This window comes from Notamacropus eugenii, chromosome X, assembly GCF_028372415.1.
Source record: "Notamacropus eugenii isolate mMacEug1 chromosome X, mMacEug1.pri_v2, whole genome shotgun sequence".
Taxonomy (NCBI): Eukaryota; Metazoa; Chordata; class Mammalia; order Diprotodontia; family Macropodidae; genus Notamacropus; species Notamacropus eugenii.
In genome coordinates, this window is record NC_092879.1 from 58355289 (window position 1) to 58643646 (window position 288358).

The following is a 288358-nucleotide window of genomic DNA, read 5'->3' on the forward strand; positions in this document are numbered from 1 at the left end:
CTTCCTTGTGTTACTTCCAGTAAAAGGTGCTTTGTGAAAGCTCATCAGAGAGGGCTAGCCAGAGCTGGGAGAAGGGCATGTCCTCTTGACCTTCACATTAAACCCAAGAGCCCAGTGAACCAGTCCAAGGTTGACCCAGGCTCACTGGGTACAGAAGTTGGACTCCACAGGCCAAAGAGGCTCCTCTTGGCACCTTGAGGTAAAGATCATTTTGGAGATCTGTAATTTTCTGAATAGGGTTTTACCTTTTCTGTCCCATGCTCCTTTGCTGTGGAGGCAAGGAGCTGCCTGTTTCTGTCCAAGATGCAGTCTTGTTTGAATGCAACAAAGCAAGTGGTAAACCTTTCCAGGGAGTTTGTTCCTGATTTATAACAGATTCATAGGATCAGAAACTTAGAGCTGGGGGGAGCACACCTTAGATTTAAGTGAGCAAAACATTCTTATTTTATAAATGAGGAACCTGAAACCTAAGGAAGAGAAATGATTTAGTATTATAAACCTAGAGCCAGAAAGGACCTTCAAGGTCAGATGGTCCAGTCTCTTCTGTTTCACAGAAAAAGAAAAATCTTAAGTGACTTAGGATGCTAGGCACAGGACTGGGAGGGACCTCTATTGTAAAACAGATGGAAGTGATGTTCAATCAAAGGATCTTGAATCTCAAATTGGAATGCACCTTAGTGGCCATCTAGTTCTACTCCCTCATCTTACAGAGGAGGAAACTGAGGTACAAGGAAGTGACTTAAGATCTTAAGAGCTTAGACCTAGAACTGGAGTAAACCTTTGAAGTCATTAAGTCCAACCCCGTCATTTCACTGAGACTTCACTACTCTAAGGATGGGGGATTTTCTTGTTGTGGGTGCCTTTCAGATCAAAGATGAGCTGCTTTGGCTAAAACAATAACTTTGTCACCTGGAGGCCAACCTTTGGGTGGCAAGCTGCTGCATACTTACCCAGACTGTTCCTAGGAAGACAGGTACACTCATCTATGGCCCACCCTGTACTCCAAGGCTTTCTGGTTTCATAGGACCTGCCAGACTTTTTGTTCTGCTGGCAGAGCCAGTGAATTGGGAGTAATATGTGGTGTAATGGACACTCAGAGTGCCGGACTTGGAATCCAGAGGACTTGTTTTCAAATCTGATCAAACCTCTGATATTTATCATCTGTATGACCTTGGGCAAGTCACTTCACTTCCCTGAGCCTCAGTTTCCCATCTGTGAAATGAGGATAGTAAGAGTGTCTACTTTGCAAGGCTGTCTGTTAAGATGGTCAAATTTGAAAAATGTATATAAAGTGTTTTGTAGACTTAAAAGTATATTTTTTATTCAGACATTTTCATTTTATATATGGCCACTAGGTGGCACAGTGGATAACATTGGACTCGAGTCAGAAGACCTGAGGTCCAATATTATCTCAGACATTTCCTTAGTTGTGTGACCCTGGACAAATCATTTAACTTCTCTCAGACTGAGTTTCTTCATCTTTAAAATGGGGATAATATTAGTACCTGCCTCACTGGGTTGTTGTTAGGATCCAATGAGATATCTCATGCAATAACATATTAAAGTGCTTTGTGAACCTTAAAGTGCTATTGTAAACACTACTTATCATTATTACTATGAACTCAAACAGCAATAAAGAGACCAATCCATCTATATACATAGAAGAGCACAAAAGAGGACTCCAAATGAAACTATGAATCAACATCCTACTCCCTTGTCTTTCTTTCAAAAGTATACAATACATTCCATATGTCACTTTCAAAACTGTCCTGCTAGTCAGAACTTCCTTTTATTCTCTTTGATCTTTGCAGACTTTAAAGTGCTAAAGAAATGTGAACTATTATTAGTATTTATTCCTAATATGCATATTTTGAACACTTGGGATTTCCTCACTAGGGCATTCCTATGGCTGATACAAATTAAGACTTCTTTATGCTGAAGCAGGCTATTTTCAGGTGTTGCTATGGCCAAAGCAGGGAAACACACATCCCACAGGGCCTCTTTGTTTTTAGCTAGGCTGGGCTGTATTATAACACTCTGCAGTGTGGTGTGGCACTCCTGATTCCACTGGCAGAGGCTTTGAGAATCCAGGGTTGGTCAAACTCACCCCATGATTGTGTTAGGGGTGTGGGGTGGGCGGGCAACAACTGGGTTTTTGAAAAACTCTACTCTTCCAAACAAGCAGCTGCTATGTGACCTTGGGCAAGTCGCCTCACTCCTCTGAGGTTCTATTTTCCCATCTGTGATATGAGAATAATAAAACCCCACAAGGCTGTCTGTTGTAGGGATCAGATGAGATAATGTATATAAAGTGCCTCCTTTCCATGACGAGGAATGATTAGGAACTAAGCTATAGAGTCTGGGGAGCAGAGTTCCAATTTGATTTTGACCACTTAGCACTTATGTGACCTTGGGAAAGTAACTTCAGCTCTCTGGGGCTTATCTTTAAACAAAGGGATTAGATTATGTCACTTTTGGGATCCTTTCCATGTGATCGAAAATGTTTACATTTATATAATGCATAAAATCTCTTTAGAGGCGTCTGTGTAGCCTTACCAACTGACGGTTGAACCGGGTTTTCTGGCAGGTATGCTGGGATCAGGTGGAAAGGAAACCTCTACCTGACTCAGGCCAATGAATACAGCATTTGCTGTGTCTCTGAAAAGCCCTTGGAATGAACAGGATCTGCTCTGAATTCCTGTTTGTTACCTGGTTCCTAATCTCTCAGCTCATATCAAAGTTTGTCATTTGACATCCTTCCCTGCCCTCCAATATCTCTATGCACTACACCCCCATGTAAATGGCCTGGCTTGCATGGTGACTTCTGCTCACTGGCAGCTCTTTGGTGTGATGAACCCCTCCACTGGACTTCCTGACTTGAACTCATGGCTTCCACAGGGCCATGGACATTCAGAACCCACTGTTAACCCTTGTAACTCCCTTCCCTCACCTCCAAACCTGGACTTAACAATTATAACTGAAGTGAAAGTCAAATTGTCCCCATTTTATAGAGGAAACTGAAGCTTGACTAGGTTGGGACTTGTTTTTTATTTTTATTTTGAACTTAACAAACACGAATAAAATGGTTATTTCCATATACGTAGTAGAACAGAAAAAGAGGATTACGTATGAAACTTCAGGTTTCTAATACGTACAGTTTACTTTTCTTTTAAAGTATCTAAGTTCAACCTGTAGTTTTCAAACCTGTCCTGTTTGTGTTTCCCCTCATGGCTTCCCTTCTGTTCTCTTCTTTTTGGTAAAAAAAGATGCCTCAATGACATGGAGGACCGTTCTTTTACCCTTGATCTCCTTTGGGCACATGTCTAGCAGTGAGATTTGAGTTATTCCTGGCTAGGTGGCTCTGGATGTGTCGCTTAAGCACTCTTACCCTCAGTTTCCTTGTCTGTAAAATGAGGATGATGTGAGGATCAAATCAGGTAACATAAATAAAGCATTTTGCAAACTTTGAAAGTGCCATGTAAATACAAGTTGTTGCTGTACTTAGTTTTGCATCAAAAGTTATGACCATTTTAAAGATTTTTGAAAAGAAATTCTAAACTGCTTTGCACAATGGTTGGACCCATTCACACCTCCATCAACAATGCATTGGTGTGCCCATATTTTTACAACCCTTCCAAAATAGATTATTCTTACCCAGTTTGCTGAGTGAAACCTCTGAGTTGTTTTGATTTGCATATCTCTTATGATCAGTGATTTGGAGCAATTTTTCATCTGGTTGTTGACAGCTTGCAATTCTTTTGAGAACTGTTTTTCATATCTTTATCACATAAGTCATCATTATTTGTTGGGGAAAGGCTCTTGGTCTTCTGTGTTAGTTGCCTGCGCATATTAGAACAGATCCTTATCAGAGATGTTCGACTGGAAGTTTTTTTTCTCTAACTGACCATTTCCCTTGTCTTCCTAATTGTGTTAATTTTGTGGGTGCAAAAGCTTTTCAGTTTTATCTTCTGTGCTCACCTCTATCCCGTATTTAGTTACGTGTTCTTTTCGCTTACCTGTGAAAGGCTCTTAATCTGGTTCTTTTCTCTTTTAGATCATTTTTATTTTGTTAGGAAAACTCCCACTTAGCTGTAAATTCAAATTCAGTTAGTTAATAAATATTCGTTAAGTGCCAAACATTTATTAAGCACCTCTTATGTGCAATTCAGGCAGCTAGGTGGATAGAGTACCAGGTCTAGAGTCAGGAAATCTCATCTTCCTGAGTTCAAATCCAGCCTCAGGTACTGTATATTATTATTTATTATATAATATTATATAATAATATAATATTGTCATATTATATTATTATTATCTGTGTGATCCCGTGCAAGTTACTTAACCCCAATTTGCCTCAGGTTCCTCATTTATGACATGAGCTGGAGAAAGAAATGGCAAACCACTCCAGTATCTTTGCCAAGAAAACCCCACATGGTCCCCAAGAGTAGGACATGACTAATAAATGACTGAATGACAACAATGGGCAATGCCCTGTCTTTAGTGATACAAAGTCTTTGTGATACAAAGACAAAAATGAGATTCTTCCTAACCTTAAGATGCTTGTATTCTGTTGGGGTTGGAGAATGTAGCATGCAAGTGTGATAAGTAAATACAAGGTGTTGGGAGTATTCTCTGAGAGTATACTCTCCGAGTAGGTTGGTTATATCTTCCCCTAAGGGTTCTAGGGGCACCCTGGAGTGGTTGGGGTACCTTTCTAATGCTAGTGGTTCAATCCGTCATTCTGCTACCTACCAGTGAATAGCACTCTTTAACCACTTGACATAATTAGCTTCAAGAAAGAAATATTTACTTCATATATATACATGTATATATAACACAAAAGTAGAAGTACAAAGATTCTTCCCTACTCTACACACGTTTGTGGGCACACTCTTTCCTCTACTACCTTCGTCTCTATGAGGAGTGGGCTCTTGTAGTTTCTACATAGCATTGGTTCCACCCATTTCAAATTCAAGCATGACACTGCTACACTGGATGAGTCCTTGTTTCAGTCACTCTCTGTTTCTGCTGAACTGGGTCCTGAAGGGTCAGGACATCAATGCTGGGCTGACTAAAAACCAGGATGTAGTCAGCTCCAAGATTCTTGGACCTCAGGTGGTCTTCTCTCCTGACTTTATGAGACTTACAAGGTCATAGGCTCCAGTTTCCTTCATCTAAAACAAAAAAACAAACATTAAGGCAAAGGGCCAAAGCCATATTTTCATGCCACATGTCAACCTCAGAGGGAGAGAAACCAGGCTTTTTCCAGTATAGAATTATCTCTCATTGGATGCTGTCAGTCAGGAAGAAGTCACATGATGAGAAGGGATAAACCAAGAGATGGGACTAGTTTGAATAGTGCCTTTTGAATGCACCCTCAGTTCCAGAGATTTAGCTGCAGCCAATCAGAGTCTACTATTTACCTCGTGGTTAAGTTTGGAGGAGAAACTAGGGGGAACGTGATAGAGAATCAATCAAGGAGGAATAAAATGATTGCTGTGTAGCAGTGAGGACCCAGTTGAGATTAGATAACATGAATTAATAGCAGACCTAGTTAGTGTGATTGTATGACTTTTTCTAGTGCCACTCAGTAGCATGGGAGTAGGAGTGGAAAAGATGGAAGTTGTGGATGACTCTGGAATGACTGTCAGGGTACAAAGGACAAGGGATCCAGAGATATAAAGGCGGAGGACAGTATACAGTTTAACTGTTCAACTACAGGGTTGAGATTGTAAGTGAGGTCAGACCAAGGGTAGACTGGAGTGGTAGAGAGTGTTGGAATAAGTAGAGGTCACAGTGAGGATTATGAATATAGGTTTAGGATGACTGAGGCAGAGGGAGAGATGGAAGAACAGGAGGTTGTGATCAGAGAGGGGAATTTCAGAGTTTGAGATTATGAAAATGGTATAGTTATGGTGATGATGAGACCTCAGGACTGCCCACCTCTCTGGATGGCTGTGGTAAAATGTAGGTCCTTAGGCTAGGGAGGGAGGGAGCTAGGAGGCCAGGGGGGCTTAAGGGAATATGTTTCCTGAAGTCCTTAAGCATGAGGGCAGTGGTAGGGATGGAGGGAAGTCCTAGGAGCCAGGTCCAAACTCCTTGAGAAATGAGTTAGGGTGACCAAGAAGCTGGTGAATTATACTAATGGGGATTTGAACTGGGCTAATCTCATAGGAAGAGAGCTTGAAAAGACTTGTTGCCTGAAGGCAGAGGAAGGAATGATATGGGGAGCAAGTAGCCTGGCATTCCCTCCCTTGGTCCATCCCTTGACCAAGCATCCTGCAGAGCCCATAAGAAAGAGGATCCAGTGCTGTTGCAGAAGGTGGGCATGGGTGAGGGGGCTTCTGGAGAGTGTGAGAAGATGGAAAGAGAAGAAGAAGTCTATAATGGAAGGGAATTTGTCATCAGAAAACAAGGACAAAGGGTAGGGATGGGACCTTTGATTCCAATGATAAGGAACTCCCAGATGAGGAAACTCCCTCCATCATTGGCCCCCCACTCAGCACCTTCTAGTCTGAAGGGAGGTGACTAGAGCTAATCACAGTGCTTCAAACATAACAGGTGCCTAATAAGTGTTAGTTGACCAGACTGACTAACTAGAGCAGGATTTCTTAAATGATTTCCTCTAGTAATTTCTTCATCACTTCTCAAACTGTGGGTCACAACCCATAGTTTAATAAGCACTGAACTAGAGCACAGAGAGATTAAGTGATTTACCCAGGTGACATAACCAGTATGGCTCCAAGGAGGACCTTAAACTCAGGCCTTCTGATAAGCTGGAGAGTGAATGGAGAAGTGGGTGGGATAATGAAAGGGCCTAAGTCTATGCCATGTGAGGATCAAGTGAAGGAACTGGGAAGTTTAGCTTGGAGAAGACTCAAGTGAGAGGAAGGTAGGAGAGGCATGATCAGCTTCATCAGGGATTATTTGGAGGACAGTGCCAGGAGACATGGCAAGATGCTTAAGTCATGAGTTTCTGAGCAATTTGAGCCATCTTTGAGTAGAATGGGTGGGTTATCCCAGGAGGCAGGGCCTTCGTCCTACTGGGGGTGTTTAAGTCGAGGCTAGGGGAACACTTGTCAGGGCTTTTGCATAGATTTCCTTCAGGTATGGGTTGGGGTAGAGGTCCCTTCCTTCTGACTTGGAAATTCTGGGATTCCTGGTCCAGGTAGCATGTGGCTAGGGTAGTTACTCTACTCTTTTGGCCTTGTCTTTGAGAGGGACTGGTGCACCTGGGAGGGCTCATGGTGATTTGGGTTGGGACAGTTGTGTGGTGGAGACCTCTAGTCCTGGGCAGTACCGAATCACTTTATTCTGGTATCTCTCTCTGCCTGTGTCCCAGTGAGGGGTTCCAAGCATCAGAGTTGGCAGGAGTCATGTGGGGCTTCCTCTCTACCCAGCTGTTGTTGCAGAAAAGGGGAGGAAATAAACATTTACATGGTGCCTACTATGTGCCAGTCACTGTGCCAAGGGCTTTCAAAATATTACCACATCTGACTCTCACAACAACCCAGCAAGGTCAGGGCTGCTATTCTCCTTATTTTACAGTCAAAGAAACTAAGGTGAAGTGACTTGACCAGGGATCACACAGCTTGTAAATGTCTCAGGTAGGATTTAAACTCAGGCTTTCCTGTCTCCAGTTCCAGTACTTTACCCACTGCACCACATACCACCTACTTGGTCCTCAGGTCCCACCCTGGATGCATACTGGCTGTTTGACCTTCATCTCTCAATGTCTCAGGCAATTCTGATGTTTTGCATTGCAGAGGAGTTCCAAAATCAAAATTAGAGAGGAGTTTTAAGACAATAAATGACAGGAGTATTCACCCATCTGCATTTGTAGAGAGGTTTTTCATGGTGGGAGCTGTCCATGCTGATGACATCATAGGTCTAGACCTACACACACCCACCCACAGGTCCAAACACATTTTATACACACACACACACACACACACACACATATAATACACACATACATGCAAACATACACATCCAGACCAATATGTATATATAGAGACCTGTTTATATATAATACATATAATATTGTTATATATAAAATGATATCATATTATATACAATATACAGAATGATATAATAATATATTTGTGTATATCTATTGGTCTGGACTTGCTTATACAACACAAACATGTGCACTATATGTGTATATATGTACATATGTATGTAGATGTATGTGTATGTGTTGTGTACACACACACACACACACACACACATACACACACATTAGATACCATGCTGGGGTGAGTGCTGCTTCCCTACAGGCAACCATGACAGCTGGGCAGGTGCTCCTTGCATCAGGAAGCTTCCAATCCTTCTTCCTGAGAGGGGTCCAGAGCATTGTGTGAGCACAGAGCAAGGAGCAGGTGCTAGAGCAGCTGTGGACCAAACACCTTGGGAGGCAGGGAGAAAAGGGATTAATTCCTTAGACCAATAAGTCTTCAAATTATTTATTTGGCCCTGTTGTTTAAAAATTTAGAATGACCTCAATTAAAACTAGGGAAAACTGCTTGACTAATTCCACCAGATTGGCTTAAACCAATTAGGATTAGGGTTTCCTTTAAGTCTCTTTGGAGCCCCTGGTATTAACACATATGTTCTACCTCAAATGGCCTCCCTCCAATGCTGTATTCTTTGAGTATTCCTGCTGAACATTAGCGTTACTGGGTGGGCCAGCAGACAAATCTCTAGGTCTGTAATTCTTGCCCTGCCTTTTCTTTGTCTTAGAGTAGCCCAGAGAGTGTCAGGTTAACTGTTCCCGATTTTAGGATGTATGGGGAGACCAGCTCCCAATGGCCCCATCCCATTTGACCCAGATACATTGGGTCAGAACACTGCTGAATTCAATCAATCCAAGAATTCAGTCAATTAAATCAGAGGCTTCAACTGATCAATCAAGTACTTTCGATTATGTGAGAGAAATTCTTGGGTGACCTGGGTTTACCAGAAAGGATTCAGATTATCTAAGGAAATTTACTCACATCCTGTGGATTCTCTTAAAAATAGAGATTTTAGCAAACAGAGAGGAGAAAGCTAGCCCCTGAGAAGGAATTATTAGGGGAGAGTTAGGGGGCAAGGAGCAGAGCCCCTTGGTCCAATGTTCTCTCTTCTCCTCACTTCTTACCAGAGGAGGACCTCACGGACTGGACTTTGGAAGCATTTTCCGTCATCCTATTGTCATCCTAACAGCATCCCCATATCAGCTGACAGCAGGAGTCAGGGTGGCCTTACAAAAAGTCCAGCAGACAAATGTCCCCTGAAGGTCAGCATCCAGCCAAAGGACTCCCAGGAGTTGTGAGTTATCCCTCTGCCACATGGGTTCTCTAAGCTCAAGTCCATATTTCTCCTGGACTTATTTGTGGGACAATGTGCCACAGACTTTTTTGGGAGAGGGGAGAGTAGTGAGGGGATGTTTCATTCCAACTGTTCTTACTATATTGGTTCAGTAAATAACCCTGTCTAGAAGCTACTTAAGGGTATCTAACTAATTGATATCATGGTAGGAAGCATACACACCAGCAAGGCTCTGTGAACTTGAGAGCAATATCCCCCAATCCCTCAGGGTGACTTCAGTAGCCCTGAGGGTACATTGTAGCCTTCAAGCTGACTAGTTGGTGCATGTGGGAAAGTTAGGATACTGACTTTAGATGATATGCTATGTTGCTGTTCAGTCATTTTTCAGTTATGTCTGACTCTTAGTGACCCCATTTGGGGCTTTCTTAGCAAAGATACTGGAATGGTTGACCATTTCTTTCTCCAACTCATTTTACAGATGAGGAAACTGAGGCAAACAGGGTGAAATGACTTGCCCAGGGTCACTCAGCTAGTAAGTGCCTGAGGCTGGATTTGAACTCAGGAACATGAGCCTTCCTGATTCTAAGTCCAGTGTTCTATTTGCTGAAATCTGTCAAATCAAAATTCCTGGACTTGCTTTTCAAAGTCCCCTTTTTAACTTTTCTAAACTTTCATTATTCCTCAACAACGCATTTCTGTTCTTGGTTAGAGTATTGTGTTCAGTTGTGGGTGCCGCCATTTTGGAAGGATGTTGACAACCCAGAGAGCATTGAGGGGAATGGTGGAGGGCCTTGAGTTCATTCTCTATGAGGATGAGTTGAAGGCTCTTTACATGTTGAAGCCCAGAGAAGAGGAGACCAAGGGTTGGGAGGAGGCAGGCTTACAATGAGAGCTGTGTGTCTGAAGGTCTGCCAAGTGGACAAAGAGTTCATTAGGCTTACTCTGTCTGGTTCCAAAGAACAAAATGAGGAGCACCTGGTGAAAGTTGCGAAGGAGGGAGAGGGGAGCTGACCTATGCATCGAGAACAGATGTTGTAGTCCAACTCCAAAGCCAAAACCCAAGGAAGTTAATTAAGTACTTTGCCCAGTATCACTCAGGAAATAATCTAAGTAGAAAAGGTGGAATTTGAACTCAAATCCTCAGACTCAATTCTATTTTATGGGGCTGCTGTTGATTGTCCCTTCCCTTGAACTTGCTAGTTTCCCATCTCTGGGCCTTTGCACATCTCATTTTCCACTCTCTAAAACAGAACATCTGTCACTTCCTGTGGCAGGACAAATCGCTTCCTCTGGGGCTCACTTTCATTATGTCTAAAATGAGGGGGCTGGAGTAGGTGGCCTTTGCTGCTGTAAAGTTGGAGGCTTGGACCCTTTCACTTCTCCCCCAATTCTCTTCCTCCCGGAAGCCTTCCCTCCTGACTCTAGGCATTCTTCTCTCTACTTGCCCATGTGGCTCTTTCACCCTCTTTCTGCCCCCTTTAAGAACCTGAGAGCTTCCAGCCCTCTAATGTCTGTATTAGCACATTCTTTTTCCCAGTCCTTTATAGGGCACACACAGGAGTCATGTGGTTCTTTTGGCTCAGGGTGATTGCAAAGCAGCTCCACAATCACACAACCATGAGCTCCCCTAGTCTAGGAGACTGGTAATCACTAAACAATGGCAAAGAAAGAAGTAGGTGTAAAGAAATCCCCCCCTCCCTATTTCCATTGTGGATTGGATTGTAACCCTTGTTTCCCCTATAGTTGAAAAGTTATGCGATGTAAATGTGGGCTTTGGAAATGCTAATGTAACTATTGACTGACAGGCCGCTACAAGACATCTGTGCGGGCTGGTGCCAGAGGGTGGGGGCTGGGACAAAGGTGGGGGCAGGGACGGTGAGAAAAGGGAAGCTGTTTAGAGATACTCGATTCAGAAAGAGGATTTGAAAGCGTTCAAGGGACTGCAGGGGGCGGCCAGAAAAGAGTTTATTATCTGACTAGAGGCGGTTCTGTTCAAATAAACTAGAGAAAGAAGAGAGCGGCCAGTAAAGGAAGGGGGGAGGGGGAGGGATTTACTAAAGAGGTGTACGGACCGCCAGCCGGACAGGCGGGCAGGCAGGCCCCATAAATCCGCACTTGGAGGGCTCTGGAAAGATTTGACCTGAACCTGAAGAATCCTTCCTAGAGCCAAGAAAGAAAGGAGTCATGTGCCCCTAGGCCTAGGATGCCTGATCATTGGGTTAAGCCCAACAGAGTTTAATTCAGTGTATACCATAATCTATATGCTTCTAATTTACCCATCTGTGTGTAGTGGAGTTTGTAATCTCATACCTAGAAAGCTGAAGGAATAAGAGGTCTGGGCATGGGTGTGCCCTCATTTTGTGAGATTGTAGTCCATTCATCCATTCATTCATTCATTCATTCATTCATTCATTCAGGAGGCTGTTGGAGAGTTCCACTGAGATAGTCATAGTAACTGACATCTTTAACATTTGTCAAGCACTTTTTAGTATTTATCGAATTTGATTCTCATGAAAGTGCCGAATTTGGAGTCCAGGGACCTGGATTCTGCCACTTAACCTTATGTGAGACTAGGCAAGGCAGGTGACCTCTCTGGGCTTGTTTTCTCTTTTGTAAAATGAGGGGGTTGCACTATCTCACGGCTCTCCAAAGTGGGATGTGCAGTGTGATTTATGGGGGTATAGGAAGAAATGATTAGAATTTGTTTATCCTTTTTTAAATTAAAAATTTGCAAAAGTTAGCAGGCCCCACTGGGATTCGAACCCAGGATCTCCTGCTTACTAGGCAGGCGCTTTATACCACTAAGCTATGGGGCCCCTTCATGAGCTACAGTACCATAGGAAATTCCAGACCCTTCTGAACCTCCCCCTTTGCCTACCTCAGAGTGGGGAGGATGCTTTCAAGTGCCTCCTCTGATCCCTATTAATTATATCACTCTGACTGAGTCACTTAACTTCTCATTGCCCCAGGAAACTCTTAAAAGCTGAAAAATAAATGCTCTTTGTGACCCTATTTGGGGGTTTTCTGGCAAAGATATTGGAGTAGTTTGCCATTTCCTTCTCCAGTTCATTTTACCGATGAGGGAACCAAGGCAAACAGGGTGAAGTGACTTGCCCAGGGTCACCCAGCTAGTACATGCCTGAGGCCAGATCTAAACTCAGGAAGACGAATCCTTCTGACTCCAGGGCCAGTGCTCTATCCACTGGGTCACCCAGCTGCTCTGTAAATGCTATAGGTATGTAGTATAGGGAGTTTTCTCACTCAGCAGTCTCCTAATCAGTGAAACCACAGGCTCCAGTCCTGTCCCTCTCCTGATATTTAATATCCAGATTGATTTGAAGGAAGACTGGGAGGTCCACAGCACTAAGGAGTTGAAAATGACACCTTCCCTTGTCAGTTTGTTTCCAGTGTGCTGTGACACAGCAGGAAATGATACTTTATTCTCAACAGGTAAATGGATTTATGGATTATAGTATCTAGTACAGGGATGTTCTTAGCCTTTTGGTGTCATGGACCCCTTTGGCAGTCTCAGGAAGCCCATGGATGAACCTCTTCTTTTTTGTATTAAAAAAATGTTTAACAGGCAAAGTACAGTGCGTGCACATAGTAGGCACTTCAATTATTATATCTACCTTACACTGTCTCCCTCCATTGAAAATTAAAAAACAAAACAACCTCATAAGAAATTTATGAAGTTGGTCAAACCGAATTCCCCCATTGTCCATGTCCAAAAGTTGTTCTTCTTTCTGCATTTTAACTCCATCACCTCTCTGGAAGGAGTTGAGCGTTGGTATTTACCTTTAATCTTCTGGATTCATAGCTTATCATTAAATGAATCAGAGGTGTTTAAAATGCTGTCTGTAGAAATTGTTCCCCTAATTCTGCTCACTTCACTCCGCACTGCACCCCCTTTTCAGAATGCTTGTAAATACATCCAATAAAATGCAGAGGATTACAAAGGAACCAATTATATTGAAATTCAGTTATCAAAATATTATTTTAAAAGGAATTCATGTACCACTGATACAGTTTGAATTAAACTAACCTTCACAAGATGGTCCAAGAGCTTGGAGTCTTGCAAAGAAATCCGGGACCGAAGAAAACGTCAGAAACAACAAGAAAATGTTTAAGCCGGTGCTTCTCCTCCTTGAGCTCGTTGTCAGCCATGTTACTGGGTTAAAAACAACGATACTTTAATCAGATCTGATCAGAAATTGGTCAAAATATCTGAACTTAGCAAGATCTTTTGAAATAGGGATTTATGTCCCATACATCACTGCTAAGCCTCATCCTAAGTGTATATTGTGCTTTGAGATAATAATGAGATATCAATGACATCAAGAATCCATCACAAGGAGCAAGACATTTAAAAACTAAGGATCTGGTGTCTGAAGTAATGGAAATGTATCACCTATGAAAATTCTCCCATTCATACAATTAAAAATTTTGTGAACAGAATTTTCTTACCTTCTTTAAAAACCTTTCCAAGGAAAGGGTTTTGAACTCATTAAAAAATATGTATAGATATGTAACACCTTCTGATTGTAAGAACAAGTGACATGATGGAGGATGGAAATTTACTAGCCAAATTTCAGCAAAAAACTTTTTTAAAAATGACTTTTTATTCTGAACTTAAATACCAACAAAGGAGCATTTCCATATACACTGCAGAATGCAAAAAGAAAATCCTATACGAAACCATGAATCTTGATTTCATACCAGTTGATTTCTTGAGGATTAAAGATGATTTTATATACACATATCTATGAATACATATGCACATTAAATTCTGTGAATTAGTTTAAAGACTTTTCTGCTTGTCTATGTTTCTTTCTGACTGTCCTCCTCTCTTCTGTATACTTTTAAAAGTGTTTTCAAATGGCCCACTATTGCTAATCCCCTCTTTCCTCATGGCCCTCCCTTCCCGCCCCCCCCCCCCCCCAATTAACTGAGAGAAAGAAAGGGGGAAAACCTCTTGTAATAAATAAGCATTGTCAAGGAAAACAATCCACACAGTGGTCATGTCCAAAAATGTCTGGCTCTGCACCTCAGTCAGGAGCTGAGAGTAACGCACCCCATAATGGGTCCTCCGGATCCAGGATCTGCTCAGTAGCTGAGCAGAGTTCTTGGTGGCATTCAAAGTTCTTTTTCTAACATTTTGTTACTCTCCTGGTTTGCTTACTTTGGATTTCACTTGGCTTCAGTTCATATTACCCAGGATTCTCTGAAAGCTTCTCTTTGGTCATTTCTTATGGCACAATAATGTTCCCTTATTCCTTATGCCACATTTTGTCCAGCTAGTCTCCAATTAGCAAAAACCTTTGCATAATTAGTGGAGGAGAGGTACTAAAGTAGCCAAGGGCGATGTTGTTTCCATTTTGATCTAGGCAGTTTAGTGGGGTATCTTTTCAATTAAGACTGCCCTTAAAACTAAGAATTGGAAAAAAAAACACACTCAGCTTAGAACCAGACCTTCCTGCTGCATCACAAAGTATTAAAACATTACTTTTTAACAACAATGAAACCTGTTTAGTGACTTTGTTCTTATTTAGTGCAAAAAGTACAACTGACTTCACTTCATTACTTCTTTAATTTTCTTAGTGAGAGCAGAATTTTTGTACTGCTAATAAATATGAGAAATTATCTTAAGGTATTGTTTATTCCATCTATCTCAAACTTTTACATTTTTGTATTTCATAATGTATCCAATATATTAGTATATATTATATTACAAATATACTATATGAGTACATACATGCAATTTAGAAATATATCTATATTTGGGATATATGCTCAAAATTTTTTTCCTGGTAGTATATGATCAAAAAAGTTTGGAGGACATTGGATTAGATGAATTACAATGTCACTTCCAGCTCTACACATGGTTCTCTGAGCCTTGTGAAAGAGATGCAAAAGATATTGTCACCCCCATTTTGCAGATGAGAAAGTTGAGCTCAGAGAGATTAAGCGGGTTGCTCATGCTCACATAGCTGGCAAAAGTATTCATAGATTTAGAAGTGGTAGGGACCTTAGAGCCCATTTTTTTCCAACACCCTTATTTTACAAAGGAGGAATTTGAGGCCCAGAGAGGGGAAGGGATTTACGAACACAAGATTAAGATCCTAGACCTAGAGGTGCAGGAGACCATAAAGGCCATCTAGACCTATGGCCTCATTTTACAGATAAGGAAACTGAGGACCAAGGAAGGGAAGTGACTTAGGAAGCTAGGTTTAGCATCCTAGATCTCAAGTTCGAAGAGAGAGATCTTGGAAGCCATCAAGTCCAACTCCAATATTTTGCAGAGGAACAAAATGAGTCCCAGACAGGGGAAGGGACTTGGCAAAGGTCAGACAGCACCTAAGGGACAGAGCCTCAAAAAATGGGTCCCGAGGCGAGAACCCAGGTCCTCTGACTCCTTTTCTTGGGCTCTTGCCACTGCACGGCAGTCCCTTGTCACTCAGCTTTGGAACCACCAGCAGTAAGTCTCTTTGATTGCTACTATATGCTGGCATCCTGGGGGTAGAGGTAGGGGGGGGGAGGAGGGGAGGAGACCCATACAAAGTGCACCTGTTTAATTTCCAAACTCTAAAGTGAGCCCCTGGCATGGTTTCCGCAGCTTAATATGTGTCAAATCCCTGTAATAATAGTATGGGGCATCCCCATCTAATCATTAGAGAAAATTCCATTTTCTGTCAGCAAACACAATTTAAGCACTTAGCAGCTAAGCTTCTTAAGATTCATAGCTGACGAGGGAGTAATTAGGGTTAGATCTTAATGAATACACATGAACTCGGGGGCTCCTGCCAGGAAGAAAGGCTAAGTTAGTAAGTGGGAAGTGCTTTTTGTTTTCATTCCAAATATTGTTCCCACATCTACTTGGAGGGAGTAGTGAGAACACTATTAAACAAATCCTTAACTTAGGTACTAATTACCACCAGGGCCATATTAATCACTTCCTTGTTTTCGACTTCCTCTGTCATTTCTAGAAAGCTTGAGCATTTCTTGCCAACTCGGGAGGAAACACGTGGGGCTGTGGGTCCAGCCAGAAGTGTTAGCCAGCCAGCCAGATGGGTTCATTAGCTCTGGCATCCCGATGGCCCTTGGTATAATCCTGGGTGGCAAGTTGGAAGGCGGCAACTTCAGACTTTGCAGCTGTTTCCCCAGTAGGTTTGGGCTGGAAGGTGGAGCCACAGGCAGCAAATACCTGTTGGCCAGACGCCAAGATTATTAAGCAGTCCCCACTAATTGCCTGCAATGTTCCAAATGTGGTACTTGGCACCCTGGGGAGATGGGGGGTTGGAGGAGGAGGACTAGGCAGAAGGATAAAGGAAGGCAGTGTGGTACAATGGAAGGAGCCCTGGGTTTGGACTTGGAAGACTTGGGTTTGAGTCCTGGCTGGGAGACTTCCTACCTCTGTGAACCTGGACAACTCCCATGACCTCTTTGGAATTCAGTTTCTTCACCTTTATAGTGAGAGGTTTGAACCTGATAGCTGTTAATGTTTCTTCCAGCTTGAGCTTAGTTTCATTATGAAGCTTTTTGTGGGATAGCCTGAGAACCAAGCATTGTTTCTAGGGTACAATGCTTTCAGAATTCCAATCAATTAATTTACAGATATGTTTTAGGAGAACACAACTGTTTGTAAATTGGCAGCTGCCTGACTTAAACCACAAACAAGTGTTACTTCTCTTGTTTTTTCCCCTGTCGTCCTTTCATTTTATGTAACTTCTTACTTCTTGAGCAATTTCTTTTTTAAGTTTTATTTACTCAGTTTGCTTCGACACCTCAGTCACTTGTGGATACTCTGATTCTCTGGAATTTGATGCTTCTTTGTAACACAAAGAACCAATAAATTCACTGGCAGCTTTGTAGAGAATAAGACTTGGTTTTCATTATGTGGTTTCCTGGACCAAGATCTTTCACTATAGTTAATGTGTTATTGAGTAGTTTCAGTCGTGTCCAACTCTTTGGGACCCCATTTGGCAAAGAACCTGGAATGGTGTGCCATTTCCTTCTCCAGCTCATTTTTTACAGATAAGGAAACTGAGGCAAGCAAGGTTAAGTGACTTGTCCAGGGTCGCACAGCTGATGCGTGTCTAAGATCAGACTCGTCTTCACTAACTCATCGTCTTCCTGATTCCAAGCCCAGTTCCCTCTACTGCAGAGCCACCTAGCTGCCCTTAATGTGAGTTTAGCGACTCTTTAGCATTCTTTCAATCTATATTATTGTGAGTACGTGTATGTGTGTGTGTTTATTGTTTTCCTGGCCCTGCTTACTTCTCTCTGTATTGGTTCATGCAAATCTTGTGTTTCCCTGAATTCTTCAAAGTTGTCTTTTCTTACAGCTCAACAATATTTCATTACAATCTTATTTGTTCAACTATTCCCCCAACTGATGGAAACACTTTGTTTCCAGTTTATGAATATGATAGAAATGTTGTTCCAAACATCTGGGTATTTATGGGAATGTCAGTTCATTTAAGTGCCACATTGGAGATAAACCCACAAGAAATGACTTCCCCACCCCTTAAGCCCAAAACAGACTTTCCCCTCACCTTCCTAGTCTCTACAGATGTCCACACTTGCTACAGGGGGAGACAACTGGGAAGGGGGTTGGAGATCCAAACCAGAGAGAAATCTGATGCACAGTTTTTCATTCACATTCAATAGGAGGTGGGGAGGACAGAAGGTTCCTATGTAACTGAACATTGCTAGCCTCTCCTTTTGGCAGGTGAAGCACAGGTGAGCACAGATCACCTGTGGGAGTCACATAGAAACAAGGTGTCCTGATTTGTAATCTTGCCCTGGTCTGGTCTACAGCAGGGATTGGCCTTTAGGGTCATTGTTTCTATCCGATTTGGGAATTTGGGGACCTGTCTTAGGTACAGTGTGTAGATAGGTGATCAGCATTTATTACACCGGAATGAAATATCACTGTGTCCGTTAGCCAACTGTCTGGGGTGGGAGAAGGTGAACTAGTCTGTGCCTTTTGAAAGAAAGCTTTTGAGAAAGTATTATCAGGGAAGGAGGCTGCCTAGTAAATAGGCCAACTGTAGATGGGCAGAAATAATATGTCTTGGAAGGGCACTTGTAGGCTCTCAGTCTGTGTATCCCAAGGAAACCATACCTCATCAGAGTTGATTTGTTGTACATATTCAGGGAAATCTTGAATCTTTGTTAAGTGAAAACATTAGGGGAAAAGGAGAGCGGTTACATGTAAGTAGGATGAGTGCAAGATTTGGAATTGGAGGACTTGGACTCTGCCATTTGTACCTTTGTACTCTTTGAGATCAGGGACTGTCTTTTGCCGTTCCTGAGATTCCAATGCTTAGCACTCTGTCTGGAACATGGGAGATGTTTAATAAATGTTGACTGACTGAGACCTTGGACAAGTCATTCAATCTCTTTGGGGCTCAGGATCCTTATCTGTAAAATGAAGGAATTGGACTAGATAACCTTTGAAGTCTGCCTCTCTGATCCCATGATTGTCAACTTTGTTTTTCCTCTTCATCTGAGAAGCATCCTGGTGTGGTAGACTACCTTCTGGCCTTAGAGTCAGAGGAAATCTGGGTTCAAATCTTGCCTCTGACACTCACTAGCCACGTGACCCTGGGCAAGTCACTCCACCTCTCCGAGACTCAACTTTGTCTTCTCTAACATCATGAGGTTGACAACTAGTCTCGAGTTCGTGTATGACTCAAATGAGAAAGAAAAGCTCATTCTCAATCTTAAATCTATCACATTAAAAAAGACCCCGAAAGCTGAAGGGGAACAGATGGATCCCCACCCTACCAAGAACAATCAGGAAATACTTTTCCAGTAGTCTATGGGGAATAGCAATGATTCCCCTCCCTGGGAATCTCTGATACCCTGTAATTCCAAGATGTTTATAGTGAAAATCTTGGAAAGAAAAGAAATTAGAGCAGCCTTTTGTTTTCAGTTGGCTATGATCCTTCATTTTTTAATTAGTTAATTAGTCTTTGGTTGTTTAAAACATTTTTTTTATTCATGTCTTTTGCTTTTATAATAGCCATGTATGGATGCACTCCTCTTCCCCAAATGAAGCCTCCCTCAAAACAAAGAAAAACTGTTAATCAAAAGCAACTACCTTTCATCAGTGTATACAGTAGTCTGTACCCACCTTCCCTCACCTCTTTACTGAAAAGGAAGATGCTTCTTGGTCTCTTCTCTCTGGCCAAGATTGGTCACCTTCGTGTTCTTTACGTTGTTGTGGATGTCGTATATTTTATCCTGGTTCTGTTTTCTCCTCTTCAGCAGGTCATGTAAGTCTTCCTGTGTTTCTCTGAATTCATAAGATCATAGGCCCTCAGAGGCCACCTGGTCCAACTGGTCCAACCCCTTCATTTTGCAGAAGAGGGAACTGAGGCTTAGGGAAGGCAAGGGACTTGCCCAAGTTCATACAGCTAGGGTCAGAGATGGGATGTAAAACTAGCTCCTCTGACTTCTGAACCAGTACATGTTACATCATACCACACTGCCTCTTTCCTCACGTTCAGCACTTCTTACTGCACACCGATATCCCATTACATTTATCTAACACAACTTGTTCAGCCATTCCCCAATCAATGGGCAGCCACTTTGTTTATACTTTCTTGTTTTGTCTTGTCTTTACTACAAAAAGCAGGACTGGGCATATTTTAGTGGATAATGGTTTCCTTCCTTTTTAAATAATATTTCAGAAAACCCCTTGTCCTCTCATGGCACAGACATCTGCTTCTTACTAAAGCACTTCTATGAGAGTTTTTAGAATCAATCTGCCCACTTTAAGCACATAAAGAGACAATGTGTTAATTATTCAGCCAAGGGAAGTTTCACTAAAAGCAATATCCGAATTAGTCACCAGGTGGAGCTCTGCTTGAGCTAAAGTCTTGGCCTTTTCAGTTACTTTAGGAAGCATATATTCTGGCAAGTATCATGCTAGGTGCTGGAGATATAAAAGATAAACATTGAAAGACCATACCTTCAGGGAGCTTATATTCTAGTTGTGTTTAGTTCTTTTTTCTTTTCTTTTAAAAAATTGATGGGTTTTTTTAAACATCTCAGTATAACATCTTGATATGCGTCCACCCATTGAACACTCTCTCATATGCAAGAAATACAATTAAGCAGACCCCATAGGCTAGGTGGCCATGGGAAAGGTTCAGAGAAGCCCAGCTATCCCACTTAGACTCCAGTCAGTATCTAAAAAGAGCACCAGGTTGACAATGGCCTCCAAATCCAAAAAGAACCTTGAGTAAATTCTTTTATCCAGTCCAGGTCAGGAGGACCCTGGAAGAGAGGGAGTCTTGCTTAAGAAGCCAGCAGGAACCCTGGTGGATATACTGGAAGCCCCCAGGGTAGGTGGCAGAACCTTGACGACGGTGCGCTATAGCAAGATACCACTCTGAGCTCAAATTCCCAAGGAACTTTGTGCGTTTAAAGGGTATGTTTTATGCTACCTGTTCTGACTGTAACACCTTTCTTTTTCTAAAATCTAATGAAGTTTATCTGTTTGATAATGAGGAGTTAAGGGGAAGGGAATCAGGAGTTATAGTTTTAGACGTTACAACCCTCTCAGGTTGTAACTCCCAGAACCTCAACTTCTCTCAGGGAGTGAGGGTTTTTGAGTGGGGGTTGGGGAAGGAGACCCAGAAGGGGTCCTATGTCCTTCTCATGTGCTAATGTGTATTATTGTTTTCTGAGTTTATGTCTTTTCCCTCTAATAGAGGGAAAGTAGGGGCTGGACTGTGTGTGTCATATCAGTTTTCCTCTTAACTACTATCTGTGTGGTCTTGGGCAAGTCATTCAACCACCATGGGCCTCAGTTTACTCATCCTTAAAATGAGGGACTTAGACTAGATGACCTCTGCAGTGTCTTCAAATTCTAAATCCATGACCTTAGTTCTAAATTTTTGTCTCCCCCAGTATATAGTGTAATGCTTTGTAAACAGTAGGTAAAAATTTGTTGGATGAATGAATGACTTAGTTATTGGCAAGGACGGAATAAGTTGCTTCTGTGGCCTAGACTACTAACTCAGAGGCACCATGATTACTAGTTATTACACAACTATAGAGTTGTGGCTGTTTGGGGCAACTACCCTAGCTCCTTGGTGTTGTTGGTCAAATTTCTTTTGTTCTTTGGGCCTGGGGTTCCTCCTTGATAGAATGAGGTGGTTGGACTAAATATCTTGTCTTCAAAGTATTCTTCCAGTTCTAATTCCTATGATTGTTTTCAAGTGGGCCCATGCAACAATTATGATTTCTCTAGGAGTGTGCCCAAAGCTCTGTTTTTTCTTCCAGTGGATCTGTGATGGAAATAAGTGTGGATATTCTCTTCAGTGATGCAAATTGCAATCCTTCTGCACCCTCTGTGCCCTCCCATTCTGTGTGGCTCTTGTCTCTGTCCTTGCAGAGAGGTCCACCCACTGTTAGTTTTTTTTAGCACTATGAGGATGCTAAAGGAGCAGGGACTGTCTTTTTGTTATCCCTCTCTCAGCCCATAACTTGTCCTTAGTCCATTAAAAACATCCTTTGATTTAGACCTGTCTACTGTTTAGTTTCCAGAGATAGTGGTAGTGGAGGGGTGGAAGAGAGGCAGTTATTTTGACCAACATTGGATTTTCATTCAACACCTAGATTTCTTGACTAGTAGTTATGAGGCAAAGGGCAGGGTTTGGTGGAAGATGGTTTTGTTCTCCACAGCTAGAGTCTCAATACAGAAATCTTAGAGGACAGACACCGGGAAATACAGTTTTAAGGGTCTGATGAGCCATACATGTTCCTCTAATCAGCAATTGCCATATTTAGATAAGCCTGAAATTTGATAACCAGTTTCCTGGCTCTAGGAATCCAGATTTTGAGCTAAATATACATTGCTAAATGGAATTAGTTTTTAAATATTTTAATTTTAGTTTTCACTTCCAAATATTCTCCCTCTCTCCCCCTTGCCCCACCCATTAAGAAGGCAAAAAAAAAATACAATGCACATTATACATATGAAGTCATAATGCAATTAATCATGTTAGAGCTATTTATCACTGGTTTACAGTAACTAGGACAATTCTAGGAGATCTTTCCATCCAGTATATCTGACAAAAGCCTATTATCCAAGACAGGGAATTGACAAATATGTAAGACCATGAACCAGTAGATAAGAGATCAAAGGCTATGAACAGTCTTGAAAAGAGCAAATGCAAATAATCAACATCTATGTGACTATCCTCAATTTATCCTATATATATGTCTTGTTTGCACATAATTGCTTGTGTGCTTTCTTCATTAGATTGTGAGTTCTTTGGGAGCAAGAAGTAGTTATTGCCCTTTTTAGACCCCCAGCACATAGCATTTGGCATAAAGTAGGCATTTAAAAAATGCTAGATGGCTGCCTTACTGAAAAGAAAGATGTTCTAAATCACTATTGATAAAACAAATGTAAATGGAAACAACCCTCAGGTTTCACCGCATCCCAGCAAATTGGAGAAGGCATTGATTTTTTTAAAAGAGAAAAGAAAAAAAGACAAAATATAATTGAATGTAGAATGTGAGCTCTCTGGGAGGAAGGACTGTTATTTTTGTCCTTATATCTCCAGCTTGGTACCTAACATAGGGCAGGACTAGAATCTCGGGTGTGAGGGCTACTCAGTCCTTTTCAGGGCAGGGTACCTTTGGTGTCCACTTACACGCAATTTTCACCTATGGTTCCAAGAAATTGTAGTGTTCACAGCAGCCGTACCATGGTAAAACTGTCTCTGCAAATGAGCTAAACCAGAGTGAGAGCAACTGACAGGCCTCAAACCCATCAGTGAGTTGTCTACCCCAAATATGTGAAGACTTCACCCAATTTGTTCCAATGGCCATGAAGGTGGTTGATGCAAGCCCTGTGGAGCACTTAGAGCTTATGCATCCCAGTTCATTGCCAGTCATCCTAACTTTTGTCTTACCGCTAGACTTTAATGACTCTGCCTCTCTTAAATCCAATTCACATACGAGTGAAGACATTGCCCCATGATGTCATCGCTCTTCTTCATAATGAAGGTTAAACAGCAACAAATTGGAAAAAAAAAGTCACAGAGTAACCCAAGACCTTCCTAATTTATAGGAGATGTGATGGGAGTCTGTTTGGGAGGAGAAAAATACTCACATCTAGGACTGGCATCTTCAGGGGCAATTCTCAGGGACCCTCTTGGTCAATCTAGAAGAGCTGGTAAGTTAACTTTGGTCCAAATTTCTACTCAACACATGATATGTAATGCGTCCTCCTACCTCTTTATCTGTATTGATACTGGTCTAATATTTTTAATATTGGTTCTAGAGTCAAGATAGCCTGACCATAACAGCTGGAAATTTCCATCATTGTTGAGATATCCATGAAGGTCCTTTACTTAATGAACAAGAGCCATGGATCAGAATCATTAGAGGTGAGTACAGTAGCAGGATCATGGAAATCTGAATCCAAAATACAGAATGGTGTCATCAGAGACCTTCACTAAGGGCCTCCTCTGGCACCTCATTGTGGTGTGGAGGTGACACTGCCCTCTTATGAGCTGCTCCAGTAGAACAACAGCTCTGGCAGGTCCTACCAAGTTCAAAGGGCTTTGGGTATGTGCCTAGTAGTGAGCCCTACAATCCTAACTCTTAGAAAGAAAGGGGAGAGGCCCTAGAGCATCCCAAAGTGTGAGAGAAAACACAAAGAATCATGGAAAAAAAACCCTGAAGCAGGTAGCTGAGGATTCTATCAGATAGGTACTTCTAAGCATCTTTATCCCCATTTCTCAGGTGAAAAAACAAAGGTTCAGAGATGAAGTGACCTGTCCATAGTCACACAGCCAGGAAGCACTGATCATTGACCACACATCTTTTCTGGATCAGTCCACTGCTCTTCTACTGTACTCCCCTGAAAGAGTCTCCTGGAGAAATCTCCCCTGGAGTACTATTCTTCTCTCCAGTTTGATATCCAGGGTGAGGGACTGTCTCCAAGATTGTTCTTTTAGAATGTAAGTTCCTTGAAGGCAGGGCCTGTTTCAATTTGGATTTATAGCTCCCAGCATCTAGCTCAGTACCTGGTATATTTGTTGTTATTCAGTCATTTCAGACTCCTCGTGACCCCATTTGGGATTTTTCTTGGCAAAGATATTGGAGTAGTTTGCCAATTCCTTTTCCAGCCCATTTTACAGATGAAGAGCAGCGTTAAGTGACTTACTCAGGGTTTCACAGGTCTCTTTCCTGAGAAGGGATTTGAACTCATGAAAATGAGTCTTCTTGACCCCAGGCCTGGAGCTATATTCACTGCAGTGCCATCTAGCTGCCCTGGCACATAGGAGGTACCTAACAAATGCTTGCTGGTTGATTATTGATTGAAGATAAATAGTATTCTTGGAAGTGCTCAGGGGAAAAAATATGAGCCACAGTGATGGTCATTTTTATACTATTTATGTATAGAAGACTGACTTTGGAAGTCAGAAAGACCTGGGTTCAAGTTCCACCCCTGACACAAACTGGCTACATGACAGTGGGCAAGTCACTCTCAGTGGTCTAGCCAACCTTATAAAGCTATACATCATAGAAAAGGTGCCAACCTGCATTGGTAGAGGGAGTCTCCTCACATGGGAGTTCCCTATACCAATGAAATCCCAGGTCCAATCTATGTCATCCTCCCTCCCAATGAGAAAGCCTTTAATATATCATGTACTGTCAGTTCCAAAGGTCTGTTTTTCAGTACTGATAGCCAGCATTAGAAAGGCCTGTATGGTTTGCAATGTACTTCACATACTTTACTTGATCATTACTTAATCCTGTGAAGTAAATGCTACAGATATTACCATCATCCCCATTTTACGGGAGAGGAAGGTAAGGCTTAGATGTCTTAGCCAGGGTTACATGGCTAGTAAGTATCTGAGGTAGGTTACAGCCTCAAGGTTTTCTGACTCTAAGGCCAGTAATCAATCCACTTTGCCAGAGATTCACAAGCTTTTTGGTCTTAAGACTCTTTTACACTATTAAAAATTATTGAGGAGCCCCCTGAAGAGCTTTTGTTGATGTAGATTATATCTGATGATATTTGCCATATTAGAAATTAACATCTTAGTATTATGATGAAAATCATTTCAACCTCTTGGACCCCTAAAAGGCTCTCAGGGATTCCCCGAAAGGGTCTTGGGGACCCCAGAGGTCCTCAGACCACACTTTCAGAACCACTACACTAATGTCTTGCTACCTCAAATAATTGAAGGCAATTCTCACATCTCACCCACCCACATGCAGACATATCTCCTCTAAGCGAAACACCCCTAGTTTCTTCACCTGATCTTAATAACAGCCCTGTGTGTAAGGTGTTCAAGTATTGTTATCCCAATTTTACACATGAGGAAATTGAGGCCCAGAGAGTTCAAGTGACTTACCTATAGTCACATAGTCAGCAAGTAGCAGATTTAGAACCTAGGCCTTTCAGATCTCACTTCAAGATGTCACTCAGTGACTGCAGATAATAAAGTATATAGCTGTTAGTTTCATGTTTTAGATGCACTTATTGACATCAATCTAGCTAGGCAAAATGGTGAATTTTCTCATTTTTCTACCAGCCTTGTAATGCTGCTAAACTGATATAGAATTAGAATACGGCTAGAGAGGACCAGGGAGAAGGTAATGGTCATTCCTTGGAGCCTCGGGACTCCATCGCTGTCCAGTGCTGATCACTTGGCTTGCTTAGTAAATCCTGGACAGTGGCTTCTCTTCCAGCACCTTGGGTTAGGTGGGAGGCATTTCCCCAAGTTCAGTGATGGAAGATCTTTTGAAAGTGCTTTTCAAGCCCATTGTAAATTAAAATTGCAGATGCACACACATCATTATCGTAATTTGTTTTTCCATTACCAAGGAACGGCTGCGTGTGGGAGTCGGCATGTTAAATGCACGGCTGGGTTCAGGAGTAACATCTGCGATGATAAAATAAATTAAAAAACAAAACCAACAGCTACCAGAAACCCTCCTGGTTTCTTTGGATCTGTGATGAGCACGCCTCTGTTGCCCTGTGTTTCCCCTCTTTTTCCTGGCAAGATCTCTCTGTGGAGGGGAGGCCCAGGTTGTTCTATTGGATCCCCTGGAGGGCATTTCCCTGCATGTTTAATGGTTGGTAAACTGACAGTTTTTGCACAGTGGGGAGTCCTGATGTGATTTGGCATTCACAGAACTGTTGATTACAACTCAGGGACAAGGAAAGGTCAACCTGGAGCCCCAGATGGTTCCAAATTGTTCGAGGGTCTTCCCCTCTGCCTTGGCTCCTTGGGACAGGTGTGAAGTGAAAGGTGATTGTCCAGCTTAATCAGATCCCAGCTGAATAGAAGCCCCACCATTTTAACTCCTGCAAAATAGCTTCCAAGAAGAAATGGTCCCAGTCTGGACATGGCACTCTGACCTGCAGTTAGTAATTCCAAAACCAGAAGATCTCCCCTGAGGGGGATGGGCTTGTCTGGGGACCCCTGATAGAAGATCTTTGTAGTTGGAAGGCTGGAATGTATTCATTCCTATTCTGTGTACCATATTGCAAGCATGCTGGGAAGGAAAATGGCAGCATCTAAATCATGTGATTTGGGGAAAGTACCAAACCTTTCTTTCCTTATCTGGAAATGTGGTCATAGCATCAGTGATTTATAGCTGCCAGGGACCTCCGAGGTCATCGAGTCTGTAACATTTGTAGAGATAATGAGATGACATTTGTGAAGTGTATCTGGCATGTAGTAGGTGGTCAATAAATGCTTATTTCCTTTTTTCCTTATAGGGGAGGGAACTGAGGCCCAGAGAAATAACATGACTTTCTTATGTAGTTGGGAAGTGGCAGAACCAGGATTTGACTTCAAATCCATCGCTCTTGACTTGATCTTGAAAGTTCCTACCTAAGCTTCAATGATGAGGAGTGGTGCTTGGAGGTGAAAGAGAAAAGCATTACTAAATGGGCATTTTATAGCATCTACATATAGAGAGCTGACTTTGAAATCAAGAAGACCTGGGTTCAAGTCCCACCTCTGGCATGTATTTAGGCTATGAGACCCTGGGCAAGTCACTCTTATTGCTCTAGGCAACTTTGCATCTTAGGGAAGGTGCTGACCTGCAGTAGTAAATAGAGTTTCCTTACCTGGGAGTTCCCTGTGCCAGTGGAATCTCTATCCCAGTGCAGTCCCTAAGCTTTGGTGATCTTGGGAGCATCCTTTCCTGAGATTCCTCAGAATGCAATAATGATAATAAAAGCGGACATGGCAATAACCCTTAAAGAATAATAAAATACTTGACATACATTGGTCCCATCGAATAATGTAATAATCATGGCTGAATTTCAGCTTGTGCTTTTAATGTCTACAATAGGGAAGCTAGGTGACTCAGTGGAGAGAGTGTAGAGCCTGGAATCAGGAAGACCTCGGACACTTCCTAGCTTTGTGACCTGGGCAAGTCATTTTACTCTGTTTACCTCCGTTTTCTCATCTGTAAAATGAGCTGGAGAAGGAAATGGCAAATCACTCTAGGATCTTTGCCAAGAATGCCCCAAAATGGGTCACAAAGAATTGGACATGGTTATCTCCTTGACAAGCCTGTGGGGGTGGGTGCTTTTATTAGCCCCATTTTACAAATGAGAAAACTGAAGTTCAGAAGAGATTAAGTGACTTGACCAGAGTCACCTAAGTATTAGATACCTGAGGAAGGATTCATACCCAGATCTTTCCTGACTCCAGGCCTCAGCGCTCTATGTGCTATATACCACAGCAGGGGCTAAGGGAATGCTTTTGAGATGTAGCAGGCTTCCAGAGATGGCTCCATCTATAAAAAGAGAAATCTGGCTAAGTCATCATCTTCAGAAATAGCTGAGGACTTGGGGTCTTGGTGATTTATTACGTCGCAAAGTCAGAGTTTGTTATGACTTGTGAGCTGCATCTTAGGGTGGACCAGAAGAGGTGGGCAGATTAGGGGGTGGGGGTGAAGATCACTGAAACAGGAGGAAATCCCCAAAGAGGGATCAGGTGACTGAATGGGGGGGGTCATTTAGACGAGGATATGGTTATTTCATCTTCAATAGAGTCCTTCTTTGAGGCAACAGGTTGGATCATAGGGGGAAAGACCTAGCAAAATGTCAAGAGATCCTTTACTAGGTGCTGGGGTAGCTTTGGATTTGAAGTCAGAGAGATCTGAGCTTGAATCTTCATTCTGCCACTGATTTGACCTGTGACAAATTACTTCACCACTTTGGGCCTGTTTTCCCATCTATAAAATGAGAGAGTCAGAGTCAGCAGCTGGAAGGGAGAACTTTGATGTCATATAGTCTAACCTAGTCATTTTGTGGAGGAGTGAGCTGAGACCCAGAGAAATATTGACTTGCCTAAAGTCACACAGATGGCAGAGCCAGCATTCAAACCCAGGTCCTCTGACTCCAAATTCAGGGTTCTTTCCACTATACCTTCCTGGGTTGGAAGATAGCCCTTTCCAGCTCTATGATCCTAAGGCTGCTAGGGTTATCTTCATATACTTTCCTGGACGATAAGAGGTAGGGGTGAGTGGAACAGGTAAGCCTGTTACATAGAAACTTAAGCCATTTAAAAAAAATTCACTTAGTAAGTACTTACAGAGTTTTTCTTCTATGTTGGTAACGGAGTAGTGGGTCATGTGCAAAAGGTGAAGTCATTGCCTTAGAGTGATTTCTAGGCTACCCAGGGGAGACAAGGCCTCACATGGTTAGATCCGCTAAATGCCAAGGTCAGTGAGCCTATGGTTAAACACCAAAATGAACGGTATAGCTGATAAGTGCTATTATAAGGAGATCAGTAAGTGCATGGAAAGATCAGTGTGGGCTGTGGGTGGGAAGACTGCTCATAACTACCAATAATTAAACTTCTTCTATGTTCCAGGCACCGTGCTAGGTGCTGGAAGAGGTGTTAGAGTGAAGCTGGGCCTCTCTGAGGATCGTAAAATTAATAAGGATAAAGATACCTGTGATTTCATTGATATGGAAAATTCCCAGTTGAGAAAATTCCCTCTATCAATGCAGGTTGGCACCTTCTCTGCAGCTTCTAAAAAGGCTGACCAGAGCACCTGCCTAGGGTCCCACAGTCACTCTGAGGCAGGACTCAAACCCAGGTCTTTGGTACACCAAGACTAGGTGGCTGAGGTGTCCAAGGCAGGCTTTGAAATCCCTCATTCCTGACCCAAATTCAGCACTATCCTCTCTACCAGGGCAGCTTTATGGTACAATAGAGTCTCATTTGTATGTAGAATATAAACTCCCTGAGGGCAGGCACTACTTCTTTAGCTCTATATCTCCAGCTCATAGGAGATAGTAAATACTCAACATAGACTTGGTGAATTGAATTTGAATTTTACCATCATCCTGAGAGAGTAGGTGGTAAAAGGGATTGTTAGGCTTATGAGGCAGCTGGTGGTACAGTGGACACAGTGGTAGACCTGGAGTTAGGAAGACCTGAGTTCAAATATGACCCCAGACACTAGCTATGGTGACCCTGGGCAAGTCTCCTAACCACTGTTTACCTCAGTTTCTTCACCTGTAAAATAGAGATACTAACAACATCTACCACCCAGGGTTGTTATGGGGATCAAATGAGAAAATATTTGTAAAAAGCATTTATCACAGTGCCTGACACATAGTAGGCACCATATAAATGCTTATTCCCTCTCCCTCTCCCAAAGCTCTGAATGATTACATGATTAACACATGATTGTACAGTTAGCACTGGATTTGAACCCAGGTGTCTGACTTAGAGCCCAGAGTTTTTTCCAGTATGCCACACTATACTTTGAATGGCTTAGGGGAATTAGGAAGAGATGAATGACCTTGGCAGGGGCCCAATCAATCAATAAACATTTATTAGGTACTTACTGTCTGTTAGGCACTGTGTTAAGCTGGAGGGATACAAAAAGAGGCAAAAGAGAATCCCTGCCCTCAAGGAGCTCACAATCTAATGAGAGAGACAACATACAAACAGATATATACAAAGCAAACACTATACAGGATACATAGGAAATAATGAGCAGAGTGCAGGCACTGGAATGAAGAGGGATTGTAGAAGGCTTCCTGTAGAAAGTAGGATTTTACTTGGGAAGAGACCTGGGAAGCCAGGAGGTGGGGATGAAGAGGGAGAGCATTCCAGACATGGGGGACAACCAGAGAATATGCCTGGAGCCAAGAGATGGAGCATCTGGTTCACTGGACAGCTGGGAGTCCAGTACCACTGGATCACAGAATACACAGTGGGGAGAAAGGCTAAGAAGAATGAGAGGTGGGAAGGGCTGGGTTAGGAGGGACTTTGAGTGCCAAGGAGATGATTTTGTATATGATCCTTGAGGTGTTAGGGAGCCAGGGGAATTTTTAGAGTGCGTATGTGGGGATAATGAACAAGGCACTAAGATGCAGTCCAGGGGAGTCTTGAATGGGGCTCTGGTTTCCATGTTCCAAGAGTGGGGTCAAAGCTCTTTAGAGCACACATTGCCTAGGAGGAAGAGAGTGCCCTGCTTAAGTACTCTTGGCTTGGTCTACTTGGCAGAATTGAAAGTAGATCCACTCTCTTGAGCTCTCAGTCTTGGCAACCTGGTAGCCTTCTCAGAGGGAGGAAGAGGAGGAGGAGGAGGAAGGCTGAGGAGTAGAGAGGTGAGGAGGAAGGGGAATGATCTTGATATTTTTGAATTGATTCAGGAGACGGCTGGATTTGACCTGAGAGATCACTAGCTTAAACTCGTCAATTTACAGGTGAGGAAACGAAGGCTTAGAGAGGTTAAGTGACTTGCCCAGAGTCACACAGGTAAACGATGGAGGCAGAATTTGAACCCAGATTCTCTAAACTTAGCGTTTTTTCCATTGCCCTACACGAATGATTTTCAGTTAAGTTGGATGGGCACTTGGATGACAGGTTCAATTTGTATTGGTTTCAGTGGAAGGAGCTTGATGTGTTGCCCCGTGGAAAGTTCTTATTTTCCAAGAGAGTGAGGACTCACAGCCTTGGAAAACCCTGATGACTATCTTGCCAGTGTTGGAGGAGAGGGAGGGACCTTGCACGGAAGCACTGCAAAACCACCTCGACAGATTCTTGTAGCCAAGGCTGTAAGTGCAGGCATGGCATAGTGGATGGAGTGCTGAATTTAGAGTCAACAAGACTTAGGTTTGAATCTTGCCTCAGACTCTTGGTAGCTAGATGACACTGGGTAAGTCACTAAATCTCCTTGAACCTCAGTTTCTTCATTTGTAAAATAAGGATAATAATGGTGGTTGTTGTTCAGTTGTGTCAGACTCTTCGGGATCCCATGGACCACAGTACTCCAATGCCATCCTTGGCAAGGATACAGGAGTGGCTTGCCATTTCCTTCTCTATTAGATTAAAGCAAACAGGTTAAATGCCTTGCTCAAGGTCACCCAGCTAGTGACTGTCCGAGGTCACATTTGAACTCAGTTCTTCCTGACTCCAGGCCCAGTGTTCCATCCATTGAGCCACCTAGCTGCCTCCTAATAAGGGTTGTTTTGCATTCAATGGGAATGACCCTTTGCAGCCTTTTCTGGAATACAAAAGTATCTGCCATCAACAGCTGCTTAGCTGCTGTGGCTGTTATTTGTTGTTTGTTTTTGCCTTAGATGCTGTTGCCTTCTGCAACCCCAGATGAGCCTAATACTGAAGGTACAGATTAGGTGCTGCCTGGGAGAACCCCCCTTTGGTTCTAGAGAGCTTGTGTGGAAATGTCATTACTGATTTTCATGGCAAAGAGCCCAGCTCGCCTCCTATTCCCCCATCTTGAGTTGAATCGCAAATGCAGAAACAGGTCCAAGATTGCTAATGAGCTGCCTCAGTATTGTGCCAAGCCGCTCACTCGCTATCAGGGGAAAAACAATCCTATTGCCTGGCATCTGTCTGTAACGGTAGCCAAGGAGCGTTACAGCATGCGGGCACGATTGAAAATGACCTTAATTATGCTGAATGCATTTTGGGTAATGTGTCCATTTTTCCTCATCTTGCATGCTGATGTTAATAATAGCTGGGAAAATAAATCCAAATTGGGATTGAAATTTCAGCTAGTAGGAGGCATACATGAGAGCCTTTAGGGGGCTGAGGATGTGTACACAGGGGCTGGTGAGTCAGGAAGCTGGGAGGATCTAGGAAAGGCTACGCCTGGCGTTTTGGAAATCAAACCTGGACAAGGCATGGGGAAGACTGGCCTTTACACCTACAAGGATCCGTGGCCAGTGTCCTGAGAATTTAAATCAGCCTCCTCCAGTGAAGGAGGGAAAAAGGAGGGAAAGGTTAGCTTTCCTGATGGACTTGAAAATATGTTGGTGTGTGATAAAAAAATAATGGTCACTGGCATTTCCAGATCATATTACAGTTTGCTAATACTTTCTATGGGTTAGCTCATTTGAGCTTCGTAACTCAGTGAGGTAGGGACCTTTGGTATTATCATTCATGGTCATAAAGCTGATAGGTGGCAAAGGTGAGATTTGAACCCAGATCTTTCTGACTTCAAGTATAGCACCCTAAAAGCTACGCCATGTTGCCCAGCCTAGTGGCCTAGCTCACGCCTTTCCCATAGACCATGTAAACAAGTCAGTCAGGGTTTGTATAAGCTGGTATCCCAAGTATTCCTCTTCCCTGTTCCAGTGCTACATGCAATGGATGCCCACTTTGATGAAGATGCTCAGTTGCCCATGGACTCTGATCTTGAAGGACACAGGTCCAGGGACAGCAGAACATTATCCTCTCTTGGTTCCATCCAATGAAAAGAGCACTCCATATGGAAGCAGAGCACCTGGTTTAGAGCCTTAGCTCTACTGCCTACTGCCTGTGTGACTTTGGATAAGTCTCTTCTCCCTGGGCCTCAGTTTCCTCCTTTGTAAAATGAGAGTTGAACTAGATGGTCTCGGAGACTGCTTTGAGGTCTAGATTTTGGATCCAATGATTCTAAGTGCTAAGGGCCAGAACAAATCACACATGGTACAAGATCAGAAAATGTCACCCTGGTGACATCCTGGAGTCCCTTAGCACTTAGAATAACAGGGCTGAAAGAGCCTTTAGAGGCCATACATGGAAAAGAATCTCCTTTAAGAAATCCATGACAAGTGGGCATCCAGCCTCTTCTAGAAGCCCCCCTGAGGGGGAACCAATTCTCTCCCCAGGCAGCTCTTTCCATTTTGAGATCGTTCAAATGGTCATGAAGTTTTTCCTCATGTTGAGCTGAAATTCACCTCAGTTCCCCATGCTGGGCCTGCTTCTGTCCTCGGGGACCATTCAGGACGTGTCTAATCCCTCGCCCACATGGCAGTTCTTCAACCCTTGAAGACAGCTCTCATAGCCCCAGATAAGTCTTCTTTTGTCCTGCTTAAACATTTCAAGTTCTCTCAACCTAGCTGCACCTCCCAGCCCAACCCTCACCCCTGGCTGTAGCTCTGGATGCTGTCCAGCTCATCAGTATCTGTTGGAGGGCCTGTTCTAGGCCTTTGTAATCACCTGCTGCCCCTTATCATGGATGCCAGGCATCCTATTATCTGAAGTACTTACCAAAGGCCTTGAGTAAATGTTAGCCTGTTTACTGCACGTATAGCATGTGTTAGAGTCTGGAGACTTGCTCAGAGGAGTTCAGAGTTACGGAAGAAATATAGGCCTTGAACAAACTTAATTGTGTCTTTGTTCTGGTTTTATCATGAAACCCCTTGTGAGCTAATGGCCACCTGCACAGAAAAGTCAGCCACTGGGCTCTGGGAAAATGGCCCCAAGTCCAACCGAGGTCATGAGAGCCCTGAGAACAGGCCCAATAAATTTACAGAGCTACCATGGGCTGAGTGTCTGTCTGTCTTCCCCTCATTTCTCTCTCTGCCCCTCACTCCCTCCTTCCCTCCCTCTCTCCTTCCCTCCTTCTCTCTCTCTCCCTCTCTCTCCCTCTCTTTCTCTACCCTCTTTCCTTTCTCTGTTTCTCCCTTTCTTCTCTCTCTCTTCCTCCTCCTCCTCCTTTTCTGCCCCCCTTCCTCTCTCTCCTTTTCCCACTCTTTACCGGTTACATCCAATTCCAATTGTCAAAAATCCTGAAGCTTAGATCTGGGAGAAGAGGTAACCAATAACATCTTGCTTCTTTATTTTTTACTAGAAACTAGTAAAGCCCTAGAACGCTTGTAAAGTGATGAAAATTTGTAAAACATCCCTGCCACAACAGAGATGTGGCCTTTGCTTTATGCAAAGGGGAGCCATCTTTGCTGCTGCCTGCCCCCAATCCCTAAGGAACTCATCGAGTGTCTCAGGCAGTCACCTCAACATGAGGGCATCATCTCCAGCCCTCAATCAATTGCATTTGGATACAGAAATGTTATGTGTGGACTCGCTCTTGCCTTTCTTAGCCTGGATGCTGGTTTACCACAAAAGCACTCAGAGATGTAATTGCTGCTAGATGCACAAAGTCAAATTGGTCAGAAAATGTGTTCATTTTTCCATTTTGTTTTAAGAAATATTTTTATTGTTATTTTTTTTAAAAAAATTATTTATTTATTTTTAGTTTTCAACATTTACTTCCACAAAATTTTGAGTTCCAAATTTTCTCCCCATCTCTCCCCTCTGCTCATCCCAAGACAGTGTGCATTCTGATTACCCCTTCCCTAATCTGCCCTACCCCTCCCTTCTCTTATCTTCATCCCCTCTATTTTCTTCTAGAGCAAGAGAGATTTCCGTACCCCATTGCCTGTATATCTTATTTCCCAGGTACATGTAAAAACAATTTTTAACATTTGTTTTTAAAACTTTGAGTTCCAACTATTCTCCCTCCCTCCCTCCCCACCCATTCCCACTGAGAAGGCAAGCAATTTAATATAGGTTTTACATGTGTAATTATGCAAAAGACTTCCATAAAACTCATGTTGGGAAAGACTAACTATATTTCCCTCCATCCTATTCCTGACCCCATTTATTCTATTCTCTCTTTTGACCCTATCCCTCCTCAAAAGTGTTTACTTCTAATTACCCCCTCCTCCCATTTGTCTTCCCTTCTATCATCCCCCACACCCTACTTATCCCCTTCTCCCCTACTTTCCTGTAGTACAAAATAGATTTTCATAGCAAATTGAGTGTACATGTTACTCCCTTCTTAAGCGAAATGTTATGAGAGTAAAGTTCACTCTTTTCCTCTCACCTCCCCCCTCTTCCCCTCCATTGAAAAAGCTTTTTCTTGCCTCTTTTATTTTTAAAAAATTAATTAATTTATTTTTAGTTTTCAACATTCATTTCCACAAGATTTTGAGTTCCAAATTTTCTCCCCATCTCTCCCTTCCCCCACCCCAAGACATCATGCATTCTGATTACCCCTTCTCCCAATCTGCCCTCCCTCCTTTCATACCCCTCCCTTCTCTTATCCTCAATTTCTGTCTTTTCTTGTAGGGCAAGATAGAGTTCTATACTCTATTACCTGTATTTCTTATTTCCCAGTTGTATGCAAAAACAGTTCTCAACATTCTTTCCTAAAACTTTCAATTCCAACTTCTCTCCCTTTCTTCCTCCCTACCTATCCCCACTGAGAAGGCAAACAATTCAATATAGGCTATACATGTGTAGTTATGCAAAAGACTTCCATGATATTCATGTTGTATAAGACTAACTATATTTCCCTCTATCCTATCTTGCCCCCCATTTATGCTATTCTCTCTTTTGATCTTGTCCCTCCCCAAAAGTCTTTACTTCTAATTACTTCCTCTTCCCATTTGCCCTCCCTTCTGTCATCCTCCCACACCCCACTTCTCCCCTTCTCCCCTACTTTCCTGTAGTGTAAGATAGATTTTCATACCAGATTGAGTGTGCATGTTATTTCCTCCTTAAGCCAAATGTGATGAGAGTAAGCTTCACTTTTTCCCTCTCATCTTCCCACTTTTCCCCTCAATTGAAAAAGCTTTTTCTTGCCCCTTATGATAGATAATTTGCCCCATTCCATTTCTCCCTTTCTCCTCCCAATATATTCCTCTCTCACCACTTAATTTTATTTTTTTAGATATCATCCTTTCCTATTGAACTCACCTTGTGCTCTCTGTCTATATATATGTGTGTGTGTGTGTGTGTGTGTGTGTGTGTGTGTATGTGTGTATATATGTATATATATACATATATACATATATACTACCCAAATACTGAGAAAAGTTTCAAGAGTTACAAATATTATCTTTCCATGTAGGAATGTAAACAGTTCTACTTAGTAAGTCCCTTATGATTTCTCTTTCCTGGTTACCTTTTCATGCTTCTCTTGATTCTTGTGTTTGAAAGTCAGATTTTCTACTCAGTTCTGGTCTTTTCATTAAGAATGCTTGAAAGTCCTCTGTTTCATTGAATGACCATTTTTCCCCTGGAGTATTATACTCAATTTTGCTGCATAATTGATTCTTGGTTTTAATCCTAGTTCCTTTGAATTTTGGAATATCCTATTCTAAGCCCTTTGATCCCTTAATGTAGAAGCTGCTAGATCTTGTGTTATCCTGATTGTATTTCCACAATACTTGAATTGTTTCTTTCTGGCTGCTTTCAATATTTTCTCCTTGACCTCGGAACTCTGGAATTTGGCTGCAATATTCCTAGGAGTTTTTCTTTCTGAATCTCTTTCAGGAGGTAATTGGTGGATTCTTTCAGTATTTATTTTACCCTCTGGTTCTAGAATATCAGGGCAGTTTTCCTTGATAATTTCATGAAAGATGATATCCCGGCTCTTTTTTTGATCATGGCTTTTGGGAAGTCCCATAATTTTTAAACTCTCTCTCCTGAATCTATTTTCCAGGTCAGTTGTTTTTCCAGTGAGATATTTCACATTGTCTTCTATTCTTTCATTCTTTTTGTTTTGTAATTTCTTGGTTTCTCATAAAGTCATTAGCTTTCAACTGCCCCATTCTAATTTTTAAAGAAGTATTTTCTTCAGTGAGCTTTGGAACCTCCTTTTCCATTTGGGTAATTCTGTTTTTTTAAATCATTCTTCTCATTGGCTTTTTGGACCTCTTTTGCTATTTGCGTTAGTCTCTTTTTAAAGGTGCTATTTTCTTCAGCATTTTTTTGGGTCTCCTTTAACAAGTTGTTGACTCACTTTTGATGATTTTCTTGCATTGTTCTCATTTCTTTTCCCAGTTTTTTCTCCACCTCTCTTATTTGATTTTCAAAATCCTTTTTTGAGCTCTTCCATGGCCTGAGACCATTGTGTATTTATTTTGGAGGTTTTGAAGGCTGAAGCCTTGGCTTTTATGTCTTCCTCTGATGATATGCTTTGTTCTTCCTCATCTGAAAGGATGGAAGAAAATACCTGTTCACCAAGAAAGCAACCTTCTATATTCTTATTCCCCCCCCCCCCTTTTGGGAGCATTTCCCCAGCCAGTTACTTGACTTTTGAGTCCTTTGTCAAGTGGAGGGTATACTCTGGGGACCTGTAAGTTCTCAGTTCTTCCAAGGTCATGCAATCAAGGGAGAGAAGTTTACTCCTCTCCTGGCCTGTGCTCTGGTCTGAAGGCAACTGAAAGCTTTTCTGCCCAAGATCTGTGAGTAGGGTTCCCTCTCCAGAGCTCCACCAGCTCCATCACACTGGCACTATTCCTCACGCCAGGATCACCACTCAGTTCTGAGATTCAGATCAGCTGCTAGATTCCTCCAGGGTCTTGAGGGCTCCAAAAATGGCCATTGCCACTGCCTGGGGCCAGGGCTAGGGCAGGATCCTGCTCCCTTCTCACTCAGGTGAAAGAGATTTTTCACTGACCTTTGAAACTGTCTTTGGCATTTGTGGGTTTAGAAATCTGGGAACCTTAGCTGCTACCTGTGAATCTGTGCCCTGAAGCTACTCTGGTCTGGTCCCTACTTTGCCACATGGCCAAGGCTGGGCTGCACTCTGCTTTGAGCCTGATGTGAAAGACCTTTCCTGTTGGATTTCTAGGCTGCCTTGAGCTGGAAATCTCTTTCTCTCTGTCATTTTGTAGCTTCTGCTGCTCTAGAATTTGTTTAGGTTCATTTTTTTAGGTATTTTATAGGCTATGGGAGGAGTGCTACAACAGGTCCATCCTTCTACTCTTCCATTTTGGCTCTTCCCTCCTTCTTGCCTCTATCTTGTGAGATAATTTGCCCCATTCTATTTTTCCCTTTCTTCTCCTAATATATTCCTCTCTTCCCCTTTAATTTTATTTTTTTTAGATATCATCCCTACCTACTCAACATGCCTTGTGCTCTCTGTCTATATATGTATATAATCCCTACAACTACCCTAATAATGAGAAAAGTCTCAAGAGTTACAAATATGATCCTTCCATGTAGAAATGTAAACAGGTCAACTTTAATAAGTCCCTTATGATTTTTCTTTCCTGCTTACCTTTTCATGCTTTTCTTGATTCTTGTGTTTGAAAGTCAAATTTTTATTCAGCTCTGGTCTTTTCCTCAAGAATGCTTGAAAGTCCTCTGTTTCATTGAATGACCATTTACTCCCCTGAAGTATTATACTCAACTTTGCTGAGTAGGTGAGGCTTGGTTTTAATTCTAGTTTCTTTGACTTCTGGAATATCATATTCCAATCCCTATGATCCCTTAATGTAGAAGCTGCGAGATCTTGTGTTATCCTGATTGTATTTCCACAATACTTGAACTGTTTCTTTCCGACTGCTCGCAATACTTTCTCCTTGACCTGGGAACTCTGGAATTTGGCTGCATTCTTTCTGGGAATTTTCCTTTTGAGATCTCTTTCAGGAGGTGATCCATGGATTCTTTTAATTTCTATTTTACCCTGTGGTTCTGAAGTATCAGGGCAGTTTTCCTTGATAATTTCTTGAAAGATGATGTCTAGGCTTTTTTTTTTTATCATGGCTTTCAGATAGTCCAATAATTTTTAAATTATCTCTCTTCAATCTATTTTCCAGGTCAGTTGTTTTTCCAAGGAGATATTTCACATGGTCTGCTATTTTTTTTCAATTCCTTTGGCTTTGTTTTATTATTTCTTGGTTTTTCACAGTCATTAGCTTCCATCTGCTCCATTCTGATCTTAAAGGAATTATTTTCTTCAGTGAGCTTTTTTCCTTCCTTTTCCATTTGGCCAATTCTGCTTTTTAGGGCATTCTTCTCCTCATTGGGTTTTTGGACCTCTTTTGCCATTTGGGTTAGTATATTTTTTGAAGTGTCATTTTCTTCCTCATTTTTGTGGGTTTCCTTAACAAGAAGTTCACTTCTTTTTCATGATTTTCTTGCATCACTCTCATTTCTCTTCCCAATTTTTGCTCTACTTGTCTTACTTGATTTCAAAATCCTTTTGAGCTCTTTCATAACCTAAGACCAATTAATATTTTTCTTAGAGGCTTTGAGTGAAGGAACTTTGACTTTGTTGTCTTCTGTTTGTATACTTTGGTCTTCCTTGTCACTAAAGTAAGGTTCTATAGTGTGATTCTTTTTCTGGTTTTTGCTTATTTCACCAGTCGTTTACTTGACTTTTGAGCTCTTTGTCAAGGTAGTTCTCTGTGTCCAGTGGGGGTGAAGGGTATACTGTTAACCACTTGATTCCCCCACAGTCTGTGGGCCTAGAACTCCAGAAGCAGTCGCTGCTCCTGTCGCTGCTGCTATGGCTGCTGCAGGCTCCTCCATCCACTCCATCACCCTGGGGCTGGGGCCAGACCGTTCTACTGTCTCACACAGGTCCCACAGGTTTTTTCCACTGACTTTTCCATTTATCCTCAGCATTTTGGGATCATGAAGTCTGGAAACTTCCACAGATGCCCAAGATTCAGTTCTCCCCCCAAGGCCTGCTCAGGTTCCATCTGTGCCCACGCAGCCCATGCTGAATTGTGCTCTGCTCCCAGTGTGGAGTGATAGACACTTCCTGGTGACCTTCTAGGTTATGTTGGGCTGGAGATTTGCTTCATTCCATCATTCGGTGGGTTCTCCAGATCCAGAATTTGTTTAGAGTCACTTTTTACAGGTATTTGGCTGGGTTTATGGGGAGAGCTGTAGCAAGTCCATGCTATTATTCTGCCATCTTGGCTTCCCCTTAAGAAATATTTTGTGTCCCTAGAAAGTAGTGCTAATTCAGTGTCTTCCCTAAAATGTAGTGCTCAGAATTGAACATAATGGTCTGATCGGATGCAGCCAGGGCAAAGGAGAGCAGAACTGTTATCTCCCTATTATTCTGAATGTAGCCCTAGCCTTCTGAATGTAGCCCTAGCATGGTGCTGACTTATACTGAGCTTGTGGTCCACTAAGACTCGAAGACTGTTGCCACAGAAACTATTATCACTTCTGTATCTGGTGCTGATGTAAGTTGATTTTTTTCAAGTGTAAGCTGGTTTTAAAAATGGAAATATTAGATTTTATATTTATCTCTATTTGAATCTCATCCTATCACATTCATTATAAAATGGGTATGACTTGCCATCTGTGGAATTCTTTCCAGAAAATAACTTACCCTGGGAGATCATTTCTAAATTTGACTGATGGTGTCTGTCTCCTAAAATGTAACAATTAATACTAATAGCTCACATTTCTTTAGCAGTTCACAGCTTGTAAAGCATTATTTTTCACAGTGACCTTCTAATGTAGATATTGTTATCCCCATTTTCAAGATAAGGAAACTGAGGTTGTCTTCTTATCTCCCTTTCTCACTTTCTGTTCTGACTTTTTTGGGGGTCAGATTGTTTAATCTGCATTAAACCCATTCTGTATCTGATGTCTTGTTAGCTTGAGTGCTTGCTGGAAGAGTTGAGGACCTTTGGAGAGAACCAAGCCAAATCTCCCGAGTAGGGACAAAATAAACTATAAAGACTGTTCTTGAGGAAGACTGTCCAGCTGAACCCGGTATGGTATATTGGGGCAGGGCCCAAATGACAGATGAGTTCCATAGGAACTATTGAAATAGGAGACATGGAAAATTGACTGGATCGGTGTGTCTTCTTCATCCACTAGGGAGAAAGCTGATGGGTTGCTTGGCATCTCTGCCCCCAGAGTGGGGTAGCATGTTTGGGTGGAACTATCCAGTGAAGCAGCCAGTTCTTTTTATTCTGATTCTAGACTTTACCATGCTGCTTTTCCTTGGGGAGAAGGGTTGTATTAACTGACACCAGAGCAGTCTGGGTAAATAATTAAATTAGCGTTCTGGTTTAATCATGGAATATCATAACTGGGAGGGATCATAATCTAATTTCTTTAATTCAACAAATATTTGTTAAGTACCTGTTATATTTAAGGTACATGAAGGAAGAAAGGGGAACAAGAAAGAAATAGCCTTAGACTTCAATTCATGTTCTTCAGTGGTTGGGGGTGGGTTGGAGGAGAAAGAAATCTTAATCCAGCCTCTTCACCTTACTGCTGAGAAAACTAAGACCCAGGAAGGGGAAGTGACAGACCCAAGGTCACAGAGCATCTCTTCTCTCCCAGGCCAGTGTTGTCAGTGCCTGACTGAGCTGGGCTACCTCAGGGTTTTGGTCAATGAGAAGCTGGCCCCCAAAGCCCAATCACTCTCAAACTAATGAAATGCAATTTCTGAACCTGCAAAGCTAAGGACCAGAACATGGTTCCAGATACCCTTACCCCTTAGACCCAGCACCAGTCTAAATGGCTAGCTAGTCTGTCTTTCTTTCCCTTTCTCTTCTTTTTTTCCTCTCCCTTTCTCTCTCCTTCTATCTCTCCTCCTCTCCCCCTCCCCTCTTTTTTCCCTCTCCCCTTCCTTTTCCCCTTCCCTTCTCTCCCTCCCTTCTCCTTCTCCTTCTCCCTCTCTCCCTTCTTCTTCCATCTCCCCCTCCCCTCCTCTCTCCCTCTCCTCTTCTCCTTCTCCCCTTCCCCTTCTCTCTCTTCCCTTCCACTTCTCCATTTACCCTTCTCCCTCTTCCCCTTCTTCTTCCCCTTCCTTCTCCCTCTTCCTTCTCCCCTTCTTTTCTCTTCTCCTGCTCCCTCTCCCTCACCATCTTAATAAGCAACACTCATCCAAATGAGGATAAATCTGGTGGAAAAACTCCAGTCAAGCAGTCTGCTTCTTTGGTATTGTATGGGCACAGTTGCAGCAGCTCCTAGCTATGCAGATCATCCAAAGCAGACTTCTGGAAAGCTGACAGCCCTTGGGGGTCACTGAACACTTTCCAGCACAGTGATTCTGAAACTTTGCAAGTAGCACAATGCCTTTTGAATATTGAAAATGTTGTGTGGACCTCCACATGAGAGTAGTTGTATTGTTAGGAGGTGGTGATTGAGAAAATAAATGAGGGAAAAATCCAGGCACAGCTTTAAGTCAGGCCTTTAAATTCATTTATTTCTATTTTATTTTATTTTTTTAAATTTTTTGGTCTTGTGATTTCATTAGTTTCAGGAACTCCTGGTGAGAAAACTCCTTCTAGCAATGGAGATTGGCAGCTGCTCCCAATCCGTACACTTGGCTGGTTCCTGGGGGCACTCAGAGCTTGGCATGCCTTGCCCAGTGACATACAATTGCCCAGTGACATACAACTAGTCTGTCTTCAAAGCCGGACCTGAATCCTTTCTTTCTGATTCTGTGGCCCATTCTCTAGTCATGCTGACAGGCTGCCCCTCCACTTGGATTTTATTAATCACACTAGTATGTATTTCCATTGGAAAAATGTTCAGTCTCACTTGAGCCCACTTCTCCAAGGAGAAGTTTCTGCAGCTATTCTAGTTCCCATTTTGCCAAATGAGGAAATTGGGGGTCAGAGAGAAGTAATTTTCTCTGGGTCACACAGATAGTAAGTGCTAGAGGTTGGATTTGAACCTAGGACTTTGTGACTGCAAATCTAATATTCTTGTCACTATCTCATGTTGCTTCCACTAATATATATAATAATGTAAAAGACATTATTAATTCAGTCTAGAGAAAGCACATTTACTTTTCTTTTTAGATTTGCATCTAGATTTATAGATTTTTGGTCCCTTTGCAAAAACTACATGCTGCTCCCCACTAGGACATCTCTCGCTTTCTCCCTCTCCTTCTCTCTCTTCTTCTCCTCCTCCTTTTTTTCCCTCCCTCTCTCCTCTCCCCCTCCCCTCCTTTTCTCCTCCTCCCCTTCCTTTTCCCCTTCCCTTCTCCACCGGATGTCCTTGGTCCATAGGTTAGGAAACAATGCTCTATTGTCTTTTACTTCTCTGGGTATCATGGAGGCAAGAAGATTCAGAATTGACTTTGGAGGGTACCCACATTGTAAAGCAATGTGTCAATGCTTTACAAAACACTAATTTTATTTTTAATGGTACCCCTTGTGCAGATCACAAGCTCTCTGCATGTTAGTAGGCAGCCTTTGTGAATAGCTGGGTTCACCGCTCCCCCCCCCCCTTCAAAAAACCAGACAAACTTTCCTTAGTGTGGTGATAACACTTCTGAACCTAGCTATCCTGCTCTTCAGATAAAAGATAAACAGTCTGGTTCTAGGCCTATAGTTGAAGCCTTTTATGTTTTGTAGGTCCTACCAGAGGTTGCCCTCTGCTGGCCTAGTCTTTGAGAAACCAGGATCATCTACAAAACAGGATTAGGTATCAGAGAACTCTAGGAAAGACACTTCTTAGTAAGATTCACCAAGAATAGACAAACAGCCAGTGTGCTTATTATTGCAGTGGACAAAAAAACCAAACCCCCCCCCCCCAGCCTACCCTGAAGCAGGGACTGCATCTCTTGTACTCATTGATTTTTGTAGCAGGAGGAGTTTGGGGCAACTATGTAGGCAAGACTGTGTAGCAGAAACCCAACGACTCAATTCTGTGCTATACTCTAGGGTTTCTCAGTATGAAAGCCTTGAGCACAAGACTACATAAAATGTTGCTGTCTAACTGCTTCCCCAGGAAGTGCTAAGAGGGGTGAGGTTAGGCCTTACACTTCTATAAGTATAAAATAAAGGTCAGCAGCTTCAGAGGCAGAGAGCAACAGGAAAGGGAGAAACTTGAGGCAGATGAGTCCAGGGAGGTGGAAGAGAGTGGCAGCAGCCACTGAATGACAGTGAGGCACAGGAGACAGTTGGGAAAGACAGAGAGACAACCATCTTGCAGCCTCAGTTATTCAAGAAGTGTTTCCTTCCCCTCACCTGCAAGGGAGTCTGGGGGAAATCTCACCCCTTCGTGGCCTAAGGGGACTGAGAATGAGGAAAGTAATTGATATTCTGTCACTTAGTTATTCTACCACAGTTAAATGCTTTGCTATTTGATTTATGGCTGACATCCTGGTCTGTTGGTAGAAAAGTTTAAGCTATATTTGTATCACTTTTATTACCCCCAAACACCCCATATTGAGCCTGGGGTGCTGAGACATTCCAGAGGCACATGAGACCAATGTTACATTTAAGGAAAAACTTCCCAATAGTTAGAGCTGTTCCAAAGCTCAGTGGTCTGCCTCAGGAAGTAATGAGTTCTTCACTGGAGGTACTCAAGAGAAAAGGCTGCATAATCATTCATAAGAGTTATTGCAAGGATACTTGTTCCAGTATGAGATGGGTTAGGTGGCTCCTAAGGTCCCTTCCAACTCTGAGATGTCATGTTCCTGTGATAATCATGATATATCATAATTCTTAATGTCCAGGGCTAGGCACATAGAGGGCACTAAACAGAAATTTGAGAAAGTATGGTATAGTGGATGGAGCTTTGGATATCCATTCAGAAAACCTGGGTTCAAGCCCTAACCCTGTCACTAGTTGATTACCCACATGACTTCTGGGCAGGAGACTTTCCCTTTCTAGGTCTGTTTTCTCCTTGCTTAAATGAGAGATGCAATCTTTCCTTTAACTATCCTGTAGGGTGTAGGTGGCTGGGAGAGCAGAGGCTTCACTAAGACTATGTGTGGGAGGACTTGGAAAATTCCAAAACACTATCAGAATGTAAGGGCTGATTACCAAATGCCACCAAAAGACTTGGGAATTCTCAGTGCCTACTCCGGCTTTCCATTCTGGGATTAGACTAACATTTGTAAATCTCCTTTGTTGATTTCTTTCGTGAAAATAACAACATCCTGACTAGGTTGTGAATAGCAAAAAGGCTGCTTGGAAAATTCTCTCGACTTGAGAGTTTCATGACATTTTCACATGTGAACTTGGGGTGTGTGTATGTGTATGTGTGTCTATGTGTCTGTGTAGCACATTTGCTACAAATGGCAGATAAATACGTGAACCTGTTGGAAGGAGATGAAAATCCAGGATCCTTCTTATGAATTTTAGAAAGGCAGTTAAAATTACAGGAATATTTCCCCATGGTTTTCTTCTATTAATTGGAGGTAGTAAGGGCACAGTTCTTAGAAATTTCCCCAGGTGCCAAAAGTCTTGAAGGAAACAACCAGAAAAAAATGGCTGGGTGCCATGGAACATATGTTCAGGACAGCAGAGGAGAGGACTGTAGTTATATCAACTGTGTCTTCATTGTTAGGACAACACTTGAGGTGAGGAAGGGACAAGTGAAGGCAAGAAGAACTCTTAGTCTGTTCTGAAACCCAAATTCCCTTCTGTTCCATCCCCGATTTGGGGACCTTGTTGAACACCTTTCAATTTCCCTCTTGGCTTCCCTGTCTCCCCTTCACCTCTCTGCTCCCAAAGCCTGATGAAATAGAAAGATTTTCCAACTCTCCTTGCTTTTTCAGGAATCTTCTCTGATGTTGGACAGGTTCTTGGCTCCCAATCTGAGTTCTTTCTTTCCCTGGGATACCCTAAGTGGCTGATTGCTCTCACTGGGCACTGCTTTGGGTGCCCAGGAATCATGTCTTCTCCTTCATCCTAATGTCCTTTCTTTCTAATGTAGAAATTGTGTCTGCAGTACTAAGAGTTGGAGGCCAAGGGATTGAATCTTGGCTCTGCTGCTTACTATCTGTGTGACTTTGGGCAAGTCCCTTTCTGTCCTAGAGCCTCAGTTTCCTTATCTGTAAAATGGATGGGTTGGACTTGCTGACCTCTAAGGACCTTGCTGACCTCTTCTAGCTCTAGGAACCTAGGACTAGATGACTTCTGGAGTGCCTTGAAGTTCAAAATCTGTCTCTCATTGCTTCCCCTAAAGCCCTCCCCTACCCCCTCCTTCACAGTCTCTTGAAGGTAGAGCCCACTTACTCTAAAACTCTCATTTCCTGGAGATTAAAACACTAGCTGATACATAGTATGGGAATGAGAGTCAGAATTGCAGTTCTGTGATTTTGTTAATACAGAAAATGCCCAGGTGGGAAAAGTGTCTGCCTATCCAGATCCAGGTGAGCACTTTCTCTATAACTCATAGTTTCAGAGAATTATTGAGAGGTTAAATGACTTGCCCAGGGTCACATAGCCAGTATCTATCCTAGACAGAACTTGTACTCAGGTCTTTCTGGAATGCTTGGTGATCGATTTTCCAGAAATTAAGACCCAGAAAGGGGAAGAGGCTTGTCCAAATTCACAGGGAAACAATGCTATAACTTGTACCTCTGGCAATCTGGGCTGCTGAGGTTGGGTCGTAATGTAACAATTCCTGTTACTTCACAGAACCTTAACAGGGTTCCTTCACAATAGCCAGGGTCCATTTCATTCACTTGGAAAAAACCCTCTCTCCAGAGGAGTGGATAAAAGTTCCTGAAGCAGCATCTAGTTTTGAAAAAGTTATTGTCCATAGGAGACTTCAGCGGGTAGGAATCATTAAGTGCTTTTCTTTATCAAAAGGCAAAAGGGGAAGTTGAAATGGAAAGAACAGCCAACGTGTTTGAGAAGGCAGAGAGGAAAGGAGGGGAGACGAGGGAGGAGTCGGATGGCCTCGCTGCATCTTATTCTGGGCTCTGGACCAAAGTCGAGTGTGAGGGCCAGCTCTTTAGCCAGAAAGAAAGCCTGACCCATGATTACTGAGGCCCATTCCTTCCTCACTGACAGCACCATCTGGAATAAATCTGATGAATTAGAGTGGCAGGCACAGCCGCTACGACCCCCGCCTCTGAGAGGAAAGTTAATGGCAGAGGGAAAGAAAAAAGCAGGTAGGACTAGGCTTGGTCACCCTCTCCTGCCTTGGCTTAATAAATGCCAGTTTCAAAGGCTCTCTCTTCCCTGGGGCTGAGGATGCTGTACTCGGCAACCAAGTCTAACTAAATGTATATCTTTTCAGCTATTTCCCTGATCGCTTGCTTATCGGGAGAGAGTGTTACTGGCACAGAATTGACAGCTCTAGGGGCCAAACTTGACCCATTAAGAACTGATTAGAGTAGACAGACCCAGGTTTAGAGTTTTTTAATGTAATTGAGAGAGATGGAGTTCACAAACCAGGTCAGGATAATAGTTCTTGTTGACTTGATATTTGCAACAAACTTGTACCAACTTATTCTTCTGCAAATAGGAGTGCAAAGAAAATAGACAGGGTTACTTCCTCCTGGCTACAGGAGCCAGACAAGCTGACATACCAGTCAGCTAAGCAGAATGTAGAGAGGCTGTGAAATACAGTGGATCAGACCCTGTGCTAGGAGTCAGGAGGATCTCAATTTGAATCCCACCCCACACTAACTGTATGAGCTTGGGTAAGTCACTTAATCTCTCGGCATCAGTTTCCTCATCTGTAAAACGAGGGAGTTGGATTCGAGGACCTCTAAGGTCCCTTCCAGCTTTAAATCTATGATCCTAGAAAATAGGATATTTGATCAAGTTTTTTTAAAAAAGCAGAAATGTTTTTTGGTTTTTTTTTTAACATTAATCTCTTCAGTCTTTCTTATATGTGACATGGTTCTCCAAGGTTCTCCCAATGGAGCATGAGTTCTGGCAAGTTCTCCTAAGCTAGAAAAGCTTTGAGTCCATACTCATGGACTCCACACTCCACACCCATGCCTGGGACGGACAATGTACCCTGTTCTGAGGATCAGCCCAGCTGAGTGCAGAGGAACTCATCAGCAGGCCACAGAAGGATGTATTTTTTAGCCACTAATTCATAAAATCCACAGATTTTTTTTGTGTTCTCAATCCCTCTGGTAGTTCAATGAGGCCTATGGACACCCTCCTTAGAATAAGATTTTTTAAATGCACAAAATAAAATACCTAGGATGACAAGAGATACCAAGGGTTAGTGAAAACAAAGATGGAATTGAGCTTGGATGTTCTCATTTCCCCTCCTCCAAATCTATCCTGGATCCCAAGTTAAGAATGTTAAGAACTCCTGGCATGGATTTAGGTGTAGTGGGGCTACAGTTTGCATTGGTGAAGAAAGGGCCTCTGCCAATGAAAACCCAGATTCTTGAGCTACTGAAGCAAATATTGGCTGTTTTTGTTACAAATGACCTGAAATTTCTGAGGCGGCAAAGTTGCTTAGGTAGAAACTGCATTTCTGATCATTTCAGAGCTGAGGAACCCAAATGAATCCAAACTGCTATGAGAATAAATGAGAATAAAGCAGCAGGGAGTATGTTTTGGGGGAACATTTGTTGGTACTCTTGATTCCATAGAGGAACCAGATCTACAACTAGGGCAGGGTAACTGGGGCTTTTCTGAGGGTGCTACAATTTAGAGGTGGCACTAACAGTATTGTACTCTCAGTCCTTTAGCAGCACAGCACCTACTTTACATAGACTGGTTAAAATGGGAAGCTTCCAGTCCCCTTCTTCTGTCTATTCCCTAGCTGCCCCACCTTGGGCAAACTCCTCCTTGGCTGGTCCCCCTTTCATGCACTCCCCCACCAACTAAATTGAGAGCACACTTTATGCTGTTTGTGCTGGGTACAAAAATAGCTAGAAATGGTGTTCAATGAAATGACTCTGTGTGTGTATGTGTGTGTGTGTGCGCGCGCGTGTGTATTTATATCAGCTAGATGGCACAGTGGATAGAATGCCAGGATTGATGTCAAGAATACTCATCTTCAAGAGTTCAAATCCAGCCTCAGATACTTACTAGCTAGGTGACCCTGGACAAGTCACTTCACCCTATTTGCCTCAGTTTCCTCATCTGTAAAATGAACTGGAGGAGGAAATGGAAAACTATTCCAGGATCTCTGCCAAGAAAACCCGAAATGGGGTCACAAAGAATTGGACACAACTGAAATGACTCAACAACAACAACAAATACACACGCACATATCATCTCTCTATGAGAAGGTGGGTAATGTTTCGTCATTAGTCCTCTAGAATTGGGGCTGGTCATCGCACTGGTCAGAGCTCCTAATTCTTTCAAAGTTCTTTGTCTTTCATTGTAATTGTTCTCTTGGCTCTGCTTACTCTTCTCTGTATTAGTTCGTATAAGTCTTTCCAGGTTTCTCTGAAACCCTTTCCTCCACAATTTCTTACAGCGTAATAGTATTCCATCACATTCTTGCACTATAACTTATTCAGCTCTACCCTAATTGATGGGCACCCTCTCAGATTGCTCTTTTTCTGCAAATATTTCTTGAATGCCTAGCATTATGCCAGTATAGAAGCAGTAAATGACACGGTCCCTCTCTTAGGAAGTTTACAATCTAGCTGCAGGAGACCAAATCCACAAACACCAATGGGAGAACAATTAAGTGCCAAACTGTACGTCAGCAGCCTTAGGCAAAGCCCTGGGCACCCTGCCCTTGTTGTAATGGAGGGGAGGTGATGCTAGATTGGCTAGCCAGAAAGAAACATGAATGAAAAATCAATGTATTGTGTGCAAAGAGATTCCAATTCAAGTGATTCTAGCAGTAGGTCCAGTTTTGTGGAAAAAGAAGAGTTTAGAAAAATCAACTGGATGATTTAGGATTTGTTAATATTGTTTTTACAAGAAGTCCAGCAAAATGGCAAGGAGGGAAAGACTGAGTCTGAAGGCCTGGGTTTGAGGCTTAGTTTTTACTGCTTGTAAGTGGTGTGACTTTGGGTATGTCATGGGCACAGGGGCCCCAGGGGTGTCAGTATTCCCAGGTTGCCAGTCTTTGTTTCAGCTCAGTACTCAAAGCTATCATCTTAGGAAGTAGCTCTTGTGGAGAAGGGTCTAGCTAGCTTTACTAGCTGCCAGCAGACTGCTACACACAGGGCAGGGAAGCCAGCCTAGCTAAGGCAGTCAGGCACCCTGAGGGAGAGACAGGAGGCAGCATGTGCCAGGCTAGTTAAACCCACTACCACCAGCACCACTACTATTTCCTCTCAGATCCTTATGGGGACATCCCAGGGCCCTGAACCCAAGAGTCTTGGAAATAGTGATGCTTCCAGCCCAGTGCCCTCAGCCACCCTCCTGGGAAGGAGATGCAGCCTGCCTACTGCCCCTGCAGGTGCCACAGACAGCCACAGCTACTGAAGCCCCAGAAAAGAAAGCTTTTGGCACCAAGGTCCTTGGCCCCATCAAATGGTTCAATATCAGAAACTGATGGGATTTTATCAGTGGAAATGACATTAAAGAAACTGCACCCTAAGGACCATGGGACTTTTCCATCTGACTTGTAGCAGACACCTTCCCTAGGTGTTGTCTCCATATCATACACACGTTACCGTGTGAGATCTGTGAGGGCAAGTGCTGTCTGACCCTTCTGTTTGTATCGCCAACACTTAGCACAGTGCTTTGTGTGAAGTAAGTACTTAATACATGCTTCATTCATTCATTTAACCTCTCTGATCCTCATCTATGAAATGGGAATGATAATGACTCCCTCATTCACTTTATGAATGGTAAAGTGCTCTGGAAATGTGAGTGCTAATTATTTCTTGAATTGTCATGTCTAAGGTTGCTTGATCCCATCCCAGTGCTGGGCTGCAGGAGCAGCAGCCCCTTTGGGTGGGTGACTTTACCAGCCCAGGCCCAATCTGGCACAGGTGGGAGAGCCTGCTGCCCTCTCTGTGCATCCTTCAGTCATTGTGGGGGCCCATTCCTATTAACACCGAAATTCTGGTTCCATCTGTCACAGGATCATCTGGTCATAGGACACTAGCCTTTCATAGGACCTTAGAGAGACCAAAGGAAAGTCAAGGAAGGCAGTGTGGAGTGCAGAAGGCAGGATACCCAGGTCCAAGTTTCAGTGTTGACACCAACCCCTCTCATTTTACAGATGAGAAAACTGAGGCCTACAAAAGTAAAATGACTTGCTCAGTGTCACACAGCTAGGAGGAAGTGACCAAGTTGGGACCCAAGTTCCAATCTTCTGGACTCCAAATGCTGGGTTCTTTTTACTATGCCACGTAATTTAAAAACAACAACAAAACCCCCTTACAACTCAAGCTTCTCTTTAAAAACAAATAATAAGCCAGAAATAATATGGTAACATTGTTTTTTTCCCTGCCAAGTGGAAAATAAGAAAATCTGGGCATCTTAAATGATCATTGATTTTTACCGCCTTGTAATAGCTCTGAGCTCGGGCTCAGTGGGAGGCCCTCCTTGGAGCCTGTTAGTTTTTCCTCCTCCCCCCTCTCTTTCTCTCTCTCTCCTATCTCCCTAGTTACTATTAAATAGTATGGATGCTGTGACTAGCTCCCAACCTTAAAAATATCCTCTTGGTCTCAGAATGATCTGTTTGTTTTTGCTGTCTATACTTCAGAACATAAATATCTCCCGAGATATGAGCAAGCAGCCTTCGAAATAAAAAACCCAAATAATCAGAAACTATAAAAACATGCTCCGAATCACTAATGCAGAATGCAAATGAAAACAACTCGGAGGATGGTTTCATGTCATACCCATCAGATTCACAAAGATGATAAAGGACAGGAATAGTCAAGTTCTTGGGGGTTGGGGGATGACAAACACATCACTACACTGCTGGTAGAAACACATCGCTATGTTGCTGGTGAATGGACCCAGCTGTGCTAGAAAGCAATTTGGAGCTAATCAAAAGAGCAGTGGATAGAGGTGGATGGACCTGGAGTTGAGAAGACTCAAGTGCAAATCTAGCCTCAGGTACTTATTGAATGGGCAGGTCACCTAACCTTTGTCTGTCTTAATTTCCTTGTCTATAAAATGGGGATAATATTAACACCTATCTCTCAGGGTTATTGTGAGTATCAAATGACATATTTCAAGTCTTAAAAGTAGTACATAAGTGATATTTATTATTAGGGTAATGATTATTAGTCATATGTCCCAATCAGGTCAAAGAGTAAAAGGGCCCATATACACCTATATATTTGTAGCCACACTTTTTGTGGTAACAAAAAACTGGAAATCAAATGTTGTCACTTGTATTTCGTTTCTGAAGACCAATGATTTCATGTTGGGTGATGTCTTGACTCTGGCATAGGGTAAAGTTAGAACCAAGAGGTTAATAGACACGATTATTACTATAATGTAAACAAACAAACCCCACCCCAAAAGGCTGCAGAACAAGAAAATTTGCAATGACCACTAGGACCTAGAGAAATAAGACAATGAAATGCACACTCCACTCCTTCTGCAGACACTGGGGGCCCAGGTGCACAATCTGGCCTTTCCTGGTCTGAGTCCCTGCCTTGGTTTATGTTCAATAGGTTTTCTTTGCTGCTAGGGAGTGAGATGGGGGAGTGGTACTGGGAAGTGATTATGGGGCAAAATTCATTAATAAATTGTTATAGGAACCTCGCAAAACCAACCTTCGAATAGCCCCATATCCCCTCCCTACTCCTTCCCCTAGAATCTCACAAGGCTCCCATTCTTATGACAATTACATTCTAACATGTTGTAGATTCAAGAAGCCTCTAGAACATACTCAAGTCTCTTGTCTTAAAGTCTCTTCATCAGTAAATAGATTTTCCTTTCCTGAGAAGGTGATACAGAAACACCCATGTTTCACATACAAACATGTGGATATCATTAAAGGAAGGCTGTGTGGTATTGCAGTCTATTCACTGCCACTGGACTGCGAGTCAGGAAGACCTGAGTTCAGATCTAGATACTTAGTAGCTGTGTGGCCCTGGGCAAGTCACCCTCTCTCAGCCTTCCTTTTCTTCTTCTGTAAAATGGGAATCATAATTGCACCTGCCATGCTGGGTTGTTGTGAAGATCAAATGAGCTAATAAATAGAGTGCTTTGTAATACCTTAAGTAGTATTCCAAAAAGCTTAGTATAGTTTTTTTAGGCAATCAGGGTTAAGTGACTTTCACAGGATTGCACAGCTCATGTCTAAGGCCAGATTTGAACTCGGATCCTCCTAGACTCCAGGGCCAGTGTTCTATACCCTCTGCCACCTAGCAAAAGAAAAATAACTAAATCAAGTTGAAAGGGAAGGGAAACAGTTACAATTGATAATCACTCTTTATCCAGGAGGGGTCCAGGAAACAGTCTTTAAGTGGAGTTTGGGCAGGGACCCAGTCTGTGGGTTTCAGAGTACAGTAGGTTTGAGGTTTAAGGTTTAAGATCAGGAGGGGAAAGGGTAGGAGAGGGCAGGACAGGAGAGCAAAGCAAAGCTGGCCAGTAAGCCGCAAGTTTACTAGGAATGTCTGGCAATCCAAATTTACCTTCCTTTGGAGAGGAGAAGGAAAGTGAGAGGGAGACAGATGGGAGATGATAAGCTGAGTTCCCCAGCTAGCTGGGTCCCCATTCAGGCAGCTCAGTCTACTCACAGGTTGTATTTGTCCTTCATTTTCGAAGAGGACCATGACATCAGAGAAATGTCTCCCATTGCATCCTGGGTCATCTCTAGTCATCTTGATGAATGAATATCTGGTCACTGAATCCAGATGGCTCAGGAGGAGAAAGTGAGGCTGGTGACCTTGCACAGCCCTTCCTCACTCAAAACAGTCACATGCAACTCATGTCATCATTTCTCTGATGTCATGGTCCTCTTTGAAAATGAAGGACAAACACAACTATATACAAGGCACTGAGGATACAAAGACAAAAGTAAAACTTATGATCTTAGCACAGGATCAGGCATGCAACAAGGGCTTAATAAAGCTTAAAACTGCAGACTTTGGGGATACCTTGTATAGGTAGTAGGTTTCACATTGTAGTATAGGTACAATAGGAGGTGGTACAATATGGATCAGTCTGCCAGTATAGGTTCCTGTTGTCTCAGGTGTAGTGAGTGGCAAGGACGCTACATTTGGAAATTGGGAACCTGGGTTTGAGTCCCCACTACCACTTATTAGCTATGTGACCTTGGTTGAGTCCCTTCCTCTCTCTAGGTCTTGGTTTTCTCATGAATCAAATGAGGGGATTGGATTAGATGACCCCTTTGGTCTCTTTCAGCTTGAAATCTGTCATCCTGTGATTCTGCATGACTGATGACTCATTAATAAATAAATGAAAAACAAACAAATAAATAAATAAACCAATAAATTGATGAAGAAAGAAACAAAGGAAGGAAGGAAAGAGGGAAGGAAGGAAGGGAAAGAATAGAAGAAAGAAGGAAGGGGAAAAGGAAGGAAGAAAAAAGGGAAGGAGAGAGGGAGGGAAGGAAGGAAAGAAGGAAGGGGGAAGGAAGGGAAAACAAAGAAAGGAAAGAGGAAAGGAAGGAAGGAAAGAGAGAAGGAAGACAAAGCAGAGCAATCAGCCAAAAAGCATTTACTAAGCACTTGCTATGTGCCTGGTCCTAGCTAAAAACCATTGACCATTTCACTTTTGTCTTTGTAACCTCAGGGCTTTAGCAAGGTGCCTTGCACACAGTAGGTGCTAGATAAATGTTCATTGACTGATTGATTTGTCGATTGATTGGCCATCCAGTTGGTAGGTGACATGTGAGACAATCCATAAAGAGGCAAGCAGGTGATTGAAGTCAGTGCATTTTAAGAAAAAAACAACTGTGCACTTCTTTCTAGAAATCCAAGAGCCCCCCCATAGCAGAGAGAGAGAGAGAGAGAGAGAGAGAGAGAGAGAGAGACAGAGAGAGAGAGAGAGAGACAGACAGAGAGAGAGAGAGAGAGAGAGAGAGAGAGAGAGAGAGAGAGAGAGAGAGAGAGAGAGCTCTAAATCCCTCTGAGTCTTGAAAGTGGAGCAGCAATCTGCCTGGAGGCAGCGCTCATTACAGTGGTCTGTCTGCTGTTCTTGGGTTTCCCCCTAGTGTGACTGTTCTTTATGGTGTTCCTGAGACCCATGGCCTGATCAGAATCTGTCTAGCCCAAGAGGGCCACTTTATATACCGGGTAAGGGTAGGAAAAGACAATAGCCACACATCCATGCCTGTGGATTCTTCTGGCTCACAGAGCTCACCATCCAAGAGGCTCTTTCTCTTTTGAGGTTCTTTGGAAGTCAAAAGGTGAGAAAATAGTAAACAACTGCTACTTCTGATGAATTTCTTTAGTATTTCAAGGCTTGTCATGTGGCTGTGGCTGCTTTCTCCACAGTGACCCTGTGAGGTCATAGTGACAGTTCAAGTTTCTATTGACACTTTTGGAGATGTGGAGCACTTTACAGACATTATCTCATTTGATCCCTATGACAACCCTGGGAGGGAGGTGCTGCTATCATCATCCCCACTTTATAGATGAGGCAACTGAGGCAAACAGAGGTAAAGTGACTTGGTCAGGGTCACATAGCTAGTAAGTGTGAGAAGGAGAATTTCAGCCTAAGCCTTCCTGACTCTGCAGACAGTGTTTTATCTACTACACTCTTCTGCCTTCCTAGTAGGTAGGTAGGGCAAGCATTATTCCCATTTTCTAAATGTGGACATCGAGGTTTAAGCAAGGTGAAAGTGACTTGGTCCTGGTCACAAAACCAGTTAGCATCAGAGACAGGATTAGAACTCAGGTCCTCTGACGATAAGGACAGTAAGTCCAGTACACCATCCCAAGCTGCCTTGTCCTGTGTACACTCCTAAGAAGTCTTATAAAGGGGAAATAGAGATCCTATTCTGTATGGTGTTAAAATAAGGCTGCTTTTAAGTGCTAGCTGTGCACACTGGGGGAAAAAGTCCCATAGTTCACTAACCTAAATATGCAGTTAACAATTTGAGATTTTCAGGGTCACTCCATGTGTAACTTTTACGCACTGATTTTTTTTGGTGCATATTTGTGCTGGCATTTACATACAAGTACATGTTTCTTTTTTGTCTCCTGAACATGAGATTTAATTTTGATTCTTGTACCATAGTGTGCTGGTGAATGTTTGACAACTGTTCTGGGGGGAATAAAACGTACTCTTGATATACTTTTCAGTTTAATCTGCATTAGTAACATTTCCACTCTCACTTTCTTAAGTCAGTATCACCCAAACAATAAATCAAGCCCTACTCTATAGCACTGGCAATTTCCTAGGGTGGAGGTGCTCACACTGAAAATTTCGCAATCAGGTCTCATGGGTTTGAGCTAGCTCCAGCAAAGCCCCATCTGTACCAAAGATATCTTAGTATATCTCCTTTAGGATGCCATGACGAATAAGGAGGTGGCTGCAGTTTACAATTCAGAGGACACAGTCACCAAACAGGCTTAGGAAGCAATCCCCTGTTTTCCTTATGAGAATAAAAGCGCGATACTCTGAGAATCAATCCCTAACCTTATTCTCTGGACTGAGGGTTCTGAGAGCTCTAAATTAATAGGAAGGGATCAGGGACTATAAATGGATCTCATCATCCCTTCTAAATCATTAATATAGGTTGATCACTAAGTGGGAGAAGGGAATGAGGAGATTTTAATCACCCAAACAAGTAATTTTGGTGGATGTGAGAGCAACAGAATTCTCACCTCCTATGGAAAAAAACCCAAGAAGCATGAGTTCCAGTCCAAAGGCTAATATAGTAGTATGCTTTCTCAAATTCATAAACTGTGCTAATAAGTGAAAAATCCAGCAGCTCTTATGGCTCCTGATTACTAATGCTTTTTTTTAAAGAGTTGGGTTGAGTTGTATCTGACTCTTTCTGACCCCATTTGGGGTTTTCTTGGCAAAGATCCTAGAATGGTTTGCCATTTCCTTCTCCAACTCATTTTATAAATGAGGACACTGAGGCAAACAGGGTGAAGTGACTTGCCCAGGGTCACATAGCTAGTAAGTGTCTGAGGCCAGATTGAACTCATGCAGATGAGCCTTTCTGATTTCTAGCCCAGTGCTGTATCTACTGCACCACCTAGCCGACACTCCGAAAAAGTTAGATTGGTCCTTTTTGCTTCTTTTCAGCAGTTCTTTTCCAAAAGTCACCACATCAAACCCTTCCTTTAACAAAGAAAAAAATTAAGCAAAAGTTAATTAATGTTATCAGATGGTCTATACCAGGGGTGGGGAGCCTGCAGCCTTGAGGCCACATGTGGCCTTCTAGGTACTTGGGTGAGGCCTTTTGACTATCCCCACCCCGCAGTCAGGTAAGTTTCATCATCTATTCTCTGGGGCCAAGACTGGTTACTGCAATCAATGAGAGTCTGGCTGTTTCTTGGTGCTGCTTTTGTTTACATTGTCATAGTTACTGTGTGTGTTGCTCTGGTTCTGCTTATTAGATTCTGCATTAGTTCATGCAAGTCTTCCTGTCTTTCTCTGATTTCCTTGTACTCATTGTTTCTTATTGAGCTACAATATTTCATTCCATTCATATACCACAATTTGCTCAGATGTTCCCCATTTAAAGGACAGCTATTTTGTTTCCAATTTTTCACAACCACAAACGTGCTCCTATGAATATTTTGGTATATGTGGGACCTCACATCTATTTTTAACCTTGAGGTTAGATGCCCTATCATGGGATCTCTGGGCCTAAGGGAATGAACAACTTAATGCTTGTCTTTGCGTAATTCCAAACAATTTTTGAAGATGGTTGAATCTATTCATAACCCCACCAACAGTAACTTAATGTTCCTGTCTTCTCACAGTCCTTTGAATACTACTTCCTTTTTGATGGATGAGATGAAAACTTCAAAGTTGTCTTAATTTGCATTTCTGTTATTATTAATGAATATGAGCAACCTTTCATATGATTGCTAATAGTTTGTACTTCTTTGGAAAAACTATTCATATTTCTTGACCCCTTATCTATTTGGGAATTGAGATAGCTGTATATCATTTCCTAATATATCTTCAGTATGAGACTTCGGAGATATTTAAAATAAGGATGTATGAGCATAAAAGGTCATTTCAGTTACATAAAAGACTTTTACATGGACAAAAATCAATGTAGTCAAAATAGAAGCTGTCAAGGAGGAAAAAATTCCCTCTCCCACTCCCAGAACTGGGTGTGACAAATGTCTCCTTCCATATTCTAATTTTTAAATGACTTTTTACATGTCAGTCACCTATCCAGTTGACACTTATTGTGGCATACGGTGCTGGTCTCAATCTAATTTCTGCCAATTTTTTCTCATTTTCCCAGAATTTCTTACTTAATGGGAACCCCTTCCCCAAATAATTTGAATTTAGATACAAGTTTTGTATTTGTATAAGTTGACCAACTTTGTAACTTGACTCTAATATATTTTTCTTTATTTTGTCACTATTTTGAATTGCTATTTCTCTTTTACTTCATCCTGAGTTTTGTGTCCTATTTGGAATTGCTTATTTTTGTGCATTTATTTTGTATCCTATTTGCTAGAGCTATTAAAAATCTGTTCATTCATATGATGTTGGCTATAAATACACATGACTTTGATGAATCTCTGACACTATTTCAGTCTATATATTTTTCTTTTTTTCATTACTATAGCTAGCATTTTCTTATTACTATAGATAGAATTATGTCAAATAGTAGTGGGGAGAGGGAATGTACTATTTTTAACCTTGTGTTTATTGGGAAAACTCAGGTGAACCTTTCTGAAAGGAGTCTTGATTTATGGAAACCCAAACATACAAAAATGGAAGAATTTGCATGTGTTATTCACATAACACATAAGACTTCATCCTAGTTCTCCTTTAAATAGCAAGCTCTTCTAGAGTACTACTAAAATTCTTCTAAGTTTGATGTTAAGCATTTTGAATTGCACATAGCAATGTGGTAGAGTGTTATGGATGCTAGATGCGGGAATCAGAAAACTAGCTTTCCGTCTTAGTTCTGCTACAATATCAACACTAAATCTTTCATGAGACAGCTGTGGAGCAGTGGAATGAATACTGAGTTTGGAGTGGGAAAACAGGTTTAAATCCAGGCTCTTTCACTTACTATCTATGAGTAAGACCTGGGGCAAGTCAGTGTTAGGCAAGAGAACCTGATGGGACAAATGCAAGATGGTTCCTCAAGTCTAGCTGCAGGAAGAAGAGAAAAGAAGCAAGTAATTAAGAAAAGTCTTATTGCTAATTAGATTCCTACATGAGACCCCTGTAGGAAAGCAACTTCAATTTAAATCAGGGCTTCACAGGAATCTATGAACTGTCATTCAAAGGCACCTGAATGAACTGTCTTCTCATCCTAATAAATTAAGGTAACAGAATTCGTTTCCATACAGCACATTTGTACAAGGCACTGTGATGGGCTCTGGTGACATAAAGACAATAAGAAAGCTCTTGCCACCTTCTAGTAGCTTATATTCTACTAGGGATGCAATGTGCATGTGGATAAGTATGTACTGAAGTAACTTCACAGAGTTTAGCATTGGAAGGGACTCCAGCAGTCATCTAATCCAATCCATAAACAAAAAGGAATTCCCACTTTATAACACGTATCACAAGTGGTCATCCAACTTTTGCAGGACAACTAAGTAGTGCAGTAGATAGAGCACTGGGCTTGGAATCAGGAAGACTTGTCTTCCTGAGTTCGAATCTGACCTCAGATACTTACTAGCTGTGTGATCCTCGGCAAGTCACTGCACCCTGTTTGCCTCAGTGTCCTCATCTGGAAAATGAGCTGGAAAAGGAAATGGTAAACCCTTCCAGTATCTTTACCAAGAAAATCCCCAAGTGGAGTCATGGACATGACTGAACAACAGCATCCAGCTTTTGGTCAAAGACCTTCAATGAGGGGGAACATACTGTCTTGCTAGGCATCCCATTCTACGTTTGGATAGCTCTAATTGTGAGGAAGTTGTTCCTGACCTCAGACCTAAATCTGCCTCATTGCAGCTTCTATCCATGGCTCCTCTGGGACCAAGCAGAACAAATCAATCTCTCTTCCCCTTGTCAAACTTTCAGAAACTTGAACACAGCTCTTATGTCCCCCATGAGTTTTTTCTTTTTTTGGTAGAATAAGCATTCCTTGTTCTTTCACTGATCATCATATGGCATGGACTCAGCCTCCACCCAGCTGGTGCTAGATGCCATCTCCTTTTTCCCTGGACGTTGTGATGATGCTAGAGGAGTCCAAGTCAGAGGAGTCTGTCTCTCAAGTATCCCTTGCTCTTGCTATATGACTAGCCCATTTTCTGTTTAGATCATATATTTTCAGTTACTTTGTTTCATTCATTCTTCTTTGTAGTATCTTATTTCTTAAGTGTTACTGATGAAATTTTAATAAGGGCAAGTATAAAGATTGATATGGAGGCTCAAAAACTTGTACTTTACAAGTATGGGGTAGAGATAGCCTTGCTAGATAATAGTTTCTATTGAACAAAATGGAGGGTTGTTCTTTTCATCCTCAACATTCTTCAGAATGGTCTTTATTGCTTCTACTTCCTTACTGCTAACTCGTTCCCTCATTCATTCTTTGCTATCTGGCTCTGCCCTTACCTCTCTATTGAAATCACTGTCTCAAAGGTTGCTAGTGATTTCCAAAGTACCAAATCCATGACCTTTCCTTCTTCCTCCACAACTTCTCTGCAACATTTGCTGGTGTTGACCAACCTCTGATGCCCTCCCTTGAGATTCCTATGATGTTCTCCTGTCTCTCTATCTGCACCTGTTTCGTTCATGGGCTACACTCCTACCTCCTAAATATAGTCATTCTCATAAGCTCTTCCCTTCTCTTAGCATATCCTCCCCTTCCGATGCATTCCCATGCCTGGCTTAAATCCTAACCTCTATGTAGCAGTTTTGAAAACTGGCCTCTGTCTTGTGATATAGACCTGAATTTTCAACTGTCTTTTAGATATATGCACCCAGATATCCTGTGGATACCTCAGATGCAATATAGATTCAAGGATTTAGAGCTAAAAAGGTCTTTGAAGGCCATCCAACTCAGTGCCCTCATTTTGCAGATGAGGAACAGGCAAGTAATGGAAGTGACTTTGAATTCACTTGGAGTTTATCTTGTACGTAGCATGAAATGTTGGTCTAAACCACGGGTGTATCAGAGCCAGCTCAAAGGGGCTCAATAGAGCTGATTGTTAAATTTTCAGTGTGAGCGTTTATACCTGGGAAATCAGCAGTGCTTCAAATCAGGGTTTGGTTTGTTGTCTTGTTGATTGCCTAGACTTAAGAAGGTGATGGAGAAAATATTACTAATACAGATTAGATTTAGAAGTGTGTCACGCATTTTCAGAGAGCTGGTTGTTAAACATTTACCAGCACCCTGCAGGTCTAAACCTAATTTCTGCTAGACTTCTGTATAATTTTCTCAGCAGATTTTGTTGACTAGTAAGTCCTTACCCCAGTAACTGAAGTCATTTAGTTTATGGAACATTTAGGCTCCTAGGTTTGGCTGCTTCTATATATTCTGCACATAATATTTTCACTGATCAAACTCTTAATTTTTTAGGCAGTATCAACTGATTTTAATAATTAATGGTTTGTAGTATAGTTTGAGATCTGCTGCTGCTAGACTTCTTTCCTTCTCCAACAAAAAGTGCAGAGGACTTGTATCTGAACCCCTAGTCCATACAACTCCACTGCCTTCTCTGGCTATCCCCTACCTTCCCCAAGGAAAGACACAGTCTTCCAGGTTTGTAGTGCTATTTTGGGTAAACCCTTCTCTTTGTTAGGAGAAAATACTTAGGGTCAACAGTGAGACAATTCTCTGTCTCCTGGACTTGAACAATCTGCATAACTGGTAATATGAGTGAAGGGCAAAGTCTAGAGTTGATTCTTCACATTTCTGCCTCGTCCTAGTCCCCTTGGTCCAGGAACTCCTCCTCTAGCCTCCTCAAATGCAGCTAATTCCTTGAGGTACATGGTTGCCTAGACAGGACCAAGCAGTTCTCCCTCTCTTGGAGGGCAGGATGATATCTCACTTGGCAATCTTAGCAGGTCCCATGAGTTTCTTGATTCTCTCTCTGCAGATGATTACCAGATCTCAAGTCCCAACCCTAGTTTCTCTCTTATCCTACAGTCACACAGCGTCATTTGCCTTTAGGACATCTCAAAGTGGCTGCCCTATATGCATATCAACTATTCTGGTCCTTTTAGAGAAGATGGTCACTATATGAGGTCCAAGCCTGCCCCATTTTACCAGAAAACATGGGCTGGTAGTTGTTTGGACAATTTTGAGTGAAGGTGAAATGTAAAACAGCCAGCTAGTAGTTCTACCCATTGCTTTATATTCTAATGACGTTTAAATACAGCCTTCTGAGAGAATTTAACTTAATTATAAATTAAGTTGCTGAATCCCATTGTATTACATCAATGTGTGCTAGGAATCTTTTGTGTCCTTTAACATTTCTTTTGAGTGTAAGAAATAAATATCTTCCCCATACCCAATTTACATTGTTCTTTGAGTATCTTTCTACTGTCCCCCCTGGGCAGACCTAAGTTAGCCTGGTTGTTGGCTCAGAGGTGATGAGGGTCTGAACCAAGGTGGTGGATGCATGCATGAGTAGAGAGAAGGGAACAGATACAAAAGATATTGTGGTAATAGAAATGACATTTGGCAACTGAATGGATGTGTGGGGTGAGTGAGAGTGAGGATTCAAGGATGAGTCAGAGGTTATGAAATTGACTGTCTAGAAAGATGACAATGCCCTCAACAAAAACAGGGAAGCTTAGAAGGAGGGAGAATTGAGGGGGGGAAAGATAATGAATTATATTTTGGACATGTCAAATTTGAGATGTCTATGGGACTTCCAGTTCAAAATCTCTAACAGGCGGTCAGTGATTTGGAATTATAGATTAGAGAAAGTAAGGCTGGATTTGTAAATCTGGAAGTAATATGCATAGAGATGATAATTTAGCCCATAGGAGCTGACGGAGTTACCAAAAGCAAGAAGGAAGATGTAATATTATGAGTAATATTGCTTCACAAAATGCAGCTGAGAAGAAAAGAGACCCACAGAGTGCTTGATGTAAGACCCAGCTAATCCAGATCATCTTGAAAGTCTCTATAAGTGAAAGTGGAAGGTCAAAAAGCTGACACTAAATAGATTTGTCAGCATTTCTGTAGCTATCTATTCTCATAAATAGTTGATAGTGGACTCTGGTGCTTAACACAGTGCCTGATACACAGTAGGAGATTAATAGATGTTTATTGATGTACCTGAGGCTGGATTTGAATTTACATGCCCAGTGCTCTATTCCCTATACCACACAGCTGCCTCTATTTATAACATGTTATCAACTATTGTTAACTCTACCATCTCAGTTCTTAACCTATTGTAAAAAAAAAAAGAAGTGGTAGCGGCACTTAAGAAGGTAAATTTGTGAATGAGCAGCTAGAGGCTGACCAAACCGGAGAAATCAGTGCTGGAGATGAAATGATTTTGAAGGGAACTTTGTCTTTTTCTCAAGATATCACAAAAAGGGGAAGATTTCAAAATAATAGGATAGATCTTGGAACAAAATGATCAATAATATTAGCAAAAACATTTATTAAGAAGGCATCAGCAACAGCTGATCTCTATACTGTCTCATGTCCATGAAATCTTTATGGGAACGGTCTATGCACACATCGAAAGTATCCTTGATGAAAACATGAGGAGGTTACTGGCAGGCTTTGTCAGATGATTTTCTAAAGCAGACCACATCTTTATAGTAACACAATTGACTAAGAGGCATAGAAGTTGTAAGATCCAGCTGTGTTTATTATTTGATGTTTCCAAAAAGAAAATTTGATTTAATAGAACAAAATTCAGCCTTCAAAGCACTCCTCAAGCATGGTGTCTCCTATGCATATTTTAAAGCCATCTAAGGTTGCATGAGAGGTGTCACCATGGAGACAATTTTGTTCAGTGATCCACTGAATATAAATAACAAATGAGGCATAAACCAGGAAGAAATATGTTTACCAAAGGTGTTTGTCACTGTCACAGAGAAAGTCTTGCACCAAATCCACATAGAAGCCATACTCAGTATTGATAGCTTCTCTAGGTGCCTCTTTTCATGGATGACATTATTTTGATTACACTGAGCTCTGGAACTGCTGGGCCTTCTCAGTGAGATCCATGGTCCCACAAAAGGGATTGGCCTAGTACATATTGTCTAGATTACAACATGCAGCTGGACAGGCAACCCACTGAGTTACCTCATCAGTAAATATATGTTGGACAGGCACGGCTGAGCCAGGCCCATAATTGAGTAGAAAGATAAGAGAGGTCAAGGTTGTGATTTCAATGATTCCACAAAAGCCTATCTTTTAATTACCAGCATCAGTTCTCCTGGTAATGCCCTCTGCCTCTTTTTGGTACAGGCTCTCTGAAGAACATACGGAAAGATAGCGACATGAGTTGAAAGGGATGAGAAAGCCATGCATATATATCCTACATACATGATTGAGTCTCTACTTACTTATGTGCATACTTGTTTCTCCTGTTCATTGGGAGCAGGGATTGCTTCATTCTGAACTTGGATAGATAAATTCATCTCCAGATAACAGACAGGAGGGCTGCTACCAGACTCCCTTCTGAAAGCCTGTCCAGAAGACAGATAAACTTTCAGAGTCCAGGCTGTGTGCCACTGTGATGCATCAGAAGACAATGGAAATATAGGAAAGATGCACTTTAAAAAACTGTAGAAATCTTAGGTTACATGGACTTGTTCTGTAACATGATTTTTTTGGGGTGATTGGGTTTCTCTACTGCTCCCAGACTGGAAGTGCAGTGGTCACTCATGGGTCTAATCCTAATACTGTTCATCATGGAAGATTTGATGTGCTACAGTTTTCTGACCTGGGCTGTTCTGTCCAATCTTAGGCAACCTGATGGTTTAGTGCTCGACTTAGTTCTTGCTGAGTCATATCCAACTCTTGGTCACTCCATTTGGGGTTTTCTTGGCAAACGTACTGCAGCAGTTTGCCATTTCCTTCTCTAACTCATTTTACAGATGAGGAAACTGAGGCAAACAGGGTCTTACCCAGAGTCATATAGCTAGGAAGTGTCTGAGGCTGGATTTGAACTCAGGAAGGTGAGTCTTCCTGATATCAGGCTGCACCATCTAGCTGTGCCTACCTGACTTAGTGCAGACATCCAATCTTCTTAGCCCACTGTGGCTCAGAACTACTCTGGAGCACCAGCAATCTGTCTGCCTTAGCCTCCAAGAAGCGGGAACTACAGGTGTGTACTCCCATGCCCTACTGACAGTGATACTCAAGGAAGGCATTTCCTTTCACTTAGGTCTCCTCTGGTTTCTGTTCTCTTCCAGTATACCACTGGGAGAGTACTATAGCCAAGGACCCTGGAATAGAAACTATTTATACATTGACTTTATTGTGGTTCAGATTCTAGTATCTGTACTTTAGAGACTTGGCTTAGCAATTCATTTTCTTTTTAAAATAAAAATGGAACAGGCTAATCATGATAGAATAAGAACCTAATTGTTCTCTAATCTTAGATGAAAAATTGTGAAAATGGCACCCTATTTATTCCCTCTGGTGGTGTATGAAGAAAGTCAGCCAGAGAGTGCTTGGACTAGGCAGAAGGCTGAATATTACTGCATGGAAGGACTTTTTGAAAAACCTGAATCAAAGTTTGCAGTTTTCTGAGCATGGAATTCCCCCCTCCAACGTTCCACCAATACTTCTCTGGTGGCATTGACCTTGGGGCCATTCTTTCTTAAACACTTATGTTTAATTTGTGAAGGGCGCTTTCCAAATGCAAAAGCTTCATTGCCCTCCCATGATTCCTCTCTGCCAAAGAATTTGTGAACTCACATGAGCACACGCATCCTGCTCTAACCATGCTGGGGGAAAACTCGGAGCCCGAGACCTTGTCCCATACCCTAGATAACTAAGAGAATAATGAATTGCTAACATCAAAGTACATTATGTCATGTCAGGGCTTTTCTGAGTCTTGGAATTCCTGAAGTGTGGTAGGCTGGATTCCATGTTACTTTACTTCTGGCTTCTGTTTCTCTGGCCACACTGAGCTGGGAGTAAAAGGGAATGTGAAAGTTGGCCTCACTCCCGTTGATTCAGCTCTCTTCATCCTCTTCCTCCTCCTTCCTCTCTCTCCCTTTTCTCCCTCTTTCTCCCTGCCTCCCCCTCCTCAAAGCAGAGCTCTTTTCTCTCTTTGCCTCAATAGGAAGAAAAAAAGTTTTGTCAGTACCCCTGTTTCTTTTGTCGTTTTCTTCTTCTCAGAAGTCTTTTTTTGCTTTTATCCTAATCCCAGTCATGCATGAGAGAACAGTTGTGCCCTGTTGTTTGCCTGTTCTGCTAGTTTTGAATCAGTGGGACTTCATCTTTGTTCTCTTTATTTTCTGAACACAGAAAGGTAAAAGAGTAGGAATAAGGATTGAAACTCTGAAGAAGAGAAACCTATATTTATTTAGATTGAATTCATTTTGGGGGCCATGTTTGAAATAATTAAGGCATGAAGGCAAATGGACTCTAGATTAGTTCCTGAACCTAGAACTTGCTACTTCATTTTAAAAGTGTGGACCTCAAGAGACTGTCTGAACTACAGCCTTCTCATTTCAGGAGTTCTTGGCATTTTTTAATGATTTAAAACACACATGCACACACACACACACGATCATGCACACGCACATACGTACAAGCCCATCTCTCCTCTTTGAATCTGATACTTTAGAGATCTTTGTATGACTCAGAAACCCTGTTTGAAGAACAACATTCGTGGCTTACCTGAAATGATGTCAGCATGTGATTCTAAGCCAGCCCGATGGCAAGAAATTTTAAAAATCATTTAGATGAGGGAGGACTTGTCCGTATCTATCTGTTAATGTAGGAAAGGAACTGGTGGTTCTTTCTATCTTGCCCTTTTCTTCCTTTCCCTCCCCTTGAATTGTGTCAAGTTTGTAATAAAGGCAACCCCAACATCAACGAGGACCCGACCTATCGGTTTGGGGGTCTGTCCATCCTCACCCAGCAACCCTTTTCTGAGTTGATGAGCCAACATGGGCTGGCTCTCGGTCACCATGGTGATGGCGTTAGGCCTGAACCAGGCTCCAACTATGAAGTTTCTGAAAACTGTTTTGATGAATTTTTCCCCGGCTTCAACTTCGCGCTCACTTAAACCGTCCCCCCTCCCCCTTTGTCTCCTCCTTGATTTATGGCAGGTTGCTGTCACTGAAATAGACGTGCATTTGGAAATGCCTCCTTTCTGTTCGCATGCAAAGGCACAAATAAGCGATGCAAGTCATGCTCCAAGAGTTGGTTATTGTTGCTTTCTGGATTTCTGCTCTCTGTGGTTGTCGGGCCTAATTCAAAGTAATTCAGGCTGCTCAGTGGGGGCAGTGCATAGCTCCACAGGAAATTATGATAGCAAAAGTCTTCCTGTAGAGTGCTGTACTTGGCACTACAAAGTATCTCAGGCTGCGCTTACCTGAATAGGGTGGAATTAGACTAGACAACCGCATCATCCCACTTCTTAATCTATTAGAGCCATATACAAGTGGCAATTGTTGATTGCAAAAATGGGATTAAGAGGCTCTTCAAGTGAATTGATTTTTGTGTGAGAACAAAAAGAGGGGAAAGAGAAGCCCTCTGCCTGAATCACACAGCCAGAAAGTTTCATGAATGGGTTCTACTCCAAATGTTAGAATTGAAGCAATCAGTGTTTCCCCATGGGGTATGCAGGTGAGCAAATGGAATGGCTGGAAAATAGGCAATTAGGTAGAAAATGACCAAGTTGACTGGGCTCCCTAGTCCAGGGCTTCCCACATTTCACTTCGTATCTGGAAGGAAGATGCCTGACAGAGAAGAACTTACAGAAATGGGGCTTGCAAAAGGGTTCTGTCCTCACCACAGAACTTGAATTTCCTAGCTCGGTTGTGTTTGTGTTGGCCACAGGCGAGTTACCAAAAGCTTTCTGGGCTGGTTTACCTACACTGGCATCTCCATCTTCTGGGTGGTGGGCTGAGCTGCAACAATATCTAGAAGTTGCTGAGATGGCTTAATTTTGCGCTAAACTTTTCCTTATGTGTCTCTTCACTCCTATTTGTCCCTTTTTGGAAGGCTCTTTTTTGGGGGAAAGATGGAGATCTGCTACCTATGTCTTCAACCCGCCAAACAGAGGAAGTAAAATTGTGCTCATTAATTTCACATACAGACCTAGAAGACAAAAATTCCAATGATTTAAATTCAGATGATACCCAATGCTATTGCCAGTCACCTCAGGTTGATTGCTAAGCCATTTGGATCTTGAAAAGACATTGTACTGAGGATACATTAGCTCATATTATTATTTCTAAAATGATACCAAGATTTTCTCTAATCTCAGCTGCTTTCTATAGCATAGCATGCGTCACAAATGTATCTAGAATGATCATTTATCTGGCAGCTTTAGCTGTCAGAAACTCCAAGAGTGTGGAGAATAGAAATGACATACTGAGGCCTGCTGGGGAAAAGAAACTGACCAGAGCAGATGGGGGAGGAGCCCAGTTTTACCTCTGGCTTTAGGAGCATGTCACAGCACCAAGCAGCAACAAATAATTTGGAAAGCCCCACTCCTTTGACAGCGCAATTGGCGACAAGCAGTTGAAATGTGTTAGAAGAGGCTCCTGTTTGGGAAGATAAACACAGTTCCAAGTGACAATGAACTCGTCAGAGATCTGAGACTTCTCCGAGGAAAATCCTTGTAGATGAATGTAGGAAATGAAAGTGTCTGACATTCTCTCACCTATCAGGCTTCAGGGGTTAGGGGAGGCTATGATGATGGGTGATGCCACCTTTGTTTATAAGCACAAAGGGGATTGTCTCTGCCATCTTCAAAGGCTGCTTCAAAGATCCTTTGGAGAAAAATGGTACAATTTAGACATTTGACATTCCCTATGCATACTGATGCCTTGGCTTCAAAAGCCCCACCAAGCCAGCTGGTTAGTGGCATTTTATTTATTTATTTGTACAATGAGATCGTCCTTCTCCTCCCGACACCCTCCCTCCTTCCTTCCCCCCTTAATTTGCTCAGTTCCTTTAACCTGGAATCTCTGTAGCCCACAGGTGCCAGAGAAGATATGCCTGATGGAGTTGTTATTAGAAATGCTTGTTCAGATGAAGGCATTGGATAGAGCTTCGATGACAGGAACAAGATTTGGCATACATTTTGGAGGATGAATTAGGGGGAAAGGGCAAACGAACGTCACCAGATCAGACAAACAAGTAAAATGCATTCAGAGAAGCGGGGGTGGGATGGGGAAGGAACTTTAAAGACCAGCGTGGTCGATTCAGTCTTCTCATTGTATAGAAGGAATCGAGGTTCAGGGAATCCCCACAGGGGAATATAAACTCCTTGAAGGCAGGGAGCTTTCCTCCTTTCATCTCTGTAGTGTGCCTAGCATGGCACATTATACCCAGGAAATGCTTAAGAAAGGCTTGTTGGACAGGACTGGAAAGAACTGAAGTGACCTCCCCAAGGTCACCCAGGTAGTGGGTAACAAATCTGGTATCTTAAGCCCAGCTTCCTCTAGTTTCCAATCTCATGTTATTTCCACTACAAGCCCTGGTGTCTGGCTGGCAGTCCCTTTAACTGATGGCTTAGGTTTTCAACCATTCGATATATTGTCTCCAGGGTTGTGAGGTGGCATGATGGTTCAAATGACAGGCCTGGAGTCAGGAGGACCTGAGTTCAAATCCAGCCTCAGACACTTACTAGCTATGTGACCTTGGACAAGTCACTTAACCCTATTTGTCCCAGTTTTCTCATCTGTAAAATGAACTGGATAAAGAAATGGCAAAACCGCTACAGTGTCTTTGCTAAAAAAAAAAAAAAACAACCAAACCCAAATGGGATCATAAAGAGTGGGACATAACTGAACAACAATATTATCTTCATCTTGGGAGGAAGGCCTTGCTTGGGAGGCAGTTGGTGCAGTGGAGAGAATGTGGTTGCAGAGTGAGAGGGATGGGAGCACTCATAAGTAAGTGGACTCTACCACTTACTACCTGGGAAACTGACCACAGACAAGTGACAGCCTCTGGGCCTCTGATTCCTCATTTGTAAAATGAGGGGGGTTGAACCCAATGACCTCCAAGGCTCTTTCCAGCTCTAAATTTCACATCCTGCATGGAGGTTTTACCAGGAAAGAATTCTTCTGTTTGAGTCAGAGAGTATCAAACTCCATATTTATCCAAAGGTAAAAGATCTGAGATGACTTGGATTTACTTGAAAAGATAATTTCCAGAGGCTTTTGTGGTTTTCTTTCCCTGCATATCTAACGCAATGCATTGATTAAGTAACTGTTACACACACGGCAACATGCCTGTTAACTCTTCAAGGAATTTTCCTTCTCTGGTTTTTTCTAATAGCACCAGTTTGTGTTTTGCTTTTTAATTGAAGTAAGCTTAATTTAGGAAGATCTCATTTTATCAGGACTACCCCTACCCCCACCTCCGCCTGGGTGTTGTATACCCAGAAACAGATGTCTTGGCCTGCATATTACATAGCAAACATGGGCTACACTACGTAATAATTGGATATTTATCATAATGTTGCTTTTCCCTGAATGCTGTTCATTAGCTGGTCCCATATTTAATTATGCAAAAATTAGTGTGGGGAAGCCTTTGAATGGTGTATTTGCACATGCTATCAATTATGTCATAATAAATTAATTTGCTTTTCAGGATTCACCATAGGCAATGGTTGGGGCCTCCATTCCTGCTTGACTGTTCGCCTTTGAACAGGTTGATTCAGCTGTCGTCTGCTAAGCCCTACAGAGCCGAACAATGGCTGCTGATCTGCCTTTTGTGGCTTATTGGAAACTGGTGGTCCGCACTGCAGCCCTGGCCACTGATTAACCCCAGTGAAAACAAACTACACAAGCCCAAGTTGATGTTGGAGGAGGAATGAGCTTACTTCATTAAGGCTTTAAGAGGAAACCTTTTCTTCTCCCATGCTTGTTCAAAACTTTTCAGGTCTCTATTTAATCACATAATTCTCTCTAAGTAGCCAAAGAAGCCTGTTGCCCAGCGAGAGGTCTTTGGCCGCATGACAATGTCACCAGAAAAATGATATATACATATCTTCATACTTTTTTGAGGGGGAGGGAGTAGAAACCAATTTTCATATTACTCCGTGAAACTCATTTTCTTATTAAGAACAATAGCGGCGTATGTGTGCAAAGGGCAGCTGTAATTTTCCCACTGAGATGTTCCTCCTGAGCCAGGCTGATTGAAAATTCAGGTGGAAAGTGCCCCCTCTCTCCATGGTTCTAAACAGGGATTTGAAAGGGGCCAGGAACGGGTCGGGGAAGAGAGAGAGAGTGAGGGCAAGAGCCCCAAATAATACAGATTATGGTGAAATTAGAAGAAAATGAATCAATACCCTGTCCAGCTCGAGGGGAAGGGAATGCAGGATCTGTGTGGCCCGATTCTGTTTTCAGGAAGTATTAAATGTTCTGCCAGGAGCTAAGCCTTCGTTTTTGTTGTTGTTGTCTCTGCGACTAAAAAGAGCACCCAGTAACCAATCCTGAGCCTTGCAAATCATGAATCAAAAAATTAAAGCAGATTAGAAACGGCAGGATTTGTCAAGAATTCGTTTTTGTAGCCCATCTTAATTCAGCAAGTGTTTCTTAGACATCTGCTGCATGCCAGGTATCCTCATGGTGCTGGAGATACAAAGACAAAACACAGTGGTCCCCGTCCACAAATATATGTGTATGTATATATATATATATCTTTGTAGGAGAAATAACATGAACAGAGGCAGCAGAATGCTGAGGAAGAAAGGCTAAATCTGGAGCTGGAGATGCCAGTTCGAATACCAGTTCTGCTGCTTACCACCTATGTGATCTTTGGAAAGTCATTTAGTTTCTCGGAGCCTCAGTTTCCTCATCTATAAAATGAGGGTGGTGACCTAGATGACCTTTAAGGTGTCTTTCAGCGCATCTCAATCCTATAACCAGCCTTGTGCTGGTAAATATTTAAAAACTAGCTTTCTGGAAACAGTGTGCCCATGATATTTGTAGCATTTGTCAATTTCTGGGTATGAATGCTCCTGTTGTAAATTTAATAATCAGTGCTCATGAGCACACCCCTGCCTATGACTCACAAAGAGATCTTGAAGGTCCCTTCAAATGTGGATTATGGGTTAGGAGTTTAGAAGCACAAATATTTTTTTTCAACTTCTAGAAACTTTGCTGGGCACATGATTGCAGCAATGAGAGCTCCTGGGCCCTGCTGGGGCAGGTTGATTTCAAAGATCGCCATTCTGAGCTCCTAAAATCCTCCCGCAAAGTAGCTGGGTTTGGGCACATTGGCCTTTTTATTCTAAAAGCAATCCGTATCAAGGTAGAACCAGGAAAAAGTGATGGACTCATGGAATATACAGCAGGGGCCTGAACACACAATCACATTGGTCCACATGGAATTCATTCTCTTTTCTCCTAAACCCACCCACATATTGGTTTTCCTATTTTTGTCAAGGGCACTGCCATTCTAGCCACCCAGGTTGGTGACACCAGTATCCTTAACTCCTCTCTCTCTCTCTCTCTCTCTCTCTCTCTCTCTCTCTCTCTCTCTCTCTCTCTCTCTCTCTCTCTCTCTCTCTCTCTCTCTCTCCCTCCGTATTCAGTGGATTGCCAAGTCCCACTGAATCTTCTTCATGGAATCTTTTGCTTTTGTCCTCTTTTCTCCATATCACTACCACCCCAGTTCAGGCCCTCATTATCTCTCATTATCTTTACCCTCCAGACCTTACTCCTCTTCTGAATGTCCTTATTTCTGTCAAGGGCACCACTGTTCTCCCAGTCACTTAGGTCTGCAACCTCAAAGTCACCCTCAGCTCCTCCTTCTACCTCATAGCACATATAAAATCAATTGCCAAGTCTTGTCAATGCTTACCTTCACAACAGCTTTCACATTTACTCATAGGGTCACCACCCTAGCTCTTGCTTGTTATCTCTTGCCTAGACTACTGCAAAATGGCCTCCTAATTGGGCTCCCTGCCTCAGGTCTGACTCTACTCCAATCCATCCTACACCCAGTTGCCATACTAATTTTCCTAAAGTACAGGTCTTTGTGACTTTCTTATGTGATATGTTCCAGCATATCACATTTTTATTTTGTTTTATTTTATACACACATACACACACATATGTGTGCACACATATTTATACCTAAGATCGAATGTAAATTTCTCTGTTTACTATTTAAAGTCCCAGACAACCTAGTCCCCATCTACCTTTCCGGCTTTATTATACATTACTCCCTTTCACGTATTCTTTGGGGCCTTCTTGCTGTCCTTGACACACACAGCATCCCCTTTTCTTTCTCCATACCTTCTCTGGGCTTGGGATGTCCTCCTTGCCTGCCTCCGGGTCTTACAATTCCTAGATTCCTTCTAAGCTCAGGTTGACCAGCACTTCCTGCTTGATGCCTTTCCTGATCTTTTCAGTTTCTAGTTCTCTTTCAACCAATGACTCAAATCACTCCAACGAGTTAAAAAATGAGTCACCCAAAGTGTAAAAGAGTGATATGTGGTAGCCATGAACAGGCTTTGGGGATGTTCTCAACAAAGCACTGCACACCAGAAAAGGGTATAAAAGATATAATCAAGGAGATATATGAACAGAAAAGGAGGACCTCAGGTCAAATCCCACCTACAACCTTGGGCAAATCATTTCATCGATCTGGCCTCACTTTTCTTCTCTATAAAATGAGGGAGTTGGGTTAGTAGGCTGTTGTGGCCCATTCCAGATCTAGATCTGGTATCATCATCATCATCATCATCATCATCATCATCATCATCATCATCATCATCATCATCATGATAACAACAATAACTGGCATTTCGATGACTCTTTAAGGTTTACAGAGCATTTGACTTATAGCATCATATTTGATCCTCACAGTATCCCTGAGAGGTATCATTATTATCTTTACTTTACAGGTGAGGAAACTGAGGTTCACAGATTTTAACAAATTTGTCCAAGGCCACACAGCTACTAAATGATTGAGGCAGGATCTGAACTCGACCTTCCTAACTCTAGCCTTTATTGAAGCCACTGTATTAAAACCCACATAATCAAAATTGCAAACTAGATTCCAACCAGTTCCTTCCTTCAAGGCAGTTATGATTTAATGGAACATGCTTAATGTGAGACTCACACCATGATCCTGAAGCTAAAAGTCTACAATCAGCATACAGGATGCTGAAGAACCCAAGTCATCCTTTGAAATTGAAGCTAATAAGCCTCAATAGGGATAATATTAGCTCTGGCATTTATATATCACTGTCAGGTTTACAAAGTGCTTTCCACATGTTATCTCACTAATGCTCACAGCAACCCTGGGAAATAGGTAGTGTTATTATCTGCATTTTACAGATGAGGAAACTGAGGCAGACAGGTGAAATGACTTGCTTAGATCACACAACTAGCAAGTATCACAGGCTTGATTTGAACTCAGGCCTTCCTGACTCCAAGTCCAACACTCTCCACACATCTACCATAGAGAATGAAATTAGCCGCCTGCAGGAATTACTCCCATTATTATGTGAAAGGATGTTTTGGGAAATGACTTCAGATGAAAGCAGAGTGTCTCTAAAATCTAATTAAGGAAAGAAAATTATAATGATCACAGGGACGGTGGCATAGTGGATAGAGTGCTTGGCCTGGAGTCGGGAAAATTCATCTTTCTGAGTTCAAATCTGGCCTCAGACACTTACTAGCTGTGTGACCCTGAGCAAGTCACTTCACCCTGTTTGCCTCAGTTTCTTCCTCTGTAAAATGAACTGGAGAAGGAAATGGCAAACCATTTCAGTATCTCTGCCAAGTAAACCTCAAATGGGGTCACAGAGAGTCAGACATGACTGAAAACAACTGCACAACACAAAAGGATGGCTTAGAATTTCAGCTGGGAGCACACGGGGACTGGACTCGATCTCAGGAGCTTCTGTCTCTGGCTTATCGTTATGGGTCAGTCCCCATCAAGAGTAAGTAGAGCACTAACCACCTCTCAATTTGGCTTGTCTCTCTAGGGACCCTGCTCCCTTGGAGGTATTCAGATTAAAAAATAGTCATACCAAGGGCAGGTTTATTAGGAAAAGTAAGACTAGAATAGGATAGAACCTGCGATTTCATTGGTGTAAGGAAATTCCTTCCCCAAGCACCACACTATCTCTGTGGCCAATGGTATTTTAAAAGGTTGCCTGGGGGCTTTGAGGCATTAGTGACTTGCCCAGAGGCAGACTTGAACCCAATTCTTGACTCCAAGGTTGACTCTATCCATTCCACCACACTGCATCTTCTGGGAGCACAGAATAGGCAATAGAAACAGCCCCATTTTGATACCACCAACCCCCATGCCAGGATCAGTACCATCTGTTCCTGCAGGCCAACAATCCAACATTTAGAAATGGCTTCACCTAGGAAATGGACCTAGGCAAGGGGATGGGGTCTTATTGGCCCTTGTCTGCTCCCAGCCTTCTTGCTTCTGTAGTCCTGGTGCAGAAAGCCCCACCCCCTGGCTCTCCTCTGTGGTCCCCACAGCTGCTGACCCAGTTCTCTATCAGTCCTCTGTCTCTTGGCAGTGTGGTAACTTTGGGCAGGCTAGCTCCTGTGTACCAGGGGCCACTGAGCCCTGTAGAAGCCGCCCACCCTCCTAGGAGCCAGGCACTTCACCCCTTCCCTTGTTCCTGCACATGTGTCTCAGGACTATTTCCATCCCATGAATGGGGAAGGAAACTGCTTGAGTTCACTGAGAGGCAACCCCTGCCCTTTCTTCCCCAACACAAGAGCACTGGCTCTGGAGTGAGAGGACCTGGGTTCAAATCCCACTTTTGACTATTGCTGTTTGTGTGACCTTCAACAAGTCCCTCTCTGGGCTTCAGTTTTCTGTTCTGTAAAATAAGAGCGTTGGGCTAGTTGGCTTCTGAGATCCCTTCTAGATCTAGGATCCAGGATGTGGTCTTGGTAAAGTCCCTTTCCCTCTGGGTCTCTGTTTCCTTTTTCCCTCATTCACTCTGTAAAAGGAGGGAGTTGGGCTAGCTGGTCTCGGAGATCTCTCCCAGGTTCACATCTTGGATTCTAAGATATGCTTAGTATGTCTAAGGTGACATCCTAAAGAAAGTGTTGTTGGTCTGTGTGTGTCAAGAAAAAGGAGAACTGGAGCATGAGAATTCAGTATTTATTCCATAACATTTCAGTGAGAATGATTGTAAATGTACTAGAGTAATTGTCAGTTTCCTCTCCATCCCAACTTCTGCCCTTGGACCAAAGGAGTTCCACATGCATGTTGACATCCTTTTTAACCTCCCAGTTCCTCAAACTCCTCTCAACTCCCCTGACCTCTGCCTCCGCTCCATCTCAGCTACACATAGAGATGAGCACTTTCTTGATCTTGCCTTCATCCCAAGTATTCCACTTCTGCAACAAAAATCCTGAAAACCCTTTTTTTTCACACCATAACCTTCTACCATCCTCTGAAGCAGCAGAGGGAGAGACAGGAGATAGCACTTGGCAGACTGGTCAAACTGCCACTACCACCACTCTGACCACCATCTCCCTACCTATCCTCAATGGAGATATCCCAGGACCTGTAAACCAAGAGCTCAGTGCCCTCAGCCACCCTCCTGGGAAGGAGATACAGTCTGCCCACTGTCCCTGCAGGTGCTACAGACAACCACAGCTCCTAAAGACCCAGAAGACAAAGCTCTTGGCACCAAGGTCCTTGGCCCCATCAAATGGTTCAACATCAGAAACAGATGGAATTTTATCAGTGGAAATGACATTAAGAAAGAGGCCTTACATTTGCGCCCTAAGGACTCTGGGACCTTTCCATCCGATGTGCAGCTGAAACCTTCCCTAGGTGTTGTCTCCCCCATTCCAGTGTGAGCTCTGTGAGGAGAGGGGCTGTGACCCTTCTGTTTATATCGCCATTACTTAGCACCGTGCTTTGTACTTAGTAATTACTTAGGAAATGCTTCATTCATTCACTCATTCTCTCATCCTATCTCTCCCTAAACTTCATTCCTTCTAAACCTAGTCTTCATCCTTACCAGAACCTCCAATCTCTCTACTCTCGAGTTCTCTAACCAACCATCATCGCATCTCTAACTTCACTTTTTGCTCTGCTCAGTGTCTACTCCACAGTCTTACCACTTCAATTCCCCACTGCCCTCCACTCTTGAATCCCTTGCCCCTTTATCCTATAACTTTAATCCCTTCTCAAACATTGGTCCTGAATTATACCCATCATCCATTTCCTTCACTCCTATTGACATGTTACCAATCAAAATTGGAGGAAACCCTAAAACTGAGTCTACTGCAGATTTGTTTCTGACCTCACCTGAACACTTATTGCAGCAAGGAATTTCTTTTACTCCTCCCTACTTTATTCTCTATCCTACTTCCCACCAGGAATATTTTAAACCTTCTCTTCTCTTTGCAAATCTCCCATACCATTCCTTCCCTCCCAATCTTGCCCCCCATCTGATGATTTCACCTCAACTTGGCTGAAAAAAAGGAAAGGCCATTTGCTGAGAGTTACCTCTTACCCTTCCTCCTCATCCCCAAATCTGTGACATTGTTGCCTGTCTGATGAAGAGGTAGTCTCTCTCCTGGCCAAAGCCAATGCCTCTGGATATACCCGTGATCTTTCTTTTCCAACAGATGGTCCTCATGATCACCCCCAACTCATTTTCTTAATATTACATTTCCCCCTGTTGGTTTCTTCACTGCTGCCTACAAACATGCCCGAGTCTCTTCTATCCTAAAAAAAGCCTCCCCTCCTTTTCTCTACCACATTCCCAGGAGCTGTGTACTCCCACTGCCAACATTTCCTCTCCTCTCACTCATTCTTCAACTCTTTGCAATCTGGTTTCTGTATTCATCACTCCACAAAAACTCCTCTCTCCAACACCATTGGTGGACTCTGAGTTGCCAGCTCTGATGGCCTTTTTCAGTCTTTATTCTTCTTGACCTGTCTACAGGATTTGACACTGTTGGCTCTCCTGGATACTCTCTCCTCTTTGGATTTTCATTTTTGCTGCTTTGCCTTGGTTCTTCTCCTACCTTTTTGACTGCTCCTTCTCAGGCTCCTTCGCTGGTGCATCATCAAACCACCTAATTGCAGGTGTTTGCTATGGCTTTGTCCTGGACCCTCTTCCCTCTCTATACTTTCTCCATGACATTGTCTGCTTCCCAGGGTTTCATTGTCATCTCTATGCAAATGACTCTCGGATCAATGGTGTATACTTGGCCCAAGGGTCTCTCTTAGGTTCTAGTCAAGCATCTCCACCTGTCAACTGAGCATTTCAAACTCAGTGTATCCAAAACATAACTCAGCTTTCCCTCCTAAACTCACCCCTCTTCCCAATTTCTCTATTACAGTCCAGGGCACTAGCATCCTTTTAATGAGCTAGATTCAATAGCTTGGCATTATTCTTTGCACCCCACTCGTCCTCCTCCACAGCCAATCAGTTGCCAAATCTCATTTCTACCTCTGCAGCCTCCCTCCCATCTGACTGCCTCTGTCCACTCCCACAGCTGCCACCCAAGGTGAGGCCCCCCTGAGCTCCTGCTTTGACTATTGCAATGGCCTGAGAATTGGTCTCCCTTCTCCTAGTCTCTCCCTGCTCCAGCCCATCTTCCACATAGCAGCCCAATTGATTTTTGGAAAGTGTCAATCCCATCATGCTGCTCCTTTCCCCCACATACTCCAGTGGTTCCACGTTGCCTCTAGTATCCTACTCTTCCTTGTCTTTCCCAATCTTTTACTCTTTTCCCCTTACTCTACATTCCAGCCATCTCCCATCTCCATGTCTTTGCACTGACTGCTCCCTATGCCTGGAACTCATCCCTCCTCTCCTCTACCTCTTAGAAGACCTCCTTTCCATCAGATCTTGGCTCAAGGCCCTTGCTACAAGTGCCCCCCATAAGTTAGCTTGTATCATTTGCTATATAATAGCTCTCATTTCTATAGTGCTTTAGGATTTGCAATTACTTCATAAATGTATCTCTTTTGATCCTCAAAATAACCCTGGAAGGTAGGTACTGTCATTACCCCCTTTTTACAGATGACCAAAAAACTGAGGCAGACAAAATTTAAGTGACTTGCCCAGTCACACAGCCAGTAAGCATTTGAGACTGTACTCGAACCCAGGCTTTCCTGACCCCACGTCCAGTGCTCTATGCACTGAGCCAACTAGCTGCCTCTACGTGTTAATATATGTCTATGTTATCTCTAGCTCCCCTAGAATGTAAACTCCTTGGGCGAAAGAACTCTTTTGCTTTTGTTCTCATATCTTCAGTACTTGGCACAATGCTTGGCACATAGTAGGTGCTTAATAAATGCTTGTTGATTGATTTATTAGAACAGGGATAATTCTTCAGGCCTCCACAAAGGGCAATCCATTTCTTTCTGTCCTGAATCTAGACTCCTCAAGAAAGCTTTCTAGAATTAGTTTATATTCTTAGAGACTTGATACCCAGAAGAAAATGTCCTATACAGTGGACATGACTATTTTGGTCACTATAAAGGCATATGTTCCATATGAAATAATACTTTGTTTTTCTGGTTTATCAGTACTATGAATCTGCTTAGTGTGAATCAGTCTTCTAGAGGCCAGTCTTTCCAGGGTTAACTAATAATTCAAGTTTCTTAACCTGTGAAGCCGATGATGTCCCCTTCAATGTAAGGTGACCTTTAATTACTTGAAGACAATTTTCATGTCCCCCTTGAATCCTCCATTTCCTTCCCCTCTGCTCCCTCTCTTCTTTTATTCTCTTCTCACCTCTTCTCAAGGCTAAACACTCCAAGATTCTTAAGACATTTCCCAGATGGCATGGACTCAAAGCCCTTCACCATTTATAACTCAGAATATTTGAGCCTTTGGGACAGAGAAATTCAGTGACACCCCTAATAAGTGTCAGAGGGACTCAAACTCAGGCCTTCCTGACCCATGTCCAACACTCCATCCATTACATGATGCTGCCCCTCTAAACACAATCATATTGGTGCTAGATAGATATTTTGTGGCAGGATGCAGTAGCTTGGGATCATTGAAAGCATCATCCAAGTTCCAGATGTAATCTAGCTAGCTCTCTTCATTTTTACCCTGTTGCATACCTTTCTAATCACTGTGTCTCTGGTTCATACCACCAGTCACTTGAAGGACCACACCAACTTTATACACTCCCGGCATGCCACTGTCTAGAGACTTCTTCCTCTATACTGTGATGGCTGATTTTGCTAGCCACATCTGTTCCACCTCTGGCATGAAAGGGGCTCCTACAGAATGGCAGAACCAACCCAGGTCTGCAGAGAAATCCTCAGTGTGACACACATGACCAGTAGGCATCCAGCCTCTGCCCGAAAACCTCTTCTGCTAATACAATCATGGCAGATAATGGGGAGATAGGATAATACTGGATGTTCAGCAATCCCCTTTCCATCCTTTTCTTTTCTTATATGACTTTTATGGCTAGCTTTTACTGATATGTCATCCTCATTTCCAAATATGTCTCTCCCCTTCCCCACCCAGGGAGCCATCATTGTAACAAAGCAGTTCAGCAAAACCAACTGGTATCTTAACTGTATCTCCCGCTCTATGCAATATTCCTCACCCGTAGCTCCCTAACTCCGCAAAGGGGAGAAGAGAAATAGATGTGTTTTTTCTAGCTCTACTCCAGGGCTCTGTCACCACATTCAGTTTGGGTTTTATTTCTCTTCTCATTTATATTGGCATAGGTGCAGTCTTTATGAGCTTTACCCCAATGCATATGATATACAAATTGATATATAGCCTATATCATGATTCAGAGAAGATCTTTAGAGAAAGTATTGTGATAAACTGAGAGCTAATCACACAGTCCTCACTCTGTAGGACAATCCTTTGATAAAGCACTTTGCAGCCAGTTTTACTTTCCTTGGCCCTTGTTTTCCCCCTAAAACAAAGGTTAAAAACAGGGCCACCAGCTTTTTGGAGGGTATCTAGACTCTCTAGAAAAATCACCATTCCCTCAGGGTCACCATGTGACTTTAGGGCCAAGCACAATATTTCAGTTCTCCCTTAGTTGACTCCTTGGACATTAGCGAAATTATCAGGGCCAGATATAGCTCTCATTGTAAACTTTTTATTGGGTTGGATGAATTATTCCAACTGAATTGATTTCCCCCCCTGAAACAGATAAAGGCCAAGCCATTGATTGTGTATTCCTTTGTTTTATATGGCTGTAGACTTGCCTTCCTTGGGAGTTGGTTTTTTTCCTCTTTCTCTCCCATATTTTATGGGAGCCAGCATGTTGGCTAACTTGTCCTGAATATCTCAGGCTGCCATGAAAAAACTCAGTCCCTTTCTGATGCGGGGCAGGATAGGTTTGTGAGTTGAGAAGTATTTACTGAAAACCTATTATGTTCCAAACACTGTGCTAGGCACTAGGGATCCCAATAGAAAGAATGAAGAAATATATATGCTTAGGGAGCTTCCATCCCAAGACCAAGCATTTCTATTTCTCCCCAGTCATGTTTGACTTTGGGTTTTCTTTCAATCAGTATAATAACAAGTCAAGAACAGGCTGCCTATGGCATAGATGTTCTCAGTGTTTACTTAGTTGGGCGCCATCCATTTTTCCTCACTTAATCTTCTTGAGGAGCATGGTGTAGTGGATAGTTAGTTTCAAGTGAGGAAGATTCCAGTTCAAGTCTTTCTTCACACTGACACATAGTAGCTGTGTGATCCTGGGAAAGTCATTGAAACTCTGTATCTCAGACAACTTTCTGAGATGTAGAGAAGTTGCCAACCTGCATTGATGGGAGGAGTTTCCTCACTTAGAAGTTTGCCACCCCAGTGAAATCCCAGGTCCAATCCCTATCCTTTAAGTAGCTTAATTGAATGGGCGATGAGGAAAGGGAAGAGAGAGTCTGCATATAAAAAATGAACTCAATAATTTAGATAATTATCTGGATCATTTCATTAAGAAGTATTTTACCTGAAACAGACAGATTATTGAGGGAATTGTGAAGTTGTGCTTAAATTCTCTCACTTTCTGCTTTAGTTCATCACTTTGCTCTAGATACAGGTGGTAGACAGACTCTTTAGTCTGTCATTTGAGGCACTCCACCCTCTAGCCTTATTTCAGTCACAGTACTCTCCTTTTAAGTTCTCATTCTATTATGTAAACTAGAAAATACCTAGTTTCAAATTTCCTTCTGCCTTTGCGCACTGTTCGGCTCCATACTGGGAGTTATGTCTTCTCTTGGATTCTCTGTCCATGTCTGACTATCTGCACCATTCCCTTCCTGGGAGGTCCAGCTCGGTGCTACCTCTGTGATGTTGTAAGGCTGAACCTCATCCTTCTCTGCTTGTGTCTCTTGGCCATGTTGATTGTCTCCTTGTCTGTGCTTAATCAGCTTTCAAATTGTGTGATTGTTTGTGGCCTATCTCCCTATCAGATTCCATGGTCTGTGAGGACCAAGATTGGTTCTCATTTGTCTTTGCATCCTTGCTGCTGAAATAAATGTTGATTGATTTGAATCAAATTACAGGAGCAGAGACTGAGATCTGGAAGGGTGCTTAGAGATCATCTAGTCCAGGGGTGGGAAACCTGCAGCCTCAAGGCCACCTGTGGCCCTCTAGTTTCTCAATTGCAGCCCTTTATCTGAATCCAAACTTCATAGAACAAATGCCCCTAATAAAGGATTTGTTCAGTAAAACTTGGACTCAGTCAAAAGGCCATACCTGAAGACCTAGAAGGACTCGAGGCCACAGGTTCCCCACCTCTGATCTAGTCTAACCCTAAGATCCAATGGCTTTTCTACTGCCCAGGTCTCCAGTTGCACATTCTCCAGAGCCAGCCGTACATTATCTAGATTTGGACATGGGAAAAACTGACCAAAGACCATGCATGTCCAGAGCCATGGAAAAAACTCTAGCAAACCTTTGTTGAGCAAGTTACCAGAAGAAGGGAGTGGACACCATATTCTCCCCATGAAAGCAGGACTGTGCTGGAGCTACCTTGAACCCTGGCCAGCCCAATGGAACCAACTGCTAAATTTTCAGTATGAGCATTTCTACCTCAGAAATCTTCAAACCCTGCAAATCAGGGCCTGATCTATCGTTCTGTGGTCTAGACTTAAGGAAGTGATGGAGAAAATAGTAATAATGAAGATTAAACTTAAAATATGTCTTGCATACACCCTCAAGCCAGTTGTTGTATACACTTACCAGCTCAGTCACCAGTTGTATGGAAAGGTGCTCTTTGTGGTTTTCCATGCCTCCCATCTGCCAATCTCTTTGACTGAGAAACAGGATGTCTGACTCTAGGAAAGTAGGGACTGTCTTTGCTAAAATATATTAATGAACACTAGATTTGGATTCAAGAGGTCAAGGGTTAAATCCTGGCTCTGTCTTTAGTTTTTTTTGTTGTTTTTTTTTAGAGGCCTAGACCTGGAAGAAACTTTAGAAGCCTCCATGCCCCTGTTTTTTTAAAATTTATTTAACTTTTAACATTCATTTTCACAACATTTTGGGTTCCAAATTTTCTCCCCATTTGTCCCCTCCGCCACCCCAAAACACCAAGCATTCTAATTGCCCCTATCACCAATCTGCCCTCTCTTCTATCATCCCTCCCTTCCCTTGTCCCCATCTTCTCTTTTGTCCTGTAGGGCCAGATAACTTTCTATACCCCTTTACCTGTATTTCTTATTTCCTAGTAGCAAGAACAGTACTCGACAGTTGTTCCTAAAACTTTGAGTTCCAACTTCTCTTCATCCCTCCCTCCCCACCCCTTCCCTTTGGGAAGGCAAGCAATTCAATGTAGGCCATATCTGTGCAGTTTTGCAAATGCTGGCTCTGTCTTTAACTAGCTTTGGGTAATTCACTTTATGTCTCTGGGATGCTATTTTCTCATCTGTAAGATGGAGACGATAATACCTGTAATGCCTTCCTCACAGGAGTGTCATGAGGAAAGGACTTTGTTAACAAAAAAGTGTTTGGGAAATGGAATGGTATTTGATGAGAATTCACAGTCACCTTTTGCCTGGAATTGTTGGGGCAGGCTGGGTTGGAAATAAATATTTGAACTATTTCCAATGAAGCACCTCTGAATGGTGTATATCTGTATTCTGGTGTATCTGAATGGGATGCTAAAGACAGTTACTTTGGGGAAAAGAAGGAAATCTATAGATTGATCTCTTAATGACGACTCAAGGCTTTGAAATAGGAATAACAAATTAAAATGTAACAGACACATAAAGATGACTTGAAATTTGTAAGGATGTCTTCAGCAAGCATGTCTCTGAGTCATCCCCTCATTGTTGATTGGAAGCAGGGATGGTTGCAATCTGTGTTGGTAGAGGGAGTTTCCATGCCAAGGAAATCACAGATCCTTGAGATATTGATTTATTGGTGCTTGCTATTGATTTATTGGTGCAGCTCCTTTTCTACTTCATACTTGCAGTTCAGTCTTACTTGCATCATTGTAAAAAATAAATTCTTAATCTGCTCGTAATTTTTCTGTAGCTCATTGCGAAACATAATGTAATAATAATGGCTAACATTTATATAGCACTCACTACGTCGGGCACTGTGTTCAGTGCTTTACAAATATTGTCTTACTTGATCCTCACAACAACCCTGTGAGGGAAGAGCTGTTATTATCCCCATTTTACAGATGAGGAAACTAAGGCAAACAGAGGCTAAGTGACTTGCTCAGGGTCACCGCAGCTAGTAAGTATTAGAGGCTGAATTTGAACTCAGGTCTTCCTGACTCCAGGCCTATCCATTGTACCACCTAGCTACCTAACATGTTCTTACAAGATTCCTTAACAAATGCAGCCACAGAGATAATTCTGGTCAATGACCTTCTGATTTTCAGTGTCAAGTGAGGCAAGAAACAAGGAGGTATTTGCCTCCCAGAGGTGTTCACCACTGGCATGCAGGATGTCTTAAGCAAGGTCTTTATGGGGTGCCTCTCCATAAATGCGGTTTGTGTATGTGCTGGTTACATTGAGCCCTAGAACACATGGGATCCATGATTGTTTAAATGAGATAAAAATCCATACAAGAAAACACAAATGTTTTGACCCAAATGTATAAGAAAATGCCTCTTGTTTATAATACAATGGAAGACCAGCCTATTGAGTTACTGTATCAATAAGTGTATCTAGTACAGATACTGCAAAAGGGCAATGAGTTGAGCCTAGAATGGAATGGGAGAAAAAGCATGAGGCCAATGGCATTTAAGAAATTACTTTCCACTATAAGTGAAATCTCAAGAATATTCTGTGTTTGCAAATTTTGGAATATCCAAATCTCAGAAGAATTCAAGTTTCAGGACTCAGAGGACTAGAGAGAAATACATGATGGGTATAGGTTGCCTACAGAACATTTACCATGATGACTCCATGCTCACAAAGCAGTATAAGGTATGTGAGTCCGTGCATGCATGCGTGTGTGTGTGTGTGTGTGTATGTATGTGTAACAGGGTGCTGGTGAGCAGGATTAGTTGAATGAATCAGGCTGATTCATTCCTCCATGTGGAAGAGGCTAGGGAACCTGTTTCCAGAAAGACATATTGGCATGTAGTGGAAGTGCTTTGGAGACATTTTGAGCAAGCAAAAACATTCTGTAACTAGTTCTGGTCTGCCAGACCAGGGCCTGGCGAAGTATGGCCCATGGGCTAAATGCAGCCTGCCACCTGTTTTTGTAAAGCCCCACAGGATCCCTGTGCTAGACACATTAAGAACAGCAATCTTTTTGAATGCCTACAATGTAGGTTATACATAGTTGGAACTGGAATGCATTCAAAAGGTACTACTCAGAGTCATTCTCTTTGGTCTAATCTCTTGCTGTTGGCTGCATTCTGGTGAGAAAAGAGAGACAGTGTTCTATTGGGAAAGGCCTTGGGTCCTCCCCATCTGAGGCCTTCGTCTTAATGTTTATTCATTGATGCTTTAGATGATGGAAATTGACCATCACCAATTGGCCATGACCTTATGAACTTTGAAAAGTCAGAAGAGTGAGCCACCAGAAAGTCTGGAAGTAGTCCCTGAGGATCAAGCTGTGACCTTTGGGACCCAGCTCAACAGTAACTGAAATGAGGACTCAACCAGTGACTGTCACTTTTGCATGTGAACTTGTTGGGACCAGTGTTCTGTAGAAACTACCTTAAGTCTGAGCTCACTCTCCTCAGGCACCGAAGTGATATAGGGGACATTGTGGTTCCCAGGTATTAGGGGGAAATGCTTATACTTCTATTTTTGCTATATCTTTGAGGTAAAGACCCATTTGAAAAAGCTGAATCAATGTTAATTGGCTAAATGGAACTAGGGAGTTATTTACACACAAGAATGGGGGCCTAAGCCAATGGAATTAGAGAAGAGACAGCCTCTTACTCCTCAGGGGTACCCCTAGAGAGGAAACATGTAGCTGGCCTGGCTCTAGGAGAATAAGGCCTAATTGGTTGCTACACATACATTTATGGGATTGAAAAATGAAGTGATATGATCCTATAGAACAAGTGAGGTTAGATAAACAACCTCAGCTGTCAAAGCCATCAAAATACCGAGCCAAAACCTTCCAGTATATTTGTAGGATTTAGAGCTGAAAGGGACCTTAGAGGTCATTAACTCTAACACCCTCATTTTACAGAGGAGGAAATTAAGGTAGGTCACATAGGCATCAGAGGGAGGTTTTAAAGCTAGATACTCTGCCTCCAAAGTCAGTGATCCCTCCCCTGTAGCAGACTGTCCCCATCTTGAAAAGAAGGAAGGTAGGATCACTTACAGCCAAGTCAATCAGAAACCAGCCTAGCTGTATTTCAACTCTTCAAGGATTGGGATTTTTTTTTCTATGCTCCTACTCCCCTGAGCCCCACAGTTCATAACCCTTCTCAAGTCTAGTCAATATTCTTCATGACTTCCTGAGGGTCCCCACACCCCAATTTGTAAAGCCATGGCCAACCCTCTGGTGGTAGACTGCTCTCAAGTTGGCCTGGCTGGTCTGAGAACATCTGACAAACATTCCATGTGCTGGCTCATTCTCAAAGCCCCTCTAGCTTGGTAACACCTGCCAGAGCCTTAGCTTTACTGGCAGAGTCTTAGAGACCCCAGGGTCGCTTCCATGTCAAAAGGAGGCCCCAAAGGGGGACTTTGCAGAATCACAGAACTGGGGAAATGAATCCATGCCCTGCCAACCTCATGGGGCCATTTGTGAGGCTCAAATGAGAGAATGCATGGAAAACAGCTTGGTAACCATGAAGCACTGTATGAATGTAAGGGATTCTTAGTGGAGTAAACCTGGCACAAGTTTGATGGGAAGAACAAGTAAAGTCTGCTATATGACTGGGGTCCATCTCTCTCTCTCTCTCTCTCTCTCTCTCTCTCTCTCTCTCTCTCTCTCTCTCTCTCTCTCTCTCTCTCTTCAGGTGCTTAGCTATAAGCTTCTTACTTTAAATAATACACTTCACTTATTCAGGGAAGGGTATGGACCTGGGAATGCCTCAGGTCTGGCAACCCTCATGCCAGATTGAGAGGCAAGGCTAACATTAGGGAGTCTTTGGGGGGGAGACAAGCATTTATTACGTACCTACTGTGTGCCAGGCATTGTGGTAAGTGCTATACAGATATCTCATTTGAGCCTTACAACAATCCTGGAAGGTAGGTGTGATTATGATCCCCATTTTACAGATAAGGTAACTGAGGCACATGGAAGTAAAGGATCACATAGCTAGGATTTGAAGTTAGTTCTTCCTGATTCTAGCCCTTGTACTTTATCCACTGGGCCACCTGACTGCCCGAAGAGAGGCTGGCATGAGAACCCAACTGGACTCTGTCTTGGTCTCCTTTGCCTCCCCACATATGTCATGGAGCAGGTAACATTTGGATGTTGGACAGACAGTCCAAGCCCTAGTAGGAGATACTGCGTGACTCCAGCCTATGTCTGGGCTGTACTTTTGGACATTTGCAGTTATACCATCCCTGTATCCTCTCCAGTTCCATGTTGCGGGACTCCTAAGGGTTCTAAGAAGCTTCTAATGCACCAGACGGTAACCTTCAATTTCTTTCTACTTCCTGACACATATTCTATGCTTCAGACAAAGCTGGACAACTCTCTATCCTGCAGATGTGGCCTGCATTTTCCTGTCTTTGCTCACCTTTCCTAGCCTTTGCTCCCCCTATTAACTCTGCCAGGAATACTCTACTTCTCTTCAACCATTAAATTTTTATCTGTCCTTTACAGGGCAACTCAAATGGTAGCCACTCATTGAAGGGTCTGTCCCACTCCCAATTCTCCATGACCTCCCCCTTCCCCACTCAGACAGAACTTGATTTTAGATTTCTCTACAGGTATCATGAGACAGTAGAAAGAGTGCTGGTTCTGTAGCCAGAGAACTTGAATTCAGATCCTGCCACTGACACCTTCTTGCCTGTGTGATATTAGGCAAGCAACAGTCCCCCATCTGTACAATGAGGCCCTCCATGGGCCCTTGCAACTTTAGATACAGGATCCTATGTGTGACTTTGGACAAATCACTTCCGCTTTCTGGGTCACAGTTTCCTCCTCTGTAAAATGAGGGAATTGGACTAGATCTAGGCCTCTGAGTTCCCTCCTAGTTCTAGAGCTCTAGGATTCTATGACCAGTTCCAATTGTCAGGCAATTTTGCATCTATTCCTTCTTGGGGTTTGTCTGAGGATCAGAGATTTAGAGCTGGGAGGAACTTGGGGAGTCCAGCACCCTCATTTTACTGATGATAAAGGAATCTGTCTGAGATCACATGGGATGTGAGCCAGGATTTGAACCTAGGTTCTCTGTGGCTCCACTTAAAGCTTTTGAGTTCTGTGAGGATAGCTACTGTATATTGTCCAAACGTTGTATCTTCCCCAGCGCCTAGCACATAGTAGGTATTCACTGAAGTGAATGAGTGAAGTAAACCATAAGAAGCAAGGTAAGGAGAAGACAATTACTGAATCACAAGGGGCCTTGGAGAAATGATCCAGTCTGGGGGTGGGGAACCTGCAGCCTCGAGGCCACAGGTTGCCTTCTAGGTCCTCAAGTGTGGTCTTTGGACTGAGTTCAAGTTTTACAGAACAAATCCTTTTATGAAGGGGATTTTCTCTGTGAAGTTGGGATTCAGTCAAAGGGCCACACTCAAGCACCTAGCAGGTCACATGTGGCCTCGAGGCTGTAGGTTCCCCAGCCCTGAGTCTAACTGTCATTTTCCCAATGAGAGGACTGAGGCCTAGAGAAGGTGCCAGAGCTAGACCTGCCCCCAGGTCTTCTGCCTTACCAGTTACTGCTCTTTCCCCTGCAGTGCATGCCAAATAGCATCTGAGAGGCAGACAGAGAGCTGTAAACTCCCTGGCAGCACCCAGGGCAGCTGGAGCATGCCAGTGGGTCCCGGGGAACCCAGGATGCAGTTCCCAGGTACAGGCAGGAGTCTTCAGGGGAAGCCTGCAAACAGGTCGGGCTGGCTCCTGGGGCTGAGGACTTGAATGCAGGGAGCCGAAGCTGGGAATTGCTTTCTTGCTGACCTGGGGAGAGAGGGGAATCTGGTAATCCCCTTTTTGTTTGTTAAACTTCAAAACTGAATGAAGCTTGGGCAGCAGAGACTGAATGCTGCAGAGAGGGGCCGAAGGGCCTGGTTTCCAGCGTCTTTGCAGCATCCTAGGGACAAGGAAATGGGACACTGGGTTCAAGATGTTGGCAGATATAGATGTGCAGAGATAAATGCTAGAAATGGCCTGTGGGAGAGTGCCTCCAAGTTGAGATTCCAGCCCCCACGAATTTGTTCTTCCATGCAGGGGCTCCAGAAATGCCTGGAGCAGGCACAGTGGGGAAGCTTATCCTTTTGTGGAACTCTAAGCTCTACAGGGACTGCTTGGGATAATTTGGGGACTGAGAGTGATTGAAATGACCAGATGTTCTAGCATCTGGAGGGAGGGGGCCAGGGAGCACAAATACTACTTTCTCCTCCCCAGGGGAGGAGTCAGAAGGAATAGTGCCCCCCCGTTTTGCTCTCCCCTCCTTCACCGGCTTCCTGTTTGGAACCTGGGGCCTGGGGTGTCCATGTTCAATCTGAGGCAGTCAAGGGAAGGGGGGCAGCTTCCACAGCAGCAGCAGGGAGGGTGTGGCTTCATTTTAAGGGAAGAAAAAAATTAACTAGTTCCATCCCTCCAGCCCCCACCTTCTCTGAATTCCTAGAGCAGTGGTACTTAACTATTCCCTGTGTGAAACTTGCTATCTTGAGGGAGAATTCTAAACTGAAGGGCCGGCAGACTATGTCTTAAGTTTCTGTTATATCTTCCCTCATAGAGAGCTCAGGCCTAGGCCCATGGGAGGGAGGCATAGAGTGACTCAGCTGAGTGGAGAAGTAGAGAAAGTACTGGGCTTGGTTGGAAAGACCCACATGCATAATCATGCCTCAGGCATATCCTAGTGGTGTGACCCTGGACAAGTGACTCCATCCCAGCCTCAGTTTCCTCATCTGTAAAGTCAATAATAATAATCGCACCTCCCTCCCAAGGTTGTTGTGAGGATCAAATGAGAAAATATATTTTGAGTGCTTTGCAAACCTTAAAGGGCCAAGTACAGGGTGTCCCAGAAGTATTAGTAATAGCTTAAAACTCAACCAAGACTTTTGCAATACCCTGTACAGAAATGTGTGTTATTAGAATTATTTATCGAATGAAGTCAACAAAAGTTGCTTTAAGTATACTCACTCTCCCCTCTTTCAATAAGGACACAATACTGTACAGGGGCTAAGTGACTAAGTAAAAACAAAGTAAAACAGCCTCAGTTGTTGGAACGAGCACAGCAGCTGTAGTCAAAAGTCCTTGGACGGACACTTTTTCCACTGTGTGATTTTTTGAGTGAGTTGCCTAATGTCTTTGGGTCTCAGTTTGTTAAATGGAATCGAACCTTGATTTCCTTATCTAGAAAATCAAGAACAAAATACTTGTATTCTAAGATTGTGATGAGCAAAGCAAAGTGTAAGCTGCAGACAACCAGAGAAATGGGAGCTAGTATCATGCCATCTGCACAAGTATTTATCTAATTACCAAAATGATCATGGGATCATAGATTTACAGTTGAAAGGGACCTCAGAGGACAGCTAGTCCAAACCCCTCTGACAAATGGGTAAATTGAGGCCCAGAAAAGACTCACCCAAGGTCACACACAGGACCCTAGATTTAGGAAGGGACCTCAGAGGCCAGGTAGGCCAGCCCCTTCATTCAATTGAGGGAGAAACTGAGATAGGTCACATAGGTAATAAATAAACATGAAAGGTGGGCTTTCAATTTTAGGTAGTCCTTCTTTGGAGTCAGCACTGTTTTCTCCTGTATGGGTGGTATTCAGTGGTTTCAGTTATGTCTGGCTCTTCATGATCCCATTTGGGGTTTTCTTGGCAAAGATACTGGATTGCTTTGTTCATTTTCCAGATGAGGAAACTGAGACAAACAGAGTGAAGTGACTTGCCCAGGGTCATATGGCTAGTAGATGTCTGAGGTCAGGTTTGACCTCAGGCATTCTATCCACTGCGCCACCTAGTGCCCCTGTACAGTATTGTATCCTTATTGAAAGGTGAGGGGAGAGTGGGTATGTTTAAAACAATCACTTAAGCAAAGTCATCCAGCAACCAGCCCTGGAAATGAGACTGTTGTTCAATGAAATATTAAAATTGTAACTATAAACAATATAATCAAATTTTGGCCATGAGTCACCCTAGGAACTGAACTATTGTGGACAGTGGAATGTTGTAGACTGCAGAGTGTTTGTGCAGTAGCCTTTTAAAATATAACTTAAAAAATGGAAATATTCCGGGTACTTCCAAGAAGAAGGAATCCCTGCATCTGGGCCAGTTCAGCTGGGCAGGGGGATAGGTCTACAAACCAAATATCAGCTGGCCCCACTTTCTGGCAAAGGGGTTACAATATGAATCCAAAATAAAATGCTATATAATTCTCCAAACAAACATTGGCAAAAAGGCTAATTGATGGATCACGTAAAATACCTCCACCTAATAGAAAGTCTATGTACCATCCTCTCAAACCCTTGTCTTCCTAGGGCATGCTGTCCTCTGGATCTTTCCCCCAACTGAATTTACTTTAGGATGAAGAATGGGCTTGATGTGGCCTAGGACCCTGGAGGGAGGCAGTCATGTGCCAGTGAGGCTGGTTTTTCTTTTTTGGAAGATAAATTGAATTTATTAATTGTATCAAAAAATGTAAATATTTGAATTGAACAGGAATAGAAAACATTACCTACATGTTTAATGTATACAGACAGCTAAACTACATTAGAGGTAGTTAGTTTTTCTTAGGAGGAGGAAGAGGAGGAGAGGGGGGAGAGAATTTAGACATATATCATAATTTCATGTTTGTATGTAGTACAGATGCTCCAACTCATATTCCCTGTACTGGCAAGCAGGTCCAAATCCCATCTAGAAGTGCCTGGAGAGTCTGGTAAGAATTGGTGTCCATCAGGACCTAATTTTCCTTCTAAAATATCTTCCTCCAACCTTTCAGGCACCGTCCTATCCTCTTTCCCCTCCAGACTCTGGAGCACCATACCCTCCCAGAGAGAAGGCAGGATGACCTTTGCACTCTGACCCTCCAGAACCACTTTCCCCTTCCTAATGGTGATAATAGGCAGACTCTTTGAAGTGAACAACCAGAAAAGGACTGAGGACCAATAGTAAGGCCTATTTGTCCTCAGTTAGATGGCAGGTGGACACAAAAGGTAGCCCAGAGAGCTGCTGTGAGGAAGCATTCCTCACTTCTCCTAGATTTTACAGCCCTAAGCCAAAACTCCAATCACTTTACCCTGGTTATGGCTCTGTTCAGGGGCTGCTTCCTTACTTTTGGGGAATACCTTCAGGTGATTCTGGAAGTTTGTAGATTCCAAAAGATTAAATGTCAGATAGCCAAGGTCTTATTGGAAAAGGATCATAATACGGTTGTTTTCATCCTTTGCTGATGTCATTTGAATGTGAAATCTTAGACCAGAGATTCCCAACCCTGGGATCTATCAGTAGATCTTGAAGCCCTCCTGGATAGATCTCCAAGCCACTACTATTACCTCCTCATCACCATCCACCCTCTCGGTGGTTTTTAGACACCTCAAATTTGCCCATGAGGTAGCATTAATAGTTAGTATCCTGATCCTATTCAGTAGGTTGGATCAGAAGCTGGAAGGTGCCATGCTCAGTCTGGAGGTCTGTATATGCCCTACGGGGCATACGGGGGTGAAATAACTCAGTAAATGTTGAGCTTTCTTGTTGTTCTCAGGAATCAGTTGTTCTATGCCTCAGTTCTGTCTCTCCATTAAGTAGCATCAATTTCTTGTCAACGTCTTGTCAATTTCTTGTCAATGTCTTGTCAATTTCTTGTATGGGTCTGTGGTTTTCCCCATTCAAAATTTTGCGGTCAAACTACACCCACTGGTGAATCTCTCCTCCTTTTGTTAAAGGAGATATTGTGTTATTACATCACTTACCTTTCCCAGTGTATCTACCCACTTTCCCCCTACTAGAGAGCTATCTCTTAAATAAAAAAAGAGGGCAACAATCATTTCCGTCAAACTCTCCGAGATATCAAAAAAGTCTGATATTACATGTAGGGTTCCACACCTATAGCCTCTCCTCCCCCCTGCAAAGAAGTGAAATTGAGGTGACTTCTCATATCTTTATTTTTTTATTAATTTATTTAACTTTTAACATTCATTTTCACAAAATTTTGGGTTCCACATTTTCTCCCCTTTTGTCCCCTCCCCCCACCCCAAAACACCGAGCGTTCTAATTGCCCCTGTCTGCCAATCTGCCCTCCCTCCCTCCCCACCCCTTCCCTTTGGAAGGCAAGCAATTCAGTATAGGCCAGATCTGTGTAGTTTTGCAAATGACTTCCATAATAGTAGTGTTGTGTAAGAACTAATTACATTTCCCTCCATCCTATCCTGTCCCCCATTACTTCTGTTCTCTCTTTTGATCCTGACCCTCCCCATGAGTGTTGACCTCAAATTGCTCCCTCCTCCCCGTGCCCTCCCTTCCATCATCCCCCCCACCCTGCTTATTCCCTTTTCCCCCACTTTCCTGTATTGTAAGATAGGTTTTCATACCAAAATGACTGTGCACTTTATTCCTTCCTTTAGTGGAATGTGATGGGAGTAAACTTCATATTTTTCTCTCATCTCCCCTCTTTTTCCCTTCACTAAAAAGTCTTTTGCTTGCCTCTTTTATGAGAGATAATTTGCCCCATTCAATTTCTCCCTTTCTCCTCCCAATATATTTCTCTCTCACTGCTTGATTTCATTTTTTTTTAAGATATGATCCCCTCCTCTTCAGTTCACTCTGTGCACTCTGTCTCTATGTGTGTGTGTGTGTGCATGTGCATGTGTGTGTGTGTTATCCCACCCTGTACCCAGATGCTGAAGAGTTTCAAGAATTACAAATATTGTCTTTCCATGTAGGAATGTAAACAGTTCAACTTTTGTAAAGTCCCTTATCACTTCTCTTTGCTGTTTACTTTTTCATGCTTCTCTTCATTGTTGTGTTTGAAAGTCAAATTTTCTTTTTAGCTCTGGTCTTTTCATCAAGAATGATTGAAAGTCCTCTATTTCATTGAAAGACCAATTTTTCCCCTGAAGTATTATATTCAGTTTTGCTGGGTAGGTGATTCTTGGTTTTAGTCCTAGTTCCTTTAACTTCTGGAATATCCTATTCCATGCCCTTCGATCCCTTAATGTGGAAGCTGCTAGATCTTGTGTTATCCTGATTGTATTTCCACAATACTTGAATTGTTTCTTTCTAGCTGCTTGCAATATTTTCTCCTTGATCTGGGATCTCTGGAATTTGGCCACAATGTTCCTAGGAGTTTCTTTTTGGATCTCTTTCAGGCGGTGATCTGTGGATTCCTTGAATACTTATTTTGCTCTCTGGTTCTAGAATCTCAGGGCAGTTTTCCTTGATAATTTCATGAAAGATGATGTCTAGGCTCTTTTTTTGATCCTGGCTTTCAGGTAAGCCCATAATTTTTAAATTGTCTCTCCTGGATCTATTCTCCAGGTCAGTTGTTTTTCCAATGAGATATTTCACATTATCTTCCATTTTTTCATTCTTTTGGTTTTGTTTTGTGATTTCTTGGTTTCTCATAAAGTCATTAGCCTCCATCTGTTCCATTCTAATTTTGAAAGAATTATTTTCTTCAGTGAGCTTTTGAATCTCCTTTTCCATCTGGCTAATTCTGCTTTTGAAAGCATTCTTCTCCTCATTGGCTTCTTGAACCTCTTTTGCTAATTGAGTTAGCCTATTTTTCAAGGTGTTATTTTCTTCAGCATTTTTTTGGGTCTCCTTTAGCAGGGAGCTGATCTGCTGTTCATGCTTTGACTGCATGTCTCTCATTTCTCTTCCCAGCTTTTCCTCCACCTCTGTAACTTGATTTTCTATGAGCCCTTCTATGGCCTGAGCCCATTGAGTGGGCTGGGATATAGAGGTCTTGACTTCTGTGTCTTTGCCTGATGGTAAGCATTGTTCTTCCTCATCAGAAAGGAAGGGAGGAAATGTCTGTTCCCCAAGAAAGTAACCTTCTATAGTCTTATTTCTTTTCCCTTTTCTGGGCATTTTCCCAGCCAGTGATTTGACTTCTGAATATTCTCTTCACACCCACTTTGCCTCCGGATCCTCCCAGCCAGCGCTTGGGGTCTGAGATTCAAATGCTACTTGCCAGCCTCAGGGCTTTTGGCGGGGGCAGGGCTGCTATTCAGTGTGTGATTAAGTTCAGGTGCTCAGGTGGGGGCAGGGCCGCCTCACGGGCTCCGTTCCCTCAGGGGGTTTATGCACAGACCTTCCACAATGGATCCCAGCTCCTGCCTGCTTGGGGAGCCCTGGTCTGCTCCAGTCTCCGCTGTTGCCTCCCGAGGGGGCCTGAGTTATGGGGGCACCCCACTCCCCTCTCGACCCGCCAAAGAGACCCTCTCACCGACCCCTGTCACCTGTGGGTGGAGGGACCCACGTGGCCACTGGAGATCCCATCCCTGAAGCCCGCTCGGATCTTTTCCTCTTGGTGCCGCGGCCGCGGCAGGGCTGTACTCAGCTCCTAGTCCTGGCGCCCAGTCCGCGGTGCGAGGGACCTTTTGCGAGAGGTTTGCAGGTCTCTCTGGAACAGAAATCTCCCTTGCTCCAATGTTCTGTGGCCTCTGGGTGCAGAATTCGCCGTGAGTTACTTCTTTGTGGATGTTCTACGGGTTGTGGGTTCGGAGCTATGTGTATGTGCGTCTTTCTACTCCTCCATCTTGGCTCTGCCCCCCTCATATCTTTATTGATTATAATTTTGTAACATTCAGTTTCAATCACTTTGTTGTTCTGTTCCTTTACATCATTGTAGTAGTATGTATTGTTTTCCTAGTTCTGCTTACTTCACTTTGAATCAATTGATATAAATCTTCCCATGCTTTTCTGTATTAGTCATAGTTATCATTTCTGCAACTTGTTTAGCTGTTCCTTTTATCAATGTGCATTTACTTTTTCCCAGCTCTTTTATATTAAAAATGTTTTGTTATAAATATCTTGGTATATATGTAAACTTTGGTTTTGTTATTGATCACCTTGGGTTATATGCCTAGTAGTGGGATTCTGTGGGTAATAAGGTATGGATATTTTAGTCATTTCTTTGCATAATTCCAAATTGCCTTCCAGGCTGGGGGAGCTGAGTCATATCTCCACTAACACATATGCATTTCTGTGTCTTTTTCCCATAATCCCTCCAACATTGACTATTTCCATTGCTGTTCATCTTTGGAAATTTTCTGGGTATGACATGCCTGTCTCTTTTTTGAGTTTCCTGTATTTTAATGAGTTCTAGTGATCTTGGCAGAATGGAGTTAACTCTCCACAGAAGCAGGTAAGTGTACTTTGGGAGAAATGGACCAATGGTGTTATGGTCATGTTTACTCTTGTAATAAAATTTTTAGGCAAATAGCACATAGAACAAGAAACCTTTGGGTAACAAAACAGTATAACATCTGAATGACTGTGATGCGAACCTACTGCTCTTCTAAATCCCAGAAGTCTCCCAGATGGTAACATAAGATACTCTGACTCATATGTTCTGTGGCATGAACAGTTTTAGTTTGCTTAGTTTCTCACTGTCACTCCCCTTCGAGCAGGCACAAGAATGTCCTCTTGATTTTTGTTTCATGCTTTCTGTGTTGTTCACTCATTTCAGTTGTGTCTGACTCTCTGTGATCCCATTTGGAATTTTTTTGGGCAAAGATACTGCAGTGGCTTGTCATTTCCTTCTCCAACTCATTTTACAGATGAGGAAACTGAGGCAAACAGGATGAAGTGACTTACCCAGGGACACGCAGCTAGTAAATGTATGAGGTCAGATTTGAACTCAGGAAGCAGTCTTTCTGACTCCAGGACAGGTGCTCCATGCACTATGACGCCACCTAGCGGCCTTTCATGCTTCCTGTAGGGCTGCTCTTTAGATGGAGAGCCATAAAACTCTGGACCTGAGACTCATAGCACAAAATGGGCTTGGGATCCAGGTAGACTTAGGAGAAAACAGAAACTTTTCTCAATCTGGTCTGTTGACTATCCTTGGTAGGAAGCACCAGCTTCCTCTGGCTTCTGCTCACTTATCATTTAATGGCACAGGTTGGGTAGACCCAAAAGACAGTCCTGTCAAGGAGAAGCTGACTACCTTTTACCCTGGCATCCTGCCCTTATTCTTCAACACTAAGCACCATAGCAATTAATGCTCCCCCTATAGCGTTATTTCCTTTATTGATCTCCCAACCCAAAGCCTCAGCTATTCCATGCAACAGAGGAAGGAGCAAATGTAAGTGAAGGGCATTATATCACCCCACCAATAAAACATTTGCAGTCCCTTGTATGTATATATATGTATATCTGTGAATATATATCACAAGCATCATAACATAGTTATAGGTCATCATCCCACTTATAAAATCAAATACACATGTAGAGATCCTAATGCATGGCATTCACACTAAGAGTACATGCAGCTAACAGCACATGCAGTCAGCATAATATAGAGCTTCAGGCATATTGTATAGCAATAAATTACATGGATCACATGTAGAACAAGTTACATGCACATATAGCAATACAGCATGTATGCCATGGTATGCTGCTATAAGAAAACATAGAAGCAGTAAAAGCACATTGGATAGGAAACACATAGGTCATATACAACACACAATAATATACAAAGGACATATGATATGCACTCCTACAATGAGTGTCAATTAAACAAATATTTATTAAATACCTACTGAAACAATGAATGAAACAATCCTTACCTCCAAAGAGTTTCACTCTGATTGCAAGGCAAAAAGTACATATATGTATAAGGGGAGTCTGGTGCATGACCATACCACCTGAAATAGTGTCTCTACATGGAGGATGCTAGGGAGATGGCTTCCAAGAGAACTGTGATGACATGTAAGGGAAGTGCATTGGATAAAGTAGACTGTATTATGGATAGAAATTTGATAATTGGTTCTGGTAGGCCAACCCACCTTGGGAAAGCGAAGCTATCTGATTGACTTTGGAGGAATTCAAAAAGGCTTTTCAGCAAAGTGGTGGTTGCTTCTTTGCTGCTCTTTACCGGATTGTCTTCAGCTGTGTGGTATGATGGCATCTGGTGAAAGTCTATTCTGTAATGATGGTGAAGCTTCCTCCCATTTCTGAGGCCATATGGTCCACGAGAAACAGGATCTCCTTTGCCTTTTTAGTCTTTTCTATTCCAGTACAGGGAATGGAGTCTTCAATCTTGGAACTGAGTTCAATTTTGAGCCTACTTCTTTAGAGATGAAGGTGCCCATGAGATATTGGGGAAAATGTTTGTAACGTTTGGAAACTGTTCTTGCTACGTCTTTGAAGTAAATAGACTTTTGTAAAAGTGAATAGATGTTAATGGTTAAATAGAACTGAGGGTGCTAGTTACTACCCTCTAAAATGGAGAGCACAGCTTATGGGACCTCAAACTGATGGGAGTAGAGAAAATGCATCCCCAACCCCATAGGATAGTTTCCCCTAGTGGGGAGATTTGGCCTGTCTGTCCTTGAGAGGTAGGGCTAGAAGCTACTCCATATAAATGTCATCTGGGTACATGGACAACCACTGCTTCCATTTCTCCCAGAGCATCATATATAAGCTTGATCATTGGTCTAAAAGGTTGGTATTTCTATGGGAATTGCTGGGGCCAGTGATCCCAATTCTGAGCTTGTGGCTGGCCCCAAATGATTATTTGCAGCCACAGAACTACTGGATTACAGTTCCCTCCTTTTGGCTGTGGATGGCCCTGGGCTAATTGTTGACATCAGTAGACCTATTGATCTATAGTCCCAATGTGGGCAGCTCAGTGTGGCTGTCTCTAGGCTCAATAGTTTCCTTCTATCCCCCAAGTGTCTCCACAGCTGAAATTAGGCCTTTTTTTCATGACATTCTTCTACCTTCTCATTCTGAACATCGGTCCCCTTAGGACTGGGAAAAATTTGGTCGAGGGTCTAAAAACTCGTGAGTTTTATGTGAGTCATATGAGTTTTGTGAATCAGTCATGTGAGCTATTATCAAGCTCCAACAGTCTTTCAGCAAACTCACTGAAGTTATATTGTCTTCTCCATTAGAATGGAGGCTCCAGTTTTTGCATGCAACTGAGAAATAAGATGTATAGGCAGTGTGGTATAGAAATCTATTTTGCCCTATAGGAAAATAGAAGGGAGGAGGATAGAAGTGGGAGGGTAATAGAAGGGAGGAGAGACTGGAGGAGGTGGTAGATGGGGTACATGCTGTCCTGGGGTGGGGGTGGGGAGAGATTGGGAGAAAATTTGGAATTCAAATTCTTGTGGAAGTGAAAGTTGAAAGCTGAAAAATAAATAAATATTAATATACACATATATATTATCACAGCTAATAAAATATTAGAATGGAAGTTCCTTCAGAGCAGAGATTCAGAGTTTTTGCTTTTGTCTCCTCTGCCCTTAGCTCAATACCTGGAACATACCAAGTGCTTAATAAATGTTGATTGTCCTTTGAGTTTCTCCTCCTGCTCACCAGGATGTTCAACTAACTTTCCAATAGATAATAAGTGATAGTGATATATTATCTTTGTGGGGTCTGGGCCATTCTCTGGGGCTATTTGGTAAACAAGAGTGTTGCCCCTGCTTGCTATAGAATGATCATTGGTCTTCTGGCTGAGGTGTCCCATGTGCTTTAACACCTTGCTGAAGGTCTTGATGATGGACTCAGGCCTCCTGTTGCTATCTGATGCTCTTAGAGCTTTTCTGAGCTCTGCTGGCATTGGCTGATTGGCCCCCTTCAGCTGATGTCTCAGTGGACAGGTAGCCTGGTTGTGTCTCCATGTCCTCTCCATCTTGTAGGACTCCAAAGCACAAATCTGTCAGATGGGCTCTCACTCAAACATCAGCAGGTATGATGAGGCCTGTGGCCTCATTCTTGTAACTTTACATGTATACACTAGAAGTACCACAGATTCAACCCACAGAACTTTCTGCTCAAGTCTCAAACTTCCCAGCAAGCTTACCCAACTGAATCACTGGCTGTGGGTGTCCCTTTCTGGGGTAAGTATTTCTAGACTTCTTGATTCCTACAAAAGCCACTCCTTCTTCTTGCCCTCCCTGCCTCCCCCCAGCCCAAAATTTCTCTCTTCTTTCCCTTTCAGCAGTTGGGCCAGGGGATGGTAATTGTAGAGTGAGGGATGTGTTATGCCAGCAAGGAGGGGGACATAGGCAGCAGTAACTACTCCCTCACTTCTCTGGGGGGCTTCACAGGCAGCACCTCCTGCCTCTCTCTCCCCATAGTGATCTCAAGGCTTAAGGGAAGTAAAAAGCAGCTAAACTGCATCTCACCAAAGGTTGGAGACCTCTGCTTTACATAGACAAACAGCCTGTATCCTTCCCCTGCAGTCTTCTGGATGTTAAGCTGTAGTTCTAGTTAGACAGAGAAGAAAAGGAGAAAAGCAATGCTTTAAACTATTCCATCCACATCTTTGGTGAGTGGGAAGACAGAGGAATTGCAGGATTAGAATTTCCCCAAGCTCTTGGTGCCATTTGACCAGTTTGGTCTGAAAAATATTAACTAAGCCTCACTAGCTCATAGCCACTGTCTGTCCCTCTGTTGGTGGCTGAGCTTCTCTGCTGCCAGTCTGCTGAGAGAGAATTTTAGAGAGAGAAAGTGACATGGTGGCAAAAGTCTTCAGGCTTGGGTATTTAGGGGGAAATCCCCAAAGCCTGAAATGCTTGAAGGAGAGAAAGGCAGGGCCCTGTGGGATAGCCTTGTATAGGCTAAATCTGCGGCTGGCCCATTGTGCTGAGGGTGAGAGAAAAAGCAGTCCAAGTAATGGCAGACACAAGGGAAGAAGTCTGGTGGCTTGTTTGGGGTTTATTTTGTTGTTTTTGGTGGTCGTGGTGGATTTCACAATTTTCATTTTTGATTCCACCTGCATCATGCACTGTTCACCACACATCTGGTTTTGCTGTGTTTCATGGACATGGCCGCCAAGGGAGACCAAGTAGGCTTTGCCTGTTCTAGTTTATAGCCCCCACCCCCGCCCTACCCTCCCCCCAAACAAGAAAGGACGGAAGGAATAAAAAGAAAGAAAGAAAGGAAGAAGGAAAAAGAAAATTTGATAAGAGCTGAAGTCTATTTGTAAATAGGCACCTCTGAAGGCAGATACAGCACCTAAACCCAAGGATCTTCATTTGGCCTCAAATTTTGGCTATACTGTTTCTATAGAGACCAAAGGGAAGCTTTGGCTCCCCCACTCAGCTATTAAAGTTTAGTGCATTGAAAACTGTCTTCATGCTGTGATATCCTTTCAGGGAGGAGAATAGGGTCTGAACTAATCCATGAAAGTTGTCATGGTATGAACTAGTAGTCAAGCTTTTTCCTTTCAATTGAGTCTAAAACTATACTGTACTTCACCCTTGATTGGTCCTTCAGATGGAAAGATTCAATATCCCTGTTGGAAATCAGCTGTCTTCTTCACACAGTGCTGTTGAACGGGGAAAGAACTTGTTTCTGTGGCATAATTACCAGCTCGAAGATATGAAAAGTTGTAAGGATATTTAATTTGGCAGGGGGAGGGTGGAACTTTTAAAAATGCAAACTTTCTTCTCTCCTCCTACTCACCCCCTTGGACAAGCTTGCCTAGGGGGCCATGCCTCAATGGGTCGGCTTGCTGTATGCCTAAATATGTTGGGCTCCAGACAGTGTTTCTAGCCTTTCTTTCTTCAGGGTGATAGACAGACATACAGCATAAATGTAGCAAGGACAAAAAAAATATCGTCTGAATGCAGCCATCAGCTAGCCATTGAGTGCACTGTGGCAAAGGTAATGGGTCACTTATTTACCATGAAGACTAGGAAGAAAACTGTCGGAATTTGGACAGTGCTATGCCAATTTCAGGAGGGAAAGTGACTCCCTTCTTTTCACTGGCAAAGAATTAGCTTTGTTTTCGCATGTTTTAGATCAATAACTGTTAACAGTAAAGGGGTGACAATGGCTGTAATAACCATGAACAGTCTGCTGGGTAGATTGACAGTTTCCAAGTTAAACACGGCAGTCTTCTGAATTAATACATACAGTATATATGTTTGGGTTTGTTTTAACTGAAAAAAAAAATGCCTTGATCTATAGACACCAAAAGGGGGCACCAGGGTATTAAAAAAGTTAAGATATTTTAAGGGCTGAAGACAATGAAATTAAATGAAGTTTGGGGAGTTGGGTTTTTATTTTAATGCTTACTTGCTATAACCATGCTTTTGAAAAGTTGTTTTTGGGAAAAGTCACAGAGTAATCAATTGATCCTTTGTACTTTGGGGAAAGTTTATTTTGATGTTCTGAAAGAGTATTTCTGTGAAGGGGGTTGGGTGCTTTAAGTTTGTGAATGCAAATACAGAAAATGAAAAGTTTTTTTTAATGACATGAAAAAGATTATTACCCTCTTAATTTCAGAAAATTCAAAATATTGCACATATTTAACATCTCCTTCCCTCAACCTTCCCCTTTTCCCCACCCCATCCCCAGATTTGCCTTATGATCCCCTTTAATTTCATTTGTTTCTGATTTGTTCAATTAAAGAAGATTTGTCTTTTTCTGTCTTTCTCTATAATGATAAAAATCAGAATCTTGTGTTTGCCGTTGGGGAGGGGGGTGACAGGGAGAGGAAAGAAAGAAGATGAAGAAAGTAGAAGAGATTTCCATGAAAAGCTTTCAAAATAGAATATTATTTGGTAAACCATTATGCCCCTAGCTTTTTTTGTTGATCCCAAGAACAGAAAAATTTGTTGGGGCATCGGTGGAGGAAGTAACCTGCGGTGACAGGACATTTACAGAGTTGTTTGAATACTTTAAAAAAAATGAGTTTGCTATTGTCCCCAACTAAATTAGCTTCCCTTTCGGCATTCATGTGTTGTGAGGAATACAGTGTTAGAGTTTGAATTTCCACATTTCTTGACTCTGTGAAATTGACATTGTCTGCCCCTCTCAGCCCTCACATGTGGCCGAAAATGGTGAGCTTGTATCCAGAATCAGATCGGCCCTGTTTTGGTCACTGGTGAATTCTTCTTTAAGTCGAAATCCGTTCACTGGAGCTGGTGCCTGAACTGCCTGTGTTTTTTCCCGGGGATAACTCGGCAACTCCTGTTTCCAGTGATGACAGGAAGCTTTTCAGACAACTGTCATGTACTCAGCTCGTTCTCTTCGTTAACATCACAATCGAAAACAAAATTGCTACCCCTGTCCTTGAAGCTGTTTTGTCATTTTTATTTTTAGATGCCCAAGGCGAGTCTCTTAAAAAGCAAAGAACTGATAGGCTTTCGTGGAGAAAGTGTTTTATAGTTTAATTTTGAGCCGGCTCTCGGTCTGGCTGTTCTGAATTCTATATGAGTCAACGCAAGGCAATTTACAAGCTGCTCTTACAGTCTCATATAACTTTTATGATATATGTAACTAATTAGTATATTGTTTAATACAGAAACTTTGATGGGCAAAAATGCCCAAACCTTTTCCAGATTTTGAGGAAACATAGGTACTTTACTCAAGTCATGGCAGATGTACAATAAATTGTCACTGAAAATTTCTACTTATACATTTAAATATGGGACACGTGGAAAGATTTTTAAAATGACTTTTCCTATTTGAAATGAGAAAGACCAGGGTTATCAAATTTCTAACTATCATCAGCACTCAGAAGAGACCTGGCAGTCACTTTTGGTTCCTTGTATTGTTTCCCCCCCCCCCACATGTGTTGTTATAGTTTAAATGCTGCCTACAAACATTAAATATTGTCATCTAAGAAAATATTTCCCCATGCTGGGAGAATTTTTTTTTACCAAAAATATTTTCTTTGGAACTGTATTGTGTTACTTATACGTTGCAGTTCATCCTTGCAACAGCACTGAGGCTGGTTGTGATAAATTAACTTAATTTAAATGGATGCTTGAAAAAGAAATGCTGTTTCCAGAAGAATCAACTGGCAGACAGTGTTTTCCTCTGTGTCTTCTCTGGGGCATGTCATTTTCATGAAGGGTCAGCTCATAATTTATTCAATCAGTTGTTATACATTGTGGGAACAGAAGCAAACCAGGAAAATATGATTAATTAGGGTGCCCATGGTCAGCGTTTTATCATTATACCAATCCAAGCTCCTGGAATGCTTAAGGAAATCTTGCCCAGGGGAAAATAACTGTTACCCTCACTTGATATGAATATTTCCGAGCCCAGAATGGTGCAAATGAAAAGATGTCACCAGATTTTGTTTGTTTTTGTCTCTGTAACTAACTTTAATGAAAATAAAACCCAGTCAATTTGCTAATACTTAAAAATCATGCAAGCTCAGGGACTTATTTTTAACCATAGTTTCAAATAATTTCTCCATGGAACGAAACCAATGGCCCTTTGTAGGTGGGTCTTCCAACTAGAATTCATGCATAAAAGGGCCTGAAATGGACAGAGCTCCTTCCAAAGGCGCCATTCTCCTTTAAGGAAACTACCTTGGGGTTTCAAAAAAGAAAATGGATCAATATTCACAGCTGCAAAGGTTCCTGATCAATTTCACCGATGGATGTGATCGTACTAATAGAGCTCGAAGCTCTATGCACAGTGACTCTGCCTTCGAGAGAGAGGTCTTTTCTGTTTTACAGAACAATTCCCCTGGCAGATAGAATCTCTGGATTTCTGCTGGCCTCAGTTGTTCTAGGCTATCCCTCTAGCTTGGTTTATAAAAGGTAAACTCCCCCTGTACATGGAGGCAGAGGAGCTATTGGGTTCTTTCATTAGAGGGATGAGAGAAAAGTCTGGGGAACATTGCACAGCACAGGCTGTAATTAGGGATGGAGAACGGAAAAGTTTTCAAAGCAAGTAAACTGCCCCCCTCCCAAGATTTTCTTATTTAAAGGTAGGACTTCATTAGAGGTATGTTTGCTTTTTCAGCACTGCCAGAGATTTGCTTTTTTGTCATTTGTGGCAATGAAACATAACAGCAGAAAGGAGACTGGATGATAAAAACCCCCTAAACTTAAATCCTTGTTATAAATGTAAAAACCCAGGGATACTTAACAAGGCTTGCAGTTCAATAAATGAGTGGTTCATCTTCCATTTGGACTAAACTATGGCCTCAGTGTCAGGATGACTGGGAGACTTGAATGCTGAATTGAATTCTGATGTTTATTATGAATGATGAATATGATTTTCAATGGCGTCCGGGTCATTTGATTTGGAGTATAGCTGAGAAGAACAGAATGAGTCTCCTGCTAGCATGACAGTTTTAAACACTGCCCTGTGTCTATGGAGAGACAGTACAAATGGCCATTTATCAAACTGATTTCCCTTAATTTGAGCAATGAGGGAAAAGAGGGAAAAGTCTTCAGTACTGAGGAAGACAAATGAAGCCCGTCTACAGCAAACTACAAAATACAATTCTATGTCATTTCCCAGATGTACAATCCTGAAGTTTTACACTTCAAGCCTATAAGTTGAATATTTATGTTACAGCCCAAATGTGGAAACTAGTCTATTTGCAGATAGGCATACTGATCTGGGAATGGATCAATTTGAAACAATTATGCCTACTAGCCCCGATTTCAGAGAAGCAGTATAAAGAAAACCCTGCCTGAGTGGAAGCTGGTTCTATTACTGTTCTCTGCCTTCATAATTCAGTAAAGCCAAGCTTTCAATGTTCACAATACCTTTGCAAAACCTGCTTTTTAGTGGGATAACAAAGTTCCTGGGCAACACTGTGTGTTGGAAAGAGCACCGTTTTTGAGTTTTAAATCCTGCCATTGACACTTACTAGCTGTGTGGCTGTGGGTAAGTCACTTCCCCTTTCTGGGCCTCATTTGCCTCATTTGTACAATTGGTATGCTATTTGTGCTATTTACCTCACATCTCTGAAGTCCTATTCTGATGCTTTATCACAGAGGGGAGTGGGGGAGTGTTGTACCCCTGAGTTCTTGAAGGCTGTGCCAGTGGGACTCTGAGCTCTGACAAATGTTCCCAAAATGAAAAGTCTTTGAGTATGGGCCTGGTGACAACCTGTTTGTCTTTTGTCTTAAGATCAACCTAGCTGAATTCAAAGAAAGCTCATTGTTACTAGTCTGGTCTTGAGATAATGACATTTTCTGCCATTGAAACCCTTAAAGAGATGGAAAGGTGTTAGTTACAATTTAGGTTGGTGAAAAAAGGATGTCCTGAACAAATCATGGGCATTTTTTCTATTGTGCTATCTACCTCACAGGGCTGGTATGATTTCCTTTAAGCCAACTGTAAGGTGTTACATTTACTCTCGTTAAATCTCATCTTCCTAAAATCATAAGTTAGTAACAGCAAGCACTCATATCATGCTTTAAGATTTGCACCGCAATTTATATGTATTTTTCCATTTGCTCCTCACAGTAACCCTGGGAGGTAGGTGCTATTTTTATCCCCAGTTAACAGATGGGGAAATAGGTTGAGAGAGGTGAAGTGACTTACCCAGGGTTACAGTTAGTGTCTGAGGTTGGATTTGAACTTGGGTCTTCTTGACTTCCAGTCCAGTGCTCTAGATACTACACTACCTAGCTGCCTCTAAGTTGCAGAGATAAAGCTAATCTGAACAGTTAGGAGTTTCCTTACCTGTATTCTATCAATGAAATCACAAATGCAACACGTATTTCTATTCTAAATTTCATCTTATTAAATCCAGCCTCATGCTCTAGCTTGTCAAGAGCTCTTTGGCTCCTGACTCTGTCATCCAACGTGTTAGTAATTTTTCTAGCTTTGTGTCATTCGAAACTCTGATAAGTATGACAATCTTTGGCTTTATCCAAGTCACTAATAAAAATGCTAAACAGTACAACACTAAATATTCATCCCTAGAGCCCTCCATTAGAGACCTCCTCCCAAGTTAATATAGAAGTATCAAAGACTACCTTTCCAGTCCAGCTATCTAATCAGTTTCAAATTCACATTATTGTATTATCATCTAGTTAACATCTCTCTATTCTTTTCACAAGAATATCATGAAAGAATTGGACAGACACAATAGAATATCTACTGTATTCTCCTGACCTATGAACTTAATAATCCTGTCGAAAAAGGAAATATGGTTGGTCTGGCATGACCTACTTTTTTATGAGAGTAGGACAGCTGTTTGTCTGTGATCACTATTTTCTTTTCTAGATCTTCACCAATCATCCCTTTAATCTTACTTTCTTCAGTATCTCCAGAAATCAAACTCAAGTTTATTGGTCTATAGTTTCCAGGTTTTATTCTTTTTTAGAAAATGGAAGCAAATATTCTTGCCGCATCTCCTCAGTTCTATGCTACCTTTTCAAGATCATGGACGGTGACTCAGTTGTCATATTCACCTGGTCCTTCAGAGCCCTAGGATGTATTTCCTCTGAGCCTGAAGATTTGAATTCATTAAGAAATAACATCGACTGTGATTTGAGTCATTGCCTTTCCCTATTGGACAGCGAGGTGGCACAGTGGATAGAGCGCTACATCTGGAGTCAGGAAGTCTCATGGAATATTGTCTTCTAAAGGTCATTTGTAATGACTTCCACTCTTTCCCCCAACGTCACTTAAAGAGTCTGGTAAGCAAAATGCTCAGTTATTGGGAGGCAGGGAGAGGAGACTATAATAACCATTTCCATCTCTGAGCTCCTATAACATTTCCGTGAATGCCCTTCATCTGGCAATTGATATACATTTCGTTGAATTATTTGTCATTTATTTTCATTTATGTAGGTCCTATTGCCCCTCTTTGATTATCAACTCTTTGTATTCTTCTCTGTATCTACCATGATGCCCAGCAGTGCTTTGCACATAGTAGGTACTCAATAAATGCTTGTAGGCTGGTTGATGGAGGGTTAGCTTTAGAAACTATTACTGAATGATAGCATTGGAAAGTTCCTCAGAAGCAATCCAGTCTAACCCATACTTGAACAATAATCCTTTCTAAGGCACCTCTACCAAATGGCATTCCAGCCTCTATTTGAAGATCTCCAGTGACAGCTCACTAAGTCCTGAAGCGAGTCCATTCCAGTTTTGGCCAACTCAAATTCTTAAACGGTTTTTCCTTATAATGAGTTGAAATTTGCCTTTCTGCATCTTTTCTTCCTCCCTCCCATTTGGGACTGAGTAGAACAGGTCTTCCTCATGACATCATGTCCCTTCTAAGTCATCTCTTCTCCAGGTCAAACATCAACCAATTAACATTCAACCAATCCTTGAATGGAATATTCTTTGGTCTTCTCACTTTTCTGATGTTCTCCAAGATTTCTATGCCCTTCCTCAAATTGGGCTTTAGGATCCCTAATGTCCCTTCTAGCTATAAATCCTAGGATCCTTCACTGCTATCATATCCATTCCTTTCACCTTGATTAATTATGAAAACTCCAAACCTTTTTGATTGACTTGGGGTTTGGAGAACAATTTTTTTGTATTTATCCAGCTTTTTTTTCCTTCAAAGGGAAGTTAGCATTTGTGTAGATGCAAGCTCAAGTCTGTAGGTATTTATCAGCTCATGGTGGGGATTAAAAATAGATATCCTGGATAATTTTACTCATTATTTGGCCTTTTATATTTAGGTCGTATATGTATTTGGAGCTTATTGTGATGTGTGGTATGACATATTGGCCTAAACCCAATTTCTACCTGGTTGGTTTTGTTGAAGTTCATACCACTCATTCTAGGAATCAATTATTTACTATCTGATAGCATGCTCTAATTGTTTTATTTCTTGTGAGCTCATAAGACATATCTCATGATTGTGAATTTCTGGAGGTCAGAGACTCTTATTTTTCATAGAAATCAATATAATGCTTTGTTCTTCAGGATCTGAGATAGCTAAGGAGTTTGCACACCAACTATTAACTTCATATCCCTTAGAGAGGCAATAGGTCTATGTTATGAAGGTCTAACTAACCACAGCTAAGAGAAAGAACCAGCTTGAGGAAACCATGCTGAATCAAATCAGAGGCTGGAGAGGGGAAGGGTTATCAAATCCATAGGCCTGTCAGGAAGTGGGAAAAGGAATTTGTAGTAAGATTCCAGTGCCAGGGATGTCAGTATGAAATGGATTGTGAAGAATGGAAAGAAGTTAGGGAAAAGTCACTGTCATGGCAGAGGTATTTGTGCAGCTTGATGAAACTGTAAGCTATGCCATGCCAGGTTACCCAAGATGGGTCTTAGTGGAGAATTCTGACAAAAGGTGATGCACTGGAGAAGGAAATAACAAACCACTCCAGTATCTTTACCAAAAAAACCCACAAAACCTTATGAATTGTACTAAAATGATGAAAGAGATGACATTGAAAGAAGAGCCCCTCAGGTTAGAAGGTGTCTGATATACTACTGGGGAAGAAGTGGGGGAAACTACAAGGGCCTCCAATTCTAATGCCAAAGCTGAAAGGAAGCTCAGTTGCAAATATGTCTGATGGTGAAAGGAAAATCCAGTGCTGCAAAGGAACCTGGAATGTAAGATCTATGAACCAAGGTAAGCTGGATAGGATTAAACAGGAGATGGAAAGATTAAGCATCAACATTTTGGGTGTCAGTGAATATAAATGGATGGGAATAAGTGAATTTAATTCAGATGATCACTGCATATTGTGCTGTGGGCAAGAATCCTTAGAAGAAATGGAGTAGCCCTCAAAGTCATTAAAAGGATAGGAAAAGCTGTATTGGGGGATAATCTCAAAATGATAGAATGATATCTGTATGAATCCAGGACAAATCATTCAACGTCACAGTAATACAAGCCTATGCTCCAATCAATGAAGCCAAAGAGGCCAAAGTTGATCAATTCTTTGAAGACCTACAACATCTTCTAGAAATATTAAAAAAAAAAGATGTCACATTCATCATACGGGATTGGCATACTAAAGTAGGAAATCAAAGATAACTAGATGTCATCTCTTTTATCATTTTAGTACAATTATTAATTTTGCCAACAACTGTAAAATATCAGCATCATTAAGCAATCCAAAGCACATATATTGATATCCAAAAATGGCTATTCCTTGACATTGATATTTATTGATTGTGCCAACTTTGTGCTTATTGTCATTGTGCTAGCAAAATCAACAGAAATGCCACAGAAATGTGATTTCTGAACAATGACCTGCTAGCAATGAAACGTACTGCTTAATGCAATACATCTCCCCACTCAAATTTTATCACAATGCAAGCCCAGATCTCTCCTGTATCCGTGCAGGCTTATTCTACCTTTGTCCAATGAACTCACTGGCAAAGTTTCCAGCCTCTTGCTCAGCCATTAGTTTAGTGATCCATTTATTGTTCATTTTCCTTGCTATATGATGCCTTCAGCATCTCTGTGCATGGAGACTTTTGTTAATCCTCCGCCACCCTCGACTTTCTCTTTTGACACATGATTCCATAGATTTTATACATTATACTCTGGCTGAACATGAGCTGCTGCCCTTCATATTTTGTCCCCTCCCCTCTCATCTCCTCTGTATGTCTCAGAGGTCATGTGTCTTGGAGGCTGTGTGTCTTGGAGACTGTGTCTTGGAGGCCGTGTGCCTTGGAGGCCTTGTATCTTGAAGGACACGGATCTGTGTCTCATTGTCAGCCCGCCTTGAATTTCCCCTCATGGATTGCTGAGGACATTGGCCACTGTTGCTTCCATCACAGATTGCAGAGAGATCAGGAATTAGCCATGAATCCCCTTGTGGATGATCACAGTCTCAAATCAAATCCCTAGACAGACATGGGACAAAACTCAAACCTAAACAAGGAAGCTACCTTAGTTATCCAAATCTCCTTTTACCAGGAGGAAATAGTTAGCTAGAGTACTGGACTTGGAGTCAAGAAGACCTGAGTTTGAAATCTCCCTCAGGTACTTACTAACTGAATGACCCTGGACAAGTCCCTTCCCCTCTCTAGGCCTTAGTTTCTTCATCTATAAAATGAAAGCGTTATTAGACTCATTGGGCACTATGACTTCTTCCATCTCTTACTCTATACTGCTGTGATTGGTCTTGGAAAGCTGGGCTTCCCTTACTTTCTCCTCATTTGTCTTCTCTGTATTCTTTTTGAAACTCCTGATTTCACCAGATGCAGAATCTCTCTAACCCCACTAACTTAAAAGACCATGGAGAACTTTAGGTCATCATCAGTCTTCCCATCTATAACATGGGCCTAGTAGTATTCACAGGTTTGTTCAACAATTTAATTCTATCCAACAATCACTTTATGAACAGTGAGTGTACTATGTGCTAGGGACTGGGGATGCAGAGGCAACAGGCCCTGTGTTCAAGGAGCTTACATTCTGCTGAGGGGAAACAACATGTACACACAGTGGGGGCTTAGTAAATGTTTGCTGATTGGTATGGATATCCAAGATATTTTGTGTGTGTGTATATATATATGTATATGAAATACAAAGGAATTTCCAGGATAAGGGAGATCATTAACAATGGGAGTGAATCAGGGGGATTAAATGAGAAAACTGAGTCCCAGGAAGGGAAAGTGGCTTGAGATCATAGGATCATTGATCTGAAGTAAGAAGGCCCTTTGAGGTCATCTAGGCCAAGCCTCTCATTTTACAAATGGGGAAACTAAGGCCTAGAGGAGTTGAAATCCTTCTGCTCTCCCCTTGCATTATACCCTTTGAAACTCTTGCTCTATTGTAAACAAACTTACCTTCATCCTGCATGTCTACTTCCTTGGCTACTGTTTCCAGTGAAGGTTGCCTGGTTTCTGCCACCTCCTAAAATACTTGGTCATGAAGAATCAGCCTGTAATTTGCTCCATACTGGTCCTACCAGCCCTTCCCTCTGCTACATTTTCCAGCTTCTCTTTCATTGGAGTTGGCTCTGTCCAAGATTACCCTGTCTTTGATTTTCTTGCTGTAATCTACTAAATGTGGACATTCAACAAAACAGTAAATCAAGCCATGATCTTAAAGCATTTGCTAATTTCCAAGGCAAAAATGCTTACAAAAATTGAACTGTTGGCTCTTGTGAACCTTCTTGAACTAACTCCAGTTCACATCTGCCCTTTCTATGGCCAGAGTCCCTTTGCCTGATCATACTCTTTAGTGTCCCATCTCTCCCTATGCTTCACTTCATCCAAACCAACTTTTCTTCCTCACTGTGACCTCTAATTCTCTACCTCAGTACAATCCCAGGCTATCACCCCTGCGCTAATGGTGGGTGTCCCTTGGGAGTCTTCCATTCTCCCTTTTCTCTTTTTATACCAAGGGTTCTTGAACGAATGTTGTTGTCACTGTTATTTCAACATGATTGGCTTCTTTTCTAACCTTAAGTATTTTTTATACATTTAAAAATCTTATTCTGAGAAGGGGCCCATAGGCTTTCCCAGACAGCCCATTTGCTGAAGACGCACAAATAGTTGAGAAGCCGTGCCCTGTACTGTCTCACTTGATGATCTCATCAGCCCTCATGGGTTCAGTTATCATCTCTATGCTGATGATTCTCAGATATTTTATCCATCTCTAACCTCTTTGGGGACCTGTGGTCTTGAAAGTTTAATTGAATGTCTCATAGACATCTCAAGCTCAAAATGTACAAAGCTGATCTCACTGTCTTCCACTCCCTTTCCCCACCAATCTTCCTCTCTTCTAAACTTCCCTATGTCTATCAAAGGCACCATGAAGGTGCCACCAATCTCCTAGTCATATGGACTCATAAACTGAGTGTCATCCTCACCTTCTCACTCACCTAGCCAATTGGTGACCAAGTCTTGTTATTTCTGCCTTCCCAGTATTCTTCGTATATTCATTTTCCTCTACTTACACAGCATAGGCCCTCATCACCTCATGCCTGGACTATTTGCAATTGTCTTCTATCTGATCTCCTGACCTCAATTCTCTCCCCAATCTAATCCATCCTCCACTCAGCTGTCAAAATGATCTTCCTAAAGAGTAGATCTTAACATGTCACTCCTCTCCTCAGTAACTCCATTGGCTCCCTATTACCTCCAGGAATAAATATAATCTTCTGTTTAGCTTTTAAAGCCCTTCACAGGTTGGCTCCTTCCTTTGTACACTTTCCTCCCTTCCTTATTCTCGATGATCAAGTGACACTAGCCTTCTCACTGTTCCTTACACACAACACTTTTGTCTCCTGACTTCATGCCTTTTCATTGGTTGTCTTCCATACCTGGGATTCTTGCCTTTCTCATCCACTTTCTGGTTTTCCTTTGTATGTTTATCATTATTTGCATGTTGTCTCCTCTGTTAGAATGTGAGTTCCTTGAGGGAAGAGAATGTTTTTTGCCTTTCTTTGTATCCCCCATTCTAAAGACACTGCCAGTCACAGAGTTACTTAATAAATGTTTGCTGCTGCTGCTGCTGCTGCTGCTGCTGCTGCTGCTGCTGCTGATTCCCAAGTGAGTAGGATTTCAAATCTGTTTTCTATGACAGTAGGAGAGGCCAGGGGCTTTTCCATATCTCATGCCCATGAAATGGGAAAGGTCGAGGGCAATGCTTCTCTGTCGTTGCAACTAGAGCCAAGGAGGTTGGAGCCGTCAGCACAGATGGCACTAGCATTGGTAATTGGAAATGATTCCTTCTAGTTTTCTATTTCTTTGGCTCATTTCTGTTCTCTGCAGTTTGCCTCAGAAGTGCTCCATATTCCTTGGGTTTCCCTTTGTCACTATTCTGTCCTTGTCTCCCTCCAAGTCCCACTCACTGTTGGAAAGTTTTCCCACAGCCAGGAAATATCCTGGCTCTGTGCCAAGTCCAACAACCAGAGGAGCTGCCAGTGTTCAATCCTAGAAGCACAGCAGGGATCTCCATTTCCTCCATTTTTCTTCCAACTTTTATTCTGAAGTCCCAGAAAACTCTCCAATGAGAAATTTTCCAATGTGCCAACGACACACATATTTGAATCCAGGCAATGTTGAGAAATGCAGCCCTTTTTCTTGTTGGAAATGCCTCAGTCACATCAAAGCTGATCATCTTTAATTCACTTTAAAAAATAATAAAAATGAAATGATAAAAACCAATTAATTATTTAAAATTCCAATAAAATTATTGCAAATTAATTTTAAAAATTAATTGATAACTTGTAACTGATGATTGAGGGTGCTGCTACACTGCTGGAGACTAGCAAGTGCAACTCACGATTGTGCAGTCCCCTAACTTCAGATACACTTCTTTTTCTTGTTTGGATCTCTGGCTGTCTTCCATTGGTTCAGCTGTTCTCTCCCTTTTCAGAAGGGGTTTATAGTAGGGGAAGTGATTTTTTTTACTTCTCAAACCTGTCATCCCTTTCTGTATGCCCTCTCCAAAGTAATCATCCAATTTATCATTTGTGTCATCTCCTTAATAGAGTGTGAACTCTTTGAGAGCTGGGACTGTCTTATTTCATGATTGCAAGTCTAGAACTGAGCATGGTTCCTTGCATGTAGTAGGTGCTTAATAAACATTATTGAATCAAGTTGAGTGGCAGGAAGCAACTGTTTCCACTGATACCAGGCTGGCCAAATGCCACTAAACCATGCTAAGAGGAGAGTGCGTTCCTGGCAAAGACCATTTAAAGACAATAACCATTTTCGCTTTGGTAACAAGGGATGAGTGAAGTATCTGGCAAATCTGGTATCTGTTTCACAAGGCATTTATAAAGCACAATGGCTTCAAAGGCACCCAAACAGTGAGCTAGCATATGGAGGCATGTTTCATGATGCCTCAGCTAGAGACAGCTCCGACTCTGAGGTCTCAGCATAGCTGCTTTCTTCATTGATACTGTCTTCCATCCAAGTTTCCAATTTCCCAAACAGTCTTCATTTGCTGCCAAGTGGCTTCCTAAATTGCATTTGTGATGCTGGCCCTCAGTTCCTCCAAAGAAGGCAGTTTTGATGAGTAAACAACTGTTTGAGCACATCTGCTTCTATCATAGGTATAACCAAATGTATTAAAGCTTAATTAATTGGAACAAGGACTTTGCAAGCCCCATGCTTAATGTAGCACATGTGACAAAGAGGAGACCAGAGTAGCTGTCAGAGGCAGAATGGATAGAAGGCTGGTCTCAGAGCCAGGAAGACTTGGGTTTGAGTCTTACCTCTGACATCTACTGGCTGGGTGACAAATTACTTCTCCTCTAGCTGCTCTAGCCCAGTGCTTCTTAAACTGTGAGTTGCGACCAGTGATGGAGAGATTGTGAGAGGAGAAAATTTAAGAAGCCCTGCTCTAGGCAACTCTCTAAGATTAGAAGCGGGAGAGAAGATGCTGCCCTGCCCTGCCCTTCACTGGAAGCTCTTCATACTATGGACATCATAGCTCCAATCTCTGTTCTGTGCCTATGTGCCTGGAAGGCACTATAACCTTCTGCATAGCATCATAAGTTCATGGATTTAGACCTCGAAGGAACCTCAAAGATCATTTAGTCCACTCCTTTATTTTACACATGAAGAAACTGAGGCTCTTAAGGGTGAGATGACTTGCCCAAAGTAACATAGGTAAGAAATGGAAGAGGTGAACTTTCAACCCAGATCCTCTCACTCCAACGCTTCTTTCCCCTTAACCATACTGCCTCTTTTGTGCTAATTTTGACCTGACAATTAACACCAAAACAGAGGCTCTTCACCGGCCAGCACCATATCATTTGTCTATAAAACCATTGGTTACAGCAAATGGAGAAGTTCTGAATTCTGGGGATAAATTCACTTGCCTTGACAGTGTACTTTCCAGGCATATGCACATAGATGATAAGATTGACACATGCATTGCCAGGGCTAGCTCAGTGTTTGGGAGGCTCTGAAGAAAAGTGTGTGAGAGAAGAGGTATTAGGCTGCCTACCACACTGAAAGTCTATAGAGCCATTGTGCTGACCTCATTGTCGTATGCTTGTGAAACCTGAATAGTCTACCAGCGCCATACCAGGAAACTGAATTGCTTTGCTTTGAATTATCTTAGGAAGATTCTGAAGATCACCTGGCAAGATAAGGTACCTGACACTGAGGTCCTCTCTCAAGCTGAACTGCCAAGCATTCTAACTCTACTGCAGAGAGGGCAACTCTGATGGGTTAGCCATGTAGTTTGAATGCCAAACATACGTTATTGCCTAAAAGCCTATTTGATGGAGAACTCACATAAGAGAAATGCTCACACAGAGGTCAGAAGTGATGCAAGGACACTCTTAAGTTCTCTCTGAAGAACTTTGGAATCAATTATGAGACATGGGAGACACTGGCACGGAACTGCCTAGTATGGCGTGCCTTCATCAGAAAAGGCACTATGCTCCATGAGCAAAGCAGAATTGCATTAGCTCAAAAGAAATGTAAGATGTGTAAATTTAGAGACATCTCTACTCCAGATGTTCACATGGACTATTTGCACCCAAAGTGTGGTAGAGCCTTCTTAACTCCTATTAGTTTGATCAGCCACAGCTGGACACAAAGTAATTGACCCCAACATAGTGATGTCATTTTGGTCCTCTTTAAGTATGAAGGACAGCATCTCTGTAGATAGATGCTTTTTATTATTTGAGTTATCAAGAGGAGACATTTTTCTGAAGACTAAACCTATAATTATCATTCTGATGAAATAGAGATACCATTAAGGTGTGTGTGTGTGTGTGTGTGTGTGTGTGTGTGTGTGTGTACAACACCCACTTCTATTCTGGAAGTTGCTGGTGCTCTTCTCTCTCCTCCATCACCTTATACCTATTTTATAACACATCTCCCCAATAGAATATAATCTCCCTAGAGGTGGGGACTGCTTTGCTTTTGTCTTTGTTTCCCCAGTGCTGAGTACAGTGCCTGGCTCAAAATAGGCCATGAATAAAGGCTTATTGATTGGTTGATGAGCCTATAATCTCAACATCAGGAACCATTCATGGCATACGTACTCTGAATAGAACCCTGTGCCATTTGAGAAATTGTCTGGGATATGAGTTTTGTCCTAATGGAACCTGCAGGTTAAGCTAAGGAGACAAACCGCAGAGTTGCTATGTAACAGGCAGGTAGTATGCTATAGATGCCAAATGAACATGTGGTGAATGAATGAGTAAGAAAAATGTATGAAGAACTTGCTATGCATAAAACACTAAATGTGGAATCAGAGTGCCTCAGTTTAAATCCCAGTTCTGTTGTCTGCTATGTTGTCATCTGCAGATCACTCCCTTTCACCAGTCTTTGGAAAAAGAGGCTTGGATCTCTAAAATCTTTCCCAAAGACTGTCTAAATCTTATGATTGCCAGTGATGTGAATGCTTTGATTTACCAAATATTTTTGAATTCAACAAATATTTATTAAGTGTCTAATATGTGCCAGACATTATAAAATAATTCCCCTCAATAGCTTACATTCTATTGGTATTTAAGTATCCACTATGCATAAAGCACAGACACAGAAGCTGAGAAGCTAGGGAGCCACATGGGGTAGTGCAGTCAACAAAGGTCTCTTGAATTACATGGGATTTCCAAGGAGTCCAAGGATGGACTTAAGGATTGGTGCTACCTACCCCAAGAGCCATGGGTAGAGCAGCAAGACTTAAGTGGCCTTAGGTTTGCATTCAGTTTTATTTTATGAGTTCCTCAGGAGCATGAATACTCACTCTGGAGGAAATTGACCATAGTTAGCACCCAATAAAGGCTTGTTGAATGAATTCATGAATGAACACTTATCAGAATGGGAAGGATCTTAGAGATCATTGAGTCTAACCTCACTTTACAGATGAGGAAACTGAGTCTCAGGGAGGGAAAGTGACTGGCTCAAGATCATGCAGATAAAAAGCGACAGAGCTGAGATTTGAATTCAGGTCCTGTGGGCACCCTTTCTGCTCTACCATGCTGTCTTCCTGATAATTTATGTAAAGTTCTTTCCAACTTTAAAATGTTATATAACTGTCAGTTATTATTATATGAATAGATTTCTTTATACTCTATAGGTTTATCTATGTCTGATAATTTGTATATATTTCATATCCAGAATGATCATAAGACCTCATTTTCTACGCCATGAAGTGTTTCTACCACTGATTTTGATGATAATAATAAGAAACATTTGAAACACTGTGATTTTTAAGATTGGGACTGAATACTGTGTAGACAGCTACTTCTTCATTTGTGATCTTTGTTTTTCTTGTGGCTCATTCTGAGAGCAGAAGGAACAATTGTATGGTGGATTTTCCCTTATGTGTTCAGTTTCTTTTGTCTCCCCATGGAATTTTAAAGGGGAGTGTGAGTAGCTTTCCATCATTGTTATTGCTTATGATTTCTCTTTGAGAATGAATTTGAGGTAGCTTCGTATCTCCTGCTCAGTGCCCCTTGCTTGCCAACTTCTCACCCACACAAAAGTTGGAAACTAATAAATTAGACCTAATTGCCAACTATTTCAGAGCTCTGTGGTTGGTTTCCTTTATTCCAAGTTTTCCAGAGAGATTCTGGGAAAGCTTTGAGCCATCCCAGAGTTTACACACTGAAAAAATGTGTCAAGTGAATGAATAAGCAAAAGAACAAGATGTTCTCACTTTTTAAGCCTGATATGGAATTTGGCTTGCCTGGTATAATTTGATCTAATTGTATATGCAAAATTAAAAAAAAATAATTTCCTATGTGATGTACTGGTGTCCTTTTTTTTTTAAATCATTAAAAACTGCTCTGAAGGGATGCCTGCCTCACAGGTGGGGGCTCCCTACAACAATAAGCCAGTTTATCAAAGATGGGATTTACGGCTGTTGTTTTTCTATTAGGGAGGAATTACACTAAGCCCAGCAGCAGACATTTTGTGTTACCATGGCAGCCCATATTTCCTGCAGGGTTGTGACCTCTAATGACTACAGTGGAAAGCCAGGAAAAATAGAGACTCTTTGAAGATTAGTAAATAAATGCATTGCTTATGCAAACCATCCCAGGGACGGCCTCACAGTGCAGAGGACAAACAGCAAAACTCTTCAGATGGAGCTAATGGTTATATGTAAATACCTGCATGGGAGGAGGAGAAAATCACCTCTCCCTTGATAATTTCCTTTAAAAGCCTGTTTGGTTTGATGATGAAAGTAATATCAACTGGACTTCAAACTGAGAAAATTGTATTATTGTTCCCATAAATACAAATATATTCTTTGTAATTGATGTTCCCTTTTTATGTTCTACAGCTGTTTGGGTTTTGTTTTTTTACCCCCCTTTCAATAGGCTCTTCAAGCCCGATAGCTTCTTTGAATGAATTCATACTAGTCCTTGCTAGACAACAGACGGAGAAAGACCAACGTGTTGAACTTTTAGTGAGCATTACTGAAGCAACTCCTGACCTTCAGAATTATATTCAATCAATCTGAATTTTTTAAGGGACCTTGTTATATTTCTAAGTAAAAAACCCTGCATAGAAGGCAGAAAAATTGAGATGCAGATTCAGGGGCAGTCACTAGCAGGTATGTTTTGTTTACATAATTTGCATGAAATGATAGATAAATGAATCTGAATGTGTATAATCTGTGTAAATTGAAGGTGAGTGGAATGTGTTGTCTTCGTATGTTTCAGAGACTAACTAAGAAAGCATTTTTGCTGGGGGAGTGGAATCAACAGTGTAGGTGGACTGCCTAATAAACTGCTTTTATACTCTGTCCTACTTCTAGCATGTGACCTTGGACTGTTAATTTCTCTTCTCTTTTTTAAAAAATAAATTTATTTTCAGTTTTTGACATTCACTTCTATAAAATTTTGAATTTCAAATTTTCTCTCCCCCCCCCCAGTTTATCCCCTTCCCTTCTATTTTCCTGTAGGGCAAGATAGATTTCTGTACCCAATTATCTATATGTCTTATTTCCTAGTAGCATGTAAAAACAATTTTTAACATCTATTTTTAAAAGCTTCGAGTTCCACATTCTCTCCCTTTCCCCCTCCCCACCCACCCTCATTGAGAAGACAAGCAATTCAATATAGGTTAAATATGTGTAGTCATGCAAAACATTTCCAATAACAGTCATGTTATGAAAGACTATAATTCCCTCTATCCTGTTCCGCCCTCCATTTATTCTCTTCTCCCCTTTAACCTATTCCTATACCAAAATGTTTGCTTCCAATTATCTCTTCTCCCAATCTGCCATCCTTTCTATTATTCCCCCTCTCTTATCCCCTTGCCCTTTGTTGTCCTGTAGGGAAGATGAACTTCCACACCCAATTGGGTGTGTATGTTTTTCCCTCCTGAAGTCAAATCTGATGAAAGGAAGGCTCACTTATTCTCTCTTACCTTCCCCCTTTTCCCCTCCATTGTAAAAGCTCTTTCTTGCCTCTTTTATGTGAGATGATTTACTACATTCTACCTTTCTCTTTCTCCTAGTACATTCCTCTCAACACTTAATTTTATTTTTTAGATATCATCCCTTCATATTCAGCTCACCCTGTGCCCTCTGTCTGTCTCTCTCTCTATATGTATACATATATACATACACATATATATGTATATTTATTTACACATATATTAATTGCCTCCAACTATGTTAACACTGAGAATGTTCTCATGAGTTACAAATATCTTCTTTCCAAATAGAAATGTAAACACTTCAACTTTAATAAGTCCCTTATAGTTTCTCTTTCCTGTTTACCTTTCCATGCTTCTCTTGATTCTTGTATTAGAAAGTCAAATTTTCTGTTCAACTCTGGTCTTTTCAACAAGAATGCTTAGAAGGTCTCTACTTCACTGAAGTTCCATTTTTTCCCCCTGAAGTCTGATACTCAGTTTGCTGGGTAGGTGACTCTTGGTTTTAATCTCATCTCCTTTGACATCTAGAATATCATATTCCAGGCCCTCTGATCCCTTAGTGTAGAAGCTGCTAAGTCTTACATTATCCTGATTATGTCTCCACAATACTTGAATTGTTTCTTTCTGGCTGCATGGAATATTTTCTCCTTGACCTGGGAACTCTGGAATTTGACTACAATATTCCTAGGAGTTTTCCTTTTGGTATCACTTTCAGGAAGTGATTGGTGGCTTCTTTCCATTTCTATTTTGCCTTCTGGTTCTAGAATATCAGGGCAGTTTTCCTTGATAATTTCTTGAAAGATGATGTCTAGGCTCTTTTTGATCATGGCTTTCAGGTAGCCCAATAATTAAGAAAATGTCTCCTGGATTCATTTTCCAGGCCAGTTGTTTCGCCAATGAGATACTTCACATTGTCTTCTTTTTTTTATTCTTTTGGTTTTGCTTTATAATTTCTTGATTTCTCATAAAGTCATTAGCTTCCATTTGCTCCATTTTAATTTTTAAAAATTATTTTATTTGTTTTCAGTGTTCTACAATCACTTCCATATATCTTAGATTTCCCCCCCTTCCTCCCCACTCCCTCCATGAGATGGTGCACAATCTTATATAGGTTCTACACATACATTCTTATTAAATATATTTTCACCTTAGTCATGTTAAACCGAAGAATTAAAATGAATAGGAGAAACCATAAAGCAAAACAAAACATAACACAAGAAAAAATGGTCTGCTTCATTCTGCAATCCAATTCCATAGTTCTTTCTCTGGCTGTGGAAGGCATTTTGCCTCAAGAGTCCATTGGGATTTTTTTAGGTCCTTGCATTGCTGTGAAGGACTAAGTCTACCAGAAAAATTCCTCACACACTGTGGTTGTTGCTGTGTACAAAGTTCTCCTGGTTCTGCTCCTTTCACTCAGCATCAGATCATATAAGTCCTTCCAGGCCTCTCCGAAGTCTTCCCGTTCACCATTTCTTATAGCACAATAGTATTCCATTACATTCATATACCACAACCTGTTCAGCCATTCCCCAGTGGATGGGCATCACCTTGATTTCCAGTTTTTGGCCACCACAAAGAGTGCTGCTATAAATATTTTTGTACATGTGGGACCCTTTCTCATTTTTATGATCTCTTGGGGGTACAGTCCTAGAAGCAATGTTGCTGGGTCAAAGGGTATGCACATTTTTGTAGCCCATTGGGAATAATTCCAAATTGTTCTCCAGAATGGTTGGATCAACTCACAGCTCCACCAACAATGAATTAGTTTTCAAACTCTCCCACATCTTCTCCAACATTTATCCTCTTCCTGTTTTGTCATGTTAGCCAATCTGATAGGTGTGATGTGGTACCTCAGAGTTGTCTTAATTTGCATCTCTCTAATCAATAGTGATTTAGAGCATTTTTTCATTTGACTATAGGTAGCTTTAATTTCTTCCTCTGAAAACTGCCTGTTCATGTCCTTTGACCAGATTTGGTCCACTCTGGTTTTTAAGGCATTCTTCTCCTCACTGACTTTTTGGACCTCTTTTGCCATTTGCTATTTTTAAAGGCATTATTTTCCTCAGCATTTTTTTGGGTTTCCTTTAGCAAGCTGTTGAATCTATTTTGGTGTTTTCTTGCGCCACTCTCATTTCTCTTCCTAATTTTTGCTCTACTTCTCTTACTTGATTTTCAAAATCCTTTTTGAGGTCTTCCATGGTCTGAGACCAATTCATATTTTTCTTGGAGGTTTTGTATGCAGGAGCTTTTGCTTTGTTGTCTTCTTCTGGTTGTATGTTTTGATCTTCCTTGTTTCCAGGGACATAAGAAAATACCTTTTCACTGAGAAAGTAAGAATCTAAAGTCTGTTTCTTTTCCCCCTCTTTGCTCATTTTTCTAGCCTATCATTTAACTTTTGAGTTCTTTGTTAAGTTGAGGGTTCCAGAAGTTGCTTCAGCAGTGGTTGCTGCCACCCTGGGGCTGGAGCCTGACCACACTCCCTTCTCAACCAGGTGAGAGACCCTTTCCACTGATCTTTGGAGTTGTCTTTGGCATTTGTGGGTTGAGACATCTGGAAACCACAGCAGCCACCGGTGATTCAGTCCCTTAAGGCCTGCTCCAGCTCTGTCCACACTGGTGTGACCCACTTGAACTGCACTCTGCTCCCACACTGGTGTAACAGACACTTCCTGTCAACTTTCCAGATTGTCTTGGGCTGGAAATTTACTTCAATCTGTCATTTTGTGGCTTCTGCTGCTCTAGAATTTGTTTAGAGTCATTTTTATAGGTTTTTTGAAGCATTTGGGCAGAGAGTTCTAGCAGGTCCCTGCTTCTAAACCACCATCTTGGCTCTACCCTAATTTCCCTTGTCTCTGTTTTACTACATTAAGAATGGAGCTAATATTGTATGGAACACAATTTATACAGATGTGATGTGGTAGTGAATAATACCATCTTTCACATCATCAGAAGGGGCTATTTTTGAATGAGTGAGATTTGTGATTCTCATTACAGAATCTGTGAGAAGGGGCCTCAGCAAGCATCTAGTCCAACTTGCATCTTAATAGGATTCCTTCTACAGCTTTCTTTGAAGACCTCCAGTAATAGGGAATCCACCACCTCCCCAAGCCCATTCCACTTTTAAATAGTTCTCATGGTCAGAATGTTTTATTAGACATTCCACCTAATCTTTTTTGTGATATCTACCCATTGCCCCTAGTTCTACCCTCGTCAGGTAAGCAGAACAAGACTGATCTCTTTTCCATGTGACATCCCTTCAAAGAGGTTCACACAGCTTTCACACCCTCAAGTCCCCTCTCTCTTTAGCAAACAGGAGTATTTCAACACATAGAGAACAGTAAAAGAAGATTTCTTATGGAACTGTGAACTTCTATCTAGACCATTACATACAGTCTTAGTTTTAAAAAAAACATATTAAATTTCCAAAAGAGGCAGTGTGATATAGTGGGTGGGTTTCTGGCCTCAGAGCCAGGAGGACTGTGTTTGAAGTTTCACATCTGACACATCCTGGTTGTGTGACACTGAGTAAGTCATATGACATCTCAGTGTGGTAGGCAATTCTCTAAGGCTATGAGTTGCAGAGAAGGTACAAACTAGCATTAGTGGAGGGAGTTTCCTCATCTGGAAGTTCCATATATCAAAGAAATCCCAGGTCCAGTGCCCATCTCTATTAAATTTGACATAATCGTACCAACAGAGCTAGGTGGTACAGAACACAGAGCACTGGATCTGGGGTCAGGAAAACCTGAGCTCCAATTGATCCACAGACACTTAGTAGCTGCATAACCTTGGCAAGTCACTTAGCTTCTTTGTATCTCAGTTTTCTCATCTGTAAAAGGGGACTGACAATAGCATTTACTTCCTAGGGTTCTCATAACGACCAAGTGAGATGATATTTGTAAAAACACTCTGTAAACCTTAAAATGCTACATAGATTCCAGCTATTTGGACACAGAAAGCACCAAACAATATCACAAAGAATGAAATCAATTACACTTTAACATCTAGGAAAATCCTTATTATAGATGTGAGAGCTATCTCTGAGTCAAATGACTGTGTATGGTCAGACCATCAATTTGTCAGAGCTATGATCAGAATTGACAAAAAACAAGAAGAAAGAATAGTAATGAGCAAAAGATATGCGATTCAATTAAGATGATATAGCACTACATTATTTTAGCAAGCTACTAAAAATCAAAATTGGAAAATGGACATCAACATCAATTATAATAATTTCATCCAGAAGTTAAACCCATATAAATTAAGTGCCACAAGAAGGACACCAAAAGAGTCCCCAAAATGCCTTAGTCAATAAACACTGAACTCATTTGCCAAATGGAGAGATGACTACCAAAGGTCATACAAAGTTAGAACATAAACTCATTTGTCAAATTGAATGAACAAGGATATTGGATGATTATGAGCGGTAGTGTCTCATAAAACAGAGAGAATCAGTAAAACAAGTCTAAAGAAATCTTGACAAGATATTCAACTAAGCCAACTGCAAAGGCATTCAAGGATGCAGATGGAAAGGGGATAGCAAACAGAAGAAAGATGGAAAAGATTTGCAAAGATAATTTCAATAAATTTTTCTTTACCAAAGACAGTGAACTCTGTTATTATAGTACCTAAGACACTTAAAGGGAAAGTAGAAACAGCACTAAAAAAACAAACATGGAAAAAGTAGCTGGATTGGATCATGTATATATAGAGGAGATTCATGTTGGAGATGATATAATTGGAGGGCATTGAGGGGCCAGTTTACAAGATACCTAAAAGAGGGAAAGATACCAAAAGTATGGAAACAATCTTGGACCTTACAGATGTGCCCCACCCCCTAAAAGAAAGTGACTGAGGAAACATCAACTATTGACCTATATGCCTACTTTTCCATCTGTACAAAATCTTCACAAGGGACTACTATATACCAATTGAGGACATCCTCAATGAGGGTGTTAGTGTGTGTGTTCGTCTTTCTTTGCCGAAGAAGACCATGCCATCAGAGAAATAATGACATGACTTTGCACTTGACTTTTTTTTTTTTGAGTGAGGGAGGGCTGTGCAGGTCACCAGTCTCACTTCTCCTCCAGAGCCATCTGAATCCAGTGACCAGATATTCATCAGGATGACTGGAGATGACCCAGGATGAAGCAATTGGGGTTAAGTGACTTGCCCAAGGTCACACAGCTAGTGAGTGTCAAGTGTCTGAGGTGAGACTTGAACTCAGGTCCTCTTGACTCCTGCACTGGTGCTCTGTCCACTGCACCACCTAGCTGCCCCAAGGGTGTTAGTGGGGAATGATTCTCTTAAATTATTTTCAACGATGGACCACATCTTTACCATCTCACATTTGATCACCTTAGAGACTCTTTTGCTACAAGGTCTTATCCATTTCTGTATCAAGATTATACAGGATTCATTAGATAACATCACAACAGAAATAGCTCTCCAGATGGTCCTTTTGAAGATGACATTATATTGATTGTATCACAACCCAAGACATTGCATAGCCTCCTGGAAAAGGTCAATAATCACTTGAAGGAGTTTGATCTATCTATCAACACAGGAAAGATTAAGTAAGACATTAAAGAAATCACATGAAAGAAGAGGCCTTGCTATCTGCTTTGTGCCTGCGCCCTAAGAGTCATGGAGTCTTGTCATCTGACATGCAGCTGAAACCTCCCCTACATGTAATCTCCCCCCCCCACCAGAATGTGAGTTGCTTGAGCACAGGGACTGTCTGGCTTTTCTCTCTGTATCCCCAGGGCTTAGCCCAGTGTTTTGTACATAGTAGGTGTTTAATACATGTTTCATTCATTCATTCATTCATTCATTCACTTAGTATGCCTATTGCCAAAATTTCAACATGCCTTTGAATGTCACACTTACACAAGAATATGTATATCTAAGACAGATAGTAGAGATAGACACTGAGCTGGGTCCAGATTTGAACAGAAGGAGGAGAGTGAGCTGGATTGCTTTTCGGAAATTATAAAGTTATTTTATGGACCCACAAGTTTCCCACGAAAGCAAAGACCTATGTTTTCAATACAAACGTTGCTCCCACATTGCTGTATGCCATTGAGACCTGGAACACTACTGCTTCCCCAAAACTAAACATGAGCATCAGATAGAAGACAATGCAGAAATGAATGGTGGACCTGTGTAGGCGGCAACTTGACAAACCTAATTTAAAGTGCTTTATGAGGCATTTATATATGCTGGCTTTATATAGCTTTAATTTAGCATCTACATGTACTAGCTACAATATAGAACCAGCAGGGGAGCTCTGGAGAACAGCTCTAAAATATGCCATGGAGGAATTGTATATCAAGAAGAAAAGATGGGCTGGTCAAGAGGCAAGAGTGAGGGATGACAGGTGAATGACTTGAGGGATTTATTGGCAACCCTCCCACATTGGGAGAAAACAAAGAAAGCCTACTGTGTGCTAGATGGACCCTGTGGTGAACTTGTGGGAGAACATGGATGCAAATTACACAAGCTGGACAGGCAAAGATGGGTGTTATGATCAGTATCACTGGGGGAAACTCTTCAATTGATGAGATCATCAGAGGATTTGAACATCTTATATGCACATGCTATTTCCCCTCAATAGAATGAATTGTAAGTCCCTTAAAAGAAGGGTTGTTTCATTCTTTGTCTGTCTCCCCAGCACCTGGCACAATGTCTGGAGCATTGCAAGTGGATTTCAAATGCTTGTCAGTTGATCAGTTGATTGGACCTCAGTAAAATGGAGGACTGAGTTGGTTAGGGTTGAGAATACAGAAAGAAGTTGTAGGGGAAGGGGGTGTTTTGCTTCAGCAGACAGTGAATGACTCTGAACCACAGAGATTAATGGAGTAGGAAGCAGGTAGGAGTTAGTTAGCCATAGGCCAGTGGAAGGACCCAATGATTGGTTCTGCTATCCCACATATTGGGTTAAAAGTAGGCTGCCCGGCATTTTGAGTTTGTTTTCTATCTATTTTGTTCTCAAGAAATGGCAGGAGAACACAATAAGTCATAGGCTGCACCCTTCAGACACTCTCTTGTACAAGTGAACATAGGAAATATGTTATGGTAAAGGGCCACTTTTACAGAGCCATGGGCTGGGAGGTGGCCAAACTCCACCACTTCCATCCCCTTCTGCCCGGGATTCTGAACTCCACTTGGGACTTGCCCTTGCCCTGAGGCGCAGGGCTGAGCAGCAGCTGCAGGCAGCTGTAGCCACTGTTTGCCATAATATTCATGTATTTCTTAACCATGTAACATGTAAAAAATGGAGCTACTGTTTTTAATTAGGTTCCTATTTTTTTATGTTACTGAGGAAGTTTTTGAGTGTCATGTCCCTAACCCCATTTTTCCCATAAGCACTGTGGTTTTCATTGCATAGTTTTGCCCAGGGAGGTGCTTTTTTGGGAACACATACGTGGGATTAGAGCAGAAGTGACTGTTTTCATGTGACCCGGTGCAGGGATTCAAGGGTCACTGACAGCACTGGCTTAAGATGAGAGATGTTACAGAGAATGCTGGGAGTCAGGGCAGCCTGTGGCACAGAGCCTGGGCAAATTTTCTTCTCTCCTCAATAGGGACGGCCCTTACCTTTCTGTCTGTGGGTGAAGGAGGGCAGAAGGCAGAGAAAAAGTGGAATTTGGGCAGGCAGTAGTGGCCGCTAATCATACACAGCTTGAGCCATGGGGTGGTTGGTGGGGCTGTGTCTTCACTTCTCTTACGCGGCATGATGGAAATGGCATTGTATTTCTAGTCAAAAGCTTCTTGGTTCAGATGGCAGCTCTGCTATTTAATATGTGTGACTTTGTGCAAATTGCATCAACTTTTTGGACCTCAGTTGCCTCATCTGTAAAATGGGGGGAGGAATGGATTGAGTGATCTTTAAAGTCCTTTTCAACTCTAAATCTGATGAGCTTGCTTTATACAGAACTACTTGGGAAACCCTACCTGAAAAAATCTGTAAAATTATTTTCATAAAATATTTGTGACAGGAGCACATCTAATTCATTAGTGATTTAATGATATGGATAATTTGAACCAAAATGCATTGCCTAACTTCTCTACCGTGCTTTGTTGAGCTCCATGAGGTCGAGGGATATGTCTGGTCCAATTTCCTACAGGCTCCACCAACAGCAGGGAAACAGGAAGTTCTAGTCTTTGGCTCACTTTTCCCTTCACCAGCTGGAGCTGATTAGGAACAACTCGACCTTACAATCCCCGCTGATTCTGCTCCATGGAGGCAGATCCCGTCCAGGACCACTAGCTACAACCCATATGAATGTTATCCACTATTAGCGTTAGAGAGGCATAGACCTGGGAATGGAACAGAAAGTAGGGGAAAGAGTACTGGATTTGGAGCTAGGAGACATGGGTTCAAATTCTGACTTCCACACTTAGCAGATGTGTGCCTTTAGTGAAATCTTATCACCTCTCTGGACTTTAGTTTCCTTATTTGTATGACAGGGATAGGAATAAGGACTGGACTTGTGATTTCATTGGTACAAGGAACTCCTGAGTTTGGAAGGGGGCAGCTAGGTGGTGCTGCAGTGCACAGAGCACTGGGCCTGGAGTCAGAAAGACTTATCTTCCTGAGTTCAAATCTGGCCTCAGACACTTATTAGCTGTGTGACCCTGGACAAGTCACTTTATCCTGTTTGCCTCAGTTTCCTCATCTGTCAAATGAGCTGGGGAAGAAAATGGCAAGCCACTCCAGTATCTCTGCCAAGAAACCCCCAAATAAGTTCATGAAAAATTGGATAAGACTGAAAAATAACTGAACAGGAACAAAGAGTTAGGAAGCTTCTTCTACCAACCCAAGTTGGTGCCTTCTCGGCAACTTAGTCTTAGAGAACTCTGTAGAGAGTTTAGAGGTTAAGAGACTTTTCCATGGTCACACAGCTAATATGTGTCAGACATGGCCAGCTTTCTATGCACCATACCAAACTGCCTCTCTTTTCTTATCTGCAAAATGGGTATATCAATCCATATGCAATCTACCTCAGGGGTGGCTGTGAGGAAAACCCTCTGCCAACTTTATTGCACTAAATAACACAAGTTGTTAAAATCTGACTTTTAAGAAGTTAAACTATATCCCCTTGCTCCAAAGGATTAAACTCTTGAAATTAGTCAGTGAACTGGGCCCGGAATTGTGTGGAAAAGCAGGTTAAACTGCATCCAGGAATTTGCATAGTGTTTTCAATAATCTTGCTCCCTGTGACAAAGCTCATGTTTTCAACACTAGCCATTTGCACCAGAGATCAATGGGTTTGTTCACCCAAGCCCAGAATATCTGAATTCTGGCAATACTCTGGGGAGCTCATAAAGGTTTCATTTAGGTCAAATAAAAGGGGTATTTATTTTGCATGGAAATCCAACTATATTCATGCAGTCTATTACCCCTCCAGCTCTGGCCCCAGGAGAGTGTAAGTAGACTATGAGAGACAGTGTGGTACAACAGAGTCAGACAAATCAGCTTTGACGTCACACAAGTGCTTTAACTTTTCTAGGTCTCAGTTTTCCCACCTGGAAAGTAAGGGAGTTAAATTAGATGACTGCTGAGGGTCCTTGCAACTTGAGATTTATGACTGTATGATCATATCTTAGAGGCAACCAGGTGATGCAGTGGAGAACCAGGCCAGAAGTCAGGAATACCTGATTTCAAATTTGGCTACAAACACTTACTAGCTGTGTGATCCTGGGTGAATCCTTTAATCTCTGCCTCAGTTTCCTCAACTGCAAAATGGAGATTATAATAGCACCTGTCTTCCAGGGCTATTACAAAGATCAAATGAGACGTTTGTAAAATGCTTAGCACAGTGCTTGGCACATAGTAAGTACTCAATAAATGTCTGCTTCCTTGTTTTATAAGTCCCTTCACCTCTCTGGGTCTCACTTTCCTCCTCTGTAAAATGATAAGCTTGGACTAGGTGGCCTTCCAGCTCTACTTCTAGGATCCTAAATCATTTGACCTCTGTGGGCCTCAGTTTCCTCATCTAGATGGGGCCTCTGAAGTCCCTTTCCAATGTAGGTCTATAATTCTCCATGAGGGCATGGATTATTTGTCTTTGTATACTCCCTGACTAGTACAGTGCCTGGCACATAGTAGGCACTTAATAAGTGTGTGTTGATTGACTAAATGTTTCCTATGTGCTAGGCACTGTGCTAGAAGGGTGGTTACAAAAACAAGAATGAAACAGTTCCTTTCCAAGGAGCTTACATTCTCCTAAGGCAATAGGTTGTATAAATGAGGGTTGTGTGGTAATGTAAATTTTCTTGTTGTTGTAGAGAGAGGGAAATACATATTTTAAAAATATAGATACAGTCATAGACAACAGAGTCATAGTGAACTGCTGAGGACAATTTGAACACGAGCCTGACCTTTGAAGTACACATCATAGTGTACAGATGTCCCATCCTACTGCACATGGCCTGAGACTCTTCTCAGACACAGAATATTAGATTGCAGGGATTGCTCAGGAGAATTCCTGGTCAAATCGAGGAGTTCCCCATCCAGCCTCATAAGATTACAAGATGTTGGCCATTGCTTGAAGGGGACATTAACTGGGCAACTGAAGTTCATCTCTACCCATGACTTAGAAAGCAAGCTGGCCCCATTCTCTAGAACTCTCAGCTCTCAAAGACTCCCTCTTAACCATTTCTATTTCATATTCCTTCACAGCGCAGCAAGGGGCAGGAGGGGATTGCTCTCTCCCCTCCTTACCAAGAGTAGAAAAGGTGGCTTACAGTAGAAGCACATGACAGTGGGAGATATGTACTTGCATGTGGAGTAAGAGAGGGATTCAAGGACTTTGTTGTTGAATTTCAGACTCCTGTATAGAAAAGGGAGATTTTGAATTCCACAGGAAAAGTGCTATCACAATCTTGCCTTGAAGCAGAGAAGGGAGAATTCCTGGGTAGCAGCAGTACTGAGTTGCCTGGTGGGTGACGCTGAGTTCAAGAACTCTTGAGTTTGAGAGTTTGGACACTGGACCATCCAGAGTAGGGCTTCATCTGCTTTGTGTTCTGAGCCTCTTGGGCAGATGATCCAGTGAATCCTATGGACCCCTTCCCCAAATAATATTTTTAAATGCACAAAAACCCCACATAGGAAACCAAAGGTTAGTACAAATAAAGGTCATTTTTTTTCCTACCCAGGTTCACAAACTGAAATCTATCCCTGGCTCCTTTAGGGGTCTATGGGCCCTAGGTTAAGAACCCTTCATCTCTAGAGACAAGATTTCCTGACTTTGATGTGGGCTGTTCCTCAAAGCACAAAGCCAAGTTAACGTGGGAATCAAACACTCAACGTGAAGGGGTTTGAATGCTCAGTAACTTATGTGCCTTTCAGGGAATCTAAACCATGGGGTGGTGATACTGTGGCGCTATAAGTCTGGGAGACACTGGCTTTTGTGTGAAAGAAGGACTCATCAGAATGGCAGAGACATCAGAATGGCAGAGACATCAGAATGCCCCGTGGTAACTCCAAGTTTATTTTCCTTTGGAGGGGTCGGATAGTGCAGAATGGAGGTGGTGGGGAATTTAACTGTTTTATGCTTCTACATTTGTAAGCTCCTGTGAGGCCTTAGTATTTTATCCATTTTCTGTGGTGGTGTTTCCGTTCAGTCATTTTTACTGATGTCTGACTCTTCATGACCCCATTTTCTTTCTTTCTTTTGATTGGCAAACTTTTCTTTTCTTTATTAATTTATTTGTTTTCAGTTTTCAACAATCACTTCCATAAGTTTTAAATTTCCCCCTCCCCCAGATGGCATGCAATCTTATACAGGTTCTACACATACATTCTTATTAAACACATTTTCACATTAATCATGCTGCATAGAAGAATTAAAATGAAATGGGAGAACACATGAGAAAAACCAAACCAAAACAATAACACAAGAGAAAATAGTCTGTTTCATTCTGCATTCCAATTCCATAGTTATTTCTTTGGATGTGGGTCCTTTGAGAATGCTTTAGGTCTTTGCATTGCTGTGAAGGGCTAAGTCTAATGGAAAGAGTCCTGGCTCACTGTGGCTGTTACTGTGTGTAATGTTCTTCTGGTTCTGCTCATTTCACTCAGCATCAGTTCATGTAAGTCTTTCCAGGTTTTTTTGAAGTCCGCCTGTTCGTCATTTCTTATAGCACAGTAGTATTCCATTACATTCATATACCACAACTTATTCAACCATTCCCCAATGGATTTGCATTCCCTCGGTTTCTAGTTCGTGGCCACCACAAAAAGAGCTGCTATAAATATTTTTGTATATGTGGAACCTTTTCACATTTTTATGATCTCTTTGGGATACAGTCCTAGAAGCAATATTGCTGGGCAAAGCTTAGCAATTTTCTTGGTAAAGCTACTGGAGTGGTTTGCCATTTCCTTCTTCAGCTCATTTTACAGAAGAGGAAACTGAGACAAACAGGGTGCAGTGATTTGCCCAGGGTCACACAGATAGGAAGTGTTGGAGGCCAGATTTGAATTCAGGAAGATGAGTCCAGGCCATGCCACCTAGCTGCCCCTACACTCTCTGTAGGGTCAGATAAATTTTGTCCCATACTCAGTAACCATATTGTATATTAGGCATCTTTGTGGTAGGAGATGAATGATGACTGAGATATTTTTTAGTGTTTACTATGTGCAAAGCATTGTGCTAAGTAAGTTCTTCAACTGAAACCAGAAAAGTCAGGCAGTCTCTGCTCTCAAGGAGTGCACATTTTAATGGGGAGGAGGGCACATATGGAAGGTTTCAGCTGCAAGTTAGATGGAAAGGTCCCATGGTCCTTAGGATGCAGTGGCCCATTTGTGGGAAAACCTTTCCAAGAGATATCCCTAAACTTTGCTTTGCACCAAGGTAGGGACAGAGTGGTGGCAAGCACAATTTGTCATCAGACTTCTGGAGTCATGATTGCTCATTGCAGTGATCACAGTTCTGAAGTCTTCTGAGGTTGTTTTCCTTTCCTTTATTGTGGTCATTGTGTAAGTTGTTCTGGTCCTGCTTACCTTACTCTGCATCAGTTCAGACACATCTTTCCAGTCTCATCTTCTTATAGCCCAATAACATATGGAGATTACATTATAAAGGTGGAGTTAACAGGCATGTACACACATATATGCAGATATGTTGAATTGAATTCAATCAAATTTAATTGAGAGGCAGTATGATGTAGTGAACTGATTGCTGGAGTTGGAGTTAGGAAAACCACTTAATGTCTCTGGGCCTCAGTTTCCCCATCTGTAAAATGAGGGGGTTGGGTTTGATGGCCTATGGGGTTCCTTCAAGCTCTCAATCTATGATCCTAATTCACCTACCTTCCCTGGGTCTTGGTTTCCCCATCTGTAAAATAGGGGAGGGCAGGTTTCTAGTTCTAGGCCTAGTGTCCTGTGATCCCATGCTGCTGTGGAGTGTGTAAACTCTGCTGATGGTGTTGAGGAGGAGCTCAGAGCTGCCAGCTCCAAGAGCCAGGCAATGCCCCAACTCCTGGGGAAATCATTCATGGCGGGCCCTTGGAGAGCAATCACTTCTCCCGCTGTCTGATTCTCTGGCCTTCTGGCTCTCCAGGAGGGGGCCCCAGCCCCCTTCTTCCCCTCCCCTAGCCACCTTCCCAGTTCTACCACCTCCTCCCAGAGCAGGGCGGCCAGCTAACCTCTCTCTGCCCCTTCACAAATTCTCCAAGGTGGCCAGGCCTAATTGCTCAGCAGCTGCCACACAGGCTCACTCCCAGCTGTGTGACTGTCAAACAAAGGCTTTTTGGAGAGCTGAAAATTGGAGAGGAACAAATGATGGTGGGGGAGGAGGTGGCCTGAGGAGGGAGAGGCCTGCAGCATACAGAGCAAGGTGTACTAGCTGGCCCACCTCCCCACGCTAGGCTAATCTCTGTGGCCTGGAGAGAGCACACTGACCTGGGGGTGCTGGTGGTACAAAGATCAGGCTTTTACTCCCAGATCTGCTAGGAACTTACTGTTTCACCTTGGGCAAGTCATTTCCCCCTCTGGGCCTCATTTTCTGCTTCTGTAAAATGAGGGATTTGGAGCTGGAAGGAGGCATAAACAAACAGTCCTTCATTATAACATTTTGGGTCTAGGAATTAGGTTAACTTTTCCTGCTTCAGGCCACAATCCCAAACAAAACAAGCATGGCCTAGAAACTTGGGAGTGGTAGACCATGGGATCGTAGACTTAGGGTTAGAAGGGACCTTAAATATCACCTAGTCTACCTCCTTCCTTTCTTCACATAGGGAAACTGAGGCACAGAGAGACTAGAGAGAATTGCCCAGGGTCACACAAGTGCCTGAGAAATAGAATTCAAACCCATGTCCTCCTGACTCCAAGTCTACTGCCCTATCTATTTTACTACACTGCCTTCCTATGGCTGAGCATCACCACCACCACCACCACTGGCATTTATATAGCATTATGTACCAGGCAATGTGCTGAGTGTTTCATGAATATTATCTTATTTGATCCTCACAACAACCCTGGCAATTGAATGCTTTTATTATCCCCATTGTACAATTGAGGAAACTGAGGCAGACAGAGATAAAGTGACTTGCCCAGGGTCACACACAACCAGTGAGTTTCTGAGGCTGGATTTGAATGCAGGTCTTCCTGATTCCAGGTTTAGCTGTATATTCTGCTTATAATTTCACTCTCTACACATGTAGATGGGGAGGTGGAGGCACCATCTTATTTTTAATCCTTTTCCATGGGGAGTGGTATTGGCCCATTGTCTGTTTGTTTTAGTGTGTTGCTATCATATAAACACAGCAGATCCACTTTAGCTGGGGGAGAGAAAGGGGTAGGGAAACAATATGTTGGTTTGTGAGTAGCTCTGGGTGGCTAAAGTTACATATATCTTAATATAAACGGGGCTTTACATATGCTAATGTGGGTACTAAGTGAGAATTGTTGTCCAGGCAGCCTCTGTCATCAGTATGGGAGGTTCAGGTAACATGAGAAGAAAAGCAAGAAGAAGGTGAAGAAGGTGACAGAGATGTAGTTATTGAGTCATTACTGACCTACTGTGTGCGATGCCCTTGGTTAGGTGTAGCTGCTAGAGGGGTTTGTACAGGCAGACAAAAAAAGACCTGAAGAAAGAAAAGTACATAGAAAGGTTCTAGAAAGAAATTATGGGACTGAGGAGGAGAGATCAACCCAAGAAGGGTTTCAGTACTTTGGGAAAACAGCCATCAAACAGCACTTATTAAGCACTTACTGTATTCCAGGTACCATGCTAGGTTCAAGGGACACAAAGATAAACAGTGAAACAAAAGAGACCCTACCCTCATGAAGCACATATTCTGGTTTTTTTTTTTAAGTTGATGTTCTGAACTTAACAAATATCAACAAATACAAATATTTCCGTAGCCAGACTGTCCCCAAAGTCTTAATGCAGTTTTATGCTATTAAAGCTTTTAAAATGCTCTACAACTTTTGGGACACCCTATATAGCATAATGTAACAATATATACATAAAAGGAAGACTAGGAAAAGAGGATTGTCTATGATAACTGCAAATCTCTATTGTGCACAGCTTGTTTTTAAGGTATATAATACATTCATCATGATAGTTCCAAAGCTGTCCTGCTCAGTCTATGTCTCCCTCTGAATTTCCTTCTGTTCTCTTCTGTGTATTTTTTTAAAAAAGTTTCATTGATATATCATTATCACTAACTTTGCTGTTCTCCATTCTCTGCCCAATTTTAAACCTTCCTTTGTAAGAAAAAAAAACATCGTCAAGCAAGACAGATCCACACATTGGCTGTGTCTGACAATGTATGTCTCCTTCCGTGCCTTCAGTCCATCACTTCCCTGTTAAGTGGTGGCAAGCACAATTTGTCATCAGACTTCTGGAGTCATGATTGCTCATTGCAGTGATCACAGTTCTGAAGTCTTCTGAGGTTGTTTTCCTTTCCTTTATTGTGGTCATTGTGTAAGTTGTTCTGGTCCTGCTTACCTTACTCTGCATCAGTTCAGACACATCTTTCCAGTCTCATCTTCTTATAGCCCAATAACATATGGAGATTACATTATAAAGGTGGAGTTAACAGGCATGTACACACATATATGCAGATATGTGTATATGTATCTTTAAACAGAACATATATAAAACAGATACAAGGTAACTTTGTAGGGGGAGGCACTAGCAACCGGGGTGGGGACAGGAAAGACATCTTGCAGAAGGAGGCACTTGTACTCTCTTGAAGAAAACCAGGGATTCCAAGGGGTGATGGGGTGAAGGGAGTGCACCCACAAGTATGGGGGACACCAAGTAAAGAGGCACAGAGATGGGAAATAGGATTTTGGGTAGGAAGGACTCTCAGGAGGTCATTATGGCACATGGAGGGGGTAATGTGAGATAAGGCTGAAAAGGTAGGAAGGGAGCAGGTTGTGAAGACTTTAAATGCCAAACAGAAGTGGGTGTTTGATCCTAGAGGTAATAGAAGCAGCTAGAGTTTATTGTCTGGGGGAGTGATTTGGCCTCTTTAGGGAAATCCCTCTGGCAGCTGCATGGAGGATGGATTGGATGGAGGAGACTGAAGGCAGGGAGACCCATCAGGGTGCTGCTGAAGTAGTCCAAGTGAGAGTGGCAGTGAGAGCCTGAACTACTCTAGGGTGGCTGTATTAGTCAAGAAAAGGGGAGTGTTTACAAGAAATGTTGGAAAGATAGAGATGACAAGATTTAGCAATTGATTGGATCTGTGGGTGACCATGAGTGAGATCTTGAGGATGACCCAAGTTAAGGACCCAAGTGCCTGGAAGGATGGTCCAGGTGCCTTGACAAAAATAGGCCAGTTCAGAAGAGGAGTGGGTTTGGGGAGAGGGGAAGAGATAACGAATTCTGCTTTAGACATGTTGAGTTTTGAGAACTATGGGATAACCAATTTGAAATGTCCAACAGGCAGCTGGTGATGTGGGATTGGAGCTCAAGAGATGGACTCAGGCTGTTTATATTGGGAGTCACTTGTGTAGAAATTGTAAGTGAATCTATGGAAACTGACGAGGTCACCAAGAGAGATAATATAAAGAAGAAAGAGAGTAGGGCCTAGGCAAGAATCTTAAGATATACCCACACATAGGAGTTAGACTATGGATGATGCTTCAACAAAGGAGCCTGGGAAAGGAGCTATTGGACAAGTAGGAGGAGACAGGAGAGAGTAGCATCAAAAAAACTCAGGCAGGAGAGAGTGTCCCAGAGGAGAGGGTGGTCAACAGTGCCAAATGTTACAGCAAAGTCAAGAAGGATGAGGATAGAGAAAAGTTCATTTGACCTGGGGCTGAGGACCAGTGCAGAAGGGCTAAGGAGCATAAAGTTAGTGTAATTGAACAGTTCGGCTCCCTGTCCTTGTGTCTTTCCAGTCTTCTGAGCTGGAGGCTGTGTAAACCTTACCTGCAAGCTTAGTCCTTCCCCAGTTTCTAATACTTTTCTGGCCCTTAGGCCTGGAAACCATTTATGAGCTCCACCACTCAGCATCACATCCCTATGCCTGCCAGCTTTCTGGGTCTCTGCTTATCGACTTGTGGCCATGCTCTCTTGATGCCTCCCCTGATTACCTACCCACTTCTGATGCATCTGGGGTCCAGATCTAAGAGCCTGATTAATGCGTTAAAGCTGCATTGAGCAAGTGTAGGTAATCAGAGGTCATGTACCTGCAATGGAGCTAATCTGTACCCTGAGATTTCCTCACAAGGTAATAAATTAAGCTTGCCTGTAAGTGGCAGACTGCACGTGTGTGGTGCTGAAGCCATTTTGAGGCTGGATAATAAAGAGAAGGAAAAGGCCCTGGTCCCAAGGGCCAAGTCTTTGGAAGAGAACTTTTCTTCTTTGTCAACTCCATCCTTTTAGGAGGTGGTAGCAGCAAGTGTGCCAGATGCTATCTGAGAAGATTGTTGAAATTTTCATATCTCACAACTACCCTGCCAAGACAGGCAGTTGTCAGTAGGCAACAAGAGAGTAGGTTTCCTGAATGTTAAGGCCTAAGTTTGAACACCAGATGAGACCCTACTTTGGGACCCTAGAATGTTAGAATTAGAATGTACCTTAGAGATCATCTAAACCAACTCCCTCATTTTATGCATTAGGAAACAGAGGTCCAGGGAGAAGTGACTCACTAAAGGGAGGGGAGAGAGAGACAGAGAGAGAGAAAGAAGAGAAGAGAAGAGAAGAGAGGGGAGGAGAAGAGGGAGAGAGTAGAGCTCAAGTTTGACAAGATTTCTGGCAGTAGTTTTTTTTTTGGTGATCATCCCATCTATGTACATTCCTAACTGTCCCAATAATGATAACGTATCATCTTCCCATTGAGTCTTGTATTTGAAAATCAAATTTTCTACACAGCTTTGGTCTTTTCATCAAGAATGCTTAAAAGTCCTCTATTCTGTTAAATATACACTTTTCCCCCAGAAGGATTATACTCAGTTTTGCTGGTTAGGTAAGTCTTAGTTGTAATCCCAGTTCCTTAGCCCTTTGAAATATCATATTCCAAGCCCTCTGATCCTTTAAGGTAGAAGCTGCTAAATCCTGCATTATACTGCCTGTGTCTCCACAATATTTATATTGTGTCTGACTGCTTGTAATATTTTTGCTTCGAATTAGGAGTTATGAAATTTAGCTATAATATTGCTGGGAGTTTTCATTTGGGGATCTTTTTCAGGATGTGATCGATGGATTTGTTCAGTTTCTATTTTACTCTCTGGTTCTAAGATATCAGGATAATTTTCCTTAATAATTTCTTGAATTATAATATCTAGTATCTTTTTTTGACCATAGCTTTCAAGTAGTTCAGTGATTCTTAGATTATCTTTCCTCAATCTATTTTTTTCAAGTCAGTTGCTTTTCCAATGAGATAGTTCACATTTTCTTTTGATTTTGTTTGGTTATTTCTTGATATCTCAAGGAGTCATTAGCTTCCACTTGCCTGATTCTAATTTTTAAGGAATTATTTTCTTCAGTGAACCTTTGTACCTCCTTTTCCATTTGGCCAGTTCTACTTTTTAAGGAGTAGTTTTCTTCAGTGAATTTTTTCTTACATCTTTCCCCATTTTTTTGTGCTTTCTTTATCAAACTGTTGACTCTTTTTTTCATGATTCTCTTACATCACTCTCATTTCTTTTCCTAATTTTTCCTCTACCTCTTTTACTTGACTTTTAGAATCCTTTTTGAGCTCTTCTAGGAATTCTTTTTTGGGCCTTAAACCAATTCACATTTTTCTTTGAGGCTTTGCATACAACCATTTTGATATTGCTGTCCTCTTCTGAGTTTGCGTTTTGATCTTCCCTATCACCATAGTAATTTTCTATGGTTAGGTTCTTTTTTTATTATTTGATCATTGTCCAGCCTATTTCTTGAGTTTTAACTTTATGTTAAAATTGGACTCTGCTCCTGGGATGGAGAGGGCACTGTCCTAAGCTTTAGGTTTTTTGTGCTGTTGTTTTCAGAGCTAATTCTGGGGACCTGTAAGTTTTCAGTTCTTCCAAGGGGGTGTGATCTAAGGAGAAGTATAGTCATTGTTCTTCTGGCATGTGTTCTGATCTGTGAGTAACCATAAGCACCTTTTTCTCCCCTCGAACTGTGACTGGGGTCTCTACTCTTTTCAGGCCATAAGTTCCAGGGTTTTAGTGCTCCTCTTTGCTTTGGAATTTCAACCTGGGCCTGTGACTGGAATCTCCATATGGGCAATGCAACAGAGTCCTGCATCCAGTGTCAGCAAAGGGTCCCTTGAAATCTCCTTCTGAACATTTGTCCAGCTGTCTGTGGACTGTCTGTGTACAGAGGACCTCATAATTAATTGATTAAGCTGTCAATTAAGTTACCCTGCAGGTCCTCTATTGGCTTTCTTGGGGCACTGCCTGTACTGGGCTGTGCTCCATTCTCCCCCCAGTGAGACAGACTTTTTCTGTCAATATTTTAAGTTGTCTTGGGCTGAAAAATTGTTTCACTCCATCCTTTTGTTAGTTCTGTCACTCCAGAATTTGTTTTGAGGCATTATTGTAAAGTTTTTGGAGAGGAATTTGAGAGAGCTCAGGCAGGTCCCTGTTTTTACTCTGCCATCTTGGTTTTGCCCTCTTGGCAGTCACTTGTTGTACTCAGACAATGCAGGTTTTCAGCCCAGAGCCATCTCAGTGGGCTGCATTTTCCCAACTCACTCAAACCTCTGTCATTGGGAGAAATTCTCTTACTTTGCTGTCCTCTTCTGCTTTCATGACATCTCTAGCACACAGACTAGCCCATACCATCATTAGTTCTACTGCCTTGGATTACATCACCATTCATGGGATTGGTGGATGGTAAGGGGCAGAACCAGGATTGGAACCCAGGTCTTCTGACCTCTAGACCAATTCTCTTTCCACTATACCAGCCTTGTTTGGATAGATGCATAATGTCATTGCTGTGGGTATTATCCATCAATATAGATGCAATTCCTATGCCCTATTTCAGTTTCTGTAGTTCTTATCCATATTTTCCCATAGACTGGCATAATCCACTGTTGGCCTTCCTCATATTCTTTTAGTTATTTTGGGGTCACCAATATGGTGGCTAACTTATTTTTTACTCTCAATACATAACTGGCCCACCTTATCCATTCATATAAATCTGTAAAGATATCTTAGATACCACTTGCCATGCATAAGTTGTTGATAATATGCTGTAGCCTACTCATATCCACTATGTGGTATTTTCTAAGACTTCATTTCCCATGATCCTTGGGGTCCAGAGAACGTTACTCTTTGGGAGTGATTCCCAAGACTCCATTTTTCAGGAAGAGGTGCATGGTACACGGTGTAGTAGTAAGAGTAGGTGCTAAAGAAGTATTTTGGAAGATTGAACTGAAGAAAAAATATGATAGTCCTTTCCCTGTGGTAGTTTCCATTCTAGCAGTGAAGAAAAGGAGACTAGATGTTTGCTCAAATAATTGCAGTTTCAGGCATTGTCAGATAAGGACAAAATTATGTGATATAATGGGTAGAATTCTGGACCTGCAGTCAGGAAGACTTGAGTTCAAATTTGACCTCAGATGCTTTCTAACTGTGTGACTCTGTGGAAGTTTCTTAACCTTTCTGAGACTCAGTTTTCTCATCTGTAAAATAGGGATAATAACAGCACCTAACTCCCAGTATTATTGTGTGAGAATTAAATGAGATAACACGTGTAGAGTACTTTGCAAATTTTAAAGCATTATCGAAATCCTAGGCATTATTATTTATATATGGAGCTTACATTCTCATTGGGGAGATACCATAACCAGCAGATGAGAATAAGGAGAATGGCTTGTTGCCTCTGTCTCTGCCCTTTGAACTATTGGTAATTTCGACTCTTCACAATCTATGGTAGTTCATAACATCATGTAGCACCACGAGGAATACTGTTATCAAAAAGAGAGTTTTGGGGGACCAGGAGTGGCTTGGAGTCATTGAAAATATTGTCAAGTGTCCCAGATGCTCTACAATCCAATTTCCTCCTCTTAGTCAATGTCAGGCCTAGCTAATGGTCCACACACAGTGACTTGTTCAAGGTATGTATCCTAATGAAATAAAAATGGACTGCTTATACAGTTGTATGTCATCATCTGAACATTTTTATCTCTTTGGTTTTTTTCCTTAGTGCCCTAAGGAAACCATAGGTAGCTTGGGTAGGTAGCCTCTCCCCGAAACAAAAGCCCATCTTTTAAACCCTAATATCCTTCCAGTAACGTTATATGACTGCAAGTCACAGAATACCACAATCTTCAAAGGACTGAAGTTGGGCATCATCCAAAGGGCAATGGAGAGAGACACCTGGTGGGCATGAGCAAATAAGAAATTACACAGAAGTCACATGAAAGATATCAGAAAATGTATATGGAAAAAGAAAATGGGCTAGGCAATAATCAGTCAATAAACATTTATGAATCACCTACTATGTGCCGGGCACTGTGCTAAGAACTGGGGATAAAAAAAGAGGCAAAAGACAGTGGCAGCTTTCAAGGGGCTCATAAGCTACTGGGGAGGCAATGAGCAAACATATCTAAACAAGTTACGTCCGTGATAAATAGGAAAATATTAACAAAGGTGAGGTGCTAGAATTTAGAGGAGTTAGGGAAGGTTTCATACAGAAGACAGGATTTTAGACTATGCAGAGGGAGAGAGAGAGAGAGAGAGAGAGAGAGAGAGAGAGAGAGAGAGAGAGAGAGAGAGAGAGAGAGAGAGAGAGAGCGCCGAGCATGGGAGAGCACTAAGGAGCTGTGCTGGTAATAGTTGTATCCTCCCAAGATCAAGAGAAAGCAAGGCAGGTGCTCAGCATTCCAAGTGAACTCCTGTGACAGACTTACGGGAAACATGGTCAAGAGTGGCATGGAAGGAGATGGCAGGACAAGCCGTAATGCACATCTTTGGAAGGCATAGAAGCATCAATGAAGTTATAGAGCATGCCACAGTGGATCAAATTCTGCCACTTACCTTCTTGTATGACCTTGGCCAAGTGACTTCCCTCCTCTGGGCCTCGGTTTCCTTCCCTGTAAAATGAAGTGGTTGGGCCAGATAAATCTAGGTCTCTTCCTGCTCTAGATCTAGGATCTTATCGTGACCTTGGGCAAATCCCTTTCCCTCCCTGGTCCTCAGTTTCTTCACTTGTAAAATGAGAGGAGGGATTTGGTCTAACTGGCTGCTGAGGTCACTTTCAGCTCTATGTCTACGATCCTATGAGCATTAATTTATGGTCCTCTGACAATATCCCCTTTCAGCCTAAACCAGGAGTGGGAGGGATAGAAGGAGTCAGAGCAAAACAGAATACTTCTGTGGCCTTGCTCTGAGACTCTGTGAAGTTAAAATGATTGTTGTGAGCACTGGTCATGAGATGATATTGGAAAGTGGTATTGAAGAATGGCCAGGCCTCTGACTGGCCCCTTCCCTACTATTACGAGCACAACGGCAATCATCGCTCAGTGGGAAATGACACAGGGTTTCCACAGAACGTGCAGGTGCCCCTGCTTTCTTAGGCAACCAGAGACAGTAGAAGGGCCTAAGTCTGGGCCAGTTTCAAATTCCATTTAACACCACACAAAAATAGCCTCGAAGACTTCCAAATACATACTACTCTTGGGTCTTCACTGGCTCTAGTCTCTCCCCATCCCCACCCATCCTGTACATAGCTAATTTTCCTCTGATGCCTTGCATTCCTGAGTGGCTACCTGTCACTGACCATATTGAAGGCAAGCACTTCATCCCAGCTCCCATGGTCTGCCATGATCTCTTCCCACTTTACGGACCTCCTGAAATCTATCCGTCAACTTCTCGGGGGACCATGGACTCCAGGTGAAGAACCTTTTGTATAGACCTTTATTTTAATAGGGGACTCTTGCAGTGGCCTCCAAATGTGGTGACCAGTTGGCAGAATGGATAAAGTTCTAGGCCTGGAGTCAGGAAAGCTTGAGTTCAAGTCCCATCACAGAACTCTTATTAGCTATATCACCCTGGGCAAATTGTTTAACTTCTTTCAGCCTCAGTTTTCTCACCTGTACAGTGGTGATTAGGAGAGGAAAAATGAGATAGCATATAAAGTGCTTTATAAACTTCAAAGTGCTACATAAATGTTAGTTATTATAATTATTCATTTTTTTAAAGAGGTAATCGGGGTTAAGTGACTTGCCCAGGGCCACACAGCTAGTAAGTGTCTGAGGCCAGATTTGAACTCAGGGCCTCCTGACTCTAGGGCCAGAGTTCTATCTACTGTACCACCTAGCCACCCCTAGCAATTATTATTAATAGACCTCATCTTCATTCTCACTTCCAATTTATCTTTACTCTGCTTCCAGAATCATATTTTAGTCATAGATTTAATGGTCATGTGAGTCTTCAGTGCAGATATCAATACTCCTTACTGCCTGCAGAGTAAAATCTAGACTACTCTACCTGGTTTTCCAGGCCCTCCCACAACGTGGAACCACCCTACTTTTGCAGCCACATCTCCTACTTTGTTGTTGTTAAGTTGTGTTCAACTCTCCATGACACTTTTTGGGGTTTTCTTGCAAAGATGTTGGAGTGGTTTGCCATTTCCTTCTCCAGCTCATCTTTAACAGATGAGGAAACTGAGGCAAACAGGGTGAAGTGACTCTTCCAGGGTGATACAGCTAGAAAGTGTGTGAGGTTGGATTTGAACTCAGGAAGATGAGTCTTCCTGACTCCAGGCAGAGGAGGAGCACTGCATCCACTGCAGCGCCACCTAGCTGCCCATCTCCTACTACTCCCTGCCATACACTCTATGCTTCAGCCAAACTAGTCTACTCTCTGTCCTTCAAGTTGCCCAGTGCTTTCCCGCTTTCCTGCTTTTGCTTATAGTCTTCTTTAACACAACGTCCTCCCTTCTCCTTACTGCCTGGTCCATTCATTAAAGCCCGACTCAGATGGTTCCTCTTCCATGAAGCCATTCTATAATCTCCCTTTCAATTGGATCTTTTGAACCTTTCCCCTCAGACCTCACATATCACTTTGTTTTTCTAACCTTTAATGTACTTATTATGAAATATCATCAATTATGAATATATGTATCTTTGTTTAAAATTTCTATTGGGCTATAAGCACCTTGAGAGCAGGGAAAGCATTTGATCTCAACTTTGCATCACTCCCAGGGCCTAGGACAGGGCACTGCACACAGTAGGCAAATTCTGGTCAATCAAATGGCATTTATTGAGTGGATTCTACCAAGGTGAGAAGGCCCAGAAGACAGAGTTCGTGAGTGTCTCCTGAAGACCAAACTCACTCATTTGAGAGAGATTTACCACCAGATTGGCCAGAGGGGGAGGACTTTGTCATCTCCCGCAAAACCCTGGAAGACTGCTGCATAAACAGTATGGGGTTTGTGAATTGCATCCCCAAGCGAGCACTCCCACTGACAAAATCCTGGGGTAGTGAAGGATTGAATGGAATTGCCAATATCCTTGGAAATCATTTATTCTCATCTGTAGCTTAAAACATCATCCTTACCTTTTCTATAATATTAATTTGCAAAGGAAAACACTAGCATGTTCCTCTGAGTTTCCTGGCACCACAGCAATTTTTTCCCACTTATGTTGTCACCTTTAAAAGGTCAAACTTTTCAATAATGATTGCCTAGATGGTGGCATTTGTTGTGTTTTATTTTAGAACTGGCAGGCACCATTTTTTCTTGAGGAAACAGAAAAAAAACCTCTTTTTTTCTGTTGCCCATAAGATTTGTCTAACCATGCAAGTTGCAAGTTTTCTTGTCCTCCAAAGGGAAAGGGAGACTGAAGTGGGATTGGGTATCATTCCCTTGGGCATGGTCTTGTGCTTTAGCATTCATTGTCTTTTAGAGTCAGAACAAGGTTTGTGTGTATCCTAGCAAAGGATCTACATTCTAACCTTTTCTTGGATACCAGGGGATCCTGGGAAAGTCATCTACAAAATGAGGTTGATTAAAATACTTGCACTACTTACCTTGTGGGCAGCTGGATAGAGTGTCAAGCCTGGAGGTAAGAAGACTCATCTTTGTGAGTTCAAATCCGGTCTCAAACACTAACTGTGTGACCCCAGCCAAGTCACTTAACCCTGTTTGCCTCAGTTTCCTCATCTGTAAAATGATCTGGAGAAGAAAATGGCAAATTATTCCAGTATCTTTGCCAAGAAAAGCCAAATGGGGTCACAAAGAGTTGGACACAACTGAAACAACTAAGCAACAGAACCTACCTTGTGGGAGAGCTGTAAGAAAAGAACTTTGCAAACGCAACTTTTAAAGTCATCATCAATGTCTTCTGTTTTTACATCACCCCCATTTCCACATGTAGCAATTACTCTGACTTCACTATCCCTGAGCGAGGCTGGTTACATATCTCCCTCAGGGTTCTAGGGGTACCCCTAAGGTGTTGGCATGTTATTTTCTAATGCCAACAGCTCACGTCCTAATTCCTATGTGATTTTCCCACAGTTATCCACCTATTCCATTTCATCAATAGGTGTCAATTAACATTCACATAGGTATATTTACTTCACAGCTACAGTAAAAACAGACATTCCCTTCCCCCACCCATTGTCTTAGGAGCCCACTCTCTCCTATACCCCCTTGATCTCTTGTGAGAGTGGGTTCTGATTGAACACACTCTCTATATAGTAGTGGTCCCAACAAGTTCACATCCAAATGGTCCTAATGTGGCATAGCTATCTCAGCTATCAATGGGCACCGTCCCACAGGTCCTTCCTTGTCTTGAAGACTCAGTTGTAGACCATCGAGCTACAAAATCGAGCATGGTCTCTGTTCCCATTCTTCTTGGCTGTTCTGTCTCTTGACCTTTCAAAGCTTAAGACCCAGGTCCAGTCTCCTTCACCTAAGCCAGGAAGAATAAATATAAAAGCAGTAGAAGCAGCATGCACTCCCAGGCCACATCATGGCGACCCTGGTGGGGAGAGAAAGGCTGGATTTCTCTCTCTCCACCTAGGACTTACTTTTTGCCTGCTCACTTGCACATGCCAGCCAGAATAAACCAGACTACCTGATGAGTGACTTTTGAATGTACTTCAGTTCCAGCTCCATAGTTAATTAATAAGACTTCTCTTAATGATGTAGCTAGAAGACCAGAACCAGCTGCAGAATGTCTATGCATGCTCAAAGTCCACGTGGACACTGCATCAGCCAGACATTCTGTGCGTACTCATAAAGGCTGGACTCACTGGAGTGCAGTGGCTAGAATATATACTTGGAATCAGGAAGACCTGAATTCAAATCAGGTCTCACACATTTACAAGCTATGTGAACCCTGAGCAAGTCACCTAACTGGAGTCTGCTTTCATTTCCTCATCTGTATAATGGGGATAATAATAATAGCACCTACCTCCTAGGTTTTTATGAGGGTACACTGAGATATTATATGTAAAATACATTATAAACCTTGGAGGGCTATATAAATATTAGTTATTACTACACACGTATATTCCTTCTCCCTCCCCTACCAAGAGAGTCATCTCATGTGTAAAGAATTAGAAAAAGAAGAAAAAAGCAGTTTAGCAAAGCTAACCAACACACAAATCAGTCTTCTCAGCTTTCCTTACCTGTAGTTGTCCACCTCTGCAAAGAAAGTACATTGGCTTGTTTCCCCTTGGGGACTAAACTTGATCAGTACAACTCCACAGAAAGTTTACATTATAACCTATAAATCTCTGTAGAAAGACAGGTAATTTTTAAAGTTCAGCTGGAGTTTGAAGTTTTCGCTGTAGCACCTAAGTTGATCAATCACCAATTCAATCCCTATGTGGCCTCCCATATCAGAATGTACACTTCTTGGAAGCATGGGTTATTTATGCCTTTCCTTGTATCCTTGGCACCTAGTATCATGCCTGGAACATAGTATGTACTTAAATGCTTATTGATTGGCCTGGAAACCCAAGAAGATCTGCCTATGGTATACACTGATTGCGTGACCCTGGGCAAGTCACTTAACTGCTGAGCAACCTAGGCAGCTCTGTAAGACTTGAAGTTTCAAAGGGATGCTGACCTGAATTGGTAGATGCCAATGAACTCGAAGGTTCAGCCCAGTCATCTAAATATTTTTAAGGGCATTTTTTCCATCAAACCTCCCAATTCCACCCCACCCCCACCCCCATCATGTACCGGGCCCTAAATGGCTGCCATGTTCTACCTGTCTCTTGTATCAGCTCTGCTTTCTGCTTCCCTGGTAATGATTTTCCTGTTAAAATTTTGCCTTTGATAATCTGAGTAAGGTTGGCTTCCTGAGTCAGATGAGACAGGGGTCACGGTGTGACATGAGGCACAAGACCTCACCAGGCCCAAGCAGTTCATTCAGCTCATGCCAGGTCTGAAGCACTCCTTAGGAAAACAAAAACAAGAGAGATGTCCCCAGTGGACCCCTGGCAAGACGCCTGGTCTCAGACAAGATAATGCTACTGAGTTGAGCAGCTGGACCTGCCGTCAGAGAGACAATCTGTGCACACAATTTTAAAGGCACTCAGGGAATGATTTTCAAGCTATCTCAAAGAGAAGAAAATTCCTGCAGAAGAGAAAAGATCACGAACAACATAATGCCATAAAGAGGTGACTGAGACGACATCATCCACTGGTGATTCGTATGTCTCCTTTCCCATGTCTATAAAATCTTTATGAGAATGAGCTATACATGCACTGAAAGATCAGAAGATCACAGATCCAGTGCTAGAAGGGGCCTCACAGGCCATGGAGTCTGTAACACCCTCATTTTATAGGGGAGGAAGCTGGTGCTAAGAGAATGTGAGCCCAGGGTCACACAGCTAGCAAATGTTAGAGTTGGGGTTTGGACCGAGGCCCTGACTCTTTGAAGACAATCCTTGAAAAGAGAACAGGAAGGCTTTTTGCAAATAACTTTCCAAAGGAGAGCCCATCTTCACAGTCACACAATGGACGGAGATTTAGAGAATTCAAGATCTCACTGGGTTTCTTATTTGTTGACACTAAAAAGTATTTGATTTAATAGAAGAATATGAAGCCTTAAGGGTCCTACCCATTTTACGTGTCTTTTATGCATTGTTAAGATCAGATTTGTAAAGTGCCCCAAAATTATCAGTTATTGTGCTTGTGATAATGACCAATCAGAGTAGCCAGGTGGTGCAGTGGCTAGACCACTGGGCTTGGAGTCAGGAAGGCCTGAGTCCAGATGTGGCCTCAAATACTTAGTAGCTGTGTGACTCTGCACAAGTCACTTCACCCAGTTTGCCTCAGTTTCTTCATCTGGAAAGTGGAGAATGAAATGGTGAACCACTCTAGGATCTTTGGCAAGAAAGCCTCAAATTGGGTCATCAAGAGTCAGACATGACTGAAAAATGACTGAACAGTAACAACAAAGGAGTAATCACCCATCAAGCAACTAGAATTTTCATTCAGTTCCTTCTATGTGCTAGGCATTGGGCCAAGTGCTGGGGATACACAGAAAAAGTGAAAGCAGTCCTTGGTCTCAAGGAGCTTATATTTAAATTAACATAATCAAAATAGGTTTCTTACAAATTTAGCAATTACTTAAAACGTCACTCTCATGAAGGTCATATGTGATTTCTGAATAGATGTGACCAATCAGTTTGTTTGGTGATATTCTAATTATCAAAAGTAAGCAAGGCTTTATGGGAGCCACATGTTCACCCAAGGGTGAACACAGTCCATGAGCATGTCCTGCTCCAAGTCCAGATAGAAGAAAGATTCCACATAGATGGCTAAGCTCTCCAGGGGTTCTCTGTGGCGGGACTTTGTGGTAATTGGAATACTGCAGACCCCCTTCTGAGCTATCCATGGCCTAACATCCACATAATTAGGAAACCCAATGAATGACCATCTCCTGGCCAGACTAGGGAATGGCCCATTGAGTTCATCCATCAGTGTGCTCCTTCCACTGACGCTGCAGGAGGACAATGATCCAGGACCAGAAATACATGGAAGGAGGAGAGCAGGCGGGCCACCAGGAGGGTGCTCATCACTTTCAATAATTCCCAAGCTACATCCTACCACCAAAGTACATCTTTTAAACTTCAAGAGTCCCTTGGATTTATAGAGAACAGTCAGAGCAGAACATCATGATCTCAGAATGAAAACTGCAAGGGATCTAAGGGGGTCATAGAAGGATGTGTGACAGGGCAGTATGATTCAGTGGAAAGAGTACTGGCTCTGAAATCAGAGGGCCTGGATTCTAATCCTGCCTCTGTTGATTATAACCTGTATCACCTTGGGCAAGTCACTTCAACTCATTGGGCCTCAATTTCCTCATCTATAAAGTGAGGGGGTGGGACTAGATGGCCTCTGAGGTCCCTTTCAACTCCACATCTAAGAGTCTGTGAGTCTATGGTTCTATCTGTGCCCCAGCTGGTATTTTCTTATGCCCATGTCTCAGGCAATCTGTGCCCATAAAGCTTTTGTTAATGCAAAAAGAGGCTAAAAGCTAAGCTGAAAATGACATACAGCATGGGGGAAAACAGGAGAGATCAAAGATGTTGTTGTTGTTGTTATGTTTGTCCTTCGTTCTGGAAGAGGACCATGACATCAAGATGAGGACATGACTTGGAGTTGACTTTGAGTGAGTGAGGGAGGGCTGTGCAAGGTCACCAGACTCACTTTCTTCTCCTGAGTCATTTGGGTTCAGTGATCTGATGTTCATCAGGATGACTGGAGATGGCCCAGGATGCAATGGGAGACCCTGGCCCTTTCCGGCTAATGTCTTGTCACATTCTCACTTTGAGTGAGATACACCCATTCAATGAAATAGGCTTTTTTAAGTAGTTACTCAAGGGATGGCTCCTTTAATTAAAAAAAATCAAACTGGGAGGGGAAGATCCTCAGGGTTCCTAGGTAAAAGAGAAACAATTTCTGTCTGGGGGAGAAAGGAGAGATCAAAGAAGACAAATATGGCAATTGCATAGTGCACTTCTGGCCCTGTGCCTCTTTCTCTTGATGAATGTACGGCTATATATGTGGGCAGAACCAAGCCTGTGGGGTGATCTCTGAAGCAGGAGAGTCTAGAAATGTGCAGATCTGAGAACACAGCAGATGAAACTCTCCAGAGGAACAAACATCCCAGTCCACATTACCCAAGATAGGCCTTGATTCCCAAACAGAGACCAGCCAAGATACCTCAGGGTCCCGAGTCTCCCAACCACCTGGAAGTTGATTCTACAGGCCTTGTATAGAAAAATGACTTGGATGGGAGTCATTCACTAATTCTAGCATCAGCTTTACAAAGTACTTTCCTCACAACTATAGGATGGAGGTAGTAGCACACTTGCTATTCCCATTTTACAGATGAGGAAACTGAGATACAGAGAGGTTAAGGGACTTGCTCAGCTAGCCAAGATTCAAGTTCAGCTCATGAAATTCATGTGGCTTGTGGTTTTCTAAGTGAATATGTGACCCACAGGAATCTGTCTGTATTTGAGTTTGATACCAATGAGCTAGATGACTGCTTTCAGTTCTGCTTTGATAGATTATAGCTTCAAGTATGAGCCTATGTTCCTAAGTCCATCCCTCCTCCTTGGACCTCAGTTTTCCCCTCTGTAAAATGGGGGAGGGTTTGAATTGCATGGCCTTTGAGGTCCCTTCCAGTTGAAGATCTATGATCCTATGATCCAAAGTGATTTTACCTCTCTGGGCCTCAGTCTCCTCATCTGCAAAAGGAGAGATTTGGCCCAGATAGTGTCTGAGGTCACTTTGTTCTAGGTCTTACATAAGTACTTGAAGTATGTATGAATTCATTTGGTGGAGGCCACTCCAGTGACCTAGATCATAATGCCTTAGTATGCCTCCATGAATACTGGAGTGGATACTGCATTGCTATGAACAAAACCTTCAGTAGCCAGTGGCCTAACTTTTAGTGCATTTTACCTCCCAATCTGGGCCTCAGTTTCCTCCTTGATAAAATGAGAGGGCTGCACTTGATGACTTCTAAGGTCTCTTTTAAATCGAAATCTACAATCCTATGATTCTCCAAAGTTGCCTAGGCAACTGAATAGTTGCTCACATTTTGAGAGTGCTTCAAGGTCTGCAAAGCTCATTACATCCATAGTGTCAGAAATAGGGTCACTGTGTTTTCAGTTTCTGGCATGATTAACTCTGTGTTGGAAGGAGCCTCCTTTGGGGCATCAGGTGGCAGTTGCGGCTAAGTTCTAAGTTATACCTTCCTGTACCTCAGTCCTTGTACAAGGCCAGCCAAAGGCCCCCAAGGCCAGTGACAGACTAACAGATCACCAAGTCTCTGTTCCCTACCCCTGAAGCACAGCACACTGAATCTAGCATGAGTTTCTGTAGACTGTGAATCAATGGGAAATGGTTCATGTTCCATGGTACAATGGAGAGAACATGGGTTTGGGGTCAGAGGACCCTAGTTTGAAATCTCTTCTGCCTGAGTCCTATATGACCTAGGGGAAGTCTCTTCATACTTTCAGGTCTTGGTTTCATCATCTGTAAAATGGAAGGGACTAGATGGTCCTTTTCAGCTCTAAATATATGACCTCATGCATCACTGGTTCTTCTCTATATCCAGGCTTGTCACCTAAGATAGAGCTAACTTTTTACTGACTTGCATTCTAAATGGTAATAACATGGGTTTTCTTGCCATGAAAAGACTCAAAACAATGCTTTGAGGTATGTGCTATTATTATCCTCATTTTTCAGATGAGGAAACTGAGACCCAGAGAGAGAGATTAAGTGATTTGCTCAGAGAATTAGGGTGACTTTCCTAGAATCCCATAGCTAGGAAGTGTGTGTGGTGGGAGCTGAAGCCAGGTCTTCCCATCTCCACCACTGTTCCCCAGAGAGATCATTCCTTGGATTATAGACATCTAGGTTGTCACCAGACCAGGCTGGCAGGAACTTCCAGGGTTTGGACTTCACTGGCATAGCTTTTGAGATCCCAGGATCCCCTCTTTGCCATGATGAGGAGTCAGAAGAGGATTGGAGTGGAACATCCTGCTCTCACAGTCAATCAGCTATTCAGGCCCATTCTTAAATAGCAGCTCTCTGCAGGTGGCCATTTGACAGTTCACCTTTACTACCCGTGGTGCCATTGCCTGGATGTGTAATTCACCTTCAAAATGCAAGCCCCTCACTGAATTCCAATGACTTAGTTAGAGCCAAAGACCATATGAAGGGGAGTAAGGGGCGAATTCTCTTTTTTGCACAGTTCTGGCAGGGCCAGCTTTATGTAGAGGCAAGACTGGTAGGATTCCAGGAAGACTCTCAGCCACTCCCTGAACTGCTCCTCTTGGGGTACAGCCCCTTCAGCCTCATTTGATCCATTACTATTATCATTGGAGAGGCAGTGCGTCTTGGTGGATTGTGAGCTAGCCCCAAAGACCTGGGTACTCTATACAGCCCTCTAAAATGCTGACTTGTTCTAGTACAGGGAGTTTCCTCATCCCAGAGCTCCTCACACCAAATGAAGTTCCAGGTTAAATCTCCATACCCATCATTGTTAATGCTAAGATGAGTTTCTAAGAGAAAACCCTTGCCAAGAGCTGTGATCATGAAACTCCAAGATTTCTAGAACTCATTCGGTCTAAAATTTTTCTACTCCCTGACTTTGCACAGCCATGTGAGCCATGTATGGCTCAGTGGATAGGGTGTCAGAGCATTAGACCTGGAGTCAGAAAGATCTAAGTTCAAATACAGCCTCAGAAACTTACTAGCTGTGTGACCTTGGGCAAGTCACTTGACCATGTTTTGCCTCAGCTTGCTCATCTGTAAAATGAGCTGGAGAAGGAAATGGCAAAACACTCCAGTATCTCTGCCAACGGAGCCCCAAATAGGTCCATGAAGAGTTGGACACAACTGAAACAACTCAACAACAAAATGATTGTTCACACTGCTATAGTGCTTTAGGATTTTTGAAGTGTCTTACGTACATTATCTTATTTTTTCTTCATGACAACCCTGCAGGGTAGATATTGTTATAATTCCAGTTTTACAGATGGGAAAACCAATACTGATAGAGGTTAAATGACTTGCCTGGGGAAGAATTCATACTTGATCTTCCTGACTCCTGGTCCAGCACTCTACCCACTACGTCACCAAAGTGCCTTAAATAAACTTTGGATGTATACAGCCAAATTCTGTTCCTTACGGGAGAATAGTGGACTACAAGTTTGAAGGGGAAAGGCCTGAGTCAACATAGATTTTAGTGACTTCTTGTTGAATTTATAAATGTCACAAAACTGGGAAGACTAATGGCCACAATGGATGACAGAATTATCACCCAAAAAGACTAGACTATTTTGGCCAAATCTAATAGGATGAAATTTTTAAAAGGGCAAAACTTACAACTATGTTCAAGAAATAAATTGCCTAATTAGAGAATGGAGAAGATGTGGAAAGGATGGTGAGAGAACTGCCGATGATTCCATGTACACATCAATGAAAGTTACTGGGGATGTTTAGAAGAGAAGATTCTGGAAGAAAGCATGGAAGTTGTTAAGTATTTGAGGAGCGATTTTGTGGAAGAGGGGACAACTAAGAGCAGTAAACAGTGTAAAGGAAATGAATTTCAGCTGAACAACAGGAAAAAATACCTAACAATTAGCTCTGTTCCAAACCAGACTATGCTTTGTCAGCAGTTAGTAGATGTTGGTGATCTCCAGGTGAGGCTGAATGCCCCCTTGTCAGGGCTCTTATATATGGAGAGGAGTCTTGTTCAAGCTCCAATTGAACTAGTTGGCCTCTCTTCCAAATCTAAGATTCTGCAATTTGCCAATGAATTCTTGGCTGTCTGGTAGAGTACTAACCACCCCTCCCCCCCACCTCCCACCACCACCAAGGAAGAAGCAGAGGACAAAGAAAACGCAATTTCCCTGCACTTTTACTCTTGTTATATCAATGAATAGCACTCCACGTGCATTCTGAGCTTTATTCTTTTCCAAATTTCTGTCCATTCTTTCCTCAGGTCCTCATAACAGTCCCGTGAAGCAGAGATTTTTGTTCCCATTTTATGGAGAAGAAAACTGAGGCCCAAGGATAGGAAGTAACTTGTCAAAGTCACTATAATATATAATAATATAATATGATGTGAGTGGCAGAGCATCCAGTGTGGCATTCTACATACACTCCTATGCCAAATGACTTTGGTACCCACTTGTAGCTCAGAGGGCCAGGGATCCTCCTCCTCTCTGCCCATGCTGCTGTCAGTCCAGCTACCTGGTCTGCTCCCTGAGGTCTGCTGAGGGTAGAATACTCAGCAGAACTATTACATTGTTGGATGAAAAGGGGCAGGAGGGAGTCAGACCCCTGCAGACGGAAAACTTTTCCTTGCCCCCTTCCAACCATGCTTCGGTGGTTCTCCAACTTAGCCTTGGTGGGACAAGACTCTACTAACCATGTCCAGGTCCTCCTCATGTTTCAGCATGCTTCACCCAACACCTCATAGAAGGAATGGGAAGTGCTTCACTGTTCAGGATGCTGCACCAGTCAGGTGATGACAGTGATCACATGATCATGAAGGGAACTAGGGATTCTAAGAGATAGAAGTGGGAAGGGAGAGCTTCTAGGCATGGGAAACAGCATGGGCACTTTAAATCATGCTCAAGTATTGTGGGACTTGGTGGTAAAAGGGACCTCAGAGATCCTCGAGTCAAATTCTCATTTTTCAAATGAAGAAACTGAGGCAGAGAGAGTCAAAGAAACTTACCCAAGGTCATAAATGAGGTTAGTGCCAGAGGTGGAATTTGAACTCAGATCCTCTGACTCTAGTCAGAACTCTCTCCACTGGACCACACTGTCATGCATTCTACATTAAGACCAGCTCTAATCATGATGAAGTTCTCCTTTACATCAAATAGCCCTTCCCTGGCTTTTGCTTCTGCCACACTCCAGAACCATGCAGCTCCCATCATTTTGACCTTCTTATGCCCTCTGTTCCCACAACTCCCCTCTCTCATAGCCTTCTAAAATGGTCCACTCACTCTTGGACTCATTTTTTGTACCTAGTTATTTTTTCCATTCTTCCTGCCTCATTTTAGGGCTCTGTATAAAACTAATGTAATTTAGAATTGCAATATAGCACATGTAGCATTGGTATCAAGATCAAATCTGCTAAGCTGAAGGATACCACACAAGGGGACAGAGTAAGGACATATCAGAGTCTGGGAGACAAGGGATGGGGTTGGCTTCCTTACCACCATAGAAAGTCAAATAGGTGACTGTGAAGGGGTAGAGAGAATCTATCCCTCTGTGGTCAATCAAGTGTGGCTAACCCTAACCTTCCCTATTACACAGTGGGAGAATCCATGGGAACCAATAAGACACCTCAGTTCATGCAAGTCATTGAGTTGCTTCTCTGTGTCTTATTGGAAGGGTCCAGGACACAGGTGTAGCACTCCCTCAGAAGTACCTTAGCCCAAACCCACGGGTCACTGAGAGTGGCCAAGGTTTGGGCTCAGCCTTGTGCCTTCTCCATGGAGTATGGGTATGGAGTAATGGAGCATGAGTTCTACTCTGTCTGCTGCACCAAATAGGTAAAAGCTATGTACAGTGAAGAAATAGCTCCCCTTGGCACCAGAGGCAAACAGAACATCATCTAGTCACTAAACATCTTCCTTCCAACCTGTGCCAGGATCAACGAGAATGCATTTATGCCAGTAGAATTGAGAGCCATTAGCGGGGCCAGAGGAGAGCATGGCTGGGGTCATTAGCACACTGATTTGCTTCCCTGGACTTCCTTACTTTCTTAATGGAAATGCTTCTTTTATACCACACACAGTAGACATGCTGCTTTCTAAACTATGGGGCCAAATTTAATTGATATTGATCTGGGCTAGAAAATTATTGGACTGATTTGTTCAGTCACAAATGAGTTCATGTATAGAAAGCACTTTATTCCCACTACAAGAAAAGTGTCAGGAAACTTGCCTCCCAGTGTGGTGGGGAAGCCCCTTGATTGTTCTGGATTTTGTCCCTGTATCCTGAACACCTAGAATGGTGCCTGGCACATCTTAAGTGCTTATAAATGCCTGTTCAATAAATGAATGAATGACCATAGTAAGCATCCATCCAAAAACTAGGCAAACAGTCTTTTTGTCCGGTCTAACAAAAGGAGTACCATATATCGAGATGTTGTCTTGACTGAACACTAGTCCTAGAATCCTTAAGCAGGGCAGCCAGGTGGCACTGCAGTGGATAGAGTGCTGGACCTGAAGTCAGGAAGACCTGAGTTCAAATCTGCCCTCAGGCACTTCCCAGCTGTGTGATCTCGGGCAAGTCACTTAACTTCATTTGCCTCAGTTTCCTCATCTGTAAAATGAATTGGAGATGAAAATGATGAACTACTCTAGTATCTTTGCCAAGAAAACCTTGAATGGGGTTATAAAGAGTCAGACATGGCTGAAAACGATTGAACAACAAGGCGAATCCTTGAAGATAGTTATTTTGTAGTATCCCTGAATCTCCTTTTTGAAGCCTCCCCATTTCCTTCATCTGATCCTCCTGTGGCTGAATCTTCAGTCCCTTTACTATTCCTGCCCCCTTCATATCTCTCCCATCTGCTATATTTGCTTTTTCCTTTGTCCTTTTGAAATTCCATCTTGGTAGGTTTGGCCCAAATGTTCTAGTCTCTCGAGATATTTTTGGATTCTGACTGACATTCACTGTGGTAGTTATCTACCTCCCTCAGTTTTGTGACACCTTCAGACTGGATAAGAAGTCACTCTAGTGACTGTAATCAGTGTTCCTTCGCCCTTTAATCTTTGAGGCCATCTGGTTTTTATGAAAAATATCATTTCTGTGCTTCTGATTGAGGAGGTGGGTCCTAGGGTCTCCTTTGTGGAGAGCCTATGTCTCTCTTTCTCCCTCTCCATGAATGGTACAAACATATTACAAATTCAGGTAGAAGAACCAAGAACCCCTTTAACTTCGAATATTAGGAATCAGTGTCCCTTGCTGATCCCAGAGATACTCCCTACTGACCCTGGAGCTAAAAAAGTACTCATGGTTGTTTCTTAGTTTATTCTCCTTAAAAACTTGGGTAGAATCATTCAACCCCACCCCCAAGAGTTTCATCAATTATACTATTAGATACCCTTCTGTTGCCTTTTTCCTAAATCAGCTTCGGTAGGGTCAGAGGATAATAAATTTAGGGACCTCAGAAGTCATCTAGTCTAAGCCTCTCATTTGAGAGAGGAAGAAACTGAGGCCCAGAGAGGGGAAGGGAGCTGTCCAAGTTTGCCCATGTAGTGAGTATCGGAGGCAGGATTTGAATCCAGATCCGCTGACTCCCAAGGCAGTGCTCTTTCCACTATTAAAAATGAAGTGTGGGCTATCCCTGTTCCCTCAGAGAGGCAGCATAGTACACTGGAAAGAGCACTAAATCTGGAGTCAGAGGGGTGAGTTTAAATCCTACCTATGACACCCTGTTTATGACCTTGGACAAGTCACTTCTGCTCTCTAGGCTTCAGTTTCTTTATCCATCAAATGAAAGGTTTGGACTTGATGATCTCTGCCAGTTCTGAGTCCCATGAACCTTGAGAATGATTTACTGTGGTCACGTATAGATCTTGGCAGCCATACCTTTGGTGCTTACCTCCTGTCCCCATCAAACTCCCCAGGTTTGGGGGCCCCCAACCAAGTGAGACTCTGCAAAGACCATCCTGTGTTCACAACCTAAGACACCTCAACAATGATGCCTGTTAGTGGAGCCCTAGGTCTGTAAATGATCTAAATGTGGTGAAGAGGAGAAATCAGGTCTTCACTTCAGCAAAGGGGAGGCAGGAGATGATCTTTATTACATACTAAAGGAGCACTCAAGGAAACGACAGCTAATACAGTAGTTTTATGAACATGTGTGTCATTCAAAATTGTAATTAAGTGAACTCCCTGAGCACCAATAATGAAGCTTAATGAAGTCTTTTCTGAAGAGTGCTCAGCTCAAATCCCACATTGCAGAAGAATGCGTGATAACATCTGGAATGGAGGCCAAGGGATCAATGTCAGCCATTGTCCACTGATCGTCTAGGGGAAAGCATTGGGGTGTTAATGAAGCAGCACCTTTCCTTCCATCCAGCCTAATTCTGGAATGTAGTTAAAAGCACTGTCCATCTGGGGTCCAAAGGAAAAAAGTGAGAAATGATAAAAAATAAGGTACAGAATTACTGGGAAAGGAAGCAAAGAGGACATAGGCTTGAAGATGTCCAATTTTCAAATGAAAAGTAAAACAAAGAAATAAGGGCTAAGTCTGTGATTTCATTGTAACGGGCAACTTTCTTTTTTCCCCCCACTTAGTAGTATTTCATTTTGTCCAATTACATGTAAAGATAGTTTTCAACATTCACTTTTATAAGATTTTGAGTTCCACATTTTTCTCCCTCCCTTCCACACCCTCCCCAATTATGGCATGCAATTTGATATAGGTTATACATGTATAATTATATTAAACATATTTCCACATTAGTCACGTGAAAGAAGAATCAGAACAAAAGGGAAAAGCCACAAGAAAGAAAAAAAGTGAAAATAGTATACTTTGATGTGCATTCAGGCTCCATAGTTCTTTCTCTGGATGTGGATAGCATTTTCCATCATGAGTCTTTTGGAATTATCTTACATCATTGCATTGCTAAGAAGAGCTAAGTCTATCATAGTCGATCATCTCACAATGTTGCTATTGCTGTGTATAACATACTCCTGGTTCTGCTCCTTTCACTCAGCATCAGTTCATATAAGTCTTTCCAGGCTTCTCTGAAGTCTTCCTGTTCATCATTTCTTATAGCACAATAGTATTCCATTACATTCATATACCACAACTTGTTCAGCCATTGCCCAATTGATAAATATCCCCTCAATTTCCAATTCTTTGCCACCAGAAAAAGCTGCTATAAATATTTTTACAGATGTGGATCCTTTTCCCTTTTTTATGATCTCTTTGGGCTCCAGACCTAGTAGCAGTATTGCGGGATCAAAGGGTATGCAGAGTTTTATAGCCATTTGGGTGTAGATGCACATTGCTCTCCAGAATGGCTGGATCAGTTCACAGCAACAATAGGCAACTTTCTAATAAGGAAATTCTCTCTACAAATTTAGGTTGGCACCTTCTAGTCTTAGCTCTAATGAGCACATTCAGAAGTTAAATGATTTGACCAGGGTCATACAACCAATATTCTGTCATAGTTCAACTTGAACGCTGATATCCATAGCTTTGAGGCCAGCTCTCTATCTATTTCATCACACTGCCACTCCTAGACAGAACATAATCCAAAGTAGATTCGGGTACCTGATCAATACAATGACCACTACAGTTCCAGAGGGCTCATGATGAAACATACTGCCCACTTCCAGATCAAGAGGTGATTGACTCACCGTGTTGTTGGAGGCTTCTGTTTCTATTTGGTTTTGCTTTTTGTTTTGTTTTTGGAAATGGCCAATGGGGGAATTTGTTTTGCTTGACTATATATGTTTATAATGGGTTTGTTTTTTTCTTTCTCAACGGGAACGAGAAGGAGGTGAGAGAGAGAACATTTGAACCTAAAAATAAAATAAAATAGAATTAAAAGTAAATAAACAAAGAACTGTTTTTAAAACATACATCAGAGTACACTGGTTATCTCCCCCATGGTGTCTGAAAGCCAAGTGGAAGGCAGTTTCTGCCCTGAGCATTTACCCCACTCTTTTTCTGATGAGGACCCTGGGATTTCTGAGTAAGCAGGAATTGGTGGGGAGGGGCTGAGCCAACCCTAATGGAATGGTCCCAGGCCTCCACGGACTTAATGTCTGCCCTGGGCTTTATTGGTATTAAGGAAGGGCTAGGCATTGGAACAAGATGGTATAATTCACATTTAAAAATGGCTCCCAGTTTACATAGGTCATTACAATTACTTCTCTTCCTGTTGCTATGCAACCTTGTTCTTGGGGCTTCTGTGACCTCTGCCCTTGGAATCCTGTGGCAAGCCCCCCATGGGAGAGGGCTGTCAAAGGAAAAAAGTGTCAAGAGGACTGTACATGAAAAGGGAGACCACAAATGAGAGCCACTCCTCACCCTCACCCCCACCCTTACCCCAAGGTTTGCTTTTAGAATTTTGATGGCTGGGAGATGGGAGGAAACAAAATAAAGAATTGAAGTTTACATCACTGGTGTGCACTGCTAAGAAATTGTTGGCTTGGGCTGTTGGGAGGACAATGAGAAGGATGAATTCATTAAAACCAGAATCCTGGCACTTTCTTTCCCTTTTATATTTGAAAGATTGACATGTGCAAGAGAGATTCATCCCAATCTATTTGGTCCTAGATTGGAGTGTAGGAAAATAAGGGCTATAGCTCCAACAGTGGTTATAGAGGTGCTGGGGAGATAGAGGCAAAAAAAATGTGAAACTGTCCCTGCCCTCAAATGACTTCCATTCTACATAGTTGCCATGTCCAATTGCAGATGTAACAACCATCACCATTATTACTGTCTCATCATAGCACAAAGTAACAAAGACTAAGTGACAAATGTAGGTAGCAATCCTTCTATAGTCAGGGATGGTGATGGGAGGATGGACCAGGAAAGTATCTCACTCTTTGGCTCTGGTTTTGGTCTGCTTGCCTGCTAGAATGCCAGAACTAAGGGCAAAGGGGAATGGCGATGATAGAGTCAGAGGTGAAGTCTGAATGGTGAACCCTTGGCATGCCTTGTCTAGCTCTACAATTACTGAAAAAAATCACTGAAAGCTGGCCTGATTAAGCGTGGTATAGTGGAAAAAACTCAGAATTTAAGGTCAGAGGATCAGGTTCTAATCCTGCCACCACTTAGTCTCTTTGGCCATCAGTATCCTTATCTATAAAATAAGAGGAGTTGGAATAGATATCTAAAGTCCTCTTCAACTATGAGTCCTATAAGCATCCTTTATGGGGGGTATGTTTTAAGTTAGAAATTATTAGCTTCAGAACTCTAGCCAGAACCCTTCATCCCACAGTTGGCAGTGAAAGGGGTGGGGGAAAGACAAGAAGGATGAACTCAATAAAATCCTTCTTCTTCTCTATTTTGCCTCACTTTTTCTCAGAGAGGTGAGTTAAGTAAACTGAAGATTTGTGGACATTAATTGGCTTATAGCTTTGCATATTAATATATTAGCTGTTGATTCTCTCTTCATAATTTTATTTCATAGCTCTTGTTTCTTTTCCCAATTTTTCTTCTACCACTCTTATTTTATCTATTTTTTGCTCCTTTTAAAATCTGTATCTTTAGCATTTCTAGGAATTCTTATTGGGCTTGTGTTCAACCTACATTTTCCTTTGAGTCTTTGCTTGTAGATGTTTTTAAGTTGTTATCTTCTGTGTTTGTGTCTTGTATCATTCAGAAAGATAAATTCAGAGGCCAGCTGAGGTTAAGTGGTTTATACAAGGTCCCACAGAAAACAAAGCAGGCAGATCCCTAAAGGAATGTCACATGAAAGTAGAAGAATTGGGAGAAAGGAGTGGAAGTTAGCGTGAGGCAAATTTTTGACTAATTTTACAGCAATCAGAAACAAGACTAACTGATTTGACAAAACGTGAGTTTCCCATTACTGGAAATGTTCAAACAGAGGCTGGCTGGTCTTTTATCGTGGATATTTTAGCAAGGATTCCTATGCCAGATCAAGGTTGACCTGGACACCTACAGATGTCTCTTCCAATCCTGGGATGAATGCTAGGTCAAGATTACACCTAACTATATGGCATTCTTATGCTCCTTTTGTTAGATTAGACTCTTTTATGTAATCTTTGAATGAGTATCTGTTATGGTCGTTAGTCACCAAACATTTAGCATTTTCTGCAATTGCTAAGTACTATGCTAGGAATTGGGGATACAAAGACACAAACAAAAAGGTCCCTTCCCCTCAAGGGGCTTATGTTCTATTTGGAAGAAACAATATGCACCCATAAAAATAAATATAAAATATATATACAAAATCATTGATGGGGGAAGGCAGTAGCAACTGAGAGAGATTGGAATAGTGCTTTGGGTAAGGGATGGTAGTCAAACGAAGCCTTAAGGAAGCTAGGGATTCTACAAGGCAGAGCTGGGGAGTGAGTGTATTCCAGGCATGCTGTGATCCTATCAGATAATCTACAATCATGACCCATGTACCTTGCTTTTGTAATCTCTGTTGAAGTAGTCCTCTGAGACCTCCCTGGAGCGTGGAGGTAAAGAATGGCTAGCAGAGTGTAGAAAAAGCCTGCCCAAGATCTGAGAGGCTCATCACTGGAAGCTTGGGCAGCAGATGCATTGGTTTGCCTATAGCAAACCAAGAAGGCAGCAAGTAGGGCACAGAGGGCTTATGATCTTCGAAGGGAGTGCCTAGATGAAAAAATTATAGACTCCTGAAGTTGTAAGGAAGTCCACTGGTTTTTCCTGATGGAATTTCTGCATTGGAGACTATTTTAAATTGATTTTTATGACACCTCACTTTTAATTATACTTCCTGCAGGAAATGAGTTAGTGCAGAAAGTGAATGGATAAAATCACTGTGGTATTCCCACAAGTGTTTTCATGCACTTAGGCAAAATTAGAACCAAATTCTCTACAGATTTTTCTTTTCATTTTGGTTGATGATAAGTTAGAATTTTTTTCTTGGAAGGTGGAACTTAGTAGGATGGAGAGCTTCGGATAGAGAATTGACAGCAGCATAGCAAAGAGGGAAAAGTCCACTGAAGAGCTAAGAATTGGGTGGGTCTGGATCATAGTATTAGAGATGTAGAGCTGGAAGGGACCTCAGAGGCCATCTAGCTTAATCTACTTTTTTTCCAGATGAGGAAATGGAGCCCAGAGATTAAGTAACTTTCTAAAGGTCACACAATTAATAAGTCACAAAAGCATTATTTGGACCTAGATCCTTTGACTCACTGTACCAAGTAGAGTTCTAACATTTATAAATTATGTGACCCTGAGCAAGTCACTTTCTCTTTCTGAATCTGTTTTCTCTTCTGGAAAATGAGAATAATTATATGTATACTACTCTCCCCCACTCCCAAAGCTATCAAAGGGATCATAGGATCCTAACTCTAGAGCTAGAAGGGATCTTGAAGTTGATCAAACCCAAGCTCCTTATTTTTACAGAGAAGGAAACTGAGGTCAAAACACTTTGCCAGTCAAACCAGTATAGTGATGAGTGTATTATATGCTGCACACATCATGCACAATGTATCTATAGAACTCTAAATGTGGGGACCCACTAACCAACCAATCAATCAAGAAGCATTTATTAAATACCTACCATGACCCAATGGGTCACAAAGATAAAAATGAAACAGTTCCAGGCCTCAAGGAGCTCACAGTCTATAGGGGGATAAAAACAGGAGGCAGGGTGACAGTTCAAAGGTAACAACAGCACATAGTACAGTGCCTGGTATACAGTAGGTGTTTAATCATTGTTTATTAATTAGATTAATAGTAGCTAGTATCTAGAGCATTTTAACATTTGTAAAGCACTTTACAAACATTTGCTCTTCACAATAATCCTGGGAAGTAGGTGCTATTATTTTCTCTCCACGTTCCCCCCATCTTATAGTTGAGGAAACTGAGTTTCATAGAGATTAGGTGACTTACCCAGAATCACATATCTAGTAAGTGTCTCAGGCAGGACTTGAACCCCGCTCTTCCTGACCCCTAGTCCAGTACTCAATGTACAGAACCACTTATCTGCTTCTGTAACACTTCCAGGTACATTGGAAAATGACCCCCAAAGGTCTGGAGGCATTAGTGAAATCAAGGCTACGGGGTTTGCAGAAGGTGGCAGACAAAGGCAACATGGGAGTTCCAATAAGCACTCTGCTCCTGGCTCTAGAGATGACACAAAGGGAAGAGAATCCTACCTTCTTGCCCATATTTCCATCCTATAAAATGTGCTTTTCCTAAAACCAGCAATAGCCTACTCTACCCCTACCTCTATAAAAGACAGAGCCATTGTCGTGTGGGTGAGGAAGGGATGGAAACTCTAGAAAAGCAAATGCTGTATATAGCCCTTTCAAACAGGCTTCAAGGGGCTCTCAAGGGGCCAATGCTTGGGTGGCAATAGGAGGGGCCATGCTAGGTATGCTCAGGCCTCAGAGGCTCATTAGATCCCACAGTGGACCCGTAGGACCCCACTCTACTGCTCTATCCCCAACTGACCTTTCTTTTATGGCAGTTAGGTGGCACAGTGGATAGGGCACTGGGCTGGAAGTCAGGAAAAGGTGAGTTAAAATGCATTCTCAGATACTTTATTAACTTTGTGACCCTGGGCAAGTCACTTCACTCTTTGCTTCAGTTTCCTCATATGTAAAATGGGGATAATAATTACACCTACCTCCCAGGCTCTTGTGAGGCCTAAATGAGATAACTGTAAAGTACTTAGCACAGTGTAAGTGCTACATAAATTAACTAATATTATTATTTCTGCTGCCTCCCCTGATTAGAATGGGAGTTCCTTGGGAGAAGGAACTGTCTTGATTTTTCTATTGGTATTTCCAGTGTTTAATATATATTAGACACTTAATGCATTTTCACTCATTCATCTACTAGAACAGAGCAGGGCAGGGTAGCTGTTAGCAGCAGGCAATGGGACCTAAAGTTATAGATTATAAGAGTAAGAAGGAATCTTAAAAATCATCTGAATTAACCTCCTTGATTTATAGATGAAGAAAATGAAGTCCAGAGAGCAAGATGAAAATGATACTTAGATTTCCAGACTTTCTTTAGTTGCAGGTGAGGAAGGTGAGCCAGAGATTTGGTTTTTGAGAGAGACAGGAGTCAGATCCCAATGCTCCCAAGATTTTCCTGAGTTGGGGCACAATCCAAACTTTATAGGAGCTCTAGTGGCTCCCACTAGATTTTTGTGTTATACTCTCAACACCTAGAATGGTGCCTTATATGTAATAAATGTTTGTTGATTGAATTGGGATTAATTTTCTGACCTTGGACAAGTCATTTCATCTCCTCAGGCCTCCATTTACCTCATCTGTAAAATGAGGGGTTGGACTCAATGGCCTCCAAGGTCTCTTTTAGTTCTAGACCTAGAATCTTATATATGACCTTGGGCAAGTCATTTCCCCTCTCTGGGCCTTGGTTTCCTCTTCTGTAACATGAAGGCTTGGACTCAGTGGCCTCTGAAGTGCCTTCCTGCTCCAGAGTCATGATTGTTTGGTCCCTCTGGGCTCTAGAATCGTGATCCTATGATTTGCTATGTCGTCAATTAGCTAGGCCCTAATCAGATATTTCTTGAAACCAAAGTGAAAATAAAACGCCAAACAAGTGTTGGCATAATGTATTTCATTATATTGTATTGCTTCCCAAATTGATTTCTAGGAAAAGCATGACTCTCTTTCTCTATTCTCTGTTTCCCTAATCCTCCCATCTCTCTACACCACATGTGACATTGTTCTTCACCACTCAAAAGCACTGAACCCATTATTAGACTCACTTCTAATTACAGGTGGATGGAGCCGTTTTCTTTGTGCTCCAAATTCCAAGATGGAACCTGCAGACTCATTTACCTGAGATTCTGATTGGAACCATGCGTTTTCCAGCCCTTCACAAATAACTCTGTGGGATAGACCCTTAAATGCCTGGCTAAGGCATTTGTGCTTTCTTCAGGAGACAGAGGAGCCACTGAGGCTTTCTCCCTTGGATTCTACTTATGCTTGTGCCACTGGTTATTATTTTCATTTCACGAACAGGGAACCTGAGGACTAGAGGAGTTAGCTGACTGGCCCACAGTCACACAGTTTGCTAGTAGTAGAGCCACGTCTCAAATCCAGATCTTGGATCTACCCAGGCCAGTCAAGTTGGGGGAAGAGCCAATGGCATGGGGGTGCCCCACCCCCTTGCCTTCCTTTTAACCCTTCTCTCCTGACCCAGAACTCCCAGATCTTTTTTTTTCAAATTAAAAAGAAATTAATAGCTAGCATTTATATAGCACTTAAACATCTACAAAGTGTGTGACACATATTGTTTGATCCTCGCAACAACCCTATGAGGTATATGCTATTATTATTCCCATCTTACAGATGAGGAAAATGGAAGCACAGAGAGGTCGCTCAGCCAGGCTGCTTGACTGCTCACTATGTTTGGATGAAATAGGAGTCACCAGTTCTATTCCTTCAGTTGAGATGGAAGACCACTAGTCCTTAGCATCTTGCCTTGCCTGTGTACCTTCCAGTCTCCCAGGCACTGTCATATGATCCACTGATGCACTGTAAGGATCCTTGGGCCTTTCTGTCAGCCCTACTGCAGCACCCTGAAGCCCTCTAGACCTTTCAGTCTGCTCTGTACCTGAATTCCTTTATAAGTGTAGCCCCCTCCAGTTCGAATGTGAGTTCTGTTGCATACCCAGTACTTAGCACAATGCTTGACACATGTGGGCATTTACTAAATGCTTTGTCATTCATTTATTGACTTTTAAACCCAAGGCCATTGTCCTTTTTCCTGCCTCAATTAAACTTTACAAAAGTCCTCATCATAGCATAGAGGTTCTTGAAGGCTAGGCCACTGGAGCATAAGCAGTGAGTAGTCCCATCTTGTTGAAAAGGCTTCCAAGTACAGTGCCAGCATTATGGCAACCATAACTACCCTTGGCTGTAGTCCAAGGGTCAGCATAGCTAAATCCACAGAGAGAAGGGGGCCCATCACCAGGAGACTGGCTACTAGGTAACTAATTACCGCCTTGACAGCAGCAGCCTTACTTCTTCCCCCTTTCTAGCTCCCCTAGAAGTGCTGTCTTTCCCCATTAGAATATAAGCCCTTTGAGGGCAGGGACATCTTTCTTCTGCTTTTGTTCGTGTCCCCAGTGCCAAGCTCAGTGCTTGGCACATAGCAAATGCTTAATAAATGCTCTATCAATCGATCAATTGATCCGTCGATCAACCTGTCTATCTAATTCCCTATGGAAACCCAAGAAACAAACTACAAAATGGCCTTCAATCCTATACAGCCTCTCTCTGCCTCTGAGCAGTCACCAATTAACTTGGATTTAACAGTTGGCACTCTAAATGTGAGATCATTGTCCAGTGACCAACAAATCAATATTCCCCTGGAGAATCATATCAATGACATTCTTGCTATATATGAAACCAGAACTCCTAATTGCAGTTAAGAGTAGTCATTAATGGTTTAAGGCTACCTTGGAAAGAGGTCTCCAGTGGAGTGCCCCAGGGATTCATGCTTGATCCTTTGCCATTTGCCATCTTATCAGAGACTCAGACAAAGGCAAAGGTGGCATCCTCATCAAACTTGCAAATGGCACCAAATTTTGAAAGGATAATTGTCAATGAATGGCAGAGTCAAGACTTCAGAATATCTTAAAAGACTTGCTTATAAACAACGCTTGGTGAAATTCTTGGTGAAAACATCAGGAATGTTTCAGTATGAGAATTTTTCAAGTAGTGCAAATTCTGTTATAACATGTACCTTAGTATTTTATTATAACTTGCCAAGGGCAGCTAGCTGGTGCAGTGGATAGAGTACCAGTGCAGGAGTCAGGAGGACCTGAGTTCCAATCTCACCTCAGACACTTGATACTCACTAGCTGTGTGACCTTGGGCAAGTCACTTAACCCCAATTGCCTCATCCTGGGTCATCTCCAGTCATCCTGATGAATATCTGGTCACTGGATTCAGATGGCTCTGGAAGAGAAGTGAGGCTGGTGACCTGCACAGCCCTCTCTTGCTCAAAACAAAGTCAAGTCATTATTTCTGTGATGGCATGGTCTTCTTTGGCAACGAAGGATGAACACACATAACTTGCCAAAACTGTACATTATGAGTTTAGGTGTCATATAACATATAAGTAAATATTATTTTTAAATACTCTATCACCTAAAAGTAATAAGATATACAAATTTGGGGTATTTAAGAATTCAGCTCTTGAAATTCCAAATTGTGCTCACAACTTCTTTAGTACTAACTTGTGCTAACTTTTCTCTCTTAAAAGTATTTAATAAATATGTTGCAGTTTTCACAAAAGAAGTCTTCAGAATCTAATAAGGTGACATACAAAAGATACTATGCTTGGGTTTAAGATGTCAACTTCACAAATACAAGATGAGGAGGCATGGCTAGATTGAAATTCTTCTGAAAAAGATCTGAGGGTTTTAGTATACCACAAACTCAATTACAGATCAACAGGGTCAGAGTAGCCAAAAAGGTGAATGCTATCTTAGGCAGCATCAAAAGCAGCATCATGTCCATCCAGGACCAGAGAAGTGATAATCCCACTGTCCTCTGCCCTGCTCAGGTCACATTTGGGTTGTGTTGGGTCCAGGGGTGGCAACCACATTTTAGGAAGGAAAGTAAGAAAGTAACTGAAGAAACTGGGGATGCATCAGCCTCCAGGCCAAGACTTAGTTTTCTTCAGGTAGATGAAGCACTGCCAGATGAAGCAGATTCTAATTTGCCCCTGTAGTAGAAACCAATGGAAGTTGTGAAATAGCATATTCGATATTGATGGAAGAAAAGTGTCCCACATCTTTGAGCTGTCTGAAAGTAGAATGGGCTTTCTGAAGAGACCAGAGGTTCTTCCTCACTGGAGATCTTCAGGTAGAGGTCAGCTTGGCTGATTTATCAGGGATATAGTGTTGGAATTCTTCTTCAGGCATGGGGTGGGCTGGATGCCTCTGAGCCCTCTTCCAACTCTGACATCCTGTGTTTCTGTGTAATAACTCATGTCTCTAAAGCCTTTTGTAGTTTACAGAACATTTTCCTCACTAGACCTCTATGCCAGAGGTATTGTAAAGCCACCCCCATTTTACCAAGGCAGAAATGGAAGCTATGAGTGATTACGTGATTTGGCCATAGTCACATGACTAGTAACAGTTAAAACTCAAACCCAAGCCTCTGATTTCAAGTCTAGGGTGTTTTCTCCTAGCCCATCATACCCCTCTACGTAACTAACACGTGGAGCAAGGAAGTCAGCCATAACTTGTCCAACACAGCTTGTCTTGGTTTTATGACTAGTAGTGGAGAAACTTGGTGGAGAAACTAAGGTATGTGGGTCTTAAAATCAAGTATCAAACCACAGTGTAAGCACTAAGGTAAGATCTCTGGTTTTGGGCTGGGGATGAAGCCAAGGATGGGATCTCCATCCTCTCCCTGGGCCAGGGGTGGGAAACCTGAGACCTCAAGGCTACATGTGGATCTCTAGGTCTTCAAATGTATTGAGTCAGAGGGCTATACTTGAGGACCTGGAGAGCCATATGTGGCCTCGAGGCCTCAGGTTCTCCACCTCTGCCCTGGGTTAATAATCACCATACTGCAAGTCATTCAGCCGGTGACCAGTTTAAAGTATTCTCTATAAAGCTCTGTGCTAGATGTGGGGGTGGAGATGAAACATGAGCAAAAAGAGCTGGCATTTCTGTCATTGCTTCTCAATAGTTCTTAACTCCCTCCAAGACTTGGCTCAGTTGACACTTTCAACATGATTCACTCTCGCCTCCTCAACTACTAACACCTTCCTACTTTAAGCTGCATGTACTTGTACAGAGAATTATCCATCTAGAGCCTCAAGAGACCCCAGAAGTCATTTAGTCCAACCCCCTCATTTTACAGACTGGCAAACTGAGGACCAGGAAGATAAAGGGACTTGCTCAAGGTCACACATAGGATCATAAATCTAGAGATAGAAGGGACCTCAGAGGTCATTAGTTGAAGCTGCTTCTTTTATGGATGAGGAACTGAGACACAAGGAGGCCCCTTAACCTCCTCATTTTACAAGTCACTTGTCCAAGATTGTGTAGGTAATAATGTTGTGTCCCCTATTAAATTAGAAACTCCTTGAGGGCAGGAATTGCTTTCATTTTGTCTTTTCTCCCTAGTGTCTGATATGTAGAACTTGTTTAATAAATATTTATTGCTTTATTAATCAAAATTATTTTCCCATTTATTGTCTCATTGGAGGATAGGAAATTTCCATTTATTTAATGCTTTGAGATATATGCTTTTCTTACAACAACCCTCTGAGATGGGCAGAGCAAATCATTATTCTCCTCATATTATAAATGAGGGGACTGAGGATCAGGGAGTAACTTGTCACATAGATAACAGAACTAAGACTCGGCCTAGATCTGGTTCTGTGTAATTTGGTTTTAAAGTGAGGTCTTGGGCAAGTTCTCCCAAAGGGAAACATGGCTAGGGAATGGCTCTGGGATTTCACTAAGATAGGGAACTCCCTGGATGTGGAAACCCCCTCTTGCAACACAGGTCAGCACCTTTTCTGCACCTTCTGGTCTTAAGAGAGTTGCCCTGAATAGTTACATGACTTGCGTTGGGTCTCAAACAGCAAGGACATATCAGTGGGAAGACTTGAACCCAGGTTTTAGGTTTTAGTTGCAAGACTGGGTTTCTAACCACTAAGCCAAGAGGCCTCTTGCTTCCTTCTTTCCTCCCTGCTCTTCCTCCCCCCGAACCAAGGGCCAAATGTCAATATGGATGTGCTTAGCACGATTATTGAGAAAATAGTTGTCCTAAGAAAAGCTCCGAAGTCACTAGGAGAATCTAATTGACCACGAATCCCAAATTGCCAAAGTACATTATATATACATTTTAAAAAACCAACCTCCTCTGGCTATGGTGGTTTAGATGAATTCTGACTTTTATCCTTTCCCTGTGGGACATTCAAGGAGGATGGAGTTAAGAGAGAGAAGAGGAATGTAAAATCACTCTTCTTGTCAATATTCATTGTTATTGAATCATCTTTGAAAAATACAATTAAGCATTGTTGAACATGATTAATAAGAATAATAAAAGAAACCCTTCTAGACATTTCATTTCCACTTCAACTAGGAAATACCTTTTTGTCATGTAATAGTATGTGGTAAATTTCTCCTGGCAATTTTGATGACATGGCCATTCATTCCCAAAGCACTTATGTGTTATCTAAAATAATGAAAGGCACTACAAATTGGGACTATGTTTGTGGGTTCCTACTACTGCTGAACCAAGTTTCCATCTCTGCTTTTTTCCTCCAGATGCAAGTTGTGTAGTATGCTACTTAGAAGAGTAATATTCAAACCTTTCACATATGTTTCCCTATGTTTATGTCCCTGGACACACATGTTCCCTATGTGTGTCTTCTCTTTCCACTGATAGTGGATGTGTTTTGGGGGTTAATATGCCCACATTTATAGGGGAAATATTTTAATCTTACTTTATGACTATATTATTTCACTAAGTGCCTCTCCCCTGAACCAATTGTATCCTCTGGCTGAATGATAAAAGCAAGCATATCTGTAGTGAGCTATGGTTTTGAATAGCTTGAACCTGGAATAGCCTTGTCTGGGGACAAAGTCAAAACCAAAAGATGAACCCTGTCCTCGAGGAGTTCTTATTCTACTGATGGATATAACACATAAAGAGTTAAGGAAATACTAGATAATCTGAGGAGAGGAAGAGAGCATTAACTAGAGGAATCAAGGAAGACTACAGAGAGGAGATGACATGTGATGTGAAATATTCTTTTTTTTTTAAAAAAAATGCTTATTTATTTTTAGTTTTCAACATTCATTTCCACAAAATTTTGAGTTCCAAATTTTCTCTCCATCTCTCCCCTCCCCCCACCACATATCATCTTGCATTCTGATTACCCCTTTCCTCAATATACCTTCCTTTCTATCACACCTCTCCCTTCCCTTATCCCCATCTTCTCTCTTTTCTTGTAGGGCAAGATAGATTTCTATACCCCATTACCTGTATTTCTTATTTCCCAGTTGCATGCAAAAACAATTCTCAACATTCATTCCTAAAACTTTGAGTTCCAACTTCTCTCCCTTCCTCCCTCCCCACTCATCCGCACTGAGAAAGCAAGTAATTCAATATAGGCTATAAATGAATAGTTTTGCAAACGACTTCCAAAATAGTCATATTGTAAAAGACTAACTATATTTCCCTGCATCCTGTCTTGACCCCCATTTATTCTATTCTCTCTTTTGACCTTGTCCCTCCCCAAAAGTGTGTACTTCTAATTACTCCCTCCTCCTATTTGCCCTCCCTTCTATCATTCCCCACCCCACTTGTCCCCTTCTCCCCTACTTTCCTGTAGTGTAAGATAGATTTTCATACCGAATTGAGTGAGCAAGTTATTCCTTGCTTAAGCCAAATGAGAAGAGTAAGTTTCACTTTTTCCCTCTTACCTCCTCCCTTTTCTCCTTCTTTGAAAAAGCTTTTTCTTGCCTCCTTTATGAGAGATAATTCCATTTCTCCCTTTCTCCTCTGAATATATTCCTCTCTCACCTCTTAATTTTATTTTTTTAGATATCATCTCTTCTCATTCAACTCACCCTGTGCTCTCTCTCTCTCTCTCTCTCTCTCTCTCTCTCTCTCTCTATATATATATATATATATATACATACATATATACATATATATGTATGTATATACATATATATGTATGTATACATATATGTGTGTGTGTGTGTGTGCATAATCCCTCCAACTACCCAAACACTGAGAAAAGTTTCAAGAGACACAAATATTATCTTTCCATGGAGGAATGTAAACAGTTCAACTTTAGTAAGACCCTTGTGATTTCTCTTTCCTGTTTACCTTTTCATGTTTCTCTTGATTCTTGTGTTTGAAAGTCAAATTTTTTATTCAACTCTGGTCTTTTCATCAAGAATGCTTGAAAGTCCTCTATTTCATTGAATGACCATTTTTTCCCCTGAAGTATTATACTCAGTTTTGCTGGGTAGGTGATTCTTGGTTTTATTCCTAGTTCCTTTGACTTCTGGAATATCCTATTCCACGCCCTTTGATCCCTTAATGTGGAAGCTGCTAGATCTTGTGTTATCCTGATTGTATTTCCACAATACTCAAATTGTTTCTTTCTAGATACTTGCAATATTTTCTCCTTGACCTGGAAACTCTGGAATTTGGCTACAATATGCCTAGGAGTTTTTCTTTTTGGATCTCTTTCAGAAGGTGATTGGTGGATTCTTTCAACATTTATTTTGTCCTCTGGTTCTAGAATCTCAGGGCAGTTTTCCTTGATAATTTCATGAAAGATAATGTCTAGGTTCTTTTTTTGATCATGGCTTTCAGGTAGTCCCATAATTTTAAATTGTCTCTCCTGGATCTATTTTCCAGGTCAGTTGTTTTTTCAATGAGATATTTCATGTTATCTTCTATTTTTTCATTCTTTTGATTTTGTTTTGTAATTTCTTGGTTTCTCACAAAGTCATTAGCTTCCATCTGCTCCATTCTAATTTTTAAAGAACTATTTTCTTCAGTGAGCTTTTGAATCTCTTTTTCAATTTGGTTATGTGCTTTGTAAAGCATTCTTCTCTTCACTGGCTTTTTGAACCTCTTTTGTCAATTGAGTTAGCCTAATTTTAAAGGTGTTATTTTCTTTGGCATTTTTTTGGGTCTCCTTTAGGAAGCTGCTGACTTACTTTTCATGATTTTCTTGCATTGCTCTCATTTCTCTTCCCAGTTTTTCCTCCACCTCTCTTACTTGATTTTCAAAATCTTTTTGAGCTCTTCAATGGCCTGAGACCATTGCATATTTATTTTCAAGGTTTTGGAAGTCTTGACTTCCTCTGATTGTATGCAGTATTCTTCTTCATCCAAAAGGATGGAAGAAAATACCTGTCCACCAAGAAAGTAGCTTTCTATAGTGTTATTTTTTCCCCCTTTTAAGGCATTTTCCCAGTTACTTGACTTTTGAGTCCTTTATCAAGAGGAGGGTGTACTCTGGGGACCTGTCAGTTCTCAGTTCTTCCAAGGTGGCACAATCAAGGGAGAGGAGTTAACTCCTCTCCTGGTCTGCACACTGGTCTGGGAGCAACCAATAACTTTTCTGCCCAGGATCTGCAAGTAGTAAAATTCCCTCTCCACAACTGCCTCCAGCTCTACCATGCCAGTGCTCCTCCTCACCCCAGGGCCATGCTCAAGACTGAGATTCAGATCAGTTGCTCAATTCCCCTGGGGGCTTTAGGTGGATTCTGCCTCTGCAGTGGTTGCTGCTGGCAGGTCCAGACTATGTTCTCCTCTCCTGGGTGAAGGAGTTTTCTCACTGACCTTTGAAACTGTCTGTGGCACTTGTGGGTTGAGGAATCTGGAAACTGCTGCTGCCAGTGGCTCCCTGAAGCATGTTTCAGGTCCTGTCCCTGTGGCACTGTGCAGCCCATGCTGGGTTGCGCTCTGCTCTGTGCCTGTTGCAATAGAGCTTTCCTGTTGGCCTTCCAGGCTGCCTTGGGCTGGAAATCTCTTTCACTCTGTCGTTTTGTGGCTTCTGCTGCTCTAGAATTTGTTTAGAGTCATTTTTACAGGTATTTTATGGGCTATGTAGGGGAGCTTCTACAGGTCCATCTTTCTGCTCCACCATCTTGGCTTCACCCTGGAAATGAAATATTCTAGGAGCTGGCATCAAAGGGCTTGGAATGCCTGTGCATATGAAAGGGAGTAATGTTAACCAAGTCTGGAAAGGTAATAATGACAATAGTAACAGCATTTATTTAGCACCTTAAGGTTTGTAAATCACTTTGCATGTATTATTTAAGTATCACAACAACCTTCTGAATTAAGTATTATTATTATCCCCATTTTACAGATGAGAAAACTGAGGCAGAGAGAGGTTAAGTGACTTTTCCACAGTTACTAAGTAAGTGAGGCAGGATTGAAACTTAGGTCTTCCTGTCTCCTTGTCCATCATCCTTTCCACTATGCCAAGTTGCTTAGGAGCCAGACTACCAAAGGGCTTTTGATACTAGAATAATTTGTATTTTATCCTAAGGACAATAAGAAATTCCTGGAGATTTTTTTCAGGAGGGGAATGACATGGTAAGATCTGTGCTTTAGGAAGATTATTTAGACCAGTGGTGTCAAACACAAATAGAAATGGGGCAACTAAACTGTATGGAAGGATCCCTGCAGGCTGCATCTTGACTTAGAAGACCACATATTAACATTATCTATTTCTATTGTATTTTTATCTATTTTGTTAAATATTTCCCAGTTACATGTGAATCTGGTTTGGGCTGTGCCTGGGGACTGTGGCCAGGCTGGTGTGTTTGACACCTCCAATTTTGCTAGCTAAATGGAGGACAGATTGAAAGCAGGGAGACCAACCATGATGTTATTGCAGTCAGCCAGGTGAGAGGGGATAAAAACCTGAACCAGAGTGGCAACTAGGTGGATAGAGAGAGGGAAGGTAAGAAGGAGATGTTAAGGGGGGCAGAATCAATAAACACGACTTGGAGATTGACTGGCTATGAGGCTGAGAGGAAAGAGGGAAGTGTTAAGGATGACTCCATAGGTAAGAACCTGGCCTACTAGAAGGTTGGTGGCATCCCTGGCACAAACGGGGAAGCTTTGAGGAAGGATGGTTTTAGAAGAGAGGGTGAGGCCTCTTGTTTGGGGCATTTGGAGCTTGAGGTTCCTATGGGTCATCTTAATGATTTAAAAGTCAGGTTAAGTGGGAGATTAGGATTGAATACATTGATTCAGGAATCATGCAAGTAGACCAGATAAGTGAACCTATGAGAATTGACCAGATCATTGAGAATGCAGAGAAAAGAGGGCAGATGACTCAGTATCGCCTGCAGGTGGAAGAGGGTGCATGGATGATAATCTGCCAAAGCAGACTGAGGAGGAGTTGGATCACTGAAAGGGAAACCAAGAGAAAGCAGGACTAGGGGAGCCAAAGGAGCAAACATGACTGAAAGCTGCTGAGAGGTCAGCAAGAACTTGTCCTCAGAAGAGGCCCCTAGATTTAGCAATGAAGAGATTGTTGGTAGCCTTGGAGACAGTGTGCATTCCTCCTTTGTTGCCAAAGAAGACCATGTCATCAGAGAAATAATTACATGACTTGTACTTGACTTTGTTTTGAGTGAGGGAGGGCTGTGCAGGTCACCAGCCTCACTTCTCCTCCAGAGCCATCTGAATCCAGTGACCAGATATTCACCAGGATGACTGGAGGTGACCCAGGATGAGGCAATTGGGGTTAAGTGACTTGCCCAAGGTTACACAGCTACTGAGTGTCAAGTGTCTGAGGTGAGATTTGAACTCAGGTCCTCCTGACTCCTGCACTGGTGCTCTATCCACTGCACCACCTACCTGCCCTTCTTTGGAGACAGTAGTTTCAGTTCAATGGCAAAAACAGAAACCAAACTGCAAGGGGTTAAGAGTTGAGCAGGAAGAGAGGAAATAGAAGCAACAAACATAGCTGGCGTTTTCTAGGAGGCTTACTGGGAAAGGACCATAACTTGAAGGGATGGTGGGGTCTTGTAGGCACTTGGGAAGGAACCAGCAATTTAAGATCAAAGAAGGAATGAGTGAGGAGAGAAGTTCCCAGAGGAGAACGGAGAGGATGGGATCAAGCAGCCCAGCAGAGGACCTTGATCTCTGGTTGTAGCACAGAAATAAGAAGAAGAAGAAGAAATAATCCTCAGGGATTAGAACAAAGCAGAGACTAGGGGATGACATCTTGGGGCTCTGGAGTAGGGGGGAAAAGATGCTCATAGCAACTGGCCTACATTTTCTCAGTAAAGCAGGAGGCAAAGTGCTCTCCTGAGAGGGAGTTGGGATGATGGTGAGACCCAAGGAGAGAAGATAGAGTTTGGAGCAGTTATTGCTGAGAATATGAGAGACACTCAATCAGAATTAACAAGATCAAAAAAAAAAAAAAAAAAGAATTGCCAAACAATAAGGAGAAGTCTGTTAAGATTACTGCCTCTCTTTCTCCATTGATCTTTACCTGGATGTTCTCTGCAATGCTTCCCACAATTTGTCCCCATGTTTCTTCCTATAAAAATAGCTTCTTAATATATAATGCTACCCATCCATCGTAGATCCCCACATTTACCTATCCAGTTCCTTATACATAAGGTATATATTACCAGAGTCATATTCTAGTCATGGGGCCCACTCTACCAAGTCTCAACCACACCAAATCCCCCTTTGCTTTAGCATCTCTCGTTTACTGGTCACCTGTATGTTGCTCATTTGTATATGGATGTCTGAGGCCACGAGTTTTATTCCCTACTCCTTTCTTAGATTTTATGTCCTGTGAATTTCTAGGGATCTCTCTTGTTAAGCTTCATACCATATAGCTACTTTCTGTGAAATCTAGTGGACTATACATAGTGGGTTGTTTTCTTTTTCCTTCTTTTTCAGTTAAAAGTCCTTTGGATTCCAAGACTCTAGTCAAGTGCATTTTTACCAACCCTTGTTAGACGCCCATCATTTTCATAGTTTAAACTGTTCTTAAGAAACACAAATCCTGATCCCTGATGTCATCCCCTTAGTCAACTATTTACTTCCCTTTCTCTTCTTACACCTTTTATTGGCAACAGTGATGAAAAGATTACCTGTAATCCTCAAGTTTTCAATGTCTTACCTAGGACTTCCTTATCTTTAGTAATGCTCCCTAGCATCTTTATGACAGTCTCACTTATGCTATCTGAGTCACCGAAAGTGGGTAGTTGGGATGAGGTGTGACAAGTCGACTCCTGTATATATGCTCCAAAAAGATGGCAGACTTCTGCATCATCATTGTCACATTGACCAACAGCCTCTGTACCCTCAGCAGGGAGTCATCAACTAACACTAACTAACTTCCACTAACCCGTCCTGGATGATTCATTCATATAAGTTGGATTCTTTGTTAAATACAACACCAGGGATGGAATGCAGAAATAATTTCAGACAAGTAGGTTTGATAAATAAATTCCAGGAAGTCATTTAAATTTAACTGATCATGCTACAATTCATGAGTTCACATGATAGTCTGAAAGTTTCTTCTTCAGACATTTAAAATTGTTAATATAAAATAGTATTCACTGTGAATAAAAGCTTTGGGGAAATGACATTAATGTAATTTAGTTTATCATTATTCAAAGAACATTACAATTTCAGCTGATCAAATTGGATTTTATTACCATTTATTCCTCTAATTGAAGTCTGCCTACTGGGTTTGGTTCACGAATTGCATCATACATTCTATTTTCCCTTTCTTTCTGGTGTAGTTACATAAACTACCCAGGAGAAAAAAATGAAATTATTGCTGGCTTCTTCCCTGGTTTCTTTATGTACAAATGAGGTATTCATCCCCACAGCTTACCTAGCACACCTGCACTGGGGCAATTAAGGAAATGTATGCGAGGACGTGAACCACCATACCCAGACGAATATGAACTAAAGGAGGAAAAGAATTGCAGTGTGTATGAATGAGAGAAGCACATGAGGTCATTTCATTATCCACCACATAAACATTATGGAGTAGATCAAGAAGGGTTTTTATTGTGCAAACAAAAAAGAATCACATTATCTTCCTTCTTTACTAAGGTTGAATAACAAAACATTCACCTCATCAGATTAGAGCTGCTGGTATCTGGTCGTACTTTGCCTCCCCAGGGGTGACAAAATTTCTCTTGTTATCTGCACTAGTTAGCATTTGTAAAGGTGATTGCCTCTTCGAATGTGGAAACAACTTTTGGAGAAAGGTATACCCCTATGGGCAGCTGCAGGGCATAGAGCACCAGGGCCTGCAGTCAGGAAGACTCATCTTTCTGAGTTCAAATCCAGACGCAGACACTTAATAGCTGTGTGACCTTGAGCTAATCACTTTACCCTGTTTGCCTCAGTTTCCTCATCTGCAAAATGAACTGGAGAAGGAAATGACAAACTGCTCCAGTACCTTTGAGATCATGGAGAGTCAGACACAACTGAGCAGCAGCAGCAGCTATCCATAATTGGCTATGTTTTCGTTTCCTTCTAGTTTAGTATATGCGGGGAGAGAGATCTCAATTTGCCGCTGTAGCAAATAAGTGATAAATTGTGGACTTCAAACTTATAAGTAATCCTCTGAGTCAGAGTTGACATGTCCTTTGCCTTGTTTAGCCTTGTTTTGGTAAAACTTTGGTAAAATTTGATGTCCTCCCGAGTTCATGAAAATGTGATCCTACCTGTATAAATTTTTAAACACTAAAACCAAAACCGCAATAAAGTTAGTCTTCTCCTCCAAAACTCTCGACATAAACAGGCGCTGATTCAGTGTGATGTTCATTTTTCATTCTTTCTGACTGCATTTGGACACCTTATCACTGTGATCCATGTTTGGGTTTTTTGTGATCATCTTGGAAATGCTCTTTTCGCTTTGGGTAATGAGCAATCGGAATTTTCTCTTATTTGTGTTTCAGATTTGAAATGACAGAATCTTTCATTTGAGTCAGTGTGGAATTTTGACAACAGTGAAAGAAAACATAGGGAGAAGGCCCCAATCAGATGCTTCCGACAGGCATCTCCCGGCTGAGCCTGAGGGTACTCTCCTTGTCACCAGTTGTGACAAGTTTCCTCAGGAAGAAAGCAAAAGCTGACTGTTTGAGGGTTTAGACATCTCCTGCTTGAAGCCTAGAAAATGGTCCCTTGCTGTACTCCAGAGGCATCATAATACATTCAAAAAACGGCAGAGCCTAGAATTTTTCCGGAGTGGTGCCACTAGCAGTAAGGACCAGTTTAAAACTTACCACTAACTTAAAGTGATTCATGAAACTACAACCATCCTTTTAATGCATTTCAATATTTGCCTATGCTTTATAATAGGGAGAGAGGGACTGGCAGCTGGAAGCTAATACTGCTTTTGAATTTGTCTCAAGGTGAAAGAATTAAGAAATCACAAAAGCAGCAGGTTCAAAAGCTTTAGGAGCAGCTAGGTAGTGCTTCAGTGGATAGAGCACAGGGCCTCGAGGAGCAGCCAGGTGGTTCAGAGGGTAGAACTCTAGACCAGGAGTCAGAAAGATCTGAGTTCAACTCTGGCCTCAGATACTTCCTTGATGTGTGACCTTGGGCAAGTCACTTTACTTCTGCCTCAGTTTCCTCAACTGTAAAAAGGGAGACAATAATAGCACCTACCTCCCTGCGTTGTTGTGAGGATCCAATTAAGTAATATTTTAAAAGAAATAAAAAGTTCTCAGCACAGTACCTGAAATATGTTAGATGCTTACTAAGGGGGAAAGGGGAAAAACATTTATATAGTGCCTACTATGTGCCAGGCACTGTCCTAAGGGCTTCATAAATATCATCTCATTTGATCCTCACAACCACCCTGCAAGGTAGGTACTGTTATTATCCTTATTTTACAGTTGAGGAAACTGAGGCAGACAGAGGTGAAATGACTTGCCAAGTATCACACAGCTGGTAAGTGTCTGACTCTGGATTTGAACTCACATCTTCCTGACTACAGGCTCTGTTCTCTACATGCTCTGGCACCACCGGCTTCCCCCCCGCCCAAGACATTCCATAGGATTTTAAAGCAATTTAATTAACTCCAACCAACTACTATGCTCTTCTCACCTTTCCCCAAACTTTATTACTTTTCTGCAGATTCATCACTTACACTAGCCACTGCCACCTAGCTGCCCCTAAGAAATAGGCACTACAGGTATTATTGTCCTTATTTTACCCATGAGGCCCAATGTCTTACCCAAGACCACACAACAAATAATGCTGGAAGAGGGGTTTGAACACATCTTTCTTCATTCTTGATACTCTCTGATATTAAGTAGCAAGCTAAGATTTCATAGCTGAAACAGACCTTAGATGTCACCCAGTCCAACCCCCTCATTTTACAGAGGAGGAAACTGAGGTCCACGGAGGGAAAGTGACTTGCCCAGGTTCCCACTGGTAAGCAGCAGAGCCAGAATATGAACCCATAGCACGTGACTGCCCATCCAATTCTTTGGCCTTGTCTCTACTGTCCTGTCCTCACAGCATTCTTTCCACAGGCTATTGTAGAGGTGAGGGCCACTGAACCCAAGGTCCTGCCCTTCCCCCCCACTGCCCAACTTGAGGTTATTCAAAAAGTAAAGTGATGAGGTTGATGGCCCATGCATGGGCATGTGAGACAAAACACTGGAACGGAAGCCAGGAGAAGACAAAGAGTGGAGAGACCTCTTTGGGCATCTTCTCCTCTTTGGTATTAATTTCCTCCACTGTGAAATGACAAAATTGGGCTAGTGGGGGTTTATAACTTTTGTTCATCAGGTACAGGAACTTAAAAAATGTTTTGATAACTGTCTCAATATCATGGGTTTTCTTTGTGATCTGATATATTTGATTTTATGTATCTAAAACCTTTATCCCAAGAAGGGATCCATCAGCTTCACTGGACCTCCCAAGGGGTCCCTCATACAGAAAGGAATTCAAGGCACTCAGATCTCTTCCAACCCTGGTGTTTTGTGGATCCACTGGGCATGACACGATGAGTCCTTTGTGTTCATACTAAGAGGTCCCATTTCCAGAGCACATTGCAGTTTATTAAGTTTATTTCTCACAAAACACTCCATGAGCAAGGGTTTGAGGTGTGAGGATCCTATTCCTATCCTCTTTTTACAAAGGTGGAAACTGAGGCTTAGGGAGCCCAAGTGACTTGCCCATGGTGATATATGGTGATATATGGTGGTTAGTGGCTGAGCCTGGCCTCGAACTCTGATTTTCAGAATCCCAGATAATACTACTTTACCCCATGGGTTTCCCAGCTGTCAGTCTGTGGTTGGCAAAATGTTTGTAGTCTGTAAAATTTTAACTGCCAAAGAGTCTTCTTTCTTAGTAGCTATAAAGTAAAAGGTACACTCCTCCCTAAGATTCCTTCCAACTCCAAACCATGTGATTACATGACCCTTCTTCTCCCTGATCTCTCTGTATCCTGTTCCTTCTACTGCTGCCTGGCTCCTGACTTCTCCCCAGCTCCCAGTCCCCACCTTAGCCATGAAGAGCTGCCACACTGAGGGTGCAGGTGGCAGAGTAGTCCTTGGGACAGAATTCCCTGGTCCACAGCATAGTGTGGTTTATCATGAAAGGTAAAGCTTGCCAGGCCAATCACCTCACTTGGTCAAGGAGGTAATTGAGTCCCAGTGAAGGGAAGAGGACCAAGGTCATAGTAGTAGTAATCCTTTTACTCAGGATTTGCACTCAAGGCCTGTTGATTCCCAATCCAGTATCCCCCCACCCCCGCCCCAGTACCACACTGCCTCATAATTCCAAACACATCTTTGCCCAGGGTCACTCAGCTAGTTACTGGCAGACTTGTGTCTATACACTTGCTTTTTGAGCAGCCCATATTTCAGCCCTTTCCCACTGAAGGGTGTATAAAGTCACATTTCAGGAAAGAATCAGGAACTTCTGACCCTGTCACTCACTAAATATGGTCTGTTTAAATAATGGGCCCCTAGGTGGCGAAGGCTCATCTTCCTGAGTTCAAATCCGGCCTCAGACACTGACTAGCTGTGTGACCCTGGGCAAGTCACTTCACCTTGTTTGCCTTAGTTTCTTCATCTGTAAAATGAGCTGGAGAAGGAAATGGCAAACCTCTCTAGTATCTCTGCCAAGAAAACTCCAAATGGGGTCATGAAGGGTCAGATACAACTTAATGACAACTAAACACACACACACACACACACACATACGCACACACACGCAGTAGTAGCAACAGCAACAATTTAAATAATAGTGATCAAGATGGATGTCCATTAAAACCCCTTGAACTCCAATTTTTCCTTAGAAAATTTTGATAAATTCCTTGTAGCATTGCTTCATCCTTAGGTGCTAATGAATCCAATGTAACGTTGAAACCAAATGTTGTGAGCAACTACTGTATGCAGAACTTGGTACACTAGGTGCTGGGGATATGAGGTTTAGATCAGATGGGACCCTTTCCCTCAAGGGACTTCTAATCTAGTCTGTATCTGAGATGACAAAGTGAATCTGTAATATACAATATTTCATGAGAAATACATGAGATGGCTCAAAGCCAAGTACTACTTAGGGTCCTAGGAGGAAGGCTATTATCAACAGGAAGGGACTCATGGAAGGCTTCATGAAGAAGGTGGCATTTTAATGGGGCTTTACAATCTAACATTGAGTAACTACCGTTACTGTTGACTTCTCCCGGCTTCCATCCACAGGGGTTGAGTTATTGACCACATTCTCTGTTCTGTACCTAGAAATGGAATTTGGATTGCATTGAAATATACTTCAGTCCTGGGGATTCTGACTTCTAATGACAGGGGACAAGGCTTCCTGTTCTCACACTTCTTGTCTGGTTAAACTTCCATCTTGGAGCCCTGGGGACAAATTGACTTATAGATTAGCCCATGGCTTACATCAAGAGTTTCCCCAAAATGAGGGAATAGGAATCTATTAAATGTATAATATGAATCAGGTAGGGGATAGATCATTCATTCTTGCACACAAAAGAAGTGCTCAACATAAAAGACAGCACACATTAACAGAGAGACAGAGCAGGATTCAATAACTCCTTAACTGCTGTTACAATCTGTTGGAGGTTGATACTTAAACCTTATCAGAAGATAAACCAGTTTGCAGGACCGCTATTTAAGCACTTTGAATTTCACCTCAGTTCTGCACTAGGTAACTCCCAGTATGTCTGCTGGTGGAGGCAGCCAAGTGACTCAGTGGATAGAGTGTTGGGCCTGAAGTCAGAAAGACCTGAGTTCAAATTTGGCCTCAAGACACTTACTAGCTGTGTGACCCTGGGCAAGTCACTTCACCGTGTTTGCCTTAATCCACTGGAGAGGGAAATGGCAAATCACTCCAATATCTTTGGCAAGAAAACCCTGTGGACCAAAATTGGTATCCATAGGGGTCATGAAGACTCGAACACCACTGCACACCAACTTCTGCTAGTAAAATGGACAGATTTGGACCAATCCTTTTGTTAGTGGCTAACCTATTCCAGCTCCAAACTGTTGGTTTCCAACTCACAAGATCCCCTCCAAGCCTGAGAATGATGTTCAGTTACTCTCTCAGGAAAGTAAACACAAAGCAGAAAAGGCAACCAGGGTCACAGGCACAAGCTTGCCTATTGGACTCCATTTTCCACGTTGGCATAGAGATGGACTAGGAAGAAAGAACATGACTCTTCTTGCTACTCCTCTTACAGGGAGTCTAAAGAAATGACATCCTATCTGCCCTAAATGTGGGAGAGTTGAAACAAAGACCAAGCTAGAAACTGTTTCTTCCTTTAACTGATGTAGTGCCAACTTGTGCGTTCCCCCCACCCCACTGCATTAGGATGGAGGCAAGACCTAGGGACCACATAGGACATGCCACATCATACCAAAACACCAATGCCTTGAAGCATTGGACAACTACATGGCCAGAAGCAGGCTCCAAAGCTTCCCCGTGGTTGACCAAAGTCAAGAAGAGCAACTCTGAATATGTTCCATGGGACAGTCCTTGCTACAAAAGGATGGTTTGGAGTTAAACAGATGAAGGGGGAAAGGGGAGGACATTTCAGGAATATCCAGTCAGTCTAGGCTAAGTAGAGCATGGACTGCACAGGGAGAATAATAGGAGATAAGCCTGGAAAGGTCAAGGGATGCCAGATGGTAGAAGGCCTTGAATGCCGAGGTAAGGAGTTTAAACATTTGCTAAAGGGAACGCTATAGTTTTGTGGGACATCAAAGAACTTTTCATTTTAAAAGGACATTTGTTTTAGAAATGTGTTGTGGCAGACTAGAATCAAGTTCAAATTCCTCCTCAAACACTTAGTACCTGTGTGACCCTGGGAAAATCACTTAATCTCTTTGTGCCTCGGTTTCCTCCTCTGTAAAATGAGGGGGTTGAATTCGATGGCCTCTAAAGTCCCTTCCTACTTTGAATCTAGTATCCTAGACATAGCACCCCTCCATTACTAGAGCTGAGAATTGTGATCATTCTTACCAAGCAAACATCTCTCCTGAGTGGAGAAAATTGATAAGCACCTTTGTTGAGGTTTAAGGGATGGTTTTACAAAGTTGCTACTTTTCAACCTCAGACCAAAGACTTTTATGAAATGAGATTGGACCAGGGGACTTCTAAGGTGTCTCCTAGCTCTGAAATACTTTGAGATGACAGTATGATTTCGGGAGAAGCCACACTTATGGTTTCTCTGGTCTCTGTCTGATGTTTCCTCAACACTTTGAAACTGGGTGACATTTGCCCTGAGTCTGTTTCACCACTTGTAAAAGGTGGACAATACTTCCTACCCTTGCAAGGGTGGTTGTACAAAAAATGCTCCGTAAAGCCTCAGCTACTTTTAATCAGAGGGATATGGGATAAAGGTTGAACCTATGAATTCACTGGTAAAGGGGACTTCCAGATGAGGAAACTCCCTTCACCAATGCAGGCTGATACCTTCTCTGCAGTTAAGGCAACTTAAGCAGTTGCCTGGGACCAAGGGTTGGTAGCCAGGATGTGTCAGAGGCTAGATTTGAAACCAGGTCTTCCTGACTCAGGTCGACTATCTACTATGTAGCACTGCCCTTTTAACTGTAGTGTACAACTTGGAATTTTTTTTATTAACTGTTTTTATTACAAGCCGAACCTCTGCCATGTTAGAAACTTTGAACCATCAAGATGAGTTTTAATAGGAGACCTTTTGCTGATTCAGATTTTTGGGAAATGGCTTATGTGAGGATTAACGTGCTGTAGGCATCGACTGTCTAAGAGCAGCTGTGACTTCCAGCCTTCTACCATGGGCCATACGGTTAGTTTCTATGTTCATTTTCAGTAAGAATTGGAGCTCAATTGTAAGGAAATCTTGGGGATGTCAGCACCCTCTCTCTCTTTCGCCTGGCCAAATTGCAAACTTGATTTTTCTGGTGTAAAGCTTAGAGAACAATCACTTTTCCACCAGCAGCACCATCGCTGCCCTCAGTGAAACTTCCACTAGCCTTGCCCTACCTGCTAAGGGCTGAAGGGCTGAGACAAGAGATGCAGTGAAAGAATAACCAGTCACTAATTCCTAGAGTGACCCTGGGCAGGTTTCCCCTTGGTCATGCTCGATCAATCACTGACATTGTTGCCTTAGGATTGAGAAAAGGGAGTTGAGGCAGGATTTGGAACTCTCCTACACTGCCTCTTAATTCAAAACACTTCTTTTTTCTTGCTAATTCACAACAGAGAGGCTGGGCATAACTGTTTCATCTCTAGGTCTTGCAGACTTGGAATGTGATTTCAAGCAACGTATTCATTTCAACAATATTTCATTCTAAGAAAAGGCTCTGAGTTAACTCAGAACACTGGCAGTCTCCAACTCACAAACAGGTCACGTTTGTCTCTAAGTCAGTCGTGAGGAACTGTGAATGTATTGTTAGAGACTGGACCGTTGGATTCCTCAGCATAAAAAGCTCCTTCTAAAAGAGCAAACTCTCTGCTTCGATGGAAGTCTTAGAGAGTGTCCAAAGTACAGAGAGGTGATCTTGCTTGGGGTCACAGGGTCACTGTGTGGTAGGAGGACTGGAACACGAGTCTTCATTATACCAAGGCCAGCTCTCTCAAGCCACATCAGTGCCGACCTGTGGAAAGTCATGTCACCAGCCCCACAAGTCAAATCCTTTCAAGACCTATAGAGTCCTTTCATCCAGATCATTACCAGAGGACCAGTACTTCTCGAAGGCTGCGCTGAAAAGAGAGGAGGCCTGCTGTCCTGAACCCTTTTAGCATCGCTGGTCAATCCATTTATCTAATTAACCCCTGGTGTTCATGATTAGGTGACTAAGAGTCTTTCAGGTAGCCTGAAAGCTAAGTATGACGGGAAGATGAGTCAGCTAAGGCCTCTGAAAGAATGACCAGAAGATTCAAAGGGAGCTCAGCAGATAAAAAAGAATGACACTGAGGATGCTGCTATTTATTTTGCTGAAGTCATATCCTCCAGTGTTCTCAAGACAATGGGAGAGCCTCCAAGGTTACCTGATGTAGGTTTGAGGTCTTCTAGCAGTAAAGGTGCAGTCTGGGAGAGGAGGTTGGTGAGAGGGGTTGGCCCATCCCTATTTTTGATGTCCAGTGTGACCTTTGACTCTATTTTTTCCTCCCCCCCACAACATAAACCATACCTCTCCAGGGCACTGGGTGGCAGTATGGTCTGGTGGATAGACTACCACTCACTGGGAACTGGCATTCCATTACCAGCTTTGTCTGTGGACTTACCCTCATTGAGAGGCAGTCTGCTATGATGGCCAGAGCTCAGAGATCAAGCTTGGAATCTTGGCACTGTGTGTTCCTGGGCAAGTGTTTTCTCCTCTCTGAGTCTCGGTTTATTTATCTTTGAAATGGAAAAAATCATAGTAACACCCCCTCTCTCACCCAGTTAGTGTGAACAAGGTGCTTTGCAAGACTGCTATTATTAATGGATTTGTGCTGCAGTTTCTCTTTCTATAAAACACTCATAAGGGCAGATGGGAGGCTCAAGGAGATTCTGTTAGGATATAGAGAAACTGTATGACAATTCCTACCTCTGATGGTACTCTTGAATGTAGGTAGCATTTCCAGACTCAATCAATCAATATTCATTAAGCATGCATTGCATACCAGGTCAATTTCGTTCACAGTTCTAAAGGCCACTGGCTTTGGAGTCAGCTGACCCTGGTTCAAATCCTGTCTCATTTTTAGACTGGGTGATGTTGGTGTGTGTGATTTCCCCTCCCTTGGCCTCAGTTTACTCATTTGTGAAGTGAAGGGTTTTGACTAGATGGCCTCTGAGGTCCCTTCCATCTCTGGATCTAGGATCTTATGATCTTCAATGTATTTCATGTGAAATGTAAAGTATAAATCGCAAAACAGAAACATCCATATTGAGAAAGGAAGAGGAATATGTTTTGCTCTTATAAGCATTGAATCCTCATTCATCAGATGTTTATTATAAGGACCTACTCCATGTGAGGCTCTGTATTCAGAATCAGGTTGCCAAAGAGAGGAAATAGCACACAGTCTCTGCTTTCAAGGAAAAAATCTCCCATCTTTGGTACAGTTCTGGGCTGTTGCCCTACCACCCTTAGTGCTGGAAGGGGCCATTCTGAGGCTTGGGCCCTCTTGGTTGGTAGACGTGAATGAAGAGATAAGAGCATAGATTCTTAACAGTTAGGGGGAAATCAGACAGGCTAGGAGCAGTTGAAAAATTCTCTAGGATCCAGACTATCCAGGAGTAGAATGGGATCAGAGGGACGGCTTGATGGGGGAAGGGAGACAGATTAGTGATCAAAACCCCAGGATAGGCAGAGAATGACAGCAATCATCCAAGTTTGGGTAGCAGGAGATTGGAGGTGGCTGGGCAGATGGATTCAATACTAATGAGCTATCTTGTTCTGGGGATGTGACGAGGAGAGATTGTGAGTAGCCTCTGAAATAAGCCTGTCTTCACCAGGACTTTGTCTTTGCTTAGCGGTTTTTAGAGCAGACAGACAAGGGCGTTTCAATTGGTCACAAAAGCACTGTCAGTGCTCACTCTACTGGGGTAGTCTCCTCACCATAGACTGCTCTCCAAGAGCCCTAATCAAGCTAATGAAAGCTTCAGAATCCCCTTCCTTCTTCCCTAGCCAGAAAGCCTAAACATCAGCAAAGACAAGCGGCAAAATTGTAGGCTCTTAGATAAACCATGAAATTTTCCATCGCCATGAAATCTCCTCTAGGCAGCCCCTGCGTGCGTAATTATCTAATTATGGCACCTTCCAGAATAGCATTATGCAACACCTGGTGTGTGGGGGGAAGAGGGCTGAGAAGGGGGCCGGGATGGAAAAATACACATCTGCACATATTAAAATGCTTTCTCCTAATGATGTCTCTGCATTGTCTAGGAAAACCACTTCTAGTCAAACGACATGCGAGTTACTAAGGCCGCTTTTAACATTTTTTCCCCCTTTTCTTTCCTGGATCTCTAAGGGTGTCAGCCTGGGATCTCCTGTAGGGAGGGTATGGTAGCTCATGACAGGCTACTGCTGTGAAGGAAAAGGCAAAAAGAGATTCTGGTGCCAGTAAAAGGCTTCTGCGTGTTTGCCATGTGACCTATGGGATAGTGCTACAAGTTTAGCTCTTTCGGAGTTTAGTGTCAAACCTGAGCAAAGGGCATCTTTCTCTTAGTGGGCAGCAGTGACAGCAGATTTGGAGGCTTGAGACCTGTGACCTTGCAGGGGCAAGGAAGGCAATAAACATGTATTTATCTAGTGCCTACCAGTGCCAGGCACTGTGCTAAGCCCTTTTACAAATATTACATGATTTATTCTCACAATAATCTCTCTGAAGCTCCATTTTCTCCTCTCTTAAATGAGGGAGGTTGGATAACACCAAGAGGTCTTGACTTGGGGTCCTCTGTGAGTAAGTTTCAGAGGGACTGTGAATTTCGATGGGAAAAATTTACATCTGTAATCTGATGATTTTAGTTTATACGTTTAAAAACATGGCTCTGAGAAGGGTTCAGCAGCCTGCTAAAAGGGGTCCAGGACACACCAAAAATAGTAAGAACCCCTGGACTAGATGGTTTCCAGGGTTCCCCTCTGGCCTTCCCCCCCACCTCCCCGGATCTCACAACATCTAGCTTTCTGGATCATATTAACTGTTAATTTTTGGAAATATCTCTGTGGGTCTTAGCGATCAGTTGCCAGTTAAATTAAGGGCAGACAATACTGGTTTCGTATGTCAATGCTCTCCGGCTGTCCCCCACAATACAGGGTTTCGGTAACATGTCCTCATCTCCCTTCTTTAACTTTTAATTGTAGGGTGTACTCGAAACCTTGCATTTTCTTTATTTGCCGTTCAGTGTTGTTCAGCGAGCTAATGTTTGGACAGCCCATTTTCCTGGAAGTTTGTGTCCACCCCTCCCCCCACCCCAGCTTGCGTTAAATGAAAAAGAAAAAAACAACAAGAAAACCTCAAACCCAACAAGGGTCTAACCTTGTCAAAATGCGTTCTCCTGTCCTTCCTAATAAACACCTTTCCTTCTGCCCTGACTGGCGTCTTTGGTCCCTGCTCCTCTGCCTACGATTAGCTCTAATGATGATGCTTGACTGGAAGCATAATGGGTTAGACTGAAAACTGGAGTGGGTGTCTAATTAGGCCTGCCAGTCTCAAAATCAGAGATAAAAATACGTCTGCTTAAGAAGGCCTTCTCCAGCTGGGTCCTTTTATGAAAAGTTAGTCAGCTACCAACCTACATTGCAGCATTATGTCCTCAGCCGCCAGCCCGGAAATGAGCTCATTCCTCACCAGGGCAATGGATTCCATTCTTTTAGTCTGGGAATCAATAACAGAGGCACTTGGAAGCTTGGAAGTGTCCATCTTAACCGCCCCTCCTAAAATGACTGGGTTTTCTCTTTTGTTTTTGTTTGTCTTTGACAGGACACTAATGATGTCGATAGCTCTGGAGCACCGCCTCCCCTCCCCCCAAGGCTACCTTCCATCCATCCACTCTCTCTTTGTTGTCTTGTTCTGTGCTGGTTTCTGTAGAAATAATAATAGCTAATATCTGCATAGCCCTTTATGGTTTGCAAAGCATTATATGTGTGTGCATATAAAATATATGTACATATATAGAATTATATAGAATATGTATGCATATGATATATAAAATATGTAGAATATGTGTATCTATAACAAACATGTGTAAAATATACGTGCATATAATATACGTGTATTAAAAATTTATTTGATCGTCACAACTGCCCTGTGAAGTAGGTGCTATTATTATCCTCATTTTACAGAAGAAGAAACAGGCAAACAGACTAAGGGACTTGACCAGGATCACACAGCTGGTAAGTACCTAAGACAAGATTAGAACTCAGTCTTCCTGACTTCGAGTCCAACATTTTCTCCACTAGGCTACCTGGCAGCCTCCATATGTATTGTTTTCTCTATTAGCATGCAAGTTATCAGAGAATAGGGACTGTTTTGGTTTCCCCTTTGTATAGTCTCTGCCTCTTTAGCCCAGTGCCTGACACATACTTAGTAAGTCCTTGACAGATATTTGTTGTTGATGATGAGGTTATGAGAACAAATGAGGAAAAGCACCCTCCTTCCTTTACTTAGGGAGGTAGGGGATTGTGGGTATGGAACATTACATATACAGTCAGAGGGTCCGTTGATTTTTGTTTACCTGGTTGTTTTGTTGTTGTGACAAAGCGAGGTTCATAGAGAGGGATTGAAGAGAAAGATGGGGAGGAGCATGTTGGAAGTAACATTGATGTATTAATGTGTATAATGTGTAATAGCAGCATGCCCCTCGCAGCAGTCATTTTTCAAGGGAGTACTTACTCCTGTGGAGAAGGAGCCCTGCTGTCCTGGCCACCAAAGGGCAGATAAGTCTATGAGCCCCAGGAATGGAGCCCCAGCCCAGCCTCCAAAGTCATGGCCCAGATACCAGAGGGGTACCCTCTGTGAAGAACAGACCAGGCATCCCTCCTACTACTAGCTGCAACTGACTTTGTAGGTGAGCCCAAGATCCAGGGATCAGTAGCAGAACCTCCCCTCAACTACCAGCCCTCTTTTCAGCCTGGTCCCCACAAACAGCTGTCCAGGCAACAGCCCTGGTAGACATGAGGCCTGGAGATTTTCTTTACAGGTGCTGTATCCCCACCAGAAGCAGCTACAGCTTCTAAAGACTCAGAGAAGAAAGCTCTTGATACCCAAACCCTTGGCCCTGTCAGATGGCTCATCATTAGAGATAGATATGGTTTTATCCTTGGAAACACCATTAAAGAGGAAACAATGGCACCTGCTGAGCTCTGGCACCCCAAGGACATAGGGCCCTTCCATCTGATTTGAAACCAAAACTTCCTTTATATGTTGTCTCCCTCCCCATTTAAATGCCAGCTCCTTGAGGGCCAGGATCATCTCTTCTTTTCAAATTTGTGCCTACAACACTTAGCACTAGGCCAGACATACAGTAGGCTCTTAATAAATGCTTGTTGATTGATTTCAGAGAGTTGACATGATACAGAGCAGTTCTGTCAAACTCAAATAGAAATAGATCCCTGCTACTGAATGTTGATTCAGAAAATCACATATTAGCATTATCTATGTTCTATTGTATTTTTCTTTATTTTGTTAAACATTTTTTAATTTTAATTTTAAACCCGTTTTTAACTTGCATTTTAATCTATTTCAGGCAGCACTTAGGAGTTTTTTGGCATGGGTATCACATGTGACATCTCTGGTGTAGTAGACAGATTTAGACAAGTCAAGCAGCCAGATTTAGCCAAGCAAGATGGGTTTGCATCCAAACTTTCTAGCAGCATGACCTTTGGTAAGTCAGTTCATCTAGTCTAAACCTGTTTCCTCATCTGTAAAATGAGAATAATAGTGTTTTCACTCAGAGAATTTTCCTAAGGAAAGTGCTGTAGAAATGAGTTTTTATTAGTAATAATAACAGTCTAAATACTTAGGGGAAAACCTGAAAAGAAAGAATAAGGAATATTTTGCTAGTGAGGTGAGTTTTGTTGTTCATTCATTTCAAAATGAAAAAAACCCACTTGGGGTTTTCTTGGCAAAAATACTGGAGTAGTTTGCCATTTCCTTCTCCAGGTCATTTTACAGAGGAGGAAACTGAGGCAAACAGGGTGAAGTGACTTGCTCAGGGTCACAGAGCTAGTCAGTGTGTAAGGCCTGAATTAAACTCTGGTCTTCCTGATGCTCTAACTACTGCAGTGCTACCAAACTCCCTAAGTATGTGATAAGTAGTAGGAAATCAGACTAGAAAAGTACGTTGGAATTAGACTTCGGAGGGCCTTCAGTGCTGAACTAAGAAGTTTGTATTTTATCACAGAATTGGAAAGAGCCTCAGTAGCCATCTAAGTCCCACTCATATCTGAAACAGAATTCCGTATATGGCATACTTGGTAAGTTGTCATCCAGTGCTTCCTTGAAGACCTCCAGTGAGTGGACATATTGATAGTACCATCAGTAGAAGTAGAGAAATAGAGAAAAGGGGCAAGTTGATGTGGGATGATGATTTTGGTCTTGACCATATTAAGTTAAAATTGCCGCAGTGACATACTGGTGAAAGTGTCTACCAGGCAATTGGTCATAACTGGAGTTCAGGAAAGGGATTGGGTCTAGATGTTTAGATTTAGGAATCATCTGGGTAGAGGTGTTAATTGAACCAATGGGTGCAGATTCAATCACCAAAGAGGAAAACTACATATGGAGAAGAATGCCCAGGATAGAACCTTGGGGACCACCTAGATGCAGAGGGCAGTAAGAAGATGATGATGGTGATAATGCAGTGAAGGAAACTAAGGTCCATCTAGTAGGTAGAAGAACCAGAAGAAAGGTATTGAAGAAAGATGCCAAGGGAGGAAAGAGTATCCTGGAAGAAGTCATCAGCAGTCCCAAATGCTACAGAAAGACCAAAGATGAGTCTTGAGAAAAGACTATTTGATTTAGAGACTGCTCGTGAACTCTGAGCAAACCATTTCAGTAGAGGGATGGGATCAGAAACCAGAGACTTGTGGAATGAATATGTGAGAATGAAATGGAGGTCATGAACATGGGGATGAGCCATTGAATAAAAGGGATTGGAAGGTCAAAGGAAGGCTTTGGGTTTTTGTTGTTCATTTTTTAAGCACTGGGAAGACTTGAGCATGTCTTGAGGCACTGTGGAAAGAGCTAGTAGATATGAAGGACTTGAAGATGAGGCAGTAAGAAGTGCACAGTCTTCTGCAGTCATGCAGAAGATATAGGAAGGAATGGCATTGAGGAAATAGAGGGTTAGCCTTGGCAAGGTCGGGGAAGGAGAGCATGCTGGATCAAATAAGGAGAGGACAGCTGAAAATGTCAGGATAATTTTATGGGATTCTTTCCATGATCACTCTTTGTGGATCCTTCCATGTTTTGATGACTATTCTTCATGTGTTGCTGAATGCAGGGTTAAGCTGGAGCTAGCTTAAACTGGCTAGGGAGAGTTGATTCTTAAATGTTCATTGTGGGCATTTATCCCTTGGGAACAGGCAAATGTTACAAACCAGGGCTTGAATGTTTTGTTCTGTTGTTTGTCTAGACTTAAGAAAATGATGGCAAAAATGTTAATAATGCAGATTAAGCTTAAAAGTATGTCATGTGTACATTTTTTGGGGGGGAGGAAAGCTGATTGTTAAACATTTGCCAGCACATCGGCATGCTGGGATCAAAAGAAAAATTCTCTCCTATTTCCTATCATCTATTACAAAGAATGTTTTAAAAAATAATTTTTATACATTTTGTTAAATATTTCCTAATTACATGTAAAATTTTTTAACAACCTTTTTAAAAATTTTGAGTTCCAAATTTTCTTATTCCCCTTTCCCCTCCTTAAGTAGATAAGCAATTTGATTTGGTTATATGTGTGAAGTCATGTAAAACATATTTCCATATTAGCCATGTTGCCAAAGAAAACACTAACAAAATAAAACAAAAAAAATAAGTAAAATAAAATGTCTACTTCAATCTCCATTCGGAGTTCATCAGTTCTTTCTCTGAAGGTGGATAGCATCTTTCATCATGGGTCTTTTGGGATTGCCTTAAATCATTGTCTTGATCAGAGTAGCTAAGTCTTTCACAGTTGATCATCCTTACAATATTGCTGTTACTGTATATAAATTTCTGGTTCTGCTCACTTCATTTTGCCTCAGTTCATTTAAGTCTTCCCAAGCTTTTCTGAAACCATCCTGCTCATCATTTCTTAAAGCAAAATAGTATTCCATCACAATCATATATCCCAACTTGTATATCCTTTCCCCAACTGATGGGCATCCCCTCAGTTTCCAATTCTTTGCCATCACAAAAAGAGCTGCTATAAATATTTGTGCACAAATAGGTCATTTCCCCTTTTCTTTGATCACTTTGGGATACAGACCTAGTAGTGGTATTGCTGGATCAAAAGGTATGCATAATTTTATAGCCCTTTGGGTGTAGTTCCAAATTGTTCTCCAGAATGGTTGGACCAGTTCACAACTCTACCACCAGTGTATTAGTGTTCCAATTTTTTCACATCCCCTCCAGCATTTCTCATTTTCCTTTTCTGTCATGTTAGCCAATCTGATAGGTGTGAGGTGGTACCTTAGAGTTATTTTAATGTGCATTTCTCTAATCAGTAATGATTTAGCACATTTTTTTTTTCATATGACTGCTGATGGCTTTTATTTTTGTTATTTTTATCGATATGGTCAATTATGCTGATAATTTTCCTAGTTTTGAACCAGCCCTACATTCCTGGTATAAATCCCACCTGGTCATAGTGTATGATTTCTGTGATATATTGCTATAATCTCCTTCTAGTATTTTATTTAATTTTTTTGCATCAATATTCATTAAGGAAATTGTAGTTTTCTTTCTCTGTTTTTGTTCCCCCTGGTTTAAGTATCAAAATTATATGTGTCATAAAAGGAACTTGGCTCTACACCTATTTTTCAAATAGCCTATATAATATGGGGATTAACTGTTGTTTAAATGTTTGTTAGAATTCACTTGTGAATCTATCTGGTCCTGAGGCTTTCTTTTCTTAAGGAACTCATTGATGTCTTGCTCAATTTCTCTTTCTAAGATAAGGTTATTTAAGTATTCTATTTCCTCTTCTGTTAATCTGTGCAGTTAATGTTTTTGTAAATATTCACTGATTTCACTTAGACTGTCAATTTTACTGGCATATAATTGGGCAAAATAACTCCTAATAATTGCTTTAACTTTATCTTCACTGGTGATAAATTCACTCTTTTCATTTTTGATACTAGTTATTTGGTTTTCTTCTTTTTTTTTAAAATCTAATTAACCAATGACATCAATTTTATCGGGTTTTTTTCATAAAACTACCTCCTAGTTTTATCTATCTAGGTATTTTTAACTTTCAATTTCATTAATATTGTCTTTGATTTTCAGGATGTTCATTTTGGTGTTTCATTGGGAATTTTAAGTTTGCTCTTTTTCTTGTTTTTTTTAGTTGCATGCCCAATTAATTGATCTGTTCTTTCTCTCTTTTGTTGCTTTATGCATTTAGAGATATAAATATTCCTCTAAGTACTGCTTTGGCTACATTCCACAAAATTAATAATAATTATTATTGTCTCTTTAATGAAATTATTGACTGTTTCTATGATTTGTTCTTTGACCCATTCATTCTTTAGAATTAGATTAGTTTTTGATTTTATTTTAATCCATGCTTTCATAGCTCTTTATTAAATGCAATTTTACTGCATTAGGATCTGAAAAGGGTGCATTTAATATTTCTGTTTTTCTACACGTGGTTATGAGGTTTTATGCCCTAATAATTGTGAAGGTTCCATGTACAGCTGAGAAAAAAGTACAATCCTTTCTATTCCCATTCAGTTTTCTCCAGAGTTGTATCGTGTCTAACTTTTCTAAGATTCTATTCATCTCCTTGACTTTTTTCTTATTTATTTTATAGTTAAATTTATCTAGCTCTGAGAGAGAAAAGTTAAGGTCTCCCGCTAGTATAGTTTTACTGTCTTTTTCCTCCTATAATTCATTTAATTTTTCTTTTAGGAATGTGCTATTTAGTACACATATATTTAGGATTCATATTATTTCATTGTCTATGGTTCCTTTTAGCAAGGTATACTTTCCCTACTTTTTCCTTTTAATTAGGTCTGTTTTTGCTTTTGCTTTGTCTAAGATCATGATTGTCACCCTGTCTTTCTTATTTCAACTAAAGCATAATAGATTCTGCTCCAGAGCCTTATTTTAACTCTGCATGCATTTGCCTGTTTCAAGTATTTCTCTTCTAAAGAACATATTATTGGATTCTAGTTTCTAATTGATTCTGCTATCCACTTTCATTTTATGGGTGAGTTCATCCCATTCACATTGACAGTTATGATTACTAACTATGCATATCCCTCCATCCTATTTTCTTTTTTCTTTTTTTATTTCACTTTCAGCATTCATTTTCACAAAATTTTGGGTTCCAAATTTTCTCCCCCTTGTCCCCTCCCCCCACCCCAAAACACCGAGCATTCTAATTGCTCCTATCACCAATCTGCTCTCTCTTCTATCATCCCTCTCTGCCCTTGTCTCCATCTTCTCTTTTGTCCTGTAGGGCCAAATAACTTTCTATACCCCTTTACCTGTATTTCTTGTTTCAAAGTAGCAAGAACAGTACTCGAGAGTTGTTCCTAAAACTTTGAGTTGCAACTTCTCTTCCTCCCTTCCTCCCCACCCCTTCCCTTTGGAAGGCAAGCAATTCAATATAGGCCATATCTGTGTAGTTTTGCAAATGACTTCCATAATAGTCGTGTCCTATAAGACTAATTATATTTCCCTCCATCTTATCCTGTCCCCCATTACTTCTATTCTCTCTTTTGATCCTGTCCCTCCCCATGAGTGTCGGCCTCAAATTGCTCTCTCCTCCCCATGCCCTCCCTTCCATCATCCCCCCCACCCTGCTTATCCCCTTATCCCCCACTTTCCTGTATTGTAAGATAGGTTTTCATACCAAAATGACTGTGCATTTTATTCCTTCCTTTAGTCGAATGTGAGGAGAGTAAACTTCATGTTTTTCTCTCACCTCCCCTCTTTTTTCCTCCACTAAAAAGTCTTTTGCTTACCTCTTTTATGAGATAATTTGCCCCATTCCATTTCTCCCTTTCTCCTCCCAATATATTTCTCTCTCACTGCTTAATTTCATTTTTTAAAAATATTATCTCATCCTATTCAATTCACTCTGTGCTGTGTGTGTGTGTGTGTGTGTGTGTGTGTGTGTGTGTAATCCCACCCAGTACCCAGATACTGAAAAGTTTCAAGAGTTACAAATATTGTCTTTCCATGTAGGAATGTAAACAGTTCAACTTTAGTAAGTCCCTTATGACTTCTCTTTACTGTTTACCTTTTCATGCTTCTCTTCATTCTTGTGTTTGAAAGTCCAATTTTCTTTTCAGCTCTGGTCTTTTCATCAAGAATGCTTGAAAGTCCTCGATTTCGTTGAAAGACCATTTTCCCCCCTGAAGTATTATACTCAGTTTTGCTGGGTAGGTGATTCTTGGTTTTAGTCCTAGTTCCTTTGACTTCTGGAATATCCTATTCCATGCCCTTCGATCTCTTAATGTAGAAGCTGCTAGATCTTGTGTTATCCTGATTGTATTTCCACAATACTTGAATTGTTTCTTTCTAGCTGCTTGCAATATTTTCTCCTTGACCTGGGAATTCTGGAATTTGGCCACAATGTTCCTAGGAGTTTCTCTTTTTGGATCTCTTTCAGGGGGTGATCTGTGGATTCCTTGAATACTTATTTTGCACTCTGGTTCTAGAATCTCAGGGCAATTTTCCTTGATAATTTCATGAAAGATGATGTCTAGGCTCTTTTTTTGATCATGGCTTTCAGGTAGTCCCATAATTTTTAAAGTGTCTCTCCTGGATCTGTTTTCCAGGTCAGTTGTTTTTCCAATGAGATATTTCACATTCTCTTCCATTTTTTCATTCTTTTGGTTTTGTTTTGTGATTTCTTGGTTTCTTATAAAGTCATTGGCCTCCATCTGTTCCATTCTAATTTTGAAAGAACCATTTTCTTCAGTGAGCTTTTGAATCTCCTTTTCCATTTGGCTAATTCTGCTTCTGAAAGCCTTCTTCTCATCATTGGCTTTTTGAACCTCTTTTGCCAATTGAGTTAGCCTATTTTTCAAGGTGTTATTTTCTTCAGCATTTTTTGGGGTCTCCTTTAGCAAGGTGTTGACCTGCTTTTCATGTTCTTCTTGCATCTCTCTCATTTCTCTTCCCAGATTTTCCTCCACCTCTCTAACTTGCTTTTCAAAATCCTTTTTGAGCTCTTCCATGGCCTGAGCCCATTGGGTGGGCTGGGATACAGAAGCCTTGACTTCTGTTTCTTTCCCTGATGGTAAGCATTGTTCTTCCTCATCAGAAAGGAAGGGAGGAAATACCTGTTCACCAAGAAGTAACCTTCTATAGTCTTATTTTTTTTTCCCTTTTCTGGGCATTTTCCCAGCCAGTGACTTGACTTCTGAGTGTCCTTTCCACACCCACCTTGCCTCCAGATCTGCCCAGCCAGAGCTTGGGGTCTGAGATTCAAATGCTGCTTCCCAGCCTCAGGGCTTTGGGTGGGGGCAGGGCTGCTATTCAGTGTGAGATTAAGTTCAGGTGCTCAAGTGGGGGCAGGGCCACCTCACAGGGCTCAGTTCCCTCAGGGGGTTTATGCAGAGACCTTCAACAATGGATCCAGACTCCTGCCTGCTTGGGGAGCCCTGGTCTGCTTCCACCTCCGCTGCTGCCTCCCGAGGGGGCCTGAGTTATGGGGGCACCCCACTCCCCTCTCGACAAACTGAGAAGACCCTCTCACCAACCTTTGGGGCCCATGGGTGGAGGAACCTGAGTGGCCACTGGAGATCCAGTCCCTGAAGTCTGCTCGGATCTGCTCCTCTCAGTGCTGCGCGGCCAAGGCAAGGCTGGGCTCGGCTCTGGGTCCACAGCGCGACAGACCTTTTGCATCAGGTTTTCAGGGCTCTCTGGAACAGAAATCTCATCTGCTTTGTTGTTCTGTGGCTTCTGCTGCTCCAGAATTTGTTGGGAGTTCTTCTTTACAGGTATTTTATTGGCTGTAGGTTCAGAGCTAACATATGTGTGTCTTTCTACTTTGCCATCTTGGCTCCGCCTCCAGAAATTTTCAAAATAGCATTAGAATAGTTATTGTTGTGGGTGCAGAGGTTGCAAGGTAATATTAGAACTGCTAAAAAGCTGAATCCTGGCACAGAAGGAAAAATGATGAAGCCATGCAAAAGCCTGGGAAGAGGTCAGGTGGAAGTGTCAGACCATGGCTGTGTTGAAGACAAGCCCACCACAGGTTCTCCACAAGCCCACCACAGGTTCTCCCATCCTATTTTCTTCTGTTTGTCATTCTCTCTCTCTTTTTTAACCCGCCCTTCCTCTGGAGTCTGTTTGCTTCTGACCACTACTTTCTTTTATCTGCCTTCCCTTTTGTCACCCCCTCCCCCACACACACTTTGGTTTATCTTCTTTCCCCCTCCTATTTCAGTCTATTGGGTAAGATAGATTTCTATTACTAATTGAGTAACACACACACACACACACAGACACACACACGTTTTCCTTTTTTCAATCAATTTAGATATGAGTGAGGTTCAATCATTACTACCACCCCCTTCATTCTAAAAGCTCTTCTTTGAACACCTCTTTTATATGCGATAGTTTCCCCCATTCTTCCTTTCCCTTCCCTCTTCTCCCATGTTATCCCTCTTTCTTACCCATCCATTTTTTACATCATTCCAACATAATCAACTCACTTCCATTCTTAATATCTTAGAAGAGACATGTATCACCTTCCCATATAGAAAGGTAAACAATTTAACCTTACTGAGTCTCTTAGGATTTCTCTTTCATGTTTACCTTTTTATGTTTCTCACATCTTGCATTTGAACATCAAATTTTCTGTTTTCATCAGTAATTCTTAAAAGTCTTCTATTTCATGAAATATTCGTTCTTTTCTCTTGAAGAATTTTACTCATTTTTGCTGGGTAGGTTGTTTTTGGTTGTAATCCCATCTCCTTTGCCTCCTGAAGTATCATATCCCAAGCCCTTCACTCTTTTCATGTGGTAACTGCTAAATCTTTTGTGATCCTGATTGTGGCCCCATGGTATTTGAATAGTCTCTTTCTTTTTTTTTCTTTGATCTGGGAGCTCTGGAATTTGACTATAATATTCATGGGAATTTTTGTTTTGGGATTTCTTTCAGGTAGTAGATTCTTTCAGTTCCTATTTTGCCCTCTGGTTCTATGATATTGGGGTAGTTTTCCTTGATAATTTCTTGAAAATGATATTTAGGCTCTTTTCTTGGTTTTCAGATAATCCAATAATTCTTAAATTATCTCTCCTTGACCTGTTTTCCAGGTCAGTTGTTTTTTCGAGTTTCACAGTTTTTTTCGTTCTTTTGACTTTGTTTTATTATTTCTTGATGTCTTACTGTCATTAACTTCTACTTACTCAATTCTAATTTTTAAGGGATAATTTTCTTCAGTGAATACTTGTAGCTTTTTTCTTGTTTAGCCAATTCTGCTTTTTAAGGAGTAACTTTTATCAGTGAATTTTTGTGCCTCTTTTTCCATTTGGCCAATTCTGTTTTTTAAGGTATTTTTTCCAGTATTTTTTGTACCTCTTTTATCAAGCTGTTAACTGTTTTTTCATGATTTTTTCCCTTTGCTTTTATTTCTTTATCTAATTTTTCTTCTAACACTCTTACTTGACTTTGAAAATTATTTTTTTTAGCTCTTCCAGGGATTCTTGTTAGTCTTGTGTCTAATTCATTTTTTTTTCCTTTGAGGCATTTCTTGTAGCTATTTTGATTTCATTGTCTTCTTCTGAATTTGTATCTTGGCCCTCCCTGTCACCAGAGATGGTCAGGTTCTCTTTTGTTGTTGTTTGGCCATTTTCCATCATATTTCTTAATTGGAACTTCATTTTAAGGTCAGATTCTGTTCCTGGTGTGTGTGGAAAGAGGGACTGTCTTCAGGCTTTTTCTGCAGTGTTATTTTCAGACCTAGTTCTGGGGGTTCAGAAGTTTTTGGTGCTTCCCAAGTGGTGTGATCTAGGGAGAATTATGATCATTACTCTTATTATATGCACTTTGGTCCTTACCTAGGAAGGGCTCTGATCCCTTGGGATTACAATTGTTACTACTCCTCAGGGTCCATCTTCCCGTGGGACTGGAAATGATACTGTTCCTCAGGGTTCCTTATCCCTTGGGGATAGGAGAGATATTACCCCTCATGACTCCTCTCCACCCTTAAAGAATGATCCACAAGTGGGTATAAGCAGTGAAGTTGCCAAACAGTTGCCCCTCAGGGCTCCCCCACCTTCTTGACTTAAAATGCTCCTCTCTGCCTTTGAACTGTGACTCAGAAGTAGATATACCCAATGGAGTTGCCAAACAGTGTCTAGTCAAGTGTTGAGGGTTAGCATAGGGGTACCCTATAATTTCTTTCTGACTAGTTGCCAGATCCCCTTACCACCTCTGTCTTGAGAGCTCCTGAAGCTTCAGCTACTTCCGTCACCACTACCTAGTCCCACAACTGATATTTCATCCATATGGGCTCTAGGCGAGCCTCTACCCCAGTATCACAGATCACTCTTTCCAACCTCCTGTGTAGTTTTGGGCTGAAAGAATGTCTCACTTTGATCTTTTGTTGTCTCTGCTACTCTAGAATTCAATTTCAGGTGTTATTTTACTTGTTTGGAGGGGAGTGATTCTCTACTCCACTATCTTGGCTCTGCCCCTCCTAAAAGAAATGCACTTGATTTGCTTTTTCTCTACCATTTTGTGAAGGAGGCAGGGAAAGTATTATTAACCCCTAGTTTAGAATAGGAAACTCAGAGTCAGAGGTATAACACAGCTTGCCCACCAAGATGCAAACCCAAATCTTCTGACTCCAGAGTTTGTGTCCTTTCCATGCTATCCCCTCCCCCTCTATCAGAGATTGATAAATTTCCCAGAGAGTAAACTATCAAATGTGGGAGCAGTTAAACTTCATACAGGGCTTCTGCTATGACTCAATCTGTCCAATTTGTTCAGCTGGTTTCCCAATGGATATTTCTTTATACCTGAGCAGGACATTTTCATATGCATTATTTTTCCCCTTGGCTGAATTTAGTTCATTGCCTTTTCCCAAGGGCATTTGGTCTTGTATAATTTTGTACTTTCTCATTCTGTACAATTTTGCTTGCTCTCACTTTGTTGACAATTTTTTCTTCTTTTAATTAAATTGAATTTTATCTTCAAACAAAGATCTGTCTTCACTCTCTCCCACCTCCCCTCCCCACCCCTACTCCCATTGAGAATGCAAGACAAGTAAACTCCTCTTGCAGATATGTATAGTCAAGCATAATAAATTCTCACATTCACCGTTTCCAAAAGAGTATGTTTCAATTGGTACCTAGAGTCTTTCACCTCTATCAAGAGGTGAATAACATGTTTCATCATGAGTCCTCTGGAATCCTGGTTGATCATTGCATTGTTCAGAGTTCTTAAACTTTTCAAAAATTGTCTTTACAGTGTTGTTGTTATCGTACAATTTGTTTTCTTGGTTCTACTCCATTCTGCATCAATTCATATGAGTCTTCCCAAGCTTCTCTGAAGTCATTACCTTCATTATTTCTTATAGCACAAATATATTCCATCATATTCATATACTGTAACTTGTGCAGCCATCCCTCAATTGATGGGCACCCCCTGTCACTCTGCTGATAGTTCAGGGATATGGCCAAGCCTCCAGGGTTCCACCTCTTGGGAGCTAGGGTCCAGGTGCAATGCTATTACAAGGTTCTTCTGGAGCACATTAAAAAAAATCACCCCTATTTATTGAACTAAATTGATCACTTTGTATATTGAGCCATCACATTAGGTGATCAATAAAATCAAATGTTTCAAGATGCAAGAAAGCTTGATTTTGACCCATGTTGGTTTTGCCTACTTGCCATTGTAAGCTAGGTCTGATTCAGTCCAGTCTGGTGGTTTGGTTTCAGAATCAGAACACAACAAGATACTTGTAGACCATCTAATAGTTTTAAGAAGACCATAGTAGGGAAAGGATGTTCAACAAAGATACAGGGTTGATTCAGTTGGGTGCCCTCTGTGTTGGCCATGCTGGGCTGTCAGTCACAGGAAGGGGCTGCTCCCTTCTCCAATGCTGCCCAAAACTCTGGCTTCTGTATTTGAGTGACCAGGAAGCTAATGACTAGAGCCCCAGTTCCCTGAGCAAGTTAAGCCTCAAGGATGGTTTTCATACCTTTCAAGGAAAAATTAGCCTAGGTTGTGTGAGGCAGGGCCTCAGGATACTGCTCCTACCATACTTGTTAATTGACAGAGTTGGCTCATCCCAGTTGGGCCTGTCCATGGTTGGCACAAATTAAGGAGAGAAATGAGTGGGGGGCTGGAGACATCCATGTAGCTCTCCACTGCAATGACAATTTACCTGTCAGATTCAGTGACACTAATCTTTGCATGTGGCTCTCTCTGGTTTGACTTTTTAAATCCCCTTGTAGTTGAAATCTTTGAAGGCTTGTTCTTTGGGGCAATTGAGAAATGATGGTCATGAATGATATATTATCTAAGAGGAGGGGAGCCCAAAAATCATCTTCTCAGAGCTTCCTCTCAATCCCATCCCATTCTGAAGTATTATTGTCTTTCTCCCAGGTATCAGGAAACATGTGGGTGGTTGCCTGGAAGCAGCTTTATGTAGTGTGAGTAATTGCTTGGTCGCGCCTATCAATCAGCTAAGGCTGTCCTTGAATTTCTCTGATTAGCTACAGACTTCGGTGCTGGTGAGGGGGAGATTTTGGACTTGGGAGCAAGTTTGCAGAACACATATCATTTTTTCTCCTATCTCCTGAAGTGTGACACTGTGCAAAATGAGCCATGCCTTGGCTTCTGTACAACGAAATGATCTGATCTGTTATAGGGGCTGGAAGGAAAACCAACAAGGTATATCTCTCTCAAACCCAGCAGACAGGCTGTTGTCACGTTTCCAATGCAAACTCCATAGTCCTCTCTGGGTTCTGCACCCCACTGTACAGAAAAAATCCATTTTTACTTCTCCTCTTTTCTTTACCTCTGTAGGGACTGGAGCTGTGATTTTATACTTTCAGGTAAAGAAACTCCCTCTACCAATACAAGTTGACACCTTCTATGCAACTCAGTCTTAGAACAAGGCTTCTTAATGTTTTCTTGTTTCATGGACCCAGGGGTGTGTTGAAGTCAACTTGAACTGGCTGGAGAGAAGCAGGTGTTACATTTTTTTTTAAGTCCTTTTTTTTTAAAATTTATTTATTTAACTTTTAACATTCATTTTCACAAAATTTTGGGTTCCAAATTTTCTCCCCATTTGTCCCTTCCCCCCACCCCAAAACACTGAGCATTCTGATTGCCCCTATCACCAATCTGCCCTCTCTTCTATCATCCCTCCCTTCCTTTGTCCCCATCTTCTCTTTTGTCCTGTAGGGCCAGATAACTTTCTATACCCCATTACCTGTATTTCTTATTTCCTAGTGGCAAGAACAGTACTCGAGAGTTGTTCCTAAAACTTTGAGTTCCAACTTCTCTTCCTCCCTCCCTCCCTACCCATTCCCTTTGGAAGGCAAGCAATTCAATATAGGCCATATCTGTGTAGTTTTGCAAATGACTTCCATAATAGTCGTGTTGTGTAAGACTAACCATATTTCCCTCCATCCTATCCTGCACCCTATTGCTTCTATTCTCTCTTTTGATCCTATCCCTCCCCATGAGTGTTTACTTCAGATTGCTCCCTCCTCCCATTGCTCTCCCTTCCATCATCCCCCCCCAACCCTGTTTATCCCCTTCTCCTCCACTTTCCTGTATTGTAAGATAGGTTTTCATATCAAAATGAGTGTGCATTTTATTCCTTCCTTTAGTCGAATGTGAGGAGAGTAAACTTCATGTTTTTCTCTCACCTCCCCTCTTTTTTCCTCCACTAAAAAGTCTTTTGCTTACCTCTTTTATGAGATAATTTGCCCCATTCCATTTCTCCCTTTCTCCTCCCAATATATTTCTCTCTCACTGCTTAATTTCATTTTTTAAAAATATTATCCCATCCTATTCAATTCACTCTGTGCTGTGTGTGTGTGTGTGTGTGTGTGTGTGTGTGTGTAATCCCACCCAGTACCCAGATACTGAAAAGTTTCAAGAGTTACAAATATTGTCTTTCCATGTAGGAATGTAAACAGTTCAACTTTAGTAAGTCCCTTATGACTTCTCTTTACTGTTTACCTTTTCATGCTTCTCTTCATTCTTGTGTTTGAAAGTCCAATTTTCTTTTCAGCTCTGGTCTTTTCATCAAGAATGCTTGAAAGTCCTCGATTTCGTTGAAAGACCATTTTCCCCCCTGAAGTATTATACTCAGTTTTGCTGGGTAGGTGATTCTTGGTTTTAGTCCTAGTTCCTTTGACTTCTGGAATATCCTATTCCATGCCCTTCGATCCCTTAATGTAGAAGCTGCTAGATCTTGTGTTATCCTGATTGTATTTCCACAGTACTTGAATTGTTTCTTTCTAGCTGCTTGCAATATTTTCTCCTTGACCTGGGAATTCTGGAATTTGGCCACAATGTTCCTAGGAGTTTCTCTTTTTGGATCTCTTTCAGGGGGTGATCTGTGGATTCCTTGAATACTTATTTTGCACTCTGGTTCTAGAATCTCAGGGCAGTTTTCCTTGATAATTTCATGAAAGATGATGTCTAGGCTCTTTTTTGATCATGGCTTTCAGGTAGTCCCATAATTTTTAAAGTGTCTCTCCTGGATCTATTTTCCAGGTCAGTTGTTTTTCCAATGAGATATTTCACATTCTCTTCCATTTTTTCATTCTTTTGGTTTTGTTTTGTGATTTCTTGGTTTCTTATAAAGTCATTGGCCTCCATCTGTTCCATTCTAATTTTGAAAGAACCATTTTCTTCAGTGAGCTTTTGAATCTCCTTTTCCATTTGGCTAATTCTGCTTCTGAAAGCCTTCTTCTCATCATTGGCTTTTTGAACCTCTTTTGCCAATTGAGTTAGCCTATTTTTCAAGGTGTTATTTTCTTCAGCATTTTTTGGGGTCTCCTTTAGCAAGGTGTTGACCTGCTTTTCATGTTCTTCTTGCATCTCTCTCATTTCTCTTCCCAGATTTTCCTCCACCTCTCTAACTTGCTTTTCAAAATCCTTTTTGAGCTCTTCCATGGCCTGAGCCCATGGAATATTTCTTTTGGATGTTTGGGATACATAAGCCTTGATTTCTACATCTTTTCCTGATGGTAAACATTGTTCTTCCTCATCAGAAAGGAAGGGAGCAGATATCTGTTCACCAAGAAAGTAACCTTCTATGGTCTTATTTTTTCCCCCCTTTTCTGGGCATTTTCCCAGCCAGTGACTTGACTTCTGAGTGTCCTTTCCACATCCACTTTGCCTCCAGATCCGCCCAGCCAGCAACTGGGTCCTGAGATTCAAATGCTGCTTCCTAGCCTCAGGGCTTTTGGTGGGGGCGGGGCTGCTATTCAGTGTGAGATTAAGTTCAGGTGCTCAGGTTGGGGCAGGGCCACCTCACTGGGCTCAGTTCCCTCAGGGGGTTTATGCAGAGACCTTCAACAATGGATCTGAGCTCCTCCCTGCTTTGGGAGCCCCGGTCCATGGCTGCCTCTGCTGTGCCTCCCGAGAGGGCCTGAGTTATGGGGACACCCCACTCCCCTCTTGTCCAGCCAAAAAGACCCTCTCACCGACCTTTGGCACCTGTGGGTGGAGGGACCCGCGTGGCCGCTGGAGATCCAGTCCCTGAAGTCTGCTCGGATCTGCTCCTCTCAGTGCTGCGCGGCCAAGGCAGGGCTGGGCTCTCCTCTGGTCCGGTGTGCGACAGACCTTTTGCGTCAGTTTTTCAGGGCTTTCTGGAACAGAAATCTTCTCTGTTCTGTTGTTTTGTGGCTTCTGCTGCTCCAGAATTTGTTGGGAGTTCTTCTTTACAGGTATTTTATGGGCTGTGGGTTTGGAGCTAGCATATGTGTGTCTTTCTACTCCTCCATCTTGGCTCCTCCCCAGGTGTCAAATTTTAAGCATGAGATCAGTCATCATTATAAATCAGAGTTTATTGTATTATTTTGCTTATTGTTTAGACTTAAAGCAATGGAGAAAATGCCAAAAATACAGATAAAACTTAAAAGAGTTTCGTGCCTGCATTTTCTTTTCTGGAGAGTTAATAGTTAAGCATTTACCAGCCCACCCCTGCATGTACCCTTTTAACTATCTGGTGAAGCTTATGAATTCTTCAAGTATTTTCTCAAAAAATAAAATAAAGCATATTCTAAAGGAAACCAATTTTATTGAAATACACTTATTAAGCTATTTATTAACAGTTTGCGATTCATGTACAAAAATATTTATAGGAGCTCTCTTTGTGGTGACCAAAAACTGGAAATCAAGGGGATGCCCATCAATTGGAGAGTGGCTGAAAATATTGTGATGTATGAATGTAATGGAATGCTATTGTGCTATAAGAAATGATGAACAGGAAGACTTCAGAGAGGCCTGGAAAGACTTATATGACCTGATGCTGAGTGAAAGGAACAGAACCAGGAGAACTTTGTACACAGCAACAACCACAGTGTGTGAGGAATTTTTCTGGTAGACTTAGTACTTCATTGCAATGCAAGGACTTAAAAAAATTTCCCGTGGAGTCTTGAGGCAAAAATACCTTCCACATCCAGAGAAAGAACCATGGAATTAGATCACAGAATGAAACAGACCATTTTCTTTTTTAATATGTTTTGTTTTGTGATTTCTCCCATTCATTTTAATTCTTCCGTGCAACATGACTAAGGAGAAAATGTATTCAATAGGAATGTATGTTGTAGAACCTATATAAAATTGTATGCTGTCTCAGGGAGGGAGTGGAGAGGGAGGGGAAAAGGATGGGGAAGGAGGAGAAAATATCTAAAATATATGGAAGTGATTGTAGAACACTGAAAACAAATAAAATAATTGAATAAAAGAAATAAAAAAAGTTTGTGGATTGCCAGTTAAGAACCTTGAAACTTCAAGGTTGCCTATAATAAGAGGCAGTTTAAGTGATTTGAATAAGGTTATGTAGCCAGTAAACGGCACAGGCAGGCTGCAGATAGATGACTTGGGAGCCCCTCTGGGACAAGGACTACTCGTCCTCTATTTCTCTGGTGTCTTCCTAGCTTTTCCAATGGATAGTGCTCAGCTAACACTGTGTAGATGAGAGATTTCTACAAAGTCGGTGCCTATCAATTGGGCAATGGCCAAACAAATTGTGATACATGAATGTGATGTATGTTACAGTCATGCTCTAAGAGGTTACCAATACGAGTCCAGAGAAGCATGGAAAGGTTGTGTTGTGAAGTCAACACAGTCAAGCAAATCATATACACCATGTAGATAGAGAACAAACACAAAAGAATAAAAAAGCTATGTTGCAAAATTGCAAAGGACCTGTATGGTCCCAAAAAAGAAAGATGAGAAGGCATAGTCCCCCACTCCCCTTAAGAGAGGTGTAGGGCCTCTGGTGTGGAATACTGTATACATTGTCAGATGTTTTTCAATATATTTATTAAGAAAGCCGATTTTTTCCACTTCTTTTTCTTTTAAAAAAATCTTTGCCATATGGGATGGTTCCTTGGGAGGGTGAAAGGGGAGGAAGAGGGATATAGGGGAAGATTTAGTCAACATAAAAACAAAATAGCAATTAAAACGTATTACCAAAGCAATTCATGATTTCTGATCCTGGGAGGGGTCACCCCAGTTCATTAGGGGGAACTGAAGTTCTCCAGGATGTTAAGAATCCATCCTATTCACATGGGTCTTCCCTCTACTGCCAAACAGCATAATCTTTCTGAACTGTACATACTTTTGTGGATTGCTACGGCTATCCCCATCATTGCCTGGTGTGGCCAACCATCTGGTTAAAATCCTAGCCAGATTCAGAGGGCCTAGAAGAGGCAGCAGGCTGGTTTGGAGCCAGTAAGACTTGGTTTCAAACCCCATCACTGAAGCTTAAGTGCTGGGCCCCTGAGCAAGTGATTTTGCTTCTCTAGATCTCAGTTTCTTCATCTGTAAAATGGAGATCATAATACCTGTAGTATCTGTCTCATAGGATTTTTGGAAGGTTTGAACCATTGAAATGTCAATAATCTTTATAATAACGAGCCCTTGATTGCCAGCCTAGTGGAAGGCTCATCAGGGCTTGCTTTGTGCATAGTCTTTGAGATCCCAGAGCCACTTGAACACTAGCTGGGGCATTGGATTAGGACTTTGTTGGAGAATCAGAAAATTGTCAAAACAGATTTAATTTATTTCACCTTAAAAATACACATTCAACCAGTACATGGGGTTAAGGGGAGAGGGCAGAGGAAGGGAAGAGTTTGACAAAATTGAAAAAAATAATGTTGGGAGTCAAGACATGGAAAAAGTCTAAGGGAAGGGGGAGAGGACCTGGTATTGTAATTTCACTGGTACCGGGAAAGTCCCAGGTGAGGAAATTCCCTCTACTAATGCAAATTAGCACCTTCTCTTCAACTTAGACACTTAGATCAGGGATTTTTTTTTCTTTTTTGTGTCACAGTTCCCTTTGATAGTCTGGTGAAACTTTCAGACCCCTTTTCAGAAAAAAATCATTATTGAAAGAAATGCTAAATTTCAGTTAGACATTAGTGAGAACAACTGTTTTTTCCCATTCAAGTTCCCAAGTCCCCTGAAATCTAAGGAGTCTGTGTACTCCCACATCAAGAACCCCCGTCTTAGAAAGGTCCTAGAGTGAAGAAAAATTCCTTACCCAGGGTCTCAGGGCCCACGTGTGGCAGAGACAGGACTCTGGTGTTTATGTCTCTGGGGCTGCTATCTCTCCATTGTGCCTCACTACTTCTCTGGGGGGGGGGGGGGGAGGGAGAAGAAGCATAAACATATGTACACATATACATATACTTATAGAAATGCATATGCATGCATATGTATAAAACTGAAGTGTATGAGCTGAGGACTTTTTTTGTCTTCCTACATTTCAATGATTTTTTTTCATATTTGATCTCAATGTCCCTTTCAATTCTTAAAAAAAATGCTTTCCCTCTATGCACCTCCCTCGCGAACATCCCTGTCTTAATTCCAGATTCTTAGGCAATCCATGCAGGCCTTTCTGGGTTCATCCATTACCCAGCAGTGTCTCCCAGGATGGCACTTCCTGGAGTGAAGCTGGAACATACGGAGAATGACATCACTTTTTTTAACACCACCCTGTGAAATTAATTTTGAACCCAGCAGTTTAAAATACCCCCAAACACCTGCAAGTGAGGAGCTACTTGGCGCGGGTATAATTAATTAGTAGTGGGCCCCAGGACAAACCTGTGAATAAATGATGACTCCTTTTTAAGTTACTAAAGAAGTTGCATTTAAAATGAAATTGCTTCAATAAATACATGGGGAAACACAGGACATGTTTCTCTGAAAGCAATTTAAAACAGTAAGAGACGAAATGCACAAATTAACCCTTGGCATAAGAGCCTTCTCTTGAGCACAATTCCAGTAAGAATGTCTTTGGGCTGCTAGGTGAGTCTGTAAATTCAGGGACAACTCATTTCTGAATGGTAACCTACCAACTGACTTCCATACTATTAGGAGAACCTTAACTTAAGCATTCCTAGGGTTTGTTTGCCTTCAAGGTCTTCCTTCGTGGTTTTTTTTTTCTCCCAAAGATGGTTTTCTGAGTTTACTTCTTCTCAATCTCCAGGTACTGACTATAGGGGCTTGTGCTTTGAAAATGTCACCAGCTCAGCATTAAGGGCCAAATATATCTTTGAAAGAAGAAATCCTTCAAAGGGGTGCCATTGTTTTTGTTGTTCTGACCCAAGCCACAGGATGGATATAAGAGAATGGATATGGGGAGAAGCAGAGTGCTACCATAGAAAAGGAGCTGAATTTGGAATCAAAGTGGCTAGGTTGGAATCCCAATTCTGCCACTTACTAGTTGTGTGACCTAGGGCTAATGCCTGAGTCTCTCTGGGCCTAGTTTCTTTATTTGTGAAATGAAAGAAATGAACTTGGTGGCTAGAAAATCCCTTCCAGTTGTAAGTCTAGGATCTCGAAGGAATCTCCAATTCCCTTATTTTACAGATGGGAAAAACTGAGGCCCAGAGAAGGAAAACAACATACCCCAAATCCCATAACAAGTTAGTGATAGAGCTGGGACTAGAACCCAGATCTCTTGACTCCAGTCCAGAGTCAAGATCAAGTTCATAAGCTTTCAGCTGCATAAGCAGAGCCAAATGCTCAGAATCCCACAACCAAACTCTTACCATTCCTACTATATTAGATAGAGTTCTGGTTTGCCAGACGGCTGAGTCTAAGGAGATCTTAATTAAAGTCAATGGAGAAGAAAATGAAGTCATTTAAAACACTATTTCTAGACTTGTGGCACTTGGAAATGTCTAAACAAGAAATATTCAATTATTTATGGCGCTGACTTGATTTGTGGCCAATGAATTCCTCAGTTTGGGTTAGGCCATCTTTCTCCTGTCTGGGGGTGGAGAGGAGAGACACATAAAAATGAATTGCTGCTTTGGGGCCCATTTTAAACTCTCCTCCATGAAAGTGCAGAGTTGAGGTGAAGAGACAAATGGCATTTTACAAGCGAAGCCTTGGAGAGAAACTATGCCAATGGGAGGGGCCTTCTGTGGTTTCACAGTTCCTTCTGTTGCCTTGGGATAGAGCGGAAAGTGACCTGGGAGGCAGAAGATCTGTGTTGGAAGCCCGCTTCATCATTTCCATCTGGATGACCTTGCAAGTTACTGCCCCTCTCTGAAGCTCTTTCCCTCTCTGTACAATAAGCACGTTAGACTAGATGGTCTCTAGGGTCCCTTTCTGCTTGGACATTCTCTGAAGTGAAATTTCCTTTTAGTTGTAACTTCATGACAAATTCCCGGAGACAACGATCCCACTTTCTGTTCTGTTGGGCCTGTTCCCTATCCCACCACCCAAGCTTAGCCAATCACTGGACCTTGCCCTCTTCTGATCCTTCCTTAAAAGTCATTCCCTTCAGGCTCCAGATCTCAATCCCTTGCACTCTTCTACTACTTGGGGTAGTGTAAACACCAAGTTGGCTAGGGGCAAACCGGGACTGATTAAGTAAGTAATCTGTAATAGGTGGGGATTGATCCTTCTCATGATCCGTATTAAAGAAAAGAAGAGATTATAGAAACTGTCCTTTCTCCCAGGTCCCAGGACAAGTGGTTCCAATCTATTTCTGTTTTACTCCGAGAAGTCAGAGGGTACAGAGCCAGAATAAATTGTAGCAACCATCCAGTCTAGCACCATGATATTATAGATGAGAGAAAACTGAGGGACCCCCTTTGCTTTCTCTCTCCCTTTGGGGGTATGCCCTGCATTTACTTATATAATAGGAGGCTCTGCTGTACTGATTTCTAGCAAGCTTGGCTCTGTCTGCCTAGAAGAAACTGATATGGTCCTTCCTTCTGCTGCCTGTATGCCCCTGCTACCTCAGGGCACTGGAAAGTGTTGATGGATTTGTATAGAGCTCGATTTTGGAGTCAGCAGACAAGCAGACCTGGCTTCTCAGTCATTTGGGGGCAATCAAATGACATCTGGCTCCTCTTTGTCAAAAGCCTTCAGTGCAAAGAGGTGTCTCAAGTCTCAGTCAAAGAGGTGAACTCAAGGCTCATGCCCAAGTCTTACCTGTAGCTCCTCTGCTCATTTCCATTCTAATGTTTTTTTTTCTGAAGTCAAATGCTCATCGTCATGCATGTCTTTTCAGCTTCAGGATCTACAAAGAGAGACTCACCCAGGCCCAATTACCACCCCATCCCATTTGCCCATCATCATTAAGGAACCATTCTAAACCTCAAAAAATGCCCGTTTCTGTGGTTAATAGAGATGGGAAGTAAATTAAAAGATATATATGCGTGTGTCTGTGTGGTCATCAACTCTCTATTATCTGCATCAGCTCTCCATTATCCACAGCACATTTTTCATCCCTGGCTGGCTTCCCCCAACTACCCAGCACACTCCAGCAGCCTCTTCTGCTGGCTACTCAGCCAGCATGTGCTTGGGGAATGCAAATTAATATTAATAGCAATCAGCCTCAGCCAAATCAGCCCTTCCTAACTAGGGAGGTAAATCTGCATAATATCAAATGGGATAATGTATGTGAAAGCACTCGGAGATGCATATAGTGCTATCCAAAGCAAGGGAGGATTATGATAAAAACCATAATGTATTACAGAACCAAATACAAATTATTTTTAAATGATCTGCTATTTGGGGTGATCTGTACCATTAGCAGGCGCTTCATAAATACTTGTTGAATGGAGATCATAGAATATATTTGAAGATAAATATCTTATCCTTTCTTTTTTTTTCTAGCTTAAACATTCCTGGGTTCTCAATCATATTTTCATAGGACAAAATTTTGAGATCCTTTGGCATCCTACAACACAGCTATGTGGCCCAGTAGATAGATAAAGGTGTCCCAGTGAACAGAGCACCTGGCCTGGAGCAGGAAGACCTGAGTTCAAGTTCAGCCTGAAGCGAGCTGTGTGACCCTGGGCAAGTCACTTCACCTCTGTTTGCCTCAGTTTCTTCAGCTGTAAGATAGGGTTAATAACAGCATCTACCCTACAGGGTTGTTGGGAAGCTCAAGTGAGATGATATTTGTAAAGCACTTAGCATAGTGCCTAGCACATAGTAGGCACTTGACTAATGTTTGTTCCCTTCCACTTCCCCCTACTCTAGCTCATTGAATCATTGACTTAGATGACCACAGTGGTCATCTCATGCTCTCCAGCTAATTAATGCCCCTCCCCAAAACTGAACACAACCCTCCAAATGCTGTCTGACCAGGAGGAGCCTTCAACCCCTTGTGATGTGGCTCTCTGAGAGTTCTAGTAATGCTTAACAACATTTCATCCTCCCTCTTCCTCATCCAGTCTTGAGCTTTTACACAGAAAATAACAATTCCTACCATATTAAGAGGAGAGTTCTGAGCCACTATAATATTAACCAACAGCTACAGGATACTTTATGGTTTACCAAGACTTTTCTGTTCCCCAGTTCTGTGAGAGAGATAGTATATTATCATATCCATTTTACAGATGAGAAGATGACTAAGTCTTAGATAAGGGAAATAACTTGCCTATGGTCACATGGCTGGGAAATGTTTGCAGCTGAGACTTACCCCTGACCTGAGTATTTCAGGTCAGTGGCTCCTTCACCTACTCTAGGTCACTTCTGTGCCATTAACGTGAGCTGCTTAGAGAGCTGCCATTTTTATTTTTCTTGTCTATGTAGCAGTTGTAAAAAAAAAATTCCCCTCTCTCTTTGCTTATTTCACCCCTGGAGGACTCATCAAAGAGATCCCAGAAAAGGCACTTTAGATTCAAAGATAGCATCCCAAGAACTGCAGGCTCCAGTTATCTGACCGGCTTCATCTATCACCTCCAAAGGACTGGCTTGTTGATCAAAAGCTTGTGTTGGGGTTTAGATAGAGCATGGGCATAGTCAATCATTACCATGAGTCTGCAGGACAGTGAACACATGTTTTGGCAAAGAAGAAACACTGATACTAAAAGGTGGGGGGGCATTATCTTAATACCCAAACTAGGGCCACTTTTTTAAACCTTTAATTGCAGGTTAGTAAATAAACTGATAACCTGACACATCGTCTTGTACGCTATCCCTAGCTTGGTATAATGTACACAGTAAAGTGTGGGTCCAGTAGACAATGTTTGGGAGTGATTTTCCCAGAATTCTCATTTTGTGGAGACAACCTAATGTGGCCCCTGTGCTCACGTCCATGCCAGTCTACCATCTTGTTGAGGGGAAATGATAAATAATCCAGCATAACTAAGCCAGGAACTATACCAATACTTCTTTTGGGAACTTAGGGCATCATGGGTCTGAGACAAGAAGATAGAGTGAAGTACTAAAGCTTATGGGAGAAGGTTCCCTCTTCAGCTCTAGCTGAACATCGCAGGGACAGTATCTTCTATATCCTTGGGACCCTGGCCCCCACAAGATGCACCGAATTCATCTTGGGGATCTTCCTTAGCAATCTTTCTGGTTTATTTTATCCCTAGCTTTTTATTTTATGCCTTTCTAAGGGCCTTCAGCTCCCCTGCAAGCATTCAATCCAATAAGACATTAGATAGGACAGGTTTTATCTAATATAAAAATAAAACCCCACAGAATGAGGCCAGAATAAGTCCTTCAGCAACCAGGAAAACTCTTCTTCCTCTTTTCGAATGACATCAAGCAAGATGATAGAAAAGTCAGTCTAGTTGTTCTAAATACAACAGTGTAGGAGGAGCGACAGTGTGCTGATGAGTAAGGGACTTCAAAATCTGCTCATTTTGCATTTTGAGATTTGGTACCAAAGTGAATTGAGGACATACGGGTTAGTGTAGAAGTCGAGAGCTTGAGGCTGTGGCAATACATTTGAGAAGTGACTGGGAGAGTATAAGCTTATAGGAGTGCTGGATTTGCAGTCCAAGAACCTGAAATTAGCTGGATGACCTCGGAAGTCACTTTGATCTCTGTGAGCCTCAGTTTCCTCATCTGTAAAATGAAGGGTTTGGACTAGATATGGCCTTTGAGGTCCCGTCCAAGTCTAAGTCTATGACACTATGAATGGGAGGCTAAGAAGAGGTAAGTATGAAGGCTGGCCAATCTTGGGTACCTCATACCCTGGGTACCTATGGTCATAGTGGGGTCTGGGGGAAGGGTAAGTCCTAGTTCCCCCTGACACAGATATGCCTTTTGGAAGTGGGGAATTACATGGGAGGAATTTTCTCAAGTGAGAAAAGGGTGAAATATTAACGATCTATGTGGGCAATGGGAGATTTGCCAGTGATAGCCTAGATTCTCATTCTCCATGACACTATGCTCACGCAAAACTGTTCTGCCTCCTACCGAGGTGAAAAGGAAGGAGCATGGCTTTGCATATTCTGCATGCCTATGAAACAGTAGGAGTTCCCTGGATCTGAAACAGTCCCCCGTAAATAGACCCTGGTAATCTAATCAAGTGATATTAGCCCAAATTAATCTTGGAGGTATAGCAGTGCTCAGCATTTGAAGATAGCAATAATGCATATGTACTGAGGATTATGATTATTTTTATTATAGGTAGTTCAATGGGCTTGGCCTTGGGCACTTTCTCCTACTATACTGCCAATAAGACGAATCTCTCTAAAATGACAAACTCTAGACTACATTTATGCATCTGATTTGTTAAAGGTCAAAATAAAGGATACATCTTGCTCTCTCATGTAGGGTAGTATAAATCTTGAGAGGCTTATTGATGGAGATGGAATATATATGTTTATATATGTATACATACACGCATATTATATACACATATGTTTATATTTGTATGTACATGGTATGTAATATACACATCTTAATATATGTGCATATAAAGGTAAATGTACATAAATAAAGTCAGGATTTTGGTAGAAAGAGTTGAGGTCTAGAGGTGTTGAGGTCTTATCTCTCTCCTCATTCATTTTCATGGATGCTCTAGACAGTCTTGAAGAGAAGAAAAAACTAAGGTTACTTCAGAACCAAACTACTCTTGTGGGGTTTTTTGGGCAAAGTCCCCCCCACCCCAAATGGGTTTGACCACACAGGATTCCCATGTGAGTATAGATGAGAGTTATAAGGGATTTTCTAACCCTAAGTCAAAGACTTGGGGCAGAGAAGTTGCCCCTGGCAGACAGGAGGGTGGGGATCCAAAAGCTGATTAAATACCTATGTGTTCTACTTAGCCGGCCCGCTATGCTGTTTTCTAAAAGAGCTTGGACCTTTGGAGGGGAAATTTCTCCTTCCAGAGGGAAAAACTGAATAAAAGTAAGGTTCTGAGAATTGATTAATCAATAAACATTAAGTGCCTACTATGTACCAGGCACTATGCTAAGTGCTGGGGATACAAAAAGAAGCTAAAGGTAGTCCCAGCCCTTATATGGAGGCAGAGGGGCATTATGGGTCAAGAGGTAGAATCAGAGCCAGAAAGATCTGGGTTCAAGTCCTGTCTTTGACACATTCTGGTTATGTTACCCTGGGTAAGTCACTTAACCTCTCAGGGCTCTAAGCAACTCTCTTAGACTATAAGCAGAGAAGGTGGAGGGAGTTTTCTACTCTGGGAGTTCACCTCTATCAGTGAAATCACAGGTACAGTCCCTATTCTCCCTTATGAAAAGAAAGAGACTAAGGTGGTTTCTCTCTTGATGACTGGATATGTAAAGAGCCTGCCAATGAATATTGGAAGCTTAAGTCTTGCCTAGGCTATAAGGTAAAAGAGAGCTGACTGAACTCCCCCCTCTTCTGGTAGAAAAGATGTAACACTTCATCTGAGGACATCAGCTGAAGTCTTGATACTAGTAACACCCCAGAGAGGAATGCCTAGAAGTCACAATACCAGGAGGGAAACGCTGGGTAGTGACCAAACACCATACTCACCGGGAAGTTGAGCTAGACTTGGGAGTTGCATGATGGCCTTGGCAGAAGCCATTGGTGGCCCTGAGGCATGAGAGGGAGGAGTCGCCTCTCTTCATGTGTGCTCTGACCACCCATGTTCCTCCCATTGCATGCATGTCTGAGGGAAATAGGTCCCAGGCTTATGGCAGAAACATTTTAATGCTCCTTCTCTTGCTACACTATTTCATTAAATGTCTTTGCTTTGAACTAATGGTGTCCTCTAACTGACTAGCAAAAGTGAACCATTGGTTGGAGCTCATGAGCTGTGTTTTATGGAAGAGGGACCCAGACTGCTGTGAACCTGGGGCTGTACCACAAGGCCTCACTTGATGTTCTATCAAGGTAGAGATGATAGAGGGCTCTCAAAGTCTATGCCAAGAGCTCTAGTTAGAAAGGCTTAGAGACATCTACTCCAACCCCTTCATTTCACAGAGCATGAAATTCAGCCCAAATAAAGAAAGCGACTTGTCCAGATGTGTGTCCAAGGTCACAGGGCAAATTATTGGTAGACCTGGGACTAGAGCACAGACTTTTTGACTCCAAATTCAGTGTTCTTTCCATTACTGCCTCTAACCACACTGCCTCCCAGCCTTTTAGAAAGACACCTTGCAGGCCAGTGATTAGTCAGTCAAACATTTATTAAGCTCCTACCATATGCCAGGCACCAGACACTTTTGCACCCCTGGGTTTATAAAAGGAAGCAAAAGACAATCCCTGCTCTTGAGAAGCAAACAATCTAATGATCGGCGTGGTCTAAGGGGAAGTCCACTGTGTTGAGTCTCCTGGGTTCAACTCTTTCCTCCACTCTCTGACCCTCCCCCATCCCAGGCACCTTCCAGTCACTAACTACCTGTGCGAACCTGGGTAAGTTACTGGGAGTCAATGTCATCTTCTATAAAATGAGGGGATTAGTGTTTAAGCAAAGGAGGGGAACCTGAGACCTTAAGGTCACATGTGACCCTCTAGGACCTCAAGTGCAGTCCTTTGACTGAATCCAAATTTCACAGAACAAATAAAATAAATACAGAAAAAGATTATATAAATAAAATACAAATATATTACATTCATATATAAATATATTGCATTCATATAAATAAACATATCTTACATTCATATATAAATAAATAAAAGAATTATGTAAATAATATATAATATATTAAAAGTATATATAAGTAAATATGAATAATAATATATAAATAAAAATAAAACAAATAAAAGAATTCATTCTGTGGAGTTTGGATTCAGTCAAAGGGCTGCACTTGAGGACCTAGAGGGCCACGTTTGGCCTCAAGGCTGCAGGTTCCCCACCTCTGGCTAAGGTGTTTTGCAGCCTTCTGATTCTGTTCAGATTGATGGCTCATCGCTCATTCCTCACTCCTAGCAACTAAAAACAAATAAACAAAACGAAAAAAAAACAAGCGAGAGTTTAGTTTTAAAAAAATAAATCTAGGTGGGAGGAAGAACTCAGTGTTCCTTAAAACAATCCTTTCTGACCATGATGCTATCTAAACTGGCACACTCAGGCAATTAAAAGCAGCTCACCCCAGCCTGGCCCCCTCTCCACAGAGAAGATGATTAACTGAGCCACTCACCTGCTGATTAATCATTGAAGAGAAAGCTAAGGGGATCTCAGAAAACAATTCTCCATAAATCCAGAAAAAATGAATTATCAAAAATAATTCTCTTCTGCCAATCATCTTTTATAGAAAATGTATACTTGGGATGGTTTTCACCCTTCCACTTAGATAAGTATACATTTTGATACTGAAAGCTTTAAGGATAGCAGGTGAATGAGGATTTTTATGAATGCAGAGTCATCTTAAGACTTGATGCAAACATCCGTATGTGGACAACATGCTGATTTTTAATTGGTTGGCAAAGTAAGCCAAGATTGTTTCGGATGACAAATAAAAACATATTCGATGTCATTCTGGAACCGAGCAAATTGAACATGAAACCACTATATGTGATTTGAAGTGTTGGAAGGCATAGTTCCCTGCCTTCTGGCAGGACTTTGACTATCCTAGGGAGGCAGCAGGTTATGGCACAAAGTATACTGGGTTCAAATCCCACCTCTTTCACTAACTAGTTATTTGACCTTGGCTAAGTCAATTCACCTCTGGATTTCTCTTTCTTCCTCTGTCACAAGATGATCTTCGACTGGATGACCTCAGAGGTCCCTTTCAGCTCTACAGCTAGAATCCTATGATAATAGGTCCTCTTGCCAGAAGGAAGGGACCCACCCTTCCAATAGTGATTCTTTTGAAACAAAAGTTCCAACTCACATACTGGTTAACGTTAAATCTTCTAGGTTCCAAAATGAAATCTAATACATTTGTGTTTGCCTTCAGAACCAGTCTTGGCTTACTTGGCCAGTTACTTAACCCCCCTAGGCCTATGTTTCCTCAGCTGTAAAATAAAAGGGTTGAACTAGATGGCTTTTGGTGGCCTTTCCAGTTCTTGATCCTTTGATCTTACTGATCAACCTTTTCTTAATGCCCTTCATTCAAGGAGATTCTGCAGCCCTCTCTGGGAACCAGAGAATGAAACAGTAGAGGGAAGAAGTGGGAGCTAATGGAAAGCAGAGAAAATTTGGAGTTTGAGAACTATATTCAAATCTTGATTCTGCTGCTTAAGGCCTGAGCTGAGTCATTTCTCTGCTTTGGTCCCCAAGAGTCAGCATTGCCTTCGTTTTGAAGACAGTGCCATCACAGAAATGATGATGTGACTTGCATTTGATTTTGTTTTGAGCGAGGGCGGCTGTGCAAGGTCACCAGCCTCACTTTCTCCTCCTGAGCCACCTGGATCAGATATTCAACAGGAAGACTAAATATGTAGAGCACTGGATTTGGAAATAGAAAGACCTGAATTCAAAACCTTACTCAGCTTCTTTACTAGCTATGTGATAACAGGCAAACTGCTTTGACCTTCCGGAGCCTTAGTTCCCTCATCTGTCAAACAGCGATAATGCTTGTTCATAAGACTAAAACAAGTTAACTTAAAGAGGTAGGATAATGCAATGGAAAAAATGGCTTTGGAGTCAGAGGGCCTGAGTTCAAATCCCCCTTCTTCCACTTACTATTTGTATGACCTCGAATAAGTTACTTCTCCCTTGACCTTATTTTAAAAAAAAAATAAATAAAATGAGTTAATATAAATAAGGTGCTTTGACAGTTTGAAAGTCGCCTGATATTAGCAGCATTGGACACAAAATTCTCTTATTTTGATTGTTATTCATCGTGGTTAAAAAGTACACTTCAGCACTTGTAATAGACGTAGCAAAACTCAGGTCGAATCAAACAGACAACATGGGTACCGTACTACAGATCAAAACATCATTCCTCCTTTCTGTAAATTACTTGGAAACTACCAAAGTAGATGTTGGCTGGTAGTGGTAATCATGCTTTCAGGGGGTCGATTTCACTGGCCTCAGGGTATGGCCTTTGTAAAGGTTGGAGTGGAGGTAAGAAGACTAGGCAAAACCATCTGTCAATAAATGGAACTGGAGAGCAGGGAACTTCCAAAGAAGGAACACCCTCTACCACTGCCAGTTGGTACCCTTGTTATAATTTACAGCCTTAGGTAGCTGCCTTGGTCTCCGAGAGGTTAAGTGATTTGCCCAGGGCCACATAGTCAGTACATGTCAGAGGCTAGACTTGAATTCAGGGTTTTCTGACTCCAAGGCCAGGCCTTTATCCATTCTGCCTCTCATGGTAATCATTTAAAAAGAAAAATTAAATGGCAAGCATTAAAACTTGGCATTTAATGTCTCAGAAGCTGTGTCAGAAAAATAGCGATGTGTATTTTTTTTCCATTATCATTTCTGTAGCAGCACATTCTTCCAGAATAGATAAGAAGTCAGGGAAATCATAACCCAGGCCCAGAAATGAACCACGAGCTCTGAGTAGACGTTGCAAAGAAGCTAGGTTAGGTTCTACATCATGAAAGCTTCCTATCCATAGAAATTGTTCCAAAGTGGACTGGACTACCTAGAGTGGTGATGGCTTTGTCCTCCTTAGATAACTACTTGCCTGGGGATTCTTTTTTCTTGTTTAGGATGGTTTGGATGGCCAACCTAGATGTCCAACTGGCTGGCCACTGAGATCCCTTCCAGCTCTCAGATTCTGTGAACTGGTAACATCGTGATAAGAAAAAAATGATAAATCTGTTTGCTACAGCATGTGACAAGATACCATGTTTCCTTCTGAGAACCCATTAAATACAATATGAAGTCTAGTAATATAATAATGGGTCATATTTATGCAGGGTTTTGCAGTATACAAAACAACACCCCCAAGAGAATGAAATATAGCACAGATGAATGTAAGTCCTGCAATTACATTCAAAGTCATTAATTTCACAAGATGGGGAAGACCAGACTTGGCAGTACTTCATGTACAAAAGACCTTAAGGTTTTAATACATCCCTAGACCCACTCACCATGAGCCATCAATGTGATCTAAGGCAGCATTCTTAGGAATATAGTGTTCACATCAAGGGAGGCAAGAGTCCCACTGTTTTCTGCCCTGGGTAGTCTGTGTCTGGAATTTTGAATATAGTTCTTGGCACTGCATTCTAAAATGGACATTGACAGACCAAGTGGACTTTCCAGAAGAGAGTGACTGGGATAGTGAGGGATTTGAAAATCTCATCATATGAAAAACCATTGGAAAAATGGGATGTTTGGCCAAGAGAAGAGTCTAGGGGAAGACATAACTGGTGTCTTTGGCTATTGAAAGGGCAGTGATATTAAGGGTTATTATCGCTTGACCTAAGAGAGCAAAACGCAGTGACTTCTGAGGCCCCTTTCAGTTCTGTGATTCAGTAGGTGGAACTGACATGGAAGAATATTTCAGCCCAGCAAAAGGAAGAGCTTTCCATAGTTTGAGTTGTCCAAAAGTGAAATATGATTCCTCAATGAGAAATTTCCTGATGCTTTCCCATTTCTGTACCAACAGTTTGCGAGATTTTAAACTAAATGAGACAGTAAATATCCTCCAACTTAATCCCCTGGTTTTTACGGAGAGAGAAACTGAGGAAAAGGGCAGGGAAAAGACTTGCTCAACTTGATGAGAGTGAGATTAGCTGCTAAAGACAAGGGTGATGAGTGAAGTGGTACCCCTCCTCCCTTGCCCCTCCTTCTTAGGTCAGTCAGTCAATAAATAAATTTTTATTAAGCATTTCCTATGTGCCAAGCATTTTACTAAATGCTGGAGATGCAAAGGAGGGCAAAAGCCCAGTTCCTCAAGGAGTTTGTATTCTGATGGGGAAGAAAACATGATCCAACAACAGCTCGATACATGAATGATACACACACGTGTGTGTACATACACATATATAGTGTAAATGGAAAGTACTCTCAGAGGGAAGGCACTAGCAGTGGGGGGAGGCAGGTGGTGGTGGTGGAGGAAGGGACCACAAATACTCTTTCTTTAGGTGGGATTTGACTTGAGTGTTAAAGGAAGCCAAGAGCCAAAGATGAGGAGAACAAGCATTTCAGGCATGGGTGAAAAGGCATGGAGACAGGAGATGGGCTGACATATGTAAGGACAGCAAGGAGGTCACTGGAGCTAGATCATAGAGTATATGGTGGGGAGTAAAGTTGGGTACAGGCCAGGTCATAAAGGATGCTAAGGCCAAACAGAGGAGTATATATTTGTATCTGGAGGTAATAGGAAGCCATTGAAGTTTATTAAGTGGGGACTGGAGTGGGACATGGTCAGATGTGCATTTTGGGAAGATCCCTTTGGTAGTTGAGTGGAAGACGGACTGAAATGGAGAGAGACTTGAGGCAAGGAGACCAGTCAGTTGGCTCACCCCCAAACTAGAATCCTCTCTCCAACATAACCAACTGGTGGGCATCCTTCTTTGGCTTGGAGACCTCTAAGGAGCAGGAAGCCTCTTCCTGAAGCAGCATACTCCACTCTGGGGCAGCTCTAATGGCCAAGAAGTCTCCTGTCAAAATGACACTGAACCATTTACAGTTACTCTTTGTGGTCAGCCATCCAACCAGTTCTGAAACCATGTGACTGTATTATTGCCTAGTCCTTCTCTCTCCACCTTCTTCACAGGAATAAGATGAGATACGTTATCAAAAGCTTTGCTAAAATCTAGGTAAACTGTAACGACAGTATTCTCCTCATTTACTAGTTTAATAATCCTGAAAAAGGCAATGATCTTGACCCAGCATGGCCTGTTATACATAAAGTCATGCTGGTTCTTGGCTAGATATTTATCGGTGATCTCTTTAATTATCTGTTCTGGAATTTTCTTAGGAGTCTTAAGTCAAGCTCACTGGTCTATAGTTTATAAATTCTTTTCTCTTTCTTCTTTTTTGTAAATCAGGAGAACATTTTCCCTCTCTAGTCTTATGGTACCCTGTCTTTTGAAGCTCCTTGTCAATAACCCAACAATCCCATCTGCCTGTTCTTTTGAGATCCCAGGATGTAGTTCATTTCAGCCAAATGACTTGAAATTCACCAAAGACAGCTAGAGGCTTTCTTATTGTCTCCTTTCCTTCTGAGCTAGCACTTGGTGCCATCAGTGAAAGTCAGTCTTCATATCCTGTGTTGTCTGAAATTAGAAGAGGTGGATGGCAAAAAAATCATATATTTAGGATTTTTCCTTTTGATCTGGTTATTATTGATTTTCATATCATTCCCCTGATGTCCTCCTTTTCTGCCTCACTGTAGGGTGGAGATTCTGCCTGTCATTCAAAGACCAGCCTAGCTCAGTACATTGCTCCTTGATGGAAGGCTGGTCACCAGATGAGGACTTCTTTTAACCAGAGCAATTGTGGAGACTTTTAAGCCAGGAAGGACTTGCTGCCTCTATGAGTAGAACATACATGTACACAGTACAAAATCCATAGACCACTGATCTACAGAGGTAAGTATTCAACTTGGAACTCATTTTTGAAAAAATTTGGATCTAATTTAAAAATAAGACCTGAATGATCTAGATGTTGGCTTGCAATATTTGTAAAATATAAGAAATAATTGTAATCATAACAGCTAGCATTTCGATGGGACTTTAAGGTTTGTACAGCCTTTTACAAATTTCTCATTTGATCCTCACAACAACCCTGGGAATGAAGTACAATTATTAACCCCATCTTACAGATGAGAAAACTGAGGAAGACAAAAGTTAAGTGACTTGCCCAAGGTCACACAGGTAGTAAGTGTCTGAAGTCGGATTAGAACTCAGGTCTGCCTGTCTTCAGACTTGGCGCTCTCTCCACTGTGTTATCCAGCTGTGTAATTGTCGTGACAAAGTGTGCTAGGTTTAGATTCAGAGCTGGGTTCAACTTTAAACTCTCAGCAATAACTAGCTCTGTGACCATGGGCAAATCTCTTTGTCTACCAGAGTCTGTCAGGTTTTCTCATCTATACTCAAGCACAAATACTTCCATGAACCTGGGATCACTTGGATGTGACTCTTCCTGCCAATCATACTGATCTCAGCCCATTTGTGACTTCCCATCCTACGTATCTCTCCCATAGGTGCACCCCAGGCAGTCTGTTTGATGTGCTCTAGGCCTTTTTTGATTTTTCCTAACATTGCAGTGATAACAGTGGGGACACTCTGCCTGTCCCTTGGTGATTGGTTAGCCTTATCATGTGGTGAGACCAAGATTTTCTCCTTTTCTTGCTACCTTGACTCCAGTCCTTTGTAGTCCCTTATTTGTTCTATGTTGCAGCCAGCTCATACTCAGCATGCGTATGATGTGTGTAATCCAGCAAACTCCATTGACCTCTAAGCAATATTCATTTTTAATTTGACATAGACTTTAGCGCTCTGTAACTCTGTGACATACAAGAAAACAGCAAGAATTCTGGTGGTTAAAAAAAATGAGACGACTTCAGGGAGAAATTTGTGATTGTTTCAGGAACTTCGCAATTTTCTAAGGGTAAGCTAGCCCATTCTCCTCTTTCTCTTGATTTTGGGCCCCCTCTCGTTGCCCAACGCAGTGTCAGTCAGTCAAGTAACAATAAGTACCTATTATATGCCAGGCACTGTGCCAAGTGCTAGGGATACAGAGAAGTGCAAAAAACCCCAGTCCTTTCCCTCAAGGAGCTCACAGTCTAAAGGGGAGACAACATGTAAAGAGCTGTACAGATATAGACAGGATCAATTGGGGAGCATCTTAGAGGGAAAGCACTAAGATTATGGAGGTCTGGGAAAGGCTTCTTGTAGAGGTTGGGATTTTACCTTGGACTTCAGGAAGCCAGGGAATCCAGGAAGTGGATATGAGGAAGAGCATTCCAGGCAGGCAGCACAGACAGTCCAAATGCTTGGAGTCTGGAAATGGAATGTGTGTGAGGAATAGCAAAGAGCTGGACAACTGGATTTACTGGATTACCGAATTTCAGAAAAGGTAGGAGGGAGTACAAAATAAAAAAATTTGGAAAAGTATGAAGGGGCCATGATGGAAAGGCTTACGAAGAGCTTTGAAAACCAGACAGAAGATTTTATATCGAATCCTGGAAATAATAGGAAGCCATTGGAGTGTACTGAATAAGATGATGATATTTTCAAACCAGTATTTTAGGAAAATCAATTTAGCAGCTACATGAAGGATAGATTGGAGTGGGAAGATATCTGAGGTAGGCAAACTCATGATCAGGCTATTTCAGTAGTCCAGGCTTGAGGTGATGAGGACCTGCCCCATGGTAGTACATACAAGAGACGATATGAAGGTAGAAATGCCAGGATGTAATCAGTGATTGGCTATTGGGGGCTGAGAGGGAGGGAAGAATCAAATATGACACCCAGTTGTGGAGTCTGGATAACAGGAAAGATGGCATCAAAGACAGTAACAGGGAAATTAGGAAGGGGGAAGGTTTGGGGAGAAAGATAATGAGTTCCATTTTGGACATGTTGAATTTAAGAGAGATGTCCTTGGGACATCTAAGACAGAGGTACTGATGGACAAGTGCTATAGCTTGTCCAGATACTTTCATGTAATTAATTGGGCAGCAGGCATTATTTCTCCAGCTGGTACGTCCTTTATTGAGGATTACAGCAAACTCTTGAGTGGTTAGAAATCCCTTCCAGAGACTTTGGCAGCGTTCTGGGGCTTGATGCAAGGAACACAATGCCATTCCCAAATGGGAGCATGCCTGATAGGGAATCAAACCTTCTTCAACCTGAGCTCCATCCTGAGTCCCTTCCATGACAGTGATAAACCCTCCTTGTTGTTATACCTCCTCTGAAAATGGGTATAATGTCTATTTCACTTCTTGTAAGAGTGATACCTTTTTTACGTTTTAAAGCTCCCTATAGACATGAGAAGCTATTATGGTTGTTGTATGGTATCAATATACCAGACAGTACTCACCCCTCATGGATACAAATTCATAAAATGAAGAAATTCTTTGGAAAATTATATCTTGGTTCATTCTGTTTCTACCTAGTAGACTGGTAGGAACTTTGAAAGTCAATTTTGGTCTAGGAGATATTCAATTATTCCCATACTAATGGAAACTCAGGCAAATAAAACTGATGTGGGATCATCAAAAAGCATTTAATTGGGAAAGAAATGCAAATATAGAACAATAAAAACATTTTCCATACTCATTCATCAAATGAGTATCTCCTCTCTCCCCTCTTCCCTGGATAAGTGTATGAAGGAAGATCTTTGTCCAGGTTTTCTCCTGCAAACTGAGTGAAATGTGGTATAAGATGATTTCCCTCAGCCCCCTCCCCTCTAGACCTCTGAGACCCCTTGCTTCTTCTTCCCAGGTTCCAGATGCTGTTCTGAGTCTGCAGATATTTCAGTATCTATCATGAGCCCCCATCTGGTGTGTCCTTTAGCAGACCAAGCCAGTATGACATATGAAAACACCAGTAAAAGGAGTTTAATGAAAACAGGGAAACACAGTATATGATGGGCATTGATTGAATTAAGCAGTTATACTAATCCCCTCCTCTAACTTAGCCTCCTTATTGACTACTCTGACTCAAAACACAGTGGGAGCAAATTACTCATGGCTGGGTGTCAGCCTGAGAAACTAGGAGCATAGTCAAAAGTGGCATGTCTCAGTACAAGAACCAGTTGTGAGAGAAAACCCTCTTGCTTTGCCTTGGCGTGGGAACCAAGATGATCATCAGAGCTTAGGACACTCCAGCAATTCGTCACCACCTTCTCCAACCCCACATCTATTCCTTCAGGAGACTTGCCCTTGTGCCTTTCAAAAAACACAGTTTTTGAGGGAGAACATGGGGTCCATGACTGTAGATACATACTCTCCACATAAAGGCAAAGTTTCTGCAGTCTACAGCCCTCCTCCACAGAGTGGGACTGTGTGTCCCATGAGTCAGGATTTAGTCATCCTATTTGTTCTCATTTATTCTTGGCCACCCACTGATTATAGCTCTTTGTAATTAGTCAATCCCTGACTACTGTTCTCCACACAGCACTGGCAGACCACTCTGCATGAAGGCTCACCTCCTCTCGGAGCTCAACCAGCATCCTGCTGGTGGAGGCCCACTGAGGCTCTGCTCCCATTCGACTCCATGACTCAGCACCTGCCCCGCTCTCTGCCACTCACATGGCTTGGTTGTTGTTGTCTCCATACTGTGGTGACATTTTTTGCATTGTCAACAGTGGCTCACAGGAATTCCTAAAATCAGGCCCAACACTTAGGGCTTGGTCAGGCAGACAACAGAAATTTCTTAAGATTTGTTACATGCCAGGCAGTGTGCTAAGAGCTAGAGATACAATATAAGCAAAGCTAGAGACATTCTCTGCTCTCAAGGTCCTTACATTCTAACAGAGGAAGAAAACACACAGAAGGTAGCTGAAGCATTATGGGTATGAGGAGAGAAGCTACCAAACGTGGACATGGGGGCAAAATCTAGAGAGCCAGAAACATAGCTGGGGGGAATCCAGTATGGCTGTCCTGGGCCTGGGATCTCAAAGGAAATGTAGTTCTAATTGCTTGGAATTGTGTTTGCGACATAGTATAAGGGGAAGCATGACTTGCCCTGTTCCACAAGGCAGGGCATACATTTTGAAAAAAAATAAACCACATTTCTCCCCTTGAATTTTCATCCCAAATAAAAATGGTTCAGAACTAAGATAACAGTATTTTTAAGACTCTCATTTAATTGATATGGGTACTCCTTCCACCAATTCAGACTGTGATCCATCTCCCTGTGACCCCATAGGTGGTCTTGCTGTCGTCAGAACAACCAATCATCCTGCAGTCAACTCCCAACTTAGCTAGGTTGGTCCTCAGACAAGAACCTTACCCTCTCTCACCATGCCCTTGCTCTAAGTCTTTCTATCTGGAAAAGGTAGGAGCCTGCTGGTACAGCCTTCAAGGCCTCACCTACATGCTTTGAGGAGGTATCAGAAGAGCTTAATACAAGGGTCCTTGTCATTTTGGTATCATGGATCCCTTTTGCAGGGTAGTGAATCACTTCACAGAATCATGTTCCTTAAAACATGAAAAAAAGACATAGGATTACAAAAGAAACCAATTACATTGACAGTCAGTGTTTTAAAAAACACACAGATCCCACCTTTAGGAGAAGCTAGTTTTAAAATACTGTTTCCAATTGCCCAGAACTGTTTTAAACTAAAGAGTTACTTCAGAACATTTGGTTACCCTCATTCACTAATATGATCATTGAACTAGGTCGAGGAAATATAGGACCCTTTTCTTAATGAAAAGTTACATTTTGTATTTAGCATCACAAGCAGGTTCATATTTAAGTAACTATAATCTTCAATGAAAGCCGTAAAGGGAATTTCTTCATCTTCATTATTTTCCAAAATTCTTTTTTGAAAAAGAGATTCTTCTATTTGAGTTAATTTCTAGAAGCTCATGAAAATTCACTAGGGATTTTCCCTGTTTTAAGTTTATTTATGCAAGATACTTCTTTATCAAGTTAGCAAATAAGAAGACAGAAAGCTTTTTTTTTTTTTTCAGGTTTCAGCTATTTCTTCTATTTCTTCCCCCTCCCTTTTTTAAACCCGGGGCTGTCTCTACAGCCTCTTTCAGACTAATTTAAGTATTCCAAATGTTAGCCATTTTCATTCACAGCTTTTAAGTGATAAGATCTGTGAAGATTTCTGAAACCTTTTATGTGTGGAATAAAGTTTTTCAGATGCACTGAGGCATTCAACTTTTCCAAATTCCAGTCACTAAGGCTGTTTTCTCTGTACTGAAAAATTTCAGCCAGCTAACCAGATATTTTTAGCTTTTTATCCAGATGTTTTGTGTTGTATAGACACAGTCCAAGACAGAAAGTATTTGAGCTGTTAAGATCACAAATGAATACCACAAATGTGCTTACACTTTGTGCCCCATGGATTTTATATTAGTTTTTCAGATGTTGGGTTGAATTTAAAAGCAAATAAAAAAATCAACATTGTCATTATCAAAATGCCTTAGAATAGGTCAGAATTCTTGTATGTGTGTATGTGAAAATGCTGCTTTAAAAAATTGACTTCACATCAAAACATTCTACCACTAAAGTATTTTAACATGAGTTGACATCTTTCTTATCTGGAATAAATTCAAAATACTTTAATTAGGGTTGCACGATTTGCTTTACCCACAAAATTTCAGTGAGTGTTTTACTATGCAGGAAATTAGTAAAAACTTTTTACAACAAAGTCAATTGGTCTATAGTTTATAACCATTGGGACCTCTGTCCTTGGTGGACTTATGTGAGGGGGGCTTCAATTTGGGGCCCACCTTCTTTGAGACTCCAGTCATTGTGTGGAGGCATTATCTTGCTTTATCAAACTATCCAAGAAAAAATAGTACCTCTGCCCTCCATCCCAATGGGACACACACACCAAGCCTCTTGCTGATAGGAGCTTATCCAAGACCAGGGTCTCTGACACCAGGCCCAACCAAGAGCCACGTGGGTATTCCACATCCAGGCTATCTTCTTGTGGTGGGAAACCCCTCATCATCTTAGGATGCAGCAAAGGAATTGAATTTAAAGTCGATCAGCTGCCTGAAGGCCCTATTCCCAGCTATGTACTCACCCAAAACACCCAAACCTTTCTCCTCTGGTTTTTGAGTAAGAGCAGACTGAAGTCACTCTCCAGTATTGTAGGACCTTGGAAAGCGGGAGGCCCAGTCATTTAATACTTCCCCAGGTGCATTGCTGGCAAATTCCCTCTTATTATTCTCCTAATTCATATTCAGTGTCTACTGAAGTGAAACTTGATTTCCCTTACTGCCTCTTCCCGCTCTCTCAACTTAGCCTTCCCCCTCCCCAATCCCTTTCCTCCTCTGCCATCCCCTTCCATTGTGTCCTCTGGAACCTTTTGTCCTACCTGTAACTAACGCCTCTTCAAACTAGATTCCTTTATCTCTTACTCTTTTGCCCTTCGAGGTTGCTTCCAGAAGATTCTACATCCACGGCCACTATCTCCCATACTGGACAATCCTCTTATCTCTTCCTATCCACTGAGGCAGGAAGAAAAGTTGGTATGTTCCCTGTTCCTCACCACCACTTCCAGATCTGCCCTCTACCATCATCACTTAGCAACCTCTCCTCCCTTACGATTCCATCCTTCCATCTTACATGTAGAGCCTTACTTCTGTAATCCACCAGCCTCTAGGTCACTTTCCCTCCTTTCTCAAGGAGTTCAGTACCAGTCTCTCTTGCTACCTCACCTACTGTCCTCATACTCAATAATTTCAATATACATGTAGACATCCCCCCAAAATATCCATGCCATACCAACTAGCCATTCTCTAGACTCAACATTCTTTCTCTCTTCTCTGTTATCTCTATTGATCCGTGTTCCTAGAATGCCCTACCTCTTAGAATTCCTAGCTTCTTTTAAAGCTTAATTCACCTGTTGCCTCCTGTGGAAAGTTTCTCCTGATACCTTCGGTTATTAGTGCTCCCTTTCCTTCCTCCAATTATCCAGCATCTTCCCAGTGGAACAGAAGCTCTTTGAGGGCAGGAATTGTTTTGGTTTTGTCTTTGTGGCTCAGTACCTCACACAGTGCCTGGAAAACCAAAGACACTTAAATTAAAATTTTAAAAACATTTATTTATAGGAAAAGATCTTAAATTGTAATCTAACAAATGTAATCAAATCTAAGAAAAATACATTTAACAGGGAGCTGCAAAAGTTAATAAAATCCTAGGTGTCACCAACAGGAACTTTGTCCAGATCAAATAATAGTCTCATAGTACTCTAGCCTGGTCAGATATCTGGAGTACTGTGTCTCATTTTAGGTAACCCATTTTAAGAGGGACATAACAACCTAGAATGAATCAAAAGTAGGGTTGTGGTCAGGGTCATAACGGTATTGGAAACTGTTTTGTTTAAATGTAGAATGGGTGGTCTCAAAAGGTAGTGAGTTCTCCATTTCTAGAGGTCTGCAAGTGGAAACTGAGTGATCACTTCGCAAGGCTGGGCTCAAGAAGGGCTGTTTGCTCAGGTAAGGGTTGGGTTGAATGACTTTGAATGTCCTTTCCAGCTCAGCGGTCCCATGATTTCATGTGAGAATTGGTTGAGGGAGATGAGAATGGTTGGCTTGGAATTAAGAAGAGTTGTGATGCATAGCTGTTTTAAAATATCTTGTAAAAGAGGCATTTTATTTATTTGGAGTGACTTGGGGTTAGGGAGGGGTGAACAGAACTAGGCTCAGTAGATAGAGGTGTCAAGAAAGTTGGTGGTTGCTTAATATGAGGAACAACTTTTTCATATTTTTTGATATCTAACAATGGAATAGGCTGCCTTGTGAAGTAGTGACCTCTCCTTCTTTGGTAACATTCAAGCAGAAGCCAGATGACTAGTTTTTCAGGCTATTGTAAGATTTCTGCTGGGAATAAGAGGTCACACTCAGCGGACTCCAAGGATCCTCCCAAATCTGAGATCTCATAATTCTACAATATCCATTCAACAATTCATTCAACAAGTATTTATCAAGCGCCTGCTAATGGTACAGATCACCCCAAATAGCAGATCATTTAAAAATAATTGGTATTTGGTTCTGTAATACATTATGGTTTTTATCGTAATCCTCCCTTGCTTTGGATAGCACTATATGTGTCTCTGAGTGCTTTCACATACATTATCCCATTTGATATTATGCAGATTTACCTCCCTAGTTAGGAAGGGCTGATTTGGCTGAGGCTGATTGCTATTAATATTAATTTGCATTCCCCAAGCACATGCTGGCTGGGTAGCCAGCAGAAGAGGCTGCTGGAGTGTGCTGGGTAGTAGGGGGAAGCCAGCCAGGGATGAAAAATGTGCTGTGGATAATGGAGAGCTGATGCAGATAATAGAGAGTTGATGACCACACAGACACACGCATATATATCCTTTAATTTACTTCCCATCTCTATTAACCACAGAAACGGGTATTTTTTTGAGGTTTAGAATGACTTCTTAATGATGATGGGCAAATGGGATGGGGTGGTAATTGGACCTGGGTGAATTTCTCTTTGTAGATCCTGAAGCTGAAAAGACATGCATGACGATGAGCATTTGGCAGGTTCTAATGGGTGTGTGTGTGTGTATGTGTGTGTGTGTGTGTGTGTGTGTGTGTGTGACATCTAGAACACATCCAGAGAAGAGTGACCAAGAGAGTGAGAAATGGCTGAAAGAATGGGGGAGGGTTAATGCTCAAAGAAAAGAAGATTTAGGGAGATCACAAATGATCCCTATAGGGCTGCCATGTGAAACAGTGGCTAGATTTATTCTGTGTAACTCCAGAGGGGAGAACCAGGTCCAAAGGGTTGAAGTTAGTTGTATTTTGGCTCAATATAAGAAAAAAAACCTTCCTAACTGTTAGTGGTATCCATAAATTAATGGGCTACCTTCTAGCTTCCCACCACTGAAAGTGGCCAATCACAGGCTGAGGTCATCATCACCTGTCAGGGATCTTAGAGAAAGAGTGGATGGTAGGTTGGACTAGATGAACATTGCAATACTTGAATTCTATGATTCTGGGCAAAGAATAGGAAAAGAGTAGAATTTCTCTCCTTATCTTTCCATTTTCTGTCCAAATTAAGAAAGGTTTAATCCCTCTGTTTGGTCGGATGCATAACAGAATAGTCCTTGGAGTTGATAACACAGGGAACATAATTAAACTCATTTTCCCTACTGATCACACAGATATTTAGGCAGGCCCATAAGTATTTTTGGCTTTGGGAACACAATTTTTATAACTAAGTTTGCAGACTTTTCTAGCACAACAAAGTGAAAATGGAAGTCTGTTATCTTCCATTGCCATAAATTCAATGTACTTTCCAGAATCTCATTCCTCACTTCTCTGCATCTGTTATCATTTTGATCTGAATGTAATGAAAAATTGAACACAAATTTCATTTACCATGACTTGAACAATATTATCTAAGTTTCTCCGAGCTATTTCGAATGTTTGGTGACAGGAAATTAAGTAATACTCATATCTGTCTCCTTCACAACAGCTATCTCAAAATTTATTTGACTCAACAGTCTTCTCAGTAAAAATCAAATGAGATAATCAGTGAAAGAAAACTTTAGCAATGTTCTCTTCTAACTTTAAAATAAAGACTCATCTCTTTGGAGCAGTGCAGTTAAAATAGCCTTTAATTACAGTAAAACTTCCACAGTTTCCTCTAAGAAGTGGAACAATCTCTATGACATTAAAAAGTAAGCTTATACTTTCCTCCTCTTAATAGACAAGTAATGAATAAACAAACATTTACAAAGTGCTTTCTACGTGCCAAGCACCGTGTTGAGCGCAGAAGATCCAAAGGCCAAAGTGAACAGCCTCTATCCTCAAAAAGCTTACAGTCTAACAGAGAAGATACCAAGTGTGTGTGCATTGTATATAATATCTATTTAAAATATATGTGTATAAATATACATAACACAAAATTATGAGAAGGGGAAGACTATAGGTGAAGAATGTTGTATTCTGGACATTGTATCCAGACCTTGACAGTGTAGGTATGTTTTGCCCAATTGAATCTTTCAACATAATGAGCTTCTGAAACCTTTCTCTCCTCTCCTGATCTACACTCAGACCAACAGGTTGGGTCTTCAGAACTCAGCTGACTTTACACTCTTCTCCCCCTGCCAGAGCTCTAGGGGTAACCATGAGGAGTTGTGGGTTCATTTTCTAATACTGTCCCTCATGAGTCCCTATCTGCTATATCACCCAAATATCACTAACAGTGATTACTGTGCCAATATCACTGTGACCACTAACCGATTTACATCTGTTCTGTCACTGATAACCAATAAGGATCAATTGGCCTTTTACAAAGAGATTTTTCCTGAGCAGATGATAAGAATATTCAAAGTACAAAAACCTCAAAAATTGAGAACATCCTTTCCTCTCCCTCCTCTGTCTTTGAAAAGAATGAAGCCAGATTTCAAAGTGGCTGCTGTGATATATTCCTCCACCCAGTTCACTTCTAGTCTTGGCATAGCCAATGGGCAAGTTGCTCCATGCCTTGCAGGCTACAGTGTCTAGATTACCAGGTCGATTCACTGCCGGGCTAGGTCAAGCAAGTCACTGCTCAGGACTGGCTTGGCTTGGCTGTTGCAGCTACCAGAAAATTCTACTATTGACCCTAGCTGCTGGCCCTCTGATGCTTCTTTCCAACTTTCAAAGCTTGTGAATTCTTCCTCTGATACCCATTTACCTAAGATCAGGAGAAAAGAAACATGACAGAAACAGAAGAAATGAGAGGGGCTATGGGTTCACTGCCACAGAACAGCCCTTGTGGCAAGATAAGGCAAGCAGCAACCCTAACCTTCCTCTCCCCACCTGGAGGCTTACAACAGTCCTTCCTCCTTACTCAGACACCAAGGAAGACAGAACAATTTTGCCTCCTCATATCTTTTGTATGAATACTTAGTTCTTGCTTAGCAGCCACTTAAAATGCTTTTCATCACCAAACTGTAAGCTGAGAGGAAACAGTCACAGAATATCTGCACATGCTTTGAATTGGGGAGCAGGGCCTCTCCTGGACTTAGCAGCCCCAAGTCTGAGTCTTGGTTCTACCTCTTACTGGCTCTGGGACCATGAGCAAGTCTCTTAGCTACTTCATCTATAAAAGAAGTCATAGGATTTTAGAAGTTATAACTATTCAATTGACATGTTGGCTTTTTTTTTAAAGAAATTGTTTCATGAACTGTACAAGTGATTCCCAAATCCAGCATCTCACTTGAGTTCCAGGTTTGTATCACCAGCTATCTCTTGGACATATTAAACTGCATGTCCCATTGGCATTTTAAACTCAAGAGAACTCATCTTTCCCGCAAAAACCTCTCCCCTTTTCCACACTTCCTCATTATTATCAAGGGTATGATCAACCTTTCAGTCACTCAGGCTCCCAACTTCAGGGTCAACTATTCTTCACTCTCACTAACTTCACATATCCAGTCCATTGCCAAATCTTGTCATTCCTACTTTCACCTTCTATTGGAGGCCTTTCCTAGTCTCTCCGCCCACCCCAATGGGCTAGTACCTTCCCCCCTAAGACGACCTATCATATCTTCTGAAGATCTTTCATGTATCTAGTTATTTACATGTCTTCCTCATTAGGATGTGCGTTCCTCAAGGGCAGGAATTGGTTGTATCTTTCTGTTTCCCCATTGCATAGTGCCTGGCACATAGTAAGCTAAAGCTGATGAAATACAGTACATGTTGACTGATTAGTGTGCTATTGTGTTATTATGAACTGCAAATTTTTGAGGTTCACATCTTTCTTCACTAGTTATAAGAACATTGACTTGCATTTAATACTGACTGTCATTACTTCCTCAGCTTTAAGCTATGAAAATTCCTTCTCTAAATGTTTCCAGCTATAAATGTATTATGTTCACCAAGCACAAAAAACTCCTTTTAAGTAATAGTCTCTATGGTAGGTTAAAAGTATGTGGATTTTTAATGACCTTCATGTCCTTTAGTGACTACAGGCCAATGATTCTAAGACAGCGAAAACCCAAGCAACCCTGTACCAATACATTCCCTAAGATCATCTAAGAAAGTATGGGGGTTGGGTGTAAAAGGAAGCATACAAAAAACTCAGTAGGATTTAATTCAATTGAACAAAAATGTATTAAACACCTACTGTTTACACAGTACTGTACTAGGCACTGAGGGTATAAATTAAAATAATGCAATCACTGTCCTCAAAATCTAAACAGGGACATAAGACAGATAGAAAATGTTATAGACCTTAGTGAGACTATGGCTGTGTCAGACTTAGAGGTTATCAGCTAATTGAGTAAGAGTGATGGTTTTCTGGTGACTTCATATTCTGTAACAGTTCTGTGAAGTTGGGTTTCAATCAAAGGGCTGCACTTGAGGACCTAGAGAGCCACATGTGACCTCGGGGCCACATGTGACCTTGAGGCCACAGGTTCCCCATGCCTGGGCTACTGCTTCCTCATGTTCAGGCATGAAATGATGAGGGCCTGCACCAGCTGTGGGAATGGAGAGGTGCCATATAGGAGACATGTTGTGAAGGTGATATTAACAAGATTTGGCAAAAGATTGTATATGTGAGATGAGAGTGAGTTGAGGATGCACTGAGGTTGCAAGCCTAGATAATTAGAAGGATGATAGGGCCCTTGCTAGAAATAGGTAAGTCGGTAAATGGGGAGGGTTGTGGAAGAAGATAATGAGTTCTGTTTTGGACATGAAGGTTGTAAGCCTGGGGTGTTAGGAGAATGGTGGAGCCTTTGACAGTAACAGAGTTCAGGAATTGAGTCAGAGTGTCCTAAAAGGGTGGCTCAGAGAAAAGAACAGGAACTGAAGCCACCCCCCACCTGCACTGGAACCACCAAGGGATTAATCACATCAAGAATCAAGGATCATTACTGGTAGGTAATTGTACATGCCTGGCTTTTCATGGTATGCAGTCATTATTATCCACAAAAGTCATCTCACTAATCCTCTACATCTGTGCTGATGGCAGGGCCCTGATAACATCCTCCCTCCTAGGAGATAGTCCTAGGGATTTTTGAAGTGCCAAGGTAGAAAGCACATACCAGATCACAATCATGGAGGTTGTTGGAGGCACTTCTGACCTGTGACCCTCCTGATCTACACGATACTGTATTAGAGTTGCTTCCAACCAAACAGGAGAGTCCAGTACATTCTTTACCACGATGTTCTCTTTAGATATCAGTTACTAATAGAGAGGGTCAAATGAGTGGAGACAAGATCCTCAGGGATTTGGAATGGTGAACAAGTAGAAGACATGGTAGAGTTTTAAAGTGTGCAAAGTGCTTTATAAATATTATCTTGGTTAAGACTCACAACAACTCTAGGAGGTTGGTGCTATTGTTGTCCCCATTTTACAGATGGGGAAACTGAGGCTGTCGCTAGACCAGGGTCACACAGCTAATAGTTGTCTGAGTAGGAATTTGAACTCAGGTCTTCCTGACTCCAGATCCAGCTCTCTATCCACCATGGCGCCACCTAGCAGCCCCTACTACTTCAACCTAACCTTGAGCAACTTTAGCCAGAAGGTTACCCTGTACTATTGGGAAGCTCCCAGTGTTCATACTGTTTAACTTCCAGAAACATCAGCTAGGAGGGAAATCTTTTGAGTTGAGAGGCAAAACTCATCACTGATTTGTGAGTATTTTCTGAGAACCTGGTTGTGGTTGGCAGAACATTTCTATTTGGCAGCATTTTGAGTCATCTGGAAATCAAGTGGAGTGGCTAACAGCTCTTCCAGGTAGCGGTTGAATGCTGGGAGAATGGTATGGGCTATTAGAGATATGAAAAGACAAGGAAGGGTTGGTGTGTTTTTAAAAATCTTGTGTTGTAAGTGGAACTCTGAATAGCATTCTTCAAACAAAATTCACGAGCAGTGGAGAGTGCCAAATTTTCTGGAGTAATTAAGTAATGAAAGTGCTACTCCCATGTTATGCTCCACTTGACTCTCTCGGTCTAGCTTATGGTAGTACATGGTGGAAAAGTGGGTCTTTGAGTGCCTTAGGAAAAAGAGGGCCATGACTATAAATAGAATGTTAATTGTGGTTCGTGGACAGAAATTAGGTGGGTGAGTAGTCCGGAGGTGGAATATTTCTTAGTTACTCCCCCTCTGTAGCAGTAGAGGACCATGAATAGGAAAGGAAGTGAGCCATTTTGGCCAAAGTATCTAATACTACCAATCCAGTCTTCTGACTAGGGGGAGAGAAGCAAGTCTGTAATGAAGTCTAAGGCTAGAGAGCACTGAAGCACGTACAAACAAATGTAATAATGTACTTTATGCCAGTCCATGGTCCATCCAAGTACCTAGGTGGCAAAGCAGACTTCCCATCTGCCCCACCCATTACTACCAGTGGCATCTGTTTTAGGATCAGATATTAGCATGTACAGGGAAAGGATGAACCATCCTATACTTGCTCTCAGAACAAAGAGGGAACCAGCCCTACCCACAGCCACACTGCATGTTTGACACGGCCCAGCACTTCTGGACAGCAGCTTGACAGCTTGTGGCATCCTCACTGTAAGCTGAACAGGGACTTGTGGTATGCTATGGAAGGAAGGTGTCCTGGTAGCAGGATCAAAAGCCCCAAGGTTCAGTGCAGGAGCCCCTCAGGAAATGTCCAGGAGGGTCAGCTCTGGAATACTGTTCATTGTACATCTCCCAGAAATATCGAACAGACAAGCACACCTAGAATCCCAGGGCTCCCAGGGACAGGAGGATAGCTACCTTGGCCCCCAGGTAAAGCCTACTCCCTAATATCTTGAAGGGGACCTGGGGAGACTTTTAGGCCTGCTCCACAAACATGCCTCTTAGTGCTTACCCTGGCCCCCTCCCTGTCTTAGGGCTCTTCTTTGGCACTTTCTCTGCAGTTTCTAGTCCTATCGAGTTGCCTAGAGCATTGAGAGGCAGTGACTTGCCCAGGATCACACAGACAGGATGGGTGGGAGGTGGCTTGCCAGGGTTTCCCTACTTCAAGGCCAGCTATCAATGACATCACACTGCTAAGGCAGTGTGACCTTGGGCAAATCATTCCCCTTTCACAGGCTGGAGTTTCCTCCTCTATAAAATAAGGGGGTTTGAAAGATGGCCTCTGAAGTCCCTTCGAACTCCAGAACTAGGATTTTGTGGTTCCTCCTTGGTTCAATGGTTAGTAAATTTCTAGCCCCTCTTCCCCAAATCCCATGATTCAGCATCATCTCTGGAGACAAAAACCAAAGCCAAATATCCCTGCTCTTGTCTCCATCCAGCTCAGCCTCTTTCATCTCCTGTCCTCCCTTTCAATTGTACCTTCTGGAGCTTCCCCTCCCCCTAGCCATTGTTAACAAGCTTCCCTTCATCCTGGGGCTTTTCTTTTCATTCTTTCAGTCTTCTTTTGCTTAAGAAAATCTGGGTCTCTTTGGAAAATGCTGCATCCCTGACCACACTCCTCACAATACCACAATACTCCTTTTCTCATTCCCCTGACACTGAGGCAGGAGAAAGGGTTGGCATATTCCTTGCCAGATGGCTACTCTCTGACCCTTCCTCTGCCACCATCACTTAGCAATCCCTCCTCCTTATAAGTCTGCTTCTTGGTCTTTACTGTTGTTATTTAAAGACCTCTAGGTCACTTTCTCTCTTTTTATTTTTTTAACAGATCTCTTGATGTATTTATTGTTTTCCAATTTTGTTTGTGTTACAAACTTAAGAATCAACAAAAAGGAACCTTTCAAAATACAATGAACAGAAAGGGTAGTGGTCTATGAAACTGAACTTTTGTTATGCACACTTTAGGGGTTTTTTAAGTTTATATTAAATGTAACACATTATTAATGTAGCAGGGGCCAGTGAGCATATGTAATATGTTTGACTGATGCCATCCCTATGTGGAAAAAGGCCAAAGAACTTACTTCTGGAAAGGCATGGTGATCCATAACGGACGTATGTGTTGCACATCTACAGCATGTACAGGTATTCTACAACTGATTCTGATACGTTAATCATGTTAACCATCTATCCCATTATCAGGAAATGGAACATTGATTGGCAGTGTAGCCATATAGTGAATTCAAAAGACACTAATTAACCAGCGGACCTGTTGCTGGTCCTCATTCCTGCAGTGTGTAGAAAAGGCAAGAATTATGGAAAGGCCTCAGTGGGAACAGAGGCCTCAGTCCTTCAATCTCCCCACTAGTGCTGTAGTAATGTGACTAGTAAGAGCCTGACCCTGCCTGGGCTTCTGTCTTTGGGCTGCCTGTTCTTTCCTGTTTAAACAAAAACGGACACACACACACACACACACACACACACACACACACACACACTTTCCTGTTTATCATGAGAACTTGGAAAGCCCAGGATGGTGAGCCACTGGAGCTCTAAGAGGTAGAGTCCATGCTAGGTTTTATAGCCAATCAACTCAAAAGGGAAGCCCACGGTAATGATCTGAGGGACTCAGCTCAGGGGTAGTCGAAATTAATATTCAACCAGTGGTTATGCCGCATTTGGAATTGAACTTGGTGTTTGTGGCAGCCATGTTAAGTTTGAGCTCATTGTCCCCAAGGACCAAAGTAGTATTGGGGTCATTGTATGCTAGGCATTGGGGGAAGATGTCTATAACTTCTGTTTTTGCAATACCTTCTCAGTAAATATCCTTTCATAAAAGCTAATTGATATTAATTGGTTAAATGAACCTGGGGTGCTAATCACTGGTGGTTAGTCATAGCAATGGGGGGCATCCTGGAAAGGGGGATCAAAAGTTAATGGTATTTTTCAGATTCCCCGAGAACCCTCAGGGATGCCCCCTAGTGAGTCCTAGGGGGCATTCTAACCCCTTATTTGTTCAGTCATTTCTCAATTGATGGCCACCCACTTTATTTCCAGTTCTTTGCTACAACCAAAAGTGTTTCTATAAATATTTTTTAAATGTGGCCTTTGACCTCTTTGCATTCATGGGTTAAAGGGCATGCATATGTTAGTTACTTATTTTTCTCCTTCCTTTTCTCAAATATTTGAAGTATTGGCTCAGAAATCTTCCTATCTTACTCCAACTGCTGCCTTTGTTCAAGGATTTCAGTATACTTGTTGAGGATTCTTCAAACACTGTGGTCTCCAAAATCACCAACCTCTTCAACTTGTATGACTTACACGTTCACTTTACAATTGATCTCACCATCATACATACTTGTACAAAACTCCATGATTTTGAAATGAAAATTTCCCCTTTCTGATTGATTTCTCATTACCTCACTCTTCTTAACCTTATTCTTTATCCTTCCCACATGGGTGTATGGGTGTTCAGGGAACCTCTGCTTTGAGGGCTTTTCAGGGCATGTCTTGTGTCCATCTGTCACCTAACTCTCACCTGTGGGTCCAAGAATCTGTAGCACATGACGCAGCCACACCCCAGTAAAACAGTACTAGTCTTGGCAGATGGGCTAAACCAGGTTGAGGGCAACCTCAAACCCATTGGTGAGTTAGAGGGATATCTACCCCAAACATGTGAAAACTTCACCCAATGGAATATGCAGATAGAACAATTTGTTCCAATAGCCATAAAGGTGCTTAGAGCTTGGTCAGGCATCAGTCATCCGCTGTGTCCTGGGTCATCACCAGTTGGCCTAAGTTTTGGCTTGCCACTAGACTTTGATGACTTTGAGGCTGAAGACTTTGTCACTTCAATCCAATTCGCTTGCAAGTCAACACATTACTCTATCATATCATTAGTTCTCTTTGAAAATGAAGGAGGAGCAACAATCCTTACAGCCTCTGATCCCTCCATCTCTCCTTGTTCTCCCAGTTCATCATTTCTGCTCTAGCCTCACTTTCTTGATTTTACAATCTTGACCCTATAGTTAACAAATTCAACCATACATTGTACTGCATCTTTGACTCCCATGCCCCTTTGTTTTTCAATTCTTCATGTCCTGCCAGTCCTCAACCCTGTATCATCCCTACCTTCTGCCTTCTTGTTTATACTACATTATTGCTGAACTCTGGAGAGTAATGTAATTATTGTCACTAGGTCCCCCATACATTCTTGTTATCTAATCTTGGCTTGGCCCTCACTGCTGCAATCCTGTTATTCCTTTCTGATTGATTATCATACTCCACACATGACTGTTCCAAAACTTGCCCCATCCCCACACCTGCATGAGCACACACACAGCAGATGTTTTTGTCCCCTGCTTTACTGATGTAACAGACCTGCTGATCCAGGAAAGTTGAGGTAATCTCTTCCATTGAGGGGGACCAGCTCCGGGTTCACATAGACCAGGTTTAATCTTGTAAGACCTAGTTTCAAAGAGATGAGCCAGGTTCTTCTCACACTCTGGCTTATTATGTCCCCAATTCAGAATTCTAGGGAGCATCTCTTAAACAAACCTTTGATTTGGCTCTTGTCTAGAGTGTCCCCAAAAGGTCTAGAAAGTAATTCAATGTACAAAATAGATCAGTAGGACTGCTATTTATATCCTGTACCACAAGAGAAACACCTAAAACACAAAAGACTCATAAGTGTACAAAAAATTAAAAGTTAAAGCATCATATAATAACCTATTTCTCTTAGTACACTCTCCTGAGAGATTGACATTTAAGACATCAAAACATGAAGCACTTTCTGGCCCAACTGACGTGGTATTTCACTTTCACCTCAGCTCTGCACAGTCTGAACAACTCACTCAAGGTCCACACCCTTCCCAAAAGCCAGAACTGGGCTTGTGTGGATCATCCTCTGCCATTGGTCAACTCCTTTGAGAAGTATCATAGTAAATATAGGGAATATCTCTCACAGGGCAACCAGCATTGACTAAGGGTTGCAGGAACTCCCAAATTCCCAAAGTGTAGCTGTCAGGTTTGAAAAGGATTTTTGAAAAAACCCTCAAGATTGGATCACCATTGTGTCACCTGTAGTTATGAAAAGAAACATAAACCAGAACAGGCTGGTAGGATTTTGAAAGTCAGTCACAGGTTCATTCAAGTCAACACATGTGTTCAAAGCCACTATAGAAGCTAGGGGGTGGGGAGGGAGGTAAGATGAGAATCTCTGAGGGCCCCCCCTCATGGGAAATCCAAGGAAAAGCTGTTAGAGTTCTAATTTACTGTTAGAGTTCTCATTTACAAGAGAGAGAGATGAGGGAGGAAGAGCAGAAGCTGTCTCCCTTTAAAGTCTACTTTACATTGAGTAGCTTTTGCTGCTCAGACTCCTTTAAAGCACCTCCCCACTGTCTTCATTGCGCTAGTGTCTGTCTTCATTGGGCACAGAGTCTGGTACTTGGCGGGCATTTAATAAAAGCTTGTTGTTCTTGGACTTTAATGAGAAATACAAAGATAGGATAGTAACTAGCGGTTGGTTCATGGTATATTTTAGATAATCTGTCATTTCACAATAATGAATTTGTCCTTAAGTAGTCGGCCAAAATTTTCCTTCCTTTGGCTGAAATATTGCAGTAAAAAGCATCTAATATTCGAGATTTCCCTAGTGGCAATAATTGTTTTAGAAATGATTTTGTAAATTATTTTATATACATTTAGCCTTAGGCATTAACAGGAATGGTATTTAAATAAATATGGGAAATAACGTCATAACACTCGACTCACTTGATAATGTCTTTGCAATAAGGGGTGGATTAATTGAAAATTTATGTGTAATAACATGAGCAATTATTTGTACTGAGCCAAATTTACTTATGTTAATGGGCTTAATTGGACAAGTCTTTTATTGTACAACTTTATTAAGGGAATTAAACAAATGAGGAAATTTGAAGGCTCTGTAATCATTTCTGAATTATTTCTTGAAATGGATGGGAATGACCTAATCTGTTTACGTAAATGATTATTAATTTAGAAATTGTGCAAATGAGCTTGCAAAGTGTGAGCATCAATATACATAAGCAACTTTCTTGTCTGCCACTGGCATAAGTGATTCAACATAGGAGGTCTTGCCTTTTGTCTCACTTTTTAAAATAAAGAGGGGGGGCGCGAAGCGAGAGGAGGAAACCTGATTAAGTTATTAGAGTAGTTAACACCACTAGTGCCAAGAAACTACGGAAAATATTTGCATTTCCACCACTTAGTGAATCTGTGGAACACTCGATCCTAATTTCAAGTATTACTGTGCCTTCCCCACTTCGTCCCACCTCCCCTATTAGTCATAATAAAATCATTTTTCGAAAGACGATAATGCAGGCGGCAGTGACTGGGCATGTAGGGTTTTTGAAGTCTCCAACTTGGCTTGTTTTTTCTCCAGGTGTCAGGTGATCCCAGCTCCCCCCATCCCCAATGCTGTACAAGGCCTCTTGCAATCCTGCTGATCTATAGATACTTCCTATAAAATAGGCACCAAGTGGTAACCTGGGGGCATTTTCAAAGAGGTCCCAATTGCCTAAATGTGATGATACACAGTTAGGTAGCTCGTGAAAGGAAGAGTGGTGAGATAGGGGAGGGATATCACAGATATTCCTTATTCAAGGTCAAACTGCTGCGGAAAGGGGAAGAAAACATAGGTGACCAGGCCGAAACCTGGTGTCCCAGTGGTGTCTGAGCACACGCCCACGACGTTTGTGTGAGTCCCGCCGGGGCTGAGGGAAGCCAGCAGTCTGAATTGTTCGCCTCCTCCTGGTGTTTACGTTGGTGAGCAGGGGCATCCAGAGAGGGTATTTGTTAGAGGGAACAAGTGCACTTCAAACCTCCTGGTCCCAGACCGGAACGAGAGCCAAACACTCCTTCCCTCCTCCCACACCCATCAACTCCATCTCTGCCCCGCCCCTCGGAGGAATTAGGAACGGGGCTGGGACGTGATGTAAAGTGTGAAGGGTGAAGTGACGCGCTTTGACGTCGAGTCCTGGCCCGGCTTCCAGCAGCGTCATTCCTGACAGATGTTCGCCTGCCGTCTTGGCCACCTGGGGAGCGAGGAGAGAGCGCACTGCACGGCTAGCCCCCGTGGGCAACTGAGGCGGCTGCAGAGCCAGTCATCGGGCTGGCCTGAAGGGGTCACGGGGCCCCCGGAGCCCTTTCCAGTGACCGATCAAAGTGTCGCCGCCGCAGCCCGGCCCGGTGCTTCCTGGGGCGCAGCCGCCGACGGCAGCTCCAGGCCCTGGCCCAGCGGCCCGGCTTCCCTGCGCCTGTTGCTAGGAGAACGGCAGCGGAGCGGGGTGGGCGTAGAGGGGCTGTGAGAGAGAGGCCCCACACCTCGGGGCCACTTCTCATTGCCCACTGTGATGACCCCAAGCTGGAGTTGGAAGGCCAGCTGCTGATCCTTAATGTGCCCGTTACACAGCCTCTCTGACTCCGTTTCCCGATGTGTATATTGAGACCAAAATGGTCTCTCGATTATAGATCTAGAGCTGGAAGGGACTTTAGGGGTATCTGACCCTACTCCATTTATCAGATATGGATAGTAGGTCCCTTGGAAGTTAAGGGTATGCAAATAGCGAAGGAGGGGGAATGGTATTCACACTTGACTCCAAATGAAATGACTTGCCAAATATATGAGGTGGGATAACAAGGATTTGAAATATCCTCTGGCTCCAAATAAACTTTCTCCTCTTTACAATATTGCTTCTCTGTTCTCTCTCTCAGCTAATAATAACTGACGAAGTTTTTAGGGTTGGCAAAGTGCTTGCCACGATTTATTTCATTTGATCATACAAACCCTTGAGGTAGCTACTGGGTTGTGGTGAGGATGAAATGACATGTTTAAAGCTCTTTGCCAACCTTAAAGCCGTATACAAACATTAGCTGTTTCCACCATTTTTCAGATGAGAAAAGGAGCTGAGAGGTCAGGTGACTTGCCCAGTCTCACAGCTAAGTAAGCCTCTGAGATGGAGTTCTGATCCAGTTCCTTTCTTGACTCCAAGTCCAGAACTCTATGCAAGACTACACCACACTGCGGCTTTAAGGTTCTGTACTACACTGTGCTAAGCCATAACTGACAGCCCACATTTCTGTAGCAGATTGCAGTTCCTTACAACCACCTATGAGGAAAGGGGTGGGAGTGTCGGTTCAATGTACAGATGAGGAAAGGGAGGTTCTGGGTGGTAAGTGGAAGAGCCTGGCCACAAGCCCTCTAATCTCCAGCCACCCATGAGCCACATAAGGTGCATGTGCTTCTAGGACTGAAAAAGCCCTGATGTCCCCCCAGAATACCAGATTCCTCATCAGTGAGACAATGATAAGGAACATAAGGCCTTAAACCTTAAAGGGCTTTATAAATGTTAACAATGACGCTTGCATTTGCTTCCTCGCAGGAGTGTTATTGGAATCACATGGGAGCATGTTAAATGAAAGCTCTTTGTAAACTATAAAACACCATATAAATGTCAGCTATTGTAATGATCCCTCTGAAGGGCACCTCGTGCAACTCCCTTTTAGATAGCATAGCATACTTTCCTTATAATAGCCCTGTGAGGCTGTTGGTACAAGTATTGGTATGTTGATTTTACAGATGAGGAAACTCAACGGGTCAAGTGTCTTGGCCACAGTCACCTGGAAAATGGCAGATCTGGGTCTTTGCCATCCAGAACTCCTAGGCTGAAGTCCAGTATTTCCCCAGATCCATGCTGCCACCACACCCTATTCCTGCCCCCAAATCCCTGGCAAAATTTCCCCTTTACTTCCTTCCCTCCTTTATCTCTTTTACCTCTGTCTTGCCCTCCTTTCTTTCCTTCTCCCCCAAGCCTGCCAATATCACTTGGCTGGGAATTGAGACACCAGACTCAATCTCACCTCTTCTACTTATAAAATGTACTAATTACCTTGGGCAAGTCACTTTGCTTCTCTGGGCCCTGCTGTCTTCCTATGGAAAATGGAGTGGGGAAGAAATGGAAACTCAATCTCTAAGGTCCCCTCTCATTCAGAAATTGTGTGAGTCTGTGCTCAGCACTGCAGGAGGCCCTCAGGACTTTAGAGATTGCTGAATCCCTTGTTATATTCATTGTGGATTTCTGTACATAATAGAAATGGAGTTGTGAGCCCCTTAAATGCTCTCTGCTTTGAATAGGCTGCCTCACTAAAGAGAAAGTGGAGAATCCATAGAATTTGAGAACTAGAATTCATCTAAGACATACTTAGTCCAATTCATTTTACATTAGTTACTATGATATGTGTATGTATGTTTTCTATATTATATATAGATTAAATACATATATACATACAGCACATGGATACATATAGCACCAGAGTATTAACTATTTGGTGGGAAATGTATAAAAAGCCAGTATAATCTATGATCCTTCTTTTTCTTGCTTTATCCCCCATCTTTTATTCACCCAAAGTGAATTGACCAAGAAGTGGTTTTTTTTTTTTACTACAACTACTAATTCTCCTGTCCTCAATAGTAGCAAATGAGAAAGATTTTGTTGAAAAAATGAATGAAATGAAACACAGGAATTATTTGAGTTAGATTAATTGACAATTGCAAACAGTGCAAACAATCCTCAGAATGTGTTTGTTGTTTTCCCAGAGAATTAGAAGGATAGGAGGAAGTAAAAGTGGGAGATAGTCACAGATTTGATAGATATTCGTAGGATGGAAGATTTGATTTTTTCCCTCTTAATCAGTAGTGGTGTGTGAGAGAGAGAGAGCATCTTATTTGGAAACAGGTTCAACTCCTAACTCAGCCACTTACTAATTTTGTGACAATGAGCAAGTCAGTTCCTTTCTCTGGACCTCAGCTTATCTGCAGAATGAGAGGGTTAAATGACCTTTACCCTTTCTTGGTCTAGACAGCAAGGCCTTTGCCAGAGAGCCTGTAGGATTTTTGTCCAGGGTCTGCCACAAGCCCTCTGGTTCTTTTCGTAACACACACACACACACACACACACACACACACACACACACACACACACACACACACACACACACACACCAGTGCAGCAGTCTCTTTGGCCAGCTGCTCCACTGTCTTCCTGAGTGACTGAAGTACCATCTTTTCCAGATGCACCAGCCCCCAGTAACTATTGTTTCCATGCCACTTCTTGCACAGAAGTCATTATTTGGCAAGAGGCTGCATTCACTATTGTTTTTTTAATACTTCAGTCTGTATTCAGACTCCATCAGTTCTTTCTCTGGGGATGAATAGCATTTTTCATCAGAAGTCCTTCAGAGTTGTCTTGGCTCATTGTGTTGCAGAGAATAGTTAAGTCATTCACAGCTGATCATTTTACAATATTGCTGTTACTTTGTACAGAGTACATTTCACTTTGCATCAGCTCATGTGAGTCTTTCCAGGTTTTTCTGAGAGCATCCTGCTCATCATTTCTTATAACATAATAATATTCCATCATAATCACATACCACAATTTGTTCAGTCATTCCCCAATGGATGGGTATCCCCTCAATTTCCAATTCTTTGCCACCAGAAAAGAGCTGCTATAAATATTTTTGAACTACATGTAGGTCCTTTCCCTTTTATTTTTTATCTCTTTTGGGATACAGGCCTAGCAGTGTTATTGCTAGGTTAAAGCGTATTCATGGTTTTATAGCCCTTTGGGTATAGTTCCAAATTGCTCTACAGAATGGTTGAATCAATTCACACTACACCTACAATGAATTAATGTTTCATTTTTCCCACATCCCCTTCACCATTTGTCATTTTCCTTTTCTGTCCTATTAGCCAATCCAATAGGTATGAGGAAGTACCTCAAAATTGTTTTAATTCACATTTCTCCAATCAGTACTGAGTTAGAGAATTTTTTCATGTGGCTATAGATAACTTTGATTCCTTCATCTGAAAACTAATTATATCTTTTGACCATATATCAATTGGAGAATGACTCTTATTTTTATAAATTTGACTTCGTTCTCTATATGTTTGAAAAATGAGGCCTTTATCAGAGAAATTTGATTCCATTTTTTTCCCCACAGTTACTATGGCTAACTGTAATTCCCTCCATTCTATTTCCCCCCACTCCATTTATTCTATTCTCTCTCCTTTCACTCTGTCCCTCCTCAAAAGTGTTTTGCCTCTGACTACCCCTTCCTTCTATCACACTCCCCCTTCTCTTATCCCCTTCCCCTCCTACTTTATTATAGGGTAAGATAGATTTCTACGCCCAATTGAGTGTGTTTGTCATTCCCTCTTTGAGCCAGTTCTGATGAGAGTAAGGTTCACTCACCTCCCCCATCTTTCCCTCTGCTGTTAAAGCTTTTTCTTGCTTCTTTTATGTGAGATAACTTACCCCATTCTACCTTTCCTTTCCCCTTTCTCCTAGTACATTCCTTTCACCCCTTAATTTTACTTTTTTTAGAATATCATCCCTTCATAATCAACTCACACCTGTACCCTCTGTGTGTACACACACACACATTCCTTCTAACCACCCTAACAATGATAAAGTTCTTATGAGTTACAAGTATCTTCTCATGTAGGAATATAAACAGTTTAACCTTATTAAGTCCCTTACAATTTCCCTTTCCTGTCTACCTTTCTATGTTTCTCTTGAGTCTGGTATATGAAAGACAAATTTTCTATTCAACTCTGGTCTTTTCATCAAGAATTCTCGAAAGTCCTCTATTTCATTGAATACCCATTTTTTCCGCCTGAAGTTTTGCTGGGTAGGTGATTCTTGGTTGTAATCCTAACTCCTTTGCCCTCTGGAATATCATATTCCAAGCCCTCTGATCCTTTAATATAGAAAGTGGTAAATCTTGTGTTATCCTGATTGTGGCTCCACGATACTTAAATTGCTTCTTTCTGGCTGTTTGAAAGATTTTCTCTTGACTTTGATGCTCTGGAATTTGGCTATAATGTTCCTGGAAGTTTTCATTTTGGGATCTCTTTCAGAAGATGATGGGTGGATTCTTTCAATTTCTATTTTACTCTCTGTTTCTAGAGTATCAGGACAGTTTTCCTTGATAATTTCTTGAAAGATGATGTTTAGGCTCTTTTTTTGATCATAACTTTCAGGTAGTCCAATAATATTTAAATTATCTCTGCTGGATCTATTTTCCAGTTATTTTTCCAATGAGATATTTCACATTATCTTCTATTTTTTCATTCTTTTGGTGTTGTTTTATTGTTTTTTCATTTCTCATAAAGTCATTCGCTTACGTTTGCTCCATGCTAATTTTTAAGGAGTTATTTTCTTCAGTGAATTTTTGTGCCTCTTTTTTCTCTTTGGCCAATTCTGCTTTTTAAGGTATTCTTCTCATTGACTTTTTGCACCTCTTTTTACCATTTGATGTGATTTGTTTTTTAAGGTGGTATTTTCTTCAGTATTTTTTGGGTCTCCTTTACCACACAGTTGTCCTGTTTTTTCATGATTTTCTTGCATCACTCTCATTTCTCTTCCCAATTTTTCCTCTGCCTCTCTTACTTGATTTTCAAAATCCTTTTTGAGACCAATTCATATCTTTTTTCTTGAAGGCTTTGGAAGTAGGAGCTTTGATTTTGTTTTCTTCTGAGTGTGTGTTTTGATCTTCCTTGTCACCATAGTAATTTTCTATGGTCAGAATTTTTTTCAGTTGCTTAGTCATTTTCCCAGCCTATTTCTTGACTTGACTACTTTGTTAAAGTGGGACTCTGCTTCCAGGTTGGAGGACACACTGTCCCAAGCTTCAGGGGTTTCGTACAGCTATTTTCAAAGATATTTCTAGGGACCTGTAAGTTTCCAGTTCTTCCAAGATGGTATGATCTAAGGAGAGGTGTGTTTACTATCCTCCTGGCCTGTGCTCTGGTCTGTGAGCAACCAGAAACACTATTTTCTGCCCTGGAACTGGGTACTCCCCTCTGCTGTGGCTGCAAGCTCTGCTATGTTAGTGCTCCTTCTCACCTTGGGACTGCCACCCAGACCTGCGACCCAGATCTGAGTATAGGCAATGCAACAGAGTCTTGCCTCAGTGCTAGCAAAGAGACCTCCGTCATCTCCTTCTGACAACTTCTTTGACCCCCTTACCTTCTGTGGGCTGAGAGCTCCTGAAGCGGCTACTGCTGCTGCTGATTCAGTAGCTCCCCAGTCCTGCTCCTGGTTTGCTGGGGCCTGGTCTGTGCTGGGGCAGCATGCTCTGGACCATGCTTCACTCTCACCCTGCTGCAATAGACCTTTCTGTTGACTTTCTAAGTTGTCTTTGGCTGGAGAATAATTTCACCTCATCCTTCTGTGAGTTTTGCCACTCCAGGAACTGTTTTATGGCATTATTTAAAGGTGTTTGGAGGGGTGTGGGGGAGAGCTCAGGTAAGTCTTTGCCTTTTCTCCACCATCTTGACTACGCCTCTGTGTGTTTTTTCCACTATGCTTTGGGTCATCTGAAATTTTAATTCATCTAAGATTATAGCATTCCATGGTTCACAACCATAGGGCATCAGAACAATATTGCCTTTTTAAAGATCAGCTTTTGTAGCTGGAAGCAACTTGTGGTTATGCATTTATCATCCATGCAAACCATGAAATCATCAATGGACATTTATTAAGCATTCATTTTTGTGTAGCATTGTACACAAGAAAGAAGACAGACTGTCAGGGCAACATACAAAGGATTTTTGCCTTTGTAGGGGCTGGGAGAGGTGGTGAAAAAGCTGGACTCTTCTGTAGTTTCTTTCTGTTTCTCCTTTTCATTTTTGGATCAATTGTTGCTTTTGCAATTCAGGAACTAAAGGTGACTGGGGAAAAGTTTCAAAGCTTCCTTCAAATCCCAGATGACGCTCACTGTTGCAGGAGGGAGTTAGCATGCATGCAGAGTGAGCAGCCTTTTGAGTCAAAATACACCACCTGGCTCTCAGAGTGTTACCCAAAGAAAGTGCGCAGAATAGAAATCACCCTTTATTTGGGTGGTGGATAAGGTGTCTAATTAAGCCACTTTGGGTTTGAGTAGATACATGTGGTCCTTGCCTTATTAGGCTGAATTTCAGTCTGAGTCTTGAAGACCTTCACCTGTCCTGTTTGACATTATCACTGTCACCACGTGCTGTTATGATCCTACCATACTCTGATGTGGCCTTCTATTTTCTAGCTTAACCTGACAAGACAAGAAGGCAAGCCCATGAGAAGGCAGTTTGAAAAAAGATGCCAAGAAATTGCAAAGGTTTGTGAAACTTCACAGGAAAATCAGAGACTGATGAAATGTACATGCTTGTAAAAAAAGGAAATTAGAATATCTCTTTATAGGACTATGATAGTGCAAATACAGGAATTAAATAGTGATAAAACATTAGCTGGTTGGGAAGCAATGTAGTATGTTATGATGGAGAGCACCCTGGTCTGGGCGCCAAGTTGGCCTGGGCTTCCAGTCCAGCCCAGGAGCCCACTCTTTCACCTGGGTCAGGCCAAAATCACTTTTCACTCTGGGCCTCAGGTCCTGCCTCTGTAAAATGGGAGTGAGGGGCCTGCTTGGCTGAATGATTACTCATACTCCTTTCAAGTTGGGCATTCTAAGGGTCTGTTACATAGATAAACAAATTGATATGGATTCCTTCTCCCTTTCCTTGTCCACTCCAAGTTAAAGGCAGGGTCAGTGCACTAATATTTATAGTACTATTTGTAATAGGCAAAGGTTAAGAACAAAACATTTATATAACTAATCATATTGTAGTAGGTAAGTTATATTGAAATATCATTATGCTATAAGAAATAACAAATATGAAGACTTTTAAGAACTATAAGAGCACATAAATCAAGTGCTATAGGGTGGAGAGAACCGAACAGAATGAAGACATTTAAGAGCCACAAAATCCTGCTTAAATGCTCTGGGCAGTGTCTGTACTGCCTTGTTAAGGTCAGGGCGCACGGTTTCCTTTCTTCTAACCAATAGCAAATTACAAAAGTGCATGTGTTGTTTGACTTCATTGGGCAAGGGAATTTTATTTGGTTTGGGGGGCTTTTTCAAGAAAAAACTAATCATTTAAGCACCAAATAAAGGCTGAGACAAGGATAGGCAAGGCAAAGCACAGTGGCCACAAAATCAACATTTTTTTTTCAAAAGCAAGTCCTCCATCAGATAAATTTATAAAATGATCTTATAATTTATTGGATCAATTTACTTAAAGAAGTAACAGCACCTCCTGTCATGAAAGTATTAATCCTGGGATGCTGAAGCTACATGCAGTTTTTGTTGTGAGGACCAAATGAGATAATGAATGTGTAAGTGGGGCTGGGGGGAAGGGGGTCTGGAGACGTAAAGCACTTCCTAACAGGCTAACCCATGTAAATGCCAGCCAAAGTACACTGGGAGCCACCTGGATTTTGTAATGTATGTAAAGTGCTTTACAAACCAGAGAATGCTATAGAAATGTGAATTGGTATTATACATGCAAACTATGATTGTTTTATCATAAAAGACTTTTTTTTTAAGATCCCCCAGGACAGCTATGGTTCATGTTGTAATTCTTCCTAGACTCATAAAAACAATAACTTAGCCTCAGGGGATAAAAATGTTCTGCAAGGGGGATTAACCATATAAAAGAAAATATAACAGCAATGAATAAAATAGGAGTTGTCTGCTTTAGAAAAAAATAAAAGAACACTAAAAAACTAAACAAAACATTGCAGATCTGATTATGCAATTATCAGTGAATGTTTCACATGTTAATTGATTAAGTTTATTAAGGATTTTTATGTTTCATAATCAAATAACGTTAAAAAATTTAAAGCATTCATTACATGGAGCTAACGCTACAGGTAGCTTTTATTTGGTTGGAAAAACCAAAACAGATATGTAAAGTGCTTTATAGACCTTGAAATGCCATATAAATGGCAGCTTTTATTAGCAGTAGTATTACCGTACTTTATAAAGTGAACATTGCAGTTCAACTCAAAACTTTTTGTAGCAGGTGATACCTATGGATGGAGCTGTAACTTGTACAGATTTGTTTCCTCCAAGGGCATCTAGCTTTTGGCCTTGCCCAGAGTAATAGCTGTTGGCTAAATCCATTAATGAATGTGTGTTGCCCCAAAGCTATGTTAGGAATGGAGGAATGAGTTAAATTTGGAGAATTTCAAATGGGGATGGTCTGAAAAAATTTGAGTGTGAAAAAAACACCCAGAAATCTTTTGTTGCTAGTATGGAAGCAGTCTATTTCAAAGAAAATGTTAATTCATGTATTTCTAATTCGTTTTAGATTATATTCGTGAGCAAATAAAATGCATTTCTACTTAGTTAATTAAAATATAGTTTTTAAAAAGAACTATTGAATATCCAAAGACATCTTTTGAGCCCCTGCCAAAGGCTTTTAAAGTCCATAGAAACAAGTAGGGGTGTTTTGCCAAATAGCTGGTCAAATTCCAAAAGGTCTCTTTGAATTTGAGTCTTCGAGTTCAAGAGCTGAACATAAAGAGGTCTCCCAGGTTCATTTTACATGAATATTTTAAATCAACTTGTGAGTTCTGTTTTTCTAGATTAAAAGAATGAAAATTGACTTTATTATATTAGACAAATATTAAATAACTCTAATTCCGTGATGAATGATTTATGTTGATAATAAAAAGTCCAGCCATTTGTGTCATGTTTTCTACCCTTCTAGTGATGAGTTTATTTTCAGCATCTAAAACAAAACCATACACATATGCACAAACACACAATCTAACTCACTTATATTATATAAAGGAGAGTTGGCTTTGTGGATCTAGGATTAAATGTAGCATTTCTGCATGCTAAGGCTCAAATCCATGCTGTTTGGAAATTGAGTACTTGAAATCTGATTTTTTTAAAAGGCTGGAAATTAGCTTGAAATTTGATATGAATAGCTATTTCTGCTTTTCAGATTTTTCTACTCTCAATATATTTCCAATTGTCTTGTAGAGGAAAAAATGCAATTTGACACACTCTCACATATGTTTGTATGTATAATACATCAAGTTCCAGGAAATTGATCAAAAGGTCATGGGGCTCCTTTAATTACTAGACCTGGCATCTGACTACCATTGTCCCGGTTTGGGTGGTTACATCATTTCCCTCCTAGGAAGAACAGTGGTAAACCAAGGATTAGCATTTGACCTGGCAAGGCCAAGGGTATCATTCTGGCTCTGTGGCCCTTCATTTCACTTGTGTTTTTCATTCCCCAGTTTTCTCATATACAAAATAGATATGACAGTAACCTGCCTTACCATGTCAGTTGTGAGAAAATGGGTATTGTTAAATTCCAAGAGGCTTAAAGTGGGAATGAAAATGTTAACTACTAACATTCACTAATAACCTTCTAGAATTACATGACTGAAAATGTCAACCTTAGCAGCTGAGCATTCAAGGAGATATTTTGGCATGCTTTGCTGGATAGGGTGGCCACACGCAGCCCATTGTTCATGGTTACAGGTGTAGGTAATTGTTTGTTACAGGAAATTCCAATTTCATTTTTAATAATAGACCAAGGAAAGGTGATATGAGGTCCAGAAGTGTGATTATAATGAGGTTATATGGTACCAGATAGTTGAAGAGAAGTTTTGCTTTATTTTTAATAATATTAATGATAATGATAGGTCACATTTAAAAAATACTTCAAGAGTTGCAGAGTGTTACACATATGTTAATTCATTCGATCCTTATTGTCTAAAGGTCAGTGGAAGGGAAATTAAGTCTATTCTCTGTGGTTCCAGAGACCTGACAGAGGACAGATGGATGAAGTTTTCATGAAGTCTGAATTAGGCTAATGAAAGAGCTTTCGAGGGGTAGTGGAACAAAGTACTAGACTTGGAGGCAAGACCCCAGGTTGGAATGAAAGCTCTAAGGCTTGCTAGCTGTGTGACCTTTGTCAGGTTACTTTGCTTCTATTTGCCTCAGTTTCATCATCTGTAAAATGGGGATAATGAGACTCATACTACCCACCTCAAAATTTTATTGTGGATAACTGCACTTCATAAAGCAGTAAAGAAATGCAAACTATTTTTTCTAACAATCAGAACTGTGTAAAAATGAAGTGGGGCTGCCTTGTGAAAAAGTGAGCTCCCCCTTATTAATGGTATTCAAGAAGATCCTTTCTGGGGGACTGTTGTACTGTCTGGGACCACATAACCTCTAAGGCCCTGAGCCCAGAGGGTTTCTGCCTTTGTGACTCCCATAGTTGAATCAGACAAAGAGACACGATTGCCTCTGAGTTAAATCTTAACACTGCTGAATGTAGAACATAAAAAAGATGAATGTTCAATAGACAGAAATGACAGGCTTCCTTGGGGTGCTGCACTGGCATGTGAAGTTGTGGTGTTATGAACCGCAACCTTTATTTGGGAAATGAATGTACATTAAGCTTTTTATATTCCCTCATTACCCTTCTATGTAAATGTCAGCTAGTGTTTTGATAGCAAAGAGCTCCGGTATTGGAGACAGAAGCCCTGGGTTCCTGTTAGTCAGTCAATAAGCATGTGTTAAGAGGCAACTTGGTGCCTGGCACTGTGCTCAGTGGTGGGGATACAAAAAGAGGCAAATTAATGAAGGCACAGACAGCCCTCGAGGAGCTCCCAAAATAATGGGGTAGACAAGCAAAACAACTTATGGGATGACTAGGAAACAACACAGGGAAAGCACCAGAATGAAGAGGAGTTGGGATGAAGAAAGCCAGGGAAACCAGGAGGCAGAAATGAAGAGGAAGAGCATTCCAGGCAGGGGGGACAGCCAGAGAAAGTCTGGAACCTAAAGGTTGAGTGGTCTAGTTCTGGACTGGCCAGGAGGCCAGTGTCTCAGTGCGCTTGTCAGGGAGTAAGGTGTAAAAAGACTGGAAAGGTCGAAGGTGGAGGGGGAGGGGAAGAGGGGAGGTTATGAAGAGTTTTGAACACCCAGTACAGCTAGATTTTGTATTTGGTCCCAGAGGTGATAGGGAGCCCATGGAATTGAGTGTGTGTATGTGTGTGTGTGTGTGTGTGTGTGTGTGTGTGTGTGTGTGTGTGTGTGTGAGAGAGAGAGAGAGAGAGAGAGAGAGACAGAGAGACAGAGAGAGAGACAGAGAGAGACAGAGAGAGAGAGACAGAGAGAGAGACATGGTCCAGAACTTCACTTTAGGAAATTCACTTTGCTGGCTGAAAGGAAGATGGACTGGAGTAGGGAGAGACTTGTGGCAGGCAGCCCCACCAGCATTGCTATGCCAATAGTCCAATGTCATTTGCTACCTGAACAATTCCAGGCAAATCACTTAACCTATTTGAGTCCATTTTCCTCTGTAAAAGAAAGGGATTGGGCTTAGATGACCCCTAAGAACCCTTATAGCTCTAAATCTATGATCCTACAAATAATAATAGCTGATGTCACATAGGACTTTAGGGATCACAAAGCACTTATCGAGCCAATCTCTCATTTGACAGTATACATGGCATTAGCTCTATATGATTAATGCTTAGTTTTCACATTTTCTCCTCCTCCCCAGCCTTTGAAACTCACACTTTGGTCTGTCAAATGGAAATCTCTTTAAAAAATTTGATTCAGTAACATTTTGTCAGAGTGGAGTGCAGCTCCAAAACTTATGACAGACTGACCCACAAATTAAACTAAGCATCTCTTTGATTCTTGCAAGCTTGATGAAAATCAACCCTTTAAAAGTTATCAAAAAACAGTAATATGTGTTGTCATTTTAATAATGGTTAATAATAATGTTTTGGCCCAGACTTCTGTTTTCATCAGTATAGGAAGCTTCCAGTATGGAAAGTCCCACTTCTATAGAGATAGGCAGTTCATTTGTCATTTATAGGTTTGAAGAGATCCCTTACACTCTACTACAGGGATAAGATGCCAACACAGATCACTGTAATACACAGTGTAAATACATGATGAGTAGCTGAAAGAACTGCCCCAAAAAAGCTACGTGAAAATTGAAAATATTTAAAAGCCAGGTTACAAGAACATTATCAGTTTTTATCCCACTTATATCACATAGCAGCAAGCTTCAAGACTAAGCATGGGAATTAGACCTGTGATTTCATCAGACTGGTACAGGTGGGGAATTCCCTCTTCCAGAACAGGGTTTCTGAACTTTTGAGGTATCCCTTTGCCAGTCTGGTGAAGTCCATGGACTTCTTCTCTCATAACCATGTTTTTAGATATATCATCAAATTACAAAGGAGACCAGTGATACTGAAATAAAATTACCAACATTTTTTCAAACAAGTTCACAAACTCAGGTCAATAAGAACCCCTGTCTCAGCGGCCTTCAGCAGAGGTATCAAACATGTCACCAGCAACACTAACAAGTGTAGCTCTTACCAGATTTAAATTTCATTGGGAAAAGCTTAACAAAGTATATTAAAATATACTACAACATAGATAATGTTACTATGTGGTTTTTAAAGTCATTATACTGCCATAGAGATTCATTTCAATTTGAGTTTGACACTATTGGGCTAGAGCATTGAGGGGCTAATTGATTTGCCCACCATTGGTCATACATTTGCCCACAAACTGGCATGTCAGAAACAGAACTTGACCCCAGGTCTTTCTGAATTTGAGGCCAGTTCATTACATCCCACAACAAACTGCCTTTGCATTTAAAATTCTTATCTAACCATAATCAGTAGATCCATACCAAGGGATATCCACCTACCAGGAGAAGAAGCTACAAAGTCACCGATGCTCTGACTTGTTCAAAAGGATGTTCCAAAATAGAGAATTTAGAGCAGAGTTGTGTTGACCAAAGAGTTGGGGAAAATTCAGAAGAGTAACATTATTTAGAAAGGTTAACTATTGATTCATTAAACTTTTATGCACTAAGAGAAATTACTCATTCTAATCAACTTTCCACTGATGACAGCAAGATTAACTGTTGCATCAAATGAACTTCTCTCCCTTCCCGTGAAACCAAAGTATAAGAGTAAAGGCTCAACTCACTTATTAGCCTGACTTGCAGGAAGTACAAAGCTAGAAACTTTCTACTAGCTTCATAGGGATGGATAAGAAAGGAAGAAGAGGAGAAAGCAAAGAGGAATTGAGAAAGATGAGGGACAAAGGAAGAGAAAGTAAGGGAAAGAGGAGGGGAAAGAAAGGGAAAAAGAAGAGGAAGGGAAAACGGAAGGGGAAAGGGACAGAAAGGGAGAGAGAGAGAAGGCAAAAAAGACGGGACAAAGGAGAGAGGAAGAAAAAGAGAAGGAAGAGGGGGAAGGAAGGAATAGGGAAACAGAAGAGAAAAAGGAAAGGAGAGAGAGGAAAGGGGGAAAATAGAAGGAAAGAGGACAGAAGAGAAAGCTCAAACAGTTGTTTCTCTCTATACTTCATGTATTAGAATGGAGATGAAACTGATGATCTGCTTTTGATTGAACAAAACCAAGAGACTCAGTTCTCTATAGTGTCTAAAATATGGAAATCTGCTATGTTTTGGATTTGGCAAAATAAGAGTGTCTATCTCCATTTTTGACCACTGAAAACAGGAAAATGCACATTTTTTTGTTCACTTATAGACTAAAATTGTCTGATCACAATCTCATAGAATTAGAGCTGGAAAGTATGTCATCTAGTCCAACTATTATTTTGTAGATGAAGAAATTGGGGCCCAGAGAAGTTGTGACTTGCCAGTGTCACAGCCAGGAAGTAGCCAAGGTAAGGCTGGAAGCCAGAATCTTTCCACTGCATCCCACTGCCTCCCCATGTTCTGATGCATAGAACACAGCCATTTCTTTGCTATCTTTCCTCTTTTGGATAAAACTGTGTATAGGATAATAAAGGCAACTGGGTTAACAAAAATATAATCCAACCATGTAATTTGATTGTTTGAACGAATCACAATGGAAAGAGAATTTTGACCCAGGATAGCTAACTTCAAGGCCCAGCTCTGTCAATGAATTATTATGTGACTAGGCAACTCATATTCCTCAAATCTGTTTATCTCTATTTTCACACTTCAATGATCCACAATTTCAATGGTTTGAGACTCTTTGTACTACTGCAAGGAACAAACTCCAGGCTTTACCTTAGGAGAAAGATGGTCTTAGTGGGTTACTGTATTTTTGACTTGAATAAAATCCCTCATTTGATAGCCTACCTTCTGGTAGAGAGCCTCCTCAAACATAGTCAGGCTAGTCCTCTAAAGACACAACACACAGTTTGATCTTTCACTCAAAACCTTTCCAGTATGGTGGGGTTCTGGACTGACACAGGCCAATTCCCTGGTGGTTGACATTCAGTATTGGAACATAATGAAACACTCATAGGTCATTCAACAGCTAATAGATGGAACTTTACTTCATCATAGCAGAAGGATGGTCACCAAGAATATACATTGAGAACACCTCAAGTTGATTCACTTGAGAGAAACTCCCTTACCAGAGTACTTAGAGTTCCTCATGGCTATTTTGTGCTCAGGTAACCAGGAAATGAGGTCAACAGTCTGAGTCTTTAGTCCTGGTGTCAGTCAGGTCTTTGGAGAAAGAACTAGACTAGCTAACATGGATAGGCAGGGTTAGGATAGTTCCTACTTAAAAGGTATATGTGAAGACTGATACTACATGGCTAGTAACAGTTCTAACTGTGTTCTTGTCCATCTTTGACTTCAGGATGGAAGAAGACAGAAAGTCTTCTTGAGGTAGGAAAGCTGTACTTCTCAGTACAGCCACATACTTTTATGTCATCTCTGTATGTTAAGTGATTAATGTCATAGCTTGGTACAATTCTATCTTTGACTTGAAAGCCATGCTCAGCTCTATTCAGGAGTGGTGATAATGACTTTAGAAGAAGGGTTCTTAACCTTGGGGTCCCTCAGATCGATTGCAGGGGGGCTGGGAATTTGGATGTGAAAATATTAGACCTTCATTTTCATTAACCTTTGATTTCCTCTCTAATCCTATGTATTTTCTTTTGTACAGTTCAAAACATTATTCTCAGAAGGGGTCCAATGATACCAAAAAAAGTTTAGGATCCTCTTCTAGAAAAAAGGCTCTTTTCCCACGAGCCACAGTCAACTCTCAACATTTGCAGAATAGTATAAATGAGACACAATGTTATAGTAGAAGAAGCACTGAATTTGGAGTTGGGTTTGCAGCCCCAGCTGTTAGAGGAAGGTCTGACACTAGCATTCTTTTAGTTCAGGTTCAATGTTGGGATGAAATGAGGCATTCCAAAGTCCCTGAATAGTTAACAAATAGAGGTTTACTTTGTGCTAACACAGGAAGGATATGTAGCACTTAGCTTCTGATGCAGGCCCTCCCATATGTCTCCATTTGTCTGGTTGGAAAGACAGCGTATCAGAGCAGGGGATGGTGATTCTTATGATCTGCAAGAAGCCACCAACTTGGAGGGGCTTAAACCCCAAATGCATGGGGCTTTTATGCCCTTAGGAGGCTTATTAGGAAAGCTGGAGGCCAGTCAGGTCCCTGGAACCATTTTGTGTCCTTTTAGGGAAAACCAGGGGAAAAGGAAGCATGAGCCTAACCCATGTTATGGTCGATATTAGCTCTGGGTCTGAACTTCCTCATCCGTAAAATGAAGGGGTTGGACAAGACGATATCTAAGATGACTTCTAAACTATGATCCTGTGATTTTTTAAAAAGTGTCTGAAATCTAGAAGTCCACAAGTACAAGAGAAAGTGATGTAATTTGGAAACTGTTGGGACCTCCTGTCAAACAAAAAAAAACACCTTTCCCAGAAATAGTCAAGGTAATTTTTCATGTCATCATGGACAATAAACACGTATTCACTATTGACTACAGATAAAAAGAAGCCCCTGCCTTCATGGGACTTAGAGTCTAGTTGAGATGAGAGAACACCTACATATCTTCCTAAAGTGCTCAGTGATCACCACACAGTACCAGTGCTGAGTGCTAGGCAAGTCATATCAACATCAATGGCTCCCTGAGGTCAGCCAAAGGTGGTGGGTGGTTTTTCCTCTTTGAATTATCCAGATAATTCCTGTAATCTCTGACTGGAGAGGTTATTGGTATTTCCAGGGTCTCACTAGGCAAGAACAAATCAATCACTTTGCTCTTCTCCTTTCCTAAGTGAGGTGGGGGGAGTAGACAGAAAGGGAGAAGGGAGCTTCACCATCTGGCAAGATCTGAGGCTCCTATTGAAACTCCAAACCACCCTGTAAACCCTGTAACTGTCACTAAGGCAAAAGCTGGGGGGCCAAAAGCTTGGGGAGGGCCCTTCCCTCTTGGGTCACACGCATTTCTTCTTTTCTACCTGGAAGATTTCTTTTTCTCTTTCAAGGCTGTCCTTGATGTTCCTTCTAATCTGGAGAAACTCAAATAAAAATGTGTGGGGGGGTAATATAGAAAGTGACATTTTCCTAAAGATTAATCTCCCAGGTGACAGGAATGGTCCTGGCTATTTGGGGTTATAGCTCTAGAGTAGGAAGATATTTCAGATGATTTCTAGAACCACCCCCTCATTTTACAAGAAGTTAAGTGACTTGTACTAGGGCAGCTGGTTAGAGCGCTAGGCCTGGAGGAAGACCTCAGTTCAAATCTGGCCTCACTAGCTTTGTGACTCTGGGCAAGTCACTGGACCTCTGTTTGCCTTAGTTTCCTCAGGCAAATGGGGCTAATGTTAGCACCTATCTCTTAGGATTGTTGTGAGTCTCAAATGAGATTTTTGTAAAGTGCTTAGTACACTTCCAGGCCTAAAGTAAGAGATATATAAATGTCAGTGATTAGCCATTATTGTCCAAGGTAACACAGCCAGGAAGCAGAAGAGCCAGAATTGGAACTCAGATCCCATGTTTCCAAGTTCAGCATGCTTTCTACTCTACTGCCTAGCAGAGGTCACCTAATACTCTAGGCCATTTTGCTACAGATTTTGAGCTAACCTAGAGTAACCATGCCACTAAAAACAAGGTCCAACCAGCTGCTTATATCTTCCTCTCTAAGACTGCCTTTCATCTGCTCTGGATATATCTTTTATGTACTTAGTTATCTGCATGTGGTGTGCCCCGTTAGAATATAAACCCCATGAAGTCAGGACTGGTTTTGCCTTTTTTTCCCCACCATTTAGCAAAGTGTCTGGCACTTGGTAAGAGCCTAATAAAAGCTTGTTGACTGACTAACTGACCACAAACTACTGAATTTTTCATGAACCATAAACAGAAATAAAAAGAGCATTTTCATTTCAACCTGACCAGTTTTTTTTTAGTATCTGTCCTGTGTCACATAGTTCCTGCCCCTTCCCTGGGTCTTTTCTAAAGTCTTGCAGCTTTAAGGAAAGCAAGGAGTCCCCAGATAACTATTTAGTATAAACAAACCATGTGGCTTTAATGGATTACCTCAGACTGCTAGTAAATAATTTATAGGAGGCAGTAAATAAAATATAGTTCTGTGTCTTTAAAAGAGTTGTCACGTGAAAAACACCCACCAGAGGGATGTTAACCGAGAAGATTGCCACACTGTAAAGACACTGATTGAAACCAAGAGCCTGGTGAAAAGAAATAAAACCCGCTTTTCTGCCCTGAAGAGAAGGGAAATATTGCTTGCCCTTTGAGTAGCCAGAGGCAGGATGTCTTGGCAATGCTTGGGTAGAGGAGCTAATAGACCATGCAGGTCTATATCTGTAAAGGACCTCAGAGGCCAGCTAGTCCAGCCCTCTCATTTTACAGGCCAAGAATCCGAGGGCAGGCAGAGGAAGGGACTTGACCAAGGTCATGCATAGGATCCTAGATCCTGAACTAAAAGGGATCTCTAAAGTCTTCTGGATCAGTCCACTTAAGTGAAATGTCCCTTTTTCAAGGTTTGGGGGGGACACTTCTTAATTTTTAATTAAAGAATAATCTCTGGGGACACTTTGGATAAGGCTTCCAGGACAAAGTATGTTATAGAATCTAAATCAAGATGATTTAGGATCAGTATGCTCTCTTTCCTGGTGATACTGGCTGACTCTAAATCAGGGATTCTTAACTTTTTTGTGTGTCCTATACCCCTTTGGCAGTATGGTGAAACCTATGGACTTCTCAGAATCACATTTTGAAATATACAAAATATAATACATAGAATTACAAAGGAAAACAATTTTATAATACAATTATAAATTTTTCCCCAACACCCCCCCCAAGTTTGTAAACCCCAGGTGAAGAATCCCTGCTCTAAATAGTGCAATATCCTGGGGGACCTGAGTTTGAGACCTTGATCTGCCCTCCCTCCAATCTGCATGACTTTGGCTAAGTCATTTCTTTTCTTTGAACCTCAGTTTCTTCCTCCACATTTGTGTGTGTGTGTGTGTGTGTGTGTGTGTGTGAGTGTTTTCCCCAGTAGAAAGGAAGCTCCTCCAGAACAGTTACCCTTTCTTTTTTTCTTTCTTTCCATGTGTCTTCCTAGGACCCAACACAGGGCCTTGCATTAAAATGAGAGACTAGAGGTATCCCGAGGTCCCTGTCAGCCCTCAATACACTATCCTAAGATCCACCTTCCAGGGAAGTAGCATCAAAACATAGGGTCTTTTTTGTGAGTTTATGAGTGTCTTCTCAAGGGTCTCCCAAGACAACCTTGACCATGAAACCCGAGTCCTGAACACTTGACCTAAATTTCCAAGGGCATCTGTTTCAATCCAGTAATTGTCACCATGTTTCATCTGAAACTCAATACTCTGTCACTAATAGTATTAACAGGAGCTGGAGGTCCAAACCTTTACCCCAAACCCTCTAGTTTATACCTCACTTGCTTTTCCTTCTCAACAAAGGTAACTCAGTATATATCTTCAAACCTTAAGCCAGCCCCTCCCAAGGAACAGCAAAAATGTTGTCTCCCTCTAGAAAGCTGGGGGATGGGGGTGGTATGGGTTGTGCTGAAGGGGAGGGGGAAGGGGGAAACCCCCAACAAGAGATAACTGTTTTTCTCCAGATTAAGACAAAGCCACCATTCAGAGAATGGAAACTCTTGTTAACCATTTCTGAAGACTTTCTGCATACTGGGGCTGGCTTGAAAGTACTTTTCACTAATTCTCTGGCTCCTGTTCGGAAACCAGACGTTTAATTAACGTGACTTTTGTTAGATCATTACGGATAATAAAGCAAACCTTTTCGATAGATACAATTATAATACAAGCTGTCTGGACACCTGCACGGATTACATTTGCCTCCAGCTCGGCTTATCATCTATTGCTTTGAATTCGCCTCCTTTTCTGACCAGAACATTTAATATGTTGCAAGAGATAGATTTCACGAAAACGTTGTGTCCCCTTCTGTAGCTACATCTGCTCCGACCTATTAGGAAAAGTAAGACATTTTGATACTAATTGCAAATAAATTGTGATGTGTTCACCGAGTAATTGATTTAATGAAGTTCATATTGAAACTTCTGAAATTGGTCAAGTAAAAGGCACCCTGGTGAGTCTATTGTGGAGGGAAGGTTTCTTTCTTTTCTTTCTTTTCTCCTTTCTTCCTTTCTTTCTTTTTCTTTAAAATAGAGGTAGCATGGCAGAGGGACTCGGGCACAGATGTTACCTATGAAGGCTGCATTGTGGTCTGGATAAAAAAGACCCCCAATTGTCCCTCCTCGCTCCCTCCCCCCAATAATTATGGAGAAACAGCACATCCCCAGCATATGCTGCCTTCCCTGGATCTTAGCTGGCTCCCCCGAAGCCTAGGGGTTCGTGCCCTCCTCTCAGAGGAGCTTTTCGAAAGTGGGGACCAACACTTGTTTTTGAAACAAAGCAACAGTACACAAAGGGCGGGTTCCCGGGTCGGAGCCAGGAGCCCCGCCCACCTCAGTCTCTGGCTGATCCCAGCTTTTTTGTACCCTAGCTGCTGGGGTTGAGAATGTGGCAGGGGGTCTGGTCGCTAAAGTTCTCTCCCAGGCCCCCCAGGCCCAAGGGGCCCGAACCCCTCCACACACATGCACGCACACACACACACACACACACACACACCTCACACACACACCTCACACCCCGAGTACTGCGCTTATTGGTACAACATTGCACCGGCCCAAGGAAAGGAGGAAGGGTGAATAGCTGGACTACTGAAGCCTGATTTCCACTCCTAGGAAGCGCGGGGGTGGGGGTGTGGGGGTGTGATGCGGTACGGAGAAACCGTGCCCCGCCGGGCCTGTGATTTGTTTGAGTCCAGGGAAGGTCCACTTTGAAGTTTCTGGCGCGCGTGTTTCCGTGTGTGTGTGTGTGTGTGTGTGTGTGTGTGTGTGTGTGTGTGTGTGTGTCCTGGTAAGGCAAGTCTAGTAGGATCACATCCTTTCCTGCCCCAAGAATGGCTTAGTACTCACCATTCCCTTCCTTTTTCTTTTCTGTTTTGCAATCCTTTCCTTTCTTCCTTTCTCTCCCTGTCTTTTCTTTCTTCTCTCTTCCTTTTTCTCTCCTTTCCTTTTTCCCCTTCCTCTGCCTGCTTTTTTTTCCTTCCTTCTCTTTGCCTTCCTTCCTTCCTTCCTTCCTTCCTTCCTTCCTTCCTTCCTTCCTTCCTTCCTTCCTTCCTTCCTTCCTTCCTCTTCTTTCCCACTCTTTCTTTATGTCCTTCCCTCCCTCTCTCCTTCCTTTCCCGCATCACACGTGTTGGGGGGGGGCCGTCGAACCTGCAAATACCGGCCTCCCCCCGTCCCCTAACTGAAGCCTCCCCAAAGGCCCTGCTCTGAGAGAGGCCACCGCAGAGCCCTCGACTGGCTCCGACTTCTCAGTAGGGGAAGGTCGGGCCGGGCGGGGCCAGATGTCCGGGCCCCCTCCCCAAGGCCCCGAAAGCCCTGTTGGCCCAGGGAGTACACGGGGCGGGCCGGCCGGCTGGGCCAGAGGCTGCGCTCTGGTGAGCAGAGCCCAGGGAGGCTCCAGGAAGCCGTGGGTCCGAGGGCTAGGCGCCAGGCAGCTGTCCGCCTCCGACGGGGAGCCAGAAAAATGTTCCCAACCCCGTTCCCAAGGTGCAGGACCTCCAGCAGGCGGCCTCCAGCCCGGTTGGGGAACCATCAAAGGGAATCAGCCAGGCTGGAGAGAAGCCTTGGAGCCAGTCCGACTCAGTGAACCTCCCCCCTACCCCCCAACCCCGTACCTCCTAGCTTAAAGAAAAACTAAAAAGGAGGGAAAAAACGGGTCCGAATAAACCAGATCAAGGGCGGCTGTATGCGGTGGCGATACTGTAATACCTCGTCTCTAAATAGCACCCCCCCCCCCCCCATCATCATTGTTCTAAGGAACTTTCACTGATTTGCCTCTTCCGGGACTCCGAGTGACAGCTAATCTGAGCATCTCACAAAACCCGATTGTCCCGAGCTGCGGGGACACTCTCATTGAGGCGCTTTGTCCCACAGGCTGCTCTGAGGTTCCAGGATCAGACGCTGTCCCCCTCACCCACACCCCCGATTACAAGAAAACACTGGCCCTACCTGGGAGGGAATCCCGCTTCTTCCCTGTCTCCCCGCCACCCCCCTCCCCAACTCCCTGTCTGGTCCATCCCCCTGCCCCCAACTTAGGCCAGTTAGTCTTTGGAAGTCCCAATAACGGGGCGGGATAGGGGGAGGTTTGAACTGGCCCTACTTTGCGTTTGATTCTAGCGTCTCCCTAGTTCTAGCCTTTACGGAGCCGGCAGGGGCTCCCTGCGGCGAGGTACTTGTCACCTATTCCTGGCAGGCCTACCTAGAATAGAGGTTTGGGGCTGTTGAGATGCTTCCATTCCGGGATATCTCTGGGACCAGAAAACCCTCTTCGACTAATAATGCACATTCTCTCTCTCCTATATCTCTGTCTGTCTCTCTATGTCTCTGTCTTTATCTGTGTTCTGTCTCACCCTCTTTATGTTTACTTTAGTCTTTTTGTGATCTGTCTGCAAACGGGCCCTCGTGTGCGATCCAATGCATTTCCGATTGGCAAACAGTAGCCAAAAGAGGCAAAACAGGCTCCCTATTGGAAAGCACTGGCAAGGGAGGAAACGCGCCCAACTCCCCACGTCCTCTGGCGTTCTTGTTCTCGATTTCTGACTGGTCAGAGCCAAGTCTGTCCCAAGGCCGAAATTCCTGATGCCAAAGCCCCGCGCCAGGGTGGCGCGCTCTACCTGCCACCTTACAAATTCTGCCCACTTTCTCCTCCCTCATACTCACGACCTAGCTAGGGGGACGCCAAGTCCTTTTCTCCATTGATAAGACGCTCACAACCGACGGTTTCCATTATCAGGAGAGGGGACAAGAGGATGCGATTTGGGTTTGGGTTTTCCCTACGAACCAGTTATTGTTTGGGTTTGTTTGTTAAGTGCTTTCTTAGGGAGGAGAAGAGCCCAGGGAACATTAAAGCGATGGAAACTGTAATCGGGGGGAAAAAATGTCCTGCCTCTCAATAGAGACGGAGTGTATACAGCCACCACTTTCAGGTTGACTGAGCCGTCACAAAGATCATTTCTAAAATGTCCTACAGGCTTTAATGCAAACCCTTGGCAGTGACTCTACGGGGAGTGCAAGCTGGGGTTGGCGAGGTCCAAGCTTACGATGTCCGTCTTCACTGTCACGGGAACAACCCGCATATTTGAGCTCCTGGATGCCTGTCTTATTCGGGGACTCTGCTGCTGGGGGTCCCGACAGCGGGGGTGGAATCCAGCTCGACTGCATTGCAGCCCGGGTCTCCCCACTCGGTGGGGATGTGTGTGCAGGGGGTGGGGGAGTGGGGGTGTTGTCAGTTCTGGAAATAGACTGGGGGTAGTTTGCGGGCCCGATAGCAGTCCCTTAGGGGGTGGTCCTGTCTCTGCTGAAAGAGGGGGGGAGCACCTCTCTGCCAGTGAAGAGAGGAGAGAAGCAGTTTTGATTTCAGCAGGAAAGGGAGGGGGTGGTGCTTTATTGGACGTGCCCTCCTCTGCAAACGGACGACGGCAGCTGGGGAGCGCCTGCGATTAAGGGCAGGCACACTAGATCTTGGCGGAACCACCACGGGGCACATATTTCACATTCCTCGATCCGGTGTGAAAAAAAAAAAATCCCTGCCAGCCTCCGAGTAGTGGGGGGAAGAGGCCGTTTTTTATTAGGTGGAAGTTTTCTTTCCCGAGCCCTTCCTTGGGCCCCTCTCTCCCGCCCCTTACTCCACCTCGCCTCGGGGGAGCCTTCTTCCCTTCCCTTTCGACGTCCCCGGGCCTACTCTCCTGCCCACATCGCGTGCGAAGGCTGTCTCAACAGCTGCGCCTGGCACTAGTGGCCCGGGGCCTGAGCAATGGAGGGGGGCGAGGAGGGCAGGGTTTCCCGGCCTCTCCCCGCCACCACCCCACGCCCACTCTCCGTCTGCCCCACGCAGCAGCGACCCCTACAGCCTGAAGCCCAGGGAGCCCGTCTGGGGAGCCCGGAGGCGAGCTGCGAGCCGCCCTGAGAAGCCATCACCCGCCGTGGGCTTGGCATCTTCAAGTGAGATTTGGGGGGGCTGGGAGAAGAGATTTACGATCCCAGAGGACAGAGCGTGAAAGGGGTATCATCATCAGTTGGGAGGGAAAGAAAGAAAACATATCTCCTACTAAAAGAAGGGCCCTTCCCTTTCAGCCTCGTTGTTAGGACAACGCAAACTATCCTTGAAAAGATTAGTTCCACTTCAAAGGAATTTACATTCAACAGTGAAAACTCGGCCTCGTTTTATTGATAAGAAAGGACTTTTCCCTAAGGAGAGCTCAGTGTTGGGGCTCTCTATTTATTTTTCCGCATTCACCGGCCACTTGTAGAAAATCAACAGAAAGATCCGCCCAACGGTTCATTGTGAGCGCCAACGAACAGTGAGCGTTTCAGGGAGCCCCGGGAACAGGTAGACTGGGCGGGGTAGGGGGACAGGCCAGGCCTCCCACTCCACTTACAAAGCTCTGAGGGAACAGAAGTGGCACCCGCAAACCCTGGGGCAGCAGGGGTTGCTAAGAAGTAAGAGAGAAAACGGTTGTTTTTCTTCTCTCTTAAATCAACACCACCACACGACCCCGAGACCTCTCCCGATTCTCCTGGAGCGTCTGCTGCCAACCGGAGGGATCGGGATGTCTAGGCTTGGTGAGGACAAAGCCCAAGGCACTTTGGGAAACCAAAACGGAGCCTCCCATCGGCCAGTTCCGGGTTTGGGAAGTTAGAACCGCTCCCTCGCCGACTTCATTCAACATACCCATCTGGTGTTCCCCCAAATGGGCACCTGGACGACACTTGCTAGAAAGTGACCTCCTTTTGGAATCAGGAAGTCCCTGTACAACAATTTCTCTTCACCAGGGAGGGCATCTAGCCCTTATCTAAATAACTCCTGGGATGGGGAGCTCACCACTCATCCCCCTTGTGGAGTAAGACATAGGAGAAGACCATAAGGGAAGGTTTTCCCCATTCATACCTTCAAAAATACCTTCCAACACCAGCCAGCGTCTGGATGTATTATACAAAAAAACAAACCCAACCACTTGTTCTCTTTTCTCCATTCCCTTTCTCCTTCCTCTCATCTAATCTCTTCTGCTTTAGGGTTTCTTCTCCCCCTGGTGATTCTAGGAGAATTGATCATGTGACTCACAGATCCCGTGTGGCCCGGGGGAAGAACACAGAAAGAGGGCTACAGGCTCGCCAGTCTTCCCCACTCCTGCTTCCCATCCCAAAGCGCTCCTTTCTGAGTTCTGAATGATTTTCCTTTGGGGGTAGGAGATGGGGAGTGGGGAGGCAGGTCTTCAAGATCGGGACCTGCTGATTGCGAAAGTAGCCTTTTTCAAGTCCACCCCTTGCTCCTAATTCAATAGGTAAAAATCTACATCTTAGACATCCCTTTTAAGAAGTTGTCCAGCAGTTGTCGAAAATGTTTTGCCTCCCCCACAAGTCCCTTCCATATATATGCCCTGAATTATTATTGTGAGCACAAGTTCTGGTCAAGGTATCTCTTTCCAAATGGTTTCGGTAACAACCTAGTGTTTTTCACATTTCAAAGTCAAGCTTCAGGTATCGGCAGCGAGCAGGGTCCTGGGCCTCCGTTTTCAAGGGGCTACTTACTTGTCCCCCTCAATAAAATGACACGTTAAGTTTGCAGAGCACTTTCTCGACAGTACCTTATCTGAGCTGAAAAACCCCTCGGGCAAGCTTGTGCTGTCTTTGTCTTCATTTCACAGGGAACTGAGGCTCCAAGAGCTAAGGTGACTTGCTAGAGTCACGGAGTTATAAAGTGTCTGGTGGTGGGTTTGAAACCCGGGTTTTCTTGACTTCAGCTCTATTCTGATAGAGGCTGGGACCTGCCTCTGGTAGCTGTGTAACCGTGGGCTAGTCCCTTCACTTCTCTCAGGACTGTGTTACAGCTGAGTTTCCTGATGCCCCTTCCCTACCTACAGAGCTGATATTACAAATATGCATCCTGCCCCGCCCCAGTTAACAGGACAAGGTTCTGCCTGCCACCCCTCCACACTGATAAGGTAATCTGAGTTCAGTCCTTCTTGCCTTACCCTTCTGGCAGAATTAGACCACGTAAGACCTAGGAAACCCCCGGTAGATGAGTTGGGATTAGGGTTAAAACACCTGGGGTTACTTAGGAGAAAGAAAGGACAATCAAGTCAAGAATGCGACTCTCCTTGGTCACTGAATTTCCTGGAGACTCTAAAGGCAGGCAATCGTTCTGAGAAAGAAGGAGTGACATTCCCATCCGCCGTCAAGTTCGATTCAGCCCAGCTCCAGCCCTTCCATTCAATCTAACTAACCTCCTTCAGTCTCTCTTCAACTCTCTGTTCCGCTACTTTAGTAGCCTCCTAATCGGTCTCTTACCTCCAGCACTTTCTCCATTCCCTACACAAAACAGTCAAATGGATTTTCAAAGCACTGTGTCCGTCACCTGCTCAGGAAGCTTAAATAGCACCCTGTTACCTATGACATGGAATATACACGCCTCTGTTAGGCAACTGAAGCCTTTTCCAGCCTGGGGCTAGCCTAGGTTTCCAGGCTGATGACATATTCCCATCGTTCATACAATTTGTGTTCCCGACAAATGGGCTAATGGCTGTACCATCTTCCACTTCCTGGCCTTTGTAAAGGCTACCCCCCCTTGGACCTGGAGTTCGATTTCTTCTCACCTTGACTGCTTGGCATTCCCTGGCTCCTTTCTAGGCTTAGCTCAAGTGCCCTCTCCTCCACTGAAGCCTTTTCTGATCTCCCCAGCTATGAATACTTTCCCCTCTCATTGTATTGCATAGATTTTGAATATAGTAAATGCTTGAGAAGTGCTTGCTGATTTGAATTGAAGTTTCCACCACAGTCCCACAGTTCCCTATAGAAGGGGCCCTAACAAGTGATAGCTATATAGTATTCTTCAGTGGGCATGGTAGGCTCTTTGAGAGAGGCTGGGGGGGGGGGGGGATGTCCTATAAAAAAGCAAGGGAAGAGGAAGCGCTTGTAGAAGACCGCACAGGAGAAAGGCCTCCATCCAACAAGGCAAGAAAAGGTATTTGCTGAGATTCAGTCATTGGCCCCTAGGGCAATCTGAAATCATTTCCCTTAGTCTAGCTAGAAATAAGGACCCTTTTGAAAAAACAATTTAAGCCTATTATGCTGAATTCCACATTTCATGGGATCATGGAGCTAGAAGGGACCTTAGAGACCATTCAATCCAACCCTCCCCCATTTTACAGATGAGGAAACTGAGACCCAGAGAGGTTAAATGACTTACCCAAGGTCACAAAGGCAGTAAGTAGCAGAGATTGGCATTCAAACCCAGGTCCTCTGATTCCATAGAGCCATATTCTTTCCACCACAGCATGTTGCCTCCATCTGAAAATTCACTTTGCATTTTTGAACTTTCTATTTTTAGTTGCATGTTAGAAATTTCAGGGGAAATTCAGGACTTGGAAATATTGACTTTACTTTCACAATATTATTATTATGAGTATTTAAAAGGAAGGAAACAAGTATTTATTAAGCACCTTGTATGTACCAGTTACTGTGCCAGATGCTTTACGATTTTTAATAGCATTTTATTTTTTTTCAATTACATGTAAAGACAATTTTTAACATTCATCTTTTAACAAATTTGAGTTCCAGATTTTCTGCCTTCCTCCCTCCATTCCCCTTCCCTAAGATGGTAAGCAATTTGATATAGGTCATTATGTGCCATCATGTAAAACATTTACATACTAGTCACGTATTGAAATAAGCAGGACAAAAGAAAAGAATCGTGAAAAAAAGAAAGAAAGCGAAAATAGTCTGCTTGACTCTGCATTCAGAGTCCAGGAGTTCTTTCTCTGAAGGTGGATAGCATTTTCCTTCATAAGTCCTTTGGAATTGTCTTGGATCATTGTATTTCAGAGAAGAGCTAAGTCATTCATACTTGATCATTAAGTGCTTTACAATTGCATGTTATCTTATTTGATCCTTACAACAGTCCTCGGAAGTAGTTGTAATTATTATCCTCATTTTACATTTGAGTACAGTGAGGCAGACAGAGGTTAAATGACTTGCCCAGGATCATACAGCCTCTTCTAAGTGTCTGAAGCCATATTGAAATGTAGGTCTTTGTGAATCCAGGCTCAGTGCTCTGTGCACTATGGCACCACCTAGCTGCAGTATTAGAATGCCCGGTGAAGCACTCTGTCTCTGTCTCTGTCTCTGTCTATCTCTCTTCAGGAAGATCTGGATTCAAGTCCTACTTCTGACCTATCCTAGCTGTGAAACCCTGGGCAGATCACTTAACCTGCCCCAAAGAACTAAGACCCTCTAAGTTAGGACTTACCAGTTTGAATTGGTAAAGGGAATTATTACACCATGAATTTTTCTACACAGATGAAATCCCAGGTCCAGCCTCTCCCTCTCAAAGAAATAAAAATTCAGTGTGATCATGAGCTAATATTTGGTATGTCACTAGACTAGAGGAAGTATAATGGAAAGAGTCAGAATTTAAACAACCACTATATAGCTGCATGACTTTGGGCATGACTTTTCTCAGAGCCTTGGTATCCCCCTCTGTAAAATTTGATGGCTGGTCTAGATGACTTCTGATATCCTTTCCAGCTTTAGGTCTAGGATCATTTAGGTCCCTAAGAATCCAAAGGGAGATAAAAAAGCATGCCACGGCAGAAGACAGAGTAAGGAAAGGACATACAAGTTGCTAGTATCCCACCCTATTTCTAGACTTTGTGGTAACACTGGCAGAAGAGCAGTAAGTGATGGGTAGGGGCATTGTTAGGTGGGTCATGACATGAAGCCAGGGCTGACTTCCAAACAAGAAAGGTTAGAACTGGTCTCACCATTTTGTCACTTACTAAGTTGGCCTGGCTAGTGTGATGGAAAAAGACAACTGAATGGTCTCCTGGGGTTTTACTAGACCTGCAGGATGTCTTGGAAAAACTGGGCCATATATGACTAAGGAAGCAGAGTAGTATGCTGAAAAGCGCACTGGATCTGAAATTGGATAGCCCAAGTTGGAATCTGAGCTTTGCTAATGACCTGTGATGCTACCTGTGTTACTTTGGCGGAGCCACTTCCCCACTCTGGGGTTCAGTTTCCTCATGTGCTAAACAAGGGGGTTCAACTAGATAGTCTCTAAGGCCACTTCCATAAATAAAATGTAATCTAAGCACCCTTGGAGGCCTCTGAGAATCAGAGTTGGGAGGGATCCACCTGGGCATTAACTAGCATAACCCCTGTCAGATGTAGAACCACGTCATTTCCCTGCTAAGGAAGCTTCAGTGGCTACCCATTGCCTTATAGAAGAAAATAAATCTCTTAAGTCTGGTGTTTAACGCTTCTGAAATTCCACTTCAAACTACCTTTGCAACTTTATTTTACATTGCATCCAGGGAGCTAGGGAGCATGATGTCTAGACTCTGGCCATCCCCCCTCCCACCGGAACTAGAACTCTTGGCTTAGCATCTTGCCCAGAATTAGGCTCCCAAATTAGCATACTGATCATTCTTCTTTTCTAGCTCCCCTTTATGGATTGTATTCCTCCACTTGAATAGAAACTCCCTGAGGGCTGGGATTTGTTTGGCCTTTCTTTGTGTTGGTAGCTAGCACCTTAAGTACCCCTTAGGCAGTGCTTAATACATAACTTTCAAATCATTCTTCTCAGGCTAGAAAATAAACTTGAGAGCAGGGAATCTTTTTTTTTTTTTTTTGGCTCAGCACCTTACAGTGACCTGAAGCAAGTACTTATTAAATGCTTTTCCATTCATTCCTCAATCCAAGCTCAATTATTATTAGACATGACCCTGGGCAAATCATTTAAGTCTCAGCCTTCCTTTCCTCATCCTTTAAATGGGAATAATGATAGTACCTACCTTCCTGAATGGCTGTGACATTCAAAAGGGATAAATTATGCCAAACACTTTGGAAACCTCAAAGCTGTAATGATGATGATGGTTGTGGTGCTGAAAATATTCCAATCTCATTAAAATGGGACTACTAGTTATTTCCTGCCTTTGCACTCCAGTTCTTCTTTTACATACATTTGCTCAGGATATCTTCAGTGCCTGAAATATCTTCCTTATTTCTTTTAATAAGTTTTTAATGATGCCATTTTTTTTTACATCTCTGGAAGTTTCCTTAGGATCCCTCCTCCACCCCCAAGAGTCACCCCTTATAGCAAATAATATTTTCAAGACAAAAGAAGAAGAAAAATCATCAGAACTGATCAATACTTTAGAAATGTCTGAAGCTATTTACAATGCAATACATTTAGGCTGACTTCTATAAAGGGTAGGATGGGGATGAGGTCTTATATCTCTTCTTTGGAGCCATGCTTGTTCTTTGTAATTTTGCAACATTCATTTTTGAATTTTTTTGTGTGTGACTGTTCTTTTCATTTACAATGTTTTGGTTGATGTGTATGAGGCAGCTAGGTGACAAAGTGGATAGAGTACCAGGTCTGGAGTCAGGAAGACCTGAGTTCAAATTCTGCTTCAGATACTAGCTGTGTGACCCTGGGTAGGCTAGTTAACACTGTTTGCCTCACTTTTCCCATCTGTAAAATGAGCTGGAGAAGGAAATGGCAAACTGCTCCAGGCTCTTTGCCAAGAAAACCCCAAATGAGGTCAGACACAACTGAACAACAACAAAAAATATGATTGTGTGTACTGTTTTCTTGGCTTGCTTATTTTACTCTGCAGCATTTCATGGAGCTCTTTGCATGCTTCTCTTTTTCATATTTGTCATTTCTCAGAGAATAATGACATTCCATTAAATCCACATACCATAATTGTTTAGCCATTCCCCAATCAATGGGTATCTACTTGGTTTCCAATTCTTTGTTATCACAAAAAGTGCATATGGGGACTTTTTTTTCTTACTAATGTCCCCTTGGCATATAAGCCTAGTAGAAGAATCTCTGGGTCAAAGGTTATGGGCAGCTTAATGACTTTATTTGCTTTCCAAAATGGTTCAACTGGCTCACATCTCCACTAACAATGTATTTTTGTTCTTAGCTTTCCATCACCCTTGCAACATTAACAATTCCCATATTTTGTCATATTTGACGATTTTTAGGATGGGAAGTGAAACTTCAGGACTATTTTAATTTGAATTTCTTTTATTATTGCTGTTGATTTGGAAGATTCCTTCATGTGGTCATTAATAGCCTGCAACTCTTCTTATGAAAACTATACTGAGAACTCTTTATATCCTTTGACCACTTAACTAAAGGAGAATGACTTTTGTCAATTGTTTAGGGATGGTGGATACTAAACCCATATAGGAGAAATTTAACACAAGTTTTTTCCATTTTTTAACACTTCCCTTCTTAGCCTAAGTGCATTCATTTTGTTTGTGCAGAAGCTTTTTGGTTTCAAGTAATCATAGTTATCCACTTTGTCTTTTGTAATTGTTGCTATATCTTGTCTGGTTAAGAATAGATCTTCTACTCATAGCTATGAGAGTATATGATCAGTTTGTCTTCTAATTTTTTTATTCTATGATCTTTAATATTAAAACCTTGTATGCATTTAGAATGTATTATGGAACATGGTGTAAGGTGCTGGCCTAAGCCTAACTTCTGTCAGACTGCTTTCCAGTTTCCCCAGCAGTTTTTCTCAAAGAGGTAGCTCTTTCCTAAGCAATTTCTGTTTTCTGGTTTATCGAATACTTGTTTCTCTTGTTTCTGATTCTCCCATATCTAGTCTGTTTCAGCGATCAGCCTCTTTGTTTTTTAACCAATACCAGATGGTTTGATGACTGATGCTATATAATATAGTTTGAGATCTAGAAGTGCTTGGAATATATTTCTTCTTCATCTCAGCATCTTGAAATCTCTCATCCTTCAAGGTTCAGCTCAGGTGGTACCTCCTCCACAAAGGCTACCCTGGTTTTGCTCTCTACCTACCCCGCAGAAAATGATCTCCTTCTCCTCATAAGTCTTGTATTATTTTGTCTGCTCATTTCATACTTTACCTTGCATCATAGTTGTATGTGTGCATGTCATGTCCCTACTATTTGCTTGTAAGCTCCTTTTATTTCCAAGTGCTCTTTTATAGCATCCCTGGAAGATGCAGATTTGTTTGACTTGAACATCTCCAATGTTGGGGAACTCCACCTTGACCTCACTGGATTCACTCTCCCACTTCTTTCTCTCCTATTCACCTTGTGCCCTGTCACCCTTGCTCCCTTCCCATGTTTTCCAGCTCCCCTATTTCTATAGTCTTCCCTTATTAGAATGTAAGTTCCTTGAAGGTAAAGACTGTCTTGCTTCTCTGTATTTGTATTACTAGCATGTAGTGCTGTTCCTGAAACACAGTAGTTGAATAAATGCTCCATCCATCTATTAGAGACTGCCATCTAGGTAACTGGTCAATAAACAGTAAGCTCCTATTTACTTTGGGCCACACATTATTAAGTGCCAGGAATACAAAAAAAAAGGCAAAAGATAGTCTCTGCCATTAAGAAGCTCCCAATCTAATGGAGGAACAAGCAGAAAAATAGATACAAACAAGTGATATGCAGAATAAATAGGAAATAGTAAAGGGAAAGCAGTAGAATGAAGAGATATGGGGAAAGGTTTCCTGTAGAAGGTGGTACAGTTGGTAGAGTGCTGGACTCTGGAGTCAGGATGGACTGAATTCAAATTCAGCCTTATACATTTGCTACCTGTGTGACCCTGGGCAAGTCACTTAATCTCTGTCTCAGCTTCCTCATGTATCAAATACGAATAATAATGGCACCTACCTACCAGAGTTGTTATGAGTCTCAAATGAGATCATATTTGTGAAGGGCTTATCAAATTACTCTCCATCATGAGGCTGCCTAATCTATTGTGGAGAGCTCTGAAGATTTTTTCCAGATTTTGAATTAGGCTGCCTGCTTGGAATTTCCACTGATCTTTCTCTTATATTGAGGCTCATGTCCTACAATTTGCCCCTCTGCAAGTACTGGCAACATAGAAAACAGGCTGACCCAAAGGATGCAAGGTTGTCAACTTTGTAGTGGATAACTATAGGACCTTTAGTAGAACAATTATTTTTTAATGGTATTTTATTTTTCTAATTATATGTAAAGACAATTTTTAAAATTCATTTTTATCAAATTTAAGTTCCAAATTTTTTTCCCTCTCTCCCTTTCTCTTCTCTCTTCTTAAAATGGCAAGCAATTTGATATAGGTTTTATAAGTGCAATCATTTAAAATATATTGCCATATTAGTCATGTTGTGAAGGTAGAAACAGATCAAAAAAAAAAAAAACTCATAGAAAATAAAGTGAAAATAATATACTTTGATCTGGATTCAGACTCCATCAATTCTTTATCTGGATATGGATAGCCTTTTCCATCATGACTCCTTTATGATTGTCTTGGATCATTGTATTGCTGAGAAGAACTCAATCATTCATAGCTGATCATCATACAATATTGTTATTAATGTGTACAATGCTATCCTGGTTCTGCTCATTTCACATTGTATCAGTTCATATAAGTTTTTCCAGGTTTTTCTGAAAATCTCCTTGCAAGGCAATTCCTCCAAATATTGGGTTGGGCTTCCCAGGCAATTAAGCAGGATATAGTTGATGCTTTAGGAGAAGCAAGCAAACATTTGAAAATGCACACAGATATATTTGGGGTACCTGAGTCATTAGATAACCTATTTTGAAACTTTCCTCCCCCTACTACCCTGGTTGGAAAGAGGACACTTCAGGGGGTGGAGCCAAGATAGTGGAGTAGAAGATACACCTACTCTAGCTCTCCTCCCATAGCCCATAAAATACCTGTAAAAAATGACCCTAAACAAATTCTGGAGCAGCAGAAGCCACAAAATGATAGAGTGAAAGAGATTTCCAGCGCAAGACAGCCTTGAAGGCAGACAGGAATCACACCCATCTCTGAGCAGAGTGCAGCCCTTGGAGCACAGCCCAGCCTTGGCCCTACAGTACCAGCAGGTCTGGGGGAGGGTGGCAATCCCTGGCAGCAGCTGAGGTTCCCAGATTACTCAACCCACAAACACCAAAGACAGCTTCAAAGGTCAGTGAGAAAGTGATTTCACCTGAGTGAGAAGGGAGCATGGTCTGATACCACCTGCCCCAGGGCAATCCCTTTTAGGAGTCCTCCACAGAAAGTCCCTGTGGGAATCAAGCAGCTGATCTGGATCTCAGCCCTGAGTGGTGGTCCTGGGGTGAGGAGGAGTGCACTGGCGTGGTGGAGTTGGAGACAGTTGTGGAGAGAGAATTCCAACTTGCAGATTCTGGGCAGAAAAACTCTATCTCACCTGGAGTAGAGTGTAGCCCAGCCTTGGCCACAAGGCATCAACAGGAACAGAACCACAGCAGACCTTCGGGATTGAATCCCTGGCAGCAGCTGCAGTTCCCAGATTACTCAACCCACAAATGCCAAAGGCAGCTTCAAAAATCCTGGGCAGAAAAGCTTGCAGTAGCTCCCAGACCAGAGCACAGGTCAGGAAAGGAATAAACTCCTCTCCCTTGATTGTGCCACCTTGGAGGAACTGAGAACTTACACGTCCCCAGAGTATACCCTCCTCTTGACAAAGGGCTCAAAAGTCAAGTAACTGGCTGGGAAAATGCCTCCCAAAAGGAAAAAAAAATAAGACTATAGAAGGCTACTTTCTTGTTGAACAGGTATTTTCTTCCATCCTTTTGGATGAGGAAGAACAATGCATACCATCAGAGAAAGACCTGAAAGTCAAGGTTTCTGTATCCAAAACCTCCAAAATAAATATGCAATGGTCTCAGGCGGTGGAAGAGCTAAAAAAGAATTTTGAAAATCAAGTAAGAGAGGTTGAGGAAAAATTGGGAAGAGAAATGAGAGAGATGCAAGAAAATCATGAAAAGCAAGTCAACAACTTGCTAATGAGACCCAAAAAAATGCTGAAGAAAATACCACCTTTAAAATTAGGCTAACTCAATTGACAAAAGAGGTTCAAAAAGCCAGTGAAGAGAAGAATGCTTTACAAAGCAGATAACCAAATGAAAAAGGAGGTTCAAAAGCTCATTGAAGAAAATAGTTCTTTAAAAATTAGAATGGAGCAGATGGAAGCTAATGACTTTGTGAGAAACCAAGAAATTACAAAACAAAACCAAAAGAATGAAAAATAGAAGATAATGTGAAATATCTCATTGGAAAAACAACTGAGCTGGAAAAGAGATCCAGGAGAGACAATTTAAAAATTATGGGACTACCTGAAAGCCATGATCAAAAAATGCCTAGACATCATCTTTCATGAAATTATCAAGAAAAACTGCCCTGATATTCAAGAACCGGAGGGCAAAATAAATATTGAAAGAATCCACCAATCACCTCCTGAAAGAGACCTGAAAAGAAAAACTCCTAGGTATATTGTAGCCAAATTCTAGAGTTCCCAGGTCAAGGAGAAAATATTGCAAGCAGCCAGAAAGAAACAATTTGAGTATTGTGGAAATCCAATCAGGATAACACAAGATCTAGCAGCTTCTACATTAAGGGATTGAAGGACTTGGAATATGATATTGTAGAAGTCAAAGGAAATAGGATTAAAACCAAGAATCACCTACCCAGCAAAACTTAGCATAATATTTCAGGGGAAAAAATCATCATTCAATGAAACAGAGAACTTTCAAGCATTCTTGATGAAAAGATCAGAGCTGAATAGAAAATTTAACTTTCAAACACAAGAATCAAGAGAAGCATGAAAAGGTAAACAGGAAGGAGAAATCATGAGGGACTTACTAAAGTTGAACTGTTTACATTCCTACATGGAAAGATAATATTTGTAATTCTTGAAACTTTTCTCAGTGTTTGGGTAGGTGGAGGGATTACATACACACACACACACACACACACACACACACACACAGAGCACAGGGTGAGTTGAATAGGAAGGGATGATATCTAAAATAATAAAATTAAGGGGTGAGAGAGGAATATATTGAAAAGAGAAAGAGAGATATGGAATGGGGCAAATTATCTCTTATAAAAGAGGCAAGAAAAAGCTTTTTCAATGGAGGAGAAAAGGGGGGAGGTGAGAGGGAAAAAGTGAAGCTTGCTGTCATCACATTTGACTTAAGGAGGGAATAACATGCTCACTCAATTTGGTATGAAAATCTATCTTATACTACAGGAAAGTAGGGGAGAAGGGGAGAAGGGGGGGTGAAGGGATGATAGAAAGGAGGGCAAATGGGAGGAGGGAGTAATTAGAAGTAAACACTTTTGGGGAGGGACAAGGTCAAAAGAGAGAATAGAATAAATTGAGGGCAGGATAGGATGGAGGGAAATATAGTTAGTCTTTCATGAAATGACTGTTATGGAAGTCCGTTGCAAAACTACACATATACAGCCTATATTGAATTGCTTGCCTTCTCAGTGGGGATGAGTGGGGAGGGAGGAAGGGAAAGAAACTGGAACTCAAAGTTTTAGGAATGAATGTTGAGAATTGTTTTTGCATACAACTGGGGCTAGAAATACAGGTAATGGGTTATAGAAATCTATCTTGCCCTACATGACAAGAGAGAAGATGGGGATAAGGGAAGGGAGGGGTGTGATAGAAGGGAGGGCAGACTGGGGGAAGGGGTAATCAGAATGCATGGTATTTTGGGATAGGGGAGGGGAGAGATGGGGAGAAAATTTGGAACTCAAAATTTTGTGGAAATGAATGTTGAAAACTAAAAATAAATAAATAAATAAAATCAACATTAAAAAAAGAAAGAGGACACTTCAGAGTAGTACCTATGGATGGGGAGAATGGATGAAAAAAGTGTGGGAAATGATTATATTGAAATATTGACATATTGTAAGGAACAACAAATATGAGAAATTCTGGAAAAACCTGGGCAGTCTCGTATGAACTGATTCAGAGTGAGGTCATCAGGACCAAAGGGACAATAGCCACAATGATTAAAATAATGAAAAGGAAAACAATACTGAAAGACAACCGAACTCTGAGTAATTGTAATGACTAATATTGGCCTTGGAGAAAAGAGAAAGAGGAGACCATGGGTGCAGAATGTTGCATATGCAGTCGCTGTGTTGGTTGGTTTTCCTTATTTTTGTTTATTTTATTTTTTGTTACAAGGGAGGGTTTGGAGTAGAAATGTGCAATATATACTGAAATGAATACGGTATAAAAGTAAAGGAGTCGATAAAACATTTTTTTACTTTAAAAAGTTTTATTGAGTTTTACATCATTTTCCTTTTATGTTTTTATAGTCATTTTCAATTATGCCCTTCCTCCTCTCCCCTCTCCCCATGTCAACAAACTTTCCCCTTTTTTTATTTTTTCAATGAATGAAAATCCTCCTTTTATCCTTCCCATCTCCCTCCCTGATTGAAAACAAACAAAACTCTTGTAAAATAACAAATAAGATAATAGAAATAATACACAATAATAAAATGACTAAGCAAAGGAAATTCCAACATTTAAAGGAGTCCTATAAATAAAATATTACAAAGGACATATGCAAAAATGGGGCAGGTCAAATTGGCCTGGTATGTGGCAAAGATTTCACTTTATCTTGGGGGAAAAGGAAAGACGATCTTGGAACCACAGTAATAGTAGAGTAGAATCCTAAAAAAACAGATGAACAGTTATACTTTGTCTCCAGTAACTGATTCATTCCAGGTAACCAGCTCCCCTCCCAAAAGTTCTCTTTTTCTTCCTAGAGGCAGCTAGGTACAGTGACTAGAGCCTTGGGCTTAGTCAGGAAGACCTGAGTTCAAATCTGATCTCAGACTTTTCCTTGCTGTGTGTTCCTAGGCAAGTCACTTAACTTCTGTCTAACTCAGTTTCCTCAACTATAAAATGGAGAACATCATAACACCTACACTTCAGGATAGTTGTGAGGATCAAATTAAATAATATTTGCAAAGTGCTTAGCACAGACCTTGGCACATAGTAGGCACTTAAAAATACTTGTTTCCTTTCTTCCTCCTGTGCCATTTGTCTCTTGATATGATAACAGTAACGTTAGCAGATGCTATTTGAGCCTCTCAGCAACCCTATTGAGTTGGTACTTCAAACATCATTATCCCCATTTTACAGATGACAAAACTGAGGATCAATACCTCTCTCCTCTTGGTGGAGACTAAAGGTATAGAATAAGGCAAATGAGGGAGGATGAGTCATTGGGAAGAAATGGCAATATTTTACAAACTTTTTGTAAAGGAAAGAAAGGAAAGGAAAGGAAGGCAAGAAGGAAGGAAGACTCAGAGAGGTTAAGTGACTTGCCTTTGGTCACACAGCTAGGAAGTGTTAGAGGCAAAATTCCACACCAACTCTTTCTAACTCTAATACTCTACCTTGCTGTTTCTCTACTTTCTGAGCATACTGCCCCCCTTTACCCTCATTGTATTGGGCTTGCTTTCCCTTATTGTCTCTCTTTCCCCAATTAACTCCTCTAGTACCTCTTCTCTGCTTGGGTCATGTGTTCCTCCAGCTGCTGGGGAATAAGGAGGAAGGAGTAAAAAAAAACCTCTATCCTTTGGGACTTGTAGGAAGGTTTCAGGAACTCCTAAAACAGGGTTTGGCAACCTGCAGCCTTGAGGCCACATGTGGCCTTCTAGGTCCTCAGGTGCAGCCCGAGTCCAAGTTTTACAGAACAAATCCTTTTATTAAGAGGATTTGTTCTGTGAAGTTTGGATTCGGTCAGAGGGATGCACCTGAGGACCTAGAGGGCCACATATGGCCTTGAGGCCCCAGGTTCCCCACTCTATCCTAGAGTCTTTGTTCACTTTGACTCAGCCCTCTGTCATCAGGGACAAGCAGCAGTGTTAGGAAGCCGATCTGAGGATTGCCCATCACTTTTTGTCTCTCGCTCCATCACTGGTGTTTGTGGTGTGGGATCACAGAAGGTTCACAGAGTAGCAGAGCTTGGAATGGGCAGTAGGGATCGAGTTCAACCCTCTCAGTTTAAAGATGGGAAACTGACATTCAGAGAGAAGGGACTTACCTAGGATCACACAAATAGTGAGGATTATTTGAGGTCTAAATGAGCTGGGACTGAAATTCAGCCTAAATCTCTGAACCTAAATCCAGTGACATTTTTTTTTTTGCCACTCTACACTCTGGGGCATATGCTAGAATCCTTTGTATTTGGTTTATAGGCCATGATCTTGGCTCAGTCTCTCAACCCACACATGTACTAGCAGGTCAGGTGTTCTCCACCACCCCAGCTTATCCTTGATCTGAATTCCAAACTCACCCAACACTAAAACAAGCACGCTCAGTTGGGGAGGGAAGGAAAAAGAATCAGGTGAGACCTGAGCAAGTGGATGGCTCCCCATGAGACTAAGCAGTTGGCGTTGATTGCTCAGAGTTTCTAAGACAACTGGCAGACCTTATCCAGGGGACCTGCAATCTATAAGGATCTCACAATAAGGCAAGCAGTCTAGGTCTCTTTAAAAAGAAAAAAACTGAGCATTTATGAAACAGGCATCTGTATTTTCGGGATACAAAACCCATGTTTTTCAAATTGCCTGCAATTTATGCTAGGTACAGTAAACTAACAAATAATAGTGTATGGGAATTCAAATAAGAAGATGTTATCACAAAACAACTGGTTTGACTTGTAAGGAAAACACTGAAAAACTGACTGAACAACTATGGTCTAAAATAAAAGAGAAGAGAATTAAGTGCCAATTTTTCTCTGGTGGAGCTTGAAAATTAAGGTATCTAATATGGAAAGTCTCTCCATTGGGTCACTGCAAATTTGAGGGGTACAATGTTTGTCCCAGACAAGATCCCACACATAGTGGAATAGTGGAGTGGCTCCTAGCTCAATCTACTGGGGGACCAAGGTCTATAAAGGAAGGTGGGTTCCTGGTTTGCAACTAGGTGGTGTTGCAATGGATAGAGCTCTAGGCCTAGAGTCAAATCCTGAGTTCAAATCCAGCCTCAGACACTTACTAGATGTGTGACCCTGGGCAAATTGCTTCACCCTGCTTGTCTCAGTTTCCTCACCTGTAAAATGAGCTGCAGAAGGAAATGGCAAAACATTCCAGTATCTCTGCCAAGAAAAGTCCACATGGGGTCATGAAGAGTTGAACATGACTGAAATAAATGAACAACAATAAGAAGGAAGCCAGTGGGTAGGCCAAAAGACAGAGATGAAGAGGCAGAGAACTCTAGGCATGGGGGAAAGTCCTTGAAAATGCCCAAAGTTCAGGAACAGTGTTTTCTTTGCGAAACACAAAATAGGCTAGTGTCACTGGGATGGCAGAGTACTTAGAGAGAGTAAAATGAAAGAAGACCAAGAAAATAGAAAAGTTCTTTAAAAGTCAAACAGAGGATTTTACATTTGATTCCGGGGGTAATAGGGAGCCATTGGAGTTTATTGAACAGAGTCAACCCTTCAAGGTCCAAGATCTTAAAACTGCGAAAGACCTCAGAAGTCTTCTAGTACAACTCCCTTCATTTTATGGATGAGGAAAATGAGAGGTGAAGTGACTTGCCCCAGAATTTAAACCTGGGTCCTCTGACTTCAAATTCAGCACTTTTTCTATTCCACCTCACTGAAAACAACTCTCAAAGCCCTATAAGCCTCTGCTTCTCCAGATTAAAAGACCCTGGTTCCTTGAATGGCATGATCTGTAGTCTACTTTCCATGGAGTCCCTCTCCGTGTCATGTGCACCAGCTTGTCAAGGCTCTCTCTAAAATGTGGTGTCAACACTGAACATTGTCTAATGAGGTAGAAGATCGTGGATCCTCACCTCTCTTATTCTGGTTGATTCATTCAGTTACCCTCTGAAGAAAAATGGCAATTTCCATGACATTCTGGTGGCATATAGGGGCAGCAAGACAGAATCCTGGAAATCAGGGCTGTCCATAAAACTCTGAGACAGCTTGTCCTAAGCACTAGGGGGGAAGCTTGTAACTAAGCTAAATGACTTGGGAAAGTGTTTGAGTTGGGTTGGAAAGGAAAGGTGGGAACTGAACAAGAAGTGAGGGGAGGCCATACCAGGCCAAGGGAATGGCATGCACAAAGGCCCCAAGGTGTGAGATTCCAGGACTTGTTCGGGAGGCAGAGAACAGTCCAGTTTGACTGGAGCAGAGGGTATGTAGTAGATATGTGGGTGAAGCATGGAAAGATGAAGTGGCAGCAGAGCACCACCTTAATGAAAGTATTTGTTCTGTCAAGCTTGGACTCAGTCCAAAGGCCACATCCAAGAACCTAGAAGGCCACATGTGGCCTTGAAGGCTGCAGATTCCCCACCCCAGACTAGAGTGTTGGGCCTAAAGTCAGAAAGACCTAAGTTCAAACTTATCCTTAGACACTTACAGGTTGTATGACCACGGACAATTCATTTAATCTGTTTGTCTCAGTTTCCTCAGCTGTAAAATGGGGACATTAATAGCACCTACCTTGCAGGGTTGTTGTGAGG

The 288358-nt window shown here is 42.1% G+C and overlaps 1 non-coding gene across 1 annotated transcript; it reads right to left on the bottom strand.

Annotated features, from left to right (window-relative positions):
• Positions 1-12048: 12048 nt before the first annotated feature.
• Positions 12049-12122, bottom strand: TRNAT-AGU (transfer RNA threonine (anticodon AGU)). The gene has a single exon. It is a non-coding gene; the product is annotated as a tRNA-Thr (tRNA).
• Positions 12123-288358: the final 276236 nt, after the last annotated feature.